General features: G+C 41.5%; 7 protein-coding genes and 1 long non-coding RNA gene across 22 annotated transcripts; 3 read left to right on the top strand and 5 right to left on the bottom strand.

Moving 5' to 3' along the window:
• Positions 1-316: 316 nt before the first annotated feature.
• LOC110979663 (E3 ubiquitin-protein ligase TRIM71-like) lies at positions 317-5,516 on the top strand. Its single transcript, XM_022235672.2, has one exon. It carries the CDS (start codon positions 1,238-1,240, stop codon positions 2,390-2,392), a length of 1,155 nt encoding a protein of 384 aa, XP_022091364.1. The 5' UTR covers positions 317-1,237; the 3' UTR covers positions 2,393-5,516.
• A 2,633-nt stretch (positions 5,517-8,149) lies between these two features.
• On the top strand, positions 8,150-51,645 carry LOC110979628 (uncharacterized). Of its 8 annotated transcripts, none has more exons than XM_087140747.1 (18): positions 8,150-8,504; positions 15,115-15,283; positions 16,272-16,426; positions 17,095-17,263; positions 29,260-29,457; positions 34,901-35,015; positions 35,203-35,274; positions 37,452-37,616; positions 38,192-39,808; positions 40,809-40,881; positions 42,136-42,319; positions 43,064-43,255; positions 43,789-43,920; positions 46,096-46,150; positions 47,380-47,523; positions 48,519-48,665; positions 49,169-49,243; positions 49,865-51,645. In XM_087140747.1, exons 2-18 carry the CDS (start codon positions 15,203-15,205, stop codon positions 49,990-49,992), a joined length of 3,702 nt encoding a protein of 1,233 aa, XP_086996873.1. In that variant the 5' UTR covers positions 8,150-8,504; positions 15,115-15,202; the 3' UTR covers positions 49,993-51,645. The 8 variants fall into 8 exon arrangements, with proteins under 8 accessions (XP_086996873.1, XP_086996869.1, XP_086996899.1 ...); XM_087140743.1 differs by having other exon boundaries at positions 8,151-8,597; XM_087140752.1 differs by lacking the exon at positions 8,150-8,504 and adding an exon at positions 13,974-14,124.
• A 1,120-nt stretch (positions 51,646-52,765) lies between these two features.
• LOC110979619 (saccharopine dehydrogenase-like oxidoreductase) lies at positions 52,766-77,586 on the bottom strand. 5 transcript variants are annotated; one of them, XM_022235598.2, is made up of 12 exons: positions 77,328-77,586; positions 76,804-77,018; positions 73,084-73,190; positions 70,141-70,221; positions 66,844-66,973; positions 65,706-65,755; positions 62,036-62,166; positions 60,198-60,315; positions 59,665-59,784; positions 59,227-59,395; positions 56,336-56,417; positions 52,766-55,410 (listed from the first exon to the last, which is right to left on the bottom strand). In XM_022235598.2, the coding sequence occupies exons 2-12, from the start codon at positions 77,003-77,005 to the stop codon at positions 55,296-55,298; spliced, it is 1,305 nt and encodes a 434-aa protein (XP_022091290.2). In that variant the 5' UTR covers positions 77,006-77,018; positions 77,328-77,586; the 3' UTR covers positions 52,766-55,295. The 5 variants fall into 5 exon arrangements, with proteins under 5 accessions (XP_022091290.2, XP_022091289.2, XP_086996927.1 ...); XM_022235597.2 differs by lacking the exon at positions 77,328-77,586 and adding an exon at positions 77,157-77,308; XM_087140801.1 differs by lacking the exon at positions 77,328-77,586 and having other exon boundaries at positions 59,227-59,386; positions 76,804-77,254.
• An 8,513-nt stretch (positions 77,587-86,099) lies between these two features.
• Positions 86,100-141,885, bottom strand: LOC110979607 (RNA-binding protein Nova-1-like). The gene is made up of 4 exons (XM_022235576.2): positions 141,285-141,885; positions 129,660-129,806; positions 110,534-110,685; positions 86,100-97,112 (listed from the first exon to the last, which is right to left on the bottom strand). Exons 1-4 carry the CDS (start codon positions 141,469-141,471, stop codon positions 95,961-95,963), a joined length of 1,638 nt encoding a protein of 545 aa, XP_022091268.1. The 5' UTR covers positions 141,472-141,885; the 3' UTR covers positions 86,100-95,960.
• A 1,296-nt stretch (positions 141,886-143,181) lies between these two features.
• Positions 143,182-198,616, bottom strand: LOC110979665 (spectrin beta chain, non-erythrocytic 1-like). Of its 2 annotated transcripts, XM_087134045.1 has the most exons (40): positions 198,457-198,616; positions 190,582-190,718; positions 188,590-188,741; positions 175,952-176,125; positions 175,312-175,600; positions 174,143-174,443; positions 173,391-173,508; positions 172,543-172,865; positions 171,822-171,960; positions 171,298-171,463; positions 169,961-170,205; positions 168,651-168,851; positions 168,202-168,318; positions 167,522-167,551; positions 166,532-166,609; positions 165,816-165,980; positions 165,083-165,285; positions 164,342-164,567; positions 163,774-163,890; positions 162,811-163,086; positions 161,689-161,856; positions 161,034-161,206; positions 160,151-160,388; positions 159,020-159,283; positions 158,330-158,548; positions 156,639-156,929; positions 155,741-155,949; positions 154,866-155,070; positions 153,702-153,896; positions 153,191-153,259; positions 152,740-152,850; positions 151,910-152,154; positions 151,193-151,331; positions 150,931-151,015; positions 150,327-150,418; positions 149,831-149,935; positions 148,638-148,822; positions 147,760-148,044; positions 146,939-147,112; positions 143,182-146,203 (listed from the first exon to the last, which is right to left on the bottom strand). In XM_087134045.1, the coding sequence occupies exons 2-40, from the start codon at positions 190,676-190,678 to the stop codon at positions 145,999-146,001; spliced, it is 7,074 nt and encodes a 2,357-aa protein (XP_086990171.1). In that variant the 5' UTR covers positions 190,679-190,718; positions 198,457-198,616; the 3' UTR covers positions 143,182-145,998. The 2 variants fall into 2 exon arrangements, with proteins under 2 accessions (XP_086990171.1, XP_086990179.1); XM_087134053.1 differs by lacking the exon at positions 167,522-167,551.
• A 3,016-nt stretch (positions 198,617-201,632) lies between these two features.
• Positions 201,633-247,143, bottom strand: vps39 (VPS39 subunit of HOPS complex). Its single transcript, XM_022235622.2, has 19 exons — positions 246,866-247,143; positions 245,602-245,667; positions 243,256-243,366; positions 242,147-242,241; positions 241,037-241,147; positions 239,814-239,906; positions 238,324-238,510; positions 237,361-237,481; positions 236,109-236,226; positions 234,977-235,106; positions 234,019-234,299; positions 232,930-233,071; positions 232,175-232,335; positions 231,451-231,667; positions 230,797-230,925; positions 230,156-230,304; positions 228,379-228,525; positions 227,665-227,799; positions 201,633-203,298 (listed from the first exon to the last, which is right to left on the bottom strand). Exons 1-19 carry the CDS (start codon positions 246,936-246,938, stop codon positions 203,122-203,124), a joined length of 2,643 nt encoding a protein of 880 aa, XP_022091314.2. The 5' UTR covers positions 246,939-247,143; the 3' UTR covers positions 201,633-203,121.
• A 1,647-nt stretch (positions 247,144-248,790) lies between these two features.
• Positions 248,791-264,559, bottom strand: LOC147800706 (mitochondrial amidoxime-reducing component 1-like). Of its 2 annotated transcripts, none has more exons than XM_087146070.1 (8): positions 264,543-264,559; positions 256,868-257,193; positions 254,787-254,972; positions 253,598-253,775; positions 252,261-252,401; positions 251,550-251,614; positions 250,039-250,113; positions 248,791-249,690 (listed from the first exon to the last, which is right to left on the bottom strand). In XM_087146070.1, exons 2-8 carry the CDS (start codon positions 257,125-257,127, stop codon positions 249,561-249,563), a joined length of 1,035 nt encoding a protein of 344 aa, XP_087002196.1. In that variant the 5' UTR covers positions 257,128-257,193; positions 264,543-264,559; the 3' UTR covers positions 248,791-249,560. The 2 variants fall into 2 exon arrangements, with proteins under 2 accessions (XP_087002196.1, XP_087002202.1); XM_087146076.1 differs by lacking the exon at positions 264,543-264,559 and adding an exon at positions 258,615-258,760.
• Positions 264,560-270,555: 5,996 nt separating this feature from the next.
• On the top strand, positions 270,556-272,770 carry LOC147800707 (uncharacterized). Of its 2 annotated transcripts, XR_015426215.1 has the most exons (3): positions 270,652-270,807; positions 271,037-271,170; positions 271,536-272,770. It is a non-coding gene; the product is annotated as an uncharacterized LOC147800707 (long non-coding RNA). The 2 variants fall into 2 exon arrangements; XR_015426214.1 differs by having other exon boundaries at positions 270,556-270,807; positions 271,037-272,770.
• Positions 272,771-273,858: the final 1,088 nt, after the last annotated feature.

A 273,858-nucleotide genomic window follows, 5' to 3' on the forward strand; every position in this document is an offset into this window, starting at 1 on the left:
GATGGTGATGAGAATGAAGATGATGTAAGATGACCAAAAAAGCATGAGAGGATGACATTACTGTAGTATTTAGTCCTGTGAGAAAAAGACGAAGAATTTGATGCCAACTTAAAAGAGAAAGACTACACCGAATTCCCACCTGAATTAACTCAAGTCGACAACATCGAATTATTCGTGCGGTGTAAATAGCGGAAGATAGTGAAGTGACGTCAATGTGTTAATGATGAGACTGTTAACTGACTCCACAGAATTGGAAAGGACCTTGTGCGCATGCGATATTGCAGGTTGCCCTTTCACGCGCGAGCGATTTTCATCGTCAGATCAGAGTCCCCGAGGGTTGATAATGAACGTTCCATATTTTATCCATCGCCCTGAGATAGGCTGCGTTCTGTCAATGAGCTCTGCTCGGTCTGTGCATGCATCACGCCAAACGACTGTGGCAAGTACATGTAGGTGATGCTGTGTGGATTGGAGAGGAACCTACTGGAGTGAATTAAATAGGGAAATGCTGACGCCGTGTTCCATATGAGGATCTCGAGCAGTCACTGAGCACGCGCGGTACCACATCGGAATACAGTTATTGATGGTTATTGGGCAATGTGAAGGCACATAAAAATTGCACGGACACATGGTGCTGTCTACGGTAGACGGGAGTGAATGATGCAGGGTCGTGTATGCCAAATGCGTGTGTGCGGTGTGTTGCTCGCTCATTGTATGCGTCCCACCCTCACGGCTGTCGGTGAAATTTCCTCATTCATAATGAGCCTGTAAAGTGACTGAAGACACACATGTACATGTACAACATTGTGTGTCCTAACTCTGGCTGCCTTTGGTACCACCCGCTTGAATAAAATGTTTGATTCTTAAATCTCGAAGATGTCGACGGACATCGATGGATGTTGACTCGGACCTGTCATCAGGAGATGGCATGTAACGTTGGATAAGGAGGCATTCGTCTTACGTCATGCTACGGATTGCCCGAGGTGAAGACGGTATTCTCGCTCTCCAGTGAACTCCGCTTACGCAGGATTATTGCACCGCGCTAGCTTCCGTTCTCGGTATGGTGATGGACGAACCATTTGCAATTTTCCTACAGGAAGCAGTGATTTTAAGAGGTGTGAAGGTGTAAAGAGATTATCACCCGAATGTCTACTATTTAGCTTCCGTGAAGGATTGTGGGTGATAAAGGTGCAGTTTGGTCGGACGAGTTACAGAAGCACAGGCAAGTGTAGACATTATGGCCGCTTCTTCGCTACTTGAGAAGATAGGAGATTTTCTAGAATGTCAGATTTGTCTAGAAACCTTTAAGCATCCAAAGGTCTTACAATGTCTTCACACATTTTGCCAAAATTGCCTAGACCAGATGGCACCGAACGGGACAAATACAGTTGTGTGCCCCACCTGCCGTGGAGAGACCGTTCTACCAGGGGAAGGAGTTGTGGACCTTAAGAACAATTTCGTCTTGGCTAACTTGCTTGAGTTAGTGACCTCGCTACAGAAACCTTTAGTTGGTGAGATCACTACTGACGGGAATTCCAACACTTCCTTTCTTTGCTCAAACTGCGACGATGACAATGCGGCACACGCCACTTCACGCTGCCTCAACTGCTGCGAATTCCTTTGCGCCGAGTGCGTGGCGGCACATCGCAGGCTAAAGGCCCTGCGCCACCACGTCATGCGGGACATCCGCGCCTGGCTAGCGGCCGGCCAGCAGGTGGGCACTAGTCGCGATACGGGCACCGAGCCCAATGGCCACCAAGCCGGCACCGTTTACACGTGCGCCGAACACACCGATGCCGAGGTGACGACATACTGCGAGGCCTGCGATCTGCTGATCTGCGACACTTGCAGCCGCACTGAGCACGTGCGGACCCCTCATCGCCTGGTCACTCTCCACGAAGCAGCCGAGAGACAACGGGAGGAGATCAAGACCATCCTGGCCGATTGCAAAAGGAAGCTTGGAGTCTTCTCCACGGCCATCGAATGCACTGTTCAGATAGCCAGGGACCTCCAACGACGCACCGACCGCGCCCAGAAGGATCTACAAAATACTTCCCGTGAATACATGCGCCTGATTCAAGAGGAGCAAACCCGCCTGATCAACGAGCTCCACAAGAAGAAAGAAGACAAGGAGAGTGAGATGGCTGCGCACATCGACAGTCTCCAACGGGCTGTGGACATGATACGCAACATGTGCTCCCTTGCAGACAACTCGTTGATCAACGGGAGCCACGTGGATATTTTGCGTGCCAAAACTCAGTTGGTAAACCACAGACAGCAACTGGACCGAGTGAGTATCCGAAACATGCCGATAGATACAAGCTCCCTTCGATTCGTTCCAAGTACAGAGCCCAATGTAATGCAAAATAAACTCGGTCGCATCGAGGATTAAACAAACAAATCACGATCAAGGGCAGCTCCGGGGGGGAGGGAACGGGAGGCAACCTCCCACCCCACCCCGACCTTTTTTAAATAATGAAACAAAAAACGTGTAAAAGGCCCCAAATGAATCCTCAGTTCCTCATTCCTTGGAAAGGCCATACGGTTACATGGAAACAGTTTTGTAATTTTGGCCCCACCCAGAAAAGTTTCCCTACCCCAGATGTTGTTCTGGATCTGCCCTTGGTCATTTATACTTTTCCATTTATACCAGAACAACTTCATGCCAGCTACTGGCGGAGTGGGCCCTATGGGATCGCAGATGCCTAGGGCTAAGGTGACGGCTCTGTAGCGAGTATATCTCTTAGGTGGCACTTGTCCCCTTCTAATGCACTAGTCTGTAACTGCATCCACATTTTGTTTCCTCTAACCCTTTTAAAGTTGGTTTGTTACTCGCACAGTAGTTTATGCACATCGCAGCTTTCCAAAACATCAAGACAAAAATGTAAATGTGAACTTATCCTGCAAATAAAGACAGCTCAAAAACAGAAGTTATAATTAAACACCTTTAGAATGCAGCAAAATACGGGGGAAATCCCACATAAGCAAAAACTATCAGGCATTCAAGGCATACTGTACAGTCGAATTTTATATCCAGTGGTATATTCTTCAAAAACGGAGGGGTCAACAAAGTCGCCCCCGTGGTTTGCAGTCGAAAGGTCAAAAGACAGGCGGTTGGACTTCGGTGGGAGGGGGATTTTATAGTCATTTTATTCATCGTACCGGAAGTATTCCTGCCTTTGTCTTTTGTATATTCCTACTAGATGCATTCCAAAATTTGTCGGCTCTGGAAGACTTTATTATTGGCATCAACAGACATTATATAATACTTGACAGAACCGTGTAAGTCCGATGATGGTTCTGGTTTTTTACATTCCAAACTCTTTTACACTCACTAATATTATAGTAAATGCACATGCAAATAAAATATTCAGAATTCAAGCTTCATAAAAACATTAAAATGTTGTTCTTTGTGTTTCATTCCAATGGAAATCGCGTGGTTAAAAACTAATTGAAATAAATGTGGCCTTTGTATATGAGCTTTGATATTCTCGCGTGAAAGAAAATTATTTAAGATGACACTTGTCCTAGTTGTGTTTAATGCGATGATTCATCATTGTACATTGGTAGCATGATTTATTCCGGTAACTGGCCACATTTTATTTAATAATTTTTGTCACTTTTTCTTTTGAAATTAATGTAGGTTTTTTACAAAATTCCGAAATTAAATTTCACACGAATGAATAAGACTTGATAATTTTTAATGTGATATTTGTTTTAAGATGCCTATTTTTTCAATATCATGTGAATATTTGAATGTGATTTTTATGTATAAACCTTACTGTCAAAGATTCCGAAAATTTGAGCATCTTCTTATTTAATTAAAAGAAACGGTGTAATGGAATTTTTACACGAATACACGAAGCACGGCTTTATTCACACATAATGGTAACATTTCACCTCTTTTGAAGTAGTAAATGGAAGAAGTTTCAACATGTCGATTTTGTGCTAATGGATACTTCTATATTCGTGAGCCAAAGTGCGATGTCATTCAATTCAAGGCAGAACAGGAGCGTTTCGACAGTATTGTGCACAATCATTATGTATAACATTTTCCTACATTTTTGGAGTAGGTTCAGCTTGGTTTTCATGTTAAACGCCATATTTATACAATAGCAGTGACCAGTATTTCTTCCAAACATTTGTGACAGTTCGTTTTCAAGGATAGAGGGATCCCAATACGACACTTTCAGCGTCAATCTGCGCACTTCCACGTTTGAATTCGAGGCTGTATGTGTCAAGTAAGGAGTCAAGAAACAAAATACATAAAGGTGATTCAGACTTTTCAGGCAGCAAATTTTTGTGGAAGAGTCTTTCAAGATGACTCGACACGTAAAAATCAAAAGAAAAAACAACGGCAATTAACGCGAACTAACATACCCGCGACGGTCGTGCATCTTGTGCAGTGGGCGTGGTTTAAACTGAAGTGGCGTCACACTACGAACCAGATATACTGCATGTACTGTGGGGACTCTGCGGGCGCGCAATGAAGTTCAGCACAAAGAGCCTCGGTTTCGATGCGGATATGAGCAAACGGAGCTAATGTGAAACCCCTCTATTGTTTTGTCCTGTTTCTCCTTTCTGCTTTTTCGTTCTTTGCCCAGCGCCCGAACAGCTTTGGAGCTGGGCGACAAGCAAACACTCTTTTGTCAAAGAGTGCCTTATGGTTGCAGGTCAGTAAATAGGTCCAATATTGCCTGCGCGGACCAAATCACGATTTGTAGCTGTCTAATTCTCTGCTATTAGAGCCTTTCGTAACACGTGGACTAGGTGGTTTGTTAAAAAGAAATGCAGGTGCAGGCCTGTCAGGACCAAACGGGGCCCTCCAAACTGTTCTATTTTGCCACGGGGTGGCATCAATTTCCAAAATGGCGATGGGCCTCCTGAGTGTTTTGACGAAATTTTGAGCAGTGAGTTTCTCTGGAGAGAAATATCTTCAAAAGTCATCAGTTAAGCCACTGAAAATTGAAAAGAAAATGAAAGATGAGGAAGTGAGCTTTAATTTGATATATGTCTTGAACACCTGTGAAATTTGTGAGTATTTTTCCTGATTTTTTTAAGTGGGGATATTTATCACTGTTGTCTATGGCAACTGACTTACTGGTCTGGACCCTTATATGACATTAAACTACTAGTGCCCTCATGCATAAGTATATTTAAATTATGGGCGTTTCACAATAATGCGCCTCCAAGAGTTTGCAACGCGTTCACCAATCAAAATGCGCGAAATCTGTCGACCCTTTAATTCCAAACGCGTATTTGCTCGACATATTGTGAATCGCCCAAAAAACTACCACCTTCTTTTGACTTCCAATGAATCATGAATACTTATTTAGATCTCATTGTTGTAACACACAGTAACATGCATGAAAACGATTAAAGTTGGACTGAATTCCCACTGCGTATACTCAGCTGTGTTGTAACAGTCGTGTGTTGTTTAGTAGGCCTATGCACGTATTATATACAATATTAATTGCAATAAAGGAAAACGCCGCTCACTATATGTTGCATTGTAATATGGTACCTTCTACATTATTTATTTAAGGTCTGTTCCCCTTCCTAAGGGCTTCCCCCCCCCCCAAAAAAAGGTGGGTGATGTTTTGAAAAAATAATGAGAACAGGGTAATTGTGGGGTCTATTTCATTTCCCTTCCAAAAGCCTCAAAATGTTGCTTCATCCCTTGGTAAAGCCACCAAAGATTGCAAATAAATAAAGATAAACTTTTGGCTCCCAAAACAACTTAGCCCTCACCCCCCCTGGAAATTTGCTTTTGAATTCGCTCTTACGTGGGGGAGCCATTAATAACATACAGCTATTATGATGTGTTATTGAAAGACTCCTTTGTGAAACCCACGGTGTCTTCCTCTGCTGTTCTGCTATAGTCTGCCATCCTTTGCCTAATCCTTGTTTTTCCTCTTAGACCTGTAGGGCATCCCGTTGAATGCCCTGTAATAGCCCTAGTCCCTGAAAACTCTCGCCCTACATGACAAAACACATTTCAAAATTCTAAAAATTAGCAGAACTTTCACAAAGTTCATCTTCACTTTGCCTTAGGCCATGAGTCCCAGTTCAGAGCTCCGAGTTAACCTTTCTCTGGATGGAGTACCCTGTTCTCTCTCCGACTAATAACCTTTTAGCTTGCTGTCGGACTTCAAAATATCTTCGACGAGACATGCCGTCCAGACTGAGAGACGACGCGAAATGGCCGCCGGGAACTATACGAAGATAACGCGACGCGGATCGTTGAGCGTGTATTGGTATTTCTCGTCAGACTGAGCTAAGTTCACTGTCCCGGAGAACTGTGTTGTGCAAAATAATGGAGATTTATATCCTGGGTTTGAACCCGAGTGGGGGCAAAATGGGGCTTTTTCTGAGCGAATAATAATTATAAATTATCGACTTATATCTGCACTATATGTCAGGGTTTTTTTTTCATCAGCAAAAGAACCCCCTCCAAAGGAAGGTGCAACTACTGAATCTGAAGTGCTGCTGCTTTCAATCAAAGTTTTTAGCAAAGCCATCAGAGCATGGCCTTCTTCAGACTAAAGAAAAACAGTAGGCTGGATCGAGTTGCTAACCACTATTTTCCTTTACGGTGTAATTAGCATCTGACTGGGAACTGTCTATAGTTGAGTGGCATGCTAATGTGCCCTCAGAAATAGCGGATAATTAAAGGGGGTTTTTAGTATGGGTACTGGATCACGAGAGGGCGCAATTTGTTGTTTTGTTTTAATGGCGCTTTCAGCATCTCAGGCTATTTGCGCCAATAACTGTACACTTTATTAATCAGCATCGCATTACGGAGTCAGGAAGAAGGTCCAGTTTTAGAGGCAGGAGGAAACCGGAGTACCCGGAGAAAACCTGCGAGAGCGAGTATGGGCTGGAAACCAAATGCACTTAAAGCCTGGGCCAAGCTGGGAATCGAACCCAGGTGCAAAGCGAGCGTTCACGAACGACTAGAAAATGCACGCTTTATGGTCGCATCGCCACCAACAAAATAAACAACTCCGGTTGGTCACCTGGCTGAGGGCACTGGAGATATTTGTTTGGTATTTGCACCCTGCAACGCCCCTTCCAAATACACGTAGAATTGATAACCGCCGCTTTTGGTAACGCATTGAACAAGCTCGCCATCTACTGGTAGTACATTTCGGGCGCAACACAAAACATGTAGGATCTATCACTTCCCAGACCCCACACCCCACGCACTTTACGCTCGTCTCAGTTACGGTCCCCCCGCTTTTTTGAAAAGCGATATATTGATGCCTATAGTTTTTCCTATTCCTGCGGAGCTTTTAAAGGGATATGGGTGAGATAAAAATTGGAAAAATGTTCGTTCCATCAAAAAAAGAGTCGTTCGAACAAAAAACAATTTGTTCGAACGAAAAAAAAAAATTCGTTCAAACGAATTTTCTTTTCGATCGTACGGAAGTGTATAAGGGCCACTTGCAAAAAAAATTCTCGAGATACTATCACGCCGCGACGACTTACTACCTCGTCGCGGCGAGTTAGCTAAAACTAGCTCAACTCGCTGCATATAAAAACTCAGGCTAGATACCAGACCCATTTATTCTGACTTGTACTACTCTTCTAATCAAGGGTCCTGTAGCACCCAATGTCCACGTGACCAACACTCCCCCAGATTTCTTGGAGTAGTCGACCTATTCCGAACTTATCCTATTTTCCATATTAAATTCAGTTTACCGTCAACACTTTCTTTTATGCTCCTCAAAATTATAAAAATTGTTACAAAGAGATAGCAAGTCGCCGCGGCGAGATCGTATCTCAAAAAAATGTTTTGCAAGTGGCCCTCATATGCTTCCGTACGATCGAAAGATCATTTTTTTTCCAATTTTTTCCCTCACCCATGTCTCTTTAAAAGCCCCGTATTTTCCCGCCTTGAAAAAAACAAGTGTGCACCCTTGGCCCCGTCAGCATCCCCTTGAAGTTTCACTCAAGTTACGCCACTACTCAAGATTTACCCCGGTCTCCATGCTTTAACCATACCTCCATGCTTTAACTAGCAATATGGTGCAAGGCCATTAGCCCTTCCCATTGCCCGAGGGCGCTATTTGATCATGGTGGTGGCGGGGGCCGGGGGGGGGGCGAGGAGCAGGCCTGGGGTCGGGTACCCGTACCCTACCTCAGTCGTTTTCCAAAGCGCCAGGGGCCAACTGTCGCGGGAAGCTATCGTCTTTCCCTACACAACGCACCGTACGGTGACTTCGGGTCGAGTTGACCGGGTGTACATGTACGTGTTCAAGCGTGTCTCTGTGTGCCATTTGTGAGAAAAGTTCCAGGAAGTTATTTATCATATGTCAACACGGATTGTTCGTCAGCTGTGTTGTGGTGGTGATTCATCACAGTGAGTCTGCTGCAAGTTCAATTAAGTGTCAGTGCACGGCTTAGACGCAAAGTAGTCAGCTTGGGTTGGAGGATAGCTCACGTGCTGCACAGCAACAGGCGATCAACTGTCACATGCCGTGACGAATGTGCATGTACCGGTACGCATAAGCTCCGTTTTTGTGAGAGAGAGAAAATCATGATTTCCTTACTCTGGTCTGAGGACAGTTGGTCTTTGCTTCTGTTACTCTTAGGTAAGTCCTCAAATAATTCAGCGAAAAAGGAGTAATAGTAATAGCCCTTCCATTGTAGTTCTAGACAGAAATAGTCTGCAGCCTGTTATACATGTATTTGTAGGCCTACCAACCCCCCCCCCCCAGAACTGTGGGGTTCGATATCTGCTGCGCTACAAGGAGCGCGGCAGACGTCAAACCCCCACATTTCTGGGGGGAGTAAAAATGGAATGGACTATACATGTAGTAGTCCCAGCTGTAGAGCTATATTTAGTCTGGTAAAGGTACGAATTTGATGTTGTCGTGTCTGGCAACCATTGTAGAATTTGAACGATTTTCGTTGTCATATTGAACAATTTTAACTTTGAAAGAAAATTCTGGATAAAACATGCCAATCCGGGCCTTCGTAATTCATCGTACCAATGTTTAATCCCTAACAAATTTCTACCTGCGTAATGCAAAACTTGCTCATGCATTTTGAAGAAATATTCTTCTCGTTCTACTTTCCATGACTGAAATTCTAAGCATGGCTAGTGGGTGATGCCATGTTGGTACATGTGGCTTTATCCTTGTCCACTGATACCAATCAGTTATTAAAAATTGCTGAATACTCTGCCCCTCACCTTACCCACCTCGTAGCCGCGGATACGGAGTCACACTTCCATCCAAAAGGCCCACTTTGTGTCCGCGTAGCCGCTCCCTGCGACCCACATTGAAATTTTAGTCTTCCCCGAGTGAGTTGTATGTAATTCAAGTGAGTGCTTCCTTCTCAAGAATGACTTCAATACTGTACACAACACGCACCTTGAGGCTTGATGCAGCAAGGATAACCGGAAGTCAAACAACCTCCACTCATGGGGGAAGGACACTCCACTCGGCTACATACTGTAGTCGTAGGGGGTGGTGTGGTATTCTGCAATTACTCCAAAATGTTATACCCGAAATTAGTATTAGTCAAGAAAACTTTATTGTTGGCACTTTATTATAAAGTAACATGAAGTTTATGATAGTGATTTAGCATTGTAAATGGAAAATATAAATCTATATTTGTGATACATGTACATGTAAATTATTTTTTTAGATCATTTTAAATGAAAAATATGTGTAAAACTATCATTTGTAAAACTAGGTTGTTTGCTGTACAGTGCTAATTTACCACTCATCCTCCCAAGTTAAATTCTTATTATGCTCTTTACGATGAATGGCTGAGCAGGAAAAAATAATTCATTTACCGGTATGCCAGGTCATGCCCCAAAGGAGACATCGCAAGGACCCACTACCCTACATGTATATCAAATCAGCCTTGATTACTGTGGATGCTTTGAACGGCTGGTCAGTGTTTCAATCAGTACATTCAAAACAGTGATGACAGTTTAGTCTATGTACTGCAATGTGCACTGAGAATTTTTGTTCATCAATAAAAGGGTCAGCAAGACGCCAGAGGTGAAAAATCAAAGTGCATTGCTCTGCGGGCTGCGCCACACAATCACGACAATGAGATATACCGAAAGTTTACGAATGCAACAATGGTTGACTGATATAGCAACGTTGTCAAATTTGTACCTTTCCCAGACTGATACTAGTTGGGCTTGCCCAGCTATAGCACAGAGTACTCCCAGAACTGTGGGGTTTTACACGTACATCCGCTGCACTCTCACATCGAGGCCAACGACCACACAAATGTCGTCATCATCATTGATCGTTCTCTTCTTCTGCCATACGCTCCTCAGTTGTGCTGTCATTGCTCTCGATCTGACACGAGACCCCCCAACTCTTGCTTCGTTGCACCCATATACATGTACATGTAGTTGTAAAGTGTCTTAACATAGGACAGCTTTGCAGCAATTGGATTTGGTTCCCACAGAAAGAGGTCTGACAGTGGCTGCTCAGTGGCTCATATGCAGAGAGCATGGCCGGCGAACTTCAGTGTTCTCTCGGCAATGTTATATGGCTAACTGGTGGAACTACATGTACCGTAAGCCCCTTCCATATAATTGGGTGCTACGCGTATGGGAAAAGGTGCAGCCAAATTCCATATCTTGTGTATCGTTGACAGCCGTAGTCAACCACTTGATTGCGGCTTGTCTTTACAAGTACACATGTACATGTACGAACCGCGTGACTCGCGGATGCTGATTGGGAATTTTTTTTTTTAAATCACCAGGGTTTGGACCCGTTTTTTTCTTGGTACCTGTGGACTTGGACCCTTTGGCCACTTACCCACGTAATACAGCTGGGTCCTTATATAAGCCACTTTACATAGAATTCTTGGGTGGAATAGAGCAGCATTTCTGTGGATACACACTGACCACAGAATCCCTGTTCATGCCCTATTAAACATCATGTCGAACCCATGGCAGAAAAGGCTTGCTTTCTGTGGGGTTTGTGGGAGCGCGATGGATGTCAAACCCTACAGTTCTGGGGGGCAGTGGTAGAGTTGGTCACGATTGCTGGATCACATTGCACTATCAGTTGATCCTGTACGAAATCTCTGACCTTGCTGGTACAGTACTTCAAAACAATCTTCCATAATCTTGAGAATTAAACGGAAAAGGCATGAAAGGCGATTGGCTGACAGTGGATTTATTTGCATATCATGCAATAATACCAAAGGATCGTATTATTGTTATACCAAAACATGCGTAGCATCTGTCCCAATAATTGTGCTACAGTTGTGTCACCCAACTACATGTATAGCATAGAATGCCATAGCACGTGCCAACGATTGTTTCGCTCATGTTGGTAACTTATGCTCGCAGTTAATCAAGTTTTTAATTGTGTTTTAGATGAAATTGCAAAACGTAGAGAAGGTCGAGAAATGTTCTATTATACCGGTACATGTACATCCTGCTATACCGGTAGTTGGGCCAGCCCAACTACACAGTGCTACGCTAGGGACTGTCCCAACTAAACCTGGGACTGATGCCATACCGGTGGTTGGGATGGAACATGGTCAAGCAGAACAACCAATCACACCCAACAGAGTGTTTTGGAAAATTCTTTCCAAAAGAGGCGTTACCTTTGGTGGTTGGTTGGCTGAGGAAGTGTACAGCTGATATGCTACATGTACATGTTTGAGGAAACACACTAAAGACTCTAATATGCATACCGGGTACATTGTACCGGTACCTGGGATCTTTGAAGGGGAAGGTCACAAGGAAGTACATGTAAGTAGATCTCTAAAAAGGTAAAAAGTTCTGGATTACAAAACAAAAAAGACAAAAGGACAATAAAGGAATTCATTTTCTAAAGCACATGTAACCGAGAAATGGTCTTTCTCCATGTACATGTGTATCGTATCCTCCAATTGTTTAATGTTAACGTGTTGGATCACCCAAAAATGCTTAGGCTTTTCATAGTTTGTTTACTACCGGGGGTTATTTCAAAAATCTTTTCCACTGCATGCTCAATGTGGGTGGGATGACGGGTTTGATGTCACGAATTTCAAATGACCACAGCATCAAAACCCTGTCTTATACCGAAATGAAACATCACGGTTTTACTGATATTGAATGTGTTACGATGCATGCTACCGGTAGGTTTCAAAGTGATCAGGCATGTGACAGCTGAGTCAGGGGGGGAGGAGCCACACCCCTCCCATGGTTGAAAATAACACTGACCAAAGATGACTGACTCCAGCTGACAATAAAGGTGACTCAAGCTGGGATGTTCCACAGACATAGATTGGGAGAGGCACCTGTTAGTAACCTCATTCCTGAGTGTCTACTATACTGAACTGAATGTGGCTTGACTGTGTGGCAAAATTTGAAGGGGGAAGCTTGGGCTTGAATAAATCATGAAGGAAGGAAAACACACCATGAATAAACAAACAGGGGGATACGTTACAAAGAAAAAGGAAGGTGAAATCTACATTTAAGCTGGATGTACAGAGAACTTTTCCAGTGTATAAAAGACATAACATTTGAACTTTCTTGGACGAAATTTCGTGCATTTTTATAAATAGGAGACATGACCTTTTATATTTGTTATATTGTTATATTTGCACGTAATTGTTAGCTTTGCCACACAAGCAAGTACCAAGATCATGTGGTTCTTTGTACCGTGACTCTCAGACACATTTTGAAAGTCTCGGCAGTGAATACTGTACATGTACATGTACATTAGACAGTGTACTAGGATTTCATGTGTCCCTAGCCCAAATTAAAGGCCTGGTAGGCTCCTTTCAGGGTACAGTAGTTCATTTCACAACTGTTCGCAATTCATTTCATTTGAAGGTTTGGCTGTGTACAGAAAGACCTTGAAATTTGCAACAAACATGAGGGTATCCCACCTGTAGAACTTATGCCATTTCAGAGTTACCGGTATGATAAATTTCCCATCGCCATTTCAGTGGAAATTCAACCAGCTTTTACATGTAATTAAAAATTTAATTGTGACTAAAAGCTTGATAATGCCATCTAGCTGGAATATTCCGACAGTATTCTGGTGTTTTATCATTTAATGTGCAGTGTACTTGTACATGTACATGTATGTACGTGTATGTAGTCAGAGGGTTGAGTAGTCAGTAGCCAAATGAATGTGCAAAAGTGAACTTGTGCAATGTATATTTATACATTTGTACTTGCCAACGGGGGGGTCAAAAAATTTCATTTCTCGCTTTTTTTCTCATACCTAAACAGTTGTGCATTATGTGCTCATTTTGTATGCATACATGTACCTGTAGTGAGACTTTGAATTTAGATTGTGAAGAAGAAAGCTACTTTTGTGTGATGGTCAATTCAAGCTTAAACAACTGTGAATACATCTTTTTGTAAATTTGGCATGCTTTTAAAGACAGTTATCAGTACAGCTGTGTTTCAGGGTTTTCACGTTATGATCGTTTGAAGTTTGTGGTCTCACATGCGTTGGCTGGCATTCAGTGAGGACCCTAAGTGGAAAAGGTACATGTATATGCCTTTTTGGCTGGACCATCTCAGAAAAAAAAAAGTGCATACGCAAGAACAGCATCTGAATTTTAAAAGTGGTGTCAAAATGACTACGGCATTAGGGTTACATTAAGACTTGGCACGTACATGTACAAAAAAGGCTTTGGGGGACAAGGTTGGAGGGGAGATTCCACCCCCTGCTTTTTTGTAAGGTTAAATGCTACTGGTAGGTACATGTATACCCATAGAATCATAGCACCAGTCCATACCAGCTTTGCCTGTTTGTTTTACAAGATAATGATGTTTACGTTGCTGTCAGTGAACAAGTTGAAGAAAAGGGCTCACTGGAGCAAAGTTTACAGTAGATGTAGTCTCTGCCCACAACTTTCATACATACATGTATACCCACGTACCGGTACATGTGCATTCGTATGCTTGCATGTACATGTACCTTCATAACTGCTGGGTGGTGTAACATGCTATCTGATGCACAGAAATGGGATAAGTTGTAGCCTGGCTCTGTCTACAATCCCTGCTGTGTGTGTTCGTGTTTTTGAGACTGGGATCTGTCAAGTCCAATGCAGGCATTATGGAAGAGTACTGATAGAGTTTCCATCTAGTGTGCGTTGTACAATTTTACTTGTAGATGCAGTACAATGACGGTAGGTTTTGCTTCCTGCAGAGTCTGGGTATGTACAGTATGAACTGACGGTGACCCTCACGTTACCTTAGCACCTTGATTTTTTTTTCAGTCAGTTTTGCAGTATGGCCAAGATTAAAAAAGAGATACATGTACCTGTATATTGCACTAACCGTACAGTCCTAATGTACATGTACATGTAGTTATTCACATGTGCAATGACATTTCAGAATCAAAGTTAGTATTACCGGTACATTCATGTTTTTTATTGTACATGTAGGATATGTTCATGTACACTGGTTCCAGTTCCTGCACTATGAAACTTGGGCATAAATATTCAGCAATTGTACAAGTGTACATGTACACATTGCATCTCTAGACTTTACTAAACCAGACAGAAACATCATCACGTGCCCATGAACTTTCATTTCACATGTACTGTACCATACAATTCTTTGCCCTTCAGATCATGCGCACATGTACTAGACTTGGTACTTAGCACGATCATTTCCTGCCCAAATTATATTTATTTACACATGCTTTTGGTTTGCCATATATGTACGTCAGTACATGAACATGTACATGTTTTGTACTAGTGCCAGCTATCACAGCAGCATACCGTGTAAGTTGCACTGTCGTCTAACCTCTGCATCCAGTGAGTCTCGGTCTATACCTCTTTTGGACCAGAGCTGTGTACCGATAATGTTTCAGCTTGCACATGAAACTTCCATGCATGTGCAAAGCTGACAAGCCTGTCAGAATTTGTGTACAAGTTCTCCTAACTCATCAAATCTTCAGCTCTTCAAATGATCTTCTTTAAACACGTTGTTCATGCCTAGTTTCTTGTGACTGGATATGTACTGTACATGTATGTGAATGGAGTGCGATTCAACTATGCACTGCACTCTTGCAGCACCACTGTCTGTGTTGAACTGATTGGAATACTTTCCATTTGGGGCCATTTTGGGTATCAGTGTGAACAAGTGCGCGTTTTTTTGGTTTTTTTTGTCAGAGAGAAGCTAAAAGTAGAGTGATGCTCCATAATTAAGAAAGAGTCCTCTCTTCATCGTAAGGCGTATCAAGAGCCTGTTTTTCTCAAGATGGCCAGCCTAACTCTCCTGTCACCAGGCGATAATGAACCCCCGCCGGTCGGTCGACAGAGAAGAAACAGCTACTTTGAGGCAAGTCAGAACCTGTTCAATTTTGTGCATATGTTAAGTTCAAATTTCCCTTGTTCGAAAGCGCTGGCACATGTAAGGTACCGGTAAGTCAGTTATCAGAGAATGCTCAGGTTTATATTGTTTCACACATCAAAGAGTAAAAAGGATTAATTCAGAACACTGAGTGGCCTGCCATTACTGTCAAACATTTAAAGCCTGTGATGGCCAAACAAAAGATTTCAAGTGAGCAACAGGGATCCAAAGCAACCAAATGCATTGTGCAATTTGACTACATGTATGTTCTCGCAAGCAAACAAGTAAAGAGTAACGATTTATTAATTTCCATGGTTCAAAGTCTGCAGAGTGTAGACTCTGCTCAAACACGTTTTGAAGCAACATGAGGGGATTCCGAGATCAAACTAATTGACATTCACCTGTGCCTGGGGCAGTTTAGCCATTCCTATTGGTTGAAAGCAAATCATGTGAATATTGCCACACGGTGCCATACGTGCAGCATGTGACAAATTTCATGCAAGGGGATCTTTCATACTATATGTACATGTTTGTGTCAATTCTCTTATCTTTTGATTTTTCTTTACTGATGGGATCGTCGTGTCTTTGCCTTCCACTCTGGGCGTGCTTAAAATGTTTCAATGCACTGCTTTCCATTCTAGTGAGTAGTTCTTAAATAACAGTCTTGCCAGAAGTGTGTGCCGTCTGGTGTAATTTAGTGTCATCCTGTACATGAACAATGCATGTCACCATAGTAGAGCAAACATGAACACTTGATGAGTTCCTATCATGATAACCTCATATCTATCAGAATGTTGAGATGGCAAGGGAGCATAAGAACGAGCAGGTGAATGAGTGGGATACAGCCAAGTTCGTGTACTTACATTTATTTGTTGGTAATCAGCAAGGAAGTGTAAATCCTGATGAGATTTCTACTCTCTGAGAGGCCTACAAAACCTGACAGTCACTGCCTCTTTTATTCCTGCGGCACGTGTAGGCCTTGTCCAGCGTTTCCAGTGATCTGAACTTTGTTGTCTCGGATCTTAAGAAAGCGCAAGTCCCATTCAAGGCCAGCTCACCAAAGTCACCGTTAAACGTGTCTGCTTGTTCACCAGCTACTGTGAATCTGATAGGAGATGATCTACTTCAGGTGTAAGTGAACTTGCATTTTTATTTCTTCTGTAATGACCATGTGAGTACTGGACAGTGACTTGCCAAGTGGGTCAGATAGTCCTAAAGCTTCCAAACATTATTAAAGTTATTTTTGTAATGTACCAGTAAAGGCTGAAGGTGGGAATATGATGAATGGAGACTTTTCTGGCATAACAAGATGGAGGCACAGTGGCATTACGTTGTGAATAACATTGTTCAAGACCAAAGATCACAGACTTAAATGCCTTGACAGACACATGTGGATGGTTTCTAAGCAGCAGTTTGTTTAAAAAGTGTGAAAAGTAGAGTGGTGTCAAAGCTCTCATGACCATAATGAGAAACTCACTGTTGGTACATAGAGACAAAGCGGGACAAACTGTACTGGAACGGTACTGGAAGGCAAAATTGAAGCAATCTTCAGTGAGAACTTATATCCACTCTATGGCTGTTATTATCGCAGTGTGATGACTGAAAAATATTCCACTTAGAGTTTAAAACTGTTTCTTTCTTTAAAAAACCTCTTTAGTTCAAGATTCTATTAAAGCCCTTGTCATACTAAGATGGAAATTCAAATGTAGACTACATGTACACGTATATGCCAACCTTTGCATTGTGGTAAAGAACAGTAACTCTTCAAGTGCCTCATACCTTATCTTGTCTCCTTGCAGACCAGCTGCAGACAGGTACCAGCACCTTAGGTTGCTGGGGAATTATTCCCTAGCAACCAACAACAATGCTTCCACCGTGTCCACCCAGCCCAGTGGACTGAACTATGAGGAGGTGCCACCTGTAGGAAGGAAGAGAGATTCTTCAAGTCTCCCTCGATCATTTGAGAAGGTTTGTTTTAACACAGCCCCAAATCATGCACTGTGTAGTAAAGACAGAAAATTTGACTGGTGGGATTAAAATTACCAGGAAAGTAATCGTTTAGCACATTTTTTTACTGAAAATTTTTTTGTGCAACCTTTAGATATAAAAACTTTAACCCCCAAATGGTTTATACCTCATCGGGACCCAATTTGACATGCTTTCTTGTCCATTTTGACCCCACATGGCCAATTTCAAGCTTTTACCACAAAGCAGCACAAATTTTGCAAAATTGTGACTTAACTTGCCCTATACCACCAGACTGTGTATGGAAACTGCAGAGAATAATTCAATTAACAGTAAAAAATGAAAATGCACTGCCCAGTGTGCCCTCCTCCCACAACTGAATTAAATTTTCAGCACAATCAAATTCAATTAACTTTCCATGGCAGTATAAATTCAACCATCAAACACACAGATTACCATATTAGTTGACTCTTCTTTTGGTATTTAAAACCTGTTTGTTTTGTAAAGAACATTTTGAAAGACTTTTTTTGTTTAGAAATTTTGTTCCCAACAATATTTACATTTAGGGAAATTACCTTGGGGAAATTTGAATTCGTAATTTGGATAATTAGACGATGTTAGAGTTTCAAAACAAAGCAAAAGCGTTCAGAATTTATCAGTTCTATTTTTGAAACTGAAAGCAAAACAGGGCAGCAGGGCTGTGCCTTCCGTATATCAAGAAGAAAAGTAAATGCATTTATACATGTACCGGCACTGGCACCTTGCGTAGTCAAGTGCTCGCAATCCTTTGATTTAAAACCAGTTGTCCTTTAAAAGGTAGAAGAGTTATTTTGCTCCAGTTCCAGTGATTTGAAATAATTCCTGAAAAAATAAGTATTTTTGCCTTCTGTGGGGCAGTGTTAGATGCTGCTCTGTGTCAAATGTCAGAAAGCTGTGTCTCACTCAAATGGATAGAAAATATGTTAACTGAAATCGAACTCACATAGCGTATACCGGATTCGGTGTTAAAGTAGCTTGTGGTAGTTTTAGAGGCAGAAGTGCGTACATGTACATGTGACACAAGAATAACAATTGTTGAATGACAAAGCTTCTCAATAACATGTGTACACATGGAGTGCAGGGACCAATATATCAGTTAATACAGCTTCCACAGAATTATTTGGGAAGTGTTTCGGTCTTCAAGAGGAAATACATGTATCCTGGTTTTTATTTGTTTTGGGCTGGTTTTTTGATGGTGTACATTATAAACATACGGACAGGGAATGTTTCCTGCACAGTGTGGCAATTCAACTCAAACACTACAAAGGTTTGCCGTGCATGTTTGCATTTCATGTCAGTGAAATGAAAGTCTGGCACGCTTGGAGTTGTCAAAGGCAGTACAATATATGTGGGAAGCAGCCCGCTGATTGGATAGTTGTAACCGTTTTGTCGTTCGGGTTTGTCAACAAGCTGAGGGGTTTTCAAGTGTTTCTGTAGTGACATACGCGTATCGCTCTTCACATAATGAACGTGATAATCGTGTGGATTTCTTGGTGCTGCGTGTCAACTCTGCTGCAGTGTCAGTGATGCCGACCAAACTAGCAGGTTTGGATTGACACTAGGGACCTGTTTTCTTGCCGGGAATTTCTTGAAAGTCTCATCATGGAGATGACGGAAACTTCAGTTGGCTTTTTGATTGTCGGTAGAATCACAAGCCACAAGTGTTTGTACTGGAATATTTTCTTGAATTCATCAGTGTGCTGTGTACATCACGACCGCGTAAAGCCTTGTGGAATCTGCCATTGATTTGAAAATTGCTTTCTGTAAACACATGCTTTGAGAACTACATGTACTTAATAATAACCCAGGGTTATTAATGTATAGCATAATCTCTTTGTCAGTGCTAAAAACAAGACTTTTACTTGTACATCTTACCAGATGCACTGGCATAAGATGTCATATCGATGTTGATTGCATACTTCTGATAGAGGATGAAACTGTCAAAGCTTTTTTTCCCTCCTGATTGCCATTTTCTTCATAAACGTTTAGGTGTCTCATTTTTAACCTGCTGATGACAAAAGGTTTTTACACACACAAGTATGTAAGATGGAAGGAAATCTTGACCGAGGGTCTTCCAAAAGGGCCGATCCAGACTTGACCCGAGGTGACGCGCACATGAGTAAATTTAAGGCACTGCAGATGGAAGACCAACAGGCATATATAAATATGCAGACACTGATTTCCATCAGTGAAGAAGACATGAATGATTCTGCACTGAGCGTTTTGTCTCCCAGGAGACGATCCAGACGCCGCCGTCAGAGCGCAAAGCCGTGCAGCTTCTGCTCAAGTGTGCCGTGCTCTTGCACCGTGGACAAACTTCAGGGAAACTTGAAAAATGCCGCGGAAAAATGTCAGTTTCTAGAAATGCAGAACAGGGCATTGTGGGTGGAGGTGGTTGCCCTCCGGAATTGGAAGAGCCGTGTCATGTCGTATCAGCCAAAATATACCAAGGTAAGGGATCTGCAGCCTGGAGGGGTATAGGTACCGGTATATTGTACATATGATATAAGGAGTGGGTTGAGGTCACATGAATGGATTCATATGAATTTCTAAGGATTCTATTGCCAATCTACTGTGTCTTTCGACTCAAATCCCTCTATTGGGTAGGATGAATGAGTACAATGGAAGAGCATCACATTTTTGGAAAAGGCGGACATCCCATGATTTCTTTGACAAAGCAACAGCTCTAAATCATGGCAATGTTTTCACAACCAACTCTTGAGACTCCCCTCCGTTCTCATCATTGTACACACTGGTCATGTACATGTGGGATTGTTGGTACATGTACTAGTCAGGAACTATTTGTCATTTTGCATCAATCTCACCCACTAGCTGTCCATTTGTCTTCAAAACGTTGGAGTGGCCAAAGTTGCCATAGTTACTGATGTCAACCCATTGTGAGAAACACACATATTGTGGGATAAACATCAAGGTGTACACTGTATTGGGAATAACTGTTGTTACATGTAAAGCCATAATTGGTATTTTAGTGGTATTGCAAGTGGGAAATCTCATAAATAGCACCAAAAGCATAATATGGAATGATAAATAATACATTTTTTTGAAATTTCAGTTGAGTGATATTTTGCTTTCAGTGGAAACAGTAGAAATAAGATGTTGATACATGTTACTATTTATGGACATGTCAGTACTGAATGTGTTCTTTTACCAGTTTTATTGGAACTGGGTGGCTGTTTAATGTAAACCAAAGAAATATGGTAAACAAATACATGCACATATACCAGGAAGTAAAGCGTTGTGATCTTTCAACAGTCTTGCAAACTTTTGTGTACTTGTTGTGCTGCACTAATACTGGTACTGTCTCCCCTCCCCTCCCCATTTGGGGCACGGCGATAATGAACTGGTCATGCTGAAGTTGGGGTCCCTTTTTGAAGAATGTTTTTAAACTGTTTAAAGGTTTCTAGAAATCAGTCACAAGAGTGGAACCATGTACCCATGGAGGTGTAAATTGGGGGTGGGGTGGGAAGGGATGACATGGGGTAGGAGTACATACACCCCACCCCCAGCGGAAGTCTGTGGCCCCGGGTTCCCCTCTCCATTTGAAATTTTGAAATTAATACAATGTACATGTACATGGATGTACATGTATGTTCACACCCCCTACAAGCCACCATAAGTTTGCTTTCAGTGCCCCTTTGAATAAATGTATGCGCCCGGATGTCCTCCCTCCCTCCAGTAACAAAGTCACAACCTGCCCATTAAGACATTTGATTGCTCTGTGACCTACATGTATGTGAACTGATAGTACGTGTAACTAGGGTCCACAGAGCATTTTGCTTTCTCCAGCTAGAGATGAGATTCAAGTTTCTTTGAAATAACACACGTTATTGTCCCAGCTATGGCAGCCAATACACTGAAAGTGATATTTTCCCACCCACACCCCCACACACACACGAAGCTCAAATTTCCCTCTCTGCCTTCTCCAAAAATGAGGCTTTCTTATGGCTTTGTAGTATTATACAGTATTGTGAAAATTGGATTCAGTGGGCACCTGGCTCCTTACTGGAAAGAACAGTAAGAATATCTGCCCTGCCAAATTCAACAAAAACGTTGCCTGTGGTTGCACAGACTATCATCACCTGTTCACCACCTGTTAGCCTGCTTGAAATAGGGATTGAAGTTGGACAGCATTAGGCTGCTTTAATTGATGATTTCCCTTTCTTTCTACTTTTCTTGGTGAGCTGTGTGAGTCCTTAGTTGAGCATTGGTACAATTAGGTGACTAGGTGACTGAATAAACCATGCAGGATTCAAATTAGTCTCACTTTTTTGGGGGGGGGGAGTAGGTTGTTTCTTTTGGACTTGGTTAGCAAGTTCACTGCAGGACGTGATTTCAAAGGGGAGTTCTCATTTGCCAAGCATTGTACGCATGCACGCATATTTAAACGGTACATGTACCTTTCAGATGTCCATATGAACCTGAACATTTTACAGATGTATATTCTCAACACCGCCAGCATCGGTGATGTCAGTGTATTCAATTTATATGTACATTACCATAGCCTTTCATTTCCTATGAGTGTACTCATAGTGGCATAATCCGGTACACCTGTGATTACGAGCATACTCATAGTCGGCAGTCAGTGTGTTAAAAGATCAAAATGCCATCTTTCAAAGTGCTTCAGAAATCTCCCCTGGAAATGTACCTGTACACCTGTACATCATATTACAAACTTGTACATGTCAGTTTGCTTTATGGTACATGTACATGTACCGGTACTTCCTGAATGCTGGCCAGGTCTGTGACTTTTGTACCTCTGATTTACTTTGTAGCGTTGCCTTTATCATCACAAAGTACTTTTTTATAAATTTCAGATGTTGAGTTTTAGAAACATGAACCTGTGATGTAATTTTGAGAGCTTTGTACATTTCTGCAGCCTATTCTATACTGTGCTTCATCGTTGCTGATTTAATTGTAAACTCATTTTTCAATCGATAAACATATAACAGATACCAGTACATGTAGTTTCCTTCCATGAAAAACCCCGTTTAGGGGACAACTTCCCTGTCGTGGTTTCAAAAGGGAATGTCATTTTCTCGATCACAACTTGTTGCAGCTTATTTTGAAGTGCGTAGTTGAAGCACCTCATTACATGTCACATACATGTACGCTGCATTTGACCAAGTCACATGTGTTACATGTAACACAAGTACACTCCTGACTGCATAAACAGTAGGAGTATGACCCTTGGGTAAGCAAGAGAATATTCTCGATCAGACTAGAGTATATTCTTGCATCACATGGTCACTTCAACATGGGACATGTTGAGGGGTGACCTTGACTGTTTGCTGCTGCGTGATGAGATCTGAGAGTCGTGTACTTTTTCTTGTACCTCAAGTATCGAGAGCAACACCTATGCATGCAGCCTTAACCGTAAAAGAATATTTTTCCAATATAACCACATTTCATAATGTTGAATGTTCACCTCGACCATTTCCTTCAGTGGCCAATATGGCATAACCACCCTCTGTCTAAAGGTCGCCCTGCCTTAGCCAGGACGCCAGCTTTTTTGGACCCCCTTCATAGTTGTCATGTGCTCCACCCATCTCTATGGATGACCAATTTACTGTCTCTTTTTGTAAACATTTAACTGCCATGGTGTAAGTGTATGAACTTCTTGTATTCTTGGAAGTTGCTTTCAAAGTGCATGTTGAAGATTATAAAAACTTAAAAAACAAAACAAGATCTCAAAATATTTGTTTTCATTGGAAGTTATAGAAGGTGATAGTTTTCAAACACGTTCATTAACGTATGCACGAGGCCGCTATTTTGATGTCCTTCAAGGCACTCTTTGTCAAAAGGGCATAATAACAGTGCAAAAATCAGTTCTTCAAAATCACCCACCAAAAAGGCGTGGAAAAAATACTGGCCACTACTAGTGCTTAAACAAGCTTTATAACATGAAAACCAAGTTTAAGGTGCAAACTACTCCAAGAAAATGTAGACACAAATATTGCACGCAACACTCTGGACACACTTCTGTTGTGCCTTGCAATCATCCGTTGGCTCATAAAATGTGGAAATCGTCATTGGCATAAAATCCAAAATGTTGATTTCTGCATTTTACTGCTACAAAGGAGGTAGAGAGTCATCGCAATATGTAAATACAGTTATGCTTCATGTATTCCACGGATAAAAATCCAGTTACATGTTTCCTATAAATAGAATTTGCGTGCTTAAAAGTCTTATCCTTGTTTTGAGAGAAAAACACTGACAATACGAACTACCCACAGCTGCAGGAACTGGGATTCCAAACTAAAAACCAGCTGAAATGAAATAGGAACTAGTCTAGGATGTAAATCTACCCAGCTACAGTGTAGATGACACGGTTGGTTCCATACCGTACATGTACGTTACTGAACAGGACTCAGGAAATACGTCAGATAAACACATCATATACAGTGACGAAGCTCTCTCCATTGTAGGCCCTTGACAATAATACCCATCTACCACATACATGTACATTTATATCCATGTGTTGAGTAATGAAAACAGCTGCAAAGCAAAGTACGAAATGTTTTTCTGTATATTCGGGTGACATGTTTATTAAGATGGTTGTACATGTAGCACCATGAAAGATACCTTTTACCTAAATATTTGTGAGTGGCATATAAAAACAGGTGCCAAGAAATAACCCTCACTGTAGATATATAGGAATTAGAGATTAAGAAACGAGACAATTTATTTCCTGATTCTACCCTTGTGCACCAATAGGTCTCCTTTACCATCACATCTACTGGCATTATGCTTGTGGGACTGCAAACATGTAAAAAGTAGCAGGGGTGTTGCCTGAATTTTTTCCCAGAGGGGAACTCATGAACTAAGACAAAATAATGAATTGGGGGAGGAGGGTAATTATGTTGAGGGTTTTTCAAGCAAAATTGGTGATTTTCATCTCCTTTCCCTCAATCTTTTCATTTCTTTTGCATTTCCCTTTCTGTATTTGTTTTCTTTCTCTTTTTTTGGAGGGGGAGAAGGAGGATCTCCCCTCACAACACCCTTGAGTGATAGTTACTCTGGGGACAAATTGATTTTGTCCCCACAAATACATGTAAGTCCTGACCTCTTAACAAATTATACAATTGTGCCATCAAAGTTGGGTCGGCCAGGGTACCTCCATCTCACCATTCTAAGTGACCCTTGCGGCCTATCCAGGGAAAAAAAACTCGCATAGCAGAAACTTCTGCTAACAGAATACCATTTTGCAAAGGTTAGCAGAGAAATGTGGATTATATGCATGCATAAACTGTGTCACTGAGGGTTCTGTACTTACCTGGTTTGTTGCAGAATTTCTGCGCTAGTGCTGAAAACATACAATGGCTCATTGTGTATTCCTTGGTTAGCAGAGCCATGAAATTTGGGCCTTGGTAGCCTACTTTTGCACTCTGCTTCTACACTTTCTCCTCTTCACCCCTGCCCGGCACACAGAAGAACCCGTATGGATTTTCTGTGTCACACCTCCACAGTATTTTGTACCCATGGGTGTCCTGAGCGGGACGAGGGGGGAGCTTTCTTCCTCTGGAACAAAAAATGGAAAAATAAAAATTGGAAAAAAGAAAAAGCAAGAGAAAGAAAAAGGAGGAAAGGGAAAGAAATTACTAATTTACTCAAAAATACATGTACCAAAATATCCTCACTATAAATGGTTTATCAGTTTGCTGCCCATGAGTGCTTTGCTCTCTTGCCCCAGAAAACCTTGCATAATACATGTATATCCTGTATTCTCCTACATTATCCCAGGCCAGGCCTTGTTCCTCTACCCTTCTCCCCGACCCTAGATTTACATCAAGTTGCTTTGTCCATCTCCAGTTTGCTCATTGATGTTAAGTCCCTGAAGTTCCCCATGATTTGTTTTCATTGTGTAAACAGAGCTGGGATGATTCATTGGTTTGTTGATGAAAACAGACACCAAAAAAGCATTAGACCAAGCAATCTGCAGCTTCAAAAGGAAATAAGATGAAAAATATTGAATTTTATGAGAGATTTTCCCAAGAGTGAGTGATAACTATGCATTTTATACAAATCTTTCCTGATCGATACAAATTCAATTTTGTTGTATTCATGGGTACACGTATGTAGACATGTTTCTTGTTTCTTAAGCACACTCTATAGCCGGGAGATATGCAAGAGTGTTCACTTAACTCTCCAGTAACCACTTAGGGCCTACACCAGATTTTACACATTTCGTAAAGTAAAGTTGAACCCTCAGTGCTGATTGGTTAATCACATAGCAACAGCAGTTGACCATCTAATACTGGATAATTTTTATTCGTCGTGTAATGCATACAATTATTCCTTTGCTCTATGATAATACATGTATGTACTTGTGCTTGTACTTGAGTCCATAATTTGCTCTGAATTGAATCATCCTCTCTTCGACAAAGAAGAGGCTGATTGGTGGGTATTGTTTCAGCTGATCACTTGGCACTGCTGACAAAGACCCTATTCTTATACATGAGCATATAAATAGAAATAGCAGGACGAATTCAGCACATGCCAAACAAGCATGAAATTTGCATGTGTGCAGAAAGTTCCCGCTAAAGTACTGTCATTATTTTGTAAAACTGCATCTGTTGTTCCCACACAGAGCAAATGGCAAAAATGTGAGTGTTAATATACTTGTATATCTTGAATCCTTTATGCTGTTTGTACTGGTACTTGAAGGACACAGGACACAAAGACACTTTGTGTTATGTGTTTCACTCATGCTTATAGGATAACATTAAAAACAAAACTCTCAGAGGCTCTGAATAGAACTCAATTGATATGTCTTTTTCCCCAGCCAAATATCCTTGTCTGATATAACCAGGAAGGATACCAGTACGTGAGTTGGAAGGGAAATCTGAAGAAAGTGTGTCTGTATTTATAAGGAAGCTCATGCTTGGGCTGGAAATTCATATTCGAAAGTTTGAGTGTAGAATGGCTCCAGCAGAGTTTGAAACCAGAGAGTTAAGGAAATTGAAAGTAAACAGTTGGTGGTACATGCCAGAGAATGCCGTTGGTATATGAGTCAAAGAGAAAACTGTCACTGAACCAGCTTTTTTTTGCTTGTGGGTTGATGTTTAAATGAGTCAACTTATTTTGCACACCCCAAATTCACGTAATTGGCCTGCTGCAGAGGTGAGTTTTAGCTTCAGGTTTTTTTGTAGATGAAAGAGTTTGTGTGCAAACTGTCACAAATTCAGTGGTACATTGTCTCTAATACTTGGTAAGGTCATTAATGTAGACTGCAAGGTACAAACATGTAAGCTACTTGAGAAGCTCAACTTACACGTAAGTTAATATTGAACAAATTCTGCTCATGTTGGGGTAGACTCAATCCCATAGATGTGATCTCTTGCCTCATAATGAAAAAAGAGTTGCATGTACGTGTTCTTGAGGCTGCTGCTAAACACATCAAAATGCAAACTACATGTACATGTATTTTGACTTGGATGTAAGTGAATTATAGTGCTGATTTAAACACTGACAGAAGGACACAATACAGGTACAGGTACATGTAATCTTTCAGCCCTTGTTGTTAAATCAGTGATGGAAAGAATTTGTCCTATTTGATTTTGGTAGGTGTGCTCGCTTGCAGTCCAGGGAAAAAATGGGCACTGAAAAATTCTGTTGACTATTTGACTATCGGATTAGGGCTCTGGGTGTGCAAAAACTCCTACTTGTACATGTACGTCAGTGTTGACGTTATAGCAAGATATTGCCGAATCTTGAGTGCTAGCCGTGAGCCCAGAATCCCTGTGTCGGTACAAATACCTTCACATTTACAAAGGATATTAAAACTTGATGTGTTGTGCACTAACTAAGGAATGTTTCATGTACCGGGTACATGTAGCTTCCACTGCTTTGGCATGTAAGGTTTGCTTGGATCATCTGATTTCCTTATTTTTTGTCCCATGTATACCATTGGAACTTGAAAAGTATTGTACTCCTACTAAGTTGTGCTGTTCGGAGTTTCCAGATTTTCTTGACAAAACGGGGGAGAACAGGGTCATGGGCAACCCAAAATGGGCCATTTTTTTTTTTTTAAGATGGAGTTGAAGTTGAGAGAAAAGCAAATTTGGGTGCTATGTCATTCTCTTGCCATGTCTAAACCTGAAAACCCCCCAAATTTAGCCTCACCCCTTGGAAAGCCCCCATCCACCCCCCATCCACCCCCCATCCACCCCCCATCCACCCCCCATCCACCCCCCCATCCACCCCCCATCCACCCCCCATCCACCCCCCATCCACCCCCCATCCACCCCCCATACACCCCCATCCACCCCCCATCCACCCCCCATCCACCCCCCCAATTTGGTCATTCCCAAGCACACACAACATGATCTTCTTCACTGTAAGGAGTCAACTGAGTCTTATGAAATTGGGTGTGTTTACATGCACATCTCAAAATAGAAAAACAACACAGGAAGCTTAAGGTAAATTAAAATACAAGCATGCCTTTCAGAATTTGTCATCAGAATTATTTACAGTGGTCTTCACCCAGGAAGTGAGACATATCTGTGCTTTCCACAAGAATGTTGTGGGACCATACCTCCAGGAGTGAAAGTGAACAGAATAGGAGTACAGAGCTCATGAAATGCCAGGATTTGAGAAGTACGGCACATGTAGCTAAATAAACAAATCAACTGTGGTGATGACTGAAACTGTTTTGGATCTACTTCCTGGAATTTTTGGCAAATTAATATAGTTCTTTCAGTATTTTTTCCAGAAAGCACATCCATATAATATCTGCCACTTTTATACCTTTTTGTAGCAATAGACTCATACACAGTTTACATGTATGTAATTGTAATAAGAATTGGACCTATTTTGCCCTTATGATCTGTTTGTATTTCATGTTTAGTTGAACTACTAAAATGACCATAGGCTTCTTTTGTGGCATGGTTTCAATAATGTACCTGGTTTGCCAAATGTTCTGTCTTCTTTTTTAGTTTCTGAACCAGCATAACACCGGGAAATGCCCTGAACAATTTTACAGTAGACATTTGTAAATGTTAGCCAGTGGTACCGTAGTGTTGCTACGTACTTCATTCTGTTGTATTATTTATATTGCATCATTTTTAGAGCACAGTGTGCAGACAGACATTTCCATATTTGAACTTTGTTAATCCCTTATCCTGCAGAAGAGCTCTGGCTAAAGGTTGATACAGTTTAGATGACAGAAACGTGTCATATTATTAAGGCTCATGTGATACTCTGTTTCACTTAGTAGCATGTTTTATGCTAATGCGTTGACTTTTCATACGGAAAGTTTGCACATTAATTTATAACAAAATTCTTTGGTAATTTTAAATAGAAACATGTAAACTACATGTACATACCAACACATACCGGTACATGATTATTGGGGTCCACATGTGCATGTACACGCATAGGTACAGTATAACATTTGAAGTTTTGGAAATGCCCTATTTCAGTTTATTTGACCTTAGTCAAACCTTTCTGCTAAATTCTTGAACATGACTTTCAGATCAAACAAAAAGTACAAAATAACAAAGAGCAAGGAAACAACAAAAAGTGATGAACTTCGCCTGCGTGAAAATCATCTGTAGAATAATAGACATTGCGTCACAAACACGTTCCACCCAGATCATTTCACACGGCAGTTTAACATGTAATACCGGTATATATTTTAAGCTCAGAGTATCAATTACCTCAACAAATTCACTTTGCTATGCATTACAGCACGTGTAGAACTTTCTCAAATCCTGAATGATTGTCTCATTTGATGAACAGAGGATTACACACCTGTAGTTGTCAAAGTTGCTGATTTGACAAGAATGCGTATACGCTGAATAATGCTGTCAAACTGGTCTAATATACTGCCACATATCAAAATGTGAAATCAACCACAAGCAAATTGAATCTTTTGTTTCAACCTTTTCTGTCTGTGTGCTTGATCTTTTACCTTCACTCTTGGTCATTTGCCATCACAGAGCCTCCTCCTGCCTGCTGCCACGCACCCCTCCAGGGCTTCCTCCCATGAGGAATTCATCAGTCCCCATCAGCAATATGTCAAGGACTCCATGGAACTCTCCCTGCTAACCAGGCTGGTCCACACCAAGCCCATCTGGTTTCTGCCCCACACTCAGCGAACGGCAGCGATTCACTACCTCCAAGGCCAAGCTGTTGGGGTAAGAAACAGGCTGGGTGGGAGGGTTACAGGAGGGAGTTGCACAAACCAAACGAAACCAATGCTTGAAATTTGAGGCGTGTATGGCAAATAAAAAATCATTTCTGGAAAGCATTGGCATCGAGAAAATGTTATACAGATGTTTTTAGTTCTGACCAGGGATGCTTTGCTATGGCAAGTTTGTCACACAGTGTGTCCACAAACCTCCCTTAAAACATTGCAACAGTTAAAACCCTACGCTGAGATGCATTCTGTGCAAAAGTTGTCCTACTAGTCAAAGTCAATCAAGTGATGTACATTATGATATGTTTATGTGCTGAAACAGGAGAAGTTAATTTTAAATGCCCAATATTAATCATTTCTGTCAGCCCATAATAAGCTTTAAGTCTGTGCTGATTCTGTAGAAAATTTGCCGCATGCCATACAAACCACTGACATCAAACTGGAAGAGTACATTTGGCGCTATTGGTACCGGTATTGAGAAGAATTCCTATTTTCTTCCCTTTTCCTCCGGAATCAATACCTGGGTATGCAACTATGCACACTCAAAAATATGACCATATTTGAAGAAATACCTTTAACATGTCACTATAATTGAGATGTTACTTGAACTTATTTTGTGATGTTAAACTGGGAAGCTTTTGGCAGATTTCTAGGATCTTGAGATATCATTGAGCTCAAACATTAGGGCTGCCGTCTCTGCCGTCCAGATGGTTTGTGTTTTTATTTTGCTGAGTACTCAGCCATCTCTGTTCCACAGACATAAGTCATTGAAACCATAAAGGAAGGACACGGAAGGAGTTTGAACTGCCCGGGCTGCCAATTACCGTTTTCTGGCATGCCAGGTACATGTATGTCCATAGCCATAGCACAGTGAACGCTTGCTACACACCCTCTGTTTCATAACCACGAAACCCCTTTGCACCCTATGATCGCTGCCGCAATTTGTCAATGGTGATCTGCATCCTTAAAACTTTGTGTACAGAGGTATAGGAAATTGAATATTCATGCCTTTGTTGGTGCTTGGTATGATCTCATGACAATATCAAATTTAATGCTTGCACAGTTGCTTGCATTATGCTGTCTGCCCTAAATCTACATGTATATGCGCAGTCATTGCCCTTAATGAGCTCTTTCTTCTGGAGTTATTTTGGGAATAAATAGCCCAGTTGTTTACAAGATTTTGTGTTTTGTTTGAATCATTTTTATTATGGTATTTGTTCAAAAGCATATTTTATTTTCACGATTACTCCCTGTGATGAAATAGCGCATTTTGTTCCTAATGAACTAAGCTTTCCAGTAGTTATGAACATTTTGTTGGCCAGTCTTAGCCGAATTCGTACCAAGTCATTGAACACTGATGCATTGGACGGAGGAGAATAAAATTACAAACTTTGCAGGGATAATGGAACAGTTATCAAAATTTAAAATGTTTATTTACGATGGCAAAAGTAGGTCTAATATCAGGGATTTTTCTCTTTCTATTTCCTGGTCACAGCGATAATTTGTTTTTAATTGCAAGCAGAAACTCTATGTATTGCTAGGATATTACTAGCCCCGCTTGACCAGCTAAGATTCAGGCAGTAATCAGGCATTTTTGGAATGTTTTGTATTATTCGTCTGACTGAGCGACAACCATCATTGAACACTTTGAAGTGTTTGAGTTGCAACTCCTTCTGTGTCTTTCCTCTATGTTGAGACTAAGAATGAGACTGGAAAACACAGACCCACAGCACACAATTCCAGTACATATCAACAGTAGAAAAGGAAACTATTGTAATTTGAAGGAAGTTGTAGGGAAGAAAAGGAAATTGATCAATAACAAAAGATTGCAGGGAAACAAGCCCCTGACACATAATGAAAACGTGCCAAAATGGAAAGTGGAAGTCCAGTAATATCTCACACTGGATATCCTCCTATTCTGAGCGAGGCTTAATTGGGGGGGATACCATGTATGTTTGATCTGCAGGAATGTACCATTGTTTGTTGGAGTTGGTATTTTGGTGTCCCAGAGGAGAAAGTGCTCAGCTGTCTCTCTGCATTGTGTGTCAATACTTCATGGAGGCTTAACCACATGTGGGTGGTATTATTTTGGGCTGAATATCTTAACTTTTGAAAGAGGCAAGAAAAAGTGGTCAACATTTGATATACAGCCAAAAGCCAGAAGTACTGATTTGCAAGTCATTTTAATAGCATTTGTACTCTGTTACCAGCCCCAACCTGAGATTTTTTTTCAACGCTTCGGGGCATACCCACAGAGCGATATTGCTACCACTACAGGCAGTGCACAGCAGCAGAGTTCCGGTACAAAATGCATTCCACTTGTTGCAGACTTCTTGGACTTCATGTTCAAAACAAATGGAGGATTAGTGTTTTTAGATGTCATCCTGAGATGCACTTGACCTCTGAACTGGTCAGGTATGCCTATGTATGCAGAGAGTCAGATCCTGTCAGCATGTCCTCCAGTGCATAGTGCGTAATTGCTTAAAATTCTCTGTGGCTGAGGAGGTGGATTACTTACTAAGTAACTACAAGTGGACAAGATCCTGGGATTAGAGAAGCTCACTGGTGTACACGTACATGTACAGTGTAGCTGCCAGTTATGTCCTCTGATTGTGATAGTCCTGAGCTACATGTACCTGGTGTGTTGATTCATATGCACCTTAGGCCTTGCATGCAGTGAGGACATGCCTGTGTTTTGTGAAGTGAGAGTCAGAGGGATTGACACAGTGTGGCCTGGCTACAGTGTAAGGTTGTAAATTTGTAGTTTGTTACTAAGTAAGCATTTTTGGGGGGTAGCAGCAGTGAAAAGGTCCCAATGCTAAGCAGATTGTTTCCATGATTTCTTCACTGAAATGTGTAAGTGGAAATTTTCTCATGATTCAGTGAAAGTGGAGTTGTTGAAATGTATTCTATCAAATACGTGTATACCATTAACAAGATCAGACCAAATTACTCTACACCTTTCATTGGTTTGTTCATTGGCTCGTTTTCACTTCCTTGTCAGAGAAATAAAACTTCCTAAGTATGGCCAGTGAGCCAAGCTGATCTGTAACACGATTGTTGTTTATCCTGGCCCGACTTTAAGGTTAAGCTATGGTGCTTAAAGTCATTTAAAGACACCAGCTGTAGAACACAGTAAACTCTTGATAACTTGAGCCTCAGGGGAATGGATAAAACATTCAAGTTATCTAGATTTCAAGATTCGAAAGTTCCTGAGTCTTGCCCACACATGCATGTACAGTGCAAAGTAACCCTACTTGCCCCTGCACTGGCTATTGAAGACGTTATATGTGATGGTTATTTCCTTACATGTGTTTCCAAGAATACATTTCTTCTAAAAATCATTAGTTTGATGAGGTTTCACTTTTTTCTTACGTAAATTTTTCCATTCTACTGATGAAAACATAAACCACCAAAACTATGTACTTTTTTGTTTTGTTCTGTGCACACCACGGCATGGAGCACACAGCCTGGTACTCACTCAGTTGGCCAGGACCAGCTGGGCCCGGGGTTTTCCTGTTCGTCCACATGATCATTCCCTTTTAATCTCTTGAGGGTGCACCATTTTGCATTTCAAAATGTTCGAGCATAAAATGATTTTTTTTAAATGTGTGTGTGTTTTTGTTTGTCTTTTCATTCCCTTACCTTTCCTTTTTAAACCAAAATTTGAGCGAAATTTGGCAATGCAAAACAGCATTTTCAGCACCAAGCCAGTCAGTCAGCATGTAAGCAGCATGCGAGTGCTGCAATTGGACAGGCAGCAGCCAGGCTTTAGCCGCGGCATGCACAAAACCTCCATCAGTGCAGTCACATGGCCACTGTTAGAATCAACGATTGGATGGCGCGCTTGTGGGCTACATTTGGGCCATGATGGCAATCAGGCTTGCTTGAAAGCTGGGATTTGTGTAGGTTGTAGTCACGAGGAGTTGAATACAATGGCATTGGCAGTAAGCATGCTTCTGTCCTCGCGCAAAAAAAAAACCGAAGTGTGGTTTGCAGAAATGACTTACAATTAAAGTCTCCGCATTCATTTTCCACTCATTGTCAGTAATTTGGCGGCGGTTTTTTTTTTGATTGGCCCTTAAAACTTTTGAGTTAAGCGGATGTAGTGGTACATACATAATAAATGTATACTTTTGGTGGGAAATGAAGAATGTCTTCGAAGCAGAAATTTGAGTTAACTGACTTTGAGTTATCGAGAGTTTACTGTAATGTACACGGAAAAACACATGTTGAGAAAAGGAAGACTTCCTCGTGGTATGTCATCAAAGTGACATCTCTAAAATCTGCCAATTAATGCATTGCAATCAGAGAATCAGCAGGATACTATGTACAGAAACAGCAAGAACACTCCTATCTTTAGCAAATAGTCAATTGTGCATCCTTAACTACCATGTATGCAAACAACAACAAAGTACATCACTCCTGTCTTTAGCAAATAGTCAGTTGTACATCCTTAACTACCATGTATACAAACAACAAAGTACATCACTCCTGTCTTCAGCAAATAGTCAAATTGCATCCTTAATTACATGTACCACCAGACTTACCAGTCAGACATGCCCCTATATGGTTTATGCATATCGTGCAGTTTCTATGACCTCCTATGTTTCTGGGACAAGTTCGATGATTGTCTTACGGACGGTCATACCAATCATGTGTGATTCATACAGCTGCTTCCTTTTTTGGGGCACACCACATCTTGTCTGGTATGATATTGTCTGTGTTGGTGCACTGGTTATATTTGAGAGGTTGCACCGGATCTACATTCCAGGAAAAGGTTTATTAAGTCTGTGAAACATTTTCTTCTCAGCTGATTTTGCTGAATCAGATACCGATTCAGTTGCAGCTTTGTATACTGAAATGTGTACAAGAACGCATATGAATGATCTTGTAAAAGTTTTTGGTTCATGAGTACACACAGTTGTCCCCAGAATGTTGACAAAGAAAAGGATAAGGCTGACCCTTGAGGGCAGTTGTCGTTTGCCTAGTACTATGTGTAAGTCAGAGATACCATGCCTTTGCAGGCTTTTGGATGGAAATCAGTTGTGCCCATTCTGTGGTACATGTATATGTGGTTTGGTCACGGCCCTCTTTTATGTGTTTATACATAGTTTCATACTTGAAGTAAATGAATCCACATACATGTACATTGTATGCATGCAGAATGCACAGCCTTGTCGTATTTGGCCATAGGGTTGGCATTGTATGGGTATCTATGTAGAATTATCAGTTGTGGTTACTGGTATAAAGTCAAGTTAATTGAAATAATTTGATTAGCTTTCATTCATTATAGATAATGACAAATCAGAAGTTATTCAAACCCAACCGGGCATACAGATGTGAATTTTTCCTTAAATCATCCATGTGATGGAGAAAGTGATGATACATATGCATGTATCGATGAATATTAATGAGTTGTTGAATAATTCATTTTGCAGAGCTTCCTCGTGTGCCAAGCAAGAGATAAGGACGGCCTTGTGCTGGCAATGAAGCACCCAGGGAAAGGAACGGGATTGTACATTGAGAAGTTGCCTATTCTTATCTCTCAGAATGGTAGGTCAGATCCTGGTAATGCTAGAACGAGGGCAGATTCCAAGGACAGGATGCCTGACTTATTGCCCTCACTTTGTTTCTTGTCATGAATCAATGTTGATTGTCAATAATTTTCTCAAGTATGAATATTACCATTGGTACTTAGTATTAATGTAGACTACCACTGATAGTCAATTAACGTCACCAGGTTTCCCACATATTCTTTTCTTTGAGTGTTTTCAGTCACCTGTGAAGAACTGGTACTTGACTTCCCTTTTTGGTAAGACAATAGAAATCACAGAGGAAAATCATATTTTCAGTAGAAGTATTTTGGTAGAAGTTATCTACTGCCGTGCATTTGCATTTTGTGAGAACAGAATTCTCTGCAGGTCAGGGGCAGCAACATGAAACAAAAAATGAAACCAAAAAAGGTCAATAAGTTGTCACATTCATGCCACATTCCCATGAACCTTGAAAGAAAAAGTGAAATGATGGCTGTACGCATTTCCTGAATTGCTCAAGTAACAAACTCTTAGAGAAGACATCTGAAAGCAAAGGAAGCCAGCGTAATTTAATCCTGTCAGTTGCAGGTTAATGAATAAAACACATGGTACAATGAATACCAAGTGTAACGTGCTGTGAGCAAACACTTCTGTCGACAAAATTTCAACAGCAGTCAAGGGAGGTTACACCAATTCTTTTTGCAGTAATTTTTTTCAAGATTGGGTGCTTTAGGGGTATAAAATTTTTACAGCTTTTATTTCATGTTGGAGTGAACTGCTTTGAGAAAAATGAAGAAAAACACATCAGCTTTTTCAACTGTCAAATTGAAGAGCTTGCAATTTACATGTATATTGTGCAAAATCCATGAACTACAGGGTGTTCTAAGTGAGAGAAAACTGTACACACAGTGTCCCGCTGCGGACGAACAGGCATGACAGGTGCCCTTGCCCTTTATAAGAGCAGTTTTCCATTGCCAAGAGTAATCAGTAAATTTTCCTTAAAGTGATATGTCTCTTCGACAATGTTGCACAGTAAATTCATGGAACAAACTTCAAGCAGTGAAGTTACTGCAGTCAAGTCAAGTTCATGACATGGGTAGAATGCATGCGCATGCATAATTCTGCTTCATGACCACACTTTTGCATCAGTTTACACGTCAATGGAAGTCTGAAATCCACTCTCAGTTGACTAATAATCATGGCCACAGAGGAAACATGGGAGGTTTAACCTCTGGAAATGGCAGTCTTCATTGAGGAAAATCCTCTCCCTGTGGAGCTTGGAAAAGGCACCTGTCCTAGCTGTGCTCATCAGTTGACAATTTGGACCATACCATTATGCTTCAGGGGAGATAGTGAGATTGCAACATTTTTGTGTTAAAAAAATCCCTTTTCATATATAATATTTAAGTTTGAACCGATCCAGTTTCTCTTTTACATGTACTCATGTACTTTTTATACCGTACACTTATTTTTCTTTTTTTTCAGTTTTCAATGTGTTTTGTGAATTTCTTCTGTGTTTTTGCTGCTAGTATTACCCATTTATTCAGACTCTTACATTTGCACACACCACACACAAAAATTGGTGCCCATTAACAGTTATGATATCTAAAATGAAATGAATTCATTAAAAAAGGGAACCAAATTTCTGTTTTCTTGAAACAACAGCAACATTTTACATAGTCACCAAGGCAGTTACATGTACTTTCTTTCAAGTAAGATATTCAAGGAATATTCGGCAGTCCCATTTTTGTGATTTTTACCAAAGGTATAAACTCTGTTCAATAATTGCCATCAGTTTAAGTGAAGACCATCAAGTTTTGGGAGTGAATTTTTCCCCACGGGATCACTTTTATCAAGATTGTTTTTGGTGCTTAGACAGCACAGATGAACAAGTAACAACCAGATGTTGATTTTTAAAAAATGCTTTCAAACATTTTATTCGTCATATTGATTTAATCAACGTGTATTGGCTCAGCAAAGGTCAGCAACAAATCAGCTTGAAATGTAACGTGGCATTTGTCTCACCCAAAATGCCTGCCCCAAAACTTGAAACTGGCTCCACGTTGCAACTTGGACCCTTCAACAGTGACAAAGGGAGTGATTGGACCAACAGTTTGAATGCCGTTGCCACTTTATACGGTGTAATAATGCACCATCTCATCTTTGTGCACAGTTCATGAAGGGGTCAAGAGTACAATATATGAAGGGAGTTTGTTGGCTCGCAGGTATAAAAACAAACTTTGTTTCATGAAGATGGAAGTACAAATTCAATATAAACAGTTGTGGTAAATCACATGCTTAATGAACATCTTTCTCAACATCATTGTTTACACTTGAACAAGTAATTTGTTTCTTACTATTATCAATGTCACTACATTAACAGTGAATGTGATACTGAGCAGATGGATACTGAACAGGATACAGGTGAACAAGATTATTTGGGTGATCATTTCAGGGGTAAAGCTGTCCAGGTCTGCAGAAGAATTCTCCACCATTGAGGACCTTATTCTGCACTACCTGCATCAGAAGGGTACCCTGCCATGCAAGCTGGTGCTTCCGCCAGAAATTATGGCTGCTCGCAACATCCGAGCTTTGCAATCGCTGGCACTGTTTGAAGAAGGTACGTGCCCAGAAAAGTAGCTCTTCCCTAGTGACAGCTTTACAACCACCACCAGTCTTATGCTCTGCACTGTGCACCCTTGACGCAATTACACCAGTGTCATGTGGAAAAGCAGCTACTGCATCCCAAATGCTGGGGATAGTTTACCCAGAGCATGCAATGGGAACTCAGTTCATTAAGAGTTATAATTTCTTTATCCTCACTTTAACTTAAGAATGATATAAATGAGCGCTCGTGTATTACATGTACCTCTTACCTGGCCACACCTTTACATGTACCGGTAGGTTGGTACTGCAAGGGTCTTGTACATTTGAAAAGCAGTGTACAAAAAAAAGAAAAGCTACCATTGGAGATCCTGTTACGACATCAGTAAGTCATTGGACCAGTTTTACTGTTGAGCTGGCTGGCCATTGCCACAGAATCAGTGTTAGGAAAACTTCTGCTGCTGGAAAAATCCTTAAAACTGTTTGGTATGTTTTTGAATTTGCTTAACAGTGCCTGACTTTATAAAATCTCATGTGTCCAGAATGTCAGTAGTATATGATAGAATGATAAGTGTTTGCTGTTTATTTTAGAATTCTGGGTAAGAAATCAATGTCAACTTGGTGTTCCTAATCAACAAGTTGAAGGACAGAGAGACTTTCCAGAATCCACAGGATCCCCCAGGGCTTGGTCAACTCTTCCCATCTTTCCCACAAAACAGCAAGATTTTCAATGGAGTACTCCGTCTTCATCCATGGCACCTAGTCTTTCATCACCTGAAGGCTACATGGTCATGAACAAACAGCCTGTGTTTGCTCTGCAGACATCAGCGGCTGCAAAAAATGCTGGTGCTGCAGTGAAACTGGACAGCGGTGGGCAGGGAATGCCTGTCGTATCCCTGCGGAATCATGGTGTGGACAGCGTAGCAGCCCAGAATAGACAGCTGCACAAAAGCTGGAGCTTTGATGACAAGAACAATCCATTCAGACAATCAGAGTTCATGTCCACAATTCCTGGGAGGAGTTTGCAGCATGGGAGCAGTGACGACACCCTGCTACATGTAGCTAGCATGGGGCGGCAGCCCATCCGGTGTAGTACCCAAAGCCAGCAAGAATTCCTGCTGCAGAACGTGGGTCACTACCCCCCGCCTCTTCACAGCCCACCCCCTCCGCCAAAGGACACAATGTGCACCACAAGATCCCTTCAGAGTCCTCCCATGTCCCCTCCGGTTCATCGCAGCTCCGTGGAGTACTACAGACCCTTTGAGGTCACGCGGCAAGACCACCACCCTATTGCCCCCCGACCGACGCTGCCTCCACCACCCAAACGCTCCGCCTCTCATCCCCCTCAAGGACCACATTATCAGCAACCGCAGGCAGGCTTGTGCCAACCCCCAAACCTTTCCCAGTATTCATTTCCAAGAAGCCTCATGGTACCTCAAGGTCCTGCAAGTGACTACACTAAGGTGACAGAACAGTTAGCCTCCCTGAAACGAACCAGTGTGTCAGAGACTCAACCTGATCCATCACAGCAACCTTCGTTTGGTTTGCTGAGAGGTCAGCCCAGTTTAGCCCCCATTCTCAAACCTTCAGTGTCATCGACACCACCACCTGTAACTCCCAAACAAGAAGTGAACCCACTTCACGAATTTGATCCATTGTTTGCACCCAGTCAATTCAAAGAGCCACCTTCATCATCTGGCCTTGTCTCAACTCAAGACGTCTTCAGTGCAACACCACCGCAGTTGCCCGTCCAAGCTGACCCACAGTCCCATCACAACCTCCCCACCTCAAGGTACGATGCAACAGTTGGAAAGCTCCTGGATTTGACACTTGACAGTAGTGAGGAGGAAGAGGGGGAGAAGGAACCCAAGGAGCCCAACAGAGGTATGGAGACCCCGGAATACAGTAGTGAAGACTTGGACCAAGAGGGAGATGATGAAGAAGAAGATGATTATGAAGAAGGAGACAGGATGAGAAGGGATCGTAGCTCCTCGACGGCAGATACGCAAAGTAGCCACAGTGGTGAAACGCAGTACCACATTGGGGAACACTCAAGACAAGACCTCAAAATGACGACATTCAGCGACGAGGATCACGATGAACAGAGTTTTGATAAACTAGCTGAAGTTAAGGCATCTCAAACCAAGAAAATCAAGAAGTTGAAGAAGAAAAAGAAGATGAGCAATTTCAGCAGGATACAGAAGTATGGTGAGTAGTGTACAATGTACGTTTGAAAACTATTTGGGAAGAAACTGTGATTTCTGTGAAAGTGATGGTCTGCTTCTAATGTCATCAATAATTATAAGAGGATCTCTTTGTGATTTGCCAAGAAATGATGTAACATGAAATTACATGATACAGTTAAACCAAAACGTTGTATGACCTTACTGAGTTTAGAAGATGTGACACCATGACACATGCGGTGATCTGACATGTTATGACAGGGTATATGTATATGTATGTGCATGGTGTGACATATTGGTACACACAGCATGACACACGTAATGAATGGCATGACACAATGTGACGTGGTACTGTAACGTTGCATGATGGTACACACAGCATGACACATATAATGCATGGCATGACACGATGTGACGTACTGTAACGTTGCATGATGGTACACACAGCATGACACATACATGTATAATGCATGGCATGACACAATGTGACATGATACTGTAACATTGCATGATGTTTACATGGCGTGATGTGATCACACATAAAACAATGTTTGACATGACCAGTCCTACTCATTGTCACTGAAGTAAAGTCTCAATGTGGGAAACCCTTTTGCAGGTAAGAGAGGATACATACCTCACTGGTATGGTTTTCTTGCAGATTTTGTACACATGCATTTGTTGGTCACATTTGTCTCCTTCCCTTTAATGTTCTGGCCAAAGTTTTGATCAAATCATTTTGGCCAAAGTTTTGATCAAATCATTTTGGCCAAAGTTTTGATCAAATCATGTTCTGGCCAAAGTTTTGATCAAATCATGTTCTGGCCAAAGTTTTGATCAAATCATGTTCTGGCCAAAGTTTTGATCAAATCATGTTCTGGCCAAAGTTTTGATCAAATCATGTTCTGGCCAAAGTTTTGATCAAATCATGTTCTGGCCAAAGTTTTGATCAAATCATGTTCTGGCCAAAGTTTTGATCAAATCATTTGGCTTATTTCTGATCACTCATCTTGTGGTATTTCACTTAGTTCTGCGAGGCAAAACCAAGAAGAAAAAATTTAAAGACGACCCTGCAAAGGAGATCCAGGCAGCCATACACAAGTAAGTAACATCTCAGTTCAATCATTATGTTAATATCAGTAAGTAGTTTGTACTTGATATAGCAGTATACATGTACCTACAGTCCCGATGTCTGCCGTTTAAGTCCTGTCACAGTGACACCAAATGGAAGGGTGTGACAAAAGGAAGGGTGTCTTAAATCAGTGTCAGGGATTCGCTCTTTGCACGCTGCTGCCATAGGCATGCAAAGCCTCCATCTGGCAGCTTTACACAATAGATACAGCCGGTTCAGCGATTCCCGGTATGTTGCTTAGTAATTTTGCTGAGTCAGCTCTTATATGATGTGATGGAACAATATTTCAGAAGTTGCATTGATACAATTCTGATGCGATTCTACAAGCTGCCAGTTTGAGGCTCTGCATGCTTATGGCGGCAGCGTGCAACAAGAGAATAGGGTCCCATCCGTATAGAAGAACCCCGGTCACCCCCCTCTTGCTGACCAAAAAGAGGCTGGTGGGAGCTTTTTCAATTAGGCACCAGATGCAGACAGTGCATGCCAGCAGTAATTGGTTGTACATGTACAGTGTATGTGCCAAGCCCGAAGGAACCTGGTCATACATGTGTGGTGTTTCCCCACCAAATGTCATTGTTGTGTAAAATATGCCATCTCTTATTCAGGCTTGGAGTGAATGGAAATGATTTTTCAAGGGACAAGAGATTCAAGTTGCTGTGGTACTTGCACCTTTTTTACCCCGGGTTGGAATCCCATCTGTTGCATCATGTGGTTTTTCAGTCTCCATGTGCGACTCTTTGTCTAGAAGATCTATGCAGAAAGTTTCCGTTTGTGCTTTTAAATGATGTGACAAAAGCAGAGACTCTGGATTCTATGGATTCTGAGCACAAGCAGTAGATTGCACTTTGTGAGAATTCATGAGAGCTCCATTCTAAGAGACACTTCACATTTGTGCCCTGGGTCATGGTCAGTGCAGTTAAATTGTGTAACCAGTTTTCCTCAGAATGTGCACAAACCTACAGAACCTTTGCATGAGCACCCATGTGCACAGTGACTATAGCACTCACTCATGTGCCCATGACTAGCTTTCCTATATCACTGCCAAGGGGGTATTTTCTAAAAAGAGGTTTTGATCTTGTCACAATTTGTAAAGAGTCACCATTCATATGATGAACAGTAGAAGCAAACCAGATGAAATTTGACATAACTGATTCCTGAGTGACACTGGAGGACTAGACTCATTTCGGGGGCTTTCTTTATTGTGCTGTTTTTGTCTGCGGCAGACTTGCCAGTAACAAGAGCAGCTACTTCAGCATGATGATGGAATGCTTCGTCCAGAACATCAAGGACAAGGAAGAGAAGGAGAGACCAGACATCTTGATCCGCAACATCAGGCAGTTCATGAGTGGCATGAAGAATTACCTATTCAACCGGCGAGAGCCCGAGGTGGATGCAGCCATGGACAAGGTAGGACTAGTCAAAAGGTCATGTTCTCAGCTGGTTGGTAAATTGGTCTTAGTAAATTCATTCACACGGGGCTGAATTGGCCAACCATTTAGTGTGTAAAATGAGGATGTGGATTTAATTTGGGAGTTCCAGGTGGCGTTATGTAAAGAGTTCTAGAGAGGTAGGGCCGCTGTAAGAATGGAAGACGTCTGATGACAGTGATAACATGTATCGATAAAGAACAGCACTTTGTATTATTTTTTCCCTCTTCTCATTGGACCCATAAAGCATTTTTGGGGGCAATCTCAGCTTCCAAGGGTGCAGCAAAAATAATCACACCAATCATCTCTGCCCTCACTGGTACTCCTTTTACTCCCGAGTGAGGAGACGTAATCATTGATGGAGTGTTCTACCCAGAATCACATACACTCCATCACATACACTCCAACCCCACAAGCTGTACTCAAAACCCTCGTCTGCAGAATAGCTAATGCAGTCTTCTTGTCAATAAATATGGCCACAGCAAATGTGCAGATAAAAACCCCACCGGCTTTTCTTCAAAAACTTACGGAATAATTTGGTAATGTTGTCATTCTGCCTCGGATGGGGTTTGAACAAGGTGCCACTAGTAACTGAAATGAGAAAAATGTCATGGCGAAGACCTGAACAACTGCTGAAAAAAAAGAGAAGGGTAGTCATGTTAGAATTCTTTTCCAAAATGAACAGTTTTAGTTGGAGTCAGCTTGTGTCATTTTTCCCCTGCAGTACTACAACCTGACCATGGCTGAACTGGATGCCATTGTAGAGAGTGCCATTCACCATTACATCTTATTGCCACTCAAGCCCGAGATCTACAAGTGTTTCATCAACGATCACAAAGAGTCTGGTGCCCTGGACATACTGGACCACAACATACAGCTGGCCCGGGCCAAGACCCCAGTAGAGTTGGGCATCAAGGTAGAGAGGCGAAGATTCATTTGAAAGGGACTTATTATCTGTGTGGCTTGGATTATCTTCGCATGAAAAATGTTTGAACAACATCAGTGATAGTTATACCTAAAAATAACTTCTGTTGGACACTGGTACAAACCCAAGTGTATTCCACACTCTTGGGGCCAGCTTCATTCATTGACAAGGAACTAGGACACTTGTGTGGTGTGTTCTTCCTGTAGGCTTTAAGTTCCAGCACAGAGTTCTGACCAAATACCAACTTTGCTTATTGGTGTTTGCTTGGCACAAAGATGTACTCTTCAGCATTTTGTGCTTTGTAGCGTGGTGAAATTTGTCCAAGAGGTTAACAAGTAGCAAATAAGGTAGATGAAAATGATCCTTCTTTCCAGAAAGGATATAGCAAGGTCAATGTGCGTATGCATGATGTGTTACAGTAGGTATGCTGTAAGATGTCATTATTTATCATTGGAATTCATGGTTTTAGAAGACCAAGCAGAAATGTTTTGGTTATGAAGACTTCAATTTTTGTCAATAATCAGGAAAACTACACACCACCAGAGGGTGAGAACCTGCAGAAAATTCGACAGTATTTCCACCAGTTGGAAGAAGCCTACTCACCCATCAGGAAGCTGGAGCACCTCCTAAACATAGTCAGGACTGTCTATGACACGGTAGGGGCCAAGAGATTGTCATTGCTGCACATTTCTTGAACTTTCTAAACTTTTTCTGCGGTTTTTGTGAGAACTTTTAATGTTTAAAACACCTTACTGAATGTGACTGAAGTTTCTGGCCTTCCAACGCCAACAGAATCTAATAGCAAGGCCAAATGGTCCTTTTTCCTGTGCTTGCATTCACAATATCCAACAAGTGTTGCACACTGTTGGATCATGTGGGATTCAGGAGGGTCAAGGATAGTTTTCCAGACATTCATTGGCTTTTTGTCACCTTTACAGTACCTGACTGGATGTCATTAATTTCACATGTGTAGAATCGAATGAGTAAAATTTGAAGGAGCTGCCAGAATCCTATATATAGATATGATGTATGGACATGATGCCATATTAGGTATGATCAATGTAGCTACCTGAGAACATACATGGGCTACTTCTCAAATAGACTGGTTCCTGTCCCATACGTCGTCTGCAGACGTCTTAACCACTTCCTGCCGGGGCAGTTATCAACGTTGATGATGCTGGGCCGGGATATTTATCTTTTTTTTCTGTTTTCAAAATTCTTTAAAAATTCTGATCTTCATTTACTGGACACTTACAAACTTGTGACGGACTGTCTGGTGTCCACTCTAGCCTGACAGACAAAATCTATTGACGCTTAAGTACATGTATTTCAGCCAGGCCTGCAGCCTTGTAAAAAGAGCCCAGATTGTGCGGTGTTATATAACTGTCTTTTGTTCACGAACCTGGCTCAGTGTGCTGCGGACTTCTTTTCAATAGGGGCCAGATTAGCATGCAGCGGTGCTGGCTCTTCACTGCAGTGGTGTAGCGCTTTTGTCCCCGGTGGCAATCCGCTTGCTCTAAATGCCCCAAACCATGGTATACTGTTTCAAAACAAGGCTGGATTATCTCCACTTTTGAGAGTGAAAAAATGTCGGTAATTCCCAGCAGCCTGGTCTTTTGTTCCGAGTACAGTCTTTTGTTACAAGGCCCTGTTCCCTTTGTCCGAGTTCGGAGACCCCGGCCACGCATATAAAGCATGCGTGTCTGGATCCGGAATCCCTGGCAGGGAGTGGTTAAAGGCATCCTCTGCATGTAGGCACCAGTAATGAACCAGGCAGAATCCTGCTAATTTTATGTAAATCAGGAAACGACGCCTGCTCAATTCACAAATCACGCAGGAGCAGATGGAAAATTTTGCTTTTTCTTCTTCGTTACCGAAAATATTTTCACCATAAATTGTTCATTTTTCTCACATTGAACAAAATAAAATTAAAAATTTTAAAACATAAAATGGTTTATCAGTGATAATCATTGACAAAAAAATTAGCACATATGATCAGCAGACACTTAGCAAGGATAGGTACTTGTGTTTTATTTGCCTCCCCAGTGAAACATATTTCATGTGAAAGCATTGCTGTTGGCCTAACAAAAACTTAAATATTCAGCGTCCAAATTGACAGGGCTAATCACACACATTAAACCGCAGCTAGCTACTTGTCCCTTTATTAGGGACGGGGACCAGTCCACTTCTCAAACTTCCGACTTGGTCACCGCCCCAGGATCCATTTGGTTACCTTTTAATGCTCGGACTCAAATGAAATGACACCAACCTTTAGTACTCAGTGAATAGGATCTGCCTACGGCAGTAAAATAGCACCCACTTTTAGCCGCAGCTTCAAACTGCCGGTTTAGAAGATAGAGTCTGGAGCCTTTATTGTAGAGATGGAGTTTAGGTTTTGAGAAATGGCCCTTATGAGGCTGGGTCCTAATGTTTGGGCTACATCTGGGCCTGATATGCCAGCCAGTGGAAGCCGCAGCCACTACCGAATGTGTTATGTCTCAGCCACAGCCAGTAGATTTAGACTTGATCTCAATCACCTTATGAAAACCTTATTACGTGGAAGTCAAAACTGGACCGGCACTAAACCCTTTTGTGCAAGGAATTCATCAGGGATGTTGTAAAAGGAAAACATCTATAATTTAAAAAAGTGTCAAGTCACTTTTTAAATTTTGATTCTTACATGTATTTCAACCTAATCCTGGAGTCAAGGCTAAGTTCAGAATGTGATTTTCTTGTTTAGAGGGAGTTTTATACTGGGCACAAAATGAGTTATTGTACCAGCATTATGCACAAACCTAACGTAAGGGTTTTAAAATGTTTTTTTTTTCTAGGTGGTTGACAAGAACTCTAGCAGGATCCAAGCAGTACAGTCAATGGGAGCAGATGGTAAAAATCTCTTTTTTTGAGTTATCCAATGTTTTTTACATAATGCCTGAAAAAATGCCTGTCATCTGATGAATCTGATGGTGAATAGCAGATCATGAGACATGAAATATTCATTCTCATTCATGGTGCATGCACATCACATAAACAGTGCAGATCAGGTGGTTTATTTTCGTCAAATCTGTATGCATGGTTGTGCTGTGCATGGTCAAGTGTTGTAGCACAGCTCTTTGGCCAGCAGCTTGCAATAAGCATCTAGCAATGGTCTCTCTTAAACCAAAGAAATTTCTGAATTTCAAATATAATATGATAGTAAATATGCTGTCAAATGACAATCGGTTTGTAAGATACCGGTACCAGAACATCTGCTGAAGGGTAACTAGTTTGGAATGTGTCAACCTCCTGTCATGATTTTATGCTGGACTGACAAAAGAAGCAGCGATTTATACACCAAGAGAATCAAGCTTATAAAACAATTTATAAATACCTCAGAGAGTCTCCCTATTCAACCACATCCAACTTGATCGTGTATTAACATTTGATAAAATCCGCTGAGAAGTGATAAAACCCGCTGCGTAAATAATGCACTGATGCCTGGATACCAGAGAGTTTAATCGATTCTGATTGGTCAAGAGCCTGTGTGCACCCGGCTCGCCACGTCGGGCAATTTACACAACGAATATTCTATAAAATGGATGGGGGTGTTTGGGAAAATGGAAGTAAAATTCTAGGACAAAATCGCTGGAAATCCAATGGTGAGAAAAATTTCACAAAGTGACAAGCCGAATAAGGGGGGGGAGATAGGGTTGACGTCCATACTGTGGTTCCATCCAGGTGGCTTGTGTCATATTTTGATGTGGGAACGCTTAAATCTTGGGTTTTAGCAGAGTGTGATTCACAGCAAGTTGATTTAGTTGAGTCAGAAGAAGTCATCAAGTCACAAGTCAAGCCACCAACTTTTCACATGTGACACAGGTGGTTTTTTACACAGCTTTCTTTCCCCTTTAATTGCATCCAGAGTTGTATTGATTTGTAATTGAAGGCAGCTAAGTGAGATTAGACTTGCCCTGTGAAAGGAATTACAATTTTAGTGAACCTTTTCTTCTAATTGAATGGAGCATTAAAGAGGGATGAAGCAAATTTTAAACCAATAATGGACAAGTTTTGAAGACTGGTCAGCAAACTACAGATTTCATAGTTTTTTCCTCTTTTTTCTTTAATTTTTTCTGTAGATTTTCTTCCGATGTTCATTTACGTGTTGGTCCAATGCGAGGTTGTCAATGTTGAGATTGAGGCTGACTACATGTGGGGCTTGCTGGAACCCACAATGTTGTCTGGAGAAGGAGGCTATTACCTTACCACACTCAGCAGTGCAAGTGAGTCAGTCCCATTCTACAGTTGACTTCAAGGTTATCGGTTTAATTTTTCATGCAACCCATTAAGTAAAACAGTATTTGCTGATTTATCACAGTTAACACCAGAATGCTTCTAAAACACTTTAGCAGGACAAAAAAGTTTTGGTGTTCAAGTTATGTACAGCACACACATTGATTACTGAAATAAACATATTCACGTGTCATTCTTTTCTGTTTAGCCTTCCATTGATCTGTAGTAGATCACATGCACATCAAAATGTACTGCTTGGATTTGTTTTCTATTTGCATTGAGCAAATGTTGAATATTCAAATCAAATAAGGTACTTCCCATTATCATCTCATTGAACATTGAGAAAAAAAGTTTTGAGAGTTTTTCATGAAAGCTAATTTCGCATGTTTTATGTTTGACTAAAAGTGTGTTAATTCTTTTTTTAAAATCATAAATTCTGGTAAACGATAACTTGTGTGGGGTTTTGTTCTCGGAAGAATTGGATTTAGTTAACCATTAAATTCTGAACCCTACTTTGTGGCTATAGTGCTCGCATATATAAAATTTTCACACCCCCTGTAAGGACAAAAGCCATTTACATGTATGCAGACGTCTCGGTTGCATGCTGACCCATAAAATTGCCAACCATTAGGATACAGTTTTCTTCTTTAGTCATGGTAGTTGTGGGTTCTTCACTCACGATTAGCATTGTCTTGAAATTGGGTCCCGCTGGGTTGGTTAAACCTTCCTGAATCCTCCCAAATCCACCACTGTCTAAGAAACTAGCGGCATGTTGTTTGTACCTCGATTTCTGAGGTGCATCAAGCCCTGTGTAAAGTAATTGTGACTGGGATTTTGCCTGCCACAATCCTACAAAATCCCTGCAATCAGATTGGTGGATTTGGAAGAATCTGGGAAGGTTGGGGCTGCAAATTTTCTTACTTGTCGGAGCGTATCTCTCCCTAACTTCAGGCCTAATTACCTTATCATGGTCTCGTTTCCTCAGTTTGCGTCTTGAAGCAGTTTGAGCAGGAGAACGTCTTCACAGAGACCAAGGGTTTCTTATCTGTCATGGTTGCCCTGGGTGATGCTGATGATCATGTGGTTCATAAGACACTACCCGTCCTACCAGGCATGAATGCAGGCGATGTCTGTAAGTACTGTAGATCTGGATTTTCTTGGCACGAACCACTTTTGGTGCTTCTCCTGATCAGTTTGATTTATGCAGACCCGTGTTATTCTTCATTCTATATTTCATTTCTGTTGTCATCTTTTCTGTTAAATGTGTGTGCATTGTACTCATCAAAACATCAAATGTAGGTATAAGCATGTTTCAAGGCTTTCTTTGTGGAGATCATAAGACTTCAGAATGGTAGACTAGGCTTCATATGTATTCTGAATGTTGCTTATATGGTAATTGTTTGAGACCTGAACAGGGCTTTGATCTTGTTGAGAAAGCCTTCTATAATCATGTGGAAAATTTGAGCTGTTGGAATTGTGCATCTAGCTTCGTTTGTGTTGCATCTCAAATATGTTCATTCCACAATGTGGACTAATTTTCTTCCCTCAAAAATTTGTTTCCTTTTGAGTGTTAATGGTACGTTTCCTTTTGAGTGTTAATGGACGTTTGAGAATTTGGTCATTTCTCCCAAACAGCTCGTATTCTGGCCCACAAGATGAAGATTGATAATGCCCATCAGTATCAACTCTACTTAATATCAGGAGAGGAAGGTAAGGCAGTCAGACAGTCAGTCAGTACCAGGAACTAAATTTGGAAGCCAATTTTGCACCATAATTGTGTGCTAACCTACGAAAATGAATTACAGATCACTAAAGCTGTTTCTTTGTGAAAAGAATTTTGTCCTGTGTAAATCAATGAGCCTCCAGCTGGACCAAGAGAGGGCGCTATTTTCTTAGCAATGGAGGCTCCTTTGGGTGGAACTGAACTTCGCTGGTTCACGGACGACTAGGAAATGCATGTGTTATGGTCACATTGCTTACAGACACAATGAACACTCTTTTGACACTAAAGCAAAATTAGTGAAAAAATTACTGTTAGACTCTTTTTGTACAATCCTGTCTCAGATTTCAAAGTAGAGTTTACTCAACCATTTTCTGTGATCCAGGGTTGTCCAAAAGGCCACTGTATTTGTTAAAAAATCTCATTTCATTTTTTAATTATGTTCAGAAAAAAAAGCAGTACCCAAATTCTTGGGATGGTTGCAGCGTCTCGTTCTTGCCAACCTGTGTAGCATTTCCCAAAAAACAGGATGGAGTTTGTAAGGTTTGGAGAGGTGCCTTGAAGTGAAAAAAGTTTAATTTGGTGGTATTTTATTCCTTTTTTTTTGACAGATACACCAATTGGTGACAATGAGTGCCCCCTGGAGATAAAGGAGGATAAAGGCACTCAGATGAGGCCCTGCTTTGGATACAAGATAGAAGGCAGAGCAGTCACATGGTTCCCTCTATTGCTACCGTAGTGGACAGGCCTGCAGTGTGTGCCAATGACTGAACAAAATCTCATCTCAAGTGGATTGTTGTCCATTTAAGTACGTGTAATCACAGGAACAAATGAAGAAAAATTGGGGGATCTTAATCGATGCAGTATCTTCAAGAATGCCTGAAAACTGTTTACATCAAGTTTGTCTCTGTTCATGCCAGCTACCTCAGCTGACCTTGTCAACTTGCAAATGGGCTTGGCGAGGTTAAAAACTGTCTTCCAAAGAAGCATTGTTTCTTTGTAAATGATCTCCCTGTAAGTCAACCTCAAGGTGCTTTTTCCACCAAGGCCAAGCTTATCAGTGTAACTCGAGAAGGGGAAATTCTTACTGGATGTCATCCCTTCTTTCTGCAGCAAATCGATTTATGCAAATTCCAGAACTGGAGATAATTTGACTCATTTCTGAAATCAAATGGATGGTGAATGAAGTAGACGGTCAGTTGAAGGTCCTGACATCCTTCTTTCACTAGCTCTATCTCAAAGTTCAGCACTGTCTCCAGCCCTGGCAATGACATGGTCTCTGGTCCCAAAACCCATTCTGTGAGCCAAATGTTTGATGTTTCTGTAGCTAACGAATGAGTTACATCAGTGTTGCAGTCGACCACCTTAAGACAAGTCGTGAGGTCACTCATAAGTAGGAGGCTGTTGACAAAGCAATGCTTTCGTTACAATTCAGTTGAATAGCTTTTAGCTTGAATTTTGACTGGAGGTCCTGTGATGGTCACAAAGGGTCTCAAATACAACAGTGGCCTAGGTACATGTACCCGGAATCTTCAAAGTCAATCGATTTGAACTTAGGTAATTGTAGTCCCAAGCTCAGGATAAAGCCAAGCGAAGGGTTGGAAAAAAAATCACCTGTGAATCTAACATTCCTGTGTACAGCCTCCTCTTTGGGAAAATTGGTTGCTTTAGGGATGTTTTCCTTCAAATTTCTACACAGAACCTATCTAAATGGTGTCTGGTAGTGTCATTTAATTCACGTGGTTTGTATGAAGTCAGTTTTCAAAATACTTATCCAAGATTGGCAAATTTGACTGAAATGTTTCACCATTATTGAAGATTAATGATTATTGCAGAAATGTTTTACTGTAAAAATATGTACATATTTTTCAGAGGCATCCTGCCCTTTTGGGATATTTGCTTTAGTGCAGTTTATTTAATACCAAAGAACTTTATGAATTAATTGAAACATTTCATATATCAAAGCAATTTTTATAACTATAAAAACATTGCAATACTTAAAACTGGTATCGGAAAGAAACTGGAATTTTGTCATGTTGATGCAAGTTTCTGATAATTCTATTTTCACATATTCAACTCCCAAGTTGTCTTCGCTAGATCATTTTGGACAAAGATTTTGGTTTAATTGGAAATAGAAGGACTTCAAAATTGCTGAAAAGCGATTATCTCCCAGCTTTGCTTTTTTTGAAAGCTCCTCAGAGCTGGTGTTTCTTGGTTTGTACCGGGAATTTGATGGGAAATGTGTACTTGATGGTGCACAGATTTGATGATTCGTTCATCCAATTAATTCACATCAAAGCGGTTTCCCCTTTTAGGTGGATTTATCTATTACAGGTTCATTGAACTTCAGAGAAAAGAAACTATTTTACAATAAAAAGGTTAAGACAATGAATATCCTTATTGCTTCTCTGTCCCCGGGGACTCTTTTCTTCAATGCTTAATGGGGTAATACTAGTGTCAAAATCCTTCAACTGGAACAGATGGAATAGTTACCACTCAACATACCTCTAGCTGATTGGGTGAAATGTGGTCAGGTGTCGTTCGCTAGTACACTATCTCCTGCACTGCAGTTGTGGGGACATACACTCGACATTTCACCTATTTCATGGGGACCAAAAACGTGGGGACTCAGAAATGTCCCCACAACTTGGTTCAAATTTCCTTGACAAAAGAACATGTCCCCCGAATGTGGTGAATGCCTACCCATGAACCTTACGTCAGTGTGAACCGGACGTATGCTTAAGACGTCACGTGCACATGAATTCCGGGGAGCTGAAGCCCAGTCACAGCTTGTGAGTCACCAGAAGGACCTACATTTGTACTTTGGCCTGCAGCCTCGGGAAATAGAGCCCTCTCCCTAGTCACAGCAAACGAGACGTACACTACTGACCTCACTGCCTGTCAATATGTTTATATAAACCACTTGTCAACGACATTATTCCATACTGCACTTGTCCTGGGCATGGTATTATTTCATCTACCAGAGTCCCTTACAAAGTTGTACTTTACTGATGCTGACCCCAGGTGGTCATCTGCTCCAAATTTGTGAGACATTTCTTACTACAATGAGGCTCTTTTGAAACTCTGAGACAGTGTCGAAGAATATTTGCCTCAACGCCCTTCCCCGGCCCATGACTGCTTGAGGGCTCCTCACCCACTCCACGTCCAGGGCTGCATAGAGAGAGTAGCGCCAACTTCAGAATGTGGAAACAAAATGGCTGTTCATTATGTGCACGGTAGAGTGCAGCTATTGTATACCAACTGCCCCAGTGCACAGGCATATACACCTGCCAGTTTGCTTCCAACCATAGTAATGCTCGTGTCACAACTCTCTCTCTCTCTCTCTCTCTCTGAGTCTGTCCTCCTCCAGGGGCCATGTGAGCCTTGATGTGTGCGTACATCATGCGGGAATCAGATATCATGTGGAAATACATACAGAATTTGCCAGATTGCAAATGCCATGAAATGGCCTCCATGTTATGACAGGAAATCTCTGGACAAATATAAAGGTCTTAGGAATGCAAGATGTTTATTTTTATTTTGTTCAGACGGCATCACGGATCAATGGATACACTCAACATACATTTATTAGAGTTGCTTGATTTTATTTGATGAATATTAGATGCATAGGCAAAAGCCAAACTTCAACCTTTGACAAGAAAATTACAGGGGGGGAGCAAGCATATAATTTCCTTTTAAAGATACATATTCATAAAATGTACCAAAGCCGGAATACAAAATAATAAATTAAAATCCTATTCGTAAAAGACAAGAAAATTAAAGGGAGAAAAGTTTAGCATTGCATGCACACATACCATGTTTCCCTTTAAGGATATCCAGGTATAACCAAATCTGAATTAAAAAATCAAAATCTCTCCAACATAATGTGGGATAAAATTTCTTCCAGAATAAAAGCACGATCAAATAATTGCTTGGCAATGTAAACACTTCCTCACAAGCATTCATCAAACAGTATGCTTTTTGGCAATTTTACACACCTAAACATCTGATAAATTCTCACTGCTTTGCTATATAGAATGCACATCTTCAAATGAAGAAAACAAAACAAGATTTGGGAGAACTGAAAGTTCTCAGAAGTGCTGTAACTGTTAGCTAATTTAAGCAAGAAATATGGTTCAAAGTTCACATATAATGGCTGAACTATGCTTGTAAACTATTTTGGAACTAGCCTTCCATAGTTGCATAGCAAGCCAGGAAATTTAAGTGTCAGAATGCAATAAAACAATTGATTTCCCGGATAAAGAACTGCCAAAATATATTTATATATAATTCATCTCGAACTGAAATTCTTAACATTGTTCCCCAAAGTAGTGTGACATTGAAACATCAAACAAGAAACTTCGACCAGAGACAGGTGAAACAGGAATTTTCTGAAAAAAGCTCGTAATTTGGGTCAAAGACATCTGCCACTACAAACCCTGAACAGTATCTCTTGGTTTAGCATCGTTTTGACTGTAGCTTTTGTGTGATTTCACCATGGGCACCACTAGAATTCATCGGACCACCCAATTTAAAAGCCCTTACCAAGCATAAGAGGTGGCACAGTGAAATGTGAACTTATAGGACCAGGTATGAAGAATTTCTTACACAGCAATACCTTTACCCCCCAGAGAAATAGTATAAAATTGCATGCAGGCTTTCTCCTTGTTTTTTCAACTAGTTACATATTTTTCTTAACTGCCCTGCTATCAGAAAAGCACACAATCATATTTCAATGATAAGCACAACTGGACATTACACTTAAGATTCTGCTTGATGTAGTTAGTTACTTGGCACTGATTCCATAGCGTCGACACCAAATGACAAGTACGATCACAAATGCTGATTTCAACAACTTTCTCCTATTTTGGAGCTATGAAAATGCTATCTTTTTGGAGTCTTCTTACTCCTTTGTTTTAGATACAGTTAGAGAAGTTTAGATTTGTTAGAGAAGTGCAAAATATGATCAGCATGAAAGGATGATTCACTGACCCTATTGAACGCATCTCAATACAGACTAATGTCAATTCACAGTCACAAGCGAGGCAGGGGGCCATACAAGGCATTTGACACAACAGCTTCACTGAAGTCCAAATTTCACATGACGCCAGGAGCGTGTTTTGGCGACTGTGACCTGAAATATGTTTCTGCTTTGTTCTCTGGTTGGGCATTTTCACGACTCCAGTTATGCCCGTGGGGCATCACTGGCCAAAACACAAACTGAACATTGGAGTTGGTTCATCGCCAGTTCAAAATGGTGGAAAATGGCAAGATAATATTTTGGTTTTCTCCCAAAATAAGTGAATTGTGAACTTGCAAATGTATTGTTACATGCAATGAACCATATCTGGTAGCAGTTAGGAACTTTCCAAATATTTGAAAATGATGCATGTCAACAATGGCGTCTGCTACCCCTTTTTTTGTCTCTCTTAGATGATGCAACTGTTTTTAGTCATGCATTTCTGCAGACCACTGTAAATGTGCTCCTGGTCATTGATTCAACATCACAAACATGTTTCTGGTTAGTGGTTGGGGAAACATACCCGAACATTCCCGAATCCAGAACAAGTGTAACTGGAGATGGGGAAGTTGCCTACATGCGGGACGTCCTCTTCTTGGGAACGAAACTGCCTTTCAACATTCACACTTTCTCTTTGGTCTCTTTTAAGGTTTTTACGCTGCCCTGAAGACTTATCGGTTTGAGGAAAGCTACAAAACTGCCTTTCAACATTCACACTTTCTCTTTGGTCTCTAAGATTTTAGGCTGCCCTGAAGACTTCTTTGTTTCAGGAAAGCTACAGTATTTACGTTTAGTTCATTTCATTGTTATTTTGCTGTTCTGATTGTAATACTCTCTGAGCGTAATTTTCTTTGGATACTGGCACACTATAAATCTTTATTGTTTTCATTACTTAGAAGCATCAATAAAACAACTTTTAGAAACACTGACATGACATTCGCAATCGAAGCCGTATGGTGCAATACAGTAGACTGCTTGATGTCAGTGCAGGTGTAAGACAGCGAGACGCAGGATTCATCAACTTACTCCTTGGACGGTAGAGCAGTCTCCACGACGCTGAACTTGATGCCACGTTTGTCAAGTCTCTCAATCAGCCGAGTCCGGGAGAAAGCAGCCGCCGGGCTGAACACACCACCGCTGGAGATAAAGAGTGTTTGTATCAGATATTTGAAATAGATAACAAATGCAGAGACAAAAAGAAAGAAAAGACAGAAACATTCAGATTCATGTCAATGCACTGTATTAACCACTTGCTGTCGGGGAACTCCATTTCAGGCACATAGGCTTAATACACAAAACCAAGGAGCCCCAAACCATCCTTTTTTTGAGAGATTATACCACTGTTTGTGGCATGTAGCACGAGTGGATTACCAGCGGGGGCAAAAGCACTCCAGCGATGAGCGATACTTACTGATGCATGCTAATCTGGCCCCAATTGAAAAGACGCCAGTAGCGCACTGTGCCCGGTTCGTGAACAAAAGAAAGTTACACAATCTGGGCTCTGTTTACAATGCGGCAGGCCTGGCTGAAATACTCGGGCGTCAATAGATGCTGTTTGTCAGATTATAGTAGTTACCAGACAGTTATTCAAGTGGGTGTAAATGTTCAGTAAATGAAGCTATGATTTTTTTAAGAAGTTTGAAAATGGAAAAATCTTGAAAATCTCCCGGGTTTACGTCATGCAACTTCAAATTCCACCCAGCAGCAAGTGGTTAATGGACTAGACAGAGCCGTCTTCAACCCGGCCAAAATATACTTTTGAGCAAATTTGTTACAAATAGAGCTACCAATTATAACAGTGCTGTGGAATACATACAAGAAATAATACAGTAGAGTCCCTGTGTATACAGAAAGTAATCATTACCATAGCAGCATATAACCTTAATTTATTTACAAACTGTCACACTTTGTATTACATTGTGATTAATTCTCTTCAACATTAATAAGCACATTCATGTTGCAGAGAGACAATGATTGGTTATCTTCAACACAACTGTGCAAATTTATCTTCTTGGCTATATTTCTCTATCCTTTTTTCCCTTGTTTTCGAAGTTGTTCTCACCTTGCCGGCAGATTGTCCTTCTCGGACAAGATCACCAGACCAGCCTGAACCATCATGATCGGGGTGGCAACATATCCTGGCTCTGTGTACCCCAAAACACAAACAAGAAAATCAGAAAGATTTCTAATGGTTTGCACCTATTAAATCAACCACCCACTGGCCAGCATACAAGCAGGGCTCAAAGAGAACTCCTGAAACAATGACATTTCAGGTGCACTTTCCTGTGGAGTTTCAGATCCATCGTCCCTGCTCCCAACGGAATGTGAACAAAAAGTGTAATGTCATCAGTACATAGGCCTAGTGCAAACTTGGACAAACTGCATCAGAAATACTGCTTATAGACCACTGTCAGTTTTACCTACTATTTGTAAGGGTAACCAAGTTTACAGAAATACCATTCTTGATTAGTTTTCAGATTTTACCTCAAAAGGTAGACTTGCCCCATTAATCTTGAAAAGGGTGACATTTTCAGTTTTGTATTTAAGTAGGAGTGTTTATTGTTTGGTGTTCTGATACATGTACATGTAACTGCGTGCAACTTCTTAACACTTAATGAATCATTCTTTTACTCTATACTGATGGCTAGCCATAATTTTACCGGCCACTGGCAGACAAAAATTATGACTGTGACTTGGAAAGAGCAGACCCTACAGAAAAGTGGGAACACGCTGAGAATGGGCTTTCATGGGTGAAATCAGGTATGGCTCCTTGTAGGTGACAGAGACACACTGGGCCGACACACATGAATGCAATGACCGCTATCTTGCCCACAGACACAGACAATTTTTGCACATTCAGTCCACACCACGGAACAAGTTGGAGCGACGACCTATGTCAGTCAGCTTATCCACAGGGCTTGTTCACAGGCCAGATGTACATGTACATTCCAACTGAAATTGGCTGGGAATGCTTACAGCATGACTTGTGCCAAACTCGAATGAATCTGGGCACATATGCTGTAAGTTTCAACCAAAGGGATGTCACTGATGTGTAATAACATGTCATCTCTTGTTTCAGCACAAAGCAGCTTCGGGTGCCGATGCCATTATGTCATCAAATTCAAAAAGGCTTTTATCTGTATGTTCTCTGTTTACTGAAGCCTGCACTCCACTGAATATCTGATGCTTGTGTTTACAGACAGATCATGGGACCACTTGCCCTAGCCAATCACAACTTTTGATTACAAACAACGACGCAGATGATTAGTTGGTAGCTATCAGCTAGCGGTTACACCAGTAGTAGACGCTCACTGATTGGACACAACCTGGAGGTAGAGATGCAGATATCTTACATCTACGGTATCACATCATAAGGGGAAAAAGTGCTTGGCCGATCTTACACATGCATTTCAGACCGGCTCAGCACATATTTATTACCTTTCAAAAATACTTTTTTAGTCAGAGAATAAAAAGAAGTTAATATATGATGGATTTCCAGCGATTTTGTTCTAGAACTTTACTTTCATTTTCCCGAACACCCCCGTCTATTTTATGGGATATTCCTTATGCAAATTGTCAAATTGGTGCACGCATGGCAACCGTGTGAACACAGACTCTTGACCAATCAGAATCAATTAACCTGTCTTGTGTCCAGGTGTCACCGTATGATTTCTGCAGTGGGCATTATCACTTCTCAGCGGGCATTATCAAAATGTTAACACATGTTAACACTGTCTGAGGTATTAATGAATACAAGTAGACGTTTATACAACATTTTGCCTAGTGGTGTACATTTACGGGTAGTGTGGGAACCAGGCACCTGATTCCTGTAACAGACAGGTATTGGTACCCGTAATTATTATTCATAACAAAACATGTTTAGTGGAGTATTTTCCACCGCGTCCCCACCAGCTCTACTGGCAAGCTCCAGGATCGAGTGCTGCTCTGGCATGCTCCCTGGAACTTGTTCAGGAACTACAATGGCACGGGACAACTTTGCAACTGAAACTTTTAGTAAAATCTCACCTACTCAAACGGAAAAAGCTCAAAATAAAGCAGCCAAATTTCAAGCTAAAGAAAATTTCCGGGTGATGGAGTCATACTAGGCCTTCACATGACATTTGAAACCGAAATCAACCCACTCCGTGGTGGTACGATTTTGTAGTTATTTTCCTTTTCCACGTAAGTGCTAATGGTGGACAGTTTTGCTCATTTTTTTCAAAGATTTTATATTGTTGTTACCTAATGTTTCATTTTTATTGATAAAAGGCAATAAACCACTTAAACATTATATCTCCGGGGGCAAACCTTTCATATTTTTGGTCTATTGTCTTAACAGCACAACGAGCAGCACACAGCCAGACTTCTTTTCACTTGAACCTTCATGACCCTTCCTGCTGCAGTCACATGACTCCCCTACAGAGTCAGCAATTGGACTGCCTACACACCAGCTACAATTGGGTCCTCGGCTGCAATCAGGCTTGCTTGAAAGTGCGGGATTTGTTGTGGTTACGGGTTGGTTTGGTTTATGCAGCTTGCATACAAGTAACCCTGATGTGAAAAGACCAAAGTGTGCCAGGCAAAGCTGGCCGGCCTACGATAAGTCGAACATGCAGCAAGTCATGTTTTGAGTCCACATTCATATTTTACTCAGATTTTTTTCTTACAGTTTACCGGCAAATAAGCAAAGGAAAAGGGTGCTTGCCTTTCAGAAATGTTATAATGAAACTTACAGGGGAAGTTTCAGGTAATATAATCGACAAAATGAAGCCTGGTACCCGTGATCAATGGTCGGGTTCCGGGTAACTGGGTACTCAGCATGGCCAGAGTCTTCCCCATGGATTAGCAGGTGCTAAAATCAATTGTTTTTTTCCTCTCAGTGGTTGAGAGAAGTGGGTTGCAAAGTAGACAAAATGGACGACACATCCTGAGAGACTGTGACAAGTGCCTCACCTGGCCCGGTTACCTTGGTAACCATGGTGACATCATGCTTTGTCTGGTCATTATCAGCACCGGCACTAAAACCCTCGGCATTCAGCATGAAACTGAAGGTAGTTCCATCCATTTGCTCACGGGTCGGCCCTTCATGGGAAAACCCCCCACCGGTGAAGAGCTTGGGGTACTGGAGTACGGCAAAGAGGTGTCAAAAGATAAATGATACAAGGAGCAAACACTTCTTACACCATGTGAACTTCCCCTCCTATTTCTTATTTGGGTCCTGAATTGGATTTGTATGGTACTAGATTTGCACTTAACGTCCTGAAATCACATTTACTTTTGGCAAACAGAGGAATAATTGTGTATTTCAAATGCCGAACAGTGGCTGGAGGACTGTCTCCTCAATCACGCAACTCAACTTCAGCCAAAACTTGTATCGATGCTTGTGCTTACCTTCTCCAGCAATTTCCTCCCAAAGCTGAATTTGGCCAAGAAGGCAAAGATGATGCCGAAAAACAGGAGTACCATGAGCGAAAAGAAGCCACCGATCTCAAAGTAGGCACCATACTGGACCTGGTCAGGTAACAAGAACAAGCTTAGCAATCTCATTGTCTTATATTTATCCTTTTATCATCCGCAGAAGTTCGTGAACCTCTGACATATCTAAACGTAAATATTTTACATAACGTCACTCTATGTAAAAATATTGCTAGAAGCTGTTGATTGGTTGATTGCCGTCAACGGACCACAATATCAGTTGACAGTATCAGCTGACCGTATTCTTTTTCATGTCATCAAGCCTTTCCCACAAAGGCCCACAGTTCAAGGCATCTGATTGGTCAAAATCTTAAGGTAAACAGGTCCTTTCTTGCACAGATAATCCCCAGATATGCTCAGGTATCACAGATGGTTGTATACAATCAATAGACTATTCCAGAAACTAGGTCCGCACTGGAGAAAGGATACATCATTTCTCCTTGACTTACCGGTCGTTCGTCATTGTTCTCATACAGAAAGCGTTGTGACCTTCGAACGACAGACACATCAGAGCCTGGGAACAAGGTGCACCACTTCTTCGTCTTTTCATTGTAGAAAATAGCACCCCTGAAAGTCAGCAGAAGAAAATGTCATGGCTTTAAGACAATGTCTCATACAAGACTCTAAAACATTAAATGGCAGTTGATCACATAACCATCTCCAAATTCTGACATCAGCAGGTTTACCCGGTACATGTACAAAGTCAAAGGCAATATTGTCTGGCTGTGCATACTTACACGTACATGTGCGTGTTGTGGTTCAGGCATGTAGCACATCACTTTTAAAATGATACAATCGCACAACTTAGGTAGAAAATTTAACATTCTTGCTGTTACTGGTGACATATTTTATAACAACGTAAAACCTCTTTCCCTGTTGAAAATAACACAGCTAGAAGAGACAGTCCTAATTTCCAAATCCTATTTCATTAAGTGTTTCAGTGATTCTTCCCCAACTGTCCACTGAGAATAAGACAACAATGAGAACCAGTGCCGATGGGTTTTGCTATACCAGATTTTAGTTGGTTTTATTTGCCCGTTACATGTACCTTCATAACATAAGGGCTACAGTATTGTGTTGATCAAGTTGGGACCTTCTGCAGAAATGAACACTTTCCACACTTTTTACTTTAAAATTGCAAAGTCAACAATTTCTTTGCTACAACTATTAAAGCCTCTCAGAAGTGCAAAAAGGTCACCATGGCAACCACACAGCATCACGTGCATCGGTCAATGCAAACAACAAATTCTGTATCCATCCCAGTGGTCATGTACCTGTTGGAACAGAATGATGATTGAACGCAAGCAATGCGCATTTATGACAACTAGGGGTTCCACTGGCAAATTTCAAATAAAAGTCAGTGCATGTTTGAGGCCACATATTATCCATTATCATATTTTCTCGCCACTTGCTCAGGATTAAAGCCAAAGTTTGTAAATAATTAATGTTTGGTAAAATGGCAAAGGAAAGCTTGAACCTTGTATTTCATTATTAATGTCATTCTATGACCCTCCATAATGCAAGATATTCTGGCAACTGCAAGAGGGATGTCTTTGTAGACGTAAATATCTTGTTGAAAAAGCCCTCCGTACAGGAGTAAACCTGAGAACTTGTCAGCAAGCTATAAATGCATTTCAATGGCAACTTATACCAGTGAGTCGTTAACAGAAATGTGGAGATTTGCCATGTTTGCCATATTTGCTTTTCACGTTTGTACCAACTACACAGAATATACTCATCTGTGGTTCAACCCACACTAAGGCCAAATGGTGTAGGTTGAGGTTGAGAAGGAGTAGCATTGGCAGCTTTACATGCCCACAAGCGACTGAGAGTTGGGTCTGACTAGATGACAGTCAATATACTCGGTTATGCAGTCAGTGACTTTGAAGGTCTTTGGGCTCAACAAAAATGACTGAAGCAGGATTCAAACTGTAATCTCACTGACATGCTACACACTGCACTCCCCACAATAGCTGACACATTGGAAGGCTGCCAACTTAGCTGTAGACAACTCACGAACCAGAGGTCAAAGGCAGTGCTGTAGTCAAGACCTAACACAAGACCAGACACAAGTAACAGAGTGAACGATGATAAAGGAAATGTAGCAGTTCATTTGAATACCTTGTAAAAGGTCCAGAGTTGGTCTTGTGATAGTCTTACGAGGTCTGGACTATAACACTGGTCAAAGACTTCAATCAAGTCGTAACATTTCCAAGAGGAGTGCACAAAAGACTGAGTACTCTAACTGATCTTGGATTTTGCTTTCCTTCCTCCCGCTTCTCCTCACCTCTTCTTAAGCCTTGGGGTGTACTTGGGCAACGGCTTGTAGTTGAACTTCTGGCGTAGCTTAGGCAACTCATCGCTGTGAGCAAATCCATAAATGGCCGACTGGTATGTAGTGAAATGACCTTTGCCACCCTGCCACACAAAATGAGTTTTTAAAAAAATCAATAAAAATTGAAATTTTATTCCGGAGGTGATGAAATTTGGACCGGGCAAGTCTATTCGATATATACTTGGCTCCCATAAAATGAAAAAAAAATAGCACATTTGTGTTTTGAAGTTAACTTTCTCTGAGTTACACAGAATTGCATATTCATCAAATACTTCCAAATTTTTAGTTTACTCCGGGTCCAAATATACTAAAATAAATGTCACAGTACAAGTAGTACATGTACTTAATTTAAATGCCAAAAAAAGAAAAAAAAAAAAAGAGTGATCCATGTCTTCAGAACCTTGACAGTGGGTAGCAACCTTCGTATTTAGGAGGGAAAAGCCGTGTTTAACATGTCCAAACATTTGCTTATTGAAAGTAGTCTGACTCCCTTTTGCAGGTATCTATGCATCCCCAATGTGTGTCCAAACATTGTCCTACTCATTCAAATTACTTTCAGCACGGACTTGAGGACCCAGACCTGGACCTACATGTACACTACAGATTCGGATGCAGTCTAATTTAGGTTTGGTCTCTGCAAGACAGCATCTCAAGTTACATGTACAGTACGTGTGAGCTTTACTTGGGCATTTGAAAATTGATGTAACTGCAGCTCAGATGAAGTCTGTTGTACATGTACACGTACTTATCATATTACTACATGTCCTACTTTGAAGCAGCTTTATTTTGAGAAAAATATCTTCCTTTTCCTATTTGTGGAATTTAAATCCTTTTCAAGAGAATGTAATTGTCAAGGTTTTATCTTTCATCAGTCAGAAAGCACTACTCCGATGCACATCACTGGAAAACTCACCAAGACATTAAAACCAGTATCACAAATCAACTTTCATTTTAAAGTGTGCAATTATTTAGAATACAAAATATGTATGAAATACAAGTATTGAGCAAACAATATATTGAGCACATTGAAAAAATCAAAATTCCAAAATACTCTGAAAACCTTCCAGTAAAGATCAGTTGGCTCTGTTTTTATCATGCTAACAATGACCATGTACTTTAATCCCAAGAGTTAAGCTATTACCCAGTAATATGTCTTCATGAGTGAATGATTTCCCAAGCAAAATACCAGAAGAAACAGGAAAGAGGACTTAAGTACATGTGCACAATGTCCAATGTGTTGGTGGGTCATCCACTCAGTGAAGCAGCTTGAATTGCCATGTATTCTTGATCTTACGTTGAATTCCCCATGATGATTTACATGGTGTCAGTCTATTCACAGAACCTTGTAAAAATGCTGGTTTTTGTTTTGTTGATTTGTTTATGCCAGCATTTCTTCATTACCTAGAGGAGTTTTTTCCTACGATGTGCGAATGTGAAATTTATCTTTTGAGGGTTCTTGGCCCTTGCTCAAAATGAAATTGATGAAAGTTTCAAGTTGAGACCGCACAAGGCTAAGGGGAAGTACATGTAAGTTACAGCACTGCATAACCAGGCCATGAATGAACAGTCACCATTTCAACAACAGCTGCTGATTTCAAGAAATTTGACATTATTTCATACCATGCATGAGCCTTAAACAGTTTACTGCGCAAGTCTCAGACTTATGCAGTGTGTAAACTTTCTGTAATGTGTCAAAATTTGTTAGGCAACTTCAGCAAATAGACTTGGGTACAAGTGAAGTTACACAATTGTGTAGGCCTAATTTTTCGCAACAATGGCTGTGGGGCTTTTCTGCAGCCAGTGTTGCAAAAAATTAGCCATGGCAATAACAGTAGAAACATCAGCAGCTACAACATGCAGGAAAATTTAAGGCGAGGCGCATACAATGTAAAGGAAAATTCCTCTTTTGAAATGGAATTCAAATATTAGGGAAATACCCATGTGGTTTGCCTACAAAAACATTCAGAAATTGAAACAAAATCAGCATACAACTTGTCATGCCAAATACTACATGCACATACAGTTCTTGGTGGTTTTGTTTATCCTGATTTTGCAAGCAAAACTGCTCATGAGGAAATATTGCCCAGTCAGTTTTAATCATTGTCCACCACATGACACACACAAAGAAGCAGGAAATACATTAAACACAGTCCTCATGCTTTAAACGAGAATGTAGGATTTCCTGAAATGGAAAAATGAACAAATTCTCTGATTTAACATCACTGGCCCCTGGACAAGCACCAGCAGCCAGTATCAGGCAAACAGCATCGGGTGCAGCAGAAATGAGAGAAAACAAAGGACAATAACATCAAAGGAACAGCAACAGGTGCAGCAGAAATGAGAGAAAACAAAGGACAATAACATCAAAGGAACAGCAACAGGTGCAGCAGAAATGAGAGAAAACAAAGGACAATAACATCAAAGGAACAGCAACAGGTGAAGCAGAAATGAGAGAAAACAAAGGACAATAACATCAAAGGAACAGCAACAGGTGCAGCAGAAATGAGAGAAAACAAAGGACAATAACATCAAAGGAACAGCAACAGGTGAAGCAGAAATGAGAGAAAACAAAGGACAATAACATCAAAGGAACAGCAACAGGTGCAGCAGAAATGAGAGAAAACAAAGGACAATAACATCAAGGGAACAGCAACAGGTGCAGCAGAAATGAGAGAAAACAAAGGACAATAACATCAAAGGAACAGCAACAGGTGCAGCAGAAATGAGAGAAAACAAAGGACAATAACATCAAAGGAACAGCAACAGGTGCAGCAGAAATGAGAGAAAACAAAGGACAATAACATCAAAGGAACAGCAACAGGTGCAGCAGAAATGAGAGAAAACAAAGGACAATAACATTAGGGGAACAGCAACAGGTGCAGCAGAAATGAGAGAAAACAAAGGACAATAACATCAAAGGAACAGCAACAGGTGCAGCAGAAATGAGAGAAAACAAAGGACAATAACATCAAAGGAACAGCAATGGGTGAAGCAGAAATGAGAGAAAACAAAGGACAATAACATCAAAGGAACAGCAACAGGTGCAGCAGAAATGAGAGAAAACAAAGGACAATAACATCAAAGGAACAGCAACAGGTGCAGCAGAAATGAGAGAAAACAAAGGACAATAACATCAAGGGAACAGCAATGGGTGAAGCAGAAATGAGAGAAAACAAAGGACAATAACATCAAAGGAACAGCAATGGGTGAAGCAGAAATGAGAGAAAACAAAGGACAATAACATCAAAGGAACAGCAACAGGTGCAGCAGAAATGAGAGAAAACAAAGGACAATAACATCAAAGGAACAGCAACAGGTGCAGCAGAAATGAGAGAAAACAAAGGACAATAACATCAAAGGAACAGCAACAGGTGCAGCAGAAATGAGAGAAAACAAAGGACAATAACATCAAAGGAACAGCAACAGGTGCAGCAGAAATGAGAGAAAACAAAGGACAATAACATCAAAGGAACAGCAACAGGTGCAGCAGAAATGAGAGAAAACAAAGGACAATAACATCAAAGGAACAGCAACGGGTGCAGCAGAAATGAGAGAAAACAAAGGACAATAACATCAAAGGAACAGCAATGGGTGAAGCAGAAATGAGATTTCTACAACTCACCTTTGGACCGGTCTGAATTGCCATGAAGCTTTCTACTATATTCAAAACCCCTGAAACACAAGTGGGAAAAACAGCGAATAATCAAGCACATGATTGTCGCAAAATACGTCAACTGGCCATTAATACTTTCTTTGCCTATTAACTGTAAGAACAATTTGTGTTTGGCTTCCTCAAAAACAATAATGTGACCCAAGAACCCAAGAAAATAAGATGCAAGTCGCCAATGCCACTTTTGAGTTAAAGGCCTTTATAAGAATTTAGCACACTGCACATCAATAACCCCAAACATTTTTCACCCACATAATGTTGACTTTCTTCAGGATGCAAAAACCAAGTGATACATAAAAATAGAGAGCTTAGTTAGCTCTTCTAATGCAGATAAAGATTGCAAGTACCTAATAATAGGCTAATGGGGATCTTGTTACATAAGTAATGGGCATTTTACTTTTCATGACATATCTGCATAATTTAAGTTCTCGTTTACCACTTGCCAACGGTTCATTCCACATTCCACTCATCCCAGGAACATTGTTTTCAACCAAAAACACTGCCTTTGTTAAATGACAAGATACCACAACCACAGTCTTCTACAAAGTAGGCTTTGCAAATGCTAACCCTTGGTGGTTACTTGTTCAGGATTTGACACTTCTCATCGCCTTGTCGTTTTTTAAACACTTCGAGACTAAGTTGCAGAGTGATTTGGTATAATGACTGGCCGTGGCCAATGGCCGCTTGAAAGTAACACACATACCGAACTCAACCTCCAACTGTTTCAAGCCTGTGTGTGTGTACAAACTCATTTGGCCTATTTGAGGTATGGTGGACACAAGAGGAGGGCGCTATTTGGTTTAGATAAAATCTGTTGCATTTACCATGTACCCATTCCAACAGTGCCTTCCTTCTGTACCCCCCCACCCTTAGAAAGGCTACTTGGAATCACTCACGCGTGAGGATGAGAAGTAATCTTGTGATACATTGTATTACAAACAGACTTCAAAGGAATATGCTTAAAGGCGTCCGTGTTTTTGACACAGGGATTTCCTGTTTAGATGTCACACAACATGAAGAGGTAAAAACATTTTCAACTGATTTTCGAGAAGGAATAGAGTTTACAAAAGACTACAGCATAGGTTCGTACCTGGAAACTTCTTTTTGGTAAAGACTACTGACATATCAGCAGGGATGCTATCAAAGCCACAGGCCCCGATGACAATCACATTATTCTCTTTGGCTTTCTCGTTATAGTTCAGTTGGATGCCTTCCAGGAACTGCAGCGGAAGATGCAATGGGAAAAGAAATCAGATATATAAATCCATAAGCAGGGGAACAAAGCACACAGGTCTAACACTTAAAAACCAGAGTTGAACTATGGTTCACTAAAACTTGAATCCACTGTCATGGGCTCAAAAGAGGCAATGTCTACCGGTGCTTTGATTTTTCATTACTACACAGTACATACACATCTTTTCCAGGCCATTTTTAAAGTACTTATACATACATTACATAATGGGCTGCCTTTAAACTACATGTATGGACAGCCAATGAAACTGAAGAGAGATCACTCACATTTTATTGGTCTGACTTTACAATTTGCAACATTTATCTCCACATTTATATGTTCACGAACAAGATAACCGGAGACAACCTTCTCCTACCATACAATCCACAAATGTCAAGGAACGCAGCCTGTGAAGAGCTGTAATATAACACATGGTCTGAGTTGGTGTGGTGATCAAGCCTATTAAACCCTAGGGTATGAAACAAGTAGCTTTACATTTGGTGGATTGAGGACTGCCAGTGTTTACAGTTAAAAATCTACGAAGCAGGTAAGCAGACCTTTCTGACCAGAAGATGCACTGTCTTTGTTAACTGCTGGATTTGGGAAGCCAACGCGTCCCTGGCCTTCAGCAATGTTCAATCCATATGTAAATTATGTATATGGGTGGCTGCTTGGCTGCCCTGAATGTCATATCAGATGCATGTGCAGAACCGAATGAAACAATTTTCCGCTTTCTCATGGTTCCTGATCAATGCGGCATCTCTTTGTTAATAATTTGTCGCCTTCATTGAGCCCCGACATCTGTCTGGACTTGTGACCCTGTCAGGAAGCCTGTACGTGCCACAGAGCACATGCCATCCTGCGATGTCAAATGTCACTGTCTACACTTTTCATTCTACACATCAAAGGTCCTAATTATACACAGCAGAATATCCAGCCACTGAACGTAACTATGGCAGGAGATGATGTAATGTTGATTTAATGGGTCCAAGCGATACAATTATTTCACTAAAGCCCTTGAAACTACACTTTTGTGTTTCAACCAACTCTACTTACAATATTTGTTCTTTGATACCTTAACAGGGTATTGTGATGCCTGGAGGGTTTTTATGTGCATGTGAATTTCCATATTCATGAGCAAAACTGTGATGTCATCCTAGGGAGATACTGTGACTCCACTTTGCCATTGATTTGCACACAAACCCCGCAGGAAGTTTTGACATTTTGCTGTCTTGAATTTTCTTCGATTTGGTGATTTATTATTATGTACCATATTTCATCAACAATTTTTGGGGGGTTTACAGTTTTAACAGTGAAACAGAGAAGTTGAAGTGTCCCTGTGACTGACATCAAGCTAGTCCCAGACGCTTGGATAGTAATAAATGATGAAAAAGTTTCACCACCATATGACGCTACATAGGATGTGATATTCATTATACAGATGCACAGCTGTAATATGTATTACATTCATGCCGGATTGTACATCAGAACGGCATACTTATGCCTTTTCTTTAAAAATTGTTCTCCCTTTCTGGGTAATATTGAACACATTTTGGTTGTTGGCAAGTCCAAAAATTCTTATTAATCTGTTTTAATTTTTCTCACCCAGAAAAAGAGGGTGGGATGATTCAATAGCCCATTCCCCTCCCCCCCCCGGGTAAAAAGTGGGAGGAGGGATATATACCCCCATCCCCCAGGATTTACACCCATGGCTGTGAGTACGGCTTTATATTCACTGTCAAATTTCACAGGCTACAATATCAATGTAAGTTCTACTGTTAATCAGTCAATTGAAGCCAACAGGAACACCAAGATGAAAAGCCAATTATACTCCTATTTTTAATGGCAACTCCTAATCTATGCAGAGACACACTTATCAAGTATGTGCTTATCAAGTATGAGCAATGACCACCTAATGTTTGTTTACAGTCTACCTCACAATCCATGTATGACTTGGAATCAATTACAGTGCATTCCGAATTGCTGCGTGTGTTGGTATTAGTATGTCCTACATTGAGTAAAAGCAATTATCCATTCTTTCAAACGTAAGGAATGAAGTGGTACGTTACATTTACCGCACTTATACTGCTTGTCAATGAATATATTATTTAGCATAAAGCATGATTCATGCAAGTTATCTATTTATTTTATTCATTTATTTATTTCTTTACTTCAGTTACTAGATGTAGATGTATAATCATTAAATCCCATACAAATCTAAAAAAACCTGCAAGGTCTTTGGTAACTTGCCAGTAAATACAAATGCAGATTTTCTAAACATCTTGCATTTGCTAATAAAGAAACAAATACATTTGTCATCAAAACATGTATTTTTTTACCCAGATTTTGACCAGTTGGTCTTGATTCCCCATTAAGACTTTCATGAGCAATTTTGTGTCTTTGGCAATGGCAATTTTTAACTGTTGATCATCCAAAACTCCATTGCCCCTTTAATCAATCGCTACAATGGGTAAGTCACTGGGCTCTAACTTCCTCAGTCCTGCAGATACATGTATCTTCTCCTAGTGGAGAGGGATCAAATAAGCAATTTGTGAGTTACGGTAAATTTGAATAAAATATGGTACACTGAGTTACATGTATTTGATTGCACACAAACGAAACAATGTTAATTTCCCAGACCAAAGATGCTGTTGCTATACCTCGTGATTCGGGGCAAGCTTTTGCATAGCGACCACCATCTCTGGAATGGACTGGTTCCTTTGTGCCCTTATTTTCCATTGAGAATAGTGTATTGTAATGTAACTAAGCAAAAGCTTGCCCCGAATCACAAGGTACAGCAACAGTGTTGTTAGTATGGAGAATCCAATTTGTTATGTTCCTGTGAATTTAAAGAACTCAGAATACCAGATTTTATTCAAAGGTAACTCTCAAAAGGCTTATTCAGGTCACTTCCTTATGGATACCACAGTGCAATACAGTCAGACAGACCAGTACCATTTTCAGCGATGGTTGTGTCAATTTAACCAAACCAACGTGCAATAAACAATATACATGTGTGTAAGAACTTCTCGTCTGCATACAAATGTGTAGACCAAAACAACGTCAAAAGCATCTTTGATAGTCTCTCAAGAGAGATGCTTAAGTCGTTCTACTTGTGTTGAACACGTTTGTGTCATGGTGCATTTCTGTGATTACCTGTGGCTCTCCACTGATGTCGACGTGGTGGCACCCATTCTCGATGCAAGCCCTGACAACCTGCTCACCATAGAAACGGTACTATGGAAACAGGAAGACAGTGAAGGAGTTATTTTCAAATGGATTTCATATTCATAACTGACTAATGTATCAGACTCAGGGCTGTTCTTGACATTAGCAACAGACAATTTGTGCATTATAAATGTTAGAAATAACTCATCTCATTTAAAAAGACCACACATAAGAGGTGCACATACATGTATCAACATCAATCAGAAATGATACATACATGGTAAATACATGTATATGTACATGTCATTTTTAAGCCTAGCATCTACACGTACATTTTTCTGTTTCTCATGAAATCCTGGACAAACTCTTTAATTTCTATTGACTTCTTGTCTGGCACTTCACAATAGAAACACTTCAGGATATCATGTCTAGACATCTCTTGTGAACAATACTTGTGTTGTAACATTATCTCTCCTAACTATTATCAACGGACTGGCCTAGAAAACAAATATAGCTTGGGTTAGTTCATAATAAACATGACAATTTGTGTAACATAGAGCATCTTGATACAATGAGTCAAAGCCTGATAGTAAGTCATGAAGTTGTTACGATAACACAAGTGAACGCATTTATGAACCCCCCAAAAGAACTCCACAAATCACATCAGTATTTATTTTACACGTGATCTTTTTTCCATCTAAAAATTATTCCTAACTGCCAAAAGAGGAAGAGGATCTATCAGTGTATCATCTTAACATGGAAATTCAAAAAGAACTTCAACCACGGTGTAAATCCAAGCCAATGAGCTTTGAGCATAAGTACTCTCTCATCAGCGGAAGGGAGACATATCAGTCATGCACTAGACACCCACACTGAGATCCTTCAACATGTTCAAGCTTTAACTCAAAACACAAATGGCACAAAACATAGTCAAGGGGGCTAGTACATGTAACTTATCATCACATTAGCAGTGTTTTCAAAATAATAAATTTTTGCCATGCCTTGAGCACTGGGCAACGTGTTTCAAATGTATGCGGAGACTAGAATTGGATTGAGATCAGAGAGTGGTTTCGGTTTGGAATTAAAACTCAGTGCCATTTTATTGTCAAAACTGGCAGGTATATTTGCTCTGACCAACCTGTCTTGACTGTACAAAGGAAGTAACAACTTTGTACATGTAACAACATGAAGTTCTTTACGGTTTCATTCAAACTGAAGCCAGCATGCCTTTTCAAAAAGTATAAACTATTTATGGGAGTTGAAGAACTCGCAGAAAGTTAGAAACCATAGGGGTAACACTGTCACAACGACCGGCCCCCTGTACTGTCTTTTGTCACGTACCACTTCGTGCAAAACAGTAAGTTGGCCCATAAGAACACTGCTGCTGGGTTAACATAGCACCCTCCATCTGGGATATTGAATTGTTTCAAGGAGGTTCCATTCCAAACTTCCTCAGAAGTTAGGGTTACAAGAGCTTCAAGTTATGAACTTAACCAAGGAGATGTTGTAACTGCAGTGGCACTGATTGTGATTGTCTCAATACCTTATTTTGGCATGTTTATATGTCATGCCAAATGTCTCATGATTCATCTACAATTTCTTCACATCATCTCTGCCATTTGTTTTCAAACTGTTTTCATTGCCTTATACTGCATGCGATTGTAATGAACCTGCTGTTTATTGGCTGATGTAATAACTACTGCATTGCCCTTCATCGTCTTTCTCTTAATTTTTCTTCTTTTGACTAGTCACATGAGTTCATTTATTTTTCCATCCCTTGATGCTCACTTTTATCCCATGTACATTGTACTGGTATTTTTGTTTGTCCAATTATTATTTTGTCACTGTTAAATGTTCTGTTTTAGTTTTTGTCAAGGCATCTCCATATAAGCCCCCCGCTTCGGAAGATGCCCCCGTAATAGCAGATGACTTTATTGTCTCTTCTCCCAAATATATCGACGTGTATAATGTTAACTACATGTATATTTAATTTATTCTGTTGTATTGTATTGGAATGTTTCGGCATTATGGAAATAAATGTTGCCTGACTGATTCACTGATATTCCCCAAATCTACTTCATGGAATTCTTGTCTGGTTCCACTTCAGTACCCCAAAGGGACAATGAATGTTCCTTACGGGGTACCTCCTATTGTTCTGATACCCAACAAGGCACCATAAACATGCATCCAATTCTTAAACTTGACATACATGTATGTGTGCATGTGTCAAATCAAGATACCCTAATGGTTAAAGAGGCCTAAAATGCATGCACCACCTGTCCATGAGCATTGTGCCACTGCAGTAATGGCAACTTATTCTGGTTGCCAAAATTAAACTATAGAGGGATTTCACATTAGCGCCGTCTTGCGCATATCTGCATCGAAACCGAGGCTCTCTGAGTTGAACTTCGTCGCGCGCACCCGCAGAGTCCACACAGTACATGGAGTATCCGGTTCAAAGTGTGACGTCACTTCAGTTTAAACCACGCCCACTGCACAAGAATACATTTTGTGTCTCAACTCCTTACTTTCAATCGTCTGATCATACTAAGAGTTAAAGCTGACACATACAGCCTTGTTTTCAAACATGAAAGTGCGCAGATCGATGCTAAAACCATCGTATTGGCATCCCTCTATGGATTCTCTTTGTGAACCTAGTGGTCAAAATTCATTACAGGGATAAATATCAACTGAGCTCCTTTTTACCAGGCTGAAGCATTGTGAAGCAAAGCAAGGAGTAAACGGCAAGATACTCAAGGCACTTTAATAAACGTGCGTGTATGCAAACACGCACCTAAGATCCTGTTTACGTGCCCATGTTCAACCAACAGAATCACACATACCTATTAAGAAGCCTACTCCACTCTTTGCAGATGCAACGAGTCACTACAGGCCACGCAAAGTATTTCAGGAGCCACTCCTCCAACTTACCGGTCCCACACAGTTGAGCAGCAACTTGCCCTGCTTACACATGGCATCCATCGACTGATTGTCGTTCACGTTGGCCAAAATGACACCCACATCGCTCAGGTCTTTTCCTGCAAATTGAAGTATGAAAGCAAGATCGAGGGTGAAGGCAATCTGCTAGAACAGCTCTACATGTACACGTACGTCAACATGTTCACGCTCATTTAATTTTGAAATTCTATGCACCACTTACATGTATTTGCCTGCTGGGGTCTATTGCTATATTGAAAATCACCAGATGGCAGTGTTATTTTCCTCCATACATGTAGGCGGTGTTATCCCGAGTGCTAATCTCTCTGGCATCTTTGCTTGTTCCTAAGCATGTCACAAGGAGATCCGCAAAGTTCCAAAAGTTGTTTGCTTTGAGACACAGGCCCCTTTTATCACAAGTGGCACCTTGCCAAAAAATGTCTGTGAAACATTGTTTCATGCCTTCAAAGAAAAAAAAACTGTAAAGATCACATGACCAGTCACTGGACTAACCAGACTCAAGGATTGTCAGTCACCGTAAATTCAGACACTGCACTTACTGGAGTAAAGTCATCACTGCTTTATTATGCTACACGTAGGACAGCTACTATCCTTGATGCTCAACACAATCTTTTTCATAGATGACTAAAGGGCTGGACATGCGCCAAGGGCACGGTCCAAGTAGCTCTTCCAAATACAACAGGATATTAGACGAACTCAGAAAATGCATCATCATCCAGGACCAATTATCAGATTTCTTAGAAAATGACCAAACTTTCACGTTGAACTTGAAACAGCAGCACTCACAAAGAGCATATGTACCGACGGCATGGGGGGAAGGAGAGGATTGGAATCTGTTGACCTTGGATACAATTGGTCATAAATGGTTGCATGGAATGCATGCTTAGAGGAAGCAAAGGACAAAGTCATGCAATAGGAATATCCATATGAAAAATAATACCACTCTGACTCATCAGTCTGGGGAGTCAAGCTTCAGAATTCCAAAACTGATCCTATCCATATGCAGAAGCGATGCCGAACCCACTAATACATGTTCTATGTACTGTAATGCACATGTACACATAGCTGGGCACTGAATACTGTGACAAGTTACAACTTCAGTATTTAATACAGTCAAGGTACATGTATATGTACAATGTACACTATGTACATGTACATGCCGGGTACGTACACACATCTCTATGATGTACATGTACATGCCGGGTACGTACACACATCTCTATGATGTACCGGTACATGTACATGCCGGGTACGTACACACATCTCTATGATGTACATGTACATGCCGGGTACGTACACACATCTCTATGATGTACATGTACATGCCGGGTACGTACACACATCTCTATGATGTACATGTACATGCCGGGTACGTACACACATCTCTATGATGTACATGTACATGCCGGGTACGTACACACATCTCTATGATGTACATGTACATGCCGGGTACGTACACACATCTCTATGATGTACATGTACATGCCGGGTACGTACACACATCTCTATGATGTACATGTACATGCTGGGTACGTACACACATCTCTATGATGTACATGTACATGCCGGGTATGTACATGTACACACATCTCTATGATGTACAATGTACATGTACATGCCGGGTATGTACATGTACACACATCTCTATGATGTACATGTACATGCCGGGTACGTACACACATCTCTATGATGTACATGTACATGTACATGCCGGGTACGTACACACATCTCTATGATGTACATGTACATGCCGGGTACGTACACACATCTCTATGATGTACATGTACATGCCGGGTACGTACACACATCTCTATGATGTACATGTACATGCCGGGTACGTACACACATCTCTATGATGTACATGTACATGCCGGGTACGTACACACATCTCTATGATGTACATGTACATGCCGGGTACGTACACACATCTCTATGATGTACATGTACATGCCGGGTACGTACACACATCTCTATGATGTACATGTACATGCCGGGTACGTACACACATCTCTATGATGTACATGTACATGCCGGGTACGTACACACATCTCTATGATGTACATGTACATGCCGGGTACGTACACACATCTCTATGATGTACATGTTTGACTCTTTTCATCACGTGCATACTGATTATAATATCCAATGTGATCAACTGCACATAAAAAAGATGGGAAAAAAGGACTAGGGACAAAGTTTTTAATTTTATTCAGGCTTGAAGAAAACACAAACCCTACAATGACTTCATACTGTACATGTAGTTCACTCTCAGCAATGCAGTGGCATTTGTTTACATGTACATGCATGTGTACATAGGTGATGATGTCACTATGCTGAACACATTTGTGCAAAGGTGTCAATCTGTTACCATGGCAACACATAATTTTACCTTGATCACAGTTACACGTAAGTCAAAATTTCAAAAGAAATCCCTATGATGGAGGGACATGTATGACAAAGGAACAATACTAGAGTTTAGATCACGTAAAGTATAAACAAAGCATTTTAAGAAAATACCATTAATCGTCCTTTCAAAAAGGCATGGAGTATAGCTCCATGAAACAGGCACCAGTCACTTCAGGCTGAGAAATTCCTGAGTCTGATTAGCCAATATTGACTCATTAATATTCATAATCTTAATCCATAGCAAAGACTTGCAAGAAATTTCCTGAATTTTCTTTTTCGTGTGAGCTTTACAATTTGAAATTTGTAAATATTTTTTTATCCCAAATCTGCAATGTAACTCTGTGTGGAATTTGGAAAGGGCAGGGCTTGAATTGGAATTGGCCACAGATGTACATGTATGTACAATGTAATACAATGAAAATATTTAAATGAAAATGAAAAAATGATTGTTTTGCAGGTATACTTCTTCAATCTACATGTATGATGTTGTGAATAAAATGCCTTGCTTGTCATCTAACCCCACAATAAATTGCAATCATCAAAAAGATTTATTAACCATTGCTTGACTGGTACGTGCAGATGTCATTTTGTTTATTTAAAAACATCTTTTTCTCAATCACAAAGACATGTATGTTCACTATTTCTAATGCCAAATGGCATTTGAATATGTGATACGTGATCAGCGGCAGATCCCGCATTTCCCAAGGAGGGAGAAGCGGAGACACGCACAAATCCAGACAACCATAAAACCTGAACATCGTCAAATACACAAAGCATTACCAACAGTAGTTGAGAGCAGAAGCACAGAGAACAAGATACCTGCGAGGTGTCAAGGTACCGTATAGGCCTATGCTTCACAAAAGTTTTAAATTGGGGGGGGGGATGCACCAGTAGCACCAACCCCTGGAAGTTTGGGGTTCATCATACACTTCTCTACACAAATGAAGTAGACGACAAACCCCATAGACTGGAGGTAGGTGGCACCCCCTCCACATGAATTTACAAATTGTTTTCTGAAGCATAGCCTAGGAAAACAGTTGTTCAGAACGATCTTGACTCTTGCGCAAATATATTGTACTCCACTGGGTTAGGCCTAATTATCCTGTGAACGGACTTCATTTAACGGCAAATCAATTCAGGATGCAGTCCAATAAATTTGCACATGATCGATATTTCCTCCATACCCCTCATGCCAAGTTAGGCATAACGTTAGCAAGGCTATGTTCCTACATGTCCTACTTCCATGACTTCATCATGTTCATCATACAGCCATTTTCTTTTTCTAACCTGTAGCTTCGGCAGCCTGCTTCAACACCATCTCAAGCTTCTCCTTACTTCGACCAGCAACTGCCCAGGTCAAGCTACCGGCCATGCCCTCCTCCTCGGCAACACGGGCCAACTCCTCTACCACATACTGTCCGGTGAAACCGCTCGCCCCAAATATGATGATGCTGAACGGCCTGTCTTCGGCTTCGCCTGCTTCTGCCATGTTGAGTCTGGGACTGTGGGAGTAAGCAACGAGTGTGAAAACAGGTTGAGCTTCTCTGCTGAAGTGTTCTTCCGTGTTCTGCTTCAAAATACTATTCTGACATGCACTGAGACAAAAACAGAGCACGGGTTTGCCACGTCTGTAGACCTACGTGTACTTGAGTCCTAGGTCATCAGCCCACTCTCATGCGAACCTGAACACATTTAATTTTTCAACGTAGGCCTAGGCCCAAATGTGATTTATATTATTATTTTAATGCATGTGTGACATTTCACACATGCACCCATCAACCTCGTCTCCACAAAGCCCAGCAATAACTCACCACTAGAAGCCAGCTACTAACAAAAGTTGTATACCCATAGAACAAGGATGACACAACGGAAAGACTGGAAAGCAGACCCAGGCAAACGCCAGTTCACAAATTTAACTGCATTCTTGTGTGCCTTCTTGGTGGTTCGGTTATCTGCGTGGGTAGTAGCAGGCATGTGCTGTGAGTGTGAACATTTATTTAAATCAATACAGCACATTTAGGCCAGTCTCGATGCAATGCTTAGGAAGAGTAAAATCTCGTCCCCCCAGGTTATTAAGATGTTCTGAGTTTATGAACGAATTCTTACTACAGAGCGGGGGATGACAGTACGGGCGCACTCCTTATTAAAGTTATGAGAACGAGATTGAACGATTAACAAGTCAGGGTGTAATCCACTAATTCAGGCCGTATTGAAAACAGTGTAAAATCAGCATTGTTCGGGGCCCAAAAACATGCGTACCAACATCCCTGAGGTATCTGAAACACACGTTAAATTATTGTATGGTCCATAATCTTTTACTTTCTTTTCAATTTTCTGTGGGTAAACCGATTACATTTTGAGTTATTCCCTCAAAACAAAATTACCCCCCCCCAAAAAAGTGATTTTTCCAAAGTCTGCTTGCAGCCATTTTTCAAGTGACAACCCTCAACTTGGGGCACTTAGGACTATTTTTCAACAGTATTTTGTAGCCATTCTGCTCTCAGATGAAAGCCCATGGCAAAGACCCAGGGAGTTGATTCTGGCAAAGATTTACACAATCACCATTTTTGGGCCATACAATCTCCTTTATCAAAAGATACTGGGGGGGGACTTTTAATGCTAATGACTGCACCGTAAGTACCTGGTACCTCTACACGCGCGCGCGTACTGTTCTCCTTGGGGAGCAGGGCGCCCGCGCGTGGTCTGTACTCAAAGAGGTGCGTTCGAGCGAGCAGTATCACTCGAACGGCTGTAGTACGACCATAGAGTTCTATGCTTGGACAAAGGTTTATGTATGAATCATGGATGTCCATGCTATAAACGAGAATAATGCTTATTCATGGTCGTCTTGCGCTGGTGATTTAACTTTCTCAAGCTTGCGACAGCTAGAAAAAAATGAAAAAAGGTTTGACAGTGATATCTTATAATACGGTACGGGAGGTGTACATGTATATTTTTCGCTCTCCAAACTCTATGGGTGCGTTCGCGCGGTTGCTCCTGTTACCACGAGTAGGATGCCTACGCATAGCACTCAAGTACAGGAGTACACTCCCCATCTAGCGAGGTATATTTTTCTCGAAGCCCATTTTAGAAAATACATTTTTTTCCAATTTCTTTTGTTTGTGCGACATACATTTTCCCCCAAAGTTCGTTTGTTCGCGACATACATTCTCCAGTTTGTTCTAATGAGATCTATAAATTAGAAATATTTCTCTTTTGGAAACAAATAGTTTTACGAGATACATTTTTGATGAAGTTTTTTATGAGATATTTTTTCCAAGTTAATTTTCAGGAGATATAAATTGTCAGGTTTGGATTTGTTCTCACAAAAAGAATTTTAAAAATATACCTCTTAAAAACGAACTTGGGAAATATATCTTTCACGTTTTGAAAATACATACTTGACAGCACTCCAGGGCTTCCGTCTCATCTCACTATCTTCAGGACACGGAAAAGTGGAAACAGTGCCCGCTCAAAGGACGGATCAAGAAGCTTTTTTGGGGGGCGGCAATTTTTTTGGGGGGGTTCTTCATGGGACCGTCAATAACCTTTCTAAGAGGGTGAGACTACATTTTGAGACCTTTTACTCGGTTTGGAGATGGCACTGATGATGATCTACATGTACGCGTATCACTATGTTCACTGCAGTGCATGGTGGGGGGGTAGAATAGGAGTCGTCCGGAGGCATAAATCGGTGCCGAAAATTTGGGGAATCGGGATGATGAGATATGAGGAATTGTAGAGTGACTTGCCCAGCCATGGAATCTGAAAAGTGGGGGAGGGGCATCACCATAAGACACTGGGGTCGATGTTCATTGATACAGACGTACAACTGTGTATTCCAATGCTAAAGAACCTTCTATATCGGAATGGTATATTTTTGTTCTCCCTGTTTGAGTGCTATTGAATACATTTTGGCTGTTGGGAAGTCCGAAAAATTCTTCACAATTTGCATTATTTTTTTCTCACCACAAAAAATTGGTGGATAATGCAATAGCACATCTCCTGGTCAAAAAGCGTGTGTGGTGTGTGTGGGTGGGGGGGTGTTTAGATATACCCCCATTCCCCTGGGATTTACGCCTACACGGGATCGTCCTACACCAAGAGCAGAAGTAGCTCACGTACAAGTTACATTCACATGGAATTGAGAGGCACAACCTTTACATTTTCAAATTGTTGAGGATAATTTCCCTAATTTTTGAAAACGATGGGGGCGCTCTATACTTAGGAGCCATAAAACCAGCGGGGGAGCGGGTTAGCGTAGCGGGGGTCTTTCGTCGCTTTGTACCAATGAGGCCCGGGTTCGAGTCCTGGCTTGGTCCAGGCTTTAAGTGCATTTGGTTTCCAGTCCATACTCGCTCTCGCAGGTTTTCTCCGGGTACTCCGGTTTCCTCCTGCCTCTAAAACTGGACCTTCTTCCTAACCCCGTAATATGATGCTGATTAATAACGTGTATGAATAAACGTACAGTTATTGGCGTAAATAGCCCGAGTTGCTGAAAGCGCCATTAAAACAAAACAACAACAGGTACCTAGACAATCGGATACCGGCCCGAACAAAAGCACCCCCTCATCGGTTGAAAAGAGCCATGTTGGTGGGAGTATTCATTTTGTTGGTAGCGGTTCGACAGGCTGCAACGCTTGCGTTTCATAGTCGTTTGCTGACCAGCGATGCGCAGCTACTACCTAAAGGTTCATTCCAAATGGTTGTATTTCTACGCGCGATCCCACTTCTTCTTTTTTTTTTTACAATAAGATATGCCATAATCAGGAGAGATCAAAGAAATATTTTTCTAAATCCCGAAAATGGGACTGAAAGTTTCCAGTTCCGGATATTTCTTTCCCAGAAAGCCCAAAATGCAGGCCTATTTTGGATAGAGGCGGGCGGCTACATTCAGTGCCGAGCGCACAGTTTACTACTATTTTGGGGGTTTCTTTGGGGAAAGGCGAATGACTAACCCCCATAAAATTGAAACAAAAAGTGATCTTCTGGCCATAATCTTAAATTTCCAGTGAAAAAACGGAGGCCAACCTCTTCCCAAGAGTCGACAGGCGGTGCTATTTCGGTCTCATTTTGCACTGTTCTGTGGACGCGTAGTTGGTGTAGTGAGGGTGCACCTGCGTAAGTAGGCCAGAAATATATCCGCCGAGTTCATTAATAAAAGTTATACACTCAAATATTCTATATTAGAGGGTCCAGAGAGCCATGGAACTGGGGAATTGAAGAAATATGGCACTGAACCCCTGGCCCGGACTCTGGGCTTCCAATTCTTAGCAATTTGGATGCAATCAGGTCTGAAAGTGGCTCAATTTTAGCCGTTTTGCAAAGGGACGCATTTTCAGAATGGCTATTTTTTGCGGGCAGTGAAATTTCCTTCATTTTACGGGTGGTCTGCTTTGGGTGATACTCGAAAATTCATTGGTCAACCCTCTAAAAATGGAAAGGAAAATATAATGAAAGAGGACATGTCCAACATCGTTTCAGGTTTGATGGCTTATACTGGCGCCACTTAACAAAGATACTGACAAATGGGAAAAGCCGCCAACAATAGGACTGGATAGAGCACTATTTTGTTTCCCGCGTTTCGGAGAATAGCCGGAAACTATTGTCTTAGGAATTCGAGCAAAGCATAGCTCCTTGCGTAATGGCACTTTGGGATATGTATGAAATAGGGCAGAAAGGAGTATTGTAATCAGTTCTAGAATACACTGGAAAATGTGCCCTTTAAGATGACACCACGAATGCCAGATTTAGACAATTCTTAGACCTTGTTTGTTCGAATATATGCACCATCCAGTGTGCGGGAACAGGACCGGTATAGTGCAAACAAAATCAGAATTACGCAAAAATAGAAAGCAATTGGACAAGAACTCGAACATTCTTTTCCAGATACTTTATTAACTACAACAAATATGGATAAAAATCACAGTAATTTATCTTGTGTCACTGATCATCTATCTTTTGGCGATATATTTCAAATCACTGCTTATCTTGTTCAATTTTGGATGAATTAATATAGTGTAGTGAGGGCGTTTTTAGCAATGAGGAAGAAAAAATTGAATTGATAACACTCGGCGAGCTCGCGCTCCTGGCAGAAATTTACCCACAATGTTCTGCGCGTCGTTAGCTGTTACCTGTGTGACGTATTTCCTTTACTAAGATCTGTGCAAGGCCACTAGCCATTCCCAGTGGGCGCTGAGCGACGAGCGAATATTGTGGTATCCCGGAGGTGGCAGGTTCACATCCCGATTGTCAATTTCTTTATCTTTGTAATTGAAGACTGTGAAAAGGTGGTAGTTTTCCGATTCTTAGACAGTACTTTCCAAAACGTTTGCAAGAGGGCGCTACTTTGATGTTGTCATACAAGGCACTCAGACTTTCAAACGAGCACAAGAACAATACAAACATCAATCCTTCAACTACCAACGTTTAACGCTGATGCAACGAAATATAGCTCAAGCTAGCCGCCATGCATATCGCATAAACGCCACTTGGCCGCATGACCTGGGCTGCAAGCTCCGCCGAGTTCATTTTTGGCAACAGCGCCCTCTTTCTTTTTATTCAAAACAATTGAGCACAAGAACTATTAGTACAGGCAGATAACTCACTTCACAGCTATTTTCCCCTTGGCGAACATGGGGAAAGGTGAAGAAAGGGGGCCCTGCAAAACAATTTTTTTTAAATGAGGAAACTGACGTGTGGGCAAATGTCCTACGTGCAAAGATACGAAAGTTGTTTGATTTTCGAAGTAATCGAGTTTGTATTTTCACATTAGTGCATTAAAATTCAGCGATACAGCTAACTCTTTATCAAGCCGACAGAATAACCAGCTGAATAATTATTCTTATTACTTTGTTTTCACCGAACCACATAGAGGAATTACATGCCAAAATAGCTTAAAATGCATAAAATACTGACAGTATTATGCGGTTGCTCGAGAGACGGGGCCAAAGTTCAATCCTAATTTCCCCACCATAACCATGCGCCACGTACACACTTACCCGCATTTCTTACCAACCTTACCGAAGCCTATAGATAAACCAACGGTGAATTATTATGCAAAACTCTTCGATCAATATTGCCCACTCTACTCGTAACTGATTAACTTGTCCACACGGAACGACTGTTTACTTTTTATCGGCCAGTGCGATATTCTGGTGCATATTTGCTGGCACTGTATGGGTTTGCTCAGGAAATGTAGCCAACCATAAAAGAACTGCCGTGGAAAAACACAGCCGATTCAACACCGATATCTTCTTAAGATTTTTTTGTTTGGTAGGGTAAGATAGTACCTGGTATATTTTGAAGTGGTCATATTGTTCCTCTGTTGGTAATCGGGACGGCGATATAGATATTGTACATGTACTTAAACGTCCTTGTCTCGTATATTTTAACATACACACCGAAATACGGTCTTCAATGTACTTAGATTTGGTTACACTGACTTCAAGAACACAAGTAACAAATAAATAGTCAACGGGATATTTAACACCTTAGATACTCAAAACACTCACCCCGTTTCGGCTTAGGTGTGCCATCTGCTGACCATTTCTTGGGAAATAAATCACGGCCCTTCATGTGAAGAGTTGAACAACAATTTCACTGAATTGCAATGTGTGTTAGCCATATTTCCTGTGTTGTATGAATCAACGACGCCCTTAATGAAAGACCAAAATCCATCTTGACTTCTCAACTCAATTCGACATGTACAGTATGTACCCTTCAGTTTCGCCCCCTCTGACGGATAACCATACATGTACACAGTCAAATTCGGTGTTTGATTTGAACATTTGAAAGATCACTTTCGTACAGCCTATTTAAATTCTCAAAGATGTGTCCTCATAACGACCAGAGAGTCCGTCTGAAATTCAGTGACTGCTTTTTTGGAAATCTGTGGCAATGAAGCTGCAAGCACACAAATAATGAAATCACCCCAATCTTGAAAATCACAACGCTACACTTATGCATCCTTACAGGAGTCAACAGCTGGTATGAAAGTAAAATTTTATACACGATTTCGTTCAGCCTTCAATTCAGTCATCTTGCTTTGTGATTCATTGCGGATCTGTTTCTGTTTGTCAAGAAACTGAAGATTGTTCTCACTTTTGGCAGGGCGGGGGTTGGGATTTGTGTGACGTTGCACTTTTTGGAAGAGGACTACATAACATCTGGGGAAGTTGAGCCGGCCACAGCCGCAGGAACTTTGGGGGAGTGGTTTAACCACACGCGCACATGCTTGCATCGTCCCATCTCAAAAAGAAAATCCTTCGCTGTAGACATGCATACACAAAGAACATCTGTTAACACTTACAATTGCACATTCTAATGAAATTCATTAAAGCGTCCCCATATGGCAAGCCTAATGTGTAGTTTCAAGGGGGCGTTTCCTCAAGAGGTCAGTGTGGCAAGCACCTGTTATCACACTCTGGTAACCTTCGAACCCTCATCGACCTGGTACTTCACGTCACAGTGCTCACCTTCAGATTTCGGCCTTCATAAATTGGGTTCATTTTGTTCCATCTCGTGATACGGCCTCTAAATATTTACTTACTTCCATCTGTGTCGTTTGAAGTTTTGATAAGATAAAAGCAGCGCTGTATAAAATGAAATTGGTTTTGATGAGCATGTATTCACATTTTGTGTAAGATCTGATGAAGTGGCGTTTTCGATCAAGCATAGCTCCGTGAATCGCGTATGGAAACAAAAACACGTGTGGTCGGTATTTGGAGGTTGGGTAGACCGTGGGGTGGGGTGGGGCGGGGTTGTGAAGTAAAGGATAGGTTGGACAGGTTCCTTAATTCTGATAATATAAGGCTGGAGTTTTGTACACCCTACTACAACAACTGTTTGCAGAGGGGAAGGTTAACGCATCGATTGTCTAATGCCTCCAACTGCTCAGTCATTAAAGGGTAGCTGCAATCAATTTTTTGATTACAAACATGTAAAATGCACCTTTGTGCCTCAGTAAACCATATTTTCAACTTTGGTTTCACAATATCAAGGGTATTTTAATTCCTTTTTGGTTTTTAGCTGACGAGTATTTCTATATTCATGAGCACAACTGTGATATCATTTCAGGAAGAGGCCTCAATGTTACATTGCTTTGTACACAAAAATTCCGGCATTTTTTGAGATTTTCTCTGGTCTCGGTTTTCTCTTCTTTGCCGATACAGTTTTTTTTAATATGCATAGCAATAAGCCATCAATTCCTCTCTCAGATATGTTTTCAGTTGCTAAATTCTGGGTTCACAATTTGAACAGAGATACCTGTGCACTGAATCATGTTTCCCCAGATGACTTCACAGCAACAGCGCCCTCAGTTGTTAGGGGAAAATGGATAATTTTTATTGTTTAAAAGTGCGCACTTTTCAATGCATTAAACCAAATAGCAGTGTGTGAGAGTTTTCATACATTGAAGTACAAAGATGCAGAAAAATTATGTTGAGGAAAAATTCAAATTCAATAGGGTAAATATTACAGGGCCCACGAAATGAATTTTTTTCAACAGCCACTGAAAATAAATGTTTATATTTATGTACACCTCTGTGTTTCAAGTAACCTTATTTTCACTTTTTGTGTCGCTATTTTTAAAGGTACTTTGGCACTCTTTTTGAAAAAGTTTAACACTAATGTGAATTTCCATATTCATAACTAAATTTGTTATCCCCGGGAGGAAATCTCACTGTTGTATTGATTTGTTCTCACAATCTGACGGAAGTTTTGATATTTCAATGTCTTAAGTTATTTTTCTTTGATCATCTGTAATTGGGTATTTAAATACAAGCCAACACGCAACCCTTTCTCGGAAATATTTAACTGAAGAGTGCATTTTAGGTCAACAGTTTAAAAAATGCATGAATCAAACGCTGTCTTCCCTGGATAAAATCACAGGAAGAGTGCCCTCACTTGTAAGGAAAAGTACAGGCAATTTTTTTAAAAGAGCACTTTTCAACTCAACTTTACTGAACTTAACCTCAAAAGGATGTAAAATCATTTTCATTCATTAAAGACAAGTATGAAGTTACACAAAAAGTACATCTTTGAAAATGGAGAGCATATACTCTTCAATTCAACTATTGTTTCGCAAATTAAGAGTAAATGTACTGCATTGCAGTACATTTAACATGTAATGTACTTGTGGTGGCTTGTATTTCTCTGTGATGCATTTTCATCTTTGAACCATGGTGCACAATTGATACTTGGAACCATCCCCTCCCTCCAAAAAAGGCCTACACTCTACATAAAAATGTAATTACAAGACACGGAACCCTTTTCCCCCAAAAACCTTACACCCCACATAACAATGTTAGAAAAAGAAAAACCTTTCAGCACAGAGCAGAATAGACTATTTCTGGTGGAAGAAACGGTGATCTATGAAAGTTATTGATTCCTTACAGCAAATGTCTTGGTTTCACATTTTTGAGGATGTTGACTCTGATGAAGTAGCGGCTCCACTGTTTTGAAATGTTTATCAATGTTCTTGAAGAATCTGGAAATCTCCTGGTACCAACAGTGCACCATGGCCCTTAATCCACTGATCAGTCCACAGCAAGCAAGGTTAGTTAATTAGTGCAATCCACTAATTTCCATCAACGATATAAAAATAAATCACTTTATTGCACCTTTGGTTTGTCATCACTGATTGTCCTCATCTCATTCTCAACTAAAAGAAGTTACAAATTTTTTTTTGAAAATAACAATTATCTTTGGTTCTGATTGATTTTGAATTTTTTTGGTTAAAAATCACATTAAATATAATCATTTATTTGAATGTAAAAAAATCAAAACTAAAGTTTTAGATACTTACCTCGGGAAGACAAACACTACAAAGGAAAACAAAAAGCCACGATAAAAAATCATGGGATACCACAAGACGATTTCCCATCATGCAAAGGCTGGATAGACAGGAAGTTGATGGAGGTTGATCGGTCTGATCGGTTACTATGGTTACACCATGCAGAATGATCGCCAAAATAACTACGTAAGCTCTGAATGTGGTGTAATGTGTTTCCTCCTTTACATGTTAGGTATGAAGAATGTTAATCAAAACAGAAGAAAGAAGTAGAACAAATTAACAAGATGATTTGGGTTGTGACTATGTCTGTGCTCCATATTAAGATAACATACAAACTACCCCCCCAAAAAAAAACCTCCAACTTTTTGCGGGGAAGAGGATATACAAAAATACTTCTCAAGATTCAAAAAATGATGTTGCGGTTGTTACAGTGTCAGAAAATGTGAACATGCATTGCACACGATGTTGAGGTACAGCGGATGCCCTATACACTCCCAGATGACACTGACTCAAACAATTCCTGTTTATTTGAGAGGATTACAAAAAAAAGTGTTGGGTGCAGTTTGCTTCAAACACTCTGTGAAAATGCTGATGGCAGCTAATTAAGGTTTCATCCAGAAAATGCATTCTAACTGAAGTCATGGGAACAGTAAAGGAAAAAAAGATGTAATGGAGAAACTGAATCACACGAGTGAACATCTTTTGACTGCTACTGTCAGTTTTGGGAAGCACACAGCTGAAGGTATATTAGCATAGTTGATTGATGCTCAACTCAAAATGAACCAGACGGAACGGTTGAAATGAGTGTTAAGTGCTACACCATGTAAATTTCAGCTGAATGAAACCGATGATTGGATAAGTCACTGCATTCTGGGTAGAACTACAAGCGTAAAGAAACCGTGTATTGGGGGAATGGACTCTCCACAGTTGTCATGGCAACTTAGTGAGACACAAAAAAGGGGAGGAAAAAGGTCATAGTCCACCAACTGAAGCATTAACCCAAAACGTCAAAGCTGCTAAGAAAACATGAATAAACAACACTACATAGCATCTAGAATTTTTAGATTCTAGATGCCATCAAAACTCATTGTAATTTTTATACCCCTGCCTTCCACAAATCTACTCAGAACTTGTCACTGTGTCGCAGAAGTGTTGTTTGAATGTTTGTTAGTTTGATGTAATCTTCCCCACATCCTGTACAAGACTCTAGCTTTTATCAAGATCTAAAGAGCTGAGACTGGGCACATACAAGGCAACCACATCTACCAATGTCTTGACTGACTCTGTTCCAGAATAAAGCCGAAACACAACTCCTAATTACGATACATGTGGTGTCAAAGATTTGAAAATGAAGATAAAATTTACAGCTCTGTCATGAAAAACATGAGAGACTGAACAGAAATGTTCACATCCTGGTTTCTCTGGTGATAGCTTAATCTGGTAATGATTTTGATGTGATGCTCATGCATGTTAACGGGGACATGCACGGTCGATCAAGTGTGACCCACTGATCCGGTGCAACGATGAGGGAGTGCCCAGTAGTCTGGTCATGTTAGCAGTGCACCCTGGGAAGGAGCGTGAGCCACTGGTAGCTTGTAGAACTTCTGGTTTAAGCAGTGACACTGTGTACGTTGTAAATCATGTCAACATCCTTTGCTTTAGGGGCGGGGTTAGGGTGGGAGGAAAGAGGGGAGGAGAGAGCACATGCAGCCAGATGAAGAACTGATCCGTGTATCTAGTTAAAATTGTGGAGTAGGTTCCAAACTGGATGTGGTGTTAATAACACAGCTGGGTGGGTGAGAAGGGATATTTTAAGCACCCTGTTGTTGGACACTTGGGCAAAGGAACATACAGCCAATTACGAATTTCATCCCCAACAAAAAGAATTAAAAAAACAAGCAAAGCAATGCATTACATTGCAATTGGTCTCTTAAATTTATGCCTGAATGCTTGCATAATTCAAAGGACATTTGAAACATGTTTCCTGATCAGTTCAAAAGACATAATCTTTTGGCCACAACTTAAGTTGATAGTATAGCCTTCCAATTTGACACTTCAGCCCGGGGATATCACTCAGCATATCTTCTGCAGAAGTCAATGCTGTACTACGGCTGTGTCCAACCAGGGTTCCAGAGCTATGGTTTTGCCTACTGTCAGCGCATCTCAGTGTGTTTCCAATAGAGCAAGACCTACATATACATGTAGACCTAGCACTGGACAACAGATTTAGATGCAGCCTGAGTCCATCAAACCTGAAATTAGAAGTGATTTCCCTTTCCTGAGTGGGAGGTTTGACATCATACAAGATGGAGTAAGTGCACTCTGGAACAGCATGCACTGAATCAGTCTATGACTGCTTTCAATTGCTTATGCATATCCGTACTTGGAATAACTGAGGAAAACGTGACCCAAATCTATCAATATCACATTGTTTAGTGGGAGAACTCTTTCCACTGAAAGCTACCAGGAGTATATGCATTTTAAGAAACATGGAATTTTTGTTTCCAGACCTGAATTTCCTGGGTGAATGTATTTCCGAAATCACTGACAGTAGGTATAAAAAAGATTTCCAAACAGAATAAATTCAAGTCAGTTTCAGTCTTGGAGTGGAAAATAAAATCCTTTCACCCAAGTGTCCAACACAACTGGCCTTACAAATGTTCTCCATATACTGTCCATATGTACAGGCGATAATGACTAAGACCCAAATGGCACAATACACACCTGTATCAGAGATAAAGTAACCTTTGACCCCTTGAATGAGCAGCCATCTTGGTTAACTTATGCAAATCCTGGGGGAAAATGGGGGAGGGGCTAGAGGCTGGCGCCTGCACATAAAACGCTTGTTTTGTAGTGATCTTTGACCCATGAACTAGATATGCTGCCAAGATGGCTGCCATGTTAAAAACAATGCAAAAGGTGATGAATTCCATGAAACTAAAACAGCCTGGGCAGTAAGAGTGGTGGGCAGTAGCATTTTTAGGCATTGAGAGGTGTTTGGACATCATGGCTGTCTCTTGTATGCTTGTATTAATGTGCAACAGAATTTGTTAAGAACAAAATACATCTAAAGCTGTGGCAGTACAGGAAGAGAAAAAAATCCAGGCAAACTAAGAACGTGTTCATGTGTGTGCATGTGAAGATGGTGAACATTAAAAAAAAGCAAGTGGTTAAAAAGCTTTTGTTTGGGTAAAAGGATCCACAGAACCATAAAAAAGCATGATGAGCCAATCAAAGGAATCGTGTGTGAATATCAGATGCATGAACATGTAGTCTCATTTCAATGCTACCAAACAACGTGGGGTTTTTGTGACCTTCACGTCCCTTTTTGACCTCACAACCTGTAATCTCCTGTTACTGACTCTGCTTACATTTGACTGTTTATAGCAAGACTGATCTTATGTTGGCTATCAATCAACAACTGTCATCAACACCACAGCCACAAGAATTGCGGAAGAGCACTCCACTGTCATTGGTTAATACTAAGCTCTGCATCAGTAAGAAAGGTCTGAAGGTGACCAATACCGAAGCATGTTTGACAGCCCATAGATTACCCGGCAAACCAGGACTGTCTTTCACCACACACATGCTGCAAGTATTTGGTCGGTTTTGGGGGTTTTGGGGGGAGCACTCAAAAATGGTAAGTAACTGCCAACATATGTAACATACAAGTGAGGGGAAAGTACCCTCGTTAATGCCTCTCCAATTAGTTCCAAAAGCAGAATCGCTGAGACACCCCAAATATTCCTTCTAACCAGAAAATATTCTCTGCCAGATGCTTTTTGCACCTGACAAAATACACACAGATGCTGGCCTGAAAAAGTACTTTCCACTTAAGTTACAAATTTTCCCCATGGCTTGTGGACAAATTAACATCTCGTGCACACATCATATTACTATTCGGCTGGTGCACATGTACATGTATATGTACATGTATGTGTTTTGAGAAAGAAAGCTAGACCTGTTGCTGATGATGTCATTGTTGCTCCACACTTTACTGATCATGCCATATTGCAGGTTTTGACCAATGACTCTGTGCAGTTTATTTTGGCAATTTTTCTCATTCATCCCAATTTCTCTTCATTTGTGAATCACAGGGGCAATATTTTCTTGGGTCATGACAACAAAACATAGGTCCTCAATAGTGAAACTACACAAATGTTACACTGCCCCCGTGATGACAAAAGGAGCCAGTAATGACCTCATCCGCACTGTTAACTCAGCATGGAGGGGTGATCTGTTGCCATAGTAATGCAGGATGTTCCACTGACCAGCAGGGGGGATGACAAGCAGTGTGCTTCAAGCAGCCAAGACCGGGTAGAAAAGACTGGTCTATGCCCTTATTAAAAAATAATTAAAAAAAAAATAACAATAAAAAATAAAAATCACGGACAATGACTTTCTGGATATAAACCACACACAAACCATCACCTTGCCTTAAAATATTGATAAGTAACGAGTATCCCCCTAAATGGTGGTGGAAAAGAAGTTAGACTTTCTGCTTGTACGCTTTGATGTTGCAGTGAGTTCGGTATTGGAGAAAAAAAATAGATATATTTAAAAAAATGAAACAAATTTACAGACACAAATAAACCTTTAGAGGTGTCAACATGCAATGCAGTATGAGCAGAGGAAAGACCATGACACAAGACTCATGGAAATGATGAACCGGGGTAAAGAGCAACGTGTCCAATTTTTTTTTTGGTTGGTTTTGTTTATGCAATATGGTTTAAAGAACATTGATGATGATGAAACATGGCTTCCAAGTGTAATACAGTGCACAGAGAAAACACAACAAAAAAAACTACTGCAGTAAAAATCAGCTTGTCAGCAATAACATCCTGGTGATTATGTAAAACCGACTGTGTTGTCCTGACAAAACTGGGAGGGCCATGGTATCTTTTACACAAATGATGGAAGAGCATTTGTAAGATAAAAGAAGAGCCCCGTATGCACAATGTGAATCTCCCTTTTAAGTTCGGCCCGCACAGAACAAGCCAAGTTTCATATTCTGTTCGGATCATAAATGGACAGACTGCTGTGTGAGCAAGAGGCATGTTTTACAGATAACAGACTGAAGGAACCCTTTCTTAAATTGAACAATTCAAACATTAAGATATCTGGCTTTTACTCAGGTGTCAGGACAACACAGGACAAGTCGCTGTGATATTTAAAAAAAAATCAAAAAATATGAATCCTCAACTGACTGAGGGAGTAAAATTGCAGGGGGAAAAAATTGCTAGTATCAAGTGCTGGAGAAGTCTGAATGGTGTGACGGCCCAAAAAAGGAACAAAAATAACCAAAAAAAAACCAAAAGAATGGAAGGACATCAAAGCTGACCATAATTAGAGCAGTTAAACTAGATGATATGGGAAAACGTAACACGAAAGGTGGGATTGGAAGGTTATTTTTGTGGAAGATGTTCGATCATCTTTACAAAAAATATCTGGTTTAGTGAAATCTTCCCGTCAATCAAACAATAGCACCCTTTATGAAATATTGGTCGCAACTGTCCCAATCAAGTTTTTTTTGCTTCCATATAATTCAAATCAGTGTTCTAGAAAATCAATTTGTTCCAAGTGATTTAACAAAATATAAAGAAGTTAAAGAAGAATTTCCATTGAAAATTACTGTATACATATAAATTACTATCATTTATGAAAGTAATGATTGGTGTTTTTTTTTTCTTTTTTTAAGTCGTACATTCAAATACTTTTGTTATAAAGTTTATTACAATCTAATTTATATTGGAAGGCAACCGTACAATTTTGAAAAAAAAAGAAGAGAAAACAGTCCACATAATTAAGCCATCATAAACAATACATATGTTGAACACTCGTTACAGTATATAACAATAAATGTTGTTTTTGAAATTTATATATATCTATATATATATTGGTTGACCATTAGCCTTTCTGTACTGTCGAAGTTTCTTCATTTGATCAATCACTGCATTAACAAGAATTTTTTTTACGTTGTCTGTTGTCAGCTTGTCGTTCAATTTAAGACATGCATGGCAGTGATAGTGTTATGAGCAAACAAGAGAGTAGGAAGTCATGGTGAAGTCAGAAATGGAGATGTATCAACTCAACAAAATTAAGGAATGGCTGATCTCTCATGTCTGCACAATCACAAAAAATGGTGAAATTCACATGAGTTATAAAATGTGTGCCATGTTCTGAAATTGGCAAACGATGGTCGATAACAACAACAACAACAACAGACCACTTTCATTTCTTTGGTCATTTGGAGACACTCCACTCTGAAAAAAACTTATTTGAGGTGAAACTTTGGAAACTGCTTCCAGGAGCACAAACATTGGTGATTATTGAATGAGGGAAAAAAATACCAAACTTGAGTATGGGTGGCTAGGGCAGGCATGAATCACAAATCTTTGTTGAAGGGGTGCACAGTTGTTAACAGACTCCCGCTCACATTTTGATCTGGTGAAAATTCGGCAAATGGAAAGGGGAGGGACAGTGAAAGCACAGAAAAACAACAACGTTTTGAGGCAGAACGCTTGGCAAGCACAGAGTAAATGAACTGTTGTTAATGCAGTGACTGGATGCAGCAGCCATTTTGTTTGGACTTTTGTTTGGTCAGACAGAGGGAAAGGTGGTGAAATCTTGATTATGTGCTACCTCGTAACTAGAAAAGGATGCAGGTCAGACGTCGGCATGAGTGTCTTACAACTACTTGTGAAAGGAGAACAAATGGCACTAAAGGAACGTGTCTTCACTTTGGATCAATTTTTATTTGGTTGGGACTTTACTCTGACTCTGTTTTGTTTGTCAAATCGTCAGTGTCAAGAAGATACATGTAGGTCATGTACATGTACACAATTTGCACGCAAGCTAGCAAAACGACATAGCAAACTGAAACATGCCAGCTGGAGGTGCATGTACATGTATCAACATTTCCAGTAGTTTTTGAACTTTTCTAATTTCTCGTAAGTGCAGTCAACCAAGATAATCTTCCCCAAATGTGTCTAAATATGAAACAAGCTTAGTTTCCCTGACACCCGTGCAAACTTCTGACCTGCATGTACAGTGTAACATGAACAATGGATTCAAATTCAACTAACAAAATCTGACGACAGAAAAGAAGGGAAATGCACAGTGCAACTGCCTTTGTGAAACTTCCACAAAATGTTTTCATTTTTCCATTCCCAACAAGTTACCAAATGATTTGATTACATTCTGACATTTCCCACCATGAAATAATCCCACACAAATCCCCGAAACACTGGATAAGGTGAACTAATGCCTTCAACAGGCAATCGGGCAGTGCATGATGAAAGCTCGTGCCAGATTTCCCCCTTCGAATCACTGGAGTATGTACAGTTGGTTACATGGTGAAATGCTTACATAAAAAAATGTGAATAAAATAAATGCCACCATCTAATGAACATCTGTGTAGTGATGGACTGACGTCTAAGAAAACTTGTTATTTTTTTCAATTGGCGAAGCATGCAATAGGCAACTAGCTAAGACTACAAATGACAAAATAAAAACCAAAAAGCAACATACGGAATCAAGAGAATTGAGACAAAGCTGATTTTCAACACGGTCTTTCAATTTTGAAAAAAAAAAAAATATTTCTGATCTTCTGAAAAAATGATTTGCCCTTCAGTCCTAGAATCATGTCAGTCAGTACGTACAAAACAAGGATGAAGGCTGGTTGTCGACAACACTTTCCGACTCAAGACTATGTGAAATTTCATCTGGCCAATTGAAGAATGGTATGGCATCATGTGACCTCATGCAAAGTACATGTTTTATATGTGGATGGCATTTTTGAATGTCGAGGTGTTTATACTGAGATGAGTTTTGACGGTCTGTGGCCAGCATGCAAATGTTTGGCAACTAAAACTAATGCATGTTAAAAAAACAAAAAGAGAATCAAAACAACCAGCCTTCGTCTTGCTGTGCTGCACTTTGACATAAAATGCACCGTTTGATTGTCACTGGTAAGAAATTACTTATGATCACTACACATTTTTAAACAGATTTTGCACCATTTATGAAAAAGTAACTGGTCACACTATGTACATCTTTAATCACAAACAACTCACATCAGCACCGATCATAAAAATGAACATGTACGGAGGTTTTTGAAATGTCAATTAAAAAAAGAATTTGCCTTAACTTATCAAGCTGTGATAGTACTCTGCAATTGGGAACCAGTTGCCATGGTTTAATGCTCTAAATTGTTACAACAGACCTGTCAGCTTTGAAACAACACCCTTTTAACATGGTGAGGCAAAACATGTATGTAAATCATCCAATGAACAGAAGTGAGTGGAATTTTATACCTAACGGAAAAAAAAACACAACAAAGCCCACGAAGTATTTTGTGTTTAAGAACTGATGGCCAAGGGGGAAAAACATTAAGCATAAAAACTGTTCAGTAAAAAGGTTAGTAGTGGAAAGACGGCTTTTTTGGGGGGGGGGAGGACAGCAGGTGAGAGAGTGGTGTGGATGGTACAAACTCAAAAGGGAGGGCGGGATGGATGGCAGTTATGTGGGCTTGCACTGCTGCTCCTGGATATTAAAACAATAATCCTGTCATTGCTACCCGGCACCAATGTTGGGAGGGGGGGATGGGAGAAAGAGTGGATGGACTCCAGTCATAGAGAGGATCAGGACTGGTTTCATCTTTCTGGTGAAACGTCTAAGGCAACGGTCAGGCTGGTTATTCAAAGCGTGCAGGATATTGCACCAAAACAAAAATCATCGTTGTCAATCAAGGCTTCACATTTCATTTCTGTCATCTCTTTTTTTCTTCTTTTGTTCAAAATTGAACAGTTATAAATACTGGTTTGATTTTAATTCCTTTCTTTTCTGTACATTTTGGCAAATCAAAAATGGACTGAGATGTTTTTTTTTCCTTCTATTCTTTCTTCACTTTTTAAGATTTTTTTCTGCCATTTTCTACGACTCACTTTGCATAAAGAAAGGAAAAAAAAAAAGCCAGAAAAGACCTCTGTATAAATCACTGATACTCATTCATCCAATCATTCACTAAAGAGTTGATGTGACAAAACACAAAAATAACAGGATTTCTCCTCATATATATTTTTATACACTTACTTTGGTGGGATTTAAGGCTCCAATCTTTGCCCCAACTCTTCCTCGGTGTGTCGAAGACAAAACGGCGATCATTTGTGGCTTACTATCCACCGCTCAAAGTTGCAATGGCAGAGCAAAATCTCGTGAAATGTCATCAAATCAAACTGCACAATTCTCCTGTCAATCTTCTGTTTCTACATCTTTGAGATTTTAAATTTGTTGCTTTCTTTTGACACACAAAAGTTCATCTATTTTTTTCCTGCATGAGTTAGACACTTTCAACTCATCACTAATCAAGGTGTTAATCATGTCTTTCTGCTCGTTTCCAGGTAAAATTATGCGGAGAGTCACTTCCAGCTTTTATGATTTTTTTTCATGGTTCGCCATCTAATTCTGATTTGTGACTGAAAGCACACATAAATTACTACCCCTTGAACAAAAATGGATTGATCCTGCTGGTGTGCATGTTCAAAGGGACCCCTGGAATTGATTTCACAAGGCACGGTGTTGTCTTTTTTCTGTCAAGTGTAACGTTTAGGCTTCACTTTCAAGGTGGAGACAGCAAAAAAAATTGGGCCTATGTGGTCCCCTTTAATGCCCGGTTCTGTTCTTCTTGAGCCACTTTTTGAGTGATGAAGAAATGGGCGAGCTGTGCTTGATTTGGGGCTCCCGTGATAGTGACTTTGCGGTTGCGTGTGCCGGGGACATACTCCCCTTTCTTCGAGATCTGAATCTTGGCGCCCGAGGTGGTTTGAAATTCTACCAAAGTCTGGCCCCGCTTGCCCAGAATAGCACCGACGAGATTCTCGGGAACCTCAACCTCCAGAATGGTGTCCCTGGTCGGGTCTTTGGTTCCCAAGGATTGGGGGGGCTCCTGCGCCAGCGCTATTGCACCCAGGCCACCCCCGACGCCGGTCAGGCTGCCCATGGGAGCCGCCATTCCGATGCTAGGCACTGAGGACTCCTGCAAGTGATGGCTCGGGACGGTTAAGGTTGGGGAGCCGTTGAGGACGGGACTTTCGGCTGCAGCTGGACTGGACAGATTCAGAGGGGTGGGGAGAGTTGTTTTGGAATTGCCGGTGACTGCTGCTACCTGGTACGCACCTAGCAAACCAGAAGGGATCATCTGTGTGGGCTGCAAATGGGCCGGGGTGCCTGCGTACAAGGGATTGGGTGCTGCAATACTGGCCGACATGGGCAGGCCCCCTATGGTGTAATTATAACTAGCTAAGGTATTTAGGGCATTAATGGCTGCTGCATCACCTGTACTATATGATACAGTTGTAGGTACCCGGGCATAAGACTGCGGCGTGATAGACACGCTGGGAGTGCCAAGGGCTGTCGCCGGGAGCCCTGTGAGCCCCACTGGGGCAACGGGGATCTGGGCCTTGACCACGTTGGCTGGCATAACCGCGGCCACGGCGCCCTCGGCAAAGGGTGAACCGGTGGGGTTGGCGTTGGCCACGGGGAAGGTGGCTGTAGCGTAGCTCAGGTTGTTGCAGCTGCCGCTTTGTGGATCCTCCTGCACCTTGTCGATGATGAAGGACAGTGCCTTCTTGTTGGGCTCCGCCTCCCCGGTGATGGTGATGACCCGCTCTGTCAGGGTGATGCCATCCGACTTCTGAGAGATCTGGACCCGGGAAGCACTCTGCTCCATGATGTGCTTGATCATGGCCCCGGCCTTACCTATGATGAGACCCGCTGTACTATTGGGCACAACCACTTTGACCTGTCGTTCAAAGTCAAGACAAAATATCGGATGAATAAGATTAATCTGAGTTTGCGTTAACCACTTGCTGCCGGGGTTCCCCGTTTCAAGCACCATGGGTTTATACACAGAGCCAGGTTGCCTGAAATGGGACAAAAGAACTGGTCCGTGTAACAAAAGACCCTACTCAGAACAAAAGACCTGCTTGCTGGGAATTGCCATAATTTTTCTGCTTGCATTTTTCGAAGGTAATCCGTCACTGTTTTTAAACAGTATACCACCGTTTTGGGCATAGTGTGCCCACGGATTAGCATCGCGGACATAAGTGCTCCAGGGCCCCATTGATGAGCGACATAGCACTGCTGCACGCTAATCCAGCTGCGTTTGAAAAGATGGCACTCGCATTCACTGGGGACAAAGGAAATTACGCAACACCTTACAATTCTGGGCTCTCTTTACAGGATGGCAGGCCTGGCTGAAATACTCAGGAGTCAATGAAGGTTTACCTGTCAGCTTAGAGTAGCCACCAAACAGTCTTTTGTGTGGGTGTAACGTCCATTAAAAGAACTGATGAAATTCCGAAGAATTCTGAAAACTGAAAATCGCCCGTATGTGTGCAATGCATTTTTAAAAGCACCCGGCAGCAAGTGACTAAGACACATCCTGCAAGGGAATCCTTGCTTGAAAAATGGATAATTACAAAACAACAATGAAAATTACTCAGATCAGTTAGCAAATAATAAAGACTACAACAGAACAAAAATTATCATTGCGATTCAAATTTCAAAACGTGCAAGCTCTCAACTGCATAAGTAAGACAATCAATATCTTCTTCCCTGTAATTAAAGAAACACCTGCTTTTTTAGCTGCAACTGTCCAAATCCATGTGCTGATGACCAAGGCTGACAATCTTGGCAACATTATTCTGTTACTTGACCTTGTGCTTCAAGAAATTTCAAACCCGCAGTTGTTCAGGTTTTTGTTCCCCATGGTCAAAACGTGGGATGACACATTTTCTGTGCTTGTTGTGGACGGGAAAGGCTGTCTTGCCTTCTCCTGTGATCAGTATGGAGTAAAATGTACAGTGCCAAGGAATGATTTCTGAAATCAAAATGCAACATACCACACCTAACTCTTTAGGTGTGGCTTATTTCAATTGCATTTTGACCAGCTTAAGCTATTCGAAGGCATGTAAAAACTAAAAAGGATTACAGTATGGAAAAACCTGTGACAGCAAATGCCAAAGTCACATTGACTCCAGTACACCATAGAGGGCAGCCTTTAAAAAACAGAGGTGGTACTCCAGAGATAAAAACATGTACCTTCATTGTGTTTGTAACCTAACATTACATATATCTCTTTATAAGCAGCTAGTCAATAGGTATCTGCAACACTAACTACTATTAATACCGGTTGGTGGGAAAGGCTTGCATTTGCACCGTGCAAAGGAAAATATCTCTTATGAGTATGTGTGGTTCTGAAAAGAACTGGGAGTATACTCAACGTTTCGGACTGGGTGCTCAGTCCGTCGTCAGGAGATGCATATCTTTACATTTTTGCTCTGCACTGTGATCTTCCTTAATGTCAACTAAAATGAGAAGTGTCCCTTAAAATATTCAGGGAAGATTTTAATAGAGTGGCAAAACTCCTTGCGGGAAATACTGCTGTAAGGCCCACGTGACTTACAAATTTTGCCAGTGAAGTTTAGGTACATGTAGTTATGTAAAACAGCCGCTGACAATAAGTCACACTAGTCTCCTCTCAAACTGAGGAACTGTAAAAAGTGTGTAGTATAAACTATATACATGTATATGTACATGTACATCATACAATGATACATGTACATGAAACAAGAAAGGTCACCAGTGGAATTCGAGCTTAAAAACACCAAATATACATGTCATTTTTTTAAAGGTAAATTTACTTTGTCATTTATATATATTTCACTTTGATGACTCCTGAGGTTAGTGACAATTTCTGAGGTCTCTTAATTCTCTGCCACTAAATATAACATCTAGCTAATGCTGTTGGACAGGATGCTTTCTTTTTTTACCATGCACACATGTCACATGATACCATGTATGTTGCAACGCCCTGTGGGGTAAATAGCCTTTGGTAAATATTAACAGAGGCCAACCACAGCTTGCTCCCTATCAGCCGACTTGGTCCAAAGGTTGTATTTGCTCCAGATAAAATAAAAATATGAGGAGCCTTTGTGTGCACATGCGATTGGGCACATACAGGTCAAATCCTAATCATTTACATCTTTACCATGGAGATGGGACCTGGATTGAAATGTACAGGGACAAGGGAAGAAGAGAAAGAGAAAAGGATTATGGTATGGTTGCTGTGAACAACTGCTATTAAAAGGTGTGCAAATACCCTCCACTACTACTGAACCACTGTACCAAGTACTCACATACACAGACACACGGGTTGTGGGGTTGTAAGTACAGGTATATGTTCTGCACTGTTCCAACCTCACGGCAGGGAAATGCAATGATTTGTTTCCATATTTACATCCAAGGTGGTTCATATCTTTTTTTCCCCCTCCTCAGTCCCAGGGACTGGCAGGGCTTGTATCGACCAAGCGGTGAACTGACGCTCCCTCAACCTCATAGCTCCCACTGACAAACCCTAGCAGCCTGGACAGATCGGGTCGATTTCATTCCCAAATCAATTGCCAGCCGCAGTGTTTTCGTTTGGCGGCTCTCGGTTGGTCGTTTGTCAGCCCGAGTGCTGCACTGTCACCTGCCCAAATGGCAAGAGTTAGCCCACTCGCCGGGATTACACCAGAGGTGTTTGAAGAGTGTTGTGCTACACAATCACCAAAATGAAACCGGATTATTAAATGAAAATGAAGAAAATGGGTCTCATTAGGGATAGAGTCATTCCTTTCAGGTTCTACACACTGCCCTGGAAAAAAGAGGAAAGCAATATGGGGGGGGTACCTTTAACTAAATTAGAAAAAAGATCTAAGGTTGTTTACAGTGGGCGGTTTATTGCTTCGATAGAATGGCAGTCATGCACTATGGATAGCCTCGATCAGCAGATCTCACTTTTTCGCCCCCTCAAAACGTGATTGATTTGAAAACCTGGAGTTGCCGCCCAGAAAATGTCTACATGCCTCCCTAGAAATGCTCTTAAATGTATATAAATTTAATCCAATAATAAATTGGAGGACATATTTTGTAATTTACAATATGTCCCTAGGAACTCCTTGACACATATAACTTACAAACAATCCTGCATACATGTAGGACTACTGGCATAAACAACCCCGACAACCTTAATGAACACAGTCTGTAATGTGATTATTCATTTGCCTGACCTGTTAAAAATTTCAAATGGGAGGGGGATGAATACTGAAATCCCTCACTTCTGTTCAATGTACCTTTACTGTGAACATTATTTCCATTCGACCCTACCAGCGGAACTAGTCATCAGTCAGCGTTCAGTGCAGTTGTTTAGTGCTAGAAAAATGGCTTGCATGTTTGCTTCACGGTGAACCTTGACATCAAAGTGATCTTTCTGCGAACAAAATCTTGCAAGTGTAAGTAAAAACAGATTAATTTCTTGTGGTTTAAAAGAATGACTTCCGGTATTCCAAGAAATCAATGTTGCTGAGGCATGAGACAGAGCCCCTGACTGCAAAGATTAGCCCACAAGCTTCTTGGGATTTTGTGGTTGATCTCAGACAACTCCCCTACCTCTCTGCAAAATATGAGTGATGCGGAGGCCTAATTCTGAAACTGTAATTACGAGAATCCAGTAAACAAAATTACAAAAACATGCTTCAGTGTGCACTTAAAAGACGTTATTCAGCCACTGATTTAGATTTGATTTGAAGGACCCACGGTGATCCAGCCTGACTGCCCCCTCCCCCAAGGACTAGAAATTCACTCCAAGGGGAAGAGTTGAATGAACCTAGGTATACATGTGGCCATGATGTGGCATAGGCCTAGGGCCAGACAATGAGCCAACTCTTGACAGGGGGTGAAGACATGATTGACCTCAGTCAGCACAATGTGACTGCAAGTACAGATGGAGTAACAAACATATACATATACATGTATATGTATCGGGTACAGTGTGGACTCCCAATGCCGTATGTACATACAGGTAAGATAAGTACTGACCCTTGAACTGAATGTAACATAATTTGAAAAATTCAGTGGAGTAGGAAGGAGGAAATAAAGAGGAAGGACAGACAGGACTGGAAATTGGTGTAGTCCCTAAATTGAGAAAATTACTCGTAGCGTAACTGAAGCAAGGAAGTGAAAAAATGGGGGCTGGATGGGACCCCAAGTTAACACATTTTTTGGACATTCAAATTCAATGGAGTGGGAGACAAAAATTCTCAGTTGGATTGGACCCTGAATTATATTGGCAGGTACAGTGATAAAATTTTGTGACATACTAATCGGAAGAACATGAAATGGAAGGGTGGACAGAGGTTAGGGTCGAGGACATCAGGGACCACTGGAAATGGTGCAGACCTGTAAAGGACGATGTATGCGGCTCGGGAAAACTACATGCAGTTGGTTACATCACCATTTTGAGGCACCCACATGTAGGCCTATACTGGTACTTAATTTGACAATAACATGACAGGCAGCACACTGCTTGAAGTGTCTCAGATGAAACAACCACAGGCAAAGTGGATCTGTACAACATCAACACTGTACACACAAACACAAAATCAAAAGAAACCACAAAAACCAAATACAAAAAGTTTGATCTGCACAGGAAATTTCATTTAGTTGACATCTTATTGATTCCATCACTAAGGTACCCTTTGCAGTTGGCTGTATTTGCTGAGCTAGCATAACAACTCACAATGCGGTTATCCCTCGTGCCTGCAATTCTCAGCAAGGGAAAATTATGCCTTGTGAATGACAAAATACCTGCCTCTGTTGCTTCAGACAACACGGCCAAATCTGCCCCCCCCTCCCACTTCGCTTCTCAGTTCCTTAGTCTCTCTACCTCTCTCTTGAGGACAGCACGCAGCTAGCTAGAAGTATCTGGATACCTAGAACACTCCAAGGACGGTGAGCCACTCATGACCGCTTCAATTACTCCCATTGAATAAGCAAGCCATTACCAACAGCTCAGGCTGACTGAGAAATTATGGCTCTGCCTGGGCAAGACTTACAAATCCATGTTGACGGGGACAACTCTTGGGGCTTGATCCCTAGTTGCAAGTATATGTTCGTCTGTCAGCCTTTTCATGGTTACTTTTTATGCTCAGCTTGTTCTGCTCACACCCGCGAGTGCTCCACACTTGTAAGGTTTCACAGTAACCTGGATTGATTATTTCACGTCAATTTCATGGTTGGGAGAGGAGGACGGTTGAAAAACGACAGATTGGGAGGAGAGAGAAAAGACACGGAGTAATAAAACTGGAGCAGCCCTAATGCTTGCTGCTGATGCTTTGCCCCTCCCTCCTCTCCAATCAGGTCCCATGTTTAATCTCGGAGGCAATTTCCCCCAGGGTAAACCATTTGCAAGGTAATCACAGAAATTACAGACTGATATTAGTGAAGGGTAAGAAGGGCAGGGATGGATGGGAGACTGCAGCTGACAGCCTCTTGAACGCCAGTCAAGGGTGAAAACTGTTCAGTGGAGGACGGGCATTCTCTCTCTGTCTCTCTCCGCGCATCGTCGCTCCCATCGTCTGGCTCCATCATTGTTGGGCCAAGGGATTAGCTTTTAATGAAATGATCGAGAGCTGCGATGCACTTGCCACGTTAAAGCTGTGGTCTGCTATGCACAACTAGGACATCTTGACAGGGTCAAGTTGGTCACCGTGCGCTGGATGCTGAGAGAGGAAAAAGGAAACAGCACAGGGGGAAAAATCGCAAAAAGAAATGAGAGCTGGATAAGATGCAGCTGATAGGAAATCTTAACATTAGAAATGCATTGATATGCATCATTCAGATACCTAAAGATCGTTGGCTTCCATGCTGTTGGCGAGCAGCAAAAGTAAGCAGAATCGGCTATGAACTGGTCACAAGCAATATACAGAAATGTACACTAAATGCTATTTTAGCTGAGTAAAGTTTTCTGTGTTAAGGAAATACGTGTATCTGCCCCCCCCCCCAGTTTTAAGAAACTGCTCTGCCATCCTAAGCATAACTATATACATGTACAAAGCAGTCTCCCTGCATTTCAAACATTTTCGTCAGCTTCTAACAACATCTGTATGCTGTAATTGTGTGGGACTGCGCCTAGTTGTGAAATATTCAAGTAACATTTTCAAAATCAAATATTAAGAGGTGAAAAATCAATGACTCAAAAGGGGGAACTATCCAATTATTGGTTTTTCTGAATGAAAAACAGGTGCTACAAGTAAACTTTAAGAAGCTGAAAGCAATATGTGACCGGCTCTAGAAAAATGGGCAATACTGTAAGTTGCCAGATTCAGGTTATGAGGTTTTGATATGGCTGGATTGTGTACATCAAAAGCTACAATTTGATATATGAATGACCCTTGTAGTGTACTGCGTTCTGGAGGTATCGTATAGACATTTGTATATTCACATTTTCAGATTCAATACAAATATTTTTCGAGAAAAAGCTCAGGAAGTGGGACTCTTGGAACACAATGCTATGTAAGATCTCCTACAGAATGATCCAGGTTTCATCTTTATTCATCGCATGTTTTTAGTCACAAATTCTGACAATATAAGTAGTATAGAAAGTATTAAAGGAAAAAACACAAAATTTTGAAGAAATTTTGCCCTCTCCAAATAGAACAGGCCATTACGTGTTTTGGCACTGCGCAACTTACACGTACTACCCTGTTTGCCAGACAAGGAGGCCAAAAATTACTTTTCCTTCGGGTTTCCTTCTGTGTTTTGTTTTGGAAACAAGCGGCTTTTTGAATATTCCATCGAATGGAAGGTTGAATATTTGACTATTAAATTATTTGATTCGTTCCACCCTTATGATAGTGTCAGCACAATGAGCACGACTAAGGATAAAACAGATACAGTCCACGAAATGAATGAAGTACTGTACTGCATTATGAGGGCCCTATTCAATAATCTCTCCGCTTCACACATACTGTAGTCCAATGCTACACTACAGCAAAAAACAAAAAAAACACATGGCCACATCTGGCTTCTAAATCTGCAGTTAGCTGGTCAGGCTGGGTTAGCAATGCAATCCTTGGGGACAGCTCCAAAGCCAGCTCTCTCATTCAGGTCATAGAGCTGTTCCTCGCTCTATGTTCAGGTGAAGTCCACATGGCATCCAAAAGTGCTGACCCAATAAAAAACTTGCCACACATGTCTGTCAGCAAGCTCTTGTCTCGGGGTCAGTTCGTTTCTGTCTAGTACCCTGACTGCCAAGTACAAGATGTAAGTGTTTGGGAATCATTCCTTTCTTGATGTTTAGTTTGTACAAAAATCACTTCAGGTGTGATGCGAGAACACCAGATGCAAATGCTTGCCAACACTGGCTTGCATGAATCAGTGAATAAGTGCTGGCTCTCTCGTGTACATGTACAAGCTGAACACTCCAATCAAGCTCCATGTTCCGTTCCGTTCCTGCCTGGTCTATATATGTATAAACACTGAGCCGACATTTGTAAACATGTACGTGATCGACAAGTAGGGCCTGCATGAAACTCAACTATATGCCATTTAAGTTCCAATTATAATGCTGTGAACAGGGGTGCATGTGGCCACATACTAAGAAGCCAAAAACAGCTTGTAAAAAGCTGAACTTAAAAAAAATCCTCTACTTTTGTACAGAGCAAGTGTACAAACAAGGTGAAATTCAGAGTAAATTGCTGAACAGAAAAAGTTGAAGTCGGCTGAAAGGTTGAATTCTCACATCCGTGTAAACTGTTCCAGGGACTTTACTGGAATTTGAACTGAACTGGAAAATGTAGGCTTTGACAGTCTGATCCAAGGGAATGTGCTTGACTGTCACCACAGAAGGAATATGCCTCCATGCTCTCACTAAGCTGCTCACTGGCGAAACCTTGAACAAAAAATCAGCCATCTGGAAGAAGAGAACTGTGATACACTCTGACAACTGTCAAAATGCGAGAAGTCTTGCATGCAAACTGCTTCACCTTCAATCTACCTTTTGCCATGCCAGCTGTGAAAATGGAATTTGGCTGTTGAACGGGCCAACTTCAACTTCAACGGACAGACATCACCTACCAAGTACTACAACAGAGGCAGGAGAATTACTATTTCACGTGGCAGTAGGCCCAGTGAGGAAGGGCTGCAAACAGGGACATGTGAAATTAGTTAAACTTATCCATCCTGTTATCCTAAAGCTTTAGCAATCAATTAAAAGGATGCTTCCATTCTGGCAAGCTGCCATGCAAAATGACACTGAGTTGACACTGAACGGAGCAACTAATAAAGACACAGAAACAAAAACATTCAAAACAAGTATTTAAAAAAAAAAAATATTCCCCGCTGTCCAACACATTTACTGACAATAATATTCTCTCCTTTGTCATGAAAATCCTTTATTCATGCACACACATTTCAAATTTTTTTTCATCGAACCACATAAAAACATGAGTATGGCCACTTCAATCAATTTTGAATCAACAAAAATGACAGATGTAGAGTTTGAACATGTTAACCTCTGCAATGCTGAAGGAATACGCATACATGTACATGTACCAGTACATAATTAATGCTTTATCAAATGTATATTCTGGCCTGTGGTGTAGATGGTCAGAAAACTGCAGCTTAGCAGCGTTTATTGTGGTGTACATGTATGTTCATGAAGGTGTGCATCCCATCTTGGTGCATTCATTTTGCCCAATCAAAGTTTTGGGAAGCAAAGTGAAGAAATCAAGGCACTGATTAGAGGCTACGCTCGCAATGTAAGATACCATGCCCTCATTTTGGGGGAGAACAGACTAGTTGAATAGATTGAATGTGCAGGTGTTGAGCAGGAAGACGACATGTTATTCTAAACCAAGTCAGGTTTAGGTTTCGCAAAGCTGGAAACGAGAAAACCCTAGACTTGTGTTTTGATCTATAAAACACTGAAGTAGCACGGATGTCAATATGGATCCAGTCTTTTTCCTTGTTTTCATACTAAACCACATTCAATTCTACATTGTAACAATCACAAATCAACACACAATTACGGTTACCCAACTGCACACATACATGTACAGTGTAACCAGGTTTTTAATGATATTTTGTGAATATACCGGTATTTAATTAACCTCAACAAGTTCAGCACAGCGGTACTAGAGGGCATACTGTTAAAGGGGAATTCCAGGCTCTAAAATACTTTATCTAATCTAAAAGAACATGAGGCGACATACAAGCTCCACCAAGAGTTGGCTTTTCTTTGTTTTCAAGAGCGGCTCACAATCCCTTTATAGTCCTGATTTCTTGCCATTCATCAGTGCAAAGGACGCGTCCATGTTATTTAAAATTCCTGCGACATCTGGTGTCTGAACCTAGCTCGAGCAACACAGTTTTCTAAGCGACAGTATAATACCCAGACCTGGGTAATTGCTTACGGATGCGTGTTGTGTAGAGCACCCGACCATTGTATGGCATCCATCACTACACACACTACATGTAAAACTGAGAGAATAAGTTTGAAACAGCACAACTCAACTGGTACTCGTTTGTACCTGGCAACGCAATACACAACATCACCGCACAAACACTGTACATGTACATGTACGTACACACACGGCCGGCCGTGGCTACCACATACATGTACATGCATACATGCCCATGTACCGTATACATGTACATGTTCATGTACATTACAGGGTCTTGGATGACTCAAAATTTGAAAACAAAAGGGCAGCTCTCATGATGGCAGCCGTGTCGTAGGAAAACTTTTTGTTTTTACCATTTCCTTGACAGATTTTGATTTAAAAAAATGTAATTTACACTAACACTTGACTCTCTTCAAAATGTCAAAATAATTAAATCTGGGGGGAGTTTTCAATCAAAGGAAAGTTCCCCTCTCATCACAAAAAGGATTCACAGCAGAATATGTCTACCTCCAGTCTTCCAGACAAAGGCAGTGATCTGAGTCTGGTACATGTATTTGTAAAGTACTGCAACACAGTCCAATTACATGTACCACACATTGGTGGGCATCTCATGGATAATCACACAACTGTAATGTGATAATCCACATTTTATTAGCCTGGCCAAGGGCCAGCTTTGTGCGAAAATTGGATCATGTTGCCAATTTATGCAGGTACCCATTACTCAGGCGGTGCTGATGGAAAAACTGTACTGTGTAGTTTCTGCAAGTGCCGAGGACAAAGCGACGTCACACATTTTACATGCGTGCATGTCTTCAAATGCATGTGGTTGGTTTGCATCTCACAATAAAGCTCCATGATCTCACTGAGTCAGCAGGCAAGGTGTTTGTATGATGTCTACATTGGAACATATATTGCACATGGTACATTGCACATTGTGCATTGTACTTGTACATTGCACACTGTACATTGCACACTGTACATTGCACACTGTACATTGCACATTGTACATTGCACACTCTACATGTACATGTACACTGCACACTGTACATTGCACAGTGTACTTTGCACACTGTACATGTACATTACACATTGTACATTGCACATGTACATTGCACACTGTACATGTACATTGCACACTGTACATTGCACAGTGTACTTTGCACACTGTACATGTACATTACACATTGCACACTGCACATTGCACACTGTACATGTACATGTATATCTGGACATTACTGCTTTGGTTTTGAAGGGATGATTAAAAAAGTTAACCAAACCTGAATTACACATAAAAAAAAATAACACATGTAGGCCTATGCAGATGTGAAGAAAGTACAAATTTTGCATTTGTTTGGTTCTCTACATTGAGTTTGTTCAGGACCATCCTTATACTCTTTCACTTTCCTGTATCTTGACATTAAAAAATCCTTTTTATAATTTCATACTTACTGGCATTACGGACAGAAGAACAACACTGATGTACAAAAGCTGAATTTAAGGTGAACGAGGAAGAAATATTCATATTCACAAAATGAATCCTAAAGTACATGTACAAGGAAAATGTTTTGACTGAACTGACCCTTTAAAACAGATGTGCAATACATGTAAGACTGATATTTCAACATCAGGGCAAAATTAATCACGCCGTTTTCATTTTTATAATAAGACATGTGGTAACGGTACCACACCATCACAATTGCCACTTGCCATTTCAAGCTGGTGGCCATATGTTCCTATCGGTTGGAGAGCAGACAGCACTAATAAACATACTCAAATGAAAATGACCAAACCATTCAGAATGTTGAAATATGGTTTGTTACTGCAATCCTTAAACGTCGCCAATTTGACTCGTTGCATTTTTCCCCCCACAAAGAACAAAAAATCTTTGTTCAATTTCGCGTGTGACACACACCACTTAACCCACTTAGAAAGAAGAACCCATAACAGGAACACAGAAATCACAGACTCGGCGATGTGAAATTGTAGAATAATGAGTTTGTTCCGTTCTGAATACACAGCGTGCTCTTTTGGATGTCTGTCTGTGACCCTAAGCTGGGCTCTTACTTCAAAGCAAGCACAACCTCTGCACCACGTTCTAACAGGCAACAAGCCCCTGACAAATCCATGGACAAAAATTACAGTAGAATATTTGGCCACAAATATGCCAAACAATCCAGTGATTGCCACATGCTTCGCTTATGACTCAATTCAAGACTTGAAAGTTGCAACAAATGATGTACCGATACATGTATCTTTTGTTGCAAGCATCAACAGAGTCACAAAATCTTCCTGGACTAAAACATCACCGAGGCAAAACAAAGTACCGGTATGTGTAACTCAGTCACACATGTACAGCATTTTAATAACATGTTTAACTGGAAACAGCAAAACAAGCAATGAGAAAACTCACAGCTGCACAAAAGTTGATGCACTCACTGAGGTTTTCTCCATTTCAATGGTAAACGATGGGAAAATCAGCTCATGTAAGGAACACTGTGGTATAGCCACAGTGTCTTTAGTCGGGGGAATTCAAATCGTTATGTTTATGTGCAGTCATATAACTCATGCACCAGAGTTTATTCAAATGTAACTCGCAAATGACTTATTTTACGAACATTTCAAGTAAATGTAACACCTCTGCTTCCATGGTACCGGTACATGTACATGTACCACACACCGTGCATACCCAAAAAAATCTACAATACCAATAATATGTAGGCCCTACATGTACATGTGCGAGAAAAAGCTGGAGACTAGTAACATGGTTTCAGAGCCAAATATCCAATGTTCAAACAACAAAGTCAGCGACTCCATATGACGCGTAAACTTCAGGTACCAAAACCTGCCACAACATTGGTATCATCAAGATGGTGCCACCGGTTATTTTTACAATGCATTTCCTTTTTCACTGTGCATGTGGTCACCTGGCCATGCTGTTTTAATTAAGGACTGGGACACAGTACACCACGCAAACAACAGGTCCAGTGTTAGGGGCGGCATACCATGAGTTCAGAAAGTCACCTGTTCTTCCGTACTGACACCATCCAGCTTGTTGTGTCTGTCTGGAATTTGCCAGTGTTTTGACTGACTGCACCGAGTACAGGGGTAATATGAGGGGCTCATGGTACATGTATGTCCAGGTACTGACTGCTCCCCTGTAGCCACGACTGATCACATGTCCAGCCAACTTTCCATGACCCTGCCTTAAACAGGAACTGCACCTGTATGTGTATGCACCTGTACATGTACAGCGTACAATGTACCAGTACATGACACATGCCCTTCCTGCTGCTAAATGCTTTTGTACTGCAATGCAAGTTTACCCCTATGCTCTGCCATCATTATGTTTTACGTTCATGTACAAAATGTTGTCTACATGTACAAGTGCAATACTGATTAAATTCAAGTACTGGTACCTATGAATGTGCACATGTACATGTATATGGACGTCCTTAGATACATGTACTACGTCGCATAGCCTGACTTGGTTAGCCTTGTGGTGGTACCTGCTCTTTCTTGAACAGCCTTACAGTGAGCCTCTTTCTGTTGTACAATGTACAGCTGAGGAACTGAACCTTTACAAATCTCTCCAGTACCAATGCTTAGGAATTCCTCAGTGAATTTGCATGCACTTAATATTCCATGCATTTCTCACCATGTACTGTACATGTATGGCGTCGAGTATAACCATGTCTGATCACCTGTCTCCCAGGTTTGTTATGACCATATGCGTTCACCTGTTGAGCTGTGCACAGATGACTGACAGGTATACTACATCCACCTGTTGGGTTTTTCCTATAAGTGTTCATCAAACCCTCAACAATCATTACTGAATACATGTACATAATCATATACCAAACCTTTTTATCTTCTATCATGATCATGCCTACTGATCTTTCTGGTACACGTGTTATGACTATGGCCTTCTGTGTGTTACCTGTCTTGCTCTGTCTGGTGGTATCAAGTTAGTCTCTACTCCAGTCTTCGTCACCTGTTGCTGTGACTCCTTCAATTTGTCGATGATGAAAGAACACACGTTGTTGAGGGCATCTACAGTACCTGTTATCAATGCTACACGCTCCGTTGTACCTGCAATTATTAAAATGACAGGAAAAAAAAAAACAGATTAAGTTTCCATTTCCAACAGTCAATGAAGGAGGTCGTGGGCAAACTGGGATGACGGCTCTTGACCAGAAATACACTGGATGTTCTGAATAATTTGCAAAATTTTCAAAACAGGAATTTACCTCCTACTGGTAAATTAAATGTTCTTAAAAATGAAATGTAAGCTCTTTGAAGAGGCATATTTACCTGCCAAAAATTAACATACTGTATATGTATGTCGATGTGCGTGTATATCAAAACCAAACATATGGTGCATGTAGCTTGAATAGCATTCTGAAACATTACACATGTACACTGTGGGGTGAGGCAAAGCAATTTTAAGAGCATTCTGTGAAGATTTTCCTTCAGCATGCATGTATTTTTTTGTAGCTGTCAACACAATTGAACATGCTGCTCCAGTCAAATTAACCAGCAGAATAAGAAACAGAAATGTTGCTGGGGGGGGGGTTATGGTTAAGAATGCTCATCACAATTCATTTTCCAGCATTTCTGAAACATACTTAGTACACGCATGCATGAATGTACATGTATATACAAAGAAGCCCCAACAAACCACAAATCCATCTCTTCTTATTGTGGCATGCATGTAGACTACCGGTAAACACAGCTTTCCAACGGCTGCCGGGACTGGAAAAGTCATGAATTTTCATTAAAATTGGATTAAAAGCCTCCACTCTGACATCAAATATTAATGGCTAGTATGAATCCGTGAGGAAACATCCACTGTTGTGTCAGGACGGCGCGGGTGATTCTGCAAAAAAAAAAAACCCTGCAAAAGGGCCTGATGGAGGTTTTGTAACCAGGCATGGCCCAGACGGGTTGGTCATTACCTCTCCGAGTACAACCCTGTGTCAGTGTTACTGCATTCTCCCTGACTCTGGACAAGTCTCTCAAACACTGTCAGGCCAGCCCGACATATGAGATCATGAGATCATTATTTCTTTGGCAGATTTAATTCCTGAGGGTGAGCCATGGAACAGTGTGACTGATGGTGCTTCCATAAGTTTAGCTTTTTGTGGCTCACTTGAGTGAAAGACTCTGACAGATGACCATTCTTTGTAAATTGTACACCAATTTTGGAATAGTGGGGGTAACTCATTTCACCTCTCAGCATTGTTTTGAAAATGTGGGAACAAACACAGTTGAATAAAAATATGGAAAAATAAATGTAAATTTATTTCTCACTTGAAGTTTCCATTAAAGGTTAGAAAATATAATTAACCAGTGAACATGCAGAATTTGGGTACAAAGCCCAGAAATGATATTGTAGGGTTTCTGGTTGTAAGATACAGCATGCATGTCCATGTACAGGTACATGTACCTGTCTGGTAGGGAAAGGATTTTGCAAATATATCCCTTGAAGATTCATTAGTTTTGAAAAGAACAAAAACATAAATGGAACAACAATTTCATTAAGTGACTGAGGGCTCAGATCAAAGTCAAGCGCTGGACATATCCAAAATCAACTTCTTAGGAGAGTGGAGGAACAGAGCCATGGCTACCGAATGACACTGTAAACATGGTGAAGCAAGAAAATGAAGTGAAAAATAAAAGCATGCTCGGGTCAGCGCCGAAATGTCAAATGTCCAGCAGTATTGATATTTCTTCGGAGAGAGAGAAGGAGTCCTCCATTCCCAGTCGCACTGCAGCAGCATTTCAATACAAAGCTTGCAGTATTCCATTTCCTTCCAATCCGCCTGAATAAATATACACTCACCCTACTTTTACTCTTTTCCCCACTGCGCATTCCTTTCTGCCATACTTACAGCAAATATATGAGTATGATAATTTTTGCTTGGGGGAGGGGGCATTTCCAGGGGTTTTGTTGGGACACTCAGGAAAGCCTCCAGTGAATAGCAATCACAAAGTTAAGAGTGATGTACGGGTACATCCCTTGGCAATTTAATACTTATGTAAACAATAAAACATTTGAAAGGAAATAGAGTGGGTATGATTTGCATTTTAACAGGCTGATTTCTCAAATGTAATTGACTTTGCATGTCAGTTTGGAATACCAAGAACTTCAATAAATATGTATGTATGCTTAGCATAAAGGAATTCCTGCATGAAAAAATCAGGTATGAAAAACAACTTTCTGTTCAGTATTGAATGAGAGCGTGTACACTGAGGGCCAATGCTAGAGTTCAGGAATGTTGTCATTAAACAGCAAACGGTACACATAGTGCTGGCACGGCTTCTGACCCTGGTTGACCCTCCTCCGTCACGTCCCTGGGGCCAAAAGGTCCACATTACAAAAAGACCCAAGGATTTGATGACCCATTCAACTGGGGAACGCGCGCAGGACTTGGGCTATGCACAAAAATAACACTACCAGTCTAGGAAAGAAAGTCCAATCAAAACACAATAACCAGGAAGAAATGAGTAAAAATAGAAATAAAATTGTGCTTCTCTCGGGGCATGTGAGGCAGACAGATGATGAAGAAGACAAAATTTGCTTTAAAAGTTAAATATAAATTTTACAGTGCACTTTACAAATTTTATACAGTACATGTACTAATTGTACAAATTTCATCATGTTACCATTGATAAGATGTGTATATATGCAGACCAAACTGTCAACTTATATATTTTTAAGCTAAGGTAACTAAAGGCCACTGCACTTAAAAAATCCCATCCTTGACTTTGTGCAATCCTTGCCATCAGATTTATGTTTGGGTTGCAGAACCTGTCAACCATGCAAACAATGCTGCAAATTGTCCCACAGCCAAAATAGTGCATAAAAGGGGCCATTATGGCAAGTGTCAAAGTGCAGGCTGCTTTGGTGGCATTTTTATGACTCAAGGAAATACCGGTAATCTGTGTGTGGGTGCAGCAGCCCTACTGGTGCTATGCTAGTAACTCTAAACAGAGCTGGTGACAAAGGCCTTGATCATCATGTGCATGTATGTAAATTGTTTTCCAGAGTTTCAGTGTGTATACATACATGTACATATTGGTATAGTACAAGTACATGTACATGTGCACGCACACATGTACTGTACATGTACAGCACTGGCACACAACACAAGAACACATGTCAACGTTGTAAATGTACTTTTCCACTACGGGAGAAAGACCATTCAACGGTACATGTACGCAAATGTATATATACATACGCAAATGTAAATGTATGCAAATGTACATGTACATGTACATGTATGCAACCTGGAAATTATGCACACTACGGTGTAACCTGAATCACCTCATAAATTAAAGATCTTTGAATGCAGAAGTTGCAAGAAACTGAATTACAGAGACAAAGGATGCAAACTTCTCAGTTTCAAACAAAAAAGACACACAGAATTTCCAAAACATGAGAATTATTGGCATGGAATGTTACACATACAGTATGTGAGAACCATGCCTTCTTGATGAAGAGAGAGCAAACATACGCAATCGCAGGACAATCAAGATGTGTCCCTTCATTTTACATTCATGTACTGGTACCTGTACATTAGCCAATTTTGCATCAATGTACATTGTGAAGGGCCATCCATTCGCATAGCTCTATGACGCACATGCACATGTAGGCTCACAGGATGGAAAAAAGATGCAAGCTTAAATGCAAGTTATAAACTGTAGACAAATCATAATAAAGAATTGAAAAGATCTATGGATGATGAAGTTATGAATATATACACATGTATTATGCTGAACCAGAACTTTTCAAAAACAAGGCTGATTGTGGCTCTTTAACCCCGCAGAACTTGTGTCAGTGAACCCTTTCAAATTTGCATTAAATCAGGCAATGGCTTTTTCACCTGACTCTACCTATCATTGCAACAAAAATGACAAACCATGCCACTGGCTCTCATTAAGCACGCTGGCTCCACACCTGGTTCAGGACTGCTCTGGACTCCCAGGGACCTGGGCCGGGGGAGAATTCCCTTCCGTCACATTCGTTTCCAGTCACCTCGGAATATCGGAGCAATCGAGAGTGCAATATTGTTATTTGCCTGAATCACAACACCCGGGCATAAAGTCTTTCATGATCAGCTCAGCATGTGCAAATCCCATCTGGTATTATCATGGAGCACTGTCTTGTTTGCAGCATGGTCCGTTGGTTCAGGTGAAAGCTACTCAATTGTTCAAAGACCTGTTGCTGGTGGACCAACCACAGGTTCCAAAGTAAACACAGATTTCTCCCATCAGGCAGTCAGTGTATACAGCAACTTCAGATTACAGGTTCAATGTACCTGCATGTAAATGTTCAAGTATGTAGCTGTACACATGTGCACAACTGCCCTGGCCGGCAGGGCACAATTTCTTCTGTAAAGCAATTTGGGGCCGTACTGCACTATATGAGGACATTCATTTGTCCTCAGTCACAAAGACTGCATTGTTCAACCGGTGTGTAATCCCCAAAACTATGTATATTAGATGTATGGGGGTACATGATGTATGCATGCAAAGTACATGTACCCCAACGTGCTCTGAATTTTTCATAAGGGTTGCTCTCGAAGTGTTCAGCTTCAGGGAACTGACATCAAAAGCTAGCCTAGGGTATGCGGTCACTGAACTTAGTGTGGGTTGAAGTCAAGGCATTTATTTCTCATGTGTTCTGTTTCACTATTTTCTCCTACATGCGAATGTAGTTCATGTACCAAAGGGTTAAATTATGGTCGAACATCTTAAACTATCCGACTGTTCATCTTGTTACGTTTGTATTCAAGAACAACGGCAGCAGACACTTCACATGGCAGCTCATCTGACATTGGCAAATGAGTGACAGGAGGCTGAGAATGTCCAAGCACTCTGTGCCTGATTTCAACCTCAGTGAACAAAACCACATATGTTTCATTTGCCAGACAGCTTGACATCTAGGGCAATCAAATCAAAGAAGATCAATTATTCCCAATTTGTACACGAGTGCGAAATTGAAAATCCAGTCTCCCCCCCCCAGCCCTGCACGGCAATTATTGCCAAGCTTTGCATCATTTTTATTGCCAATAAAAACCCAGAGTCAGCAGTGTCAACTTCTCCCCCATAAAAAGTGAGAATTTTACCCTTCCAATACACCGATGATGACCCTAGGCTTCAACAATAACTGAGGAATATGTGGCACAAAGGGATAAACCTGACTTATTACAGGTATCCGTGATACTAGAGAATGAACATGTACGTGCAAGGTGGACGGAAATGATTTCCAGGTGTTGACTGCAAATCCTTCCTTGGAACTTCCTTGAAACCAAATCCTATCTCGCTCAGCAGAACAGCAATATACCATAGCTATGGTAATTTGTCACGGCAAACTGTCAACCCGGTACATATATTTGTCACGGCAAACTGTCAACCCGGTACATATATTTTTGAAAAAATTTATTTCCTTGAAAGCGGTACTCTCTTCACACAAATTTCACAAACGGGATTTTGAACAAGGCCTACTCAAACTGTAGCGTGCGTGCAAACTTAGGAATGATGTTTCTTACATTTGTGCCAACTCCAAAAAGAATTCTGAGAAAACAATGACAAGCTGTTTTGCTCGACAGCAATTACAACAGATCTGGCAAGAGAGTCCATGTACGGTATGAGTTCCTGAGCATCTAATACTGTTCAACACATGTACCACTATGTATCCTCTGGCATACATGTGCATGCACATTGTAGGTACACGTACAAGAGGCTTTGCATTAGAGCATTTAGAAGTAAAATCCCATTCACGGTGAATATACTGGTTAATAATTGATGTGCCCATCACATCAATATGCTCACATATAGACAAGTAGTCTTTGAAATAACAGTACAGATTAGTGATATTTAACCATCCAGTTTTCAGAGCCACCAATGTACCGATATCCTGCATCCGCAACATTTCTATTGAGTCCTAGACTCCCTGCTGTTCATTTCCATGTACGTACATGTACTGGTACAGACCAGGAACATGCACATGAAGCACTGTAAAATGAGAGAATTTCTACGGTAAGTGAAATCCCATTCACAGTGAATTCACTCGTTAATGATGTGTACTGTACGTAATGTTGTTTGCAGTGCCATGCATGTTATACAATCCGGGATCATCAGGTAATGGGGGATCCTGTAATTTGACAGCACACGTTCATTACATACATGTACCCATATATTTATACATAACTTTAGGGAATAACCAGTTCTTGTTGAAGACAATGTAATGTCTACAATAGGCTGGAACAAATCTCATGAGTTCTTTTCAAAGAGCACTGACTTGCTTGCCAGAATAATGCATTCATTTCAGACAATTGTATAATAACCATTTTACATCTTTTCTCCCACACAGAATGGTAATGTCGATAGTTTGTGTTTCCATAGAGAATACCGTATTAAATAGATTCTACTGCCTAAACCCCCCCCCATTTTGAGGTTGGCCATTGGAAAGACCATTCCAGACTCTTATCAGTTCACTTCAGTAAGTGTTATCACCACATGTGCATTAGCTCTCATCTGCTTGCCTACAATGTGCATTACTCGCATTACCGAATATGGGGATATCCTGGTCAAGTGCCCTATCTTACAGCGCTGTTATCGTTGCATGCCACTGGATAAACACCCAGGATCATAGGTGGAATGTTCCCTGCTCCCATTAGCTTTATGAAATTCCCCCCTAACCAATATATTTTGTTTGGTCATTTCAATCCAAAGACAAGGTGAAATTCTCTAAGTGACATGTACCGGTATATTGATGTACATGTACATGTATAACTCCACTTGGTCTTCAGTAGCCCAAATTTGGATTTACATGGCCTTTGGCACATACATGTATTTCAAAAATGAAAATGGAAAATGTCAATACCTACACAGTGTAATTATATTCACATTTGGAAGGACAGAGTACAGAAAAATGAGGACAGAATCTATGAAAGAGACAAAACTGACCGCATCAGCAACCAATCTTAAGTTAAAGAGGCAACAGTTACAGAGCGCATGTACATGTAAGATGGATATAATTTTGTACAGGCAGCAATGGACCATACTTTCAGTGGCACTGGCCCCAAGGCAGACTCCTAAGAAAAGTGTTTTGAAAAGTATAAACAGTGTCAAATTACTACAAGGATTGATGCCAGCTGTTAAATGAATCTCAATGTTTGGTACGGGATCCAAAAATACCGTACACAAAAATGTACATGGATGTACCGGTACATGATATAATTAATGTACAGTACATGTACACGTGGTAAGTACTACATGGTTTACATATACTTCATAATTACTTCTACAAGTATATTACAGTAAATCTGGAATGTCATATTTTGATATAACCTATAGTATACATTGTACATGTAGGTATATGTATGGTATGGATCTTAAAAATTGTTCCATGAAATTTAGACGAAAAGACGGACGCAATATTTAAGTTCAATATAATGTAGCGGTACTTTGCTAGACAGGTCTATGACTGTTTGATGACAGGATTGAATCCAGCAGACTCAGTGAGTACATGCACTGTAGGCGTCTAGATTTCAACTGCTACAGGGAGACAAGCCAGACCAATCGCTATCAAGTACTGTGGGTGGCTGGGCCCTGCAGGCTGCCGCTCCCCTGAGGAGGCATGGCTAGGAGTCCCCAAGGGAACCCCGACTGGGCGCATTAATAGACGACACATCGGGTGTTGATGAGGCGCCCATGACCAAGAAAATTGAATAATTCCTGCTGATCCCTTGGGGGGCCTCTAATGCAGGATTCCAGTCTCGGGGAGGGAGCTCTGCAGTCTGCAGACTCGCGGCTACCTGTGCGTGGTATTAAGTATCAATGAGGAATCTAGGATGCTCTTTGGTATTGTCAGGAGGATATCAAGCAGGGGAAGCCAAATGTCAGCATCAGGTGGGAACCCCTGTTGATCACCTGGAAAGGTACAACATTGATCCTACCGCTACATGAACATTCTTGGGCAATGTCACCATAATTAACCTTTTTCAACTCAATGCAAGTACTGTACAGTTCAGTACATGTATGCAATGTGCACACAAGAGAATGCACAATGTACAGTACTTCCTACACCATCTGGCTCCAGTTCAACACACCGCTCTGTACTGTGAGAACACAACCAAGTATACAAAAACCTACTACCGGTATACATGTATATGACAATGTTTGTGTCAAAGAAATCAGACTCTTTGGCAGACTTTGTGCTCCTTGCTACTGGTAGCTAACCACTGAAATCAAGAACTAGTCAGGTTTGTGAGGGGAGTGACTGGCTGTACGATTCGGAAAGGAACACTGAACAGGAAGTGGATGGATGTTTCAGACTATTAAAACAAATAAATGTGACACATCTGGCTATTTGGAAATAATAAAACTACAGATTTTGTGGATAGAGCATGACACAACAGCACTAGTATGTCTCTTGTAACACAGTTGAACCAGCTCTGTTTTTGTCACCTCACAGACTCAATGATATGTACCGGTACATGTGCATGTGCATGTACATGTAACTGCATGTGATGATGTGACTAGCAGTCATACTAGCTGCATACTGTCTTTGTTTGGAGGTTTTAATGTTTTGCGGACAAAGAACAATGTACCGGTAAAATGTGTTGGTGACTATGGACACATGGCAAGGCTGTTGATTTATACGGTTGATGTGACAGCCTTTCGGGGAGCATTTGTGAACTGTGCTGGATTTAGAGGGCAAAAGGCATAAACATTTCAACTTGGTTTGATTTATTGACACTTTTTGATTCCTGGTACCACTCCAGGCAGGGGGCCTCAATTGCTGATCTCTCCCTGAACCCTCAAAAGGTGTTTCTTTTTTCAAATATGAGTCACGCACAAGTAGAAAAATGAGGTCATATGGGTATGCAAGCCTGCTAATCATGCATACATGTACATGTACATGTTGCGTATTACCGGTACATGTAGGCCTATGTAATTACACTTCGTACTATGTACATACGTAAGTTGTGCGTTATTCCTTCAAGAAAATGAAGACTTCCAATTAATACAAGTAGATACAATTAGCTGATTTATAACGATTTACATGTACATCTATGTAATGATTCACACCATACACAGAGAATATGAAGAGCTCATTACTGCTTAATTAGCGAGTGAAGAACACTGTGCAGCGATATCAATCTTAGATGTGCACACATGCTCTGCGCATAATTCACCTTGCTTGTCACGTACCCATTTAGTCCCCAAGTCTGGCTGTAATAAATTCCAACCAGATTAGGTGCTCATACATTATGCAGGCCACATCTCCCTGACAAGAGAGAGATGCACTTGCAGTTTCACTCAGCGAGCCATGGGCTTAATGGACGAAAGGCCTGGTTCAACTTCAAGAAACGATCCTCCAGTTTGTCCTGGAGCCCTGTGTCGTTGCTTTCGTCAACAGAATCAAGAGGCCTCATGTCAGAGGATACCAGAGTCTGATGTTCTTGCTCAGTTGAAGTGACGGTACACACCAGCTAATATCAGAAAGTATAAAGTCCTGTTTGCATTTGGACCTCTTATTCAAACTTCAAAAGACCGTTGTTGATTGGACAACTTTAAATCTGATGTAGAATCTAGAAAGTCTGTAGGCAGTCACAGTTGTCAAGTGTCAACTTGAACGTCGGTTGTCCTGCAGTGAAAATTTTGCAGAACCATCCAGGTTGTGGAAGAATGACAGTCAGTGAGTCAAATGTGAATGCGGTTCAAGGAAAACATTTATAATTGTCTTCAGAGTAACATACATTTACATGTATGTATTTGTACGAACGAATTTTAGCATGAACATTGTACCGGGAAGGCATCTGTTGGTTACAAACTCATGAAGGCTTTATATGCTTTACCGGCGCAAATTTCTTTTTTCTTTGTCCATCAGGTGTGCAAACATTCCAAGCTGAAAAAGATTGAGTTTGCACAACGTATATCAAGTTTTAAAGGCACACGCAGGAAGCAAAAACGGAGGAAATCAGCTTGTCAAGGCGAAGTTGGGCACTTGCAAAGTTGCAATACACTCTCTGGGATTGTGCTGCAACAGATTTTAGTAGCTACTGGTACATGTACATATGTCTGATGGTAACACTATTCTCTGTGCACATGAAAAACTGGCACAGTCTCCACTGAACGCATGCACGTGTCCACCCAATCATTCTCCATCCACTCTCTCTTCCTGTGGGCAAACAACTGATGCCACTGTGCTGTCTCGGCAGTATTTGCTCTTGTAACCTGCACTGGGAGCTGGCCCCAGTGGCTAGACAGGCCCTTCAAGGGGAGAGATGAGATGGTGAAGACCAGGACGGGCACCAGAACGTTATCTCCTGGCAGAGCGCTCAGACACCTGGGAGCCAGAACTCCTATGATAAGTGGCAAAAGGTCCCCACTGACAGGAAAATCCTGAGCCACACTAGCCTGCACAACCCCATGCAGGCCAAGGCATGGATTAATGGTCCAATGGTACTGACTGGAACTTGAATCAATATCAATTTATCACACGGAGAACCTTTTGGGGAAATTGTTGCCATAATTTACAGGTACATGTACCGTACCATACACTACTATGAATGTCTGAAAGTATTTACTTAGTATATAGATGTAAACAGGGTCTACATAATGACTACCCGGTAATATCAACTCTTATCATCTGTATGCACATGTATTCCCAAAATATATGTGAAGAATTTCTTTTCCAAAGGCAAAATGCTTACTTGTATTTCCACAGGACTTTTTTGTCCCAATAAGCCACTTGCCAGTTAAATTTGAATAAAATCTGGTACCCTCTTATCTGATTGCACAAAAACGTAACAATTTGAATTCCCCTGACTAAAGACACTGTTGCTACACCTTGTGATTTGGGGCAAGCTTTTGCATAGTGACCACCATCTCTGGAATGGACTGGTTCCTTTGTGCCATTCTTATCCATTGAGAACAGTGTTCAAGCAAAATTTTGCCCTGAATCACGAGGTATAACAACAGTGTCTTCAGTATGGAAAATTCAAGTTGTTATGTTCATGTGAATTTGAAGAACTCAAGAACTCAGTGTACCAGATTTTATTCAAATTTAACTCGCAAATGCTACTGTAAAAATGCTGCATAGCCATGTGGACAACTTGTCAAGAGCCCGTAGGCTGATGTACAATGGACAGCCTTATTCAGTTATCTCCTGGCAATCTTGAGAACAGTGAAGATACCGGTATCTTCTGCGTGAATCACAGCATACACTTGAGGGCATCCAGAGAAACAGCAAAGCTTGCCACAATGTCCCTTAGTACATGCACACATGTACATCGTCCAATTAGCTGCTACAGCATGTACCATTTAGCAAAGCCAGAGCAGAGAAAAAGTCCACATGTATGATTTACACATTTACAAACGCTGTCGTGCACCCCAAGAAAGCATTACAAACCACTTTGTCAGGATTTCTGAAAGATGCAATGTTTCATAAGCTTTGGGAAAAATTTTACTCCAAACTGTCCAGCACACATACATACATGTACATGTACTGTATACATGTACATGTACAATGTATACTGTAAGTACTCTATACGTAGCATGTACATGTCCAGCAGCAAGTTTTATGCTCCCTAACCTTTGTTACTGACAAAAACAGGGACTAAAACCCGTATTTCAGCACATCCTTAGAAAGGAAATAACAGCTCTTCTCTTCCACTGGCTCTGGATTTATTCCCACATTACAAAATAAAGACCCAGGGGATCAGTGACCAAAAAAAAGGTACCTGTAGTACATGCAAGGCGTGGTCCATCCTTGAAAGTACACAGGAGTTTCCTCATCAGCTTTACAACTGAATGGACTTTTATCCCCTTTCAAAAGGGGGAGCGCTCAGGAATTTAACATGGATAAACATTGTCAATTTGTTGGTCCCAGCAATGAGCTTTGGTCTAAGGAAGATCCCTGGTAAGTCTGGGCAAGTCAATTATGAATTGTGTCTGACACCTCACCCACCACCTGCAACTCAGAGACTAATCCAGATTTCCACAACCTGACTTGCAATTTGTTGGTTCCAGACTTGTAATCCTAGTTTCATACAGTGATAAGAGAGGCAGGACCAAGGGTTTCAGATTGATTGACTGATGCTTTAGTTGGGGTGTATAATCACTGTGTCTGATCAGGAGGGGGAAAATTAAGTTTTGCTAATCGACTGCCAAAATCCACTTGCTGGGCCCACATTGCCAGCTTACAAAGCTGGAGTTGGCCAACAAGGGGTCGGATTACTGTAAGACTCCTCTTTCTTAAGCAACCCAAGTAGACTTGCTCATAAACAACCAGGATATTACAGGATAAGATTACAAATGTACAACCTTGGACCATCAGCATTTCTTCACATGCCAGCCTTGACTGAAAACAGGAGTAACCACCAGTGCCACACATGTACATGTACATGTAAGTACCAGTACACCATCAATGGCCATGACTATTTTTTTATTGGCAAAGTCTGGTACCTACTCCCACCGTTATGTAATCAGGTGTAATAATGGGGTATATTTACTGACCTTGCTTTCATGCTCTGAATGGGGCAACACAATCAGTTCCCACTGAATGGAGGGCTGTTGAGGGCATTGAAAGCCTTGAAAATTTGGTTTAGTGCATGTATATGTATGTTGCAACACAGAGACTGCAGTGATTTGTGGAGCAATAAACCTTTTAAGTCTTATTTTGTACCAAGGCACTGAGGCATGATACTCAATTACTTCAACAACCATTAATCAGTTACACCTATGTTCCATCAATCAAGCTTGTGCAGAGGTGCAAAGAAGCACACATGTACCAACATGTTGCTCATCTCCACACTTGATACTTAAAGCGTTTTCCGACACACTTTTACTCGTCACTACTCTTTATAAATCATTTTTAATGATCTGGGGGATGAGCTCAGCTCAGACAAGGTTTGGCCTAGCAAGAGCAGACTGCTAATCAAATTGTCGTGGAATATTACCCTTGTCGTTAGAGTGACAAGAAGGATCTATCTTCTAAGACTCATTAATCAAACGCTCTCCTCAAAGTAACCTGGAGTGAAGCCCGATACACTGATACAAAGGATGCTTCATGTACTCCTAATACATGCAGTGTTGGTAGTAGTAATTTTTTTTAATGTAGACCCTAAAATCAAGTCTGTATGGGTATTACATTACAATTAAATTACAATCAATTCCTGGTTAGCTGTTCTAGAACATTCCACCTTTGCCCCGTCAGTTAAACAGCTCTTGCCTAACAATCAGAAGATGAGTTTTTTCTCTCCAGCAGTACATGTCCATTTTTATGACTAACAATGTACATGTACACATTTGTCCAGTGCACTTGGGCAGGTTTTTGCACGTACATGTATACATGTACATGTTAGTGTAAACTGACAGTAACATTTCAGAGAAGGCTTGGGTTATACTGTAGGCCTACATCACAAAAGGTAGTTTCTGGTCAAAGAGTATGGCTCATTGAAAATGTAGTTTTTGGCAAAACGAGTGTGCATGGGTTGGCAATATCCCAAGTACGACTACATGTAGGCCTATATACATGCACCTCACATGCAGCTTGTAATTACACGCATGCATAATAACAGTACAGCATCCACAAAGCTGATGCTTCAACAGGTCACCTGTACACATACACAATCAACTTGGCATTTATTATGAGTGCAAACTGGTTTTTATGATACATGCATGTCAGGTCTAATGTCCCTGCATGCAAATTTCAAGCTTGCATACATGCACGTGTACAGGTGTGTGTTTATACAGTGTACATGTATATGGCACCATGGCGCTGTGGTAGCACCATGGCGCTGTGGTAGCACTTATACACAATGGTAGGCCCAACCAGTTAACCGCATAATCCAACCATTGTCAAGTGCACGCTTCTTGTCACGTCTTCTTTATACCCACGTGGTTTCAAATCCACTGAACTGGAACCAATCCCATTATAACGCTAGGTCAACAGCACTTCCAAAGTTGTTTGGAGCTAAGGTGAAATTTTTTTTAAGTTGATGTTTTGATCCGACGATGTTCCGGATTCAGAACTGGGTAAAAATTACAACTTTTTTTTGAAGAAGTCTTAGGTCTGCCGATTTTGCGATATGAATGTAAAAACAAAAAAAAAATAAATTTTTTGTTCCACTGTCGGACTGAAGGAAAAGTTCTCGATTTCAATTTTTTGAGCTTTGCTACTCAGCAGCTAGTGCTAGGGGTAAGGAATACCTCTTTTTTCCTTTCTTTTTTTTGGGGGGTGGGGAATTTTTTTATTCTTCTTTCCGACTTGAACACCCTTATTTGCTTTTCTTGAGACCATAGAAAATACATTTTTTGGGTATTTTTGCATCCTCCTCTAAAATTTGTCTTAAATAAATTCAGCACCAACTTATAAAACAATGCTTGCCAATGAAGGTACACTTTATAAACCTACTTGACAAGAGTGAACTCTGCTTACACCTGTTCCACACCTTTCTGATTTTACAATATTGCCAGCCTTGGCCAAGGCATTTGACAACAGTGTACAATGATTGAATGGCCAGTGGTCGCCCATCGAACATCATTAACTGCTGTTGCACAACTTGAACAAGGCTAGTGCACCAGTGAAATCGGGATGGTGTGCTTTCAGGCTTTACCTAAAAACAGTGCCTACTTGTCTTCCATTGATTTCCAACTGAAGCTCTTATCATTGTAATCAGGCATACACATTAAGGTATTACCTTGCTAACTTGCTAAGCAAGTACCTGTACTACATGTATATGTAGTACCACTAGTACCCTTTGCTGAACAGACTCTCTCTTGGAACCATCTAACAGGGCGGTCCAAAAGTGGTCCAACCAGAGCTTCATTTCGCAAAGCTGCCAAGCATGACAATGTGTGTGAAAAACAATGAAGAACCAGAACTTTGGCTGGTAACCTGTTTTCGCTATTAGCAAATTTCTTCTGTGTTTGGCTAATTCTGGGCTCAGCAGATCTATGAAAATTAGACCCTGGGGGTTGGCAAATTTATTGGCTAAGCCCAAATCAGAGAGCCGATCAGTAGGAATGCAACATCTTGGCTGGTAAGCCAGCTGGTAAGCCGGTCTGTTGAAATACTCGACTTGTCTCTAGCAGCTCTGTGTGCTCAGCTGCTGACTGTCCTGCCTGTCATGTATCGGCGATGACGCGCAAACCACAAACGAAGACATGATGAAGATGAGGTTGGAATGAGAATGACGTGTCAACCCAGGCATCAAGAGATTGGACCCAACTTCACACCATGCTCCTACAATTTCTTTTTTTAATTTCCCCTGGCCCAGCATGCAGCAGCCACGACCCACCTCTGTTTATTATTAAATGTACTCAAACGGGTCAGACTAGATGGATGGATCATGGATACCTTTTCAGCATTCAGTCACCATCTGCACGGTTTTTCCCTAACACTTGTGTGCGAAGTCTCACCCACAAGGCAGACCAACACCCACAAGACTGATTTGATGCAAAATCATTAATAATCTCCAAGTTTAAACGACATGGCATTTCAAGGCCAATTACGCTGTTCAAGAGCTACAACCTGTGTAGACCATATGGGCAGGCAAGCTGGTCATGAAATCTTTTATTACATGTAATTGGCTTGTTCATGTGAGAGTTATTCATACACAGTGTCTATATACATGCATGACGGTTTGTGCTGAGAGAAATATGAACCCTACAGTAACACTTTGGATTAGCAACTGCACATGCACACACGCAACATCAAAATTAGATCACGTTCACCTATCCCATCATGCTCAATTTTCATGCACATGTAGCTTAGAAGCAATATATTTTCCTGTTAGTGTCTTTCAAGTTATTTCATGAATGTATGTATACACAATTTCAGGTTTTGTGGCCATCAATAAATTTTCCCTGGACATTCCTCTTCATTTCACCTTTAAAGGATTCCTTCCCTTCCACAACAGAGGTCTGGATGCATTTGGATCTGTGTACAGTGAGTTGTGCTGCAGTTATCCAGGGCACCACGTCGATTATTTAGTGACAAGTTGCCCAATCCACTCTGGCAATGAGGTCAGTTCCTCTGGGTCCCTGTCCCCCCCCTCAACTTAGGAAGCACATACCGGTACGTACTGTACCTGTACACATAGACAGAAATGATCGATTGCCAATACAGACATGTAGTAGCTTCCTGATACAAGGGAGTTCCTACTTGCAGAATGTTACAGGTGACTTGGAAATTATGCATCCAAACTCACGGTGCTGATTATGCTCTCAACGGTTTGGAAGAACTTGGGGTTTGGAACAGTTTTTGTCTGCTCCTCCTACATGTATGAGATATACGTAAATGTAGAAATGTTTTCCACATCTAACAATATCGAGGAACATGTCACAAATCTCACCCTCACACCCTGGAAAGAAATGATAATGTGGCCCAGAGAGCACAACCGATAATTACATCACATCAAGTACTACATCAAAGCACGTTCAATGTCGGGAAAGTCCCTTTAAAACATGTGCCTTGGAGTGTCTGTCAGGAGGTTATGTATTGAGGCAGATGTGTCACATCAGGCATTGTGGTGCCCCGCCTACAAGCCTGCACTCTCTTGTAGAGGGTTGGGATGAATTACTTTGACAATCAAGAGAAAGTTTCCGAAGGAGGAGGGGGAGGGAAGGGGGGTGAAAGCAGACAGAGAGGAAAAGGTCTCTTAGCCCTACCAGACAGCTGCCATAGCTCCCAGCCTAAACACGCACAGTGCAAAACACAAGCTTCCAGATAAATCTGCAAAAAACCAATTCCTTCTTTTTCTACTCCCCATCAGAATGTGGACTCATAACACTGACATTCCCAGATCCCTCAAATTCTACCACACAAGGTCTCTAGCAGGATTTTGGAAACTTAACTTCCCATGGGACTTGAGGCCTGGTGAAAGTCACGAGCACAGGGAATGCACAGGGAAGAGGTTTGGAGGATTCTCTCACATGTCCGGAGAATTTTCATGCAAACTTTCCTGACACGACAGTCCCTTCTGTTCACAGGCTTCATGTCTAGTCTTAATATTAAAATATGAATATGCCCTTATGAATACATGTACGCACATACAAGTTCACCCCCCCCCGATCTTGATCACTGGTGGATACTAGTCTCAAAATACCCGCATGTGACTACATGTACCTGCAAGGGCAGATTTTGTAAGCTGTAATCAACTATGAGCCAAGGTTAGAAACTGGGTCATGTGTGTGTCAACTGCCACAGAGACCACCTGAGAGACTTACAATGTAGTTTATGTTACGGGCTACAGGGAAGTAAAATGAACATCCTCCAATGAATACATGTATCTGCATCCTGATTTCAGAACCTTGGAAGAGCTTCCTACCCAAAGAGATGTTGCAAAATGTCAAGTTACATGTACGCACAGTATATAGACATACATGTACATGTACCAGTAGACACCAACTTTACTTGGATGCAATGTGATTAAAATAATTTTCATACCTGTATCCTCAACAAAAAACACTCATTTTCAATTTACTAGACCTGACAAATGTGTCTCAAAGTTCAAACTACCCTTACTCTCAGCCCTTCCAATATCCACTCTCCATTTCCATTCCCCATTCTGATGTCTTCATTTTTTTCTCAATTTCTGGAGTTTTCTTCTCCTGTATTGTAGCCTGATATTTGATTTATTGTCTCCTGGAAAGAGCACTGGGGAGAGAAGCTAACCTAAGCGATATACCACAAGGGACCTCAAAGAAGTACTGTATCTTGGCACCCTTGGGGTATGACTTCCAGGGCCTGATGACATGACCTGACCTCGGTAGCTCAACTTGGTCTTAATTGTCACCCATCACCGTTTCAGGGCTGCTGGATGGAAAAGGGTAGGACGCTAGTTTGGCACTTACACACCAACTTGGGTAGCCATCAGCGGAAAGGAAAAAAAACATGGCATGCCAGTGGAACAGGTCGCAGCTTACATTACAATCATTCAAGGAACAAGAACAAACCCACACAATGTCTACAACACATTCCTTCCCTCCTTGGTAACGTCCCACAAATTACAAACTGCACATTCAGCTCTTTTTATGACACATGCATACTGGTAGTTGGATGTACAGATGCACACAGACATGACTGACGTAGGTGGAAAACAATGAGGACTGGGATGAATTTTTGGTTACTCTTGAATTTTGAGTATTCACCCGTCAGTTAGTCAGGCAGCTTTCAAGAACAACTTCAAACCCTTTTTGCTGGGCAGGGTGATTGCGAGCAAGATTATCTGTGCCGTCAACTGGACAAACCATTAGTAAATTAAACAGTACTGGGGTAGTTTTTTTACGTTCTCACTTCCAGCATCTGAACAAAAGCCAATTTAACAGCTGCTCCATGAGGTACACATTTGTGGGATTGCACTGCATTTGTTGTGTCAAGTGGAAGTAATGAGAATATGTAACATAACAGCAAGTAGGCCTACACGTACACATACATTAATGGGATAGCATTAAAGGGAAAGGTCACTTTTGCTGAAAAAATGGAGTGAAGTATACAGTTATAACATGCAAATTTATGTAAGACTGGTGTAATATTCAAGTTCATATGGCACACACAAACACTGGCCAGCTGGTTTTCAGAATTAGTTTCCTTGACTGAACTTTGGAAGTGCACATGTACTCTAAATTTTTCATCCAGGAAGAAAAAAGAGAAAATCTAATGTCCTTTCAAGTAATAAAAAAAGGACTACAGGCTTTGGAGTACAGAACATTCCCAAACAATACAGTCAAAACCTTTCTTCTTAAGTGCTACGTCAGGCAGTCGCATCAAAGGCCCCAGTGTCTTTATATCAAAATGTATACCTTGCCTGTCTTGGGGGACATAAATATACAAAATTTGAACCTTGTGTGACTTTCTACACACAAAAAAGTTAGACAGGCCATAACTTGCTTCAGTTTGAGGGAAGGCAATACAGAGAGGGGCACACTCAGAAATCCCCGTGTCCTCTCATGTATTCCATGAAAACAAAACAAAAAATCCCCTAAAACAACTGATATCTACACACTCTTATTCTAAGACACCTTCAGTCTGTATACCTTACCTGGATAAAAATCGTTGTTTTTTGAAAGTTTGATGACCGTTTTTGTGTCTACCTGTAGCTTGGCTATGGTCTGTCCCCCTTTTCCAATAATGGAACCTGCCACTGTACTGGGGATGAGCATTTTTAACATGTATTTGGTGTCGTCACCTGTAAGAAGGAAAAAAAAACATGATGAGAGATACGTGTATCAGGATATCATCCAATATATCATGACACTTGACATTTTGTAAGTTTAATTCACACCACCAAAGGAAATACAAAATTTCCTCTAATCAAGGCGCCAGTAAAGTGTATACTCCTTAAATGTCAGTCACCGTTTGCTTTTGCTGTAGATTGTTATGTTGCGAATTCAGGGGGATTTGTGGGTTTGTAAACACTGTCATTTATCTCGACATGTTATTGACTACCATTCCAAAGACTTGTTTCACATTTATCAGTACCAAGAGAGACAGGGCTTGTTTTCAACAGTCAAAGCACAGCTTGGTTGATTTCTCTTGGGGAAAAAAACATGGACCACAGGCTGCTCCTGAATGTGTGACCATGGTGTGAACAACACATGCACGAGGCAAATCACTGCGTAGCACCTGTTTATGGATGCAGTATATAAAAAAAGCTGTTTATCCAATAAGAAAGTGCAAAATTTCCTGTTTTCTTGAAAATAACAGTATTCCAGACGTAACAATTTCCTCCTCAAACATTTCATAAAAACTATAACCTCAAGTAAGCCATTTCCTAATTATTTACCATCACTACCGGGTAAGTTTGTTTTTAACATGGTACGTGGATGTGATTAGCTTGAACTCTTCTATTTAAAAAACATGTCTCCTTCAGGAAGATTGCCACACATGTAGGTGCAAAATCTTCCTGTGCCAAAATATCCCTTTGCTACATACATGTACATCATAATATGATGATTCAAAGGCCATATTTCACCTTGGGCAGTTATTAATTTACTCAGGTTTTATGCTCTGCCGCCTTTCAACAAGCAATCTCTCCACACATTGGGAACTCATCTCATCTTAGGTCCACAGGTCTCCAGTTTCGGCGAACAGCAAAAGCCCAATCGATTCAACTCAAGAGGGAAGTCTAGATTTTGAGAAAATATCATTAACTCGTGAGTTCTGGTGGAGGACCACCAGAATTCAAGGTTCCAGTTGCCAGTCTCCATTGTTGCCAAGTGCCGGGAATTTGGAAACCTGTACTATAATCCTGAGCAAATGACATGTACATGTATGTACTTGCTGCTGCAAGATATGCATGTACATGTAGCTTAAACTCTGGCATTACATGTACCTGTATTTAAAACCAGCAAACTAGTACCCGGTGAGTGACTTCCTTACTATTCAGTACATGTAAATGGGGATTAGAAAGAAGTAAAAATTCACAAATTTTTTTTGGGGGGAGGTCAGGTATCTCAGGATTTTTTTTTATTTTCAAATTGTTTTGTTGAGGTTGAGCAAACAGTAACAAAAATCACACTTTTCAAATTCTTCATCAGATTCACACAAAAACCAAGGGAACTTGAGATACAAACTGAGAAAGATCTGACGCTGAACAGCTGAAGAAGAGTCAACTCCAAAACTTGTCAAATTGCTTGTAGAACATCCAAGAATTGCCTCCTAACAAAACCCAAAAGTGTTCCACGTTTTTCTTGGCTGGGCAGCAATCCAGACAGCGAAGTCTTCTCCATCTCAATTTGTTGTTGCCCAGTCCCTCCATAATGTCCATAACACTTAAGTATTTAGTGTGCATCAGGATTGGGTATCTGGACAAGATAACGGTATTTTAGACAGCTAAACAATGAATCACTTTACCTGACATCGCGAACAGAGGGCCCATTCTAATTTATATGCAGTGGCCTGATTCACTTCATACGAGAACATGATTTCCATTTGTTTTGCAACACAAAAACCTCCTGAGGGTGTAACGGGTCTTTGTACCAATGCAATTAAGCATCCCCCAGTCACTTGAGAACTGCAGTGATGAAGAGCATTGTCACCGCTAAGGGGAAAAGATGCCATGCCTCCATGGAGCAATCCGACATCGGCCGAGGCCGGCCGCTGTGGAAACCGAATCCCATGCGCCCGGGCCGAGGTCCATTGTGGGACTGGCTCTAATGCAAGATTCATCGGACAACATCTAGCGCACTTCATTCACACAGGAGGGAACACTTTCCATAAATTCTGCTGAGTGGCACCATTGCTTATCTGTCTGTTACTGCCTGGCTGTCTACGTTCTTCTTGGGGGGGGGGGGAGGAGTTGGATACATAATGCAACACTCCCTCAGCCAACCCAGCTGTGAAATCAGACATGTTCTTCACAGCAGACCTATTTATATGCATAGCCATCTCATCAGATCAGGGTAATGATGTGGCAGGATGAATAATGAATACGCATACGAGTTTCCTGATGAACGACCCGTAATTCAGGGAGAGCATTTTTGGCTTCAGCTTACAAGCTGGTGAAGGGGATAATGATTTTCGACAGGAGACAGTCAGTGTCTTCGAAGTGTGTTGCCAGTTTGTTTTTAATTTGGCTCCACAGGTCTCTGAAGAGTGCATGCACTATACGTTCATGTCAAGCCGCACTGAACGCGTATACATGTATGCATGAAGTGCACAGATTTGTACAGCACCTGTAATCGGTAAGAGCATGTTGACCAGCCAAAGATTTAAAACTTGACTTCCCTTGCAGTCAGTTTTCCACCAGTTACTGCTAGTATGTATGTTTTTCTTATACATGGGTAAGCGCTACCTTCCACACACATGTACATGTACATGATGAATAAGTTCCCCTTGCTGCAAAATGAGGAAGGAAAACAATCCTGAAGATTCCTGAAACTTGCCAATCCGTTAAAAGCACAGCTTGATACATGTATTTCCACTTTAGGGTGCAAAATTACTGCTAACATGACTTGCAGTCATTAATGATTTGGTAAACTTGCAAATCATATGTGCACACAGCGTAACAAAATGCACCTTCAATCATCAACCTTTCAATGAATGACGGGGAAAAAAATGTTGGCTTGTTCTCCATGGTTGGCCTAGGTTGATACAAAGGAAGATCTATGCACATGTGTAGGCAGGCACCTCTTGCTAATCAAGTTAATTGGTTTTTGGCCATAGCATACCGGCACGAGTACTGGTACATGTACCATGCAAGAGCCCTACATGATGGGATGTAAGCCGCCATCTAAATAGACACTATCTCTCCACATAAAATGCGACACTGCACCAGAGGCAGCTCGCACCAATTACTAACGAGACAGCACGGCCTGTCACAGAGGCTGGATACTGGATAGTACAATTATCCTTGCCTAGATGATGCATGCGCTGGGCACGAATTACAAGCATTTTTGCCTGTGTACAGAACGCAGGACTAATGCACATCTCTGCCTGGAGCACTGCCGTCTGGCCTGCCTACGTTTATTATGAGATGTAACCTTATTAGACTCAGTTTGGAGGTGGCAATGTATTAGCCCCACTTTGCACCACATTAGGTAATATCTTTAATTGTATTCCCTCCGTGCCCTTTGTAAATCAAGTAAACTGACTTTAGGCAATTCAGTGCTGAAAAACGGAAAACACAAATTATCGACACAACGTGGATCATTTATTTATTATTTTTATTGTTCCTGCCTCATGGCAAGCTGATTTGTCCGACAATACAATTGATCAAAATCAACCAGCAATTTTCTTGACAATTTTCTCTTCTTTCCCTAATATTTCAGACATAAAATAGGTACATGTACAAGGATTTTCATATACATGTACCACTGGATCTGACGAAACAGGGCGTTCGCCAGGGAGATTCATCTCAGGAATAATAGCACAGAATAGTTTAAAAAATAGCACCAGTACGTATACATGGACGCCTTTAAAAAATAGATCTGCAAGTACATGTATACTGGGGGTTATGTACAAATTTGTACATGTACACATTGTGCTAGTACATGTATGTACGTGAGACTAAGACATGGCAATTTTGTTGATAAACAAAAATACATGTACACATACATTATCTAAATGTACCGGTTACATATACCTTCAACTAATTTGTTTTTGGAAGGAGGAGGGCTGATTTAATTTCTGAATAAATAAATTATTTGTTACAATAAGCCATTTGCTAGTTAAATTTGAATAAAATCTGGTACACTGAGTTATCTGATTGCACATAAATAAAACAATTTGAATTCCCCAGACTACAGACACTGTTGCTATACCTCGTGATTCGGGGCAAGCTTTTGCATAGCGACCCTTTTTATCCACTGAGAACAGTGTATTGTTGCAAGGCGTCTCTTATGTAACTAAGCAAACAGTGTTTTAGTCTGGAGAATTAAAACTGTTGTGTTCATGTGATTTAACTAACTCAGTGTACCAGATTTTATTCAAATTTAACTCGCAAAAGGCTTATTGAATTAACATTATCAGGGCCAACAACTGAACCATTTTGGTAAGGAAAATGTAATCACGGTATCATTACATGTACATGTAGCTATGGTGAAGCTGACTTCTTTTCTCTACAGATGTAGGCGATATAAACTGCTCTTTGTTTTAAAAATAAGGTATTAATTAATTAACACATATCTGTGGGAATGTTTTTGGGGGAATCAGATCCCATGTTTGACCTTGGGCAACTTATGGCAGAGAAATGGACAATACACAGACTGTTCAATATTTTAACCCAGAATGTCATAATTTGGTTATGCAATTTACTCAGTGTGGATGGGTGCTTCCTCGTCCAGAAATAACATCAAGGAGAGTGGCTTTTGTGTGTAGCCCTGACACGCGTGTCTCCTGCAGTCAGTGTCAGCAGCAACGGATTATCAGATTTTTTTCCCCACTGAGTGCATTTTTTTTTTCCCACTGAGTGCATTTGAGAACAACCTGTACGCGGGACCATTGTGTGGTGAATCCTTAGGAGTGTGTTGTGTGGCGTGGGGGTCAATGGGTCACTGTACCAAGTGGTGGCTTTTTACATGATAGTATTCGGAAATACACAGTGGAAGGTGCACAGTACGTGTGACACATCTCTGCATACATACATGTACAGTGTACATGTACCGGTACATGTATGGGTGTGAATACAGCTGGACTACATACAGAGACACAGACTAGCACATGTGTATGAACATATATGTACATATTTTTCCTGATTTATCTTTCATTTACCATACATGTATATGTGATTCCAGATGAGTACACATTATTGACTCATGAGAATAAAATTGCTGCTATATTTTGGTATTGTACTAGAAACCCACTAGATCACAGAAAGCCCCGGGAACGCTGAAAAAAAACAACAAACAAACAAACAAACAAATGTACAGGTATTGCATGTGTGGATCTAGACATGCATACATGGTACATGGACATAAGCTTTATTTAGAGTCAGTGTTGAGTTAATACAGTATGGTATGTGGTTCATAATGTAAGTGTAGTAAAATGTAACAAAACTATGGAGACATTACACAGTCCACATAACCTACCACATTATGAAGGGCTTCAGCATGCAAATGATTCACTATCGACAGAATGCAGCCTCTTACTTTTTAAGACACTGCTAAACTTCACATTTTTTTTTCTTTTCTAGCCAACTGCTCAGAACTATAAGTTTGTAAATATATTCCATATGGCGACTAACAGGCTGGAAGCATGGACTCTGCTATGTATAATGTACACTGTACAGTATTTTTTCAAGTTTACAACTACTGTGTATAAATACGGTACATACACGAAGGGTTCATGTTGCACATTAATTCCTGGTAATGGTATTCCTGGTATATTGATAGTTAAACTACGGCAACAGGATAAGGATTGTTGTTTACCATGCATAAATTGAAACTTGAATTTCTGTGCACAGAGGCTGATGCCTGATTCACAGCTGGATGTACCTGTACATCACAGATGTGAATGCGGACTATGCACATGTACAGTACATGTACCTTATTTCCTGCAATGTCTTCAGTCAATGTTTGTGCACATTTGATAATCAGGTGTTTTGGTCGTTGCTTTGAGGGATTTTTTTTAAGCACAAGGTTTGTTACTGGTTTTCTTGGGTCGTTTGGTTTCTTTTCTTATTAAAGTTGTACTAAGCGCATTGCATACTGTAAATTTGACAGATGTTTTGCTTTGTAGATTTGTAAGATTTGTATGAAATGTGTGCAAAACTGGAAATGGGAACTACAGAAAGCAAGGCACGCTGACATGACACATTCCTTGCAAACAAATGGTGAACATTCATCGCTTGAATAGTTGGCATTAAAGATGTTCCACAAAGGATGATTGTGCCATATTAGACTTAGATAAATGTGTAACCCAAATGCACATGATTCTTGCAATCCAACCAAATTTAAAAATGACTTTTAGAACCTTATTTCCCAGGCTGGATTATTAAAAAAGTCTGTGGAAAATAAAATGAACTGAGCTGAACTGAACATACTGTATATATACCGTATGTACATGTACATACCGTATATGGGCATACTCTATATTATAAAACACAACCGAGAAAAAATGCCCTCCGTCGTTGAACTACATGTACATTTTTATGTCGAACATTTGCTTTCCAGTTGCGTTTGTCTGTACTTCCTTAACAATTGTCCAGGTTTCTCCATGTACTAATTCAGTCCGCAGTAAATAAATTTACTTCAATTCACATTATACGCTGTACTGGCCACTGATGAAAACATGGATACAATTAAGCTCCCAAAAATGAAATTAATACAAAATCTCTATCGTTTTTGATCGCACGCTCCATGTAACAATATCATAAAGCGTTGCACGTGTGTACAAAGCAAACACAAAGATTTGATGGGCTCACAATGATCACAGCTCCAGTCCCTTGCGCGAGTTATTAAATTAATGACCAGACACTAATTACGGCATACTGACAACGTGCTGCCCACGGCAGGAGTGGATCAGACCCAGGGCTGGGCATTTGGGCAAATTTATTAGGTTGTATTGGCCTGGCAACATGCAAGCAGGACTAAAAAACCCGGATGCACAAGACCATGTTAATGCTGTTATGGGGATTACGTGAATGATTTCAGACGGAGGAGATAAGTTGTCTAACAGTCAGGACTACGATCCAATCAACCTTACTTACATACATGTATGTACCAGTAGGCCTACATGTTACTGGAACAGCCGTGAGGTATTCGCGAGCACACAAAAGTACAGAGACTGAAATTCAAAACTCCTTGGAGTTCCTGCACTGTGCACTTGGATTACAAGATTTGCATTTGAGGACAGTCAAAATTTCACATTTTGGTTTCAAGATCTACATTTATACATGTACTAGTTTGTTTTTGCTTGATTCCATGACAACAAATATGTTGATGCAGGCCCTAACAACTCTGCTTTAGAAAATTTCTTTTTCCAATCACAGCTGAAGTACATAATGTAGGACATTTAGAATGTTTAAAGGTACATGTAGCAAAGAGAACTAAACTTGTCTAGCTCATTAAAATTTTAGTTACATAACACTGTCGGGATTCACCATGGACAAGTGGCACTCTCCGCGGTGCAACAGTGAGTGAGAAAATCTGAGTCAAAAAAATGCCTACATGTAGATGGGTCCAACACTATAAAGTGTGTACTGCGTATATCTTTCTCGTGGAATCTAAATAATATGTGAGCACAGACTTCATGGTTCGCTAATTTGTGCGGGATGAGAAACATGAGGAGGGCAACTGAAGAGAATTATGTAAGCCAACTTTGTACGGTGAATGAATGAATACACGTAGTACATATACAAAATGTATTGCATGTTACAGCATGACCAAGAGGAAGAGCATTGTTGCTACACAACTTGCCGCATGCTGGTGAGCGTCTGATCTACAGCTGCACTGAATACATCTGGGGTTCATTACAGGGTTCGATCAACACAAGCCACAAACAGGCAGAGGGATGAAAATGAAAGTTGATGAATTTCATTTTTGGTGGAGGGGGGGGGGCGAGAAAGGCGGGGACAGTCACAGTTCACAGTAAAGGCAGATCCATTTATTTGCTTTGGCAGTTACAGGGCCACTGCAGCACAAACACTGCGCTCTACTGGAAGACGGTTTGGGCAGGAAAAACATCGTTAATCAAGGAAGTTTACATGGACCGTCAGTAAGTCGCATAAACACTGATGCCGTATATCATAGCAGTAGAGTCAACAGATTTAATAGGCCGCATATTTCTAGGGTTAGTTTGTTTCTCCAATAAAATTTTGTCTTTTATTTGGTACGAGAAGCCAAATAATATTGTCCCTCACAGTTAGACATTATACACGTGTGCCAATGCATTCTTGCTTGACGTCATTTGATCCAAACCATTTGGAGAGGTTAGGATAATGTCCATGTTACTGTTAATTTTTCAATTTGTTTTCCTATTGGGGACATTTTATATGCTTAAAAAAAACAAAGCTGGCATAATGGAATTTTTTCTTTCCTCTCTTCTTTCTACCAGCTCTTTTTTGGGAAGGGATAGCAGTGGAGAACCATATGAGATTCTCTTTTTTTTGTTGGAAAAACAAGAAGTGTTATTCCTGTTAAATTCCCCTTCCACAGGCAATATAAGGGCGATCCAGACAAAACACAAACACAGACTGCAGTCCGACTAAGCTTTAAAATGCACGCAGCCACTATGCTACATGTACATGTAGATCCCACAACGAAGTTGCAGATTTCTGGACAAATACCCAACCAATCAGAGGCGCAAGAGTCTATGATGAATGCATGAAACCGCGTGCCTGATGATGACAAGTTCAAGTAGAGGGGTCTTGGACAGTTTACATCAATATGACCAGTATGATAAACCCTCATTTTGTCAAGAGAAAAGCTTCTTGTTTTGTCCCTCAAAAGTTTGAGCAAATATTGTGGATATTAAATAAAAACCATGTAGAAATTTACCATATGTACATACATGTATGTACACGAACCCACACACTGAAATACCTCAATGCTTTCAAACAATATGTTCAATTTTTCCACATGGTCTTCCCTAAAATCAAGTCCATCTATACTCCTTTTCAGCCACTGAATCCAATAACAGATCAGAATCCTCAAGTCATTCACATTTGCTCCTGATCAAACCATACAAGCTCCCTGTCATGGTGTCACCAGGGATTATTGTGGTAAAATGCATCAGAAAGGGAATGCTCACTTCCAAATCTGTCTGCGTCTGCTAACACCCCCATGTTGACATTATGCCTGTGAATAGAAGCCTCCATTGTACATGTGTACATGCAGTTAACTTCAGAGCAAATGGCACTGCCCCATAAAATTCAGGTTAAATAATGCAAAGGGGGGTCCTCCAAACCCTTAGCCAGTGTTTATTGCTGGCCAGATCCACAGCATTGTGATGCAAAATTCTGCCTGGAGTAGGGCAAACAGGAACCCTCCAGATCTATATCGCAAACAGTCATTTGCATAGGCGTAAACACTGTTAAGCATTGTGTGCAGTGGTATTGCATGTGGTAACACCATGGTCAGGGCACCCTCAGTGCATGTTGTTCTGAAACACACATGAGTAATGGCATCAAGTTAGATGCTAATACATAAAGCCGTGCATAAACCCTACCCTCACATTTAGTGGTGTAGGAATGGTTCATCCATGGATGATGGAGGAAGGACATCCACCTTCAGCCAACTTTGTGAAGTACATGTAAATTAGGCTGTGCAGTCAAAACAGTCCTTTAAACCTCATTATACAGCTGCTAGGAAGGCAGACCAACATATTACAAATTAGCAGTTTTTATGTAAGATACATATTCATAATTATACAATTGAAAATGTTTATTATTCAGAAACATGGCATCCCTCATACAGTTGTGATTTACTGTTACAATGTTTAATTCTTTATGCCACATGGTGTGAGCTGTTTGATGCCCCAGACCAGTCACTTCAACAGCATTCAGAAAAATATATGAAAATTGGAGACACAACGGCACAACGCGTATAAATTACGAGTAAAGAAAGACATGCTAGATAGTTTTGGTTTCAGGCGACTGGTAACAGTGGACTTTTTTTGGAGTGATACATACACAAATTTGCTGTGATGGTGAGTCTGACTTCAGGGAGTTCAGGCTTTGGCGAATTGCTCTTTTGTAGGAGTACAACAAGGGAGATAAATGTGGGACAAGCCTGCTGATCTCTGCTCCCATTGTAGTGGGGCATGTAATCTGCATGCCGTAACAGGTTAAACCAAACTCACTCTGCATTCTTCTTCGATTCTACGTCAACCTGGAAACTCCTCATTTTGTGCTGGAATCCCCCTTAACATAACAGCCCCAACAAAGGCAGCATTCAAGAATATTGAATTTATCGACTGGCGACAACTTGTAGCATTACGGGCGGATGGGCAAGGTAGATTTGCGATACCAACTAATAGTCTATTGTGAGCGGCTGTCTGCAGTGAATACTCTCCTTGCTCGCTCATCAATAATTTCTGTTCCTGCTCAATGCTCTTTCATTGATTACATGAAGTGCTACCAAAGCTTCATGACTGCACTGTATATGTACCTGTGTTAAAGACTAATGCAGCCGAGTCTATGTACTGTACAAGTAGCACGAGGTTACTGGTATGCATCTCAAACTCCAATTTTTCAAAGTTAATCTTGTAGACAGAGTTATTAGGGGAAACGTCAACTCATCGTGGACACTGAATGCGGTCTAATGAGGCTATGATTAGTAAAGCTTGGAGGGATGCGTTCACTGTGCCTGCTTTCAACATTATACAATTTCATTCAGTTTTGTAGATTTGTTATATACTTTTCTCTGAACTGGGTGAGTTTTAAAATCATACTAAAGTATACCGTAAATATTCAAAAGGAGAGGCATTAACTACTATCAAGAAACACTGCCAGGCTGCCAGGGCTAAATGTACTCTGTACGACTGTGCTACGAACACAGGGTGTACATAAATTCTATCCAGCAGTTATCTTGCCAAAATTTTTATGGGATAACTACATGTACAATGGACTTTCACTGAGAAGAAAGGGAGAAATATGTTCAAAAACAATTTTTGAAAATCTTTACAATGGGGCCAATTCCTGACTCTCTTTCACCAGAATGTGAAATGTGAAAAGGAAGTTAGGCCACTTTTCAGAATATTTCAAAATGTTGAGTCATCCCAAAGACTTTGTAACAACATCAAAAAATTGTTTCAAATGCCAGTATAATCATTCAGTGGACCAGAGAGACATGTTAGGCCTATGTACTGGTATCATGGGTAGGCCTGCTGTAGAAGGTATACATCCTTCATTCATGTGCCTTCTAGTTTGTATATCATATGTACTTTCAGAGTCTTATTTTACTTTCTATCATCTGATCACTGCCTTGTAAATAATAATGCAGTCTACACTGCTTTTGAAACTTTTGGTTCTAAATGGCAGTAGGCCTATTTTATTATACCCAAATGCTTGTTTTGCATTTTTGGCGGGTGATAGAATCATTATACCCGTAGGCGTATGGGTACGGTTTGAACCCTATCTAAGAAAATGAAATTAGCTTGTAAGTTGTAAGCAAGGACCATGGAACATAACCAGATAACCAGGCATTGAGGAGGATGCAGCACACTATCGAGAAATCATTCAAGGAAGGAGGATAGGAAGGCCTCATTCCGCATTCGATCAACTTACCATTTCCCGTATTCGAGCGTTTAACCACACCACACTCAACTTCCCCTTCCAGCGGTCTTTTCCGCGAATCCATCGACTCTCCATTCAGTCCCATATCGATGATGGGCTGACCTACCACGCTGTGCATGGGGTGCATGGGTCCCAAACTTCCCGCGGCGTGGGGTCCCACGAACTCGGCTGTCGCCATTTTCTCCTACCGCCGTGCAAACCTTCCCCCTCCTCCTTAGCCAACTACCCGTTGCGCTAGCCGCGAGTGCAACGTCCGATCGTATACACCTCCGTGAAAATTGCCACAATCCTCACGTCCCTCGCTCGCTGAATCCCAGTTTTTTGCTCCTCACGCGATTCCCATGGATAGGTGCAGCATAGGGTCCTCTCATTCGGATTGATCTCCTGGGATGTTCAACCTGACACACCGGAGGCAGGCGAAGGAAGTAAAGGTGTGAAATCTGGCTCTTTTCTGTTGGCTTTTTAGCGCCCGGTCGGCTCACGTCCTACACGGACACACGTTCACTACAGTAATGCGCACACGTAAGCAGCCAGCCAGCCAGCTAGCTCGCCATACAACAAGTTGCCGTTTGCATATACGTACGTACACACTTCTTAGGCGTGTGATGTTGTGCGCATTATAAATTTGCAGTTTATCATTGACGAAAGAGGGCGGGTATCTCAAAGTTCATCCGGCATCACGTGCAAATTTCACAGGTTTGTTTACACTGTGGATCTGCCTAAGGGGGGGGGGGTTTCGGCTGTTCGCAAGCGAGTTCGCTTGTTTTGAAGTCATTGTGAAACGGGTGGGGGCGGTCGGGGGAGCGCCTACTGAAAAGTTGTACTCTGTGTTCCTCTCCTATTTGCCCCTACTCAGAAATGACAGGGAAAAAGTCTGAATGGGTCCCATGGCCTAACAAATTATATTGAATTGGAAGCTTCATTCGGGACCGCCAGGTTTAAGTAAAATACGCTAGGTTTAAGTAAAATAAAGCCAGTGTTGGAAGAGTTAATTCCTTAGAAACATACCAGTGTAACATCATGAAACAACTGAATTTTTCTATTTGTTTTCGTTAGGTTGATGGGATTGAAGGAGGCTTTTTCGTTTGAAAGCATCAAAGCCAAGAAACACAACCCGTCACAAGTAACAGATAAGCGATAACAAAGGAAAGCTCTTCTTGCAATTCAGAGGCAAAGCTTGTGATTAGAAGTATGACTGGAGATCTAAAATTGGTCTTCTGATGGTTTCAATATTGATTCAGCTGTAAACAGAGTTTTCAGTGGTACAAACATGTACAACGAAAGGCACTTATTTCACCATGCATTCAGCAGTCTTAAACACAATTCACATTTTCATAAAAAAGACTACATCTGGTATCACTGCTATCACTTTTCTTTTCAGCGAAGCGTTCCCTGATATCGGGAAGGGTCACCCATCCCTCCATGGATCACCAAACATTGCCTAGCGATGTATCACACTTCATAACGAGTTGTTCAAAGTTGATTTTTTATCAATTATTTTTGCTCAGCCATGGTTAATACTTTTGCAAGTGATTGAAAACAGACAAATGAAAGTCGTGCATATCATTTTTTAAGGTTTTTAAAACGGAAAAACATGAAACGGCTTTTAATCATTGGACAGATTTGTACAAGTACCGTGTGTGTGTGTGTGTCGGGGGGGAGGGAAACCGTCATGTTTACCGTACCAGCACGATCTAGTTACACTGCAGATCTTCAACCTAAATGTAATTACCGCATTGTACCATGGACTACATAGTAACGTGTGTATACAAATCCTGTCGAAATTTTTCTAAACAAGGGAAAATAGTTCAGATGCACTGAAGAAAAATCCTTGGATTAAACTGAGGCCTAAAACAACAGGAGAAAAGACAAAAACTAATGCAAGAAATATTTGAGCTTTTTTCCCTTTAATTTGTAATGGCATCAATTGATGAAACACGTTACAAAACTGGAGTGAGAAAGAAATTGCAAACAGCTGGCCATATTGCAAGAAATCAGCAAAACTATGCCCCAACATTACAATGAACATGAATGCATCCATCAAATATACAACGCAAAAGTTGCAAGGATATTTTTGATACGGTGTCGCTCTTATCATTCTTCAACTAAGTTGTAAATGTTGAGTCTTTATACTTCAATGGTTGCATTTACATTGTCGTGTTCTTTAAGCAACTGCTACTAACCAGTTTAAGGCAGTAATTAAATAATACCCAGAACCAATACGTGAATGATCAGGCTTTGAAATCGGCTTCATTATTCCAACTCCTACCCTAAAAAGATACCACTAGAAACGCCCCCTTTTTTGCAATGTACATTTGAAATGTTTAAAAACTAAAAGTCAACAAGTGTTTGCCAAATGCTTTCTAAATAAAACCAACCGAGGATGGCCAGGCTAAAAATGAACTCAGTCTGCTGTTTCAATGAAGCTGGTTATATGCAGTGGCAACAAAAAACAAACTGAATGCTTCCCAACCGACTTAAGAATATCTGGACTAGCTACAGGCAAGACGCTTCGGACATTGGAACATCAGCTCAGGCTTGGGATCACCGACTCTGCGAACCAAAAATCCAGTCCATCTTCAGTTTTGCGGACTCCAAAAAAGTGAAAGAAAAATTCAGCATCTTCAAAAAAAACGGGGGCAGCTTAACCGAAGATTGGGCATGACGAGCATAAACCAACTGAAACTGTCGCCATATTAATTTTAAGCACAGAAGCTGAAGTAACTACCGCCAACGGTTGATGAGAGAAAAACAATCAAAATTGGAGCCAAGGACAAGCTTAATATTCTCACTTACTGCTAAATATTCACATGCAAATAAAAATTGATGAATAGAGAATGGAGACCGCCACATTGTTCTAGCAAAACAACGGCATCCGACTCGGTTACTCAAGGATTTAAAGTCAAAGGAAAAAAAAAAGTGCTTCTTTCGAACTAGATGTACTAATGTTCACTTTAATGTGACCTACTGAATACCAGCACAATTCACTATCAGTATGTACTAAACTTCATTTTCAAATTTTGAATATTTAGAAACTTTGCTTTCTTAATTCTCAGAGTAAAGTGCATTTACTGACGAACAGGTAATAGCTTCTAAATTACACTGGTCAACTACGCACATAATCAAAGGTACCAAACTGACATTTACAAGTGCAAATGCGCAATCACCAAATAAAAACACCAGCATTGCAGTGGTAGCCTAAAATGCAGAGCAACGGCAAAAGAGGGGAAAACCAGTTACTTGCTACACGGTATGAGTCATGCCAAGAGTATGTAAAGTGAGTGCTGGTTTCACATGTCCTGAATACACTCCCCGAAAGGGTTTTACCTGTTGGAGGTCTACAACACACACCATGACACTAAATTATCAAGTGACTATGGCAACGCTCATCTTCAACGATGCAACGACACACCTGCTACATTACACTCTAGCCTTGAATTACACTGTATTCTTACCACAGGTTTTAACCATCACGCTAAGAAAGGATGTGACTGCAATGTACACGGCATAAAACACGTAGCAGGGTAAGGACAGGATGTTCTTGGACATTTCTGCAGTTTGGGCTACCACTTGGCGCAACATCAACTCATATACTTACAGATATATAGAAGAGCATCTACAAATTTTACAATTGCTATCTCTTCCCAGGTTTTTTTTTTCTTCAGTTTAAGATGCTTCTATTTTCCCGACAAATTCTTACAGATCTCAATTTCACACGCTCACCTCCCGCTCTCTGCAAAGCATTTTTCTGTTTTTAGATTTCATGAAGGTTTCAAGCCCAGGCATTGTAACAGACCTCATGTAATGCGAGTTTGTTTTGTTTTTTTTTCCATTCATCACAACGTACATGACATTGGCTGGTTATCTTATTGAAGCTCCATGCAGGAAAGGCTAGAACACCAACTACACTTAAGTGTACAAGTACTGTCGAGAATACAAACAACGCACAATACAACAACTTGTTCATGATTACTTACAGTAGTACACTCCTTTATACTACGGTTACTATAACTGGTGTAATTACGATTGATATTTAACAGCTAGCCTGAATACACGATGTCGCTAATGTGAATATCCATAAGTTAACAAATGAAATTTAAAAAAAAAAAATTTAGGGACCAATGTTGGGGGCGATTGTCATCAAATGCTACAAGACTGCACACTTGTACACTGTCTCTCATGCAATCTACAATTTCTGAATAAATTACACATGGGGATACGTCAATCCATGGCCTAAGCTAAAACTTGTGAGGAATACGTCTCGAACACTCGATACTTCTTCTTTGGCTACAACAATTTTTTTTTTCTTAAATTCAAGTACACTTCCATGGATAAAGAACATTAAGTTGTCCAGCACAGGATTACAACAGTACTTTCGCTTGATTTCCAATTGTCTCAACTCACACGAAAAAAGGTCCAGACAAAGAAGACAGGTGCAAAACTAAAGCAAAACTCAACAGAACAAAAACTTGTTAACTCTTACAAAGTGAAATAACCAAACTCCATCCTAGATGGTTGAATGCATTACTTTAAAACAGCAACTTGCAGTACTTTGAACTGGTTTTAAACATTTACGCTTTTCTTGTTTCCACGATCAAGACATACCAGAAAAACAAAAAAAAACCACCCTCTTTGACAGGAATATTTCAAGAAATGTGTGTCTCCCTTCTTCTCATTAACCACTCTCCTCAACATGGCCGCTGCCTCATTTCTTCTTGCCCAGAGTGAAGAACCCTCCCTTGCCCTTCGGTTTCTCCTTCTTGCTGCTGGCCCCCGAGTCCAGGGGCATCGTGGAGGCCTTCTTCTCGCCTTTCTCCGTCACGCCAGCTGCCGTCTGGATGCAACTGATCCAGTAGTTGACTTCGTCGTCGTCCTTGGCCTGGAACAGGTACTCAATACCACCTGGCAGCCTGCGAACAGAGTAAGCCACACGACCGTGGGTTAGTCGAAGGAACGATCTCCGGGATTCCTTTTCAAGAAACGCCCGTTTCATTTTGTTGCAGTGAGAAACAGAGTGGTGCAGAGGAAGCATGCTACACCACATAACTCTGAGGTCCGAGGATCAAAACTTCACTAGGCTACAATTTAGGTGGGCCTTAGGAGTGAGTGTGTCTGTGAAGCACTCGACTCTCGCCACTGCGGTCCTGGGTCCACTTCCAGTCTGGGCCGTATGTCATTACACATGTTCATTAGTTCTCTCCTGTGCCATGTGTGGTTTTCTTGAGTTCTCTGATTTTTTTTCTCCATCTGCAAAACTCAATACTTAAGATCTCTGGCTGCACTCTTTGGGCAATGTCGGTCATTTGGCATCGCATGATGGGCCTTCATATGAAAACTACAGAATTCTGCCCATGAAGTAAGGGTATTTTATGGTTTAGCACAGGAATTTGGGCCTGAGCTTAAGAGGTCTTTTGTGCTTATGGGGATAGCACTGATTTATTTGCTAGTCCAGCTCAAAGTGACAGACCACAACCACAGAATCCTGCATTATGACATCTGTGAGGGGTGTCCAGGTAATCAAACTAGACTGCTTACGTGGTGGACACGCTAGCCTCATTTCAAGCAGTATGAGCTGTCAATGAACTTGGTCAATGACCCGGTTTCCCCCCTCACCAATTCCAACAGGGGGTGCCACGTGTACTCACTTGAGTCTGAAGACGTGCTTCTTCTTTGTGTAGTCGTGGGCGACCTCCACCTCGGCGTTGGTGAGGTCGATGGGTGCTTCCTTCTGGAAGGTGATCTCCTGCAGTTTGGACTTCTTGTCCTTGTAGAAGGCTAGCGAGATACCGTGTTGGACTGCATAGACATGATTCCAGGATCTGAAGAGAGGGACAGGAATTGATGACTTCAGTGATCCCTAGGCCCAGTTTGAAAGCACATTTGGCACCCCTTAAGCAAACTCCATCCACCCTGGATAACAGGCTAAAACCAAAGCCCCTTTGACAATACTTCTGGTTGCATTCTCCACATCATATTTCAAACAAGTGTCGCCGTAAGAGCCATTTTATACTTCACTGAGAGCAAAGCCCATTTGACGTCATAAAACATTTACTGCCAAACTCGCTCGAGTTAAAATGTATTCAACTTTCAAATATTTCAACAAATTTTTTGACGTCATAAATATTCGCACTGACTCTGAACTTGCCCTTCCTCTATTTGAAATGACCCTCCGCGGGTTACACTCCATACACCTAAATGCTTCTTACACTACTCCTACACACTTCTACGCTAAAAAAAAACTGTCTTCATTATAAAACTCCACAAGCACCAAAACAACGAAGTTCTGGTATCTCCAAATGTCTGCCCTTTCCACAGGTTGGACTACAAAACCAGACCCTGCTACGACCCTTAACTCTCAACTTTAACTGCACCACCTCAGCACAAAACTTTGCCAACACTAAACAGCCACCTCTCCCCAAACACCTGAAGCTTCAAGGCAGCATGCCTCTCCGTCTCAGTCACCCACCTGTTGGACGCCTTCTTGTCCAGGGCATCCCACTGCCGCTTCCTCAACAAGAAGCCCTCGGCCTCGTAGGCTCCTTCTTCAGACAGGCCGATGGCGGCAGCCGACGGGCCCGCGTCTCCCTCACCGTTGACGGCTGGCTCGGCGCGCTCTGCGGCCTCTTCCGCTGGGGCCTCAAAGGTGACAGCGGGGGCAGGGGCGGGGGCAGCGGCCGCAGCAGGGGGTGGTGGAGCTGATTCCTCCTGGGCCAGTTCTTGGGCTTTTTCCACAAACTCCTCGGCCGCTTGTCTGACGGTGGAATGAAGGACACACAAACTGTTCACACATTCTTTTCCTTATTTTGGGTAATCTTTTCTCTTGATAGTGAGTGGAATGACTACATTTCTGAACATTTCACAGTTCACAAATTCCAAATGCGTCATCTTGAACTCAGCTCCATAAAAAGCACTCCAAAGCAAGCAGAGCGCTTCAAACAGATCTATCACACTGGTAAATAAGTTAACGACTAGCAAGTCATATTGTCATTCTCCTCAACTGGCAGCAATTTAACCCTAACCCCCCCCCCGGTGGGATGTAAAATCATATTGAAATCAGAGGATTTGGGACTGTTAGGGATAGTTCTATTATAAGGTTTCACAGACTGGACACCCGACGTCATAAATGCAGAGGAATACGCCACATGCAATGCGGTCATCACTTCTGATGCTGCACTGTTTACAAAACTCACTTTCACCTCTGGACCAATTGCTCAAGTTCTCCTTGGATAGTGAGCATGCGTGTTACGTGTGGCATGTCTTATGACTGGACTTGTGATGGATCTGACGCCAGCCTTGTCTCAACCGGCCAAGCAGCGGAGGATCGGCAACGTCCTCGGCACTTACCGCAGCTCCTTCTGTTCCCTCTCCCTGCGCTCCTCCTCCTCCCGCCTCTCGGCCTCCAGCTGCTCCTTCATGAAGTCGTCCACCACCTTGTGCTTGAGGGAGGGCGACTCCTTCATTGGAGGGGACTCCTGGCCGGCCGCCCGTCTCTCTTCATCTTGCCGGCGACGCAGCTCACGCAACTCAAACTAATCAAAGGGAACGAAACATAATATTATTCTTACGCATTTCTGTTCATGAAACCAAGGATTCCTCAACAGTGCCCCAGACAATGTAGCTCGTAAGCCTGACAATACTGTCAAGAGGAAACTCTGAAAAGCAGCTTAAAGTTTTTTAAGTGCCCACAAGAATATTCCAGGTGAAACGGACGGAACCAGGAAGGGAATGCTCCAATCTGGATTGATCCAGAAATAAAACCTGGGTCGCCGAGGTGAAAGGCCAAGATAGAACCATTCCACCAACCTGACACCCTTAACCCCTTAACGCCGGGATTCTTTTGACCGCGACTGCTCGGCTGCGGTATGCAAAGCCCTGTCCAGCAGCAGGCCCACATTGAAGCTACAGCTGCATGATGAATAGAATGTATGTGTGGTATGCATTAATTCTCGCACAGAGCCACGGCTGTAGCCGTCTCCCGATGTGAAGGGATTAATACGATTATGACACTTCACATGATAACTGACACATAGGAAGGGTCCCCAAATCAAGCTTTGATGGAGGGCGTTAACAAACTCTAGTAACCATTACTGCTGCAAGAAAAGACAGTACACGTTCTAGTCACAGGATAGCACCCCCAAATCCAATACGTTGACTTTAACTGGCATGCAAGAGTTCCTACTAATGATGGTTAATACAGGCCGGTTCACACTTCGCGAAAAAAGTGAACGTGAACATTAAACTATGATGTTACATCAAGATAATTCCTGCAGTGTATTTGCATAGGTCTGACACTTTAAACCTGAGCGCATTTCACTGTGAATGTTTTGTGACGTCGAATTCGTTTTGCCCTAACATTCGCTTGAAGTAGGAACTAGACTTAAATTTTGCACAGAAATTGACCTGAAACATGAATCTGAAAGCTATCGCCCAGTGTCAAAACAGTGACAGCCCGCCCTCATATAGATTATGATGCAGTTTAGGGTTTAAAGTACATGAACTCATCTGGCAAACTAGAATCTCGGTTTCTCCATCCTTACCGTGGTGAGTTTCTCCAAGGCAACAAATCGGTCTTCTTGGGCCTGGAGAGCTTTCTCGAAGGCCTCGTGCTTCTTGATCAACTTCTCCACCTCGTCCAAAGAATTCTGCCATGGGAGGCAAACGTATAATGAACAGTCCATTAGGAAAACTCACTACAGAGAAAACTAGAAACTCCCTACAGTTTCTGTACGGTTCAATTTACCTGGTGAGAAGTCTTCGTAAGGATGGTTAATATCTGACTTTGATCCCACTTTTACGACATCAATGAAATGCACATCTTAAGTTGTACCAACAATTTCTCTAAAACTTGCTCGATGTCAATTGCCCTGCCCAACATAAAACAGAAAGGCTATCCTTGCAAAAACAAACTGCTTTAATAGCAACTCTGGAAGCAATTTGATTTGTTGAAAGGGCAGTACTTTTCAGTTACAGAAATCTGACCAGTGGGGGGGTTTCAAAATATACAAGCAACTATGGATAAATACCAGGGCTTACCCCATAGTCTGTGTTCTTCAGATAAGCCTCCTGGCTAAACAGCCAAGCTTCCGCCACATGGGCATCCCGAGCAAACTGGTACACCTCCAGAACTGAAATGCAAAAACGCGAGTGTGTTGATGTCACACAACAATCACAAACTATCCACTTCTCCTGTTAATGCTAAAAGTTTGCCATCCCCTGATTTCAATATAGTTTTTCACGCATCCTGGGGTGGGTTAAAAATCCCATGAAATAACTCTTTCTTCTTCCCCAAAGAAACAATTTCATAAACAAGATCCAGCCTTTCTCAGGACAAACATTTTTCTAGAACTTTCTTGTGTCTCCATTCAGTCCAGTGCTTCCAAATATCTAAATGAGCTTTGAAGCTTTTCATGGTGTGAAGGTCCCAGGTTACAGAAAAGGTCTGTGGTAGCACCATGCAAGGATATCTCTTTTCTGAAGTTATGTGTGGTTCCAAAAAGAACCAGAGGGTACTCAACGTTTTAGACAATATGCTCTGTCCATCGTCAACAGACTGACTAAACAATAAATTACAAACTGAAGTAGAGTCAACATTCTGAGCAATGCAACAAAGCAACAAAGAGCTGCTTCCACAACTTACTGAGTTGAAGGAATTCCCAGCGGTGTTCCCATTCGTTGATCATCTCCTGGCGTCTGGTGCCGACACCCACCAGCTTGCTGTGGATCTGTGACAGAAAAGAAACGAAAGAGCATCAATGGTTGAAGTTGCAGCAACCCACCCGTAATCGGCATAACAACCTGGAGTCCTAAGGTTAAACATCTGCCGAGCGTAGCGCTGTGCGCCACGTGAAAAGTCGTGGGCTTGACGCCTGATGCGGGCCTCAGCATCTGAAAAGTCGCACCTCTTTGCTTGCGTAGTGGTTCTTCTCCAGCATCTCCTTGCCCAGATTGAAGCACTCGGTGAAGCTGTCATCCCTGGTATCTATCTCGGCCTTCACGTTTTGGTGCTGATTCATCAGTAGCTCCACCCCTGAAACATCCCTGGATAACAAATGAAAGGAACACCCCAGTAGCGTGATATACTATCTTGCAGATGAAAGACATGACAATTTAATTCTTGTAAGCATCGTATTTGTTTATCTTTGAAATAATCCACATACTTTGCAGAGGTTTGATTGTTTATGGTTTCTTCTTCAGCATGAAACGCTGAATTATTATGGCTAATTCTGTGGAAAGCAAAGGTTTTGGTGACCTGGATTCTCCTGTGTCATTGGCTTCCATAACTAGACCCTCTGGAGGGTAGGCCACAACAGTGCCACCTACAGTTTCACAGTATGCTTAGGGAACTACACGTGGACTGTATTCATGACACATCAAATTTCCATGGCCTTCCATGACCTCCTATTCTTTCTCCATGGTCAGTGAAAATGCCCCTTTGCAGAGACCAAAACGGTGGAGGCTCAGAAATAACAGGGCCAAACAGTGCACACGGGCTTCTGTTTTTTTCAAGAAGGGATCAGATTCTGGATAAACGATGTCAATTCGATCCCTTGCAAAAAAAAAAATCTCACTGCAGTCCTCCTAAGACAAGAAACTCCTCTGCTTAAATATTCACGTACCTGGCCTTCTCTTGGGAGGTGATCTGCTGGATTACGTCCTCCATCCACAGCATGAGGGCCCGCACCATGTTCAGGAAGCGGTACAGGTCGCTGGTGTGGTCTAGCTTGACGGCGCGGCCCTCGATGTCCCGGCGCAGGTTGTTCCAGGCGTCCACCACCTCCTGCTCCCTGTTGTTGATCTCCCGCTCCTTGTCTCCGGCGTAGGCTGCCCTCAATCGCTGAGCCTCATCCTGGACGCCCTCCACCTGCGGGAAAAATGCAACCAGATATCATCTCTCGCATGTTTTAAAAAAAATGTATTTTCCTTCTGAAGCACGGAAGATATCACAAGGTATGCAGATGCTACCTTCGGGGAAATTGAAATTGCAAACACAGTGCTAGTTTTGGAGTCAGTTTTCAACCGGCGGCCACTTGTCAACCACTAATTCATTCTACCTATATGGGGTATATGTTATTTATAGGGTACTGGTCCAAGGAGCCCGATTGCCAAATGATCGTTAATCAAACTTGGCCTTAGTGGTTACAGTATCCATGGGATTGTGATTGGCCGTAAATGGTCTCTTCCAGTCCAATCCCTTTTCAGTGTTTTGAATTGTGATTCTGGTGAGCTTCAGCCACAAAGCTGACTTTAGAGGTCCCTAACCGAGAGAAAAAACACACCCAGAAAGGTTCTGACCGAGAAAATCTCATTAACTTAGTTTACAATATGGAGACATTTCTGTTGAAAGAGGATTCCAAGACAGAAGTTTTTCCACTTAAGACTAAACTATCTATGCATTCACCAAGAATTACAAGTCAGTCAACTTTTTAATTTCCCCAGTGTGACTAACCTGTGTCTGGAGGGAGCTGAGGTCACTCTGGAAGGTGATGTGCTTCCGCTGTAAGACTGTCACAGACTGAGCGTCCTTGCCCAGATCAGTCGACATTTCCTGGTGCTTCTCCTGCACGACATTAAACAACAGACACGAGTGTCACAGCATGACACAGATGGATGCCTTGATTTAGACAGAGCTCAATAAAATCAATCTGCTTCTTATTTATTTGTTTTAATTTTTATTTAAACCATCTTCATTGAGGGTAACCCATCCAGCAGGAGCTGACCACTTGGGGCCCTCATTGTCTGACAATGTCACGTCTGACAAGTGTTAATCTGTATCCAAGTGGACACAGTACCCTTCATGAATCAACGGACAATTCTTTAACATAACTGGCCAAACAACACCGATAAGTAGTTCAAGGATAATTAATATACCGGTTTGGTCACATCCTGAGCGGACATACCTGGAGTCTGCCCAGTACTTCCTTGGCATCGTAGTAAAACTTGTGAAGCTCATATGATGCAGCCAACATCTGAAAGCCAACAAAAATAAATAGTTATGAATAGAAAAGCAAAACAAGGAGTGCAATGCAACACATTCCAGTTCAAGGTTTTAAGCTTAGAGTTTAAACAGCCTTCCACAAGCAGAAATAATTGGCATATGACACTACAGGAAAACGCCAGCTACCATGTCCATCAACCATATTAAATCCAGGGGAAAATGTTCTCTTGAAAGAAAACAAAGGAGGCTTCAGTTTTTAGAAGACATGATATAAATGTTATGATCAAGCAGTAAGTAGGGGAAAGAAATCATAACACTGCCAAGCAAGGAATAAAACCTTTATGCTGTGACAACACAACTGACAGAAACCCTGATTTCTTTCTATTTTCTTGGGGATAAGTTTTAACTCAATCCACCGTGCAATAGGGCCTACTCTCTGTCTAAAGATTACTCTCGCAAGGGCAGCAGCTCACCATTGTTCTGGTCTCCATGAGTTCCAGGAGGTCAGCCCAGGACTCGTTGAGTTGGTCCTTCCATTCGGCAATGATGGCCGAGTCAGTGTGGCCAGCGTCGATCAGGTTGTCGGCGATCTTGTTGACGTTGGCCACCCGCTGCGTGCCGATGTTGCGAGTTTCTCTGGAGAACTCCTCGAACCTCTCCTGGAGCATCTGTGTACAAGAAAGTGTGAGACTTGTCATGGTACGAGGCTTGTCATGGTATGAGACTTATCATGGTATGAGACTTGTTATGGTAAAAGACTTGTCATGATATGAGACTTGTCACGGTATGAGACTTGTTATGGTAAAAGACTTGTCATGATATGAGACTTGTCATGGTATGAGACTTGTCATGGTATGAGACTTGTCATGGTATGAGACTTGTTATGGTAAAAGACTTGTCATGATATGAGACTTGTCACGGTATGAGACTTGTTATGGTAAAAGACTTGTCATGATATGAGACTTGTCATGGTATGAGACTTGTCATGGTATGAGACTTGTCATGGTATGAGACTTGTCATGGTATGAGACTTGTCATGATATGAGACTTGTCATGGTATGAGACTTGTCATGATATGAGACTTGTCATGGTATGAGACTTGTCATGGTATGAGACTTGTCATGGTATGAGACTTGTCATGGTATGAGACTTGTCATGATATGAGACTTGTCATGGTATGAGACTTGTCATGATATGAGACTTGTCACGGTATGAGACTTGTCATACCATGTATTGGTATGCAGAATTACCACACATAACTTGACAAGTTATTTATTACGATAAACAATAATTCTTTACAATAATCTGTAACATTTTTAGCTGAAAAAAAAGTTTAATAGTCTCCTGTTGAGAAAATAAAATCCACTGGAGTGATACCGGGTTTATCAAGTATGGCTTGAATTCCAGTATGATAGGGAAATCACACAGGTGTCGCAAAACAGCCATACAATTCCGTACTCTATTTACTGAGGACAAAATTCACTGAAAGCAATAATCTTTTAACCTGACAAGTTCTTCAGCCCTGTGATTCAATCTAAATTGTTCACGCATCCTAGTGAACTGCAGTTGAAGAGAAGTATAGTGACAGATACATGCCAGACAGGCCCAAAAGCAGAAGTTCCCAACCACGTGCTCACCGTGACGTGCTCGAAGTCCTGTCCGAGCTCGTGTGAGCCGGCCACCACTTCTCTCTCCGCGATCCACTGCTCCAGGTCGTCCACCTCTCGGTTCAGCTGGAAGAGTTTGGTGGTCTCGTCCAGGCGGCCTCGTCTCTCCTCGGCCAGGTCCTTCAGGCCGGCGTACAGCTTGTCAATCTGGGACTGACGGATGGCTATCTGGTCACTGCAACCAGACCGAAACTCGGTCAGTTTCTGGCTGTGATACTTTCCACACTGTGGCACAACAGCTACAAATCCTGAGAGTCCCAGCCCATGTTTCCTTGAGGAGACACTTTGATATGTCTCAGAGGTATGTCCAAAGTAAGCTGGAGGAAAGCATTTCACTGCCATTCTACTTGCATGTCACATTTAGGTATAAAAACTATGAGCAATGCTTTCTCCATGTGCTTGTGCTGTAAATTAAAACCCTCACAGTCCCAAATCCTCCAATTTCAATATGATTTTACATACATCCTAGGGGGTTTAAGGTTAAATTGATGCATTTACCCTGCCTGCCACGACAGCTTATAATTTTTGCCATGCAACGTGTGAAAAGGAATACAAATATACACTGGCAAAGTGCTGATTGGAAGTCATACCACCACCATTTCAGAGGTATGCTCCTATTACTAGAGGAGCTAGGGTCAAAGCAATGTCAAAAAAGCTAGCTCAGCCCTAGGATGGCTCAAGCCTAGAGACAGAACACAAAAAGGTGTTGGCTGGGCAGATCTTTACATGCTTTCTTTGTTTTACGCAGGTCATGTCTATGCCTGATACTCGAAGCAGTATGCCAAGGTCATGAGTCAAAGTCGTAGCCGGAAAATTTCACAACCATCCCTCATCTTCCGACTGACCTCTGTGGGTGGTTCTCATCCACCAGCTGCTTGGCCTCGTGCGACAGCTCGTTGATAGTCTCTGCGTAGTCCTCCACAGCCGACTCCAGGATCTGGTGCTTCTTGAGCATGCTGTGGGCTTTGGCGTCATCTTTGGCCCGCTCCTCTGCCATCATGTACAGCTCCTGCTCACTCATCCAGGCTTCTGCCTCAGCTGCGTTGAAGTAGTACTAGGAGAGGAAGTTGACATAATGATGTCAGCCGAAGACAGCAGTGTACGCACTTAAGGTAATGTATCCAGCACTTCAAGCAAAGTTTACAGTAATGGGTCATTCTATAAATTTGGGGTCCAATTTTTGTCATGTCCCCGTCACATCTGACAAAAAACTCTGCAAGTTTGGAATCTTTAATTTCTACGAGTGACTCAGTAATGCAAAATACCTGCTAAACAGATAAATTCAGCGTAAAGTCAATTTTAATGATATTTTCAAGTCACCTTCCACAGGTCGGGTGTAACAGGGACACCAAGTTGGTCACACTTTTGGACCCCAAATTTATAGAATGACCCTTATACCCAGTCAACCAGTGAACCCAGTGTAGACAAGTCAAAAACCCTTCCAAAGTGATCCAAAGACCTTTACTGCTTTCACAGTCAATATGCTTGCCTACGGGACAATAAGGAACACTTGGACCTATTTCACGGACTAAGAAAGTGAAGGGAACAAAGAGTCAAACATAATTCAAGTTCTGCAAGAGTCTCACTCTTGGATGCCGATGGATTTAGAGGAGCCAGAGGTTAACCTCCCATGAGACTGGTCAGGATGCAAACAATGGTTGATTCGCCAGTTCTAAAGAAAATGAAACGTAGGCCGGGAGAGCGGTGGAAACGGGGAGGAGAGGGAAGGGGACTAGAACTCACCTCTTGAGCTTTCTCCGAGTCGATCAGCTTGGCCTTGCGGTCCTTCATGGCATCCAGCAGCTGCTGCCACATGTCCTGCAGCTCCTGGATGCCCGTCTGGATCTTCTCACTCTGCGGGTGGCCCTCCTCCACCATGGTGTTGGCCCGGGTGCACAGCTCTGTGATGCGCAACTCGTGGCCGTCGATCTCCGTCTTGAGGGAGTTGTTCTTCTTCTGCAGGGTCTGGACGGCCTGCAGGCTGTTGCCGATGTCGTTGGAGGTGGCCTGGGGCATCTTCAGCTGGATCCACATCTGCAAAGAGCGAGCAATAACAATTTCCTTGTACTAATACGGTCTGTGTGTTTAACATCGACCCTTCAGTTGAATAAAAAGTTTAATGTGAGGCTGACGCTACTGTCAGTCATTTTTCAAGTGTCCTGCATCCTCAAGGTTATGTCCACTAGTATGTTTGAACAGATCCCACTAATTTGAGGAGGCATGCAATATGTCATCAGTTGTTGGGACAGAATCACGAAGACATTCAAAGTAAAAACAAAAGATCTGAAATAACGACTGCTTGACATGGACAAGTTGGGTATTTTAGATGAAGAAACGCAGGAAGTAACCTGTGCTAATCTTCCGGTTATCATTGGAAGGTGAACCAAGTGCTGTAAATAATGTAAATGAAGAAATAGATGTTGGAGTAGTTACAAAGGCAAAATAGACCTGGAGGACTATGACTTCGTGTTGAGGGACTGAGAAGAATAAAGGAAAGTGAAGTTATAGTACACAATGAGTGGGCTATAACTACAGTAAACTCCAACTAAGTCGGCATTGCTCAACTCGTCAATCGTCTAAGTTGGACTTATGACATAAGTCCCGAACGTCTATTATGCATTTCCAATGAAAATTTCATTTTGTAAGTCGGCATTTATAAGTCGTCATTTCGTATAAGTGGGCATGTTTTTCTTGGCCCCTTTTCCACAATACCACAAAAATTCCTTTGTGTAAGTCGGCATTTTAAAAAAAAATCGTGCGTCAGTATCAGTTTCCTTCGTCGCGGTTGCCAAGAAGTGTTAAGTGACAAGTCCCACACTGCCTGACTGATGTCTGTTTATTAGCAGCACAGGCCGTGGTTGATAATCGGCCAGCATGAGTACATCAATACCAGTAACCCCTGTAGTGCTCCACGCATGCGCTCTGTCCATTTTGGGGGTCACCTTATTGAAACAACTTAACCAATGCGTGTGCGGATGAGTGTATGTTTATCAGTGTATCACGTATATGTACGTCCAGCATTGTCGAGTCATGATGTGATATGCAAGTGGCTTGCCGTCCTTGCTCCGTCCTTAAGGGCACATGATCAATTATCGAATTTGCAGCCCGTGAGGATAATAATCAAGACCGAATTTGCTGAGATCCACCATGGAGGTAGAAATAAACCAGGGTAAATCAAAGCCATTGAATTAGTGCACGGAATTATAATGTACATTGGCAATACATGTACTTGTGTACGTGTAAGTCAGCAAAATGACAACTTAAAGCACAAGTCGGCATTTGCGTAAGTCGTCATAATTTCTTGAGTCCCGAGAGTGCCGACTTTAGCCGGAGTTTACTGTTTATAACAGTGACTAGTAAATCCAAGTGAATGAGATATGCACGTCACTACAGCACAGAGACCACCTGTCTCATCAGACCTTCCGAGAGCCTACCTTTTCTTCATCGATGTCCCTGAGGAGCTCCAGCCCTCTGCGCTGGGCATGCAGAACGTTGCTTCGTTGTGTCAGGGGCTCGCTCATGGAATTAAAGCGCTCCTCTACCTGCACCTTCTTGACGGTGATCTTCTCCATCTCCAGCACGTCATCCGTGCAGACCTGGGCCTGCAGCTGGTTGACCTCTGCTTTCTTGGCTGTCACCAGGTTCTCAACCATCTGCGGGGACAAAAGGTTTCGTTACTTCAAACCTCTTTGTGGCAAAAAATAAGAGTGTGCAAATCCGCAAGACACTCGTCCTACAAATTAAGTCTGTCATTGTGCAAAGCAGCACAGCAGTGTCTAGTCTTCGCTTCTCTTAGGTGAAGCCTTCATATCAACTGGAAATGTCAGCCCCAAGCCATTCATCTCTCTTCTGAATCAACATAATCCAGAAAAGAATAAATACATGTGATAATTTGCTCAATGCTAAGATTAACAGAATCCCAAAGAAATTGCTGGCTCTTGCATATTGATGAATTAAGCAGGTTAAGAGCCACTGGGGGAAAAAAAATGAAATCATTTTTCAAATACACACCCCTCAGTTATCAGGTCAGACTTTCGAAAAAGAGATTCCCTTGGGTTACAAGGACTGACATTCTCCTGGGTTGTAGGGTTAGGGTTTTGTTGCCTACAGTCCATCACGCCTACCTGCTGTTGCTTGATGGCCATCATGACTGACTTCAGGTCCTGCGTGGGCTCCTCATGGGTCAGCTGCGTCTCCAGGTCAGTCAACCAGTTGTCAAAGTCGTTACAGCTCTCGTTGAAGAGGTGCTGGCTGTTGGCCTGGAAAAGCTTCTTGCCTTTGACGTCTGTCATCTCATCCAGGTCCTTCCAGGAGTGGTCTAGGTCGGCCAGACGCTTGGTCACCACCTCCTCCACCTCGGGCTTCTCCTTGACTAACCGGTCTCCATGCTGGGAGAACAATTACACGATTCATATTCTTAAGACTCTGACAATCCTAGTAATAATACACAATATCAGCTCAACGATATGTGCTCAGAACTATACAAAAAGAAATTAATGGCCCTTCAGGCCCTTGTGAAAAAAAATTTGCCGTATACTCCCGTGATAGCTATGACAACCTCAGGCGTGGCTCTAAAAATGAGCTTCGGTAAAAAATAGATAAAAGACTTAAGCTCAATTGTATGGCACATTATAACAATATAAAAAGAAGTCAATGTGACAGAAACCTTGACAATCTTTCTTAGATATTGTGACTGCGCACTGTGGCATCAAAAACTTTGATGAACCTATCATTTGGACTAGAGTGTCAAGTGTAATTGAGTTTGGCTAATTCTGAAGTCAGTGACTAAAGTGCGGGACAAAATCCCACATGAGTCGTCTTGAAGTCGCTCTTCAGCAATTTTCAGATCGCACTGATCACACAGCAGCAAATTGAGCCCTTTGTATTGATGTATCAATCACTTTGGTATCCTGATGAAAAATGGACAATAAAATATGAAAAATGCCGAGAGTTCCCACAGCAAAAGCTTCTTGTGAAGGCCTTTCACTCAAAAAAGACTTTAGTGACGTGCAAATCATTTCTTAAGTTGGTCACAATTATAAACAGTGTCAGTGTCAAGACCTCGGGAAGGATTTGAAGTACTGCCATCACTTGAGCCAAGTTCATAGCAGAAGCCAGTGACCATCAAATACTGTCTATATTTCCCCCACAATGGTCAACCAATGATTAGTGGTGTGGTCAAGTACAGAGGAGTATCCTATTTCCAAGTAAAGATGATCATAAATTCTTGCTGCTCCCCCTGCCTCGGTACCGACCTCCTTGAGTTTCTCCAGCCGGTCCTTGTTGGCAGACAGCTCCGCCTCAAAGGCCTGGTGCTTCTGCCACTTGCCGTGCAGGCTGCGGGCCTCGTCGTAGGTCTCCTCCTGGGCCACCACCGTCTTCTCCACCAGAAAGATGCCCAGCTCGTCCGCCTCCTGCAGGAAGGACTGCAGCAGCCGGTTGTCCTTGAGGCGGTTCAGGGTGGCCTCTGCAGCCTCGCGGTTGGCCTTGCGCCTGCAGAGTGCCGACAAGAAGACGTGGACCACTGACTTAATCTGTGTCCCTTGGGCAACACACCTTCAGCAAGCTCCAGTAATCTTGATTAACACTCATTCTCAAGTATTCTATACAAGTGAATGGGTCTTGAGCAAAGATTTCATTATCGGAGGGTTAGTGTCTACACAGTGCAATTTTTTTAATGCAGCTTTTGAAATTGCACTTTTGTGTGTCAATGTTTTTGTTGGTTTAAAAGGTGTTAGGTGCCTGTTTAGTTTTAATGATTGTAAATTTTTACAGTCACGAGCAACCCTGTGAGGTCAATCTGGCAGAAAACCTCAATGCTACATAGACTTGTGCCGAAACCCTCTTGAAATCTTTTAAATGTTGTGCCGGCCTAAATTATCACTTTTTCAGCGATTCATAGTGGTGTAAGTACATGGAATTAAGCCGATTAGCAACTCTTTCCCAGAAATATTTTTGGTGAGGAACCTTTGAGTTCACAATTTGAACAGAAAATCTATTACACGCAGTGTCTTCTCTAAATGACATTACAGCAACAACCTGTCCTAGGATACTTTCATCCATTTCACACGACACATGGAACCATCTCAAGAAAACTGAAGCACCAGCTAACACATAGGAAGGCATACGTCTTCTCACCTCTCATCAATATTTTCCGCCTTCTTGTTGATCTTGTCAGCGGCGTAGTGATTCTCGTCGCACAGGCGTTGCCCGAAGCTGAGCACGCTGTTGATCTTCTCGTCGTTGGTGTCCATCTGGGTGAGGAAGGTCTCATAGCGCTTGATGGCATCATCGCATGCCTCCAAGGAATTCTGGATGAGGAGTAACAGGGAACAAGACAAAAAGTTAACATTCGGACCTGACTGGAAAATGTATGACAAAATGGAATAAAACAAAACCTTTTACGGGTTTTGCAAGTCCTAATTTGCTCTTAAAGTCAGCGCAAACATGAAAATATGCTGTTGTGGAGGTGTCTCCATGACAGACATATATTGTAATTATAAAGATGAACAAGAAATTAACTTGAGCCGGACTGGAACCTACAACACTCTAAACACCATACTGGTGCTCTACCCACTGAGCTCTTTCGCACTATACATTGAATGATTTGTGGCTGCTAACCTGTATTTTTTAAGCAGATATTTATTTCCCTAGCCAATTTTTGTGCTTAGGAACTCTGTAAGATCAGGCCCAGATGCATTTTAGAAGCTACAAACAATTTAAAAAAGCGAGTGCAACTTTGTCAAAGTTGAAGTTAAGCAACTCCAATGCTTGTTGACTTGACAGTACTTACGGGCTGCTCCACCTTGGCGAGGAAGCTCTCTTGCTGGTTGAGCAGGTGGTCGGCCTGCCGGGCATCGCGCAGGAACATCTGGTGGTTGAGAGCCTGGGACAGCAGTAGCTGTCGGTTGTCCCACATCTGGTGCAGCTCAATCCAGCCATCATCCAAGGCTTGAAGACGCTGTACAAAACAGAGACACAAGAAATCCAACCAAGATTTCAGAAGAACATCTCTCCAAGCTGTCCATTTCTACAACTATAAGAATCACCTCAATGACAATTCTCCACTTGAAAGTTCTAGACATTTCATTAGAAAAACTCACATTTAAAATGATAGGAAATACTCTTCTGAATATTATTTTTTACTAGAACATTTGGTCAGGTATTTATCACTTCTGTAAGAAATCAAGAAATTCGACTACCAATTCAGGTGCCATTTTTGACAGAGTGATGCTCAGGAAAAATAGTGCACAGAAAGTGTTGACAGAAACATATAAGAAGACAGCAAAATAAAAGATTAAATCAGTAGATAAATTTAACGATCAGTGAAAAGGTTCTTAGTCTTCAGCACTTATCGAAAGGAGTCTGTTAAACTCATCACGTCAGGCCAGCTGGCCTCAGGCTATTCTGGTAGGTGAATAGTTTTTGCCAAACTCTTATTTCTAGTGACCATATTGTTGTGAAGTCGGAAAGCAAACTGAAACTAGAGGTGTGCCTCTGCCAATGCAGGGCCAGGCAATGTCTGGGCCCTCAGGTCTGTCATCTTCCTTTTAGTGTTAACAAAAGGCATTAACAATCAAAGTAAGGCCTCTAGATGACCTGACTAGAGTCAAGTTCCGCCTATCTCACGAGTCTGTGACCACTAATCGGTTCCATTTAGTGAGCAGGTGATTGCAAGAAAGCGGACGGGCGCTCTCAATCAACTCAGTGGGAACAACCACCCAGGATAGAGTCTGGCAGTTGAAAGCCTACTGTCCAAAGCAAGGGATTAAAAGGCCAACAGGCCATTGCTCTGCCTGAACATGGCCTGGCTTTTCAACGGCAAAGCCACACTGCTGGTTCCAGTTTGCTTTGTATCCCCAGTCTATAAAATGACCTGAGTGAGAGCCACTGCAAAAGGACTACAACCACTGACCTGTTTGAGGAACATGTACTGTGTGTCGGTCTGGCCCTCGGTGATGCGGTCGCCCTGCTCCTTCATCTTGGCGTAGTTCTCCTCATAGCTGTCAATCTCATCCTTGATGGCGGCGTGCTTGTTGAGCAGCTTCTCTGCCTCTTTCAGGCTCTCGGGGATATCCTCCGAGGCCACGGCCGTCATGGTCTTGGACAGCCAGGTCTGGAAGTCATCCAGGTCCCGCAGGAACTCCTGCAGGTCCCCGGCCTCACTCAGGGCTGCCTCCCGTGTCTTCAGCTGTGGACAGCAGCAAAAAGAAGGTTTGGGTGTAGTACACAACAGGGCTAAGTCTTAAAACTCGACTTGGACAAGGACTAAATTTGGCCAAAGTAGACAGGGTAGTTCATTTCCTCAAAGCTAAACTAGAGCATTGTGTGACGAATTCCTTTGAAAAGAGAGGGCATGTGGCCAAGTGGTTAGGGTCTGTGGCTTCCAACCACAGGGTTGGAGGTTCGAATTCAGCTGCTGGCAGTATGTTGTGGCCCTTGGCAAGCCTCTTCACACCTGGTTGCCTCTCTCCACCCAAGAGTATAAATGGGTACCAGCATTAGCTGGGGAAGCTACCAGCGACGGACTGGCATCCCATCCAGGGGGAATAGAATATTCTCAGTCCTTTCATGCCAAGGAAACCAGAGACAAACACCGGTCTGATGAGCCAAATTGGCTCAGACTAGACTTGCTTTCTTTGAAAAGGCACTCGACAACAGTATCAGGAGGCCAAGCAGTCGAACATCCCTCTACCTTGAAATGTTTCAAAAAGAGAACCTAAGCTAACCAGCTGCTCAGAATTGAGCAATTCAGCTGCTAAAATTGCTAAATACTTCTCGAGATGCGATTATCACTCAGCCAAGTTTTTCCCCTCTTCCAGCAGGAACATAAAAAAGACAAGGCAGAAGAGCAGAGGTCAAACAGTTACAAACTGACCAGTTCCTTCAGCTCCTTCCAGATCTCGATGATGAGCTGGAAGCGGTGTCGGATCTCTTCCGCATCCTCTGGGTGCTCCTCAGCCAGCTTATCCGATTCCTTCTCCAAGGATTCCAGCTGTGTCAGGGAGAAAAAAAACAACACATGGATGTTTTGATCAGTAGACAGTAAAAACAAAAAATTGGATCAAGTGTGCTTTTGTAGCGGGGAAACACAAATATACCTATATAAATAGCATAAAAACTATAAGCTTCAGCTATTTGAAGATAAAAACTAAACAGCAGAAAGTTTCTTTGTGATTATGTTGCAAACAAGAACACAATAATTTACATGTTTTTACCACAAACAAATGTTTCCATGGCCTTAACAAAGTAGCAAATGCTCAAGTCAAAGGTTCCAAATCTCAAATTTCAGGAAAAGGCTGACATTACTTTTTGATCATATTTCAAAACAACTTCACCAGGCAGTTGCCTGGATTCTTCCAAAGTAAATGCAAGGAGCAGAAACGCTGTAAGTTGCTGTGAGATTTGGGCTCGGTGTTCTTAAGGTGCCGGAAATGGTGCCTGACCTTGGCATCGATAGCAGCCAGGTCACCCTCCATGCCCTTGAGGCGTCTCTGCAGGGCCATGATGCCCGCCAGGTCGTTGCCCAGGTCTTTAGTGGCCTCGATCAGGCGGGCCTTGTCCTTGATCCAGGTGGTGGTCTCAATGCACTCAATGTGGTAGGTCTGAACCTGGCGGACCGAGAGAACGGCGTCCCGGCGCTCCTCCAGGAGACGGCGCAGGGCCGCCCAGCTACAGAAGTAGGAGGGTAAGAAAATTGTTAAGAAATATGAGGTCAAAGAGCAAAGTTCAATGCACTGGTTGTTACCACTGGTAAATGTCCTAAAACATAACAATGTCTGACAGTTACCTGCAGCGGCTCAATTTGTTACCAGCAAACTGCCCTGTAATGGATAAGATTCAACTGAGGCTTAACTTACCAGTTCACAAACAACTGTCACAACTACAGCAAATAATTCTGTGCCAACAGTAAAGTGCACTGTACCGAGTTAGCCTGACTACTTGGGCAATGCGCAGGTATAAATCCTGTGAGGAAGGACTCCTGTGCTTACTTGTACTTACTTGGTTTTGGTGATCCAGTGCTGTAAGCACAGAATGCTGTTGAGCTTAAGTGCACATGAGTCATAGAAGTTTTGCTTAATATAGACAGGGGACTCTCAACTGTTAAAATCAGTCACTTGAGTGATTTTGACTGACAAGACATTGTTGAATATTTGCAGAGAGCACCAAGGGCGAAAGCTCCTTACCGCTGGTTGAGGTGGTTCTGCTTGCTGGTGATCTCCTGGGAGTTGGGGTGCTCCACAAGCAGCAGCTGGCGGGCCAGCTGGTTGACGACAGCCACCTTGGGGGCATTTATCTCCATCTCCTTCTCAAAGCGGTCAAAGCGGGTCAGGATAACGTCGTTGGACTCCAAGTCTTCCATTGGCACCACCGACTGTAGCGTTTGCTCCTAGGGGATCAGGCATTAGGGGAAAAAAACTTCAGTAGTCTCTCAGCACCATGACACAGGTGAATAACAACCTTTATGCAATTTCAAACTCCACAGTGTCTCTGCCACAATCCCGTCACACAAATGCTGGATACATTTTCCTCGGGGTAAGAGCCTGGGTTCAATCATTTGGAGGGATATAACCACACCCTGTTCAAAAAGGTTTTGCTCACTGGTCCAAATCACTAAACACAACAATTTTGCAAGTACACAAAACTACATTAAAATTAGAGTATTACAGAGTCCTTCATGCCATATCATTTACTGGGAAAAACTTGGGATCAAGATGAAAATATGTTTTAAAATAACTCCCTGGTCTTACGGACAAATTTCAGCAAATCACTTTGGAGAGATCATTGCCTGAAAAGTAAACTTTCCTTTTGTATATTCTCAGGAAACTTCTTTATCATTTTCTAAAACGCTTGCTTCAAGGAGTTCTCTCCTCGATTGAAAAAGGCAGCATTTTCTCATGGTATGTCGGCTTCGCCTACCTTTTCATCAATCCAGGCCTCCACGGTGTCGGCTTCATTGAACAGCTTGTAGAGGGACAGGGCATCCAGCAGGCGCTGCTTACGAAGCTTGGCCAACTCCAAGAGCTCCTTGTAGCGACGGTTGATGGTGCCCAGGCGGGCCTGGACCTCGGGAGAATCCCGGTCCTGGTGAAGGAAGGAAGACACGATGGGACTTTGAGATGTGTAGTTTTTTAACAGTACCAACTACAAAAAGTGCTTATGGCAATTCAATGTGTACTGTGTGTGTTAATCTGTATTAAAACTGACAGATTTTGAAAGACGAGGGTTAACAAAAACGTCTGAAAAAAGCTCTGGACCAATGTTACAGACAAATAACTGAGTTTCAGATTCAAAGATCTGACTTGAGACTGAAGTCTGAATGACCTAATGCTCGTTTATTTTAAATGACGAGTTTCAGGTTTGTCAAAAAACCCAAAGTAACGCAAGGTGACGGAACTCGACAGATTCATTTTCAAGATGATGACCTGACGTTAGAAGCAGCAAATGAATTCTAGCAGTTTAATGCAGAAAATGAGGAAAATGAAAGATGGTTAGAAGAAGGAAATGGCCCTAAAACGCTGACAAACCTGAGAATGTAAAAAGCAGAACAAGTACGAGTCAGAAACAGGAACATTACACTTGTGAACTGCTATTATTGAAAATGCCCATCCATTTACTAATCTTACACGTCTTACCTGTTCACCGAGCTGCTCTGCTTGTGTATGTAGAGCATCAATCACCGTTTGGTAGTTCTGAAGTTCTGTTGTGATCTCCTACAAGTCAGACAAAAAAAAAAAACAAAATCATGCCCACAGTTGTGCCAAAAACATTTTCACTCCCAATGTGGTCAAATAAGAATCACAATCACTCTGATTTTAACAGGTTAACAAGCAAAATGGTTGAAAATTTCGAGGGTAGTTTGAATTAAGCATTTTTGTGGCAGTAACAACTGTCATACAAACAGTGCGGTAAAAGCACAACGGCAAAGGATGTGTAAGTAATAAAAGATTTGATATATGATCAACTAGTAATGCTGAAATCAACTAGTAACTTTGGTAATCCCAAATGATCATTTGTATATATGCAAGGGACTTATACACAAAGGTTAGCTCGTCAATCAAGTCTTTCCGGGAGGCTAAGACTTAACAAACAACAGTTAGTATGTAAATTTAGCAAATGTAAGACCTATCAAGCCAACTCTTATTCTCAAACATACGACACACTGCATGGGAGATTTGTGATGGTCTGTACCACCCACCCTTTCATGTGCGTGTGTATCGGGGGGGGGGCCTTTCAAACCTTACTTGTTTTGTTTGAATTCATTTCATCAATAGATTCTCCACACAAATGAAACGACTCAAATGAAACGACGGGAAGAACATGTTCAAAATTCTTTTCTTTTTACCCTTTTGCTATCCTTTTAATACAAAGAGATGTCATCTCTCAGCTCATCAACCAGTCACAATGCACCTGATTTCATTTTTTTCTCCCATGCCGTCAAGAATGGTAGTAATATATTTGCATTTCTTTCATTAGATTTCTTCTCATTCAGCTACATGTCGGTTTGTCATTCATCAACTTGTTAATATTTGTTTGGAACAATCAGCAGATGACTTAACGCAACAAGAATAATGTATGTTAGGGCAAACAAATCCAAACAAATTACGGTTGGAGAGAAAACTCACTCCAGGCTGGGGTTCATCTACATAGACATCCTGGGGGAGGGGGGGGGAAAGAGGATGGGAAGGGATGGGGTAGGAAGGAAAACTGGTTACATTCATGCCGGAAAGGAAACAACCCCCGACAAACTGAGGACAGGCGGGGCTACAACAAATTGTAAGAGATTCCAAAGAAAAAAAAACCCTACAGAATTACAATGACAGTGAATTTTCCCCTAACTCTAACACCAGTTCATGGCCAGATCTTGGCGATTCAAAATACCGACCTTTAACAAATGGGCAGCATTATGGTGTTGGGTAATAGTCTTTTGCCTGATTAAACGATATTAGAAAGATAAAACTGGCTTTTTTTTACTTCGCTTTTATGTTGTCGGAGCAGATCACAACTATACCACTCACGCCAAAGATAGCGTGCCAACTACATTTGAACATAAATGAGGAAGTCATCAGGTAATAACAGGTTTCAGATAGAAACGGCGGAAAGAAGTGGAAAAAACTGATTGGTTATTATAATACATACTTCAAAAAAACTGTGACATTCATCTGGAAGAATAGGAGAAAGATATACTTTCATAAACATGCACAGTAATAGGAGCTTGATCAGTTATTTCTGACGGTAAAAATATAGCCCTGTGGCCAATTTTAGGTGGTCTGGACTCTGATAAAAACCTGACAGAATGTGGTACCTTGTGCTTCTTAAGGAGAGACTCCACACTGGGCTCATCGCGTCCAACGTCCTCACTGGACACTAGACGCAGTGTATCCAGCATCCAGGTGTCAACATCGTCGGCGTCAGCGAAGAACTGTGGATGACAGACAGAGGCATGCATGTGATTACAATCAAGTACAAAAAAATGGAGCTGTTGTAGAGCATGTCAAAGTTTAACCCTTCTCGAGCATAGAAATGTCTCAGAGCGCAGTTCAATTTAGAAGAACAAGACATTTGGTGCAAAGCAGCATTTAGATGGTTATTTTACAGTCCACAGCCCTTTCTGTTCAACAGAATATTACTTCAGGAAATTCAACATGGAGAGGTTTTGAAATTCAGAAACAAACAGTGGCAAAATCTCTGAAATGTAAAATACTAAATCTTTGATGAGAGGTAGAGTAGGGACGTAGGGGTGGTGGTAGTTACCTGGTACATGTCTTGAGCTTCATTGAGGCGGTCCTTGCGCTGTTTGCAGAGTTCCTCCAGGCGTGACCAGTCGTCCTTGACCTTGTCAATGCGAGACTGGATCTGGGGCGCTCCAAAGTGCTCCTTGGCAATCAGGTCTTCACCCACCTTGATGTTGGCCATCAGCTGGGCATGACGACCCACCAGCTCGTCCTCTTGAGCCTGAGCACAAGCAACAGATGAAAGGGATAGAGAGTACTGAAGCAAATTATGTCACGCGCACAATTATGCGTGTAACAGGCATTAACGTGAGAACAAGCGGCATGAACCAACACGCTAGTGGATTTCATTTGTCAAGACTACACTTCCTGGTTCAAAATGATGTCACACTTTGGTACTCTGTGCAGCTGAAGTGGTATCTGGCATCTACAGGTGCTTCAAAAGAGCTTGTTGGCTCCTAGAAAAACCCCTCTCATTATCTAGAACACAGCCTAAGGTGTACATTACAAAAAGCAACATCCTTGAGAGAGGAGGCAGCCTAACCGCAGCAATGCTTTTGCCCCACACATCTCAGGGTACCTTAAGAATAGGTACGGGCTGGGTTCAATCACAAATTATAACAAAAATGTTTTGACAGATTTGCCACAAAACAATGATTTTTCCCCTTTTTTTCCTCACTTTTAGGAGAGTGTTACACCCAACCAAACAGCGACTGCACTTTGTTACTGTCCATGAACCCACACTTGAGAGCTGAAATATTTGCCGATTCATTTTAACCAATTACAGTACTGATTCTGCCTGAACTGCACTAATATGCAAGGGTACTAAATTCCTTCCTGTTTGAAGTCAAAATTTGAACTCTCCCCTCAACCCCATCCCTTCCGAAATGATGAAAGGTGCCATTAGATGACAATCCTCAATATCCCCAAAATAATCACCAGAGGTTTTGCGGGTCCCACAGCAGCACAAGGTCTATGGTACAGATATGCATTTGCCTGAAGGTAACTCTTAAAATACCTGTTTCTTGTGTCCTCTATTCACTTTCACACATACAAGCACTTTAATGGTAAACTTTAGATTTTCAAAATCTTAGCGATTGAAAAAATCCCCAAGTCATGAATATCCTGATGGAAAAACTCCTGAAGGAAAAGTTCTGACCCATCTCATCCCTGATTGATACACCAGTTTGGTTTTCAGCACTTTGCAGGGATGAAATTTTAAAAACCTCAGATAGCATCCAGCGCACCTGAAAATCACACAAGGTTGCGACTCTTCTATTTGGATTCTCTCAGCAAAGATATACAACCCACACCTATGACCAGATAACCCACCTTGTGTTTCTTGATGAGCAGGTTGATACTTGTTAGGTCGTGCCCAATGTCCTGGGAGGACATGATCTGGGCCTGCTCCTTGATCATGTTCTCGTCGTCGGCCAGGTCCCAGAAGAATTGCCAGAGCTCGCGCGACTCGCCCAGCTTGTCCTGGCGGCGCCGGGCTAGCTCCAACAGCTCCTGGTAGCTCTCCTCCAGGTGGGTCATGCGGTCCGCCACAACCTGGGGGTCAACTGGCAGGTAGCCTGGGTAGGGGAGATGTAGAATGACGTTGTTAATTCCATCTGGCAAATCAATTTTAAGGATATCTGACCAGTGTGTACTGTTGCCATTGGAAATGAATTAACCCTAAGCCCCTAGGCCTTTTCACTAGGAACCATCCTCAATCCTCCAAAATCCTCTGATTTTTGACATGAAAAAATTGTATTGAGCCTCAATCCTCCAAAATCCTCCAAAGTTTCTTTAAAATGATTTTTTGGAGGTGTGCCTACTCCCTCAATCCTTCAAATCCTCTGCCAATTCCTGTCATTATGTTGAGGCCGTACGAATGGCATTCTTGAGCTGTGCGGTTGATTCAAAAGAAATATTGGGCTGAATTTGTGTTTGACTAAGCAAAACACACAAGGTCTAATCCACGACCTTCACACATGGCATCCTTTGCAATCAGCCATGAACTTCTGCTATTCACCCTCAATCCTTCAAAATCCTCCAAAACCGCCCAGGATTTTGGAGGACTGAGGAGGGTTAGGGTTAAGGGGGCAAACCTAGAACTAGCGGTGTGGCTGCACCACAGAAAAGCCAGGCCAAGCTTGGCTTTTGGACCTCTTGATGGCCTGTCCCAATTAAGTCCTGCACACCTCAGTGTGCGCTGCTTTGAAAGAGCTTGGTGTTGCTTTCCAATGACGTAGCTGAGAGGCGCGTTCTGGTTTTCTCCCAAACGGCTATTCAAATGGTTCTGCACAAACAAGCAACTTCGTGAGGCCAGTTCATACTTCAGGCGAATGCAAAAGAAAAGTGAATCTGACCTCATAAAATGTTTGCAGCAAAATTGGCTTGAGCTGAAATGTATTTAGCTTTCACAAACTCACAGCAGGACACCACAAAGTTGTATCTGTTGTTTTTGCTTTCATGCTAAGTAAACAAAACTGACCTGTTTTAGTCAAATTGGGAAAAGCAAGGACACAATTTCAGTTTACTTTGTGAAAATTAAAAGCACATTTCAAGTTGTTTTCCAATACTAAAGAAATGGCAACGTAACTGTATCATGACCTCACAGCACTGCCAAATTGCAAGCAATGCTACAGTAACAGGTGGCCCCCTCTGCACCCAGTACATACCAGATCCATCGGGCCCCTTGGGGTCCATGAACTTGGAGGCCTGGTGGTTGACGGTGCTGACTCGGTCCCCATAGCCTGCCACGTCAGCTTCCAGGAGGGCATGCTTCTGGATCAGGTCTTCCACACCGATCAGATGTTTGCCCAGGTCTTCTGACAACAGGAGGATCTGTGGAAGGCGAGAACATGACATGAATGTAACTGGTGTCTTCCAAGAGGTTTCAGGCTACATATGAAAGTGAAGAGCTAATGCAATTTTAATGCAAAATGAGCGTACACTTGTAACGTAGTATTCGTATCTGGAGCAATGCGCATGAAAGTGGTACGGGCAGGGAGTACGATGTTGGAAACAAAAACATCCGACCAAAATCTCAAATTGAGGAATACATCATTCCTCAAGATGGTTGCACATTTTCCAGAGTTTGGTTTGAAAAATGCTGCAAGATAATCCTGGTCCAAATTGAGATTATGCCAAAAAAGACCCTAGACTGATACAAAGAGTATTTCTTTCAATTATTCCGGCGTACCTTTGTCTCATCCATAGAATCTAGAAGCAGCAGCATCTCTTGGAAGATTCTCTGAATCTCCAACGACAGGTCAAGACGAGTCCGGCGACCCTTCAACAGCTCAATTAGGTAGTCCCACAACCTCAGCACATTGTCTTTCCTGTAAATGGAAAGACAACACGAGTGGTTTTTTAGCCTTGGCCTGCTAACATAAACTTAAGTTTGAAGGGCTACCACACTGCTTGTGTCACACTGTACTGTTTGTGTGTGCTTGTAGAATATGAGGAAAGACGATGGAAAAACATGTCCAATGATGTGCTGTAAATGCAAAGTGCAAATGGAACACAAGCAAAGAACATGTATGTGCATACCCTACCAGCAGTGTGTGACGCATCGAACAGACTCGGCAAAAATGATCTGTAGCACAAATGTGTGTTGGTGTTGTTTCGAGACAGAGAAACAAAATACTCATTTACTGATTGTGCATTTGGTGTTTGGCTTAGGCGACGTACTGTTTAAAAACACAGACAAGGATATATGCAAATAGCTGTACGAACACTGTATACAATTTTTGAGTTTTCTGTGGGATGGTGGACAAACAGGGATACACCCAATAGGTGTCTCTTTGCACAGAGAGCTAGCACTCTCAGTGATTTAATACAGCTCTATAGTTCTGACTAGCAATCTTGGTGATTTACTATAGCTCTATGGTTCAGACCCTGGACTTGGCCGTCCAGCATACCTCGCTACGATCCTCTCAATGTCGTGGTAGCGTTCCTCCTCCAGCTCCTGGGCCACGGCCACCACGGCCAGCACCCGCTCCTGGTAGGCGTAGATGTCCGTCTCGATGGCCTCGTGCTTCTTGGCTGCAGCCTCCACAGCCGGAAGGTCGTAGCCAAAGTTGTCCTGGGCCACCAGCCGCTGGTTCTCGCTCAGCCAGGTCTCCCGCATGGCGGCCTTGCGGTCGAAGCGGGCGGCCAGCTGCTCCAGCTTCTCCTGGCGGATCAGCTCCTGCCGCAGGGCCAGCTCCCGCTCGTGCTCGGCCCGCTCCAGCCTCTCCCAGGCCTGAGGTAAGGGAGGGGAAGGTGGAACTGAGTGACTTAAGTTCAGGACAATCTTGAAATCCTGCCATTTATAAATGCAATGATTTCTATTCTGCTAAGTTCAAAAGGAATCCCTTCCACTCGAACTTCACGATCTCTGTTTTTACAAAGTGAAACCTTTCAGGCATTAAAACCTCAACATCAAGCACACCAAAGCTCAAATGAAGCTCTGAGATACAAAGACTGATGTGTTTGTAGTCACTGGTGTTATCATTTATAAAAATATTGGCTGACTTTACAAAACTGTTATTTTCTCATTAAACCACATTTCTCAAGCTCTGCAGGAGACAAAAAAAAGTCCAATTTTTTTTCACGAGTCCATGACAGTTTATCATTCCCCATTTCCTTCTGTGCAAGTAAGTAATATCTTAGACTTGAATAAGAAAATTAATCTCGTTCCCACCAAGTTTTGCCAACATGTACCTCACCAAAACGTTTCTAAAGGGTGAAAAGAGGTCAAAGCACATTCACTGTTATTAAGCCTGACCTTGTTGATGTCATGGACCATTTTGCCTTCTTTTGGGGTGAATGGCCTCTGGTTGTTGGCCCTCATCTTACTCTGGATGGTGAACAGAAGTACCTCCAAGTTGCCTTTCTCAACAAACCTACAAAAATGCAAATGGCAATCGTCAATGCTACAACACAAAAGTTCACAAAACCATTATAAGCAATCTGCCGCCTCTGGTTCCAAACAATTCTGACAGCACAAGAAAGTTACTAATAGCCAATTTTTTTTTAGAAACTGGGAAGATCTCTAAAAGTTTGATGAATACTAACTGTTTTTACAATGTATCTTACAGGGTCGAACAAGTGATATACTCAGCAGGATCTATATATATTTATAGGACACGCCTTAAAGATCAGTGGAAGGTAATTAAGCCTTTGGTAAAGTCATGTACCAAGACACAGAAAGGCTAAACTTGCTTGCGTCTGTCAAAATTGGTGTAATAACTGTGGCATATACTTTTAAAACCGCCCCATTTGTATCAAAGTTCCAACAGACAGATTCAATGCAAAAGGGACAATCCACTGAGTCAACTACCCAACTGAACGATTCATTTCAGGTTTATGATTTGCAGTAGCCCTAACACCTCCATGTCAAATATAAATCGTACAGAATCTTGTTGGACTGGCATAGTCAGGATCAGATAAGCACAGCGACTGCTCTTTAAGGAAGTGCTGTGAGAATCTGATGATGATATGTATGGAGACGAGTCCTCTAGAGAGAGCACGACTTACTTGGGAGGTTTTTCCACAGTTCGGTATGTGCTGAATGCCAAGAGCTGCTGTTGGAGACCTTGTAGGCTGTTGGAGAAGGTGCGGTCGTTGAGGATCATGATGGTCTGCTCAATCCACTGGAGCAGCTCCGAGGTGATCTTGTCGTACTCCGTGATCAGCTTGTCGTTCTCAATGGCTGTGGCAATGACCTTGCCGATTCGCTTGCTGGACACCGTCTCCTGCTTCATCTTGGAGAAGCAGTGGTAGTAGGTGACCACATAGGTGATGATAGACTTCTCGTCAGGGTGGTCAACATTGATATCTGGTGGGGAAATGAAAACCAAGGATGAAGTTGGTCTTGACAACAACGTTCACCATGCTTCGGCAATCTAACAGTAATTCCCCAACAAACAGTGCGACAATAGAATCCTGTCTGGTTTGGGGAACCCTACGGGTGGATATCGCTGTATCTTGTCAAAGTTGAGTCTTGTCAAAGTGCAAACCTTTTGATGGACCAATGTTTATCCTAAAAACTGAAAAATTGCTAAGGTATCTGTTAAGTGTAAGCCTTTGCCAAGAGTAAGTCCTCAATGAAAGAAAAGCACAACTTAAAATGAGACTTGGGGATAGGCATAGTGGAATTTGGTAATTGTTAATTATTATTAATCATTTCTGGTAATGACAAAATGGATTCCACAAAAGTACCCTAGGCACTGTAGCTAGCCAGCCTGAAGAAACCTGTAGAGAGGAGACAATGAGAAGCTGTTACAGTTTTAGAGGTGGGACGAAAACCCCAGAGGAACATTCTGGGTAAAACCCACGGAATCAGGTAGGAACTGAAAACCCAATCTACATGTGCACCGGGCTGGGATCCGAACCCGGACTGCAGAGGTGGAAGGCGAAGAAGGAACCACAACGCCAACCTCACTCCCAAGGAGAACAAGGTTTGCAAAGACACTTTGGACAAACCCTTTCACATATCTACATATACGCCTCAGAACGACCTGAGTGTAGACTCAACATTTGACAAAACTTCTCTGACTGCCCTCAAAAGGTCCTCTTCAGGGAGACAACAAGAGTAGGTTGGTCCATAAAGTTCTTGAGCTCATAGATGGAATCATCCATTGTAAACAAAAGGAAGAAAGGAAGGAACTGATGATAAGAACAGAAAAGCCTAATCCCCCACTGACCTTCTGGGTCCAGGAGCTTGGACAGGTCCAGCTTCTGCTCGGCCACGTTGAAGGCATTGTTCAGGTTGTGGATGGGGTTGGACTTGGTCAGCTTCTCGTACTGGATCAGGTCAGGTCGGTGCTTGTGGATAAGCGCGTTGAAGGCCAGGCCGTCCCGCCAGCTGGTGGTGAAGTTGCGAATGTTGACATTGGCATAGCCGGCCGTCTTCATCTGGCACCACAGTAGCAGGGCATCCTTGGCCGAGCGTGTCTCCTGGTTGTCCTCATCCTCAAAGCTGATGTCTTGGATCTGGCAAGACGAGTGACACAATTCAGATGACTCGGTGCTTTATACTCAACAGAAAAGATATTTGACCAAAGCCTCAAATGTACAAAGGAAACCTAATTGAAAAGACATGCAAGTTAGTTTAGCTAACAGAGTTCACAAATCCTGCAACAATAAAAACAACACACACAAAATTGAAAAAAGCTATGGGATCAACTTGTTCAAGTGATGGCGTTCAAGACTAAGTTTTGCACATTTACAAAACAAAATTATATTCAAATGAGATTCGTTGTACACGTACGTAATGCAATGTACACTTTTTGTAGCAACGTGAAGCAAAACACCGAGCACAGACTGGTATCAGTCTTCGCTCACCTGGAAGCGGAGAATGATGGTCCAGATAAGACCTAGGGTCAGGCGGTGGTTGCCGTCTGTGATGTCGTGGGATCCCATGTTCTCCAGGTGAACCCTCTTTTCCTTCAGGAACTGGAGGGCTTTGTCCACATTTTCCAGGCAGTGGATTCGCATCTTGCCTTTTGTTGGTTTTGGCTAAGGGGGGCCAAAAAAAAAACGGGCGATGCATGACAAGTGTTGCACATACACAAGAAAATGATACCACCCAACACACGGTACCAGGGCAGGCCCCGCACATGTATGAGCTGTGCGCACGACCGTGCAGTGAACAGAATGTCGCACCACTATGTGTGGCAAACAACCACGGCCGCGTGGACTGTGGAATTACACCATGAACTCAAAAGTGTTGCGCTGGTGGTTTGAAACACAAGTTGTAAGATGTGATGAAAGCTTTTAAAATGTGGCAATAATCCTCAAATGACCACTGCCCTGCTGGGCCATCGTTTTGGGAGAATGCAGTGGCCCGATGAATTTTTTGGTGGCCCGGGGCCAGCGGACCACAGTTAATTTCGACCCCTGTGTTTGGACAATTAAGTGAATGACGTTGCAAAATAGGCATGTACATTACCTCATGTATCTGCTTTGTGAAAGTATAAGGCTACTTGAATTATAGCAATAACTCTACCAATAAAGTCATATCATGTGATCAGCTGGCTGACTTTCAACCAAATCCTGACCGCAAAATGATCAAGTAAACCATACATACGCAAACTAATCCCATTATATGATAAACGGGAAAATGAAAGATTAAAACGGTTACACAAAATTTACCTGTGAATACAGTGAAATGTGCTAGTTTTCATTTGAATTGGTCTGTGATTAATCTTCCTGTCTTCTTCATGGAAATATGATGGATTGGTATAGACTCAGTACAGGTAACTAATAGTTCCAACCAAAGAAATAATCAAGTTCAAATGTACATGTACAAGCATTGGGAATGGATTTTGAGGGTGAACTGAAGGCAACCTGGGTTGCGGGGCAGACACTAACAAAACACCACGTTTTCTAACGACAGAATTTTGAATCTGGAGAATGTCATTACACAAAACAGATCTACGCATGTGTAAACATGGGACAAAGCTGATATGCTACATTTCCCACTGGAAGTAGTACATGTATGAGGCTTCCCCTTGACAACAAACATTCTGGATTCTTGACCAATGAACCGATCTCTTGGCCTTTGCTGCCTGTAACCTGTGAAACTATCGATCAACTAAAACAAAATGCATTTGCCCTAAAAACTTTTTAGTTCCAACTGTCCCTTATAAACAATGTTACCTCGATGGGTTGCAGCAGACAGATTTAAAGGGCTTTTTGAGGTTGGGAACACTAAAGCATTCCACGGTAAGAAAATAAATAATCTCCATCACCAACACAAACTACCGTACTGTTTGCCAAGCCTTCCTGAGTTTTTCTGCTCATGTCTTACACACATTTTGACACCCATTTTCATGAAATTAGGACATCCATGTCCCTGTGAACTGTCAATATTCACACAAGTGGTACATGTATTGAACTACTGCTTAATTTTCTACAGACTGGGGTGCAAATTTATATTTTGACAGTAAGTTTGAAAACCCTAGTGCAACCTTACTAACACTCTGCCGATGCAATTAGCATGACTGATACACACTATTTGTTAAAAATTCCATAAACAATTGAAGACAATCTGGTGATACCTGGTTTACCCTGAAAAAAAAATGTTAGAGCTAAAATACTCAACTCACATTCGTCCTATGCCCATTAACATTCACACTGCCACGATTATTTCTTGCGAACAGAATCTTGTGATGCGTGCTATTTTACTGGGTAGAGGAAAAGTGTGTAAGGAGCACCAACATCCCAGGACAGCTAACACTTGTGGGGATAGCCCCAATGTGTTGGCAGCCTCTCAGATCGGTTTGCTGAGGGGCCTTTCTCGGGGAAAGGAGTGGGGGAAAGAACATTTTCTACAACGGAGTTGTACAGTAGATGTAAATTTACAGCACACATGCATCGTTGAAAAGAACCCATTAAAATAGCAATCAGACAAGTACAGATTAAAAACAAATTAACTGAATGAAAATGATATCATTTGTATCAACTGTGAGCTATTTTACAATACAAATTCAGTTTTCTGCCATGATTTGTTGACTAATCAACACATTCAAAGTGACCTTGAATTACCAATGATTCCTAACGACAGGTGAATTACTGCTATAGAACAATCCAATATAAGAAGACTACAAATGATTTTGAAGAGAAAACCTCAAGCATGAAGCACAAATTTTCTTTCTTTTTTCCCTGTATTCTTTGAACATTTGTTTATTAAACAACTACGAGGAGCCAAAAGTTGCTTAAAAATTTCTAAGAATAGCCATACACGTATCTTTCATTGTCGCACGTTTCTATTGGAAGAGGGGCGTGACTTAATTTCTCTCTGGTGACCGCAACCAACTGTCTGTGAAGCCAAAATCCCAGCCATGCACAATGCCGGCCCCACATCAGGATCTCATGCATACATGTATTGTAAATAGAGGCGAGATGTACAATGTGCCTGCAACAGTACACGGCGGCGTGTGTGGATACAATGTACGTGGGCGGTGACGCCATCCAGGCTGGGCAGTCAAGACTGTGCAACTGAAGGCAACATGAATGTGGGTTAATGCGGAGCAGGTTGCCATGCATAAATTTATGCAAGTTTGCATATGGGCCAAGGAAATCAAGGGTAGTCCTTTTTGGGTTTGTAAGCTTGAAAAATATGCTTGTTATAGACTCTCAATGTTCCTGTTTCATTCCATAAACACTTAAATATTGCCTTTCAAATACATCTTAACCCTGAACCCTAAGGGAATATGAAAAAATGAATACTGTCTTTGCACTATTATACTGCTAAGGTTTAACATATTCAACTTGCTTTGCAGTTCAGAAAATAATTCAAATATGCAACCAAAAACATCCACAAGATGGTGCCCGTTTCATCTCTACACACATAGCTCTTTTGTTGAGTGCTTCACAGAGTAAATTTAATAGCTTTTTCTACCCCCTGATCTTCATCAAAAAGAGCATTTCTACACAAGTTCATGAAAAATACACTCCCTGAATCTTGTTTTGTATTCAACGATTTCCATTTACAACTTTTGTCAAACCCTCTTTTAATTCCTATCAAATGTCTGCACAAACATCCACCGACTTGTGCAGAATGCTTGGGGGGGGGGAAGGGTTAGGGTAAAGTGACAATACTGGATCAGTCAAAATAAAAACAAGACGGAAGTGAAGAAATCTGTCTTAATAAACGTTCACACAGAAGACAGAAGCCATGCTCGTGTATGTTTAAAGGCCATTCAGCAGACTGAAGCCATGAAATTGATGAATATTTAATCACGTGTGAAGATCCATAGGAAAGCAATGCTTGCTCACTGCTAAGCCTATCTTGGTCATTACATATCACAGTCCCCTGGCCTCCCTTCTGGGACCAGAGCCCATTGGAAAAGCATGGTTGAATGATAATGCTATGCAAGGGCCAGGGCAAGTGCATTTGTACCCAGGTCAACACACCCCACATGCCTACCTGTATGTGCAGTCCATGCCTGCACAGTGTCTGCACCTCATTGAGAGTAAAAAGGTCAGTCTCGTTTGTGTGGAGACTTCAAAATACAAGTGAATCTACTCAGTTACTGCTCATCCTAGAAGGTCCCTTTAAAGGAACACTTGCAGTCCCCTGAACAGCTTGCACCTCAACCTGTGAGGGAAAAGTCATGAACTCCATGGACCTTCATAATAAGTCATTCATACAGCCAGGGTACTGTCTCACCTGACAGATGAAAATATTGTTACCAGTACCAGGGCTTCATTTTAATAAATACGAAGAGAGCTAAAAATCGCTCCCCTTCATTCACTTTGTTGATTTAAGGAGAGCGATTAAAAATTGTTCTCCTTCAATCAAGAAAGTGAATTAAGGGGAGCGATTCGCTCTCACTAACAAAAACCAAGTTAATCTAAACATACTCAATAAAATTAACACAATTTAACTTCTTTTACTGAGTTCAATGAGTTAACTTTAATCAGTTAAACCATCTCTCTTCTCACTTCATATATTCAGACAACAGGTGACGCAATGGAGTTTGGATTGTAATTATGAATCTGGCAAACAAATGTTCTGCTTAAAGCAACAACAGAACTACATTGTAATACTAATGGGTCAAGCAGGAAGGGCTCTAGCCTTTGATCAAGGCGCATGCAGGGAAATGGATTGTAGACATGGACTTACATAATATACTAGCCCGACTAGTATATTAATATACTACGATAACATATTTACTTACGATCGTAATATACTTACGATAATATACTAGGACGACGTCTTCATTACATTGCGACCAACATCCCGGTTATAAAATTTTTGTCCCGGCCATAGTGAAAATTTGCAGATCGCATTTTTCCCACTTTTTTACCTGACAGAGCTTACTGAAATTTCCTCCAAATGTTCCTCATGCCAAAAATCAGTCAACGCCGTGGTTACGAATCGGTAAACATGTCCATGGTTCCATTTTCTGCAAACGTATTTGCAGAAAATTTTATCGAAAATCTGCCTCCAATGACGCTCCCGTTAGAACTCGCTGTGCGCAAACTCGCTCAATCCACGGCATCTAATGCATGTTCGTGGGCGTGCATGTGGGTCCTTCATGTAGTCTTTCATCGTACATTGGTTTGGTGGAAGTGGGTGCATAACTTGACTAGTCTCCTTGCTCGCCTGACAATCCATTTCACAGCTACAGGGGCTCTGAATTTACTGCGCATGTGCATCCTTTCTTTTTGGTATTTTAAAACGTATTGCACATCCACTGCAGATTGTATTCATCACCCCTTCCTGCGCTCACAATACTACTTTGACCAGTGCATTTTCGTTTAGAACACCGGGCACATTACCCGCCAGAGACTTTCTTCTTTCCTGTGGCATACTTTCTGTTCTCGCCAAGCAAACGTTGTTCTCACGCTTGAATCACACGAACACGCAACAGAATCACACACCATCCTCCAGCCACTACAGGGTTTTTCACAAACTCACTTCTGCTGTTCACAAACGCCCGAGAACGTAGCGCTTGAACTCGACCCGTTCTGGGAGAGAGGTCGGCCGGGCGCGGCCATGCGCAGCCATGGAATTCCATAGGCTCGCCCACACACACTAGGCCCGCCCACATGTGCTATCACGTTTGTGTGTTGCGATGCGGGATTCATCAAGCACGCGCTCACAACTCAAAGACTTTGATCACCAGCCCTTGTGTTTAATACTTTCAATCTTTGTACTCGTTTGCTACTGTTGACCCAACGAGATTCAAGGGGCTTGTCATAAATCAACATTTGCCGGATTGAAAAAACCATGCACTCCTTCAATTTTTAAGGAGCGCCCTTTTTTTGCTCTCCTTGGAAAACATTAAGGAGCGCGGAGGAGCGCGAGCGCGATCACGCTCCTTTAAAATGAAGCCCTGCAGTACAGGTAATAATTGGTAGCAATTCACTTTCTATGTAAGGCTGAGTCAAATCGATCGATTCAATTCATGAATACTCAGCCTTCATGAACACTCAAATATCCAGTTTACCAAATACCCACAGTTCCATGATGATACAAGGGAAAACACAATATACCAGTAGCAAAACAGCTTCAGAAAACAACAGTAGATAAGACAACAAATACAACAGAAGTCAAAAGCATATTTGACATGAAAAATGTTGGGAATTCAACTTATGTTTTAAAGTTAACCATAGCAACAAAAGATAGGGTTGATTGTTCAGTGAGACCTGAAATACGAGTATATGTAGGCCTACATGTAACGTTGGCCTTGTTGGGCCAACTGATGAGCTGCCCTTGAAGTTTCTCACACCTTAAAACAAGGTTATAGAATACATTTTCCTTGATTCCTCAAATTGAATTTTCCCACAATTTCAATACATTTAACTTGCATACAAATTACTAAATTCCAAAAACAAATATTCAAATACCTGATGTTCAATTGAACACTGACATATCTGACAGAGCCTTATTTTGACGTGTAACAATTTGGAGGTTCTGGTGATCTTGTTTGCTTCGGGTACTTACATTTAGTATAGAAACAAGATGTGCAAATATAAAAAAAACTTCTCTTGCTGAATGATACATGTACATTTACAGCACTGTTATTTCCACTATTGATTATTTGCACATTTCGTCACGTGCCTGGAAGAAGGGCGTAAGTGCTTACACCTTTTTGACGGGAAGCATGATCACTGCAAAAAATTCTCCTGGCAAAAGGACGTATGTATGAAACTTTTATTTTAACGAAATGTGAAGATTTCTTTGCGAAAAGTTTTTTCCTAAGTCATTTCATAAGTTATTCAAAGGTTGCTGTTTGTACAGCCTACGTTGATTTTGGAGTAAATTTGTGCATTTTTACTAAATAAAGAGAGTGTGTTTCTGACGCCATTTTACCAGGAACATTTTTTCTGCTAGGATCATGCTGCCCGGCAAAAGGGCGTAAGCGCGGCAAAAGGGCGTAAGCGCGGCAAAAGGGCGTAAGCGCGGCAAAAGGGCGTAAGCGCGGCAAAAGGGCGTAAGCGCGGCAAAAGGGCGTAAGCGCGGCAAAAGGGCATAAGCGCGGCAAAAGGGCGTAAGCGCGGCAAAAGGGCGTAAGCCAACAAAAGGGCGTAAGCGCGGCAAAAGGGCGTAAGCGCGGCAAAAGGGCGTAAGCGCACCTCCTCCCTTTTTCAAGGCACACAACAATCTATGCCTGTTTGTACATGTACACATACATGTACATCTTCTTCATGACATGAAAAAATTAAACATGAACTCATGAGCTGTAGTATTTAAATGTAGGTCAAAAACCTGTCAATCAAATCTCCATGAACTGAAGGGAAAAGAATCTCAATACTCGACAGATGTTGCTCTTTAGTTCATAATGTACGTGGTAGCCAAGTACAGCTCACAACTGAAATATTTCCAGGGCAGGACATGGGACGTCTGTTGACATGCATTTCTATAGCTATTAATATCACGATTATTGACCCCACTATTTTCTGTGCAGACATCATCCCATTGTCTATGGAACCTCATTATGTGTGCATGACAGGCATCTGAGCTTGGATGTGTCATCTCATTAGAATTGGACCAAGGTCCCTTGAAATGGCCAGTGCTGCCTGGCACTGACAGCGTGTGGCTCATAACCAGTGATAGCTGGTGAATTTCATACTCCAAACAAAATGACAGTCCATTTTGTGCACCTTTACTCTTAATGTATGAAATACTCAGTCACAATCACAATAAGCCATGGTGCAGAAAAAACACAAAGCAGATACCCCCAATGTACCTGTACAAACGTACATAGTACACTCAAAGGTACTGAACATGAATATAAATAACACATCTGATCTTCCCACTTTTAATAATCTGCAAAAATGAGAAAGGAGAATTTCTGTGCTCAGGCTTTGCAGACAATGCTCAGCCATCTTAAAACCAAAATAATTCTAGAATGACACCTGGATGTGTGATGAAAATATCTTGTTACAGCAGTAACCAATCAGGGTTCAGAAAAATAATTATCACAGCAGGCTGTGCTACTGAGACCAGGGTTGAGGCAGACCCTGGGAATGAGGTTGTCTTCCATTATCCAAGGGCGTGATGTGACTGCACGTGATATGCCTCTGTCTCCGGCCAAACATGATGTCACTGCCTTCTGCGTACCATCAACCTTTGCTGTATGGAGCGGCACTGGGGCAGCCCGTCCTTTCTGTCACCTTGAACCAGGCAAGGTCAACAGCTATAACTACATGTACATGTACATGTATGTGCATGCATAATGGCAATGCACTGCTCCCAGGTGATGCTACACCACAGCCTGGGGTACGGGTGTGGAGATCAATCCAGACTGTATCATATAAGACAGTGCATACATGTACTTGTCAATGTCTCACCAGAATACATACTGTATGTCTTCAAATGTGTCCATATGGTTTTCTTTATATACGTAATATATCACTATACACAATTGTGTGTATGGAATTAATTGGAAATTATTTCTCTTTTAAAATTATCAAATTTAATATTTTTCTCCCCTTAACCATGTAGAATAACTTACTTTTCACAATTACGGTAGTCTCTTCTTGCATAGACTATGGCCAAATTAAGGAGATGCAAGAAAATAGGACTGTGAAAACTCTCATGGCATGTACATGTATATGTATTGTGCGTATATTGAATATGGTAGTAAACGGTAGGGCAATGACAAAATGTACAGTAGTAACCCGTTAATAGATAGTGAAATCTAGAATATGGAATTCCTCAACAGCAATATTTAACAGTGAAAGTGTCTGATGTTATCTGACATTTAAAAGTCATCATAGTGACCACATTTCTGGGATGCATTGTGACTGAAGTGTAAAAACTGGAAAAATCCCTCCAGCTCTAAAATTGAGGGCTTTGACACATCATTCTCTCTTGGGTGCATTTAAGATTCTCAGTCAGCTCTGAATCCAGGTCTTATGACGTTTGTTCCTTATCTAGCCAGGCAAATTATGCAGCTTGTCTCGTTCCCGTAGGCTGGCCGGGCTGTAATGCTCTGTACACTGGGCCATAGGAAGGGAAGAGCAAATTGCATGAAAATAGATCGTGCTCGTGGTGTGCCTACAATTTTGAAAAATCACCCTGACAACAGAATGCATATGACCAAGTGTATTAAGTAGATTCTGCAATGAAATGTTCACATGCTGTGCACAACAAAATCCCTAACCTTTGGAACAACTGAATTCAACATCCCCCCAACTACCCTGATCCTCCAAACTTCTCCACCTAGTGTTGCCAAAATGTCATGATTGATTTTAGGACACACAGCCTAAGCGCTAATCTACAGGGGCTTTCATGTTCCTCGCAGACAAACTCAACTCCAAGCCCTCCTCCCCCCCCCAAAAAAAAATTGTGACAACTAAAAGGCAGCTATATACTCCAGAGGAAATTCCAAGTCGGTTTCCCTCACAGCAAAAACCAAATGCAATCCACAATGAAATACAACACATTTCTGTACATAACATCCTGTAATCAAGCATCTTTCTGATATTTTTTCAGCACACTGGGGGAAAAAAATAAAAAGACAAGCCAAGTGTAACACAAGCTGTGTCAATGGGTGGGGCTGTAAATGGTTATGCATAGACGTACATGTATGAAACAAAGTAATATACATAAACCCTAACCCTTTACTGTCAAGTTCAGATCTTAAAGCAAAGCCATGAGGATGAAATTGAAACACATAAGAAACTGCACTTGAAGTGTGAAATACAATGCATTTTGAATGGTACAATATGAAATGAATTTGGAATGCAGCACAATAATTCAAATGTCAATCATTTCTAAAAGTCGCTGTGACGAGGGATAACCTAGACTTTCAGAGTTTTTACACACCCATGATTTATTTTGAGGACCATCGCACTGCACACTACACTATCTGTACACACACAGATTATCATACCCTGCATCTAGCCCTATACATGTAGGTACATGCTGTGGTGTTTTTGTGTTTTCAACAGACTGCCTGTCTCATAAACATATCCCCTAGAAAGCTCAGTTCTGTTTAACAAATAAGCATTCCCTTGACATCCCCATAACAGGTGACCATCTGCCCTGGGTTTAAAACCTAAGTGTGCAGTGGAACATGTTGAGCTGGAGCATACAAAAAATATACTTTCTGACACTTAAATACAGCTATTCATCAAGTACTGTTTATCATTAAAATGACACACACAGGCAGGTTCTTTGGCACTTTTCCCACAGCAACCACCTTGATGGCTGCACGCACAATGTTGAAATTCACAGATGTGTTATTGGTGAAAACGAACAGGGAAGACTAAGGCTTAAAGAAACCAGGTATTTAATACAGCAAAGAAAAGACATGCCAAACAGAGAAGATTAAAAGGTCATTAAAAGGAATCTCAATGACCTTTCTTGATGGTTTTTAGCAGTGAATTACTTCTGGTAATTCTATGAAGACACTTCAAAAACTGTAAAACATTATAACTAGGTTGCAACTAGCAGATATCCAAATACAGTGTGATCTCTAGCCATGGTCAAGGCGTTTGTCGTTCGCCACGGCGCAGCGCGCACCAGCCGCTCACTGACCTAGTACATACATACCTGCATACATTACAAAATCAAGGCGAAGAGCGACCTCACGGCGTCACGTGGCCTAAGAAATATGCAAATCAGCTGAACCTGGACGAACACCTTGGTGCAACCAACCGCGCTTATTATGCTAATGCTTATTATGCTAAGGTGAAAGGTTAACTGAACGCACACGTGGATATACCAGTACATGCACATTAGGCTTGTGTGGTCCTCCCGGTTCTGAGTGGAACTGCGGTTCCAAAAAAAATCGGAAACCGCGGCTCTGCTTTTGTGAAGAACCAGGTACCCACCACTGGCAGTTCCACATTCAAAGAGCCGATTTCAAACATCATATCCGAGTCCAAGTCAAAGCTTATTGCCCGTGAGTGACAACTCCAAACATCGAATCCGAGTCAATGCAGTTTCCGCGTGTACGTGTATAGCATGCTGTACATTTAGCAGGGCACCCTTCCACACAAGGGAAAATGCATACACAAATGAACTGTAAAATACCCTTGTGTCTGGGTACCAAACCACATACATGTAAGTTATTGCACGCACGGCGCAGCGAAGCTTTGACAGCTGGAAGCCATGAAGCTCGAAGACTGTTTTACATGTGGCTGTGACTTCCACGTTGGTGAATTTTGCCTGGTACTTGCGTGCGACGTGTTGTACTTTCCGCACATACATGTATGACACCTGGCAAAATCGCCATGTGGTTAAGAAATAGCCCAGCCATTGCCCGAACTTATGCACCAGCGAGGGTCTCAGTTCTCAACTTCTCACTGCTGAGCTGGTTCCATGCATGGGCCCGGGCAATGGCATAGCTTACAAGATAGTGGACGTATCAGAGTTTTAGATGCGGCCACTGTGGACGAATGACCAGTTTATGCATGGTCCATGGCCATTTATGATACGTTGGCACATGTTCAGTAAGTACACATGATCCAGCCATACACCAAGTTCCCAACATGGTCAACGATTCCTTTTGTATTATGGGTAAATTTACATGTACTTGCAACAGCGAATCGATTGTTCTGATTAAAGTCTTTTTATACATGTAAGTAGAGTGGAAACTAGTGCAGGAGGAAGCAGTACTGAGTTGTATCATGGTTGTATATGCCTATTGCAGATTTATTCCAGCCATGACTAGTCTACAAAGAGTTAACAATAAAATTCAAAATACCCACTGAGGATAATCTTAAAGCCCATGAAAGGCCAAAAGCCAGTCTGTTGTGCCATTGGTGAGTGCAGTGGCATCGCCGTGATGCGCGCGGCATGGCAGCCACAGATTTTTAATGTGTTTTATTAAACCTTATGTTTTTCTTTATATCTTTGGGAGCCAGTTCTAACTCGGAACCGCAGTCCTTAGCTGGAGCCGGAACTGGCTGTGAGAATTCTGGAACCACCCAACACTAATGCACATGGCAAGTACATGTATCTTTGGCCAAACATGCAGCTTTAATGCCCTTATAGCTGCCAATGAATCGACTTGATCCTGTATCAAAGCTGTCAGAAGAGAAATGACTGTCGCTATGGGCTTTGTATCTGGTCTGAGGAGCTCCAAGCTGAAAGGTGCAGCCTGAAAAACAACAGATTTCCCGTAGCCTGTGGGCAAATTCACAATAACGTTGTGACCCTACAGAAAGTATTCTAAGGCTTGCCACTGCTCGGCACGAAATCACCCAACATTAATTTACATGTATCTACAGCGGAATTCAAGCAACAAGACAACTAGTCGTGCTGCAGTCGTCTCGGAAGGTCCGCCATTTTACATTGTTATCATGCATGCCAATTCACATTGATGCATTATGCATATACATGTATATACTTAGCTGAGATTGGTCACTGTGCACTCATCGCACACCTCCATCTACTCATATTCACATATGAGGCCGTGCACTAGAAATCTAGCGCAAAAGTAACGAAACATAAGCTTCTGCAGACAGTTGCACCAAGGCATTCGTCCTAGTTCAGCTGATTTGCATATTTCTTAAGCCGCGTGAGGTTGCTCATTGCCTTGATTTTGCAATGTATGCAGGTATGTATGTATGCATGTACATACTACATGTAGGTCAGAGAGCGGCTGGTGTGCGCTGCGCTGTGGCGAATGAGGAATGCCTTGACAAGGCTATGTGATCTCTAAATAAGCCCAAGTACAAAATCTTGTCAGATCTAACGAGATCACACAAATCATCTCCTATGATTCTGAAAAGAGGGTTTAGAAATATTGTGCATCGTTTTACCAGTATCTATTCAAAGTGGCTTTTTCTTGAGTTGCAACATACTGAAAGCTGGAACAATGAGTATACAGCTTCCAACAAAAGATACCCATCCTCAGAGTGCACACTTTGACCTCCTGTGATTACTAACAAAAACATCTTTTAATGCACAGCTACTTCTTCAACGCAAATGCACCTCAAACAGAAAAATTAATCTGTGGAAAGAACATGTTATCACAATCGGCTACAGAGCAAAACTACGGTGAACTCACCAGTCTCTCTCCTGAAAGGACCTCCAGGAGCTTGATGAGCATCCTGCCATCCCTCAGGTCTGTGTACAGGTCGACGATGCGGCAAGACACCCGCTGGAGATGGGAGTTGACCCACTTGGTGAAGGTCTTCTTCTGGACCAGCTCACGCTCATCTGAACCAAAACAAAAGGGCTATGATTCCGCATGAAAACCAAGAAGGGAAAATAACTTGAAACTGGTAAGCCACTGGTGCAGAGAGGGATACCAATGTGCGAATTCCAACTTTTTCAATTCACGGGTAACCATGTTACTCCATGAATCTCCTTTGAATGATATTGCAAATACACAAGCATGACATGATGGTTCCAATGGATAATCCCGAGTTCCTCCTGACAGCGATGACAACAAATTTTCATTTATGGCTTATCTTGATGAAGACAAGAAAGCTGGGCTCAAAACAGTTCAGGAGGTCACAGCAAGCCGCATAGAATTCCACATACATGTATTTCCCATCAGAATATCATTCCCGGAACCACTTCACTGCACTTTCATATTTACCAGTCATTTGGTAATTAATTTCCCCTCGTAATCCCGCTCACCTTGCCTCTGCGCAATCACTGTCTCCATTTCCTAAATACCCCCGTCTTTCCTTTCCAATCAACATTACATCCTCCGCGGCCGACAGTTTTCTACACACTGCTCAAACCCTGTCACGCCAGATTTCATGGACCGGCCACTCTGGGCATAGCGATGGGTGCCTGTAAGACCCTGCTTTGGCACAGAGACACCGCAGCTCCAAACAGTGGTGCTATTGATGATTGCATTTCCAGGAGCACACTAAATTTGGTTCAGTGCACACTCGGGGCCTCAGAGCCATCCACCAGCTGTAAACTTTATTACATATCCCATATATCAGATCAGATATTGAATAATTTCTTAGCTTCCTTTCCTAACCCAATAATTATCCATTACGGGTCTAGGATAGCGTTTATCCACACGACGACGGACCTTCGAAATGGCTCCATTTGTAACCCATGTAAATTAGGAAGCGGCAACTTGGAATGAAGTAATTAAATTAGATAAGCGACTATTAAATCAGGAGATTCAGAGGGCAACACACAAGGGCACGAATAAATGTTTCTTATTTTTATTCTTTGGCTAAAACAGCAAACATGGTTGGTCCAATGACGCAGGAAAAAATGATGCCAGGATTAACATTTTCAAATTAGGATGATTTTTAAAATGCTGATGCCAAAATTGGCGATGCGGACTGATTGGGGGATGGAATGCTGACATCATCCCCATGAAACTAAACCCTGTTCCTCGAATTTTGCTGACTTTTCCACTCCTGCAAAGTTCTTTCTGACTTAGCACAGAAGTGCGTGACAACAGTATTTGAACTTCTAATACACACGCGCACTTTCTACACCTTGACACTGCTTGAACTCACGATTTCAATCTTCCTTTTCCAGACATTCCCAGAACAGGGAATTGTTGTTTGCTAACACATCACTGTAAAAGAGCTTTTTCCAAATCAGTTTGGCATGCTGAAATATCATTTAGCACCATGTGCACTGTGCAATTCTACGTTTTTTTAAACACCCAAACGCATCATCAACCTACAACATTCAGCACACTTCAGCTCCAAATCAAATGCCAGCTGTTGGGTAACAACATCACACCGCGTGAACATTACAGAAATCTCCACAGGCTTTCAACTCCGCCATCACATACGTATTAGTTGACAACTGTGTCCAATACTGATTTAGAGATTGTCACAAAAGGGTGCACTTTCATTTGAAGCAGGTTTCAAGACCTCCCAAAAAGTGTGCATTTTCTTGAAATGAACACTACTCACAAGTTAAAACTTCAGGTTGTTTGAAGAGCATGATTTGTCAGATTGAAAACAATTTGTTGTTTGAAAAGAAAAGGAAAGGCACAAGACACCAATGGCCCACTCTAACTTCAAAAGTGTGGCAACTAACGCAAGCCATGTTTAGCCATTTCACCCACCTGCGAGTGCCTTAATGCGGGAGCGCTCAAAGAGCTTGGCTCCCCCTGCATCGTCCAAGTCTGGCTCTATATCCATTTGTACGTCGTTTTCCACCATGGCTGCTGCTCACCAGGGCCTGGCGGTGGCACAATGGGGGCTGCAGGTAACATTAAAAGAAAACAATAAATAAATAAACAAGAACAAAAAATTATGAGCATAATTACCATTAGGATGGAGGCAACATTCTGCTAATGTGGTTCATACCATTTCACATGGACTATAAATAGTAACTTAAAAGGAAAAAGAACTCTGTGAGTGGATTTTGTTTTATAACATGGAAACAATACCGTCAATCTCTATGCATTCACGTGTGCACTTTGTGAAACATACTTAAAATTGGCACAATTTGTAGTTACACGTACAGTCTGTACCACTTTCTGCTGGTTAAAACTGTGCCATGAAGTTGACCCTTGTAAAATAAAGGCATTGCGAAACACAGGTAATTGACTGCACAGGACAGACTTCATCTTGTTACTTCTCAACAAGAAAAGATGATAGTTTACTCCACTAAAACGACCCTTTAGGACGTGTTCAGCACCAACATGCTACATGGACCTAGCATGAAGAGAAAACTGGATGACCCCAAACTAGGACTGGACTGTAAGCCCAAGAAGAGGTGGTTCAAGTCAGCCAAGGTCAGATGTCAGCCACGGTAAATGTTTTACTTCAACTGAAAATAAAACTAGTTTACTCTGGTCAACATACACAGAACTGGAGGCTGATTTTCTTCCCCAAATCAACCACAGCACAATTTGATGTACATTTTTCAATGGGTACGTGTTCACTCGTTTCTCAAAACACAGCATTATATAAGAATATACATGTGAATTCAAAGAGCAGAACAATATTCATCGCAAACAGGGTACTGGTGGTAGGGTCCACAGTTATATGTAAATTCAATGATGGAGAATATTCCAAATAAAAATGAAAGTGAATCCAGATAAGGAGTCATCTAAAGCCTCTTCCCAAAGCAAGAAATTTCTTCTCCAAGCAAGAAAAAGTGGTCTGTGGCAAAGTTAACTCAACAATAAATGGAGCACCATGGTGATTTGGAACACTATTTTGAACACTAATTGGGCTCATCCTGTTCCGTTAGGAAATACTTAACTTCCTCAATAGGCGTTATCGCACCATAAACACCACCAGCAATCCAGAGCATAGCTTAATATACATGTACATGTATGCATGTACCACTTGCACAGTGTCTCTTTTTTATGCAGTCTAAAGGCCTAAACCTCGGGACATTGGACTATATCCTACACATACTTTTTCAATTTCTCTACTCAATTTCTAATGTTAACTTCTTGTTCACAGTTTGTCTACATGTACATCAAATGAAGAACTCTTTGCAATCTTTTCAAAGGGCAACATCATTCCAATTTGTCAGTTATCCAAGCTGGACAAATTTGAGCTTTTGTGCAATCACCAGGTGCACTAACTTAACTCTACAATGTGAGTCACCAGACAGGAATCTGCTTCACTGCCCTCCCATTGTTCGTAACAATACAGTTTCACCTTGAGGGCATTCAATTAGATCCTCCATATTTAACCCCACAGGTCATCCAAGTTACACTTTTTAATATGTTAACTGGGGCTCAAGATGTAGCATTTCACTCCAGTTCTGTGAAAAGGATTTATCTTCAAAACATGCAAGGTTAAGAGAGAAAAAGCTCACCTGTTTCAAACGCTACATGTACCACACTGTGAATACTGGGGAATAACAAGTACATGTACAGTCAGTGAGCAGCCCCTCCTTCAATAAGCCTTTTTGGCAATTCCATTTGCAGGCGAAAACATCTCGTGAGTACAAGGGAGTTCGCGAGAAAAAAACGAGAATACAGTAGTGTCCCTTCAACCCACCAGAAAATCCATTGCTTCATTCGTGGGTCGAAATGGCTTGGTGAATAGATAGTTGACCTTTTTCACTATCAATAAAGTTATGTTTTGGCGATGATCGACAATTTCCCAACGATTTATTTGGACACAAATTTGCTTCGTGTTTTTCGAGAAAATCGCAGACCTCCTCTTTTTTAAGTGCACCTATTTTGCAATAACTGGATAAAATTGAGACTTACAATTCTTCACGAAAAGGATTAAACATCCGTTTCATATCAAAATTTTTGCTGCCGGCCCAATCAAAATTTTAAAGTTTTATGCACTACTCACTCAGCGATCCTGGCAGTTTTACATTGTTGCAAGATAAATGGTACATGTAAGTCTGGTTCCCCAGTAAACAACCAATATTCACTAGGTTTCCTTTGATGCAAAGTCTGGGTTCCCGATTTTGGTCACACACATTTATGCGCAATTCTGATGTCATTTGATTGGCCAGTATAAGAGAGAATATGTCGATCAACCAATCACAGATAGTCTTTCATGAAACACACACAGCAGTTTTCTCGGTTAATCTCACAAAGTCTAAACCTGCGATTAAGAAATATTTTGGGTGCACCTGACTGTTTTGCAACGACCTGAAAAGTAAAAACTTATTGTTTGGCTGGATATATGACATATCTATCTTTCTGTTGTCAAGAAAATTCTGCCGGCCTAGATTTGGATCCACTAAAACCAGTTTTTTTTTGGGTACCCTCATTTTTACACACGAAACTCTATGTTTTACGGCTAATATCCTTCAAAAGAGACTGCAAATATTTGTATTTTTTACAAAGGACATGGAACTGATATCTGAACTGTTCATTTATGTAAAGATATTCCATTCTTAAAGGTAACACAAGGTGGTATACAATTTTGAAAAGTCCACAAGACAGCTCATTACATATGATTCAGACAGCTGTGCATACGTAGCAAATGAAAGGCACAGCTTTTACGGGTGCTGCGCGCTGACTGTGTACTACAAGGGCAGAATAATGTTCCAAGTATTAGTTTCATGGCAAAACAATAAAACACTACTGGTTGTAGACTAAGAGCCCTATCAACTATTAATAACATGCTACAACAAATACCAATAAATATTGCTTGTGCCATAACACACTATAGTCTATAGTGCAATTTTGTTACTGCTCAGTTGGGAACAATTTCAGAAAATACACAGGATTATGGCTTTAAATACATGTACACATGTATACAAGATAGAAATACCCTCTACCACTGCAACAAAACGTATTTCTATTTTCTACACAATGTGTGGACTTTGAGCACATCTCATTCAAAGCACGAAAGCAAGGACAATCACTAGTCTGGTCATCTACAAACACACAAAAAAGGAAACCACTCGAACTATAATTTCTACACCTTTCAAAACGTAGTTCCCACCAGCTCACGTGGGTGACTTTCGGCGCCATACAACAATAAAATCCTTGCGAGAAAAAACCAGGGTAAATCAAAAGTTTATAACCTTTGAAGTTTTGACGAGTGGATTTTGCAATTTCCCCATTACAATCGATTCTGTGTGAAAACTTGGAATGTGGCAAAGATAAGGCTGGACAAAAGATTTCCCAGCATGAATGTCACTGGGCAATGGCGTGTAACGCAGGCATACACAGCACGTTTTCAAAGAATACCCTTGGAAAATTAAAGCCCCACAAACAGCCACCTGTGCTGTAGTACTGACTGTTTTGACACAAGTTTTGTACTTAGTTTTGTGAAGGGTTTACAAACAAATACTGCAGGTTTGAGATTTTCATTATATTGTTATGCTGATTTGGCAGACACTATCCCTCCCAGATCATAAAAAAAATCCACAGAGAGGTTTGGAAATTGCCACAATGATTTGGATTGTTGTTCTCATCGTGTGGCCATGCAACATGAATATTACCCATCGTATACATGCCATCAAGCTGAATGAGATACCATGACTTCTACCACTGTCACAGATGCAGTGGGGTGTTCAAACTTTGGGAGGGGGTGCAAATGGGATTTTTGTTTTTCGAAAAGAACGGTCCAAATTTTTGCAGTCTATAAAAGAATCTGCATCCACCCTTCCCCCAAGGTGAGAATACCATTTTGAAAGTTTAGGCACTTTCAGTTTTAAAAAAGGCAGCAGGTTTAGGGGAACTTGCACATGTAACAAATATAAGAACAAAATTGAAATCTACCTACGTGTATATTTTAGGGTTCGAACGGCATGTTGCAGCATGGATTTGCTTTAAAATTTTACATAAATTGTGGTTGCATGTCAGAATTCTTCCAAACTTTCTAAAACATTTATCAATGCAATCAATTAAAAGAAAAATAATATAATAATAATAATTACACGTACAACTTCAGGGGTCTCATCTAGTGACTTGTTCACACATCTTTTGCACTGGCAGTGTGTGATTTTGGATGGACCCTTTGCCCCCCCCAAGGAGTAAAAACAACAAATTTGCATTTTTTGTTTAGAATAAAAACACAAAGATATCTTGTTAACTGCGTGACCAACTGATCCGCTAGCCATGCTGCTCCACGCTGAGTCATTTGAGTACGTGTGTACTTTACATTACTTTACTGTTAACCTGTAATACTGTACCTGTACTGCGAACTATTTTCAAGATGTAACGCCAAAAAAAATAACTCTTGTAATAGTTTGCGGTACCCACTGCTTCACCTGACTCTGACCGGCCAGCCGACCCCAGCAAGCTCGGTGGTCGAGTAGTTAAGATGTCTGCACTCGTAAGCAAGAGGTCGTGGGTTCGAGTCCCGCCTGAGTAAGCTTGTGACTTTTTTCGCAAGCTCTTGGACAAGCACTGAGCATACAATGTTTGATATACATGTAAATGTTGGGTAAGGGCAAAACCCTTTTATATTAACTGCTTTACATATTTGTGGGCAGCAGATGCCAGTGCATTAAACAGACAGCCATTGAACAGCCCATTGTACTGCTGTTTGTCTGGGAACCAGAGTACTCTTTCCATTGTGTTGCATGTATGCAGCTGCGGTACCGTATTCCTGGATTGTAAAAGACTGGTACTGCAGCACGGGAGGACAGGCTGTTTTGGGAATCTTGGGTGAAAGCTTGACAACCTCCATTCAAAATCAGAGTGGAAGAAAAATCAAGTTCGATGTAGGGGGAAAAAAAGGGTTGCGACCATCATGACCGTACTCCTTTTTTTTAAGCTTGTCTCGGTGCAACACTTCACATTTATGGAAACGTAACACGCATACCAGTGCTGTATTGTAGAGTGCAGACACATCACACATGTCCCGTCACACTGCTGGACAACTCAATGTTACAAATCACACTAGTGTTACAGAAACATCAGGATGGTCATTTGTAAAATGGCTGAAGAGAGGATAGGCCTAGACACGTTTTTTGAAATCCAAAATGAACTCTGTCATGGTTCGTTAACATGGCACTGGTCCTTTCAAACTGGTCATGAAATGCCTCTGAAGTTGAAAAAAAGATGTATTAAAACCCTCCTATGCTGAAGTCACTCTTTGGGTCATTTGGTAAACACCTCAAAAGAAGCACAGCTGTGTTGTGTTATGCACTGCACTAACTGTCCCTCACAGGAATATCAGATTGCACTTTTGTGCTGCCCAACAACTGTGCTTCGCTGTTTCATGTGCATAATTGTGCAGTAAACCAAATGCAGTGAAGAGGACTGCACAAAAGACCCTGGGCATTTTGTGCTGACTACCTACTGTGTACACACTGAACCTGTGCATGTTTGAGTTCCATATAGAAATTACATGCTCACCAGTGACTGTGGGCACTCGTGCACATTTGTGCTGTAAAACCTTAGGAGGGTTAACCTCTAGGTAGATTTTACATCCTTTGGTCATGGGGGCTCATGAGCTGGTCCACCGTCTGGTCCCCTAGCAGTAATGTACATGTACCAAGACAGTGTTGACCTGACACTTTAGTCAAGGCCTAGACCAGCAAGTTTACTTCTTGTTTTCAATACGATCCCTTGAGTGACATGTCATGCCATTTTTAAATTGATAGTTATGGCTCACTTTATTAAGCATTGATCAATGGGGGTCAACAAATGATTAATGAATACTTTCATACATCACAACCAATTCAGTATATTTATTCCCAGTGATGTTCAACTGTGAAATTTTGAGCAACTGAGAACAAAAAGGTAAAGCGAGAGTAGGGCACTGCATAAAGTGTGCCAAGGCACTTGGTACTAATCTAAGAACGCCCCACTTGCTTCCCTCTATGAGTAGTAAGTGATGGTAGGAACTTACAGAACAGTGACAGTCAATAACTGAAAGCCCCATAAGAACCAAGCATTTCCAACATAGTCCTCTGAGCCTTATTGCCGATACCCCGTGAATGATTTGGCACAATGGTAGAAATGCACCCTTGGATGGAAGAAAGGCCAATGTTAGCTCCTTTTTCCTTTCCACAATGCCTTTCTACCATTGTGCAAAATCACCCACGCAGTATTAGCGATGTGCATCCCTTACTTCATCAACATTCTAAATGCCAGATGCTTGTGACTTTTGGTGAATGTTACTCTACTTCGTTTCACTCTTCCTGTCCCCTTGGTTATCTGATGGTTGTTCATGTTCTGATCTTTATTTTACCAGTTTTACTATTTATATTGCCAGCATAAGCAAATTTTTATGCCAAATGGCCACTGCAAGTTGCCACTGTTCAAAGTATTACATACATGTACATGCTCCACATTCTTCAATATTCTTCATCTTATATAGATACATACATGTAGGTATTTGACTTTCTTTTGTAAGTTGGACGTTGGCTTGTGTGGATTTTTCCTGCCCTAAAATAACGGAAAACATGACCTCTAATTTGCATACTGATTCAAGCTTTCAAGTACTTAAAAACAAACAGGGGTGAGTGAGTGGCCACTTACATGTAAAATCAAAGCTGAAAACAGCTAGCAACAAGCTGAAATGTAAGAAGTCTCCATCCAGTTGTACACAGCAGGTGCACAGAAAAGCTAAAATTCAGGGTCAACATCTAAACAAAAAAAATGAAATCAGCTAAAAAGCTGAATTCTCACACCCTTGAAAAAACCAGTGAACATAAGGTTTCCTCATAATGATTGTACTGGGCAGCCGACCTGACACGAATGACATGCCCAGCACTGAACTGAACGTGCCACCTGGACCCTACATAATCAATCACGCCCACTGACTCAGCAGTATAATTATTTTCAGAAATAGTTCCATATATGGACAACACTTTCCTTATTTTCTTGTGCGTGCATTTGTCATGTACAAACATGGAGGAAGGATGAAGACATCCTTCAACAGTACAAGCTACTGAACATTTGGTCTCACCATCTAATGTTAAAAAACAAAAAGTTGAGATAAAAGTGGTTTTCATTATTCAAATTACTAATCTAGGCTAAAGCTCATATTTGCCTGGTCAAAATATAAGCTACTAGGGCCTACCGCCAGAAACTGTTCTGAAAGTTTGGCAGAGCATTCTTGCTTTAAACATGCTTTAAAGAAAAAAGGTTGCTTCAGTTTCCCTGAATGTTTTCTGTTAGGCCCTCACCAGCTCACTAAGGGCCTCAACCTTCTAGCCTTCAAATCCTACATGTTCAACACCAAGGACAAGTTTCAGCCATGTCGGCCGGCAGCAGAATTACCATGATTACAATACAAAGCCTTCTTTACACAAGATTTCACATGTCATGGGGTGGTAGGTGCGATAACAGGCGATCTGGCAAACTATAAAGAAAGAAACTGCCTTGCTAAGATGAATCTTCCCGAAGCCAGTCAGTCGGCATCGACAGCGAGCCAGCCAATGCACCCTAGGGTAGGCCTATGTTGAAATGGGCAGGGCATGCTGCACATTTGAATACGGGGATCTCCAACAGCGTGTATAAACGAATGGCGAAAACATGTACACCGAAAAAATATGATGTTTCCAGCCATTCAGACCACCATTATTTAACTGTTTCCTCACTTACCTTATTCTATGGGGATTGTACTATAGTCCAAGTTTATTCCAATGAATTGTTGAGTTTGTGGCAGCGTTAAATTAATTATTGTATTCCAGATCATCCACGAAATCGGACCCCCATTGAAGAATCCACAGTCCAAGCATCAACCGTATTGCACACAACAGCCTGCCAGACAGTAGTCATCCGCCCTATGTAATGTAAATCCCAAGGTTTTTCATGTATCAACGTCTTTCCACTGAAAGGGGGAAAATCTTCATTTATTATTATTGATTATTACGTATGATAAGAAGTTAATCGGTTTACATCATTTCGTTTTCCTAGAATCGGCCACAAAATAGATTTTTTAAACTTTTGCGGACTGATTTCTTTTGTGATCCGTACATAACGTAAGCGTATCTGGTGCTTATTATGGGATGTCGGCTTGCCCCACTTTTCAAAGCTTGTGTAGCTTACAGGTACCGGTACATTACCGAGGCGTGTGTACGTGGGGTATTGTATGAGATTCAATTGAGGGTCGGGGGGGGGTCGTGCGGTCAAAGTGGTGTTGCGGTGTTAGTAAACACCAGGCAAGGCCTCGCGATGAGCGCAGGGTACGTGATCACAGATGCTGCGACTTCAGAGTCCGAACAAACATGTCCCATATTTATGCGAAAAACCAGAAGAAGACGAATTTGACAGCAGAAGATTTTGTGATTATCAGTGACCTATTGCTGAAAGTTTGTCGTGGTCCAACCAATTGATCGCACCTGATGTTGGGCACGAATGCACCTGCAGGTATCACTATAAGGACTGTCAATATCAATGCCTAGCAGGGCTGAGGTATAATTATTATATGATTTGCCAATAATTCCACCGTCGGTCAATCGGCTTTACTTTCTAAATTGTCGCATTTCTAGAAGATTATTTCGAAGAGGGGGGGGTATATGGAATTGGCTGACACCACGCGATCGTGCTGAGTGTTCGCGCCTGCATGTATATAAAAGGATAAGCGTTGGCCTAATTAGTCGACTACCAAGCATCCATTTTAATATGTTTTTTATCTCTATGCTTGGTTTTATTGATTTGCAAACGAGAAATATACATTGATAAAACAAAACAGAAATCAACAAAAATAAAGAAAATTTGAGAAAATTGTACAAGTGGAAGAAATACTTCATAAAATGAAAGCCACGAAAGAGTTTAAAAACGAATGTGGCCTGCAAATTAATGTTATGATCGCACAGAAAGTTAATATTAAAATCCAAATTTCCATTTCTTACCGTGAAGAGTAACGGTTTTATTTCTAATCGCAATCCTGTATTCAATGTTATGTTGATTTTTTTAACAGGGTAAGATTTTTTTCTGCAACCTTTAGGGCTTAGTTGGTAGAGAGCGCATAAACCTTCTTGGACGCTTTTGAATACCAGCGCTCAGCACAGACGTTCAAAAGGGCAGGAAAATATACATTTTCCACTTAAAACGGGCTGATTCGTCAGGTTTCGCTGCATACTACACTGGTAGCAGACTGCCCGCAACTTCCTCGCACGATTTGTCCACCCGAGCGTGGAGTCCTTCCTCCCTGACCCGAGTCAGCTGAACCTGGGTACCGAGACTTTGAGTATTCAAGCTATGTAAGATTTTGCTGGTAAACAAGCCTCTTGATTAAAGTTTATGGGCCGGTGAGAAAACCACAGTAATAAATCGCTCAATCCTGAACTGAAATCACGACAAAGAGATTGTCAATTATTACTTGTAACTTGTCGATGTGTTGATTGTTGTTATGGTGACAAAGGCAATAGATGGGGTTCCAGAATTATTAGTCTATTAAGAAAAAAAAGGGGACAGACTGGCAGAAAATAGGACACATTTCATGTCCACGTCCTATAAGTCGGACCCTTATCGGGCTTAGGCTTGCCACCCTCCGTATTATCCCTGCACGGTGTACCAATGAGGAGGAATGGCTTACACATGGCCGGCAGAAGTGCGGAGACACACCAGTAAGTGTTGTGCCGGATGGAAGGGTGGGTGGTGGTAGGTCGATCGTTTTTCGAAGTACGGTCCATGCACCGCGGTATCCAAAAGTTGCGGGAGGGTGGGGGGATTCCCGGTTCTCAAAACTAGGGAAGTGGAATTTACATAAAGTTGTAACAATCGTACGGTCATAAGCGTCGTGTAAAAGAGAGGCAACCCCCCCCCCCCGAAAGAGATTTGAGAATAAAGAGGGGAAGATGAAATAGAACTCCCCTCCAGCCATTGTTTATCATTTGAAAGCTGATGAATGTTCCCCCTAGAAAATTCCCCTGAGGGAAAAGGTGGTTGCCACCCCCTCCCCCCCAAAAAACCTCCCAGCGACACCTACGCGTACTGTTTAGGACACGACATTGAAGATAAGACAGATAACGGATAGTTGACTCAACCAGACGTCTGCAAAGGACCATAGAGCTACAAACCCAGGACAAAGCTTTTTGTATGGCTATATTCTCCACAAATAGCCGTGTGTTTGTTTTCGTGTGTGACTTTCTAGCACGGTGCTGTGCTCGATGGACGCTTCGACAAAAAAGGCTTTCAGGAAAGAGATTTGCAAACTTAAAATTTCAGTAATTTGCTCTTTGAAATAGTTTTTCATTTCATTTTCAGAAATTTATTGTGGTTACGATAACATTCTACAAGTGGGTCTGTTTTCGATGGAGTGAAGTGACTGAGTAGTACGTGTACCTGGCCTGGATGGGATCGCACCAACACCTTAACTACGAGGGTGTTGAATTATACCCCAGGGGTATGCGTGGGTTGAAGGCCAAGCTTTCGGGTGCAACCTTCCTGTAGCCAAGCCAATTCATTTGCCCAAGTGGATGTTCGGGTCGGAAGGTGTTCCACGGTATTTTTTGACTTGGGTGAAAATGGCATGGCGACATTGGAGCACAAAACTAAAATGGTCGGCTTTTCACTTTTCGAATTTACAATGAATCCGAAGTCCACAGACATTTTTACAACTGTGTTTAAGCCGAAGTAAATGTCATCACTTATAACTGGGCTTTTAAAACTTGTTCTCAGAAGTTGGCACAACCGATTGCATTTAATACATTGAATTAGATTCTTTTAAAAGGTCCAGTTGTAAACTTCAAGAAAGTTTTTATTTTTGGCAGTACATGTTATGTAACTTTTTCAAGGGACGGAAAAACAGAAAACAACAACCAATACAAATGTAAAGTTAGATTTAATCTGTTATTTATTGAATAACAATTTTCTTCACTTAGGAGTTGCTAATTATAAGATCCAAATATTTACAGATCTGATGGAACATATTTTGACTGGTGCATGTTCAACTATTACCATTTTAAATGTTTTGGAGTAGAGAGATAACAGAAATTTCTTCCAAGACATTATTTACAAGTGAGCAATTACAATTTATTTTTTACAAATGTTGAGAAAAAATACTGTTATTTTAATTTCAAATAATACACAAGGTATTCAACAAAATCTTTCACTCAGATTTGAAGCTTCTTGCAACCTTAAAGCAACAAGTTCAACACACCTATAATATTTTCATTGTAGCAGATAGGTCACAGGTCTGTACTCATTCACTCTATCCACATCGACTGAGGACAATATTCAATTGTGTATCAGACAGGAGTCTCTGGCTAGCATTGATCATTGTTATGAGTCTGAACAACCACCGACTAATTCTTTATCCTAATCGGCTCAATCAGGGTCACGGGAGTTCACCATTGGCGTGGAATTAACCTCAAACGAGAACTGGACATCTATCTACATGCACTGATGCAGGGACCATGTACAGGATAGGAGGAAATTGCAGTCATCCACCGACTCTGTTTTAACCAGTGTTTCTTGTCGGAGCTTGCTGACAGCACCTGGTGGCCTTCTGACAGTGGATTCTTGAAACAGGGATACCAAATGCAGTGATCCACTCAGGGAAAACTTAAGAATTAGTCCAACAGCAATATCCTGCATATTCACAGGTGTCTTTTTTGACACTGGATAAAAAAATGAGACATCTCACAAATACATGCATTATTAAATAAGCTTTGTTTTATAAAATTAGCACAAACATTGTTTCCAATACATTCTATGATGAAAAACCAAAATAGAGAACAGACGTAAGAAGGATGGAACAGTCCAATAATTGGGGGAGAGACACATCAATCTAGAAAGAATTTTCAACGATGCAGCGATAAAACTAATGTTTTTTTCTCACACAAGTTCTTAGATGTGCTTATACACATGCACATTTGTTAATGTGTTCTTGTACGTGTATATCACAAGAAATCAAGCTTCTTTAAATTGTTCTCAACATCAATTCAGAACTATTCAGATTTGAGCTTTTAATTTTTCACATCTCTTCAACTTGTTACTTTTACAGCAGCGTCACAATGATCTTTCTTTTAGATAAAAGATAAATTTCACGGTCTCACGCAATATGCAAAGAATTCTGAGAAAAATGCCTCACATGATGCTGTACCTATTAAACCCAATTTCCTGTTGGAAGACTTTCTGGGTTTTTGTTAAAATCCACATTTTCAGTCACTGACAATTAAATTTTTGGCACCCTTCTTGTTGGCGAGTGCAATACAACGCAAGGGTAAATTTGTTTTTTCTAAACAATGACAGATTGATAATTTGATACTAAAAACAATCTGTATAGACCAAGAGAGATCGACCAATGTTCCCCATTCATCATGTGGGTTCTACTGGGCAGACGGATCTGTCTTTGGCGCAGTAGTAATGTACGACGACACCGTTTGGGTAGCGGGCAAAAGCGCTGTTGCCCATTCGCTTCTTGCAGACGGGGCAGTTACGCTCCTCTGTGATCACACACTTCTGGCTTTGGTAGTGAATGTGCTGCTCCCGAACCTGCAAGTGCCAAGGAGAGTCAGTTGAAGAAGTTTCAGGTGACATATGATTCACTACCTGTCGTTAATCAATTATGGATAAGCTGTAGGGGGATATTAAGGAGGACCCCTCATATAGTACATTTTGATTTTTTTTTCCCTCTGGTACTTTTTGACAGTGTTATAGTTTAACTGGTCAATGCAATTCCTTAAAAAACACTCCTTGAAAAGATGCCTTTGTGCCTAAAAAACCTTGTTTTCAATGTCTGTTTTGCAATTTTAAAGGATTTATTGACACATTTTGTTTTTTCATGGTAATGAGTATTTCCATATAACAAGCAAGACTGATGTCATGATGTCATCTTGGGAGGAAAACCTCAATGTAAGATTGATTTGTGAGCAAAAATTGCTGTAATTTTTTCAAATTTGGTCAGCCTTAATTTCCTTTTTCTATAATTTTTCATTCTTGTGCAATAAACCAATGTGCAATAAACCAATGTGCAATAAACCAATGTGCAATAAACCGATGTGCAATAAACCAATGTGCAACCCTTTCTCAGTAATGCTCACTGATCTTGACTTCTGTGAACCTTTTAAAAGTAAGTAACATTTCCATTTAGCATGATTTCCCAATATGCTATTTTCCCATTTTATTTGAATGAGTGCCAAGAACCATTTCCAAAAATTGCAAAAATATGTAATCATTTGTTCATATCATCTGCAGGTTTTGTCCATATATTCAAGTTTCACTGAGGTTGGGATCAAGAATTTCTCACAGAGAGTTTCCTTGGTTTTTCATGTCGATGACTTTAAAATTAAGATCAAAGAAATGTCCTAAATGGAAGGAGGAAAATGTTCGCCAGTGAAACCTGACAGCTCCTTTTCATGGCAAGCATATGTTGATCCACACTGAGGACGTGAGCTGACTGAAGCTCACTGAACAAAAAGGGTCACAAGGCATGTTAATTCATTCAGTCATAGTATTATCGGTTTGGGCTTGTAATTACTGTGAGGAGTTGTACTTTCGAAAACATCGGTTCTAATCTCCAGCTCCAAATACATGTAACCAGTTTTGTCATTAATTTCTTTTCCTCTATTTTTCAGAAAGTGTTGCAAAACATATTCCCTGTGATATGAATATAAATTTGGGAACGTCGCAGTGCTGCTGTTCTATCCATCATGAGCCCATGGAGTGAGGCACATGACTGAATAATTAACAGATGCCACGGTACATTACATGAACATCAATAAAAACACTGTGTCAACAGCACACTTGTGCTTCTCCAATCAGATGGCTGAGTGTGAAGAACAGGAAGTGAACATCAGTGCGTCACTGTCGTCATGAAACGCAATTTGAAGTATCGTTTTCCATAATCTTAATACGTGTAATATATTTTGTGGGATCACTATTCTACCTATGTATAAAAGCCAGTGTCAGCAGCAACTTGGCAACATCTGTGTTAATTCTTTAAAAGAAGTTGTTTTTAGGATGTAAGGAAAATTATCGATGTTAAAGCACCAGTCAAGTGGACTGTTGTAGCTGTCAGAAACCTTTGTGGATTTCAAAAGGGAAAATTCACAAATTTACAGGGGAGGTCACAGCCTGTCACAGTGGGTTATAGGGCTGTGAACAGCAGCAACACAGGGTTGAGCCAGGGTATCCATGTCAACCTGATACCACTTGCAATTACTGTAGCTATAAGAAAAAGACATGTGATAATATCCAACGCTGGCCATATGAGAATAATGAGAAGTTTCTCAATCCGCATCCACAAATATTACTTTTCTCTCCGACTTGTACAAAAAAAATCCACATTATTATGCATGTTGTGAGAGAATTTATGGCAATGTGTGATAATGGTGTATTAATACCGTAATGCAATGGTATGCATTGCTGAAATGCTAAAAAATGCTTGTGTGGGGGTTGCCAGGTTGAGGACGGAAAATATGACCCAACTCACCCCACATCCGCTCAGTGCATGAACAACATCCACTGATGGGGAACATGCTTGCATAGGTTAATGTGTGTTTGGCACACGATGAGCTGGGCATGCGTGACCAGCCTCTGTTGAAATGTATCGTTGCATGTACGCTGTGCGCCCGTGCAGAGACCATACATTTCAAGGGAACACTGCAACATGCTTCCCACCAGCCTGCCGCTCCTTTGCACGCTAGAGTGTTTTACTACTCAAAGCGAATGGCCTATTGTTTTTGTTTTGTTTTGGCCCCCTCAACACACACACACATTTCAGCACCTGCTCATGACTGAACACAGAGCAACAAATTAAATTAAAACTCCCACAATGCACCTGAACCTTACCAAATAATTCCAATCAGAAATTCTTGGTGGTGCACCTTTGCCTCATGTTACTGGTCAACACAAACTTAAAACTGACACTTTAGCCACACAAAGACACACACCTGTTATCAAGCTATGGAGACAACATGTGTTGAAATATAACATTACTACGGGGACAACTTTTCCATGGTTTCGATCTTCCAAACAAACTAAACTGCCCCCTCTCCCCCAGCATTGGGAAGACCAACCCACACTTAATTGTCTTGTGGAATGCACACAGGATAGTAAGGATGATAGTTTTCCCTGTCACACCTGGTTTCAAAATTTTCAAACAAAACAGCTGTCTCCCCAACCTTACAACGACTCTCCTTCTCCAGGTGGACCTGGTTATGTGTCCTTGCTCCATGAATAACACAGTGCCAGCCAGGGCATGAATCATTAGGTTTAATACAGTGTATCGGTACAGGCACTCATCTCCAAGGCCCTCGTGTCATTAGAGGACCCAAAATACATTTTTCAAAATAATGCTATTGTCACATGAACAATGTTGTCACCGCTGTAGCCAAGAAATATCAACTAATTTTAATAACATAAAGACTATAGGAGATAGCGACTAACAGACAAAATAGTAACGATGACTGTTCCCATGAAAATATTCTTGGATGAGCTTTTGAGTTAAATCAGAACTGATGTAAATATGGCTGATAAGCTGGTAAGTTTCCAGCAGTCTCATGTGAGTGCAGTAAAGCACGGGGATAAATCTTGTCACCGACAGCAAAGCTGTTCTAGGCATTTTGTGTTGGGTTTGTCGTCACAGGATGCCGCAGCTGACATGATGGAGATAGAGAGAGGAAGACGAAGGGGAGTACACGCTCGGGCTGCGCCAATCGGCAGTCAGCTGGAACAGATTGGCATTACAGCCCAGCTGCTAGCGATGCCGGGTGTGTTTGCTCTAAAGACGAGACAACCAAGGAGGGGGGTGGAGAGGAAGAGAAGCCGGGCTGTGTAAAGGGGGAAGTGCCGCCATCGCATTTGGGAGGGGAAATCCGTTTTGAAACCGGTATTGACCTGTTTACTCTGACCCGACAATATGGATTCGCGCATCCGACAACTGAGCCAACTGCAAGCAAGGAATCCTCCCCCCCTCCTTTTGAAAGGCAAAGCATTGGTCATGCACTTTTCGACAGAAAAGATGACCTTCTGTGAAGTTATGACTTTATCTTAGACCTGCAAACATTCTTTTCTGCTCAGAGACACCTTGTTGTTTTAACAAGGGCATCACTGAACTGGTTTAAATGATAGGTGACTCACAATTCACAGATGAACTATAAAATACACAAACAGATCATCCTTGGTATTGTGCTGTGTATGCAATGAACATCCCAAGCAGGCATTCTGTGATCTGTTCATGGTTTCAGGGTAACTCCTGAAACTTAAAAAAATCACAGAGCACAGCTTCCATTTTACTACACATATAATTCATCTTTCCCCACGGTATGGGTGCTGACCTTTAGCCATGAGCAATAAATGTTTGAAAAAGCAATGACCATTTCCCTTGTCCTTCTGAAAATTATGCATTTTCGAAAATATGATGTTTCTTTTACAATACATAAATGCTTTTCTTCACATGGATTTCATTCACTTGACTGTGATATTTGCTTATCAACTAAGTTCTCAGGTTCAAAAGAGGAAAATAGACCGAAGCCACTTCCCTCACGGTGTATTAGAAGTGGGTCACTGATATACACACTACAGCTCAACAACATCCTGAATTACATGCACTTCTTGCTGGGAAATCTGGCACAACTCTCAGCAAACAAGGCTAGTCAAGGATCGCTTCACAGATGGGTTTCAAATCCTAGAAAGATCTCCAAATTGGTGTGAATCCAATAGCTATTGAGGCAAGGTTAAAGGTGACACTGATGGCAGATGCCTTTCATCTGGTGCATCATGTGACAACTGAAATGTGTGTGTGATAACGGCAGTTAAAACTAATCTGATTTTCATGGAACCAGTCCACAGTTCAGGGTAATAATAAAGTTGTCAGGGAAAAATTCATTAAAATCTCACAACAGTGAGCCATGCGGAAATTAACCAAATACACACCATGAAATCAGTGGTGTATCTAGGTTTTGGGTGAGGTGGTGGTGGAATTATTTCTACAAAGGAAGGGTAACAATTTTTTTATCCATAAAAGAATACTCACCACCCAAAGGTGGAAGTACCATTTGAAAGTGTTAGCCCTTTCAATTCCTTAAACAAACAAATGTCCCAACAAACAAACAAAAATTACAGCATGTTGGGGGCGAGACAACTTGTCTGCCTGCCCCCAAGTACACCTCTAAATGGGATGCGAGGAAATACTTTAAAGGATTTTTCTGAGATGAGCAAAAAATCTACATACCTTCGCTAGTTTGGAAATTTTTTTTTGGGGGGGTGATAATTTTAAAAGCAATTCAAGGGGGTTATCAAGAGCTTTGTTTGTCAATTCAATTACGTATTCGGAAAGTGAGTCCACACTCAGCATTACAGTGATTGGCATGGGATCATGAGAATGTTGATGCACAAGAGAGGAGGCCTTGTACTGAGTTGCACAACGATTTTAGGAAGACTGCATGCACGTGCAGTAGTCGTTAACATACCACATACGGCACACGTGCATGTAGCATGCAAGCCCAGCCCTAATAGCTATTGGCAAAGATAATCCCTGTACAAGAGATACCGTCAAATGTCGCTAACATTACTAGACGAATGGATTTCCTTTATAGGTACATGTAAATAGTGCATTCAAGACCAGGCTTACACACTGCACTTGCTTCAAGCACTTAGCTATTTGTGCACCATTCAGGTACTTTCAATATAACCTAAGCTCCTTGGCCTTAGATTTTTTTGTTTGGTGGATGACCTTGGAAGTGGGCCGTTTATTCAAATCATTCAATGCCTTACACAAATACAAGCTGAAAGGGTTTGGGGGAGGGGATCAATATTTGGATTTTCAGAGGGCGGACTTGATCTGGAAGAATTTTATGAAAGGACAATCCGAACATGGGGCTTCAAGGACTGGCATTTCATTCTTACAATATGAAAGGAAGTATCTGTCGTGCTTTGCTGGATTTATTCCTTGAGGACGAAGACAGAAACCATGAGTTGAGAGAGTCAAATTCAGTAACACCGAATCATCATGCCGATGACCAACAGCCTACACACCTGTAAATGCATAACTGAGACTAACTTCTTCAGGACAAAGTTAGATCCCTGAAAAACATTCGCCCTTTCAACAATGCACTAATGCTTCTGGGAATTACATTAGGATAAACACACAACAGGGAGAGGATTACAAGTTATTTCAGCTTGAGATCAAATACAAATTCTTTCTATTACTTCAATCAGACAGAACTGTAAGTTAAAGGTGCCCACAAGGACTAAATATGGTGTAATTACCAGTTTCAGCATATTCACAGTGAAAAATGAACGGTCTTTTAAGTGTAACTGATAAGTAAAATTATGAAAGCCAAGGTGGACCTGTACCGCTATCAATTCAAATTCTAATGAACAATCTAATTTATGCAGAATGTTGGTTGTTGAATAAAGTGAACCTTAAAACATTCTAAAAATCTTCCTTTAGAATAACGTTGTTTCCACTAAATAAAAATCCTCTCTGCAAAGTGTTATTCAATTAACTTTGTAAGAGGATGTTTACAGTGGTAATCCTAACAACACCCTTCACAACAGGGTGTCTTCTTTTGCTGTGATCACTTTCAGGGGCTACAATTTGCTTGGGACTGCAGAGGATCTGCATGAATGGTGAGTTTCAACTGCTAATTGGCAGGAATCGTCGGAAAGGTCAAGGGTGGCCGACTCTTTCCACTTCCCGCTGGCATCGATCAGGATGCAGCAGTTGTTGTGTCCACTACAAACTCATTACTGTGCATAACTGGCTGCTAGTGGGGGGACGGAGGTGACACGCTCCCCTGACCCTGATGAGGACGGGCTACGAGAGCAGGGCAAGGGGAAGGCTAACAACCGATGCCGCATACCTTGGCAATGAAGTGAGTAGTCTTCAAATCAAGTTGGTCTCTTGAAGTTGGTAACCTGTCCCCACACCTTCAATTAACTTGAGCGCTGTTTGGTGGCAAATAGAGTTATCATACTCTGCTATTTGCATCATCTAGAGTGAAACCACTTACTTGATGACTTTGGTGTGGCTCTCAAGGAAATTATGAATCAACCTGGGAGTGAATTTTCCATCCTTATGCTACCAGAAATTGTGAAGGCCACTGACCGAGCGTAGGCTTTTTGAACATTGAATGCATCTAGGCATATGTGCCTTCTTGCTGCTGTGACCTGGAACGCTGCCTGTGCATGACAGGCATGCTGCATGGCACTTTACTCAATGGCAGACCTTAAGTCGCTGATGATAGCAGACATACCGGTCCCTTTTCATAGTGTTGCACATGCTCAGAACTACGCACGCCTGCTAAGGACAATGCGCGCATGCTCAGAACTGCTAAAAAAGAATCGGTCTGCTTGAAGCTACCAAGTGTCTCAAAGTTTTCAATTGACATCATGGCTGAATCAATGGTGGCAACCATACCTACTCCAAGAATTCAAACTGTCAAAACAGATTGGAGGACAATATGATGAAGATTTCTACTAACCAAACTTGAAGAAGTGGTCTTAAACAAAAACTTGCAATGAAATAAGGCTTTTACAAGTTACAGTACTGGAGACCACATGTCGGTGATGAAGTTACATGTAGACTACACACAGACTTTTCACAGTGAACAGACAGTGCAAGATGACCTAAGCTTAATAGATTCTAGAGAGCAGATTTTAAAGGGGGGGGGCACACTGGGCCGACTGTGTGACTCATACCAGTAAGAATGGAATGACTCTTGGTTGATCTTTCTAAATGGAACACTGCTCCACTGCACAGCAATAAAAACATTTCTCAGTCAGTATGCAAAGTAATCAAAACATTCTCAGTTGATATTCCTTCTCAGTGCCACATTCCCCCGGTGCCGAAACCCACCTGATGTACAATAAAACAAAAGCCATTAGTCACAGCACTGGGAGCCTTTAATCCCATGCCAGGTATTTGCTTAAGGGATTTTAGAGGGCATTTGTCAGGCTGTAACTAAAACAAGATGCCCTAAAACATTCTTCTGAAATCCCTAGATTTACTGAAGATTCTGGAGTGCGGGTAGATATCAAAGAGCCAGTACATGTTATATACAGAACTGCTCTGAATGCAGACTAGTACGTCCGAAAAGGTTCACTGTGTGCATGTACCAGCAACATTATAGGTCATCCATATCGTACATGTTACATGTGTTATGCACAAAATATCAACCTTTTTAGACCCTACATATACACACACAGTCCATATTTGCACTGGTAAGATCTAAAAGCTGTGTTATAACAAGTTTCAGTGTGTAAAAGCTGGTCCTCGTGGGTATTAAATATGAGAAAGTACATTCGTGTCATGATGTCTTATCAAAAGCAACATACATACATGTACATGTATATGCATTCTACCAGACTCTCCACTTCCCCTGAACACAAGGTGCACTTTATGGATGGTCCCCAACATACTCTCCTTTTGAACTCTGACTGCATGTAATTTAAGTCCACTGTATGAAGATGAAAAGCCATGTGCAGGTATGTACTGGTAGTTTAGGCTGGCTGCATGCAGTGATGCGCATGATAGGTACCAAGCAGCGTCTACAGGTACTGAGCCACTGAAGAAAATCCAAACTCCACAGAAATTATACGTGGAGGGAGGGTGTGGCCAACTGGTTAAGGTTTGTGACTCTTAACCAGAATTTCAGGGGTTCAAATCAAGCTGCTGGTTACGGCTGGAAGCCTTTGGAAAGCCACTTCACCCTGACCTGCCTCTCTTCACCCAGGAGCGCAAATTAGCGGGGTCCCAAGCAACCTTCCATGGACTGGCATCCCACGCAAGGAGGAGCAGAAATACTCGCGGTCATTTCATGCCAAGGAAACCAAGACCAAACATAAACCTGATTGTGATAGGCCAAATTGACTTGAAACAGACTTGCCCACATGCAAGACTTTCCAGTTCAGTACAAATTCCAATACAGCATCCTTGTGAGCCAACGTAGTCCCGTTCACCTACGCCCAATCCACCAAAGCCCTGACAAATGAGTCGGCATCTTCGCTAGTTTGACACCAAGCTAATAGAATTTTTGTGAGCGAAGCCTGTCAACAAATGCCGACACACTAAATATTTATGCTTCTGGAGCAACTAGGTCAATTTTGTGGACAACAGGGAGCAATAATGCGAGTTTGTTATCCAATAGGCAAGAGAATAATTTCCTGACAGTAAACAACTTCCCACCTCTTCCTTGACGGTACACACAACCATTTGAAATTATTGCACTCTGAATGGAGTTTGAAGTGTCATGAGTAATTAGTCTTGGGGATGTCAAATCGTTGAGACTCTGATTTCGTTCGCAAGGGCCAGTCTGCGCCATACCCAGCTAAGATGCAAGGATGTTGTGTTGGGATGGCAACAGTCTTGATGAATACTGCAGCATATCCTCTAGGGCATTCGTGAAAATACAGCTGAGGGTAAATCTGTTTTGGGGTTGCTCTGTGCCTCTAACTAGCATGTAGTAGATGTGGGTATTTGATGATGGAAAAATCCAGACACTGAAAATTGCCCTGAAAGCTATTTTTATCCTTCGGTATTTGTGTCCTTCGGTAAATAGAGCTGAAAAGATAACTGAATATGATTTTAAACATGAAAATATCTTACTAGCATTAATACGCATTTTCATTTGGCCATTATAACTGCAATGAGTGAATAGTTTTCAATAGAAAAAAATACACTCTTAGTGACATATACTAATCTCTGCAACTGAAATAAGAAATTCTCTGAGCAGAATATGTCCTAATGTTTTTTATTAACCACTCTTGAATTTCAATATAACACAATCAGGAGGTTAGCCACGCATCACTGAATGTGTGTCAATTGGGTTTGCTAGCACGTCTAGCAAAACCTGGTGGCCCAATATGAAAACAGCTGTGCCGTTATACACGCAAGGACCAGCGCTGGATAGATTTTAATCTCACCGAACTGCTAAGGTCATGGTTAGGTCTGATAAGGGCCCTAGATACATTCAATACATATTTGTCTGCGACGGCAGAGCATTCGCATACGGCGTGCCTCGGTAATCCACCTGCACCTGGCCCGGCAGTATTTATGTCACGCTGAGCACAAAGACAATTCCTTTCTGTTCCAAGGTCTTCCAACATGTTTGGCCATCACCATGGACTAATTAACTTGAGACTCCCAGTGCTATCATACATGTCACAGCACATATGCTGACAACTGCTGTATTGTTTCAGAGCATTGCAGACAAAGTAATGTAAAGAGAGTGTGGCATTTCAAAGTCATGTAGTTACCCAAGTGGGAGGAAAGCCAAAAATTCATCTTCATGTTAGAAACTGAATTAAACGCTTTCAGAAACAAATGCATATGTTTTATCGTATGCAGCAGGATACAAATTAGAAAAGCAGTTCCACAAAAATTAGCACAATGTAGGTTATTTTCCACGACTCTGGCCATACGTATTATAATGCTACAAGAGTATTCCATTATTTTCAGCATCGGAAATTGCTAATGAATGTCATGAACTGACCTCTTTTAGACAGGGCAAGTCACTGTAGCAGGTTAAGCGGTAAAGTCTCACATTAATTGCAAGGTGCATCCACAGTCTTTATTTCTGGTACTCTCTCAGTGACAAAGGCGTGTACCGTACACTTGTACATTTTGTACATTTATACTGCAAGTGGATTTGGATTTCACCACTGCTACGTTATTGTATGCGCCATCCTTGGTGGTCCAAATAGAAAAGCAGTTTTGGTCTGACGATTCATGATAGCAAATTTCACCACAATGATCAAGACACCCGGGGACAGGTCTTGACCCGTCCAAACCTCAAGGCAATGATCAATAGAGGATCGACATCATTTCTACAGTTTTCTTGACTGTGAGTACCTGCAGGCTCCACTCAAAAGGGCTTAAGCTTCAATAATCTCCTTTTTCTCTTTTTTTATTGATATCCAACTCTTACCCATGCCTTCCAGGCACAAATGCATAGTCATACCAGAAAGTCTGTAGGAAACCAGCTTCCCATACCCAGACAGCGCCAGCCAAGTAGCCTTCATGTATCCATCTCCAGGATCTGGAAATGTGTCGCTGGCAACAAATTGATTCCCTATACAGAGAATCTGACGAAACACAGTTTGGAAAAAAAAATAACTTATCAATGTTTACTGCACTTCACGCATTTGAATTAACCCCCATGTATGCATTATAAGAGTCAGTATACTGGAATGCAGACTTACTTCTTATTCTGATAGAAAGTTATGAAGACGTTTCAGTGTTAAAAGCCTGTAATTTGTCATCTGTCTGTACATTTAAGCTATTCTCTCTCACGTCATGAATTGTACAGAGGGGTACAAGAAGTCTTTGTGATGCCCCTGTAAAGAAAATAGCACTTTGTTGGATTCACTTCATGCCAGAGCAAAGTTTTCCTTCCCGACAACAGCACTGAGTCCTCAAGCACTAATTTTGTCTACACTCTGCCTTCATTTAACCCTAACCATGCTGAACCCAACAAGGGTTAGGGTTTATGGCTGCTGCCCAAGACGGACTCTAAACCTGCACATGAACATCCCGTCAACCGAGAACAGCTTACGTTTAATCATCCTTGCTCCATTCTGATGGGACAGAGCCACATTCAGAATCAATCACAGGTTGTTCTGACAACCACCCCATCGCTTCCCCCACCGTGTGATGGTTGTGGCATGAGGCTGGACAGGTCCCTGGATGCACTCTCCTTGCAGACGGCTCAACTCGAGGAGCACATGAGTCATCCAATTTCCAAATATAGCAATCTTGGTTTTCTCCCTTCTTTACAAGTCAAAGGTTGAACTTGGTCAAAACAACAAGTATTTATGTGCATTTAACCACGTTCAATTGCTTCATCCTTGCTCTCCTAAACCCTCCAAATCACAGTATTTGAGTGTTGGGCAGCAACCTTCCAAAGATGAGAATGACGGTTAGTGCAAACTCAGCTGTTTTGAAAATTCTATTGATTACATAATCGCCTATCGAAATTGCTTTCCCAAGTCCAAGTTTGTCAGCATACAATGGAAATGCCTCACAACCTTGAACCGGGACACCTTCCAAATGAGGCGTGCTAACAACCAGATCATAATTCACCATCCTGCTTTAGATCACCCGTTAGATTGTAAAAAAAATAGGGGTGGTCAAGGAGGGGCAACAGCAATCAATTTGAGCGGAGTCACCTCTCAATATCAACATACGAACTGCTTTTTTTTAGTACCACTGGTTTTTTTCAGAACCGCTAATACTCACAAAAGAGATACGTCCATGGGGCTACCGCAAACCTACTTTCTATTACGCTTTTTTTTTTCTTCCGAGAACCATCAAGGTGTGGAATAATCTTCATTAAACTGTCATTGATTCGTCCTCACCAGCACTTTTTAATAATACAATTACCAGCACCTATAAAAATATGCATAATGTCCATGCTGCTAACAACCTGTGGGAAGTAATGGCCTGATGGAGGAGAGGCAACTGGCATTTCATTACGAGGAAGGATAACGTTAACCGTACCCATCTGAATATATCTCCAGATAACAGGTTTAATAGTGATACACATGTACTTGGCTTTCTTCAAGTAATTACTTCCAATTAATACATGGTGGCTAAGTGCTAAATCCAACACTCAAATTCATCGTTCTCTCTCAAAGTTCATTCATTATTCAGCTGATTTTTATCGCACGTCGTGCCCATCTAATTCCAGCTTGTAATGCACAGGTTCACAGCACTTCTTTGAGAGGTTGCATGCTGTTGTTGGGGTGCAAATCATGTACCTTTATAATTACATTGCTGTCAGATACAATTCTGCCGTATTTTTTTCTCTTCTGGAAACAGTGCACCGCTGTACAAAATGTCAAGCAGGAATTTGTAATTCAGCTGGTACAAGAGTTATTTATAAATCAAAAAAGATCGCCGGGAAAAACAAGTTGAGTTTGCTTGGATCTGTTACACAATACATCCACGGTGAATGAACTCTCTTTAGATAGATGGAAAGTAAGACCTGTATGAACTGGTGATTGGATTTTCACACTTCTTCAATTAGGATGATATTTTATTACTGGAAAAGCAAAACAAAACTCTAATTATGACAGAGACTACCAATATCATCACATCAAGAAATGTTAGGTGTACTTTCGGCAATAAACAAAAAAACATTATCTTCAAACTCTAAAAATTAAACGTCCGCTTTATGCCAATTTGTTTTAACCTCAATACAAATTCAGAAAAAAATACATACACAAATGAAAACTGCATCACCTAAAATGCCTGTCTTCCTCAACCTGGCTCAAAATTTGCTGGCACTGCATGTTTCTCTGGCCTCTGAGGTCCCTCCATATTTTCATTGAAAAGAAAAGTTGATTTCAAAAAGACCCAGTTCCCCCAGACAATGCGCCACTGAATAAGACCACCACCTTTCAGTGGGGGGGAGGGGGTCATGAACACAGGGGGGGAGGAAGTCATGGACCAGGCTGTGGTGTGGTGTATTGAAGTGAAGAGTTTCCACGAGTGGGATCACTTGCTGTTTATTTCCACTGGAACATCAATCTCAACTGTGGATCAAAACACTGAGAGTAGTCTGCCCTCCCATCATGTCCTTTTCAACCAGAAGAGGGCCTTTATGAGCATAGCCTATAAGTACATGTACTTGCTGTATCCCTCTATCTAATCCATCTACAACAAATGAGCCATAAGTTGCTGGAACTGCATGTACACTGGAGTTTCGGGTCTCTTGCTCTGGACAAATCCCACACTGGAAGCAATTGTCAATGTTTTCATCCACAATGGAATGGCCCACTAACCGACACATCCAAAGGAAAAGTTCTGCTTGCTCGGGTCATACCAAAGGTACATGCCCGATTCCAAGTCTGCTGTCTACATCTGGATTACAAGAAACGAAACCTGATATATGACTGCCTCAGTGGAAGGCAGATGACTCCTGCCTGTCACACTGTGACATTTCCATAAACCAGTCTTCTGTGACTATTGAACAGCATAAACTGTTTATGCCTTACCCTCCACTTAAGTTCTGCACCAACTGCAGTAAATTTTGTCGTGAATTTACGCTCGCTGACTGTGTCTGAGTTTGTGTTTACATGGCCTGTGACTGCTACCACTGTCAGTGCAAGTGAAATGGACATGTGTTGGAATTAAAGATCTCATTATCTTAATTTATAGTGCAGGGTCGTGTTGCAGGAGTAAAACACAACGACATTTATCAATTTCGGTTGAAAGAGGTTAAGTACATGTAAGCACCTGATCCCTCCAACAACCCAGTCCACTCACTGCAATATTATTAGGATCTATACCCTTTGATGCTGTCTGAGCCCATATTTCCATTAATTCCAATATTTTGGGAGGAAATTTATATAAAGATTTATCCACCAGTGTTTATGGAAAACAACTGGGTTCGTAAACAGCACACGAGCAAAACTGCCCGTCAAAAAACGTTTCTGCCTCTCCTTGGGACAAGTAGCTGGAAAAGACACTGAATTTGTCAGATTTAACAAAACTTATTTAACACTGGCTTTTCAACTCGGTGAGAACTTGCTTGGAATTTAGGTCTTCATACTGATCCTACTTTCCAAAACATGACTCCAGCCCCCCCCCCCAATTTTTAATGTTAACTCCTTCCATCAACACGAAAATGAACCAAAAGACTCCATCTTCAGCAATATGTTTCAGATCTTCAAAAACATTCCCTGGCAGTGGCAAAATTGGTTGAGGTCTTCTGACAAGCCTATGGGCCGACAGCATAATGTACAGCCCACTTCAGTTCCACCTTCATCCTAACATTCACACATACCTCCCCTCCCCAGATCCCTAATGTAATTCACGGATTTATCTGAGAGCTGCCGCTCAGGAGAATAATCATGTCAGCATTTGTCTTAGGAGAAGCATGCCAACCTCTACTCAGCCCAATAAGGAAAAAACAGGAAACCACCCATAATGGAGCGCATGCAGATTATAATGTATGCGGATGATTCATTGATTAATTATGCAGATGAGGATTAAAGGGGAATCCGTTCTGTTTGGATGATTCAGAAGAAATGTAAACTTTAATTGGATCCTAAATCTCTTGATTGGCTTTATGTGGAACTGTACTGATTTGGAATCTTTTCATATCTCACCAACATGACATTAAGCATACATGTACATGCCTTTTCACACTCTTCCCGGTCTGCTAGCAGAAAATCTGTGATCACTTTTGAAATTTCACCCCTGGGATTAAAAGGACAACATTAAATACAAACACGACCCTGGGATGGCATCTGCTTTGAATTGACATCCTATCACCACCTCAATATTTATGTACAACTGGGATCTGGCATGCCACACACATGCAAACCATCTGGAGTTTGGGGTATTAGGATTAGAGCTAGGGGTGGCTGTGTTTGCCTCCATTGCATAATCTGTAACAAGTGGAAATCAAATGATTAAACAACAGATTAACAATTTTGTGCATGTGTTTCTTCGTCCTCCCGTTTATAATTCTGGCAGCACAGTTCTGATTTTGCAATTTTATTTTCTAATTTTTAGAAGGAAGAATGAATAATTCCCAAGGCGCTCAAGACTTTTTTTCTAACATTGAACTGTGAGTGGTGACAAAACATTGTTTCTCATATCATTTTATATTCACTTGCAAATGTGCGTAAACTGTGCTCACATAAATTACATGTACATGCATTTCAAGTCTTTAAAGTTGTAAAGTTTTAAGGTGTGTTACACCAAAACAACCTCACGTTTAATTTTTTTTAAAATTAATCTATAAACCTTGCTTTATATATGTACCGGTATCTTCCAGAGCAGTTCAACATTTTCATGCAAGGAAATAATCTTTTGAAGAGCACCTCTGAGGAAAATATGTTTTCTCTGATTTTATCTGTTCAATTAAATATGGAAGCATCCAAATCGAACGCAGTGTCATTTATCTTCAGAGCTCAACCATAACAAGCTAAAAAGAGTTTTTTCTGTTCGTGTCAAGATGCAGATTTTAGTTCCAATTTCAACACTATTTCACCATCCAAACTGATTTTTAAACTGAAACACTTAGGTGTAAATTCCGACGTTTGTAAATGGATTTTTAGCTTTCATTCAGACAGACCGTAGGTTGTCCGAATTGGCAAGAACTTGTCCAATCCACTTGTTATTAATACTGGTGCACCGCAAGGATGTGTACCATCACAACAGCTTTATTCTCTATTCACGCATGACTGCATATCATCCTTTAATGATTGTGTTGTCACTAAGTTTGCGGATGATACCAATGTTGCTGGGCTTATCTCGCACGGTAAAGAGGAACATTATCGCGAGCAAGTGAACATTTGAGTGAAATGGTGCTCCAATAATAATTTAGAACTAAATGGGTCTGGGAATCATGAAGTTCTGCCACTTTTTATCAATGGGACCGAAGTGGAGAGGACGCCCTCATTCAAATTTTTGGGTATCTTTATCTCTCACTCTTTGGGATGGGCTGAACACGTTGATTACTGTGTAAAAAAGGCTCAGCAGCGATTGTATTTTCTCCCCCATTTGAGAAAATTTTGTGTTAACACTGATGTTCTCATTATGTTTTGTCGTGCTGTCATTGAGAGTGTTCTGACACTCTCTATTACTGTTTGGTACGGAAGCACTACTGTTGAGAGAGGGAAAATGCAGCATCACAGATCATTGGTATTGAAATGAATTCGGCTGAGGAGATTTATAAACAGCGAACATTGGCACGTGCTCACTCCATTACTGTAGACGAGTCTCATCCGGCCAATGAGCTCTTTCAAATGATGAGGTGTAAATACAGATCAATTCAGGGACGCACTAAGCGATCAAACCGCTCATTTTATAACACTGCAGTCAGGTACCTAAATGGGAATTTTAAATAAATTTCAAATATATATAGTTTGTGTTTGTCTTTTTTTTTTCAATCTTAACCTTATTTAATAAAAAACAGACTGTAATTGTGCTTTTTGTGAATATTTTAGATATACATGTATTTTAGGTTTTTACTTAGCGAGCAGTAATTTCTACTATTTGTACTTTTTATGAATATGTAGCAATAAATGTCTATAAACAAAATAAAAGAAATGCGAATTCTGAATGTAGATTGCATCATTCAGAGAAAACAGAGAAATGAGGAGAATCCTCGCCTTGTGTTTGTGGTGGATAATCCCTCGTGCATGCCAAACAATTCATACAGCCATTGTTTGTAGCCACGTAGCCATTCACTACAAACACAACCTTTTAGCTTGTTATAGTTGAGTTCTGAAGACAAATGACACTGCCTTCGATTTGGATACTTCCATATTTATTTGAACAGATAAAATCAGAGAAACAGGTTTTCCTTGGAAGTGCTCTTTAAAGACCAAGGACTATAGGAAAATAAAACACACCACTGAACATGAACAACATTGTTGAGTCTGCAGACTTAAATCCTCCCACATTTTGCAAACACACCACTGAACATGAACAACATTGTTGAGTCTGCAGACTTAAATCCTCCCACATTTTGCTCAACGCTCCTCCCCTCTAATCCTCTGACTGAAATTGTTAAAGAAATGCGAATGCACACTTGATTGAATAAGCAGAGTAATTCAACTGCTTCTGCCAGATACTCCATGTGTTTTGTAGCTAGGTAACAGAGACCATGTCTCTGAAATGCAAGCAGTCTTGTGAGGTATAATCGTACCTCAAGGTTATTGTTATTTTCTCTCAGCAACGGTAGATTGCTGAGAATAACTCTTGAACTCTTCTTATCAGAATAGATCCATGCCCGAGGATATTTTGAGAGGGACTTTGTACTTTAACCAACATGCTCTCTCAAATCCACAACAATTGACCAAAAAGGGTGCTGAAATGGACAGATGTAGGTACCGGTAAGAAAGGCCGACTCTGATAGCATATTTTCCCAAAAATTGAAAATTTGATCAACAACATCAACAACTGTAGCTCTGTAACCAAGTATTCTTGGAATGGACTCGGATGTTTTTCAGCGGAAAATTTAAATAACTTAGTTAAATTCAAGCATTAAGGTCTTGAAAGGTCTCAACTCTAAAAACATGAAACCCCCTAAAAAGAAAACAAACTTACTGCAAATAACTCCCCATGTGGTGCCACATTAAAGAAACAAGATTTGTAAGCCACAGCTACAAGGCTACAGTCTGTGCACCTACACAAGTTATACAAACACCTACAACCCATTAACACAGCATTACCAGGAGATGAATATATGCGGGAGACCAATTCTATGCATAACATGGGCCAAGTCTGCAGTACTGGTGAAGTACCAGCGCAAATATACATGTATCTTGACTTTGGCCTGTGAGCACATGCATCCCTACTGCCCAGACGTTGGCTGGGCAGCTAGACAGCTGCAACTACATGAATAGAGACGGGTACTTGCTCCACACAAACTGAATCATTGATATAATACAGGTACTCAGAAATGGCCAAAAATCACCTTTATTTTCCTTTCATGCAATTGCTCTGGTGGAGTTTTATGTATATTTGTTTTATGTAAACGCATGTGCTCAGTTACTTGTTCCGTAGTTGTGGGGACAGACACCCGTCACTGCACTGATTTTGTGGGGACCAAAAAAGGTGGGGATGGAGAAATCTTCTCACAACTCGATCCGAATACGATATGCTTGACAGAAGAAAATGTCCCTTTAACGTGGTGAAAGCCTGCCCAGCTGGATTGGTCCACGTTTGGTACAGTTTGCAATCCAATGGTTCATTGGTTAACACTTTCTGTCAATTTACATTCAAAAGCTGATGGCTACCAGGACAAAACTTGTTTGTGCATCGTGCTCAGGGTTAGGGTAAGAGTTGTATGTCATGCTCAGGGCAAAGTACAAGAAGTTCACAGCATAATCCCCTCATCAAATACAATAACCCTCTCTGCCTGATACTTATTTCTACTCCTGGGCTATGGGAGGCAAGTACTGGTAGGGGTAAAGGGACCTACCCAAGAATAGGAAAAAAATGACCACAATGCCTAATGCTCCCCCAAGTTCTCTGTATACCATCAACAGGACTTCATCTGACGAACAAGATTACACCTTGTAATGTTCTCAGCCAAACATACCGGTAGACTAGACCACAGCTACAGTACATGTAGATGTAAGTACACACACTGTCTTAGTTTCAATTCCATTTCAGAACTCCAATTGTATCCAGAAGACACCTTTCTGGATGTTTGTCCTGATAAACAACAGTTGGTAACCCAAGACATAATTTGCAAAAATCTATTCCTTCCAGGGACCAACCTACTAGCTACACCACCCTCTCAAAAATCCAGTTTGCCTATTACAGTTGTGACAGCAGGCTGACCGTGTCATTCCACACACAGCAGGCACCCTTGCTGACTTCCACAGACAGAGCAAAGCTTCCACAGGACACACCATGCCAGCAGACCCTGCCTGAAAGCAAGAGGTACTGGAGATCAAGAGGAGACTGTCCTTGTTAGGTCAGCCCTCCCTGTCCCAGCTGGTGATCACTTGTTCCTGGGTCATCCCATGATCTCATCCTGTACTTTTTGAGGTGATGCATTAAAGGGGCTGTCCAAACGCTGTTGCAGTGAATCAACCTTAGCTGTGGTATCAAACCCAGGCACGTTCAAGGGACACCTATCCGTCAACCGGTGGTACAATTTTTCCTCAGTAACCCATGCACAAAACATATCCTGGATACCAGGCGAAACTGACCAGTGCTTGACATGCAGTCATCACTTGAACTTGCCCCTTGTGGTTGAAAAATTCATTTCTTAATCTCCTTCTCTAAGGAACTCAATGCCGCTTTCCTTCATACCAACAATCTCAAAGCACTCCATCAGGCCAACATGCCATTCTTGGCAGCGCAGCCACCCTGAGAGGCAGCACCCCCTCATTTGTTGAAAAAAGGCCAAATCGGTGGGCCATTCGTGAACCAAAGAAGCCTCTGTTTTTAGGAAATTAAGCCTTCTCTTAGTCCCACTCATTTGACTTCTACCTTAACAGGCAAATACTTAGCCTCCCCCACGCCTCATTCAAGCTGCATACATGGTGGTACACCTAACCTAGGACAGTGTTTCAACCTTATCAGATCCATTGAGTTCCAGAGGGCAGTTTTAACAACAGGCTCAACAAAAACGATTTTCAACTTTCCTCATATTGTACAGGTAGTTCTCCTTCTTGAAGTCAGTCTCGTTATGGAGTGACTTTGTGCAAAATACTGAGGAAAAATAATACTATAAATTATTCTCTTTATTCCTGATGATATTGGGTTTACCCACTACTTATATCTCATATTTGCATTACCACATGGTGCTAACAAAAGACTTCACAATGATCTGCCTCTATCCTATTCACCATCTGAAATTGGCAAGTCTGCAAGTTACCAACATGGTCTTACAACTCAAAGTGTGACCAACATTCCATCAAAATGTTTATCTTGCTTACTCTCCACCCTTTTGTCATTTGTACACATTACATGTAAACTTGGTTCAGTATTTCCACTGCAATAACTTACAGGGTAGTTCATAATCCTTTCCCTATTGTTCAAAAATCAAACAGCTGAACATCCTTCTTAATCTTGCACGCCTTTCTGCACCCCTGCGAATGTTCTGCACTTAACAAAATGAAAGGCATGTCGGTTATGATAATATGTGCACATTATGAATCAAAATAAACAGGAGGCTGTGTCTAACGCAGGAAATCTAGCCACATCAAATTCAACTCTTCAACCAACCGCATATCACGCATGGAAACCAGAGACGATTAACTTTTGCAAAAAACAGCAGTACATGTATTTGAAAATTGTCAATTCACACCTCAGCCAATGACCCAGGACCATTATCCCAAATGACATAACATCTTCTTTTGCGGGACGGAATGACAGACTGAAAAATCTGAAACCGAGGAGGAGGAATGTGAGCAAGGAGAAACTTAAACTTTGGATGGCTGACAGAGAGCAAACAGGCCCTGATGAAACCTGTAGTCTTCTGGCAATGCCACACTTATCCTCAGAAAAAAAGAGATTCATATTTTCCATGGATGAACATGGCATTTCTGGGTTGCTCAGTAGACTTCAAGCTAGTCTGCACACATTTACATGCAATACCCACTTCATTTCATGTACTGCAGCTCTATGAGATGACTAATGGAGCTGTCGCTTGTCTTATATTCCTGACATGTACATGGACTCTGTAAAAATATTCCAGTCTAATCACAGATCAAAAAAAAAAAAAAAAAAAATGGGCACAATCCTTTCCAACAACTGACCTGTGGCAAGTCTAATCCAAAACAGGGAAAACAGAAAACGAAAAATATAGCAAGGTGTGTCTTCTGTGTGTGTGGCTTACGTGTGCACAGTCCTTGTGCAATGACTCATAGGCGAATGTCTTGTCAACAAATAATGCATTTCTTAAAGGGAGGAAGCAGATGAGCTCATACCCAGAAGAAATAGGCACAGAAATACAGGAACATCAAACAAGACTAATTTTTCTTATTTCAGAAAAGATTCCCTTCCCAGCTTCGGTTGAGACACAGTTACAGCCATTTCAGTACTCAAATTAAATGTTGAAGTTGTACATTTAACTAAAATTTTTCAAATCTCTACTCAGATGCATTTTGTTTTTTTAAAAAGTGGCAAAGAATTTATATCTCACATTTATATTCCGTTTTCAAATATAGCCAATTATACAGGACTGAAATGTGCGGTGGCAGTTTAACATGCACTGATAGGAACTGCACAATTAGTGTGTATCATTGTGTAACACACGCCTTCCTCCACGTTGCTCTTTAATTTGACTCAAATTGGTATTTTGCCCCTCATCCATGAACAATTAAGTCTGAATGCTCTTTATGTAAAATTAACGCCATCAACACAATCATTACCCCAGCACACAAATAAATAACTGTAGTGCAGACAAAATTACCACAAAAAATACGACAGATCCTCATTGTAACAAGATGCATTGAGCATGATATGAATGCATGTGCAAAATAAACTGGTGTGTCACAATGGTGTCAGTATTGATCTTTGGGTCGTTTCTATTTTTAACCAAAGTATGTGGGATGAAGCGGCAGATATTACAGGCTTCACTATCACATAAATTCATTTGACACTAGAGTGGAAGTCTGTCATGTTGGGAAGAAACTGCAGTACCCTGCCATAGGGGTCAAACATCAGTGACTAGTTCCAATGCAGATATGATGTATCCTTATTACTTGCAACGTGACAATGATTCCTCATAAAATTCCGAATGCATTTAACATATCTGCCCAGCAACCAGGAATAGATATGCACATTCACAGCCCTGAGGCTGCAGGCATACACGTTACACATCATCACATTGACATGTGTCTAGAAAAAAAAAATCTCCAACGCATGTACATGTGTACATGTGCCCTCCGTTATTCACTACTGGCACAATGCAAAAAAAAATATGATCGTGTTGACTCAGTCCCCTGAATATTTAGGTTGAGCAATTTACAGCAGAGGTCTTTGGCAAGAAGTGGCACGTCATTTCTGCAGGGGCTGCATGCAGCGTGTGGCAAGCTACGGGCTACTCCTGACATCCACACCCTTTTTTACATTATCATAATCAAAATGGGTTCTGGCAGGAGGCCACCAAGAGAGGGCGCTATGTCACTGAAAAGCTCCCAGCCAGTGCAGTTCTGCCATGGGTTGTGGATGCTGTCCATGTAATGAGTATGGGGAACCTTAGGCTGAAGCGTCCTGTTCAGCGTTACTTCTTCTGTTTGCGCAGCAATGTTGGAGCAACCTGATCAGCACACAGTTTGCAAGAGACTGCATTTCTTACATAAAATTCAAGAGATGATTTCATATTGTAACCTGCACAAGGTGGTCCTCATACGATATGTACAGTGCAGGTACAAAAACTGTTGCATTATTTGCTTATTGTTGGACAAGGCCGGCTTGGCCCACAATCATATTTTTTGTGAAACAGTTTTTGAGGGGGGGGGACAAATATTATCTATTGGTTTAAAATAAAATGGGTTACTTTTTAAAACATGTTTGGGTTTTCTAAGCTTACATGCTTAGGGGAAGAAGGGAAATGAAGCATTAAAAATAGATCCTATTTCTACAGAAATGAAAACTGCCTCTCTAGGGGGAGGGGGCTGAGGCCATGGCTCCAGGGTTCTCCTCACGTACAAACTTGCGTATCGGGCCCAATACGCAATTATTTCTGCCTGATACGCAAAAAAACGGGCTGATACCCATTTTTTCATCCCCGATATGCACGATATAATTATGATTGTATGGCTCAGAATTATCTTAAATAATCTAGACGAAAAAGCTTTTAATAGTCCTGCATAGTACATGCATTGTGCACCACACGTTGGCAGCCACACTGTACATGTACATCAGCACCAAACGTTCCTCGTGGCCTGTGCCGCATGAAATCTGAACTTCCGTCATGGGCGTCGTACATGCACCCGCGCGCATATGTGTTTTATCTGTGCCGTGTGCTCAATACGCTAGTGGGGCTGCATTTACGAAGGTTAAAATTTTATACTACATCATTCGCAGAACTTACAACATCGACCCCACACACGTTTTTTCTCATGGTGGCAGCCGTAGCCCTCTATAACAGTATTCATGGCATCTACGACGGGGACGATATTTCTCATTACCATTCACCGTGTGTTGTCTCGCGCACAATGGCAAAAATGGCAATCAAACTCTTTTTTTAAGCCAATAACATCAGCAGTCCGCACTGAGGGAAACCCAAAGGCAGATGAAGCAGCCACCTGCAGCATGTGCACGGAAGGCGCCGGTGAAGGAAGGTGTGATCAGCAAAAACCAAAGGTTGAAGCATGTATTCAAATTAAAGCTGAAAAAACGGGTGTTTAAATCATTGATTACCACAGCCACTACATGTTGTTGCATGTCTGAAACTTGAAATGACTCATTTTGTGTGCCTAAAATTAGTAGTCCAGAAAGGAAAACTGGTCGTTTGTTAAAATATTGATATCCAAAATTTAAGAAAACTTATTGAATCTCCTGTTTTTTCCTGAGAAAAGGTACCACTTGAAAAGCCCAGGAAATGCTCTAAACTGCAGCTGAGAGCATCTAAAGTCCACAAATTTTCGGGCCCTTGGGTGGGCCCCGAACCCCAACGCCATGGCTTCGCAAATTGTTGGTAAACCACAATGGAAATCCCCCCCAGTTTTGAAAAATCCTGGGGAGAACCCTGGGCTCCAATTGTAACCCCCTTCCCCCATTCATCAATTTTTATTTTTACAAAGTTGTAAAGCTGTCTGACGTAGATATGGCCATTGTCATTTAATGTATGGAAGGTCACCCACATTACACTCAACTACTCCTAGCTTGACTTGCTAAATTCACGGTGTGAACTGTCCCAACGAGAAAGGGTAAGAAACTCAGAGCCTATTCATCTTCTTCATCCTAACAAAGATTAGCATTCTGAATGATATTTCATTAGGTCGTACAAAACGACTGCACTTAATGAAAACACAGCCTGCTCATTATACCAACCAAACTCAAGGTTTTCAAAACAATGAACAGAGCAGAAAAAAAAGATTTTATTCCTGTTGGTCAACGAAAATGGTTGGTGCCGGCTTAGTCAGTTTATACAAAGATCCTAATGTACTCCGTGGGGATCTGACGATTGTAAACAATTCGTGCCAGAGTATGTGTAAACTTGAAACGATATTCCTTCACAGCAACACAGAGGTCTTGTACATACACATTCTGGCAATTAGTAAGTGACGTGCACGCACGCCCTCAGGCTGCAGCGTGCCCCATTGGTCTCGTACACACACACAGAGGTGATTCCATACCAAAACATACAGGCTCAGGGTGCCCCCAATGTCACCCAATTAATTTGCCTGAAAAATTCCTAAAAACAAGGGGCGACGTTTCGATCCTAGCAGGCGTTTTAAACTACCGAGCAAAAAAACTAAACGTACCTGGAGGTTTTCAGAGAAGAAGAGACTCTTGAGAATCTGGTTGTTGCGCCTGTGCTTAGCCTTGGTCTCCAAGACTCCTTCCAGGAAGCCGCAGACGTCTGACACCTGAATAGTCTCAGGTAACATCTCCAGAGCCTGTGAATGCGAACGTCAAAAACAGTTTGTAGGTTTTGCGGGGTTTATTATTAACTGGTTTGTGTGTGCATCCAAAAATACAGGTCTGTTAATTTTTAATTTCTTTTTTTAAACTGCTGCGGAAGTTGACTCATTGTGATTTATATTAAAACTAATTCAATTAAGAATGGCTATGGACTGTAGTAAGGCTACTGCGATGTGGTATTCATTTCCAAAACGAGGATCCGCTCTCCTCAGATTCACTCTTTCAGCCAAAGAGAGTTTATCTTCTTTGGTTACCAACTGTCAAACCATGCAGCAGGACCAATCAGGTTTACACACAGTAATGAAAGAGACGAATAAAGAAATCGGCTTTTGTAGTACACATGTATGTGAACCCCTGACCTCCGGAACACAGTGCCAGCTGTCTTCCAACTGACCTATGTAGCCCCATGCTTTTGGTTCCTTGCAATTTGTGAATATCTTTGTTTAAGGGAGCTAGTGAGAAGCCACTTATGTTTTGTCTGGGTTTGGTCTGTTTCTTTGAGTCCTTTATCTGTCCCCCCCCCAAAAAAAGAATCCGATCAAAGCAACACCCACCCTAGCTGTGTCAACTTTGTCATGATGGAATTGTAGGACTTCCAGGGCAGCTTTAATGTTGGGTTTGGAGGGTTCGATACTGGCCATGATCCGCAGGGAGCTTGCGTCAGGTGGTTTGATGTAAGTCTTGAAGAGCGACAGGTACACCTGCAATCACAATGTTTACAAATCATCAGCGTGCTTCGTTGTTTCATCTGCCCTGCACCGAAGTACCCCCTCTCACTGGCTAGTGGGAACTTTTTTTCAACTTGGTGCTTTAAGCACCTGCGAAGACCATACACTCCAACCAAAATTTCTTGCACACGCATAGTGTGCCCTGTACTAAGCATGTAAGTACCTGTGGGTAGGCCTATCCCCACGTTTTAAGGGACAGTTTCTTTTCAGAGCGTCAGAACTGAGCTGTGAAAACACACCCCATCTACGGTTCGCACAAGGAGCCACGACAATCTGATCTGTGTTGCCAGTCAAAGACCTAAAGCTGGGTTATTACCAACAGTTATTTAACAATGGCTGACTGCTGTGATGCAGGATATATGGCTTTTTGAACACCTGAAGGATGCACAGCCCCATCGGCTTCGCCCCAGGGTGCTATGCGTCCCTCGGGTGTTCAAAACATCATATCCCACGTCACAGCAGTCAACAATTGTTTTGTCATACCTCTGTCTTAATTGTGTTGAGGATGAGGAATTTATCAAAAGAAACGACCTCTGAATCTCAGAAATTCAGAAGACGACTACAGGCCTACTGTGAAACATAACAGACGTAAACGATATCGTCTGCAAATGCAACGTTCCCTCACTTTCTTTAACTGCGTTAACTTTAATGTGAAAGTAGTGCGGGTACCAGTGGGTACAAATTCACAAGTCATGTAGTCCGGTTTGTAGTCCCTGCATTACCTTATAAGCTGTGAGGGCAGGAATGAGTCTGTTATACGAGTGCGACCATTGATCGAATTCCCCAGTAACTTATGCACATTTCCTGAAGCTCTTCTGTTTCGTGCATGTGCATGTACTATTGGCAGAATGAGATGTCTCCTGGTGAGTGTGCTACGCAGATATGTTGCCCTGTCATGTGATCATTCTGGGCCAATGAACAGACAAGTGTCCAACACAGAGGTATGACAATTGACTGAGTTCAATCTCCTATTTGATCCAATATTCAAATAATCACTTAAATTAAATTCCCACAAAAGCAGTAACAAAATCTACGTGGTTACAAACAGAACAACTTGAAGGAAAAAATTTTGGCTTATTCTTGAGCATATGTATTCAGTTCCTTTTAAGTTTGTTTACAACACCATAAAACATACCACAATCATGTATAGATCATATAAATCTACAAAATTTGGAAATTGTGGCCAAGTAAAAGTAGCTGGCACTGGTTTTTGGAGTTAAGGTATTTAGACTGGAAGAGGAGACTAAGTTGAAGCTGTAGAATGACAGATTAACAATTGAGCCTGGAGACTATCTACCCTGAGTTGAAGTGTACCCTCAACGGCAAAAGAAAGACAGATGGTACTAAGTTTTCCGACCGAGTTCTTGCACACGTTTGTCATGCGCGCAAAGTCTGTACATTACAGCATTCCATTCCAGTCAGTGCATAAACTTGCGCACATATGCCGTGAGTTAGTACCAAAGGACTGTCAATTTCATTTCAAAACGCACCCTCTGTTGTTCCCGCTCGGAGCGGATAGACCGACGAGGAAGAAGCACCCACGTACAACGGATCAACGTGAAAGTCACATATCTACAATGACAATGATTCTCATTCTGCTTACATCTTTATTTGTCTGTGGATCCCTTGCGTAATTCCTCCGACAATACTCCTCCGCTCTCCTGGTGTCCTTCAGGACGTGAGCATAGATGGCTAAGGCCTGCTCATGACGGCCTAGCCTGCCTAGAAGGAGGGCTCTCTCCTCATAGAATCCTACACAGATGGACGAGACCAACGATGAAATTGCGCAAGCGCAAATCGAAACATGTTACAGCATCCATGTAGTACCTGCATTGTTGGCAGATCCAAAGCACTCAAATACAAGCTAATTTCTATTGTTTCACTGACAAGATTAAAGGAGGGTACATTAAAGCAAATGTTGTATGCATTGTAAGTCACAATTTTTCTATCAACAATTCTTCTAATGAAGCTGGAGACAACTTTGAGAAAAATCTGTTCTTCTCAGTAACACTGATATTTAGATGACCTGTCTTTTCCTGACAAATCGATGAAAATTGATGATTACTGCCTGCCATACATACATGTAGGTATACCATGACCCTGCCTATAAGTATTCAAAGTGTGGAAACAAACTTCTAGTTCTCCTAAACTTTGACATCAAAGTTGTTTGTCTTTCCTTCTCTCTTTTACGGTCACTTTGCTGCAGAGAAAAAAGTAAAAAAAAAAAATGAACCTGTGACTCACCATCAAAGGGAAAATGTGTGAGAAGTCTTTCCGGAATGTAAGAAGATGACGTCTCCAGGAAAAACAGCAATTTCCTCCTCAGTTCGCCAAACTCCCCCGGCTCGGTGCCTGCTCTCGGGGGAAGCTGACCTGAAAAATGGAGCCCACACAGGTGGGGAACCAGTAAGGAGCCACACATTAATCACTATTTGAAAACAAAACTGGACAAACTATTACCTGACACATACATAGCTTAAAACTAACAAGATAGAGCTGTTATTGGTGCGGCCAAAACAAGGATAAGTACAAATCAACTTGTGTGTTGCCAGAATCCAAATATTTCATCATTTTTGTTCCAGGGGTGCTTGATAGAAGAATTGGCAAAACGATATGAAATGCAGCCTACATAGACCCTACTCATTTTTGTCTAATAATGGTCTACGTTCCTGCAGTTGTGGAGTGGCTACTCCTCAATGGATTCTCCAGCGTTTGGATTTTTTAGGGCAAAAATAAATGAATCCCTAACTATAAGTATGCACAAGTGTATATATTGTAACTACATATGTTAAGAGCATATGCAAGTAAACGGATGAAACGTACTGAAACTGTCTTTCACTTCCCCTCTAGTAGTACTCACAGTTAAACCTGAATTGTTTTTTTTTCCTTTTAACCCACCTTCGGGCAAGGTGTGAAGGTAATCCGCCATCTTCTCCTGCACCATCTCCCTGTAGAGGTGGATCAGTCGATTGTGGAATTCAGGGGTGGTGTCCCCGCAGGTCAGGATGACGTGCTCCAGGTAGGGCACCGTCAGTCTCTTGGCCACGGTCATCAGGTAGTCCAGGACACGGATTCGGGGCAGGCTCTCCACCTCAGGAATGTCCTCCGTGAAGATCTGCATTACAGCAAGAGGTAAAGGATGGGGTTTATCTTGTTCATCTTTCAGAAATGTATTGCAAGCCCGTCAATTACTACTTCGGCTATATGACTTTCGCTTCCCCACTAAATCTGTCCCAGAAACCGCTTAGGGGGCGATAAAAAATTATTAGTGTTGTTAAAATTTGATTTTTGTTTCATAATGAGGTAGGTGAGTAAAGAAAAACAACTGAGGATCAAAACTCATTTGGGGGTTAAAAGAAAAAACTCAATTCTTCTCTGCGGTTTTTTTTTGTGTTTTTGCTTGGTCGACCCTGGTAATTGCACAGCAAGTCAATTTTTAACAAACAAAAATGGCATGGGTAGGTAAAAAAGAAATTTGGAACCATAATTACTTCTACTTGGTCTTTTGTATTTGCCCTGCCGTTTTGTTAGAGTTATTCCTGACTGGGAGTGATAACTTATTTGAATTCATTTGCTTCAGCTAACACGAGTAGCAAGGACAAAAAGTCTCTCCCCTTCTCACCTTAAGTCCATCCTCCGGGTGGGCCTTCAGGACCCATTTGGCGTATTCACAGATGGTGTCCATGTGTTCATGGCCAAGCCTCTGGAGGTAAGCCACCGTTCTCTCGTGACCCTTCAGGGGGCTGTTGGGCTTCTGCGACTGTCTGAGCAACAAGTCCAAGGCTGGGAGATGTGGGGGAGGAAGGGAAAAGATGGAGAAAGAATCGGGAGGTCCGATAATGTCAAGGGTCAAAGAACGGGCATCTTGTAAAACATGCCGCGACAGCCTGAATGAGGTCGGGTTCTTACTTCATGAGACAGCGGAAGCCATGTCACAAACACCATACGTTTGCCTGTGATCATGTCAAATTTTGCATGTCACACAATTTCTGTCTGCTTTCCTGCGTTGCTTTCACATCAGCTGTAAACATGACGTAGGTACTGTGCATGCTTATCACAACAGCAAGTAAGTTATTCACGTTCTGCTAGTATGCGAGAGCGGTTTGCTCATTTCTACTCGGGAATCCATCCCTACCTGGGAAAGTGGGTTTAGCTGTATGGTGAGCAGAAGTGACATAGGCATGTTCCCTCTCCCATTATATGCGGGACATTAGAGTTAGGACAGGAACCAGTCTACAAATGATAGAACTTTCCAAGTTTATCTGCTACAGAATTTCCATTTGTTGCAGACTTTTGAGTTTGGAGTTAATTACAAGTCAATCTTGATTGACACAATAGGGAACAAAACTTGATACAGTTCTGGAAGTGGTACTTTACCTTTTCTGTGAAGGCCTCTCTTCTCGTAGAGTATAATGAGCTCCCCATATTTCTGGTGCTTCTTCAAGACACGTTCGCTTTCCTCCAGGTGACAATTGTTGTCTTTGAGTCTGAGGAGTGGCGCAACCAGGGCATCGTTCGTCTGTTTCGAAACGTGGGGGGAAATGCTCCTTCAAGGATAGGATTACATTGGTGCAAGGATGCAACATGACGTCCCAATTTCACTGAATGGGTTTGGTGATTTGAAACTTATCCCAAGTGATGAGGATAGGCAAACAGCAGATGCTGTGAGCAATGTATGATATATGTGACCTGCTCTGTAAAAATGGGCCATAAGGCGCCAGAGCCACGTTTTGAGTTTTTATTTGTATTGAAAAGAGCGAATCAAGCTTTTTGTTTTGATGTATCACTCAGTTTGGCATCCTGATGAAAGTGGATACTCCATGGTGACAAATGCTGTTGGTTCCTGTTGATTTACACTGTGCAAAAATTTACTTTTTACTCCATAGTGGCTCTGCCGACTTGTGACTCATTTTCACAGAGTGGGTCACATATGTGAGCATTCAAGCTTGATATGAACCTGAGCGTTAGCCAGAAAGTCACCTAAGAAATTGTGACGTCATTTGAGCCAAAAGCTGCTTTCCGCTGTTGAGCAGTTAATAAATGTCTGTTAACCATACTAAATCAGCTGACCATATCAGCTGACCAGTTTCAGGCAACCTCCATCAAAGCAAGGGAAGAGCGATTCAGACCAAGGAAATATGATTTTTTTCCCCCAGCTTTATAAGTTTTTTATAAGCCTAACCATTGTGGTTGATAAGCACATCATGGTATGTCCCTACACTGATTATGTACCATGTTTTCCCTTAGACATCACTGAGCTTGCAGCCACAAGTCAATATAAGACATGGCTGCTGATTGGTCAAATTCTAGTCATGCATAAGTAATCAGCAAATGTGCACAGACATCATAGAAACTCGGCTGCAATTGAACGTCTATTCCATAGACCGGGAGAACCCTTACATTTTCATAATTCTTCCTCCACCACTGGGCCTAAGCCAAAATCCCAAGAGCACGAGTCTGTCCTACCTGCAGGTAGCACTTGAGCAGCGTGGTGTCAATGATCAGGCTCATCTGCTTCCGGGAGGTGACGGTGGCGCAGCCCTCCACAATGGTGGAGGGCTGGTTCAGTTCCTTGCCCGACGCCTTCATCAGGTCCTGCCGCTTCTGGGTCAGGTACTCGATCAGGGCCGTCAGCCCCTTCTCCATGGCCTGACCCGTCAGCTCCGTGGGGTTGCTGGGGTACTCCAGCTTACTGCGGTACTCCTTGGGGAGAAGGTCGGGAAAGAGGCCTATCACCTGGGAGGGGTCTGCCAGAGAAAATGTAGGAACAGGTGAAAGTGATATAGATGGATTATGGCAAGGGAGGTTACAGGAGAGGTTCGTGGTGAGCCAAATATCTCTACTGACTGAACAACTGGCTTTCTCAAACTGTTGGACTGACCGGTCAGCTGGAAACATCCATCAATCAGCTGATACAGTGACCATTATTTCAGCAACGTTTTAAGAGACAGCATCAGTGGTGGCAGCATGCCTTGAAGTATTCTCTGCAGTACATGTAAATCCAGTTGGAGAAATGTCATGCAACGCAAATACATCCTGACGAACAAGAAGCATCAGGAGTGCCTTGTGTTGCACACTGTGAAACAGGAGTCAATCATACTGTACAAAGTACAGCGTGAGTCCACTGCATGTGCAAGGTGCAACACAAGTGAATGAAGTGCAACACGGGCAAATATTTCTGTTCTCTGCCAGTACTTAATATACCCCATCTGTTGAGAAAGCAGCCTTTGTTGGTAAAGGTTAAAGAGCAGAAAGAGTGTGAAGCAATTCCTATGCAATTACAAACTGTGTCAGGTTTCATTAAGAAAGATTGCTCACAAAATTTTCTGCATAACAACGGTTAGCACACTGCCTATTGCCACTGCAGGGCATCATTGGAAATGTCAAGGAATAGGGTAACCATGGCAACCTTTGGTTTAGCTACCTGTTCCTAATTTAGAAAACATCTTCATGGATTCTTCAAAGCGGTGCTGCTGGAACAATTCAAAGGCATACAGGTTCTGGATGTGCTGAATTCGTCTCTGCTTGTCTGCTTCAACTTCATCTGTCATGTTCTGTGACAACGAAAGAAGGGATATTGTAGGTGGCCCCATTGAAAGAGTGCAGCTTTCTTTGTCTAGACGTTTTTCAAAGAAAGCTTTCAATGAAAAGGTCATTTTTTTAAGCAGTGCTTAACCGTAATTCACAAAAACCAACAAGATTCCTTGTGATTTTCACAGCTCCTGGTGGGTGATTAATAACAATGAGAAGCAAAGCTGCTCTCACTTGGCCAGAGAGACATGAATGTGTTTATGCTTTTGAGTGCCCACAAATAGTTTGATTTTGGTGTCACTATTTTAAAAACAATTTCTGCCTTTGAAGAGAGCAGTCTTCGCTGTTGCTGTTGGGCTGTGGTATTCCTGTTTCAATTCCCCGTTGGAGCATGGTGGAGACTAGGTTGAATGGAATTGGACTTTACCCTTACACTCAATCTTATCCCACACTCTGGCAGTCTAAATCTCCCTGTTACAAAAATCCGGACTTTACTGACCAAGGTTTTTCTAACACAAAAGGAAAGTCCAAAAAAGCTAGAGAGGGCAAAATTACGCGACTCCACTATATTAAAATTAAGGTTTCAAATCAATAGCAAAAAACCCTGAAAATTTCATTCTTGTCCAGTCAGAGGGAGGTCCCGACAGACCCGGTAAAGATGGTGATATACTATGTACTTCCCATTACAATTGCTCACTTCAAGCACAATGAAAACGCAGCATTGACAATAACATTATGTCGTGAAGGAAACACCATGTGTCATATACCGAGGGGACTGCCTCTGCATGATAACATTTCTTCATTCTAAATCCCTGCAAACACCACTCTAAGTACGCAACTTGAATCCAACATTTTCAAAGCACATTAGACTCCTGTTATTTGCCATTTGGGATATTCTTTGTGTCTGGTGTTTGTTTTGTGCTGTTTGTGATTACATGTGGTCATAATCACAGCGAAGTTCTCCTTGTATCCTGCTTTGATTAAAAACACACTCTTGTCCAACGCAAACAGTTGAGGCAACTCACGGCTAAATGCAGGGCAAGTTCAAACTGCTTGTCGGCTAGAAGTGCCTTGATTTGTGTGGTGATGGGGATGGGTACCAGTCTCCATATGTAATGTTGGGATGCCACGTACACATGACCACTGGGGTAAAAAAAAAAAAGACAGAGTTGAAATAAGTCAACCAGAACATTGAGAATCTTTACATTCAAATAATATTGCTATATTCACGACTGTAAGTCGTACATGGATTTTGACCACGGATAGAATAATTGAACTTGTGACCAAAACCTGTAAGGTTTGGTGAAATGCAGCTGAAAAAGAACAGGTTTTTAGCAATAGTGTTAATAGGATATCATCAAATATCAATATATATTGAGACACCTTTGTTAAGAAAAATATACACTTTGACAGGGGAACATGTATCAAATCTGATGCTATTCCTCTTGCTTTGCACCGCAGTTTGAAATCATCCAAAAGATCCATGGACTACTACATCTTGCCAGGTACCTTATAATCTTATTGTCAGTTCTTTACTTTGTGATGATTTACTACTTGCACTGACTTTTCTGTCTTGTTATTCAGAGGTTGGTAGAACATAGAAATATGTAAATGAGTCCATGTTCCATGAGTGAAATGAGTGAAGGCAGACTGGCATGGCAAACTTATGTCAAGATATTCCCAGTTTCTGCTCAGAAAGCACGGTTTGGAACAGTTCTCAGTCAACTTGCCCATCCCCAAGAGTGACAACATGTGTTTGAGCCACTGTGCCTCTGTGGCCTTAAGCTGAATAGCACTGATTCATGTATAAAGCCAAAACCGAAAGAAGTAACATTATGAATAGCATCACATCTTGAACCAATGGTATTAATTTTCAGATTTGTGTTGGGAATGTTAATTTTTAACACCAGTTTTGCCCTCACATAAACGTATATATTCACACTGTATTCTCTCAGTTGTGGTCCGTGAGTGGTAACAACATCACAAGCTTCCTCAGGAGGAATTCGAACCCACGACTTCCTGCTTACAATGGCAAATATCTTACCACTTGACCGCCGAGTTGCCCGGATTGGGTGATTGGTTCCAATCCCACTGCTGCATTGATTCAAGCAGGATTTGTTTTTTTAGATCTCAGACCACACTGAGAATACAGCATTGACATATACACCAGTTTAAAGGTCAAAATCAGGTATAAAAATAATCAAATCTTGGCCGTGAGTGACCACAATGAGGATAATGAGCTCCCAGGATGCAGCAGCGAGAATCTGCTCCATTCACCTTCCTATGGTGATGGAGCGCGGCTTGTTGAGCTCGATGGTCTGTACCAGCAGGCGGGGGTCCACGGTTCGAATCTCCACGTACTTAGGCAGCACAGCTATGATGTAGGGCTGGTCATGCTCTGTGGAAATGAGCAGAGATTTTATCCCAAAGGTCATGCCAGTGTTGTATTCGAGTCCATCTCAAGTCACTGCAAGTCCATCACAAGTCATCCAGTCTTAAGCCAATTCACAAGCTATTCAAATGAGCTGTGACAAAAGCATTCCCTTGTCATTGTTCACCCTGTGACTTTGGACTGGCCTTGTGAAAGGACTTGTGATGGACTCGACTACAACACTGGGGCATGCTACAACCAAAAACATGCTGGCCTACTATGCACTGTCCTGATCTGTCTAATTTCTCCTGCTTTCAGGTTCCTTGACGTGCTTGATATCAGAAAGTCTCCAATGCATCCTGCTGGCTAGTTTCAGGCTATAAGTACATACAATTAATAATTGCACTTAAAAAACAAAAGAAATCTATTAAAACAAATCTTTCCTCATTTCATTAAGAAATTGGAAGTTCAAATGTTACATTCTATCATACAGTTCAAGACGAATTGGTTATAAAAATGAAACAGATATATGTGAATGTTGTTTTGAACAAAAAAATTGACATTTGCATGGGAAAAGAAGGTTATTGAGCCCTGGACATTTAGTATTGTATGTTAATGTATGTGTGGTTATTAAGAGGTTGGGTTGACTGGAGTTCGCAGCCCAGCATATCTTTTACCATCTATTTCCATTTTAAGGCAAGGAAAGAACCAACCAGTCTCAAGACAGAAGTCCCGCGAGCAGCCAGGATACCAAATGAAATTCATCACCTGCTCTTTTCTGCAGTCTGATCAACTTTTTGGCTCTGACAAATCTGATGCATCTATTGCAGTGTGGGGTCTTGTAAACAGCTTGTGCATGCACTACCTACCAAGCACTATTGGGAAATCTGACCACGTGAGGGCGTACTTCTTGGCAGGCTGTCCCTCCGAGTCTATGATGATGCTCATCATGTCTCGTCCCAGTGCCAACATGTCTTCTGACAGTCTGGTGACCGTGGGCTCGGCCTGCGTGGCATTGCCCGTAGTGAAAAGGTCTTTGAGTTCACCATTGTCAACCTGAACGAAAAAATAAAGAAAACAAACTGTTGTGAATTTGAACTGGAAACATCAATACAAGGATTCAATGTGGGCCACAATCCACTACTGGACAACGCCATTTGATGCAACATCTTGGAAAACCCTGGGCCTGATTCTGATGATCGCAAACAGCTGATTCCAACACACCAACACCAAGGTCTTCATGTATTGAAAGAACGACTTTGGTAATATACGTATAACCGACAACAGTGCGCTTTATTTGCACTAACTACATATATTTTTTTCTCACATAGTAGTTTTGAATTAACTTCAGGGAGTCAGGTTGGCGTCGTGGTTCCTCTGGGGTTTTCCTCCCACCTCTAAAACTGTAACTGCTTCTCATTGTCTCCTCTCTACAGGTTTCATCAGGCTTGCAAGCTACAGTGCCTAGGGTGCTTTTGAGGAATCCTTGGTGTCATTACCAGAAATATATCCTAATAATAATAACTTCATTTTAATTATGCAATGTAACCATTGTGCAATTCAGCCATTAGGCTTTGAAACCCTGGATCAATAAAACAGATAATATAACAGTAGTAACGTTTGTTAGGAAAAGTCAATTCCATTCTCCCATGACAACTGCCAATCACTCTGCAGCATCTTATTTTGCGCAGATGTACCGGGTACGTGTTAGCCCACTGGCACGGAAAATACAATTCCTGGTAGGTTCTGGCATGTGCTTTACTTGGAAGGAATACCTAATAGGCCTGGTGCACACTTTTTCTTTGACAAAGGGAGTCAACCACTGTGTGCAAGCATTGACATGGATGAGCATGGTTCGCTGTGTCCTCAGTGGGCTCAGGCAAGTAGGTCACACTGTAAACTTCAAATGTTTTTGCGGCAGACGGAGAAGGAGGCCACGAAAATGACGTGCATCATATGCATATTATGCTCAGGACGCGTATTGTACACTTTCTGAGTATAATATGCATGCGACGCTTGTCATTCTGTGCAGCCTCCTTTTCCGTCTACCTGTTTTTGCACACACCTTGTAGGTCAGTGCATGTATAACAAGTCACGAATGAGCATTTTACACAAAAGAATTTTTAAAATATGCTCACAGAAATTGCTTGTCTTCTGGCCAGTGAGAGTAAGTCTAATGGTGCATTCGACTACTTGGATGCCCAGGTACCGCTGGCTTTCTCAATTGCATACACGTATGATTACTGTTCTCTAACTTGAACCATGACATAACATCACATTCTGGGCACGTGTTTCTCCTGCATGGTCACTATCCCAGCCCCATTCTGCTAACGGACTGCACTCAATATTATTTTCTCACCCTAATCAGGAAGTAATCCCTTTTGAAGCCGACACACAGGGAGCTGCCGCACCAGGCCATGGCCTTGGGGACATCGGGAACACCCAGCTCAGCCTACCACAGGACAATCACAAATCTTTGTTATTTCCAGAGCCGTGTCAAATTTCTAGGGGGGGGTGCTGACTCATCGTTTCCTGTGCAAAGCTGGACGTCTCCTGCATGCAGATATTTTGACCTCCAACACACATTTGTAGGAGTAGCATGTAATGAAAGACGGTACAGCAACTTCCACATTATGCAATCTGAATGCGACACGCAAGAGCAACATGTGCAAATCGCATGTTCGCCCATCACAGCAGCATGACACATTAAACTGCCTCAGCCAAATTCATCTACAACATAATGAACACACTTTGCATTGCTCACACCTTGCAAAATTAAACGCTTCTTCACTGACTGTACATGTACATTATGTATGTTTAGGTCTGTGGTATAGTGGCTCTGATGAAGCATTGTTGCAGCTTACAGATTCAGACATGCGAATAGCCGTACAAAATTCATTCAGAACTTTGAATTCTCCTCAGGTTTGTGCAGAAGCATGGCACTTTCCAATGCAAGTTAGCATTCTGGAAATTTAGTATCAATATAGCTCAATGGTTAATCACAGCATATCTTGAACATGTACAGTAAAGCCACTGGAAGGCCAATTCTGAATGTTATGGTTTTGGCTAGAGAGGACACATGCAATAAGGCAATAGCATCCACGAGCTAGCACCGGCTTGAGCCCAGCCGATTTGAACAGAGCCTGATTCTGCTCTGCGTTCAAATCTGTGCAGCATGGTGTTCTCTTTAGTCAACATATACTAGCTTCACTTCATAAATCCACATTGTGATGTCACATTATTCCAAGTACAGTCCATTTTATTCCATGCCGTCTTTTGACAATACATGTGGTTCATCAGGAACACCGCGTTAGTCGGGCAATACTTTCATTTGGGACATTTTAACTGCAGAGTTTTCTCAAATTGCATTTGATCAATATTTCTGCTTCCATGAATGGCTCAAACAATAAAACATGCAAACTTTTCAATGCATATACAAAACTTCCCACAAGTGAAGATAACTTATCTTATTCAGTCAATGGTACAAGATAGTAATATGGATGAGTAAAAGCCTTGCTTATGAAACATTACACTAATGTGGCACAGCCTTCCATTCCCTATCATCGTAACTTCCTCCATTACCTTGACATCTTCAAAGGACCTATTCTTCCAGTAGAAGAGTTGCAGTTTCCTCTTGACAGCGACGCAGAGACGGAGATTGTAGGTAGCACTGCCGCTCTCTGTGGTCAGTTTCTGGAGGAAGGGGAAAGATGACTTGCATGTCCTGTGTCCATCTCAAGCCAGAAGATGGAAGTGGCATGTATCTGAACATTTTAAGCAAACTTTAATTCTGATTGGTCGATCTATGGCAACGAACAGTGTGACACGTATTGCAACGTTCACTGCCCTATTTTTATGCTAAAAACAAAACAACACAGCTGCAAAGTTGACTGTAAATTCAAACCATAGCATCTTTACTATGAATCAAGTTTGGTTAAAGATAAATTAGTTACCATACTTGCGCTAGTGTGATAACGCTGTATTGATAATTGATGAATATATGAATGTGCGCACACCAGATATATACAGTTCCTGCCGGTATTGTATCAATAATGTAGAAAAACATAGAGGCATGGGCCCTTTTCCAACACTCGACTTGGGCTCCGTCTCAGGCTTCGTTCCCAAAACCAATCCCCGATTGTGGGCCTGAAGCGTTTACATTAAATTGGATTACTGTAATTTCTGGCTCTCTTGCACCTTATTTGATGTTTTGTGGCACTATTAAACTAATTACTGCACTTACAGCTTCAACGTCAGCTAGTTAAAAACAGTTGAAGCCTGAGACGGAGCCGAAGTTGAGTATTGGAAAACAGCCGTGATAAACACTGTGCCCGTTGCAGAAGTATCACATGTACACGTTGATGTATGCCAAATAACGCTGTTTCTCACTGTCTCTCTCGTTTGCCACAGCACACACAGCCATGCCCAGATCAAGGTTGTCATGTGTACATGTAAGCTAACTGAACGCAACTGAGTAACTATCTTAACTAGGCCATGCATGTATTTGCTACCAAACAGAGGAAATGCAGCATGAAGTATACTGTAGGTATGCAGATTGAGGAGATACGAAGCCTCTGTAATCTATGAACCTCTTGATTGCTCCAGGCACACGAGCCCTCCCTTGAGAAACCCAAACTTTTGATATTAAGGGGAAAACACATCGGAAATGAAGTCCACAGTTGTGACACCAACCTGCAGGTCGATGGCAAAGAGAGTGGCCCCTTTGGTCTTGGCTATGCTGGTGATCTGTGAGAAGTGATTCAGGTCGTGCACGTTGATGACAGCATCTGCAATTCAGGATGGGGAAAAGGGTGACAAAAATCAGCTTAAGGCAGGACAAAACCAAACGTCATTGTCCTGAAAAATGTTGACACTTAAAATTCTGGTTTACCCTGTCTTCGTTCAAGGCTACATTTCTGCCCAGAAGTACAAAAGGATTCAGGTGGAAGAATGTACAGGTACATGTATCGAAAAATCACTATTTCTTTCACTGTTCAACTTCATTTTCAGAATGCAATTTTTGAATCATCAAATTACAGGTTCACTCAGACCAAGGTAAAACTTGCAAAGGCAAACCCTCCCCCATTAAATCAGAATTCTGTGCCACTTTACAATACGTCAATGTCACGGTTGACACGTGTAACATGGTTTAAACTTGAAATGGTTAATTTCACAAACAAGTTGCCTTTTAAACAGCCGTAAGAAAAACGTCGTTTTGTATGTACATGTGCTAGTATGTTTATATGGTGATCAACAACATCTAACTGGTGGGCATACATGTACATGTTGTTTGCCAAGCTACTCCCAATTTCTCAAACCCTAAAACCACGTTCCAACCATTCAATGTTTCACAATCACTACATCCTGTCGGTTACTCAGTCACCTGGGCCATCAACACAATCTCTTGCATCTGCCACGTAAAGTAGTCTTTAAAATGCAAAGAGCAATCATATCCTACCCTTTGAGTGATTGTGAGGTGCGTTCATTTTTGTCCAATTTTTGTTTACCCTGGATTGCTGATCAACTACTGTAAATTCCACAAAATAAAAAAGAAAACCCTAACCATGCTGAACCCAACAAGGTTATGCAGGATTTCAATGGTCCCTTGGGGTTGTATTACAAGTTTTTATCAGCAGTCATCAATGGTGCAGACATTTAAAAAATCTTTTAAATTCAATTCGGTCATGATTTCTTTGGGGCAGACAACCACTTTGAGTTTAGACTTACATTTGTACCCTATGTTTCATTCGTATCATCTGTTAAATGTTTTGATATGCATACTTACAATCTGAACAACTCACCTGATAGGCTGATGAGAATTTGCAGCTCTGGAATGCATGCCAGCTGTTGAATAGGCCTTTTGGAGAAGGACTTAAAGGACTTCAGCAAGTCTACCTTAAAGCTCAGGTTCCCTGTAATGGGGCAGAAAGGACAACCCAGTACATGTCGTTACAAGTGAACTTCAATAAACTTGCTAAACATGGTGTCAAGCTCAATTGCTCAGGTGTTTAAAGGTTCAAGTTTAAGGGGTCCTTGTGATGAAGAAATAGCTCTAATACTGAGGTTTCTGCCTATAAGGACCTCATTTGCTTTTAAATCAATGCATAAAACTCCTATTCGCATAAAACCCAAAAAAGGCACCAAAACAAAAATTGCAACAATCTCTATTCACAGTATTTCCGTTTCCATGTCACAATGACACCTGCCTTAAAGATCATTAAGTTCATCCTAAAAAACAGTATGGTATTATCAAACCAAGTTGCAATTCAGAATGTTATTACCACCATCCCTGTATTTTTCTTTCACTTTTAAAGTAATCCAATATTACCAGAACCCAAGAGCTTTGGCTGACTGTTTGTTTCATGAAGAGCCAATGTGGATGAATAGAACGAGAAGCAGAGAGACCTGTTGAATCTAACATGCAATGCATGTCACAATGGGACTGGTGATTCAGCTTCCTCTCCCTGTTCTTATGTGGAGCATACCACAGATTTGGTTGTGCAAGTTTCATTTCCTGTACAACCACGGCAAACAATGTTTGATGTCTACAGATACATGTACATGTATGCTACAAGTGTGTGTTTAATAACATTCCTGAATCTCAGTTTTTACATTGATGTAACATGCTAAAATATCCAATTTGGATGGCACATATGCTGAAACTTTTATATAAAACATCAACAAATAATTTACACCCCCACAATCCTGGAGCCAGAGAATACTTAGCCAAGACAGGGTACCGGCCCTAAAACTCACTGTGTGTGTTTTACTTGTCACTGGTTCACGGCTGACTTTTGTTTAGCACATAAACTTGCAAAGCAAAATAGTCTACTCAGCAGATGAACAGGAATTGGGTACCATTCTTGACAGGAATCTGATACAAAAGCATAGTGGGTTTGCCTAATTTGTGTTTTTGCCTTTAGTCCAATCTTCAACAGTACTGTTGGCTTGTAGCCAAATTTGCTAACAGGGGTATCCCTACCAGTAAAAAGCCAGTGGGAACAAGCAAAACTTGTCCATGAATATGGACCTGTAAACAAACAATTACTAGTACTGTACATGTACGTCTACCACACAGTTCAAATTGTGAAGATTTAAGTACCGGTACATGTTAGTTAAAAGGTGGAAAGGTCCACCCCTCTCTGAAAACCAAACTTTAAGAGAAGCCAGTGAATTATGATTAAAAAATTCCAGTTCAACAAAGTGCAAAGAAAACAAGTTCTTTGAATCATGTTGTTCTTGTAGTAACAAAGGAAAGTGCTCACAGCTCTGAAATGTTAATGAGCGTGTACATAATCATGTTTAGATCACGCAAAAAACTATGGGTTTCGGATCAAGCCTCAGCCAACCCCCTCAATACAATCCATGTTTACATGTACCGTAAGTGTATGGCCATTTAAGCAGCAATGGGTTTCCAACCCTGATTATTAAGCACACCCAGTCCCAACACTTTTTGTAATCTGTAACTCCCAACACCGTGTACAGGTATATGTACATGCATGTACATCTGAAATTGTATCAAACCCTATGAATCTAGTCACAGTGAAAATTTAAAGGAAACATGCAATGTTATTTCTTCCTTTGGCTCATTTTATATGCATACATGTACTTTTTCCAATATATGAAAAGCACTTGAATTTTTTTTGGAGTAAAGTGTATTTAAAGTGCAGTGTTTTGAACACTAAAAATTGTGCAAACTACTGGTATCACAGTGGGGAGTGAGACCACTGTTGCTGTGATGTACAGTAAATCTGGGAAGAGATGTTCCGTTGACATGTTTTCGTATTCTAATTCTGAACCCAAATTTGGTCTTTGAAAAAAGTTCTGACCTCTACCTGTATATACGGTACTTGCACGACAACAATGAATTGCCCAAGAAACTGAAATTAACAAATACAAAACAGAGAAAATCCAGCTGTTTTTTATGCACAAATCAATGCGATATTGAAATTTGGTGCCTTGGCTGGCATCACAATAGCTTAACGGCATCAGCATAAAACCTAAAGGCTCAAAATAGCAGACCAAAATAGCTAAACAAAAATGGAAAATAACTTTAATTAATTGAAACACAAATGTGCAATTTCAAGGGTTGTAGTAAAACTATTCTTTTGCAGGGACTCTACATTTGCAGGAAACTGTCTACTTACCAATTCCTGCTGTAACACTGTACACCAGAAGGTGACCCTGCTTGGTTCCAACCAGTAACTGGTCCCCTGTGCGGGGTAAGAAATAGAAACAATGCTAGCTGTCAATTTTAAAAACTTCCCAATGAACTTGTGACAACCTGGAGCATGTTATTGTTAAACTACATGTACATGTACTTCGAGCTGAAGCCTGGAGGACAAACATTTTCTAGCCATCTGTATACAAATGCGTCATGGATGATGGTATAATGTACCTCTAGAAACTACACGTAGGAGACATCCAGTGTACCTTCTAGCATTCTCTCTTTTGAGGAGGTTGAGGGTTGGCATTGGAACACATGCAAAGACCATGTATTCCAACAGGAATTTAGTCAGGTGTACTCATTGCATTACACATCACATGCCGAGTGCACATGAACCAGTATCCCCCAAATTTTAAAGAAATTCAGGAATAGATTGGCCATGGCTGCTACTTTGACAAAGATTTGTTAAAGAAACTAGAATTCTTGATGTACACTATGTAATCTGTACATAAACTGGATTCAAAATCCAATAGCATTACGACATCCCCCAAAATGAGAATGCCCAACTAGAAGTTGGACGACGAGACAACAGTGACATTTGTCCCATCTCACCTCTCACACACACTGTTGTTTTAATACATATATGTACACATGAAATTGCACATTTACACACTGTTGTGTTTTTGAACACATTTTGTTTTGAACATATAAAGATTTGAGGGACCCTGACAGGCACTTTACTTGTGACACGGAACAGTCATCGTTCATGGCACCACCTGTGTATGAGACAAAAAAAGCCCCAAATCTGCTTTTCCCCATTGCTTAAGTAAAGTTTGTTCTCCCGTTTATGTGACTGTCTTGCTTACTGAATTAGGATAAACATTTTCCATGTCAAGCAGATAAATCACCTGTTCAACATCACTCCTGCTAACACAATGTGCACTGGTATCCGGTACATCGGCCTCATCCTCCTGACCTGCTGCCTGCACAAGATAAACATGTGCATCCCCCAACATGAAACAGCCCTCATCTTTTTTTTAGGAGCAAGGTCTGGTAAGCCACTGGGCACTGACTAGCACATGTGCATTGAGGCCAACGAGAGCAGGGAAAAAATGACTACAGTTTGAAGTGGCCAAACACTTGTCTATGTTGTATTGTTTTTTCTGATGACACTGACAGAGACGATACCAGAAAACAAGTGAACCAAACATGACAAATCAATGAGTATGACAAGTATGACTCACCATGACAAGCTATAGACTCAATCTGTAAAGGAAGTTTCTCCAAGATCGGTCTTTCTTCGTAAGCATCGTGCATCGTCGGTCCTCAAATCAATCCAAACACTCATTCCTCGGAATCCAAGAGGTCTGAATACCACCCGTTTCATACAAGCTTTACAAAGGCTCATACATTATCAGACAAATCAGAAATGTAATGCCTGCATGGTTAGCATTGAACATCAGATTTCGCCCCTCAATTTTTGTGACTACAAATTACAATTGTGCAAATGCAAAGTCTGGCACTCTGTCAACAAACAATTACAAATGCAACTTCTAAGGGCTTCTTGTTTGTCTAGCTTACAGTGCCAGACTAAAATCATGTGAATCGCTGTCAACATTGGGCCAACAGAGGGGGTACTCGCTAATACTAGAGCCATTAGGTTCCAGTTTAGTGAATAAACTGCCATAGCCAACAGTGATAAATACCCGAACTTCAAAAGGCAGGAAAAATACTCGCAAGTTTCTCAGGCGTTCGAGACGCACATTAAATTAAAGCTCAGGTTATGCTTTTTCATTTTCTTTTCAAATTTCCATTCATTAACGGATGACGTTTGAAGATATTTATTTCCACGGAAGGTCACTCCTAAAATTCAATCGTGAAGCCCCTCGCCATTTTGAAATACCGATACCTAAACTTCTCGAAAGGTAGACGGTTTTCAGGCACCGATTTCTTCCAAATCTCACTCAGATGCAAGCTGGTATTCCCTTTGTCTGCCTAATTTTGTGTTTCTACAATTCTTAATGTTCTATGTCGTAGAAAATTTGAGTGCATACAAACTTTGATTTGGTCCGCGCAAGCAGTTTTTGGCCCATTTACTGCCCTGCATCCATAAGGATGCAGCCGGTAAGTAAAGTGCACAGTGATTAACCAGTTGATGCCGGATGACGTGTAAACACACCGTAATTTTCCTTATTTGTTCCACGGAGGGCGTGTACACTCGTTTAAGGAATTTTTTCTTTTTTTTTTTCATTTCCGCGGTTGACAAGTTAACCCGTCATACTTGGTTGGGTCAAAGCGCAATCCCAAGGTTGAAGAATTGCTGGCAAAAAAAAAGGCCCCTGCAGTTTTTTCGGGTAAGAAAATCTGACGTTAACTGGCTATTACCTGAACTTCAAAAATCAGGAAAAATACTCACGAGTTCCTCAGGCGTTCGAAACGCACACTCAATTAAAGCTCATTATGATTTTTCATTTTATTTTCGAATGTCTTGTCTATAACAGATGACTTCTGACGAGGTTTCTTTTCCACATGCCACCCCTAAAAAGCAGTCGTGAAGCCCCTCGCTATTTTAAAAAATATATGCCTTGCATCGTACAGTTACTGCATTTAAAACTGAACCTATTTCAGGCACTGATTTCTTCAAACTCGCACTCAGACACAAGCTAGCATTCGTTTTGGTCGCATAAACCTGTCTTTTCAACAAATCTTGAAGTGCAGGGGCCACAACATGCTCTATTTCGTAGAGAATTTGAGTGTATGTAAATTTGTATATACAAATTGTGATTTGGCTGGTGCAAGCAGTTTTCGGCATACTTACTTGCCCCGCACCCTTATATGTATGTGAATATGAGCAAGCGCTCAAGTTAAGACATGTGCCATGAGTCGAGTGCGACGGCCCACCAAAGGTGGATCGATTTCGAAAAGGGGGCAGTTGTTAGACCATCAGGCATCAGCCATGAATAGCTCGATCCACTAAGCCCTACCCAAATATTGGACCTGCAAAAAGTGGGGACCAGCCCCCCCTCCTCGAAACAGTGGGGGGGGGGACATTTCCCCCCCCCCCTCCACTTCCGCCGCCAGTGCGATGGCCCCGCAGTAACATAGCGTCTCCTCGGAAGGTCGATGACAACTTCGCACAACAAAACCAATAAACTGGTTTACTCATAAATTTGCGTTTGTATTCTCTTTCACTCCAAGTATGAACCGGCCTTTATTAGGTTAACCCATTTCAGCAATATTTGCGTCCGGTTGTAACAACCTATCCATTGAAGACGTTGTCTTTGTCACAAAATATCGGGAAAATTTATTTCACTGTCTGGTCAGATGATGGTATAGATGTGGTTGAGAACGATTTAACAGATAACAGAATCAATTTTTAAAATGTCAATATTTTCATGCAGAAGTTAGAGTGTAATCTCAACATTACTTATTTCACTTGTTTTAACTTTCAAAAGAGTTTATGCAAATGGACAATTTTTAAAGTTTCTTTTACCTGGTTAATGCATGTCTGTACTGTTAAAATGAGGCTCTATTGCGGCATTTTATTGAAGTTAATATACGTGTAATATTCCTGAATAGAATCTTAAAAATATACATGAATCAGAGGACATGATATTACGACGAGTGTGCGATGGAGATTTAAAGATTCGGTTGTATAAATTGAAAGACATCATAATATTTTCCCTTTGTCATATATAATTGTAATTACACATTCTTATTCGCAATTATTCAACTATGTAAAACTCCACTTCACATTAAAAGAGATTTCTCAATTACCTTTGCTGAGCCAAATTAAATTCGAAGGATCAAATCTCAATTAAACATCGTTTATAGAGACGAACCCAGCGACGTTTCACCGGGCATTTCCTTTGGCCGCCCTTCAGTATAACAGAGCGCCTGCTTTGATAGTCATCGTAGTCACAAGATTCGTTTGAGAATTCAAACTGCTGCGTACACCGTGTCGCCAACTTTGATAGATCCAAAGACTTCACAGACAAGATTTGACCCCAACACTGGAGCGACACCGAGAGGCTTGCTATCCGGGTTGGACTTGTCTAACATGCGATACCTATGGAAAACGAAGCAAACACATTAAAAAAATACATTCACAAATGTTAAAATTGGCACACTTAAATGAATCAATTCGACTGAAGGTCTGCCTTTTACAGATCCGTTGAGAATATTGGGAGCTGTGCCTACATAGATAATTTTTTCTTCATTTTACTTTTTGGAAAGTCGTTCAACAGAAACAGAGGAGGCAGAGAAACTGCCCATCTTTCAGTTTCTCTCATCCTTACTTGCTAGAAAGTACCATACAATTTTTCTCCATCCCACAAATGTGCACCAATGGCTTGCCCTGCTAAAGCTCGACCAAGAAACACAGAGCTAAACGTATTTCATTTACACTGGTACTAACTTTTTGAGAGTTGCCAATGGTTCACCATCACTCCTAAACGCACCCGTCTCTGGATCGACTGTCGTCAATCTGCATCTATTGTCCAATGCAAGAGAGATCTTACTTAATTTTAAAAGATAAAATTGATGCCCGAGAATGCCACAACAACACTTGATCAAACATTTGGGGTTTAGTGGTAAATAAACTTTGTTGACGCGTAAACAAACTTCTAATCACAAGTATACATGTATCGGCCTTGAGCGGTTGAAAGAAACCATACTGGTTGGGAGTGTTCATTTTGCTATAGTAGCGTCGCAACCGCATTTCGTAGTCGTTTGTGAACCAGCGAAGCACAGTTCCGACCAAAGGAGCCGCCGTTGGTAGGAATATTGCGTCCTCTATTGGTCTAGCTCAGGGCTGATAGTCACATTTTATCTGTCACTTATAACACACATTCACAGTTTTATACAAATCTTCCACGCCGTATGTGGCGTCCCCCCTCTCTTTCGCACTGGAGTACGCACAAATGTTTTTCTAAAATCACAAAAACTCTTTCATCATTTCACAGGGCCTGAGGCGACTGTTGGTAGAACTATTCCGAACAAAAACCAAGCGAGAGGAGTCTGGTGCAATAGAGATCATGGAACAAAAACCTGATCGCTCTGAAATTCCCTATGGGCAAATGCTAAAAGGAGCTTTGTTTAAAAAGTGACTTATCTTTGATATCACAGCTTTTTAGGTCCCACCAATATTCTTTCAACTCTTAGTTACGTATGAGGGCTAACCCTCTATAGTTTGAAAGACCGACTGATGGTCACGCTCGTTCGCTATTCCAAACGCGTCTGCACGTGTCAAGTTTGGCCGTCAATACGATCGGCTGATTTCAACTTCCCGCGGTAATCTGCACGTCTATGAGAACAAGAGTAAGCGAACCTACTGAATGCATTTTTTTTGGCAATAAAAAAAGGTAACAAATATCGGTGGCAAAGAAAGTTACAGCAAAAAGACCACTTTAAAACATAGTGCTGGTATTAGTTGACGTTTCGTAATTACTGCCAAACAAGCACCGCCGGGGCTTTCGTCGCATCATTGATACTCTCCAAAGTGAATTGTCTACCTTGAAATTATATTGTCAAATAATGAGGCGCCAGGGGGCGAACCATAAAATTGAGTGCTCATGTACCAAGCTCTTAATGTCAGGAACCGGCTTCATTAAATGGGATTGAGTAGGGTACCCGTTAATTTTGTTTTTACGTTAATAGACCTTATGCGCATGACGTCACGTTAGAGGGCATTTCTTTCTTCCTCTGCGATACGCTCGAATAAATGTTTTGTGAATCATTGTAACGATATTAAAATAACAAAGAATAGCCTCCGAGACACCAGCAACGCATAATCTGTATTGTCGTTATTAAGTTCACGCGAGTCGAATGTTAGAAATTCCTATACGATTACTTAAATCATTTGACTAAATGAATGTTTCATCCAGGTGATCTTTAAAGAAAGTTCCCTGTCTACGGTTTTCACCTCACCTTCCACACGCATGCGTCCTTCGCATGGTTACAGTGTCGCCAATCCTGACGTATTTCCACAAATCCTGTATTTGAAACAAAGCAGGACATATACAGGACTTACATTGTCCGTTGTCATTAGCCCTAGCCTAACACTGGTTTTGGGACGAAAGGGGGCGGGTATCGTTTATAACGATCCACATGTTATTCATCCGTACAAGAATGTTCAGCCACCCCAAAGAAAGGTACCAGGGCCGCTTTTTAAGTGTTAACGCTTCTCCAAATCATTTTTTAAAAATGGCAACATTTTCCAGGTGGCCAAAAGGAGGATTGTTTTCAAATTTGGCGGCTAATTCGAAATGGCTGTTAATGTTTGTGTGGTGCTGAGCGCTGTGTTTATTGGTCAAACATCCCTATTCTGGATTGGAGTTTGGGAAGAAAGAGAAATAACATAGTGCAAAAAATCTCGTTCTTTTAATTTTTAAATTTTTGTCTCTTTTTTTGGGGGGGGGGCGTGACACGATAGCCCCTCCCCCCACCGCAGCAAGTGGTGTGGGGCTGGTGTGGTGTCGTTCATAATAAACGACTCAATCAATCTGTGACTCAAACTGGGAGTCCAGGACAGTGGCAAAATGCTTCAATTTAAGAAGAATGGGAGCCATTTCGTGATGAAAAGTGTAGACGAAGGAATGGGAACGCATGATCTCTTTCCAACCAATGCAGAAAGTATACCTCGTCAAAGGCACTGGCCCCCGACACTACCAGGTTCGGCCGGGCATTTCTTGCGGAAATGGGCTGTTCCAGGTGGGAATTCAGGTCGTCCAAAGAAGCTTGAGTCAGCAAAAGTATCGGAGCCAGGTCTTGGTAACCCGTCTGTACGTAAAAAGTATGCACACAGCTCTTGTATAGTGGATTTTATACTGAAAAAGAAACACTTAAAGGATAAACAAGGTTCATGAAGGATCATAATACACTTAAAAACAGGACAAAGTATAGTGTGGAGTAATCCATCAAGAGTTCAAAAGGTGCATTTTTTCCCTAATTTAGACAAACCTTAAAGTGATACCCTGTTGTTAAGTTATAAATGTTATAAACTACATAAAGATAACTCTGCTGATAAGTTATAAATATATCGTAATGCAAATATTGGTCCAAATCAACTAGACGCGCAACGAGATTTACAGGGCATCAGCCAAACTGACGAATAGAAAAATTCGGTAATCTAAAGCCACTCCAGTCATCAAAACTACCCGAAGATCCAATACAGACTTTGCGTGGTGGCCATTTTGCAGGGCAGTCGTTTTGTTCCACAGGGAACATACCCAGTGGAACAAAAGAACCGGCCTGCAAGATTGCAGCCACGCAAAACCCTCCAGAAAGACAGTTTTTCGGCGAGTTACGAAAAACACAATTATATGCAGAATCTTTTAATATCCTATAGCGAATTATAACTGTTGATAATTTTCGATTTGTGTGGTTCGTTCGCCAGGCACGCAAGTCTGCACCTTACCACTAGAACGCACACTGTCAACAGTGAGCTTGGGTCGTTTTCCAATACTCAACTTCGTCTCCATCGCAGGCTGCGTGTAGTAAACCAATCCCCGATTGTGGGCCTGAAGCGTTTAACTGAAATTGAAGTACGGTAATGTTTGGCTCTTTTGCATCTTACTTGATATTCTGTGGCACTGTCAGACTTACTATTGCTCTTACAACCTCAAAGTCAGAAAGTAAAAAAACACAGTTGAAGCCTGAGACGGAGCCCAAGTCGAGTATTGGAAAACGGCCCTAAATATAGTGATGTAATTGACCTTTTACCAAGAGCGCAAACGTTTCCTTTTTTGTTCTCAACAATGGTCTCTGCTCATGTCTGTAGCGATGGCAAATCAATATTTTGAGTGATTGGGAGAGCAAAAGTTTTTTTCTGGTTTAAAAACAATACCATGACTATCCAATTTTCATTCTTAAAAGAATTTACATGGTAGTACCGTTTCTACACACCCCCTGCCCTCCGCTTTACGCCACTGGTCCGTCAAGCCTAAATCAGCTCCATTGACTGTTAATTCCCTTACCAGCTTGTCCTTAGAGGTGAATTTATCACCCCACTTGGAATCCATATTCTGTCGCCTGGGTTTATTGTGGCCCTCCTTGAAGTAGACTAGCTTGTGGTCAGGCTTTTTGAGGTAGGTGCTCAGCCAGGTTCCAGCGTCTTCGCCACAATCCATACCTTCCCCGTCTAGTCTCCAGATTCTGGCGGTGACATTCATCAGAATAGCATCATCGCGAACGAGGTGTTGTTTCCAAATTGATATTTGCAGGATAGTTATATAGCAACTGATAAAATGCTCTCCGAATGAAATTGTTTCATTCAGTGACTTTAACTATAAAGGTGAGATTAGGGCTTTCAAAGCATACATATTGATAAATCCTATTGATTTGCATGCACGCGTCTTCTGAAAAGCACTTCCTCCCTGCGTGTTATGCCAGGAGGAAGGAATTCCCCACATAGTATGGTAATCCCACACAATTATGCCGAGGTATTTTTCCCGTCATAGTTTCACTTCAAATTGGACACTTAAGTTTTCAGCCATGAGTTGGGGTTCGACAAACACCAAGTGGGGGAATTACGGTTACATGTTCCTCAGCAAGCGAGTGATTTGGCTCATCGCCCCCGCCCCAACTGTGCGGGATAGCCGCATCAGGCGTTTGCACAGCAAGCTACAGATGCAGAATTCCCATGTCCCAAAGAAAGTATTTTACATGTACAGTGCACGCAAAAATATACCGCAAGCACATGTATACTGCATGCACTTCTACATAAAATTTCAACTGGCAATATTTATAGCATACCTGTTTTTTTTTTTTTTAAAACACTCTTTTTTCACTTTTTTTTGGAGATCCCGAGATATGTCCTAGTAAACACAAGCAATTAAAATTGGCTTTGCAATTTTTTGCAGTCTAATGAATAGAACTAGTTGAAACACAGGTAACAACTTCACGTGCGTTTCATGTTTGCAATTTTATTTCAAAGGAGATATTGTTACTGACAGCGCTATATACATGTATGGACTGAAACAGGCTGGGGATTACGGTTCCTTTTTTCCTGGAAAGTGGCATAAAAGCAACATTTTCCCCGTTTCGTTCTGTCGAGTAACCTGTCAGCTGTATGCCATCATGAAACTTGGAAGAATGGAACCACCGTGCGACATGTGCCCCTGATACCGTACCCGTTTAAGAGAGCATTTTCCCCCGTGTCCTTACCCAAATGTTCTGACAGGGTTTACAGACTCCGCAATGTCCGACAAGCGAACGCTAAGCGGGTCCATCCCGGGCGCCTCGAGAATGAGACAGTCTCCGTCTTCCGAGATTCGTGGCTCAAGCAGAGCCAACGTGGGCTCCTGTCGCAAAGTCACCATCCTATTTGCTTCACTCAGTACGACGAAGACCCTGGACATCAGAATACGAGAGAAGCTTGTATTTGACAATCGAGGTCCTTTCAACTATATTATATTCATGCATTTCGGGCATTGAGTCTTTTTCCCACCGCAACTCATTTCATTTATCGGTGCCAGGTTCCTCTCCGGTTTAAACGTTCTCATTGTACTTCAAAACAGCTTCACATATCAATTCTTGATAGGTTATGCTTTGGAACATAATCCCCATAACATCACTAGACCCTATACATGTACAGGCATATCCAGCAAGAAATGAGACCGAGGGTACCCCCCCCCCATGTCCAATCGCTATAAATACTCTAGACGAAAGATTATATAGTGCCACGTAGCGGCTCAAGATGGGTAATTCGGCCATAAAGGTGTTATCACCATGGGCGCCATTTGAGTGTGAACGTTAATGAGTGTGCGTGCCCGTCGCGGCGCCTGCACCTGCGCATTAACATCCATTGCGCAGGCGTAGTCCAACCAGAATGGCGCCTATGTGATAACAACGTTTTACGCGTATTTATGGTGAGGTTCCCCATCTTTGCTCTAGACTAGGTAAGGCTTGCGGTCGCACCTTGTACAAGAAAATATCTTGAACAGGAGATATTTTCTTGTACATGGTGCAACCGCAAGCCTAACCTAATTTATAGTACTTTCACCATGCATAGCTTCAAGTCTTATCTAGACTACATTGTTACTAAACACATCCCCCCCATGTCTGAAAAGAATTCCTCAGATGCCAGCGAGACAATGACCAACACAAAGCAGGGGGCTTCTCTCCATCTCATATCTTGCTTCATATATATATATATATATACAAGTCTTCACCACGTTCATATAATGCGACTGCTATTATAAAGCATCCACAATGAAAGCGGCGCTGATCCGCTTACGGGGTCTATATCCTATATGTGCATCTTTTGAAAACGGTCTCCCAATGTTCTGGTTCGTCTTCGCTGTCACAACAGCCCCAGTACAGGACACTGGAGAACGAGCAAACCCGTTGGCCAAAGGTCATCTAGCTATAATATACATGTATAACAGCAACAGTTGCCACATACTAGTTTATTGTAAATGTCTGTTCTCTTTTTCTTAGCGGTGCATATTGCAGCAAAATACTTTTGTTAACTGTTGGAATTTTGTTAACTTTTAAAAAGTTTTTTGGTGGTTGAGATTAACAAAAGTCCCGGCCGAAGTTAAGAGTATTGTGTACCAACATGATTCCAATTGCAGTAATGCCATATTCCTCGCATTTTATTTTTATCAATTGTCTGATCATGATGCCGTAATCAAACATTACATGTAAGCACTTATTGCGTGTTAGGTTCCACTGTATTGTTTCGTTCAAACTTTTGCTTCTTGTCCAAAAGAGAATGTGCAGTACTATGGTACCATATAACCAGCAAGAAATGAGACAGAGGGGTACACAATCTAGACTATTGTCACCTAACACATCCCGCTGAGTATTCCTGACATTCCAGTGAAACAATGACCAACACAAAGCGTGGGGGGGGGGAGGTTCTCTCCGTCCCATATCATGATTCATATGTCAACTAGGGGTGAGTCCCCAAAACAAAAATACATCTTAAGAATGATATGCAAACTATCATGTATTGGTACATAGTCCAGCGTGATATAGTAGGCTATACGAGGCGGGATCAGTGGCATCAGAGCTATTTATGAAGAGGGTTGTCACATTGGTGTCTCAATAGTTGGCACCAATACGACCAAAAAGGATGGGTTATTCATCAGTGCACATGGAAGTCGGCTGCATGCCGTACTAGTACGACACACATAACGAACATCCATTTCTGTTCCTATGTGCGAAGGTGGCGATATGTTCTCTGTATAGGCCCAAAGCTAATTCTACAATGGCGCCGATGGGACATACACGTATTATACCTGTCGTACAGACCATTGCCGCGAAGCCCCGCCGGCGTGCACTCTGCACTCGACACCTGATGACCTCGGCACGACTTGATTGGGTGGATCCAAATCTCACTCAGTTGGCCTACCGGTTTGAACACCGGTTTGGAGGTCCTTCTGTACCACCAGACTGCGCTGCTGACGATGCCAGCCGTGGCAGCAAGGCCCACCGCACCAGCAATCACCAGTCTTTGCTGTGTTGTCACACCAAGGGTTTCTGGCAGAAGAAAGGGCATGTTTGCAGCCTCGCCACTTCCAGGTTCCGTCGCAGCCAAAGAGACCCAGGGACAAGACCTAGATAGCTATGGCCGGAGATGGAACACCATTGTTGATGTTACATAATCGCTACTCTCTCGGAACAAATCGAAAGGCTGCATTTGACATACTCAGCATAATCAGTGGGATGGGTTGAATAGTCAGGCCGAACTGTGGACAGGGTAGTTTGCCCTCATTAAAGATAATCTGTAGTGATATGTGCTTAAGACCAAAGTCAGTTAGAGTATTGTATGCATGTTGTCGATGCAGAATGTCAAATAAATAAACGTCATGACAAACAAAGTATCCCAATAAAGCATCGAAATTACATGTGAACTGAAAAAAAAATATTTGGGTATGGATCAACTCAAGTTGTGAGATTGGTATTACCTCGGAGGAAAATACGTAATAATAGGTCCGCCACAGCAAACTGCTCAGACGTGATTCACGTGTATAAAGGATTTTCAGTCACGTGATTCTTGACTGTCAAGTTACAAAGATGTGCGCGGAAACGCGCGCGCATTCTAAAGGCACCTTTCCATAATGTACTTTTTACGTTGCGTACACCATGCGTTCATGCGTTTCACCTTCACAGACACAAAAATCGATCCTGTTAACATAACACACATGTGCGTTGCGTTCGACCGTCAAAATCGCCCCGGGAGCGATTTTGACGGCTAGGCCCTACGTAACGCTTGGCGCACGTGCTGACGCACATATGATGGAAAGGCGCCTTACGTCTCTCAACATTCTGGCTTAGGCCTACACGAAATTGCCAATAGAAATACACAGATTCGAAAATGCAGGCGCCTCCGCGGACACGGTACGTTTCCTGGAATGCCTTTGCCCGTCATGTTACCTCACGTGGAAACCTCCATATTCTGGTCAAGTTTGGTCTCCACGTCACACACGACAAAGGGTGGGGGCATGGATTTTTTGCCACAGTGGGAGTATGATTTCTGAAAGCTCAGCACGACCTCTATCCCATGCAGATAAAATCTTGACGCCGGCTAGTACAGGCTACGGGTACACATAAAGTCGGTGACTTGAAAAGTGTGAGGGGGGTGTGACTCCCCCCGGTGATAAAGTTGGAGGAGAGGTGTCCCAAATATCCCGGGATCTCTGCCCATGGGCGCAGGGGTACTCCCCCTTCGAGGCCTATAGCTGCGGCGGTAGACGGAAAGGGAGGACACGTAGAACGACATGCGTCCAATATGCATATTATGCTCAGAAAGTGCACAGTACGTATTTTATGCGTCCTGAGCAAATGACGCACGTCATCCTACGTGTTCCCCTTTTCCGTCTACCAGCTGCGGTCCCCAACTCATAAATTAGAATGGTGAAGTCCGCCTATAAAAATAAGTGTTTTAGCTGTAACTGAACCCACTCGGGTGAGCGCCCCTAAGTGCCTCCTTGGAAAATAATATCCCACACACGACGATTGTAGCCATAGAAAACGAAAACTCACCGGGAAAGAGCATCACGCCTAGAAAACAGGGCGGTAGGAAGACTAGTTATGGCAGCAAGCCCGTGGACTGTTCAAACATTAAATAAAACAGACCAAGTAATAGCCGCCTGTGGACTCTGACCGATGGTTCGTGCTGAGACCTTGCCAGCTAAAAATGGCCAGGTCATCCAGCGTCACCCTGCATGCGCCTAAGTTATACGTTATCAGCCTTTCCACTTGTACGACACCAGTCGTGCGTCGTTTGAACAATGTGTCCTTGCAATGCTCTATGGATGAACCATGGAAGAATGAAACACAATGCAAGAGAGGGTTTTTGTGGCCAAACCGACCCCGAACACTATACTTAGGCCAGCGTTATCATATTGGATAACGAATATATACCATGAAATTGGGAAATTTCAGAGAACAGGAAAATAATTAAACTCTTACGTTCTACAGTACACAAACAAACTAGGCCTAATGAAAAAAAATGCCGCATACATGTATTTAGTTTTTGTGTACAAAAATGTAGTTCTCCCTCTCCCTACAAAACTTCTTAACTTGGTCTCCAGGCACCACACTATTTCCACCGATTTTTTTTTGCATTAATGAATAGTGTTTGAGTCGCCTAAACCATGGAGGAAGGAGGAAACCATGTACATGTTTACCACGATGCCTAAACTCTAGCACCGCCGACAGAAGTCCGGCGAAAAAAACGTAGAGTTTTCCGGGGGTTTCATCTATGGAACGCCAAAGAGGCAAAAACTTGGAGGCAACACATCGATCGTTCTTCAACATCGATCGATCGTTCCCTACATCGATCGATCAAACTCTTTTGATCGATGAAGAAAGAGCGATGAAGAAAGACCGATGGAGAGAGACCGATGGAGAGAGACCGATGGAGAGAGACCGATGGAGATGTACTGAAAGCCATCAAGAACCTCAATTCATCCAAGCCTCCAGGTTTAGATGGTATATCCCCCAAAATTCTTCAATTCGCCGGACCCCCTATTGCCCCAATATTGACACGCATATTTAATCTCAGTCTCTCTACAGGTTCAATTCCCCACAGCTGGAAGTCGGCAAATATTGTTCCTGTATTCAAACAAGGTGATGAATCCATGATTGTTAACTATAGACCAATCTCTCTTACGTCAGTCCCTTGTAAAATGCTTGAAGGTTTTATCTCTAAGAAACTGCTTACCCACTCTTCACAGTATAATATCATTCCTCAATCTCAACATGGCTTCCAACCTAAACATTCCTGCACTTCTCAGTTGACAACCCTGTTTGATACCTGGTCCCATGCACTGGATGTCTCCAAACCATCCAGAATAGATGCCATATTCCTAGATTGGTCTAAAGCTTTTAATCGATGTGACCATTTTATTCTTCTCCAGAAGTTGCATCGATATGGTATCTGTGGTAGCCTGCTCTCATGGATTAAAGATTTTCTTTTTGAAAGACAGCAACGAGTCATCTTTGCAGGGGACAGGTCAGAATGGATACCAGTAACCTCAGGTGTACCCCAGGGATCAGTCCTTGGTCCTGTGCTTTTTAATCTATTTACATCTGATCTGATTAATTACGTTCAATCACCGTTACCCCAGTATGTAGATGACACTGTACTCTATAGAATTATTAGAAGTAATGAAGATGCAGTTGTTTTACAGGAAGACCTCAACTCTATTTCAGAATGGTGCAAAGAAAACCACATGCAGCTAAACTCTACCAAGTGCAAAGTTATGCATATCACACGATCCCAAAACCAAGCCCTGTCTCCCTACTACATGTACCTTCAGGATCCTGAGCCTCTCCAAGTCGTCACTTCCTACAAATACCTAAGTGTTTTTTTTTGTCAAACGACCTTACCTGGACAAAACATGTCAATATGATTCGTTCTAAATGTTCAAAACTTTCAGGCTTCATTCGGCGTACAGTAAAATCCAGGAATGCAGATGTATTACTTAAACTTTATCAATCTCTTTGCAGACCTGCTCTAGAATATGGATCACCAGTTTGGCTACCTCACCAGAAAAATCTCATCCACAATATTGAGACAATACAACGGCACTTCACGAAATCTTGCCTCCCCTTCAATACTGCCATCTCCCTTTCTCATGAACAACGCTTATCTAAACTTAATCTTTCCCCTCTCTACAACCGTCTCCTATACTTAAGTGTCTCGTTTGTCATCAATTGCCTGTACAAATATATAGATATCCCGTCACACTTTCTCCCACAGCCCAACACAAGGAAGATGGACTCACTGCTCTTCAAACGTCAGTGCTGCCGTACTAACTGTGTGAAATTCTCTCTTTTTACACTCTTCCCAAGATTCAATTCACTTCCAAGTAACCTCCGAAATCTGTGTTTGGAACCCTCTCCGAAAGACTTCTTAAATTCTTTACGTGATCACCTTCTTCACCAAGACCCTATCTCCCTTGCCAGTTAGACAGCCCGTTGTCATTATCATGCCGCTGAATGTTGCCTAGGTTAACAATGTATTTATTATATAAGGTATACAAATTATTATTATTATTATTTTTATTATTAGTATTATTTTTAAGGGTTTATTTTTTTTATATATAGGGGCCTATCCCATTTTTCCCCAAGAGACTTTAGCTATTTATCTATTTATTTATGTTATTTAAGTTATAAGTATGTTATTTATGTAAAGCCTTATATTTTTTAGATTGTATCAATCTATATCTTTAATTGTTCTCATTGTTTTCTGTTTAACCAGTTGGAGAGCCCTCGACAGAAACCATGTTTCTTTTGGGTAATCCAGCGGGAGCTGGTTAAATACTGTTCACTTGTCCTTTGTATGTCTTGTGTATCCTATTCTGTAATTTTTGTAAACTGTATGTTATTGTATTTCTGTGAAATGTTTATCCCGAAACATAAAATAAATGAAATGAAATGATGAAGCTATATCGATGCCAACGTTACGTAACCTCTTCCAGCACCAAATAACACGTGTTCCCTGTAACCATAGCCCACCAGCAAACAAGGCCACCCGTGTTCAGTATCCGTAAGTCTGGTCCCGAGCCAATTGAGTTGTCAGATGGGTATTCATTATGGAACACCAAAGAGGCAAAAACTTGGAGGCAACACATCGATCGTTCTCCAACATCGATCGATCGTTCCCCTACATCGATCGATCATTCCCCTACATCGATCGATCGTTCTTCTGCATCGATCGATCGTTCCTCTACATCGATCGATCGTTCCCTACATCGATCGATCGATCTCTTTTGATCGATGAAGAAAGAGCGATGGAAAAAGACCGATGAAGAAAGACCGATGAAGCTACATCGATGCCAACGTTACGTAACCTCTTCCAGCACCAAATAACACGTATTCCCTGAAACCATAGCCTACCAGCACTCAAGGCCACCCGTGTTCAGTACCCGTAAGTCTGGTCCCGAGCCAATTGAGTTGTCAGATGGGTGTTTATATCTAGTTTCCTTGTCATGAAACCACTGAGAATATTTACTATTTTCCCCAGTTCATTATGTGTCGCTCCCTAGCCACTGTGGGCAAACATATTTACTCCAGGTGGATACGAATTTTATTTTCCACACTGATAACAGCCTGGCGAAACCAGTGGAACTATTCTGTCATTCATTGACCACTTATCTAGCGATGTACTTCCATAACACTGATGAACACACTATTCCCTTCTGAATTTAAAATATCTTGATCTAATTTGTCTACTTGTTTCAATACGACCCTTCCCTATGTTCATTTACCTGAGACCCCAAGCTAACACCGATGACGTCGAAAATAACAAATAAAATAAGCACATTGTTAAGCGTAAACAAAGAGAGCGTTAATCTCGGCTGTCTCATTGATCCTAAAAGACTATCGCCCGGATGTTTAGAGAAAACAAAAGATTAATTCGTAGCATGTGATCTACAACCGCCTATACAATCTCTGGACATCATCGTTTGACCGATGAGTGAGTTAGAGGACTAAAATGAACATACAAAGAAACTTCACAAGTTTTGTAACCTGTTATTATTACAAATGAAAAAAATAGAAAAACGTGAACATTTCTTTGGTACTCTGTAAGCATTAACTAAGATAAAGATGAACTTGTGCCAGATAATGTCGATGAGGCCTATGAGAATTTCTTAAATTGTGTATGACAAAAATTTTCCACAGTGTGAGTCATATTAATAAGTCAAAACCACGTTGGATAACGGAAGGAATCTATAACTCAATCAGAAAAAAAAATCTGCATAAAAATATCTTCAGAATCCTACAGTTCATAATAAATCTGCCCACATAAAGTTTTTAAAAAGTTAATATGTGTTATAAGAATGGCAAAGAAAATACTTAGGTGAACAATTTAAAAAAGAATGACATAATGTTAAGGGTACATGCATGGGAGCTTATTAATTGGTTGCTCGGTAAAACGAACGTTTAACAAAATTCGTCCTATTACACGCAAAATGATGGTAAAGTTGATTTTTACATTTATATTGCTAACGCTTTCAATGATTATTTCATTAACATTGGCAAGAAAATAGCAAGTGAACTTCCTCAATCAAGCAATTCATTTGAACACTTTCTTGATGAAAGATGTGCACATTCTTTGTTTTTCGCTCCTGTTACCGAAGCAGATTTAGCACTTATTATTTCCAAACCTACCTTATTAGTTTGAATGATGAAACCCAGAGCATGTAAACATGCTTCCATTCTTTAAAGGTCTGGTCTCAAGATCTAGCACATCTGTCTTTACCTGTAGTCTATCCTGCCAGTGTATACTGTGTTCATGTCTCCTGTCTTATGTTTCTTGTCCAGTCTGAACCATTGTTCGTGTAAATAGGGAAAGCCAGAGGCATATGCTTCTTTTTTTCCCTACATGTTGGTAATAATGTAGACTCTGTACAATAATATTATCAAACTTAATACACCAGTTCCCATTATTTGTTTAACAAATTTTACCATGCATGTATGATTTTGAGGTATTTGGGATTCATAAAAACTCTACAATTATAGTTTCTTTCCTTTAGCACTGAGCTTCATGTGGGTTGACTTTTGAGTCGCATTCTTACAGAATAGTTCCGCTGGAATGCTATTAGTGTGGAAAATAAAATTTGAGTCATTAGGAGTAAGAATAGGTGCCCATAGTGGCTAGGGAGCGACCCATAATGAACTAGCATCCCCTCCAGGGGAAAATAAAAAATATTCATAGTGGTTTCATGACAGGGAAACTAGATATAAGCACCCATCTTACAACTCAATTGGCTCGGGACCAGACTTACGGGTACTGAACACGGGCGGCCTTGTGTGCTGGTGGGCTATGGTTACATGGAACACGTGATATTTGGTGCTGGAAGAGGTTACATAACGTTGGCATCGATGTAGCTTCATCGCTCTTCATCGATCTTTTTTCATCGCTCTTTCTTCATCGATCTTTTTTCATCGCTCTTTCTTCATTGATCCAAAGAGTTTGATCGATCGATGTAGGGAACGATTAATCGATGCAGAAGAACGATCGCTCGATGTAGGGGAACGATCGATCGATGTTGAAGAACGATCGATGTGTTGCCTCCAAGTTTTTGCCTCTTTGGCGTTCAATAGTTATCATTGTGGAAAATAAAATTCGTATCCACCTGGAGTAAATATGTTTGCCCACAGTGGCTAGGGAGCGACCCATAATGAACTGGGGAAAATAGCAAATATTTTCAGTGGTTTCATGACAAGGAAACTAGATATAAACACCCATCTGACAACTCAATTGGCTCAGGACCAGACTTACGGGTACTGAACACGGGTGGCCTTGTGTGCTGGTGGGCTATGGTTACAGGGAACACGTATTATTTGGTGACTGAAGATTCATTTAGCCCACCACCCCTATCAAAGTATGAATCCGCCGTAGGGACGAACTCGTTTGAAACAAAGTGGCAGCATAGAGCTCTGTAAAAAAAAACTTACGTGCGTACTTGCCGCGTGATCTGAAGCGACGACCGTCATTGCCAACGGCGAAAAATTCAAATATGCCGGGCGCGCGCGTGCGCGCTGTGTTCATTACTCGTAACGTGATAAGTACAATCACATTTTTCAGAGCACTGATTTGATATTATATTCTTGTCGTTATTCTTATCACGGTGCTACGCAGCCCTTCCATACTTCTCTGTGGTAATTAACATTCCTTTTATAACATTTGACAAAAAGTCAACGGTATTTGTTTTGCACTTACGTGTGTGACCAGCTAAAATCCGTATACGCAAAGCGAGACCTGTTTAAACGCAGCACGCAGTTATATCACTACCGGGCACTTTGAGCAATCTGGGACCGTTTTCCAATACTCGACGTCGGTTCCGTTCGGGCTTCATTTTTTTGTACAAAACATCAAGTAAGATGCAAAAGAGCCAAACATTACAGTACTTCAATTATTTGATTTAAAACACTTCAGGCCCACAATCGGGGATTGGTTTCTGAGACAAAGCCTCAGACAGGGACGAATTTGAGTATTGGAATAGTTGACGTCTATATACAGATTATAATTATAATGGGTGGTGGTAAAACTGGTAATACCGCCCTCACGCGCCGCACAATTTGAATAAAAATTGTGAAACAGAGTGGAAAGTTTCATATTGGAATTCGGAAAGACTGGTGATCTATCGATAGGATCGAGAGTGAGTTTTTAGGGATCGTCACTGGAGAGGTGGGCCCTATGCAGTATAAGTGACATCAGGTAATTTTTATACAATTCATAATCTCAAGAAATGACTGACGATGAGTCTGAATCCGAAAATGACTTGTCATGGGGCTAATTGTCCCAGCAGAAAACCTCCAGGCTTTTGGGATGAGGCCCAGCCTCGGTCCTCTCTAGATAGACTTATCAGCCAGGCCCAAGAACAATCTAAACCCGAGTCTCAAAGTCAAAACAATCCAGGAAACAAGTAAAACCTAGTATAAGTTACAGTGACGTCTACAGTGACTCGGATAGTGCCACACCCAGTCAAACTCCCCGATTAACAGCTAACGAAAATTAGCCCAGTTAAAATAGCATGTTTCCTAACCAAGCAGTTGGGAAAGATGCAGTCAAACAGGTTACAAAAAGCACTCGAGTAGGATGTTTCACCCACGGCCCGAGCACAGAAGTTGAAGAGTGTGACAAAACTCGGTCAATGGAGTGTACCGCTGATTATGCCAAGTCTGAGACTCAAAGTAATGGTGTTATCACGGGTATCCCAACTGCCGATTGTTCAACCTGAAGGGAAACACTTGCCATGTCAACGTAGCCCAGCACTCCTACCCCAACTTCAGCGAAGATAATTTCATGGCAACAGGCAACTCGTGCGCTTATTATGAGATTGATATAGATTACCACTTCAAGAAGAAAATGATGAATGACTCTATGATACCTATATTTTTGACAAAATTCACACTCTTTCACTAGCCCCCTATTCTTTCGAACAGTTAGGAATGTACCCTTGAAAATAGAGTAGACATTGTCAAGAGAACGTTTCTTTTAACAAATACCGTTAAAGTGAAGATCGGGGGGAGAAAAAGAACACATCTCATGGACGACAGTGTTAATAATTTGCAGTAAAATTTGTGGCAAATTACCTGGCAACCACCCCTGGGGTGTGGAAGCCCACCGGAGGACCAACCCGAACTTTGCAAGTTTGTGACTCTTAAAATAGAAACAGGGCTGGTTTTTCAAGAGAAATTCGTAACGGTAGTTTTGAGTTGAAGAACCACATGCACTCTCACGTAAACCGTTATTTCATTTTTTTTATGAACTTTCATGTGCAACGAGAATAATATTGTAATGTTTTTACTCTTTAACTTGACTGAATATCTAATCGGTAAAATATTTAAAGTTCCAAGTTCCAAACTTAAGTTCCTGATGAGTTGATTATTTCTAACTGCTTGTGTATGTAGAATGACACAGCTTGAATAAATCTCAACTACAAATCAGTGTGAAAAGTACTCATCTGTATTTACTAATTCGGTGTAATAGAAATAATTTCTTGATAATTACGATTGATGATTTTCTAATGAATTCAATGATTTTTCTTCGGTTTGTGTTCAGAGTTGCTTGCAACCTCGGGCAGATTAATTTTCAGCGATAGACTCTCTCTTTACACCCACAGACATCCACAGACAGCAAGACACTTCATAGAATTACACCCATTGTGATAAACACTAGATAAGCTTTTTATTTACTGCTGTTGGCATGTAGTACATCAGATTCGTGTGACAGCCACCATAATTAAAAACCAAACACAAGTTATTTCAAAAATGGGCCTCGAGCTCGACCAAGAGAGGGCAACATTTTCTTAGCAACGAAGGCTCCTTTGGTCGGTATAACATCGATGGTTCACGAACGACTAGGAAATCGCATCGCTCCCAACGAAATGAACACTCACGAATAACGCAGCTCTTTTCAACCGATGAGGGGGCGCTCCTGCTAGAGGCGGATTGAGAGCCAAAGTGTCATTGTTTGTTCTAAACTTTCATAATCACATAAATTGTTCCCTTTTTGGGGGGTAGGGTATTATATACAATACAGGACGGTTTATATGTTGCCAACAGAAAATTATTTTAACATTTGCTTTTTTCTGTTTTAAACGGAATACCAACCCACAGAGTTTACGTTTTTAACGACCGGGTCTATACAAGGAATTTTTGACACGGTCAAACTGTGCATATCGCGTTTAAATTGAAAAAAAAAATTAAAAACAGTTGGATAGTGCAAGGACGTGCAGAAATACCTGCCACCAAAAGTGCCACCTCAAACAAGTCCTCACGTTGCTACCAGAGAACGTTCAAAAGAGAAACCTGCGTTTTTATCCTTGGCCTTGCCGTATATCCCTCCATCTAACACCGATGCTTCTCTGTATAAATTAGATACTGAGAAATGCAGGTATAAGCCTACTGTATGTTTTTGAAGTGTTCCCGTCGGTTAAGTGCTTTTTAAGTGCATACGCATCTATACCTTCATTTTTAGGTTATTCAGCATGGAACAACACAGTGACGAGATGTCGTATACAGAACCTGGGATCTATATCAACGTGCTATCATACTCGATGCCCTGATGAACATACAATAACAGCCTTTCCATATCGAGTGCGTGGATCTGGGTTGAGGACCCTTTGCTGGCCTTGGCAAAAGAGGCAATTTGTTAATAGTGAAACAGAAAGTCTAAAATAAAGATGCTTATAGAGAGTGAAGAGTTTGAAAGAAAAAGGAAGCTTCCCCCAACTCTTACAATCTAGAGAGCACCCCGAAGCAGTTGGGCAGTGGTGTGGATGGTTTGACCCCGCCCCCAAAGTCCTGGGTCTGTGCCTCAGATCATTATAGTCCTAGACTGATGTCGCACGATATAACTTGAAATATCGCCGTCGGTGTCAAACAATATTCAGAAATCGTCGGTATACATGTAGTAAGTTTAGTAAAGCCACTAGCATACGGCTTGCCATAAAAAAGAGCAGCATTATTTGACCCGGATGAATGGCATGCATTCATGGAAATCAAGTGGTCATTGAACCTTAACGGACTTAATGCTTATTAACATAAATTGTGGCTAAAATATTCTCATTTACTGATCCTTGAATTGTTTTATTGGTAACAGGGTTTGACCTACTTGGTCATTTCCGATCGTAAAATGGGTCCTTAACGGGTTTGGGTGATATTGTGGGTAGTCAAACTTTGCAGGGACTTCGCAATATTGTTACTTTGGCAAGGGAAGGGAGTGCTGAGGTACGAGTATACGCATGTAAGCTATTACGGCTCTGAAAAGACATGGCCAATCGTCAATGTGACGTCAATATTCACGTACCGAAATTCATGACTCCTTTTGCAGGTCGAATATATTGTGGCGAATTTATTTCCAGCAAGCTGGGTGTGAGGTGAGATCACACAAGCGCACTGGGCAACCCACCCACGTACATGTAAGGCTCACAGCCTTTATCCGCCCTGAGCTGAAGTGCACCCCCAATCGGCGAAAGAAATACAGGTGGTTACAACAAGCGGGATCTTCACGCCTTCTGCGTGTACGCAAAGAGCATACATGCCAGTGTAAACGGTAAAACTGCCCCCCCCCCGAAATGTGTCCCCCTCTACAAGTCTCCAGGTAATGTCAACGTATAAGCAGACACCGCGCTTTTTCTGGAATGCTCGTTATGTTAAAACACGGCGATTGGAGTAGGGTGGCTATCCTAGGCTGAGCGCATTGCCATGGCGACCGATCTACGCACACAATACGGGCGGTTCAATAGTGCGCCTCCAAGAGTTTGCAACGAGTTGACCAATTACGATGCGCAAAATCTGTCGACCCAATGTGGATTTGAAAAGGGTCGACAGATTTCGCTCGTCGTGATTGGCCAAACTCTTGGAGGCGCGCTATTGTGAATCGCCCGTATTTATTGTGCATGAGGCGCTGCTAGCGGCTGTGGCTTGAAGCTTACGTGGACGCTTTCGACATTGCTTGTGGGCTACGGCGCGGCGAGATGGTATGAAGCCAGCAAAGGTCGAGTTCGGGCGGCCTGTTCTTGACACGGGTTTCTTGTTCTCGCGCTCGAACGGCCTGAACACGACTCAAGAACACTGTTCTCGGAACAGGATCACACTCCGCCTCCTTGTCAGGGTTTTACAGGAACACACGAAATAAATCGTGAGATTTTGATTTTTGAACAGCTGCAAAAGTAGAGAGATGGCTTCCAAAGCCATAGACAATGGGAAGTTTTGGAAAATTAACATTGATTATTTTCCGTAACGCAGAAATGAATGTTCCTGTTTATATAGAAAAAAAATTCAGCCCATCCAAACATTAACTCGTGAATAACGTAGCCTACATGGACGCCGCCATGTTGCATGTTGCTTGTCACTAACTACCATCGGTAACCGGTTGTTTGTTCCCGGCGTTCGAGCGGCCGACCCACGAACGACAAATCGAGCTGTTCGTGAACATACGAGAACAAGCCGCCCGAACTCAGCCATAGAGATTCGCGCGGTCGTTTTCCTCCTACAAGCTTAGAGCTACATACATCGCGCCGCGCTGCGAGACTGAGAATGACTACGCGTGCAGGAAGTCTGCAACATACGGATTGCTCCCTTGTCCAATTTCTTGCAGAAGCATAGCTGGGTTGATTTTTAAGTCTCATAACCCGTCCCCTTTTTACAACTTGATGAAAGGCTAACAAATCTAACTATGTATTTCATGCCACTAAATTCATCAGTCTAACAAAAAAATATTAACTTCTGTGTGGCAAAACGAGGAGGGGGATTACCTGGAGGGGACGGAATAATTTACCTGGAGGGGGACAGATTCACGAGTCATGGGGGACACTTTTGCACAGGTCCGGACACTTTAACCGGGGGACAGATTTACCGTCTACACCGGAATAAATGAGTTACGCGTGCTCAGCGTGCTTCGCGTCAATTTAACGCGCATATACTTGCGTGCCTCAAGGAGGACGTGCCTATCCGGTTCGTAAGTGTGACGTCAGTCGGTTTAAACCACGCCCACTGCACATGCACTGCACTAGCACTGCACATAGCGTTACACCGTAGACCTGAAGGAGTGTATTTTATCCTTCAGGTCTATGGTTACGTACATTGGCTGTTTTCCAATACTCAACTTCGTCTCCGTCTCAGGCTTCTTTCCAAAACCAATCCCCGATTGTGGGCCTGAAGCGTTTGAATTACATTGGATTACTGTAATTTTTGGCTTTCTTGCGTCTTATTTGATGTTCTGTGGCACTTTTAGACCGATTACTGCGCTTACAGCTTCAAAGTAAGCTAGTATAAAAACAGTTGAAGCCTGAGACGGAGCCGAAGTTGAGTATTGGAAAACGGTCAATGATTACTGATCGCAGTTTACATGGAATCGTGGAACCGGAAGTTAACACGCAACTTCAGCGCTCGTCCAATAGAAGCCTGCAAATTGTGGCGCGTCCGCTTTTGTGACGAAGTCACTCACGAACCGGATATAGACTGGATAGGACATCGCGTCCAAAACGCGTCCCGCGTATGTGTATTTTCAGCAGAACTTTGTTGCGTGTACTTTCGAATGGAGTTTTTCAAAAACCGGTTGAGGTTTTTGTACTTCAATCGTCAGATTTCGAAGAAAAACTAAATTAGGCACTTTGAATGGATAAATCTGGAAAGAATAATGGTTGAGGTGTACGCAGCAGTGAATTCCCGGAGATCAACGTCAAGTTTGGAAGAAGGAACAGAAGGAAATGTGAGTCGCACTTTTTTAGTTTCAGAAAGTTTCTCAAGTTGTACTTTATAATGCTTAACTTTAAGCCTATATAGGCCTAGTGAGACTTATGACTGTCTGTGTAGCCTATCAGGCTTCGTAAATGAAACTTCACTATCTCGAAGTTGGGACCGTTTGAAATGTTACTCATTGGCAAAAGTGGTTTCATAAACTGAATGACTGATTTGTCGTTTATTCTTCCCTTCCCCAGATTTCACGGAAAAAATCTCCAAGACAGCCATGATTTGTGTTTGTCGGATCTAAAGACGCACTGAACCCAAATCGTGTGACAGACGATGTGATATGAGTGACAGAATTCTTCTTCAGGGCAGAGATGAAACCAAAGTGAGAAGCAGAGTACTGAAGTTTCTGTTGAATGAAGTTACAAACAAAGGGAAAAATTATTCGTTCTCAGTTAAAACTGCCTTTTTAATGCTGGAAAGCAGTTGTTAAATGTAAATCTTTAAGTCAGGTTGTGAACTCTACTTTTAAGCTGATTGATAGGTATCTGTTTTAAAAACGGCAGTAAGTTAGTTTGGTCACTCATTTAAAGCTGCGCTCACTTTGTACTCACAGAAAAGATTCTCACACTTCCGTATGCCGCATGTCGGTTTTCAATAAAATTAGTTAAGATATGAATGAATTTTATTTAATACAATTTTTCCTGAAAGTGTAAAATTAAAATTATTTTATCGATGATTTTATTTCAGTATTGGCTCATCGAAACAAGACGGAAAAATACATAGACAGTTTGGACATCATAATTATTTACTGACAAATCCTATTGCATGTCCTGGTGGAACTCTCAAAGTTTTACTCACTGAAGAAATCGCGATTGAACCAACCCAGTGTGAAAATATTGCTAAAGCGAGACCGTAGACAATAGGTGTAAAAAATGAATTTACAACAAACACACACAAAAGCAGGTTAACATTATCGTTTTCGAGTGGGTAAGTAAGAAAATGGTCAGTTATTTCCGGAAATGATATTCTTGCATGTTCTGTTTATTTTTGGCTTGTTTTCGGGAGGGAGGCCGAGGACTTAGCCATCATCCCATGAGAAAAAAGGTTATGTTGACCAGATATGCACGGCATACAGCATTACATTACCCTCCTGAAGCGCCGCCATTGTTCGGCCGCGCATTTTGTGACAATGCGCGATGTCCTATCCAGTCTATAATGAGATCAATGATTCCACCAAAATGGTTGTGTTTCTGCGCGCGAGCTCATTAATATTTTGTGATCCCGTGGAATCTTTTACAATAAGACAGGCCATAATCAGGAGGGGCCATAGAAATATTTCTATAAATCCCGAATTTGGGACTGATAGTTTCCAGTTCTTGGTATTTATGTCACAAAAAGCCCCAAATTACGGGCCTATTTTGGAAAGAGGCGGGCGCTACATTCAGAACTGAGCGCTTATAGTTTTACTGCTGGGGGTGTATCCTCGGGAAAAGGCGAATAAAAACAAAATGGTGGCTAACCCCCATAAAATTTAGAAGAAAAGTGATCTTCTTGCCATACTCTTGAATTTCACGTGAAAAAAGGAGGCCAACCTCTTCACGAGGGTCAACAGGCGGCGCTATTTCGATCCAATTTTGCACCGTTTTCCATGGGCGAGTCTTTGGTGTCGTGCAACTTGTGAAGACAAGATGGCAGCGTCCATGTCAACAAACCCAAAGGGGTCCCCTGTTCTTTCTTGGTGCTGTTTATTTACGGGCAGAGAAAATGAGCAGTTTTGTCTTTGGACGTTGTCAAAACAGTAACGATTAGGGCCTATAGCCAATGATCGGCGGAATCATGTACACCCCCGTGGCTCTTTGGAGGGGCTTATTGACTAATCTGTCCTATAATAACTGGAACATGGCCCATTTTTTTTCCCCAAAAAGGCACCCCCGGCCGACGCCGGGGAAACGAAAATTAAAAAGGTCCAATTAACGATTCCATCTGTTTGTACTCTTTCTGGTAGTTTCTCTTCTCTGTCCTGCAGTTTTTAAGAAGATGTTTGATTTTTCCGTTTGTTTACTGAGTAAGATTGTCATTGCGCACAAAACACTGCCGCATTCAGTGCCAAGGCGACGAACAAACTGTATTATTCTTGTTAAAAAAAAAAACAAGAAAGCGTATTCAATTTTTGGAATTGGTTTCTCTATTTTGGATAGATCTTCTTCGCTTTGATTTTACTGCGAAACCGACCCTCGAGATGACATTTAAAGGGTGCCAGTTGTGTTTCTGCGCGTGAGCTCATTAATATTTTGTGATCCCACGGGATTTCTACAATAAGACAGGCTATAATCAGGAGGCATCATAGAAGTATTTTTATACATCCCAAATTTGGGACTGATAGTTTCCAATTCGGGGTATTTATTTCACAAAAAGCCCCAATTGAAATTGCAGGCCTATTTTAGACAGAAGCGGGCGGCTACATTCAGAACTGAGCTCTTAGTTTTACTGCTATTTTGGGAGTATCTTCGTTGAAAGGCGAAAAACATTGGTGGCTAACCCCCGTAAAACTGAAACGAAAAGTGATCTTCTGGCCATAGTATAATCTTGAATTGAAAAAAATGAATTGAAAAAAAAAACAAAAACAAAAAAAAACGGAGGCCAACGTTTTCACGGGAGTCAACAGGCGGCGCTATTCCGGTCCGATTTCGCACTGGTTTGGGCCGGCTGGCCGGCGACGTATGAGTACAGTCCACTTATTCAAGCCCCATTGAAAACAGTGTAAAATCAGTACTGTTCAGGGCCCCATGAACGCCAACATCCCTGAGATTTCTGAAACACAGATGAAATTCTTGTCTGGTCACTAATCTTTCAATTTTTTGTGGCTAACCAATTACATTTTTAATTATTCCCACAAAACAAAATCACACCCCCCCAAAAAAAGATTTTTCGAAGTCTGATTGCAGCCATTTGAACTTTCTCGGGCACTTAGGACCCTTTTTCAACCGTAGTTTTTAGCCATTCTGCTCTCATATGAAAGCTCAAAGACCCAGGGAGTTGATCCTGGCAAGGATTTACACAATCTTACCAT

Source organism: Acanthaster planci, linkage group LG01 (assembly GCF_054643075.1).
Source record: "Acanthaster planci isolate LZ-2023a linkage group LG01, COTS_SCS, whole genome shotgun sequence".
Classification (NCBI taxonomy): domain Eukaryota; kingdom Metazoa; phylum Echinodermata; class Asteroidea; order Valvatida; family Acanthasteridae; genus Acanthaster; species Acanthaster planci.

Coding starts and splice junctions, on each gene's coding strand:
- LOC110979619 (XM_022235598.2), bottom strand. CDS start 77,005: ATGGCAGAAGCAGGCGAAGCCGAAGACAGGCCGTTCAGCATCATCATA. Junction 59,396..59,664: donor GGAGGAAATTGCTGGAGAAG/GTAAGCACAAGC, acceptor GCCGTACTCCAG/TACCCCAAGCTCTTCACCGG. Junction 55,411..56,335: donor AAGGACAATCTGCCGGCAAG/GTGAGAACAACT, acceptor CTTTATCTCCAG/CGGTGGTGTGTTCAGCCCGG.
- vps39 (XM_022235622.2), bottom strand. CDS start 246,938: ATGCACGATGCTTACGAAGAAAGACCGATCTTGGAGAAACTTCCTTTA. Junction 243,367..245,601: donor CAGTGTTACAGCAGGAATTG/GTAAGTAGACAG, acceptor GCCCCATTACAG/GGAACCTGAGCTTTAAGGTA. Junction 203,299..227,664: donor TCTTCTCTGAAAACCTCCAG/GTACGTTTAGTT, acceptor TGGCACTTGCAG/GTTCGGGAGCAGCACATTCA.
- LOC110979665 (XM_087134045.1), bottom strand. CDS start 190,678: ATGGTGGAAAACGACGTACAAATGGATATAGAGCCAGACTTGGACGAT. Junction 170,206..171,297: donor CAAGGGGCCCGATGGATCTG/GTATGTACTGGG, acceptor TCCCCTACCCAG/GCTACCTGCCAGTTGACCCC. Junction 155,950..156,638: donor ACTCGGAGAAAGCTCAAGAG/GTGAGTTCTAGT, acceptor TTCCTCTCCTAG/TACTACTTCAACGCAGCTGA.
- LOC110979628 (XM_087140747.1), top strand. CDS start 15,203: ATGGCCAGCCTAACTCTCCTGTCACCAGGCGATAATGAACCCCCGCCG. Junction 39,809..40,808: donor CAGCAGGATACAGAAGTATG/GTGAGTAGTGTA, acceptor TATTTCACTTAG/TTCTGCGAGGCAAAACCAAG. Junction 40,882..42,135: donor ATCCAGGCAGCCATACACAA/GTAAGTAACATC, acceptor TGTCTGCGGCAG/ACTTGCCAGTAACAAGAGCA.
- LOC110979607 (XM_022235576.2), bottom strand. CDS start 141,471: ATGGCGACAGCCGAGTTCGTGGGACCCCACGCCGCGGGAAGTTTGGGA. Junction 110,686..129,659: donor AAACAACGATTTTTATCCAG/GTAAGGTATACA, acceptor TAATAATTGCAG/GTACAACGGAGCGTGTAGCA. Junction 97,113..110,533: donor CACCAGACAGAGCAAGACAG/GTAACACACAGA, acceptor TTTGAACGACAG/GTCAAAGTGGTTGTGCCCAA.
- LOC147800706 (XM_087146070.1), bottom strand. CDS start 257,127: ATGCCCTTTCTTCTGCCAGAAACCCTTGGTGTGACAACACAGCAAAGA. Junction 253,776..254,786: donor AACCCTGTCAGAACATTTGG/GTAAGGACACGG, acceptor TGTCACCGCCAG/AATCTGGAGACTAGACGGGG. Junction 252,402..253,597: donor TCACCTCTAAGGACAAGCTG/GTAAGGGAATTA, acceptor TTTTACGTACAG/ACGGGTTACCAAGACCTGGC.
- LOC110979663 (XM_022235672.2), top strand. CDS start 1,238: ATGGCCGCTTCTTCGCTACTTGAGAAGATAGGAGATTTTCTAGAATGT.